The sequence below is a fragment of the Stegodyphus dumicola genome, chromosome 3 (assembly GCF_044657685.1).
Source record: "Stegodyphus dumicola isolate Sdum_Otavi_A_Nest chromosome 3, ASM4465768v1".
NCBI classification, from domain to species: Eukaryota; Metazoa; Arthropoda; class Arachnida; order Araneae; family Eresidae; genus Stegodyphus; species Stegodyphus dumicola.
The window spans coordinates 84,713,487-85,001,844 of NC_140770.1; the positions used below are offsets into that span (position 1 = coordinate 84,713,487).

At 31.1% G+C, this 288,358-nt stretch overlaps 2 protein-coding genes across 4 annotated transcripts; both read left to right on the top strand.

The window, feature by feature from the left end:
- The first annotated feature begins 20,433 nt into the window (after positions 1 to 20,433).
- garz (Sec7 domain-containing protein garz) lies at positions 20,434 to 158,859 on the top strand. 2 transcript variants are annotated; one of them, XM_035357268.2, is made up of 34 exons: positions 20,434 to 20,703; positions 23,693 to 23,810; positions 26,653 to 26,851; positions 30,838 to 31,065; positions 32,609 to 32,715; positions 39,973 to 40,413; positions 48,317 to 48,406; positions 53,345 to 53,495; positions 56,201 to 56,421; positions 60,102 to 60,200; positions 65,048 to 65,242; positions 68,469 to 68,622; positions 73,818 to 74,038; positions 76,883 to 77,085; positions 77,779 to 77,902; positions 79,865 to 79,990; positions 85,047 to 85,129; positions 87,944 to 88,007; positions 88,415 to 88,687; positions 91,125 to 91,301; positions 96,265 to 96,519; positions 100,439 to 100,554; positions 101,805 to 101,964; positions 112,038 to 112,275; positions 112,952 to 113,136; positions 116,938 to 117,157; positions 122,341 to 122,534; positions 131,932 to 132,064; positions 141,139 to 141,269; positions 144,222 to 144,323; positions 144,534 to 144,647; positions 145,963 to 146,209; positions 151,790 to 152,091; positions 158,613 to 158,859. In XM_035357268.2, exons 2-34 carry the CDS (start codon positions 23,709 to 23,711, stop codon positions 158,646 to 158,648), a joined length of 5,691 nt encoding a protein of 1,896 aa, XP_035213159.2. In that variant the 5' UTR covers positions 20,434 to 20,703; positions 23,693 to 23,708; the 3' UTR covers positions 158,649 to 158,859. The 2 variants fall into 2 exon arrangements, with proteins under 2 accessions (XP_035213159.2, XP_035213232.2); XM_035357341.2 differs by having other exon boundaries at positions 112,952 to 113,109.
- Positions 158,860 to 191,977: 33,118 nt separating this feature from the next.
- AGBE (1,4-alpha-glucan-branching enzyme) lies at positions 191,978 to 260,402 on the top strand. Of its 2 annotated transcripts, none has more exons than XR_004757916.2 (15): positions 191,978 to 192,185; positions 197,781 to 197,950; positions 200,681 to 200,796; positions 203,909 to 204,031; positions 205,202 to 205,346; positions 207,959 to 208,049; positions 210,999 to 211,208; positions 218,519 to 218,762; positions 227,223 to 227,321; positions 229,957 to 230,067; positions 237,064 to 237,235; positions 245,791 to 245,975; positions 248,041 to 248,197; positions 249,915 to 250,058; positions 260,042 to 260,072. XR_004757916.2 is itself a non-coding variant. In XM_035357425.2 (15 exons), exons 1-15 carry the CDS (start codon positions 192,073 to 192,075, stop codon positions 260,087 to 260,089), a joined length of 2,076 nt encoding a protein of 691 aa, XP_035213316.1. In that variant the 5' UTR covers positions 191,980 to 192,072; the 3' UTR covers positions 260,090 to 260,402. The 2 variants fall into 2 exon arrangements, 1 of the variants encoding a protein (XP_035213316.1); XM_035357425.2 differs by having other exon boundaries at positions 191,980 to 192,185; positions 248,041 to 248,171; positions 249,941 to 250,058; positions 260,042 to 260,402.
- Positions 260,403 to 288,358: the final 27,956 nt, after the last annotated feature.

Here is a 288,358-nt window from a genome sequence, read left to right on the forward strand (position 1 = left end):
TTAAACAGTTATTTTTTTTTAAACAATTAAAATTATTATTCCTACACAAAAGCAAGCAATTCAGTCAGCAGATATGAAGACAGATTTTTAGGTGCACAAAATTGAAAGTTTACTTTTGGTCCCACTCGGCAAATAAGACATTAAATGTGCAGAAACTTAACTATTCTACTGAGTTTCAAATGCAAACAAATGGCGGTTCATTAGGCTTAACTCGCCACTTTTAAATCGTTTATTATTCTACAACTATTGCATGCAGATTAACTAAAGGCATAAAACCACAATCGGAACATAAAAACCTCATAATTGAATCTCTGCGAAAGCAAAAAATGCACAATTTGCAAACATATAAGCATAAAAAACTAAACTCACCGAGCCAGGTAACATAGTTTATTTTTAACTTTAGTTGTTTAAGTTTATTTTACTCCAATCCTACAGCTATAGCGCAGGACGGGTACAAAAAATTTCGTTTTAGCCCCTTAATATGTTCCTTTGTGTGTGTATAGATAATTTTATCTATATATAAGTAGAAAGTAGTAAACTAAAAAGAGAGACCTTGTTGGTCAAAAAATTTGCGCATTGAGCTGCAAATTTAAAAATATTTGCAAAGAAGAGGAACGTTAAAATTCGCTAATGCTAATGCTATTTTTTCGCTATACTTTAAAGCATTAGATATTTAGAGCATTAGTATACAAAAAATAGCTCGCTATTTGCTAATGCTATTTTTTGTACAATTTTATTTATACTCGCTATTTTCTAATGCTATTTTTTGTACTATACAATTTCTTTGCCTTAAAAATGTTTTTGATTGTTTGCGAACAATATATGATAATGTTTTTTAGAGGGTTTTTTTTTTTTTTTTTTTTTTTTTTTTTTTCAAATTTCCAATTTTGTTTTTGTAGTTTATATAATTTAGTAGTAATTACAATAGGTTTTTTCTCTTAAAATTTAACTGTTTTAGTATTGTATGATTGTCTATACTTGGTGTTACTTGTTTACTTTGGAATTGCAGTATCAAATGAACTTTAAAGCATTAGCGAATTTTAACTTTCCTCTTCTTTGCAAATATATATATATATATATATATATATGTGTGTGTAATAAAAGCAAATTTCAAAGAAGTATTGATGTAGGAACACAGAGCATAGAAGCTTAGAAATGCTGATTGCGAAGATACTTGATACTCAAAACGTAGACTTCGTATAGATTAAGAACTTGGCAGTCGAGGCGGTTTTAATTCCATTTTTATTTCTAATTGACATTTGTGCCCACAATCACTAGGAACTCTAAGCGTGCCTATTTCCAGAACATTCACATTTTTAATACAGTTGCGACAGAAAGCGAGCACAAAGAAATGACCTTAGAGAGCAGCGTACCTAGCACCGTAGAGAGAGAAGCCCTAGAGCGTAGTTAATCCTATATGGAAGCGCACGACGAAGGAAGGTTTTGGTTTGAATTAGAAAAGTTTCAGTTCCCAATTACTAGTGTTACTTTGAATACTATGTCTCAAAATAATAAAATTAAATTGTATGAATTTTAAATAAAATTTTCACACAAAATTAAAATCGACTGAAACAGCATCAGTATTGTTTCACTGAAATCACGGTGGTTTAATACACTTAGACCGAAAGATAGTCAGTTGGTTAAACATAAGGCAGTATGTTAAAACGCAGGACTCAGAAATGGATTTAAAATTTTTCCGCAGTTCAGCATGAGCGAAGTAAATGACAATTGATGACCTGTGTTGATTTTCGATTCAGAACACATATGGCAGTTGAAAACACTTTTTGACAAACACAGACTATTGTATGAAATAGTGAATGATTTTGTAGTTGATTGAAATATACTCTTATTGAGCTCAAATCACTGATTAATTGCAAAGTACTTAAATCATAGATAATCACACAGCATATATTTTTTTCTTTTCGCAGACATTGGCAGAAAACGAGCGAACGATTATGAACCCAGGAATTAAAAATAAGCATGACCAAATTTGGATCAAAATTTCGTTTCATTATTAGATATGCAGAAAAATGATGTACACTGCTCAAAAAAAAAAAAAAAAAAAAAAAAAAAAAAAAGGGACAGTTCTATATCTCTCGTTCTACTGGGCCAATTGACTTCAAATTACGTTCTTCATGTCTCGAAAGCGCGACTTAGGATATATATTAGATTTATATATAGCACTATTCTAACATAGGTATTTTGACACAAAATCGGACATTTTCTGAAATAACATACCATTTGTTTTTACATATTTCGATTATACAACTCAAATTACGCCTAAATATGAAATTTTGTAAAATTTCGAGCGAAATTTACGGAGAAATTCACAAATTTACGTTGGCACTTTTTTTTCAGTTTACGCCAAGAATAGTTAGTTCACTTGGCGAACTTCTTAATATATGGCAACCTAGTTTCCTTTCCCGTAAGAGGGAAAAAAGTCACCATCGTTCCTTTTTTCCAAATAATATTCTTTATATTATATTTTTAATTATAACTTATTATTTTAAGTAATTTTTTCTTTTTCAAATTTCATTTTAATTGTTCAAGTTGCATGTTTTTTTTTTTTTTTTTAATAACTGTTTTAAAAATTTCTATTTACCTATTCGAACTGCGTAAATAAAGGTGCAGGGTTTATTTTTTTTCAAATAGTTTTCTTTATATATATTTTTTGTCGTACTTATTATTTTAGGTAATTTTTAAATTCTTATACTTTTATTTTGATTGTTTGTGTTGCATTGTCTCTTCAGATAATTGTTTTAAAATTTTCTATTTATTCCTTCGAACTGAGCATTTTAAATATATTTATTAATATAAATTTTCCAGAATTTGATTTTATTTATTTGAATTGAGTTTCTTTCGGCAGAATACTTTGTAACTCACACTACGATGCGTTTGAAAACTGCATATATTAAAAGAGAAAATACAGTAAAGCACAGTTAACACGTCTTTCAATGTTCCGTTCAGAAAAGATATATATAAATAAGAGAGATGTATAACCTACATTTTAACTTAGGATGACTTGCATACACTGCTTTAAACAGTTTTAGCATTGTTCCCATTGCTTTACACAATTTTATCCTACATTTGGTTTCTTAAAATGTTATTCATATTTTAGTCAAATATTTTATTTTTGAAATCCCAAGAATCAAATATAAGATTAAAAGGTTTTAAATTTAAAAAAATACAAATACTAAATTTTACGCAAAAATTTATTTTTTCTTCTCTTTTTCTTCAGGCATTCTACTTTATTCTTGCTCTTTTTCTTTAGGCATTCTGCAAGTCTATTAAAAAGTATCCAACTCTTCGAAATATCTTGATATTTCTGACAATCATTTTAAATGAAGTTATCGCCTTCCATTTCATAAAGGCCCACAAACGGCCGAGCGATAAAGTCGCTGAACACTGGTAGTTCACTCCGGGGTTCGAATCCCGGTAAACGGGTTGGTTGCATGGGCGTTTTCGTGGATTTTCTCATGTGTACCGTGTATGCCAGCTGGTTTCCCTTAGAAAGTTCTTCACGAAGTATTTGGTCAGAGCCTTTATCAGTCTTTAAAGGCTAAACATTTTGAAGGTATGAGATGAAAGGAAAGACTGGTTTCATCAAGAGGATTTGGTTTATTTAATTATCACAAAGCACACTAGGGCTATCTGCCTAAGGGGAGGGATACCTTCGTGGACGTCTTTCTAAGGTTTCGCATACAGGTTACACATGGGGAAAACCACGAAAACGCCCATGCAGCCAGTCCGTTCGCGGGATTCGAACCTAGGACCGAACTACCAGTGTTCAGCGACTTTACCGCTCGGCCGCTGTTTCATCAGGAGGGGGAAAAAACATCTTTACGTGACATCCACATACATCACTGGATAAACTCCTGAATCTTCAAATAATTCGACTGAGAAAATCATGGGATTCTCCATTTATGATACGATATGATGTTCTATAACGTAATTTAAATTTATACAACCATATAGTCTACAACCAGTCGCTCTTCACTTTAATCTGCAATGATATCGTTTTTGTCTTTTCTGTTAACACAAGCTCAATTGATGGCATTTGCTGGTGTACAGGTCCAAGTGTTTTCTATTCGAACACCTAAATTCTTTGAAGTATCCTGAAAGTATATTCAAAAGCGTCCAACTTTTTGAAACATCTTGGTATGTCTGACAGCCAAAATTTCCTGCAAATTTTTGCTTACTTTTCTCCCTAATTTTCTTCTTTCCTTGTACAGTTATTTTTAGTGCTCACACAAGAAAATTAAGTTTTTTCGATTGCTAGACTTCCATAAATTTTGCATTCTTGTCAATTTTTTAAAATATCAATTACATGAATTGCGTTTCAGCTGAAGACAGCTTTTATTTATATTTTGTAGTCGTTTTTACTATAAATAAAGTTTAAAGCGAAGTCCAAAGGATAAATATTTTAATTAAACGATTTTTGCTAAATGACAAAGAAATAAAACAGTCCAGCAGGGTTTATTCTGTACCACCGAGTAACCCGATTCTTATATCGGCTGAAACAATCTAAATCATATTAAACATCATGTTTTTTTATATAATCTATAAGCGAGAGAAAAATTAGCTTCTTAAAACATTCTTTCTAAGAGGATTAATATAAAAGATTATATTTATATATATATATATATATTTAAAGCTGGGACTTGAACCAAACTGTCAAACTTTTAAAGTTTAATTTACATGGTGGTTATAATTAAAGTTCCAATTTGAAATGGTCATAAAAAGAAAACTACCGGACCAAATGTTATCAAACTTGGGAATCGTGTAAAGGAGGTTATGGGAATTTATTTTCCAAGGAAAAAAAAAAGAGTTCAAACACTCACCACCAGGGAAAAAATGGCGTTGTATACAATATTGTTCAATGAAATAAGACATGAAAACATCTGTTTAAAATGTGTTTAATAGTTTCCGAAATGTATTACAAAGCATGTTCAAAGTAGCGTCCAGCATTTTCTGAAAGCAAGTTAAATCCTGTTACTGCATTCTCAACAGCAGCTCTTAGCATATCAGGAAGAATGTTACGGACATGTCAGTGTATCACATTTTTCATTTCTGCCAAATTGTTTAGATTATCACCATAAACAGTGCTTTTGAGATAACCCCATAGACAAAAGTCACAGAGGTTGAGGTCTGGTGGGAAGAGGGGAAGTGTTGGCTTATAAGACGTTCATTCGTGAAATATTGCCTAAGTAATTGTGCGACACACATGAGGTGGGGCGAAGCCCTGCATAAAAATCGTAGTATCTCAAATGCCACGTTACTGCAGTTCATGTATCACGAAAGATTTTAACATTGACTCTAAGTGAGCTGCAATCACAGTGGTTCAGCTGTCGACTGCTCTTCAGAAAAAAATGGTTCAGTTATAAAACTAGCTGTCAATCAACACCGGTGTGGAATGACTGCTATGCAATCGAATGCAGTAGGAGAATGCAATGGAACTAGATAGATAACATGAGGGATTTCTTTGGCCCAAATCGATTAAAAGCGTTTTGAATCTGTATCTTCATGTTTTAGAGACAAATTCAGGCTTAAAAAATTACAAATTAGCGATCTGTAATAAAAAGATTTCTAGATTGTACGCACTTGTGCGAGTGATTTGCGATCTCACATTTTCTAATTGCTAATTCGTGGTTTTCACGGACGAATTTCTCACTTACACGGATGGCGCACTCGACTTTTATCGAATTTAATGCCTTTAAATGGTAATTTGCCTACTTCAAAGTTTCTTAAGGGTATACAACATATTAAACCCGTGTAACAAAAGGTTAAGTTAGATTCCGACCCATATTTCGTTTAACAATATTGCATACAGCGCCATTTCCCCCCTGGTGGTGAGGTTTCGAACATCCTTTTTTTCGCGGAACATAAATTCCCATGACCTCCTTTACACGATTACCAAGTTTGATAACATTTGATCCAGTAGTTTTCCTTTTATGACCGTTTCAATGTGGAACTTTAATTATAACCACTCTGTATAAATTTTAATTTAAAGCTATGCGTTATATGTATACCATGCGTAAATTTTTCGTTTTTATGGAAAAATAAAGAATTGAAGCAAATATACTTAGGATAATGGACCAAAACTGAAAAAATTTTCCCTCCCTCCGAAAATCAAATATTGAAACTTCGACCTTGAATTTATTGGGTTATCGAAATATTTAATTTGACTTATCTTCTAAGTCCTAGTTCCGACAACAATTCCGTCAAAAATTCCGACTTACTCAAGCTGAAGTAAAAGATTTAGTATATATTCATTGTATATTAAAAAAGTAATCAGAGTGTAATAAAAAATAGATTATGGAATTTACGCTGATGCCACTTTTTGTCTGACTGCACAAAATGTAATGGAAGAGAAGGCTTGTAGAGATCTGTTTTTGACATGCCTCTAAAAGTAGATGTCATACTTCTTTTGTCTTTTCAATGTCAAAAAACTTTCCTTTGAGAGGCAACTTTAGTTTTTGGGAAAGAAAAAAAATCACAAGAAGACAAATTTGAAGAACATGCAGGACGATTGTGTACACATACTTATTTTCGGAACACAAGCGGTTCTCCGACTGGTTATTGAATAATGAAAAGATGCATTGTCATGCAATACAAAACATTTGGAATACGTTTTCTGACTGAAAACGTAAGATTAAAAGTCATCTGCTTAATTCACAGCCATTTACAAGTCAACTACTCGGGCAACTGCAGAATCGTTTTGATCTTGAGCTTGTAAGACAAACCTAATATCACTGGATTTAAACACTTCTTTAATCTTCCGAGAACGTTCCTTCTTTACTTCATATTCCAAGAAGATTAAGTGAATACAATTATTGCAAAAGAAATTGAATATTCATTTGCACTACGGCTTGGTAGTTTACTAACGAGTTAACAAAACTTAAATTCTGCTTTTTGTGCCTAAGAATACAACAATATTTTAAATATTTGCAAATAAAATATTAAATTGGAGATTTAATTGGAGCTTCATCAGTTGCCTAGATTGTTAAATACTAATTGTTTGTTGCGAAGTCTAACCCAGGCGGCATGGTTGGTTTTCGTAGTTTTCTAGGTTCTCTTTACAAAGGTTCTGTATGAAAGCATCTTAATCAAATAGCTCCCATGTTCTTTCTACGTCTAAATAACCAACTAACCTAGTTTAAGCGCAATTTCCAAGTGAAGTTACTAGCAAAATCCGAATACTCATTAAAAATCATGTAGCTTGCCAATCGACAGTAACATGAAAGATACGGCGCCAATAATTGAATTGCTGTTACGGTACGCTGTTTCTAAACTTAGATGGTCATTCCTTAGTTAAATAGCCCACCAGCGGACGAGCGGTAAAGACGATGAACACTGGTAGTTCGGTCCGAGGTTCGAATCTCGCGAACGGGCTGGCCGCATAGGCTTTTTCGTGGTTTTCCCCGTGTGTAACGTGTATACGAGCCAGTTTCCCTTAGAAAGTCCTCCACGAAGGCATCCCTCCCTTTAGACAGATAGCCCTCGTTCGCTTTGCCATAATTAAATAATCCAATCCAACCCTTAATTAAATATAATTGATTTGTAACTTTTACTAGAATTGACGTAAGAATTGAAGTGCAACTAAATAATATCGGGTGCAATCTTGATTGATATAAAATTAAAAATATTTGCATTTAGACAGAAAGTTTTTCGAAATATTTGCAATTACTTTATAAGAAGGATTTATTAATAACCGTAATAATTACTGATGAGTAGGATTCAGTTCTTGACAATTACATTCTAAAATAGAATTTTAAGGATATGATGAAAATACGCTACGCACAAAAATACATTTTAGGATAAAAAATGAGTTGATTTTTTATGTTTTAAAACTTCTTAAATTCATTTAATAAACATCGTATCCTCGTTGTTAATTGAATCAAGAATGTTGGGTGTCGTTTATATAATTATTCTTACTTGTCCACAGAACCTGCTGACTTATTCAGCCATTAAGTAGCTGCAGATCATTTCTACATAACCATTGAACTTCCATTAATTCAGTCTCTGGAGGGTTGTAAGTTTATATAATAATTTGACTTTTATAAAAAATGATTATTCTAAATCTTATGTTTCTATAAAAATATACTGTGCTTTAAAAATATGGATGATAGTATCAGCCGCTCTTTCAGCCGCTTCAACAGCAACAGTTTGTTTAGAAATAAATTATGCAGTTAATGTGATAAAATTCAAATAAACATCAAACGAAAATTCTCAGTTTTACACATTTCGATTTAAACGAAGTAAAGTAGCAGACGATAAAACGCCGAAGGTAAAAATTTACTCTTACAAAAATTTGCTCTTATTTTTTTAAAAAAGGGAAAATAGAGAGAAATTTAAAAAAATAGTTAAAAGTTTGAATAATATCCTCTATAATTAAAAAAATAGCTTTTCATATAGTATTAATTAATATTTATTAAGCATGATTGAGGGAAAAAATTTCATATAATTAATTCTCCATAAAATTTGACTTGAAATTTAAGGTTAAAAATAGCTGTGGCAATTCACTGTAACAAAAATCCATAGACCACAAATGGCGTTATTATCGCTCAAAAAAAAAGATGCCAAATTTCAAAACGCGAAAATATGTAAATTCGTGTATATCTTAGAAAATTTTGAATAAAAAAGTCTAATTTTTTGCAGATGTGCTTAAAAATACACCTACTTTAAGGTAATGGTAAAAATTTTATGGGTTATAATTCAAAATTTTTTCAAAAAATTAATAAAAATTATTTAAAAATAGAAATTAAAAAAATAAAACACAAAAAATCTGTAAATTTTATTTGGAATGAACCTAAATTTCGAAATATGAAAGGAAAAATAATAGAAGTTTTTAAAAAAAGAGATATTAATAAACATTTACCAAATTCCATTAACATTGAGGAGCTAAAATTTTGAGAGCTAATATTTTAAAAACTATTCGTACGATTTTTACAAAACTTGGTATTCTGGCATAATTTGAGTCGTAGAATCGAAATATGTAAAAAAATTGGTATGTTATTTCAGAAAAAGTCCGATTTTGTGTCAAAATACCTATGTTAGAATAGTACTATATATAAATCTAATATATATCCTCAGTCGCGCTTTCGAGACATGAAAAACGCAGTTTGAATTTTGTAAATCGGACCAGTAGAACGGAAGATATAGATAGCACTGTCCCCCCCCCTTTTTTTTTTTTTTTTTTTTTTTTGAGCAGTGTACATCGCACAGATCCAATCCTCGTCGACTTTAAATATAATAAAAGCAAATTTCAGAGAAGTATTGATGTAGGAACACAGACGTAGAAGCGTAAAATGCTGATTGCTAAGATATTTGATACTTAAAACGGCTCTAGTGTAGAAGTGGGTGCCCCTTCGAATGGCGAAAAATTTTGTTCAAATTTGGTGATGAAACCCCATTTCTGGTTACCATGATACTTTTAACTTGGTAACTTGGCTTCGTGATTTTTTTTTAAGTGAAAATATATAGATGTGTGCATGGACAAAGTTAAAGCAGTTCGCAATGCCGAGTTTTTGCAATTCTCTGATGTCTTTTTTAAGTAAATAGATCGATGTAACATGGACACCGAGTTTGTGTAATTCTTGAATTCTTATTTTGGTTTTATGCAGCGGCCATTTTAAAATTGTGCCTTCCTGGCGCCAATGTTGGCGTCAAAAAGAATCGCCAAAAAACAGCGGGCACCCAATCGTAACTTTTACCCTTAAAACGTAGAATTCCTACAGACTAAGAACTTGGCAGTCGAGAAGGTTTTAATTCCATTTTGATTTCCAACTGATATTTGTGGCCATGTGCCTATTTCCAGAACATTCACATTTTTGATACTGTTGTGATAGGAAACGAGCGCAGAGCAATTATATTCTAACACGGTAGAGAGAGAAGGTCAAGTGCGTAGTTATCCAATATGGAAGCACACGAAGAAGGAAGTTTTGGGTTTGAGTTAGAAAAGTTTCAGTTCCCAATTACTAAGTCAACAGCGTTGCGCAAGCTTTGTGGCATAGATTAATGTAGAAATGACGAAACCCAGAAATATTGTTATTATTTTCAGAAAGAATACGTGAGTTAAAGGGCTATTATGAGTTTATTATTTGAAAGATAGAAATTTTATATTTTACACACACACACACACACATATGTATATATATATATAAACGATTGATGCGGCCGATTGCAACAGAAAATGGGAGTGCACAACTACTTATTATAGTAGTCCCATATACAAAATTTCAACATTATACGGTGATTCATTCTTGAATTATGCGAGATACATACATACGTCAAGAAAAAGTCTCTTCTGAATTCATTTTAAATCCATTTTACAATCCTTTTTGACAAATATAGTTTTTTATTTCGTCAATACGTACAAATGTCACGCAAAATCATCTATCAAATGGTTTCGAGGGCGTTTGAAATGGATATTTTCGTTGAAATATAAAACCCTAAATTTTTCGTGATTATAATACTTCCTTTACTTCATACAAGGAAGTAAAAAAAAAAACAAAATTTTCGAACTTTCTGAAGCAACAAATATAACACAGCACTTGCAGAAGAACTTTTTGCATTGTGCGAAACTCTAATAAAACGAATTTTGAATCCATTTTAATTTCCCAGCTCTTTTAAATTCCAAAGGTTTTAATGTAGAAACTTCTGATTTTTGTTCAGTCCAGCGTTTCGCAACCTTTTTTCTTTTGCTTATATCATAATTAATTACTCTGTAATTACAGAATAACACTAATCCTGCTCTTCAGAACCTATAACTCCCTCATATCCCTCCAGCACCTCCGCGATATATGTTTTTTATTACTATTCTATTATTTTAATACCATTCCATTAAGAGACTGCAATATGTAAGATCAGAAAAATATCATCAAACAAAGATTATTATTAGATTATTATGAGAATTATGCCTAATTTTAAACCAAAATGCAACGTTATTAGTGAACTGTAGTTAGTTTGAAGATGTATAAAGGAAGAGAGAAAAAGAGTGAATTGTCGAATATATTGATTACTGATGAGATCAAATTTAATATTAAAATCCGTAAGCATTTTTGAAAGAGCGTTATATCACAGTAAAGTATTAAACCTGGTATAATATGAATCAATATATAACTTTGTTAATATTAAACTTGAGGCAGAAATTAAGACTTGATATGCAAGAGAAGATTAATAGCTTTTAATGCAAAATTAATAATACAGTACCATACTGTACGAATAAAAATCAATTAAAATATTAAACAACAACCGTAGAAAGGTAAATTGGAATTTTTTGTACAAACCTCATTATTTACGTGAGCCTAAAGCTTAATTCGTTCAGCTTAACTTTATGAAATCAAGATATAATATACAGAGGTAAAATCTTAAGACAGGAACAGCATCCAGTTTATTATGTATGTAATGTTTTTTATTATACATGTAAAATGAAAATGCTCTTTCTGCACGTTCGATGTTTTTAAATGACAAGAAATATTTTAAAGCCTTGTCACTTATTTCTTCATTTTCTTCTCTCATTGAAATGCAAGAAGTTAAGTGATCTTTTTAAAGGATAGCCTTGAAGGTGGAATCAATTAGAAACTTTAAAAATGTGCTGTTTCTTACAGAATATTTTTTATTTGCTTTAAAGATTTTTCTTTTTAATTAAAAATTTGTTAAAAGGATCTGAAATTTGGTTATTCTTTTTGCTTCAGTTGTGAAAGTAATGTTTCAAGAACCTGAGAACCTCTTAAATTGAATTATTATGCTCAAAAAGTAGTGTAGTGTATATGTAGTGAAAAAAAAACTTTCCCAGTCATTTTAAAAGTTCAATGGTGGTGCCATCTATCATTGGTCAAATGAACTAATAGCCTGGCGTTGGAAGTTAGGCGTAAGAAAAACTTTAACTCCTTTTCCGACATTTAATTTTCTTTACCTGAATGAGTTTTTTGCGGTACAGCTTGAGTATAGGACCCCATTGGCAATTTTTGGCTTGGCTTGGCGCATTTTTTGGATGGTTGTTTTTCTGGTAACCCAGCAAATTATAGAATACTCCACTTCGGCAACCCTGTCGCATTCCCGCGTTAAAGTGTCATTTTCTTCGAAGGAGCAAAATACTGATGTATTCAACAAATTTCTTGAAATTGTAAGGGACATAAATTGGGCAGGGTATAGGATTTCTTTGTAAATTTACCATGATTTTGTAAACTTTACTGAATTTCCAGCATTCTTTTATTTTTAATTTAAACATGTATTCTGAACTCCTGTTTTCAGTTTTATACCTTAAAACTTCACTTTCAATATTGCTGCTTAAAATATGCCTCCATGTACTTGTGTATTTTCAAATTTTTCTTTGCTTTTAATTCAAACATGCATTCTTAACTCCTATTTTCATATTTTTAATTTAAACATGTATTCTGAGCTCCTATTTTCAATTTTACAGCTTGTAATTTGTATTTTCAGTATGACTGCTAAAAATATGCCGTTATTTATTTATTTTCAGTTTCACTGTTTAAATATACATTCTAAATTTTTCTTGTTAAAATGTGCATTCTAACATCTGTTTTCAATTTTAACTGCTTTTACAAGGCTAAACTTGTATTTTCAATACTATTACTTAAAATGTGCCCCTACTTATTTATGTACCTTCAAATTTGCTGTTTAAACATATATTCTAAAATTTTTTCTGGTTAAAACGTGCTTTCAAACTTGTGTTTTCAATTTTAACGGCTTTTCCATGGCATGTCGCCAAGCCAAAAAATCGCCAATGGGGACCTATACTCAAGCTGTTCCTTTTTTGCACTGTTATCTGTTATTGTTATAGGTTTTTCATATTTTGATTATTTTATCCTGTAAATGTTAAATTCCATTCACATCAGCCCACCAGCGGCCGAGCGGTAAAGTCGCTAAACACTGGTAGTTCGGTCCGAGGTTCGAATCCCGCGAACGGGCCAACTGCATGGGTGTTTTCGTGGTTTTCCCCATCTGTAACGTGTATACGAGCCAGTTTACCTTAGAAAGTCATCCACGAAGGCATCCCTCCCCCTAGGCAGATAGCCCTCGTGTGCTTTGACATAATTAAATACACACCATTAATGTCAGGATATTATTTAAGTATTTCCTTGGCGTTCCCCCATCCAGTTTTAATGTATGGCTTTATTATACTACTTATTTTTTTTTTTAATTTTTCGGACTTTCTAAACTTTGTAATTTACAACGTATGCTGAAATTTTAACTGATTTCTTATGTATTCCCATCACATACATAACTGTTAGACACTACATTATTTAATTAAAATCATAATTTGACATTTTTATCTTTTCTAGCTTCTAATGTGCACTTAATTTTGACTCATTTCTTATAGTTTCCGAAAATAAATATTTATATATCTGGCTTTTATTTGTTACATTAATTAGTTTTAGACGTAATTTTTAGTTTCATTCATACTTTTATCATTTCTAATTTTCTATATATGTTTAATTTTGATATGTTAATTAATTTTTCTGCTGATAATGAGCCAAATTATTCTCATTATCTTAATCTTTAATGCTACTTATTTTATACAAAGTTTTTAAATTCTTTTAGATATTTAACTTATTTAATATTCAAGATATTCCAGAATTTTCATCTTTTTCTAAGGTTACACATATTGTTCCATAAAATCCTGTATTTTAAAGCTTTTCAGTTTGTCACAAGACATTTTTTTTTTTTTTTTCCCGTACGCCATAAGTCGTATCTCTTCTTGCCTCTAGTTTCTCGTGTGCATAATTGCTGAGGGGTTCTGAATGTTATAGGATCTGCGAGGTAAGACTAATACGCAGTTTTCGTTGTCTGCTACATTCAAGTCTGCTACATTACTCCTTCCCACTTATTGCATTTAGAATGTATTTTATTATGACAGATTGCGCGTAGTTTTTCTTAGTTATATTTATTTTCCCTGGAAATATTTTTTTCAAGTTTATTATTTTTCCCAATGTTCAAAACTTTTAGTCTCTCATAATTTTCCTATTTTTTTTTTTTTTTTTTTTTTTTTTTAAGTCTTTCTTTTTCAAACTTAGTGTTGTCTTTTATTCAAATTATCATCTTTTTCGCATTTATTATTCCTAAAATGTATTTATTTCATCTAATACAGCACGTTTGATTATTTTAAATCAAGTTATATTTATTTTTTGATTGAAATGCAGTCGTTTCGCATCATATTATAATATTTTTTTCCCATTCAGTACTTTTTTTAATCATTGTAAAAATTTTTTTTTCCCAATTAAGATTTTTTTAATATAAATTTTTGTTATTAGCGAATTCATTTGTCTGTTTTGTTTGTAAAAACTGATAATTTGAATTCGAATCATTTGTGCCTATATAATTTCTATTTAAGTAGAATTTCTAGTGTACATTTCTGTCATTCAGGTACAATTTCAGTAATTGAAGCTTTCCATTAATGAAGCTTAAAGCTGATTTCTTTTGTTTTATAGTGCAGGGATTATTTTAATTTTCTGATAGTTATTTTTTATTTTCAAACTCTTTACTTTAAATTCTTGTTTTCCGCCTGCAATTGTCTACCAAAATGAGCTTTCAGTATCGTATTATATGTAAATGAAGTAAAACGAGTATTTAATGGGAAGTTCAATTACTTCTGTAGAAGAGCTCAGAAGTTCTCAGTAGAGCGTGTTTTTCATTCAATTTTAAGCCTATCTTACTACGTTCTAACGTAGTCTTACGTGCCTTTTAGTATTCACCCGTGAGATTTAATTACAGACCAACTCAGTTAGTTATTTCTGTACAGCTTCGGCTACGTTTGAGTTAGTTAGAATGAGTTTAGTTTCCTATTTTCTATCTTAAGTTAAAGCTCCAAGAGGAGGCTTTCCTGTAAGCCCGAGGCGGGCCGACTGTATGATTTCTGAGAGTGAATAAAGTATTTTACCCCTTCTTTGGACTTTATAACTGTAAGAAGACCAGCGAATAGTCGCTAGACTCTTCACTTAAGCGCTAGTAGCCAAAAACACGTAAATTAACTAGAACTTTATAATGTTTCGAATATTTTACTTTTCTTAATAATTTTTTTTTTTTTTCCATTAAGTTGCGGTATAAAAACAAAAATGATTATTTTCATGCGTTATGAGAACAGGAATCAAATAATTAAAGCACTTTTTATTAACTTTAATCGAGTTTAAAACGCATGTATTTTTACCAGAAATGGCTACACATTTCTTTTCTGCATTTGGTTTTATTCTGAAAAGGATACTTTTCTAAAAATTAAAAAAGAATGTTTATTGTAAATTGTTGCAGATAAAATTACATAGCAGTAAAAATGACTTCCGAATGAGAAAGCATTCCGAATTGAACTATATACAGAGCTATTATGTTTTATTTATTGTTTAAACCAAATTTCATATTACTCTTTACTTATCTAACTTTGGATAATTTTGCATATACCACCATAGTTTTAGAATACCAGCATAGAATAGTTTTGCATTACCAGCTGAATTTGACAGACTCTGTAGATGAACTAGTTATAAAATCTATAAAATTACTGAATTTTTTTATCTGCATGTGTGATATTTATTGGAAGAAGACGCTTTATATTCGTAGTTTGATGTTGCGAGCTGTGTTGCTGGCCTATCTCAAATAATGTCTTATAATGTTCTGTGTGAAAGGTAATGTCATATATTAATAACTAATATTAATAACGTATTATTAACTATAATATATATGTGTGTGTGGGTGTGTAAGATAAAGATATGTAAATCAAAATTATAATTTAAACTAACGGTAACCCTTTAATTTTCCCTCTCTGTTCTAAAAATCGTAAAAATTTCTCTGGATTGCGTCATTTCTAGATCATTCCATCTTGCATGGCCTGCGCAACGCTGATGACGTAATTTTTAGAAACTGAAACTTTTCTAACAGAAACCGAAACTTTTTTCTCAACAGATTGCCATATTGGATAAATACACACTTTAGCTTCTCTCTATGCTGCGTGGACGTAATTTCGTTGCGCTCGCTTCCTATCGCAAGTGTATCAAAAATGTAGATGTTCTTCAATAGGCACGACTAGAGTGCCAAGTGATTGTGGCCACAAATGTCAGTTGGAAATAAAAATCTAATTAAAACAGCCCCGACTGCCAAATTTCTTAGTCTTTACGAATTCTACGTTCTAAGTATTAAGCATTTCTACGCTTCTATGTCTCAGGATTCATACATCAATGTTTCTTTGAAATTTGCTTTTATTACTGTTGAAAGAAAAGTTTTGGTTATGTTAGAAAAGTTTCAGTTTTACGACATCAGCATTGCGCATGCCATGCAAGATGTGTTAGGTTTCTTTTGTATTTAAATTAAACACTCAAAAAAATATTTTTTAAAGACAAACATTTATTAAAAGATAAATTGTACTCGTAATTTAATAACCTATATGTAACGTATTCTTAAAGGTGCATAGCATAACAGACGTTCTTACTTCATCGTACCAATATACATTTTCAGTCGTACATCTTCTGAATAATATATAAATAGAGCGAAAAGAGCAGAATATTAGCATTTCTCGGGAGATATTCTGTCTAATAACAATAAATAATTTACAACCGTGCTTACAGATGGAATGATACAGAAATGACGCGATCCAGATAAGTTATTGCGATTTTTAGAACAAAGAGGGAGAATTAAAGGGTTACTATTAGTTTAAATTATAATTTTGATTTATATATTTTCTGTGTTACACACACCCACATATATATATATGTATTAATTCAGAGGTCAAACAACAAAATTCAGCGTTATATTTTCAAATTTTCACAGGACTAGCTTCGATGGTTTTACCAAACCACCATCGTCAGCTGCAAAAGGGCAAATGAACGAGATAGGATACAATGATCAGATAAGATAAGAAAGCCTGGACAGAAAATAAGCTAGTGGCGTCATCTGAACTAAAACAGAATTTCTTTAAAGGCAAAGATGGATTGGAATGAGGATCGTTAACTACAACAGAAAGAATTTTTGAATGTGAAATGCCTCTAGAAAATCCAATTCTACAATGGAATAATTCTGGCATTCTGAATAATTCTGGCAATAATCTTTTTTCTGAATAATTCTGGCAGCAGAAAAATTGAATGTGTGATTTTCTGACCAACAATGTTGGGCAACAGAAGACTTCTGTGTTTCCTTTTTTCTAATATTTGCCTCATGTTCCTTGACGCGAAATTTTAAGGCTCTCTTAGTTTGGCCAATGTAAATTAAACCACACTGGCAAGGAGTCCTAAATTCTGTTCTAGTTAACGATCATAATTCCAATCCACCTTTGCCTTCAGCCTTTAAAGAAATTATGTTTTAGTTCTGGTTTCGTCAACAGATGGCGCCACTAGCTTAATTTCTGTCCAGGCCTTCTTATCTTATCTGATCATTATATCCTATCTCCTTCATTTGCGCTTTTGCAGCTGACGATAAAATTCACAAGACTAGTTTCGATGGTTTTCGAACCATCGAAACTAGTCAGAGTCATAGCTAGGGTTTTCAGCGCCCAAGGACAACTGAAGATTTCGCACCCCCTACTGGTTGCCAAGGGTGGAAAACATTTAATTTTAAAATGTCGTAACATCAGTTTGGCGCCCCTTGGATTCTGCGCCCGGGGACAGATGCCCGCCTTTAGCTACGCTCCTGAAACTAGTCCTGTGAAAATTTGAAAATATAACTCTGATTTTTGTTGTTTGACTTCTGAATTAGTATTTGTTCGGCGTGTTATTGGGTCTTAACACTATATATGTATATCAACTGCAGTTCTTCGAAGTCTGCATTACGATACGACTGTGTTGTAACCAAGTGGATAGAATATAATAATTGTTTAAACGGCGATAAAGTTTACTACTGTTAGCTTCTTCAAGAAAAGATTTCTGAGCGAAAGTGTCTCATATTTACGTTATGCAAGAGAAAAATCCTTATTAGATTCAAGAATTATCACTGAAAAACTTCCAAGTGTTTGTGACGATGAAGGTAATCCCATGTTAGGCCACATCAGTTCTTGTTGAAATGGTGCTGATTAAGTTCCATTAAAAATTTACGCTGAAACAAACTGACAGAACATTTCCATGCGTGTCTTAAACTCTAAAGGCCCGTTCACACGAGGACGCTCCCGACGAAGTTGACGTAACTTTTTTGACGCCGGCGTAAATTCGCAGGACGCAGAAGACGTAAAACTGAGTACGCTCCTGTTCAGCTTTTTCGCCCGCGACGCGCGCGTATAGCCAATAGCCGACCGAGTTCTTATCACGTGTCATAATCAGAAAACCTTCTTGCTTATCCGTTTCAATATGGCGTCAGAGCCACACAGAGATGAGTTTTTGCTTAGAAATATAAGTGTATACAGCAATAAAATAATCAGCATTGTTCACGCCATCTTCAGATTTCTCAAACCGTACATATTAGTATACATTTAAAATTCTCATTAAAGGCGAAAACTGTATACTTATAAAGCAATGATCCGACTAGTATATCCATATGCTTCACCTATTTATAACACCGTAAGTAATAGGAACCTAAATAAATTACAGTTTATACGAAATCAAAGTTTCTGCTTTACAAAATTCTCCTTAATTATTATAAATATTGCTATATCATGTGTAATAAAAAGCTCTATAAATATCCCAATATTAAATACACCAAAAACTAACTTCAGCAATATAATAACTTCTAAAATAAAGCAGTTGACTGTGAAAGAGTATTCAATAAAATACAATTACGAAATTTTGGAGGAAAGTTACAACTTGTGTCATACAGCAATCATTTATTGAAGTTTAATTAAATTACCTTTGCAGCGACTTCTACTTGTTACATTATTTTTCACAAACACTGCTATCACAGTGTGGTCAGCTCGCTGCTTTGGTGACGGAGGAATGGAAAGGTTGCAAGTTCGAACCTCACCCGTAGACAGTATAATTCAGTTAGCTTTTCTAATTTTGAAACGTGTTTCTTATGTTTAATCATGAATCATTATATTCTTATTTTACCTATTATTATTGTTTTCATTTCTTCTTATTGTTTTTTAGTTTAAAATGTGCAGTGCAAATAGAAATCCTTATGTAAAAATATATCTGCATCTCTTTATCATATATCATCTATAAATTCTCTCTTTATTTTTACTTTATTGCATATTTTATCATGCACATAATTTCTCATAAACTGTCCAAAGTTTGAACCTCATTCTAAATTCCAAAATAAATAAAAAGAAAAACAACTTTTGTTTTTCTTTTTAAAGGGAAAGCGAGTTAAAAAACTATGAAGTTGGTTTTATTATATGGTAGATGGTGTATATAAAGAGAATTAAGTAATTTAATTCTCTTTATATACTGTATTGCAAACCAATTGTATAAATCCTAATTTTCATACGATATAGAATCTGCAAGTCTGTCAAACTGGTCGATACTCATCCTGAAGGAATCAAAAAACAAGTAATATACCCCCCCCCCAAAAAAAAATTAAGTCAATTCCTACTTAGGTCCACAAAGAAAAGTTTAAAAATACAAAAATAAATAAATAAATAAATAAAAATACAAACATAATTTTTTAAATTAAAAATTTAAAAAATTTTAATATGTGAAAAAGCTGTATCAAGTGTCATTCACTGCAAGTTTAAAAAATTGTATTTGAACTTGAGTGGATGAATAAAAAGCATTTTATGTACTGAAAATTTGAACAAGATATAGGGAGAGTGTGAGCTAATAGTAGGAATTTAATAATTCCAGATATTCCTTTCGCAAACAAGGCAGTTAAAAAAAAAATCTCTTTGAACAGGTCGCTTTAAATAAATCTTTCGGACTCATTCTTGCCATTTTTTGCGGTTTTGCCTTTGCTTAATAATTGCACATAATAGTAAAGTTTCAGCTATAAAAAAATTATCTGATTCGGACAAATTGCCGCAAACATACAGAAGAACAGCGAAGTAATAAGATACAGCTCTGTTGACGCGTCACGTGATTTTTGCGCAAAATAATTCTATTGGTTAAACGCACTCTTTGCAAGCGTACTCGTTTGGACGCTTTTACGCTGGTAACGTAAAAGCGCGTTCGTCAGCTACGTTTCGAGCGTACTCGTGTGGACGGGCCTTAACAGTTTCCATGCTCAGCGTTTAAATCAGGAACATATTTTAAAACAGAATTTTTTTATCAAAAGCAAAATACATAAATAAGTTTGAAGAATGACAACTTCTTCCTGTAGAGCCTATTTCCATAAAGTCGGATTTTTTTCTCTTTTGGTATATTTTATTTCTCATAATACGTGATACTTTGAGTGTAGAATTTTTACGTTGTTTTGGAAGTCTCTATTTTTTTCTTTTATTTAATGATACTCCAATTTGTAAACTGATTTTTGAGGTAAATGCTTGTAGAAATTCTCTATGGCATAGAAATTCCTTATGAAGTGAAATGCTAGATATATTTACATTTGACATTAGTACTATTTTGGGCAATTGTATGGCAGCAGTTTCAAATACATGTCGTGTCGATTTTAATGTTGTTATTGAAGTTAATGAAATTGTACATGGTGTATATCTTGTTTTTATCATGAGCTTTAAATATTGTGTGTGTATATATATATTTTGCTGTAGTGCTTAAAAGCATACATTATTTTTCATAAATGGGTAAAATTTTGTTCGATATGATTGTTTCGGCGATCTATGTAAATATACAGTATGTTATATTAAAGTGAACAGTGAAAACACCTGTGTGTGTCCCAAAATACGTAAGTACCCAATACACGTAAGTGATTGATTTAATTATTCGAGTGTGATTCTTTCTCATATAGTCTCATCATTTAATGCTGTTTTTTCTTGTCATTGAAAATATGAAAATAAACACGATAAAAGTAATTCTTCTGTAAATCATACTTGCACTTGTATTTAGATTATCAGGAAAATATGCTTTTATTTAGCTCAGGGTTACTGGTTACCGTCAGATCCCATTGACCAGCGATTGTGTATAACGAAAGTGGGAATGCATGCGGCATTTAATTTGAACTTGAGAACTGATTGGATGATTTTTAAGGATCTAACTGCTTGCTTACAAATAGAATTGCAAAGTTGTACTCAGATCCGCAAAATAATGAAAACTTATTTAAATGAGAAATGTTTACAGGTTACTGACTTCAAGTAAAATTTCTAGTGTTTTCTCTGTTCATGATTGTTTTATTATCTTTTTACCAATTTGAAAGAAGGCATATCTGTGATCAACTTTTTTTCCGAGCATAAAGCATACAAAAAAGCAAAATAAAAATAAACTTTCAGACAGTCATCTTGAATGTGCTATTAGGGATCAGAAGCATAGCTGTCAAACTTGCTGTAATTAGATACACTGGTATTCAAAAGTCAAACTTGATGTTTATAAAAGTATTCTAGCCATATTTTTTTCAATTAATGTTCTGTAGATTAAAATGTAACTGCCCTTTTTTATTTTAAAGAAAATTATCTTTTAGTTTTTGTCGTGTATGTTTGATGCCATTTAAATCTGTAAACCTAGGTGATGTTTTCAGTATTTGAGGGAATTATACACAATCACTTATTCAGTGCATTATGCTAAAGATCATATTCTTCATTGAATTCCAAAAGATTTCAGAAGTTAAGATTTTTGGCTGGCAGTTTCAAATTTTATTTTAAAAATGTCAACATAGTTATACTGATCATTACATCCTCATTAAGTCGGAGTTTACAGTTTTAACTGTTCTAATAGTTCTAAATGATCAATTAAGTTTTACTGTTAATTTAGATGCATATTATCTTTAGTTATTCTGATACATATGACAATAATATATTACATTTTACACTTTTGATCTGACACCCAACCATAAAGACTCAGATTAGAGAAAATAGATTATGAGATTTTATTTTAAAAATTGAAGTAAAATATGTGGGATCATTTTAAAATGAGTCCAAATATATTTTTCATTGGCAGGAACATCTAGTATGTAGCAGATATCTACTTAGTCATATAGAGCTAGGACAGATTGGTTATATTCAGGTCCCTGTAATGCATGTATTATATGTTTTCAGTAGAAGTGGGATATAAACTATATGCCGAATTTTATGATTTTGTTGTTTGATAACAATTTAGCAAAAAGGATTGCTGTATACAAAACAAAAGAGAAAAAAAAAATTACGGAAGGTTTTCCTAAAAAAGGCAAGCGCACAATGCCATGTTTAAAATTTTCTGAGTGGTTTTTTTTTTTTTTTTTTTTAGCAAAAACAGATTGCTGTGTACATCTGGAGAAAATCAAAGTGTATTTTTAATGCATCATATTATCATTATTTAATAATAAACATTTTTTAATTTTATATTGTTTACAGTTTATATACAGTTTATATATTTAGTTACAGTTGTTATATATATATATATGTGTTGATCATTCTCTTCATCTGATCAAATATTGATAGTTTCAAGATCTTTCTAAAAAAAAAAAGGTCACGAGAATTCCTGGATTACACTTGAGAAGTAACTCTTATCCTGTTTTCTGTTACCAAAGCCAGTAAGTGAAAGAATACTTGCTTTCATCTGGTGATGCTTTGAATGATTCTGGATTTTGTGCATTTTGCAGCTTTACTAAATATGCCAATAGATCTCTCTGTTTTGAATCATCTAATTGATGTGTCTTATTGCATTTTGAAAATTTCTGAGCGAAAAATACTATCCTTGAATTTCATATTTAACCCTCTTTGGCTAATCTTTGAAATATGGTAACAGGTAGTTTGGCGACATTTTGGTGAGGCGATAAAAGTTACTAGCTAGGACTTTAGCAGTGTACATGGATAAAGTCAAGAGTGTGCGCAATGGCATTTTTGTGCAATTCTGGGATGTTTTTTTAAGTGAAAATAGGTCGACATGTACATGGATGATACTGTGTATGTGCAGTTCTTAAAAACGCGGCAAGCAGTGGGCGATTCTGCACTCTCTCCCAATTTCGCACCTATCTTTGTCATGATTAAGCACTTTTGTTCCATAAAAGTTCTAGCATAAGCGTAATTCAACTAGCAGATTGTTGGGGGGGGGAAAACCCTCTTTTTTTTTTTTTTTTTTTTTTTTTGTGAAAACAAAATGGTGTCCAAAAAAAAAAAAAAAAAAAACTAGCAGGTTGCTGTAGCAGGGTTGGTTGCCAAAAAATCGCCAAGTTACCATAATCCAAAGATTAACCAACTCTTTTTTTTTTTTTTTTTTTTTTTCCCCTCTCGACAGTGTTCTTATTTTTTGTGTAACATCTAAAAGGTGGCTACTGAAAATGAAGGAACTTTTTTTCTTTGGTCAGATGCATATGTTTTCTACTGCTTTTTATGTATTTTCAGATTAAATTCGTATACATCTTTTAAAGTCATTTGACTTTTTGAAACATGGCGACATCAAAACTAAATGCTCTAAATATAAGAAAATGCTATTGATGAATTCAAGGGCATGATTTTTTAAATGTTAATCATTGCTTTGATCCAAAATAGCAATATAAACTTAATATTGTAATTATTGTTGATGATTTTATGTGCAGTCTCAGTAGTAAATTGAGACTTTTGTGTTAGCTTTTTTTTCAGTCATAAAGGAATGTCTGTACAAATATATTCTGAGTTGAAGTATAACCTTCTGCAGCAAATTTTCGAGATACATTCTATAATGTGATAATGTTCTGTCTGAGAGTGATTTATGGCATATATTGGATTTCAAACTTGTTTAATGTTTTAATACATTTAAAATTTCAGATTCAAAATTTTCAAGATGCCGTGTCCAGACAATAGCATATATATTGTGGTTGGAGAGATGAATATGGTCATGACTTCGATGAAGAAGGCAAATCGATGGTCTGCTCATATACATCAGGTATTTTTCATATTGATTTATTCATATTGACTTATTTCATATTGACTTTCATATTTCATATCTTATTAATGTGAACAAATGAATTTTACATTCCAAGTACACTGGTAGAAGACTTTAAAATAACAACAATAGAAACTCATATAATTTGAATAATTTTGCTGCTACGAACATGGAAATTGCACAAAATGTTTATTTTGCCATGTTTGTCATTGCTAAACTGCAGATTGGCCTGCATAATTTTATTTTTTTTTTTTTAAATTTAACAAGGCTTATGATTGCTCTTGATTGAAAAGCTGTACTGTGATTTTCTACATTTATTTATTAGATTTTTCAGGTGTTCCTGCTGTGATAAAGTGTGTTCATAATGAATAATGGTTTGAAGCTCCTAAAGAGTGTTAAGCTGGGGCTGCAGTGTCAGCATCTTAGTTTGTCCTACTTATGTTCTATCAGATTTAAATCCAGATAATATTCAGGTTACTCCATATGCTGAATTCCTTTGCCCTTGAAATAATTATTCATTAATGTAGCATGGTTGAAACAAGCATTATCATCCAGGAGGAGGAAATATTACTGATTGTTCCATTAAACAACTGGACATAAGGATCAAGAACCAAATACTTCAGCATTCATAGTTACATTAGTAAAAATATGTAAGTTAGTGCAGGCATTTTTAAATGATGCCCATCCATACTATGATTGCACTATTGTACCAATACCTTTCATGATCTTTTCAGGCTTATTGCACGTGTTTTACTTCCTGTGGATTGTAAGACATCTGAAATAACTCTTGTTTGAAAATGTTGTTATATCTTCACATAAACAAAAGTCTTTGCAAAATGGGTTTTTTTCACCAGTTAAAAAACAGCAATGTGTCATTGCAATTCAAAAAAGCAATATGGAATAAAGGATATTGAGTATTCTTCTTATAGTTCAGATTTAGCTCCGAGTGATTATTAATTGCTCTGTGAAGTCTGACCTTAATGGGGGAAAAAACGTTGATGGCATGAAAATTTCAGTTATGATATATTTTGAGGACAAATCTTCAAATTACTTTCGCAGAAGCATGGAGCTGCTCATTAAAAAGAGTGAAAGGTGTATCAAGGTACAAAAAAATATTGAGAAAACTATTATAATTGTCTTCTTTTTCAATGTATATGAATCACAAACTTTTAGATTTACATAGGTGCTCTATAAATATTCTATATATAATTTTAGGGTGCCCCCCCCCTTGGCGAAATTTGGCAGTTGGCCAGCAAGGCAGAATTTCAAGATGGAACTAAACAAAACCAAAATAACAAGTCAAAGAATTGCACAAACTCGCTATCCATGTATACATTGATAAATTTTCACGTCCCCCCCTAAAAAAAATCAGAATTTCACAAACTCGGCATTATGCACTCATTTGACTTTGTCGATATATGTCAATCTATTTTCACTTCAAAAAAATCAGGAGAATGATGATGCCATATAATGTTAAAACAAAGTTACTCGTCACCAAAATTGAACAAAATTTGTAGCCTATCGAAGCTCAATAAACTGCATTTTAAATGATGCAATGAAATAACATAAAAAAAAAGGAAATCCAGGTTATCCCATATATGCACTAAAATATAAAAAGGAAATATTGACTTTATTATATTTAGCATTAGATAGAAATTTCTCTGTCTTCAGTCTGTGGCGCACAAAATTTCTTAACAGCATCCAAAAACTTTCTAAAATTATTTGAACATGCATCATTTTAGAATCAATGGGCATCATTTTAGAATATGCATACTGCCGTCTCCACAAAAACAAGAGTAAAAAATATCCTCTGTAGTGCAGGACTATCAATGGCATTTCTTGCATGAACCTTTCTTGCGACAAACACATTCAAAGCCATCTGAATGTTCTTTATGCTTGACCATATGCATTTCCTTCGTACAAATACAGCTACTAAGTAAACCTTCATTTACACACCAGTCAATTCATGCTTTTTACCCCTTTCATTTCAAATCATACAGAATCTTCAGATTAATCTTATTACATATAGCCATTGGTTAAAGTATATTTACGGGTACCCCTTGGCGATTTTTGTCGGTACATGGATACCGAGTTTGTGCAATTCTTTGGCTTTGTGTACAAAGTTCGCCGCTACACAAGGACAAAATAACAAGTCAAAGAACTACACAAACTTGGTTGGTATCCATGTGCACATTGACCTATTTTCACTTTTAAAAAAAATCACAGAATTTCACAAACTAGGCATTGCCCACTCCCTTGACTTTATCCATGTATATGTTGACCTATTTTCACTTAAAAAACATCAGATAATGACACAAACTTGGCATTGTGCACTCCCTTTGTCCATATACACATCAATATATTTTCACTTAAAAAGACAAAGGTGCACCCAATTATAGTATATTTATGGAAAATTCAACTACTCAGGTTACCATAAATGAAACAACAACTTGGCGATAAATGAAACAATGACTTCGCGATAATACAAGGACCTTTAGTCTACTCTAACCCAGCCATTTTATGGTGTACAGCACAAAATAAGCAACGTACTTTCTAACTGACATCCAATGCAGAAATAAGCCCTTACAAACATTTTCCCCATCAGTCAAATTCACCACATTCACGCAACCAATCACATCATAATAGGGTTTCCATGGCATTCAACTACTTTGGTTACCATAAATGAAACAACAATTTGGCACTAAGTGAAGTAACAACTTGGCAATAATCCAAGGGGCATGCTAAATCTTAAACTAACCTAATTTCATATAAATGTTTACAAAGAAACAGGTGTAAAAGATTTAATCAGTATGTTATTTATAAATATTTCATACACTTGCAGGAAGAAGAGCAAGACAGCTTATTGAAAAGCTTTTCTGATCTGAAAGAAATGTTAAATCAAGTGAATAGTTTAAATGATATAGAACCTATTACATATTTGAAACCATTTTTGGATGTGATAAGAGCAGAAACAACTACTGGACCGGTAACCGGACTTGGTTTATCTGCAGTTAGCAAATTTCTGTCATATGGTCTCATAGGTAAGTTTGTTTTAAATATTACATCTAAATCTAATAGCATTTTGTATTTTCCCAGGATTAAATTCTTACAAAATGCCATCAAATTAAGTTCACTTAATTTGATGGCATTTTGTAAGAATCCTTTCAGGAATAAGGGGTGGATGTCCTAAATGATATCTGCGGTAATCATTGTTTTTATTTTTAATAGATTTTTTGATTGTTTATGGGTATATAAAACCAATTTAAAATGAAACATAGGTACTTGCATATTATAGTGACTACCTTTGTAAAAGTCATCAAATTTTCAGAATTGACTAAATTCTTATAGCCATATGCATAATTATTCTTCAGGCAACTATATTCATAACCAGTTCTCCAGTCTACACTGTCACCATTTTCATATGTGTTATTTTGTTGCATTTCATGTTTCAGTGGTATTTATTGAAAAATTGTGATATTTATATATAAAATGTTGTTGTTTATAGACAAACTGTAATATTTATATATACAATGGTATTTACAAACAGAGATATTTTTTGCTCTAAACTCAATTTTAAAATATGTGCTTATGTAGTCTACCAGTAGTATAAAATTGATGGTAAAGTTTTTGCAGGAATACAGAGTTTTCCTGCAAAATCATTAAAGTAAATAATGGAAACATCTGTTTGGCAGGCAGCCAGAGCTTAATGTGAGAGTTGTGCAGTTCTATGATGTTCTTTTAAGTATGAACAGATTGCTGTATGCATGGGGAGAAGACTAGGGCAAGAAGATTATGGAAGGAATTTATGAAAAATTTGAGTGTATATTTTTTTGTATCATATAATCCTTATTTGATAATTTAAATTTGTATTTTAAATTACTAAAGTGTATTTTTATATGCTTATAATTTTTGCCAATTTATCATATATTTCCATAAATAGAAAATCTTATGAAAAAAGTCACAAAAACTGCCAACTTGTACCTTGTTAAAAAAACCTTTACTTTCTCATTTATAAAAAATCACCAGCTCATTTCATGGTGGTTGGGTTAATATGTAAGTAAAAAAAATATATATAATTCGCTAATTCATTTCTTAATATGTTATGTTCAAATTGAGGTTTAAATGAAAAACATTTAAATCTGCACAAGTTTTATATACATTATAGGAATCAAATATTATATCAATCATTATAGCAATAAAGTATATATTAAACACTTATATACTTTGTACTGAGTATTATTACTTGTCTTATGTACATGTATATATCAGACAAGTACTATTATCAGACATATATATATATATATATATGAAATGTATTTTCTCATATATTATTTGTGTTGTGCAGCCAGGGCAACAGGAATGAGACAAATTTTGGAATATAAAGTGATACATTTCTTTTAGCATCCATCTTACAAGCATTCCTCCTGTACCTCGAGGAGAAGCCCTATTTATAGAAGGATGTGTGCACCATGGTGCTCATCCATTCAGCGATATTAATTGAAATCACGAGGCAACACTATCTTCTCATCAGGAGTGTTCTTAAGGACTTTAAGCGATATGACAGGTTTATGAGTTTGATGCTTTGGCGGGAGCCAACAGTTAATATAATTTATAATAAAGAAAGGATTTCGCCAAAATTTAGGAGCAGGGATGCAATTTAAGTAGAGAATTGCCAACACATTATTAAGCAATATGATTAGAATTTAATTTAATCAATTGATTAAAAAATATCATTATATATATATATATATATGTATTTAAACAAATTTAAATTCTTAACAAATACGTGTAAAAGTAAAAAAGCAAATTTAAATTTTAAAAAAAGGAAAAAAGCCAAAATTTAAAATAATTTTTTAAAAAAATGTGCAAACATGTAAAAGATTTAATTCTTGAACTAATCTACAATATCATTTAAATTCAGAAGCATAAGCAAATCAAGTGCATAATCTATCCATGAAAATAAATCTACTAATTTAATAAATTAAAATTAAATTAAATAATTTAAAAAATGCATCTTCACCTTGATAAGTCTGTCTCCTGCCTACTCTACGGTCATTCACATATGCATTTTTAATGTGAATTTAAATCTTCTGAATTTAAATGATATTATAGATTAGTTCGAGAATTAAATCTTTTACATGTTTGCACATTTTTTTAAAAATTATTTTAAATTTTGGCTTTTTTCCTTTTTTTAAAATTTAATTTGCTTTTTTAAATTTGCTTTTTTACTTTTATACGTATTTGTTAAGAATTTAAATTTGTTTAAATTTAAATTTCATTCCTTGCAGCAATGGCGCAAAGAATATTTAATTAAATATATATTTAAATTTAATTTTTTAAAATTAAATTCAATTTATTCTTATATATATATATATGACTTCATTCAAAATGCATTAATGCCTATATATTTTAACATAGTTAGTGAATGTATTCAAGTATAATTGTGTGATATTTATTTATACCATTATTCAAAATACATGTATGTTTCAACCTTCTTAATGAATGTCTTCAAGCATTCACCTAAGTCTAAATTTTAAATTTCCACATTACTTTTTTAAAAGTGAAATTATACAATTACCAGCTATTTCAAAATTCTTAAAATAATATGACAATTTTTCTTTTTTATTTGTGACAAAATATGACATGTTTTAATGGATTAGCAATGAGCCTTTTTTCAGAATATACTTAAAAAAAGAGGTGCCTAAGATTTATTTAAAAGTTAAGCATTTCTTGCAATTTATGCAGAATTTTCTATTTTAAATAGTTTTATTTATTTAATTTTCACAGCAGTAGATGTATTATAGATTTTCATACATTTTAACAACAGGAAGCAAAACTCATTGGTCACAAAGTAAACATTCAAGTCAAATGAATAGACAAATGAAAAAAATTTGAATTCTTTAATCATCATTAATTTTTTTTATTTAATGTATACACACATTTAAATTATATTAACACAAGTATATATAAGCTTGTTAGTTTGTTAATTGAATCATTATATCTCTTGTTTCATTAAGATCTAATAATATAGGTACAGTGTAATAAAATCAGTATTCCTGCTTAGTAACTTTTGTTTTTTCATTAAGGTGAAATGGGAAATTTGCAATAGAACTAAATTTCAGTTCATAATTTACCTGGACTGTAAGCAAAAATAAACATTTTATATATTTTGAAGCATAACTTATACTTGCATAAATGCAAGTGATAAATAATTGTTTCTGCTGTGCATGGTTTTTTATCTTAAGAGACAAAGTTATGAATTTCTGTTGACAAATGAACTTGGCATCAAAGAACTGTGAGGGCCTTAAGTCTTGTACATTGGGGGGGGGCAAAAAAGAAAAAAAATGGGACAGTTCTATATCTTTCATTCTACTGGGCCGATTGACAAAATTCAAGTTGCGTTTTTCATGTCTCGAAAGTGCGACTTGAAATATATATTAGATTTATATGTAGCATTGTTCTAACATAGGTATTTTGACACAAAATCGGACTTTTTCTGGAATGACATGCCAATTCTTTTTCCATATTTCGATTCTACGACTCAAATTATGCTAAACTGCTAAATTTTATAAAAATCGCACAAGTAGTTTTTAAAAAATTAGCTCCTCAATGTTATTTAAATTTGATATATATATATATTAATATCTCTTTTATTTTAATTTAACTTACCTCATTCATTCTTCCAGAATTAGAAATTTAGGCTTAATTCAAATATAATTTCCACATTTCATCAATTGGCCCAGTAGTACAGGCGATATAGAACTGTCCCTTTTTTTGTGTGCAGTGTACCTTATCATATATATGACTGAAAGTTTATTGTAACATATGTGATTGATTGTTTAGTTTATATGTGTAACTGATCAAAAGAGTTTATTAATGTATTATATTTATGATGCCATATAATCTGAATTTGTGCAGAATAATTCCTTACCTCCTGCATAGTAAAAAGTTTGATAAATTTGTGTACATTTTATTTTTCATCTCATCATTTAACTGTAAATTTCAGCTAAAGTTATTGCAATTTCAGATGCAAAGCATGCAACTGCTCCTCTGGCAGCTGAAAATATTGCTGATGCAGTCACACATGCACGGTTTATGGGTACAGATTCTGCATCTGATGAAGTAGTCTTGATGAAAATTCTTCATGTTTTAAGGTTGCTGTTACTCACTCCATTAGGTGTTCTTCTGACTAACGAATCGGTGTGTGAAATTATGCAGTCGTGTTTTCGTTTCTGCTTTGAGACTCGACTGAGCGGTAAGTCATTTTCATTTTTAGTTTTAAATTCTGGAATGTATAGTGAAACAGAATCAATCTTCAAAGCATAGTATAATTGTAATTTGTTATAAAAATTTATTAATACTTTATAAACATTGATGAGTGAAAATATTACATACAGTTTGATTGATGTCAGCTAATTTTATATGATTACTGTATATTTTAATTATAAAACCAGTGCTGTGATTGCTGTGCTATTTGCTGTAAACTGCTCTATAAAAGCTGAATTCCAGTTTGTACCCAACTGACTGAGAGGCTGAATCAATTCAGATGCTTTTAAAAGCAAAATATTGTTAATTTTGTTCCAAGCATATGTAAGAATTAAGTTTGTTGTATTCTAGATATTGGACAAAAATACAGCCTTAACAAGATTTTAGCACTTTTTGCACCATACCATGGAAAAAGTTTGTTTCTGCCGTTTTCCTTCAAACTGTAAACCAAAATGAAGAATCACTACAAACTCTCTTTTGAAAATGTAGATTGGTATAACAGTTAAATATAATTAAAACAAACATACTCAAAAGAAAATATCTATAGTTAATAAAGTAATAAAGTCTGATATTTAATTTTATTTGTTAATTAGAATAATTTTTTTCTCTCATAATGCATGTTTTTATGCATATAAAGGATGGATCTCAAATTCTTTTTATTTTCTTTTTAAATAAGTATGTTTTATACTTTTATATAGCATAGTGTACCTTTTCTGAGATAGTCATTCATAGTTCTAAATGATTTTGGTGTGCTACAGAGATAATCTTAGAGAAATATGTTCAAGATTGATGTTAATTAATGTTCTCAGAAACATTAGCTACTTTTAAAGGTGCTTGCCACTAAAAGGTTCACTACAGTATTTTTTTAAATTAGCCATTTGTTTGACAAAATTTGATATTTTAAAATTCAGAATTAAAACTTTTATAATGGTTAATAGTGCTGATAATAATTAGTGATGCTCTTTGTTGATACAAAATTCTAATTTCAAATGCTTATAATTTGTTTTTGAATTTATTTATTTAACATACATACCAAGAGTATTTAAATTTCCGTTATATGCTGATCTGAATTGTATGAATTTTAAGATGGATCCTTAAATCACTACAGTTTTTAAAAAATGCTGTCTCTTATTGCTGGAGGTTTTGAAAAATACTATTACTCTTTTCAAAATATGCTGCTACAATTTGCTACATTTAAAAATTTTGACTACTTTACTAGTTAAACTAAAAGTAGGCTTTGCTGTCATATAACCTTCATTTACGCTAGACAAATTTTAGCATTTCTCAGTTTTGAACACCAGTGTGTTAGCTGTTCATACTGTCCCCACCGAGAGATTTTTTTTTTCTTTTTTTCTAAAGAGGAGGGACTTATGTTAGTCCCCTTCAAAACTGATGTAATTTTTTTAAAAAAATTGCTCCAATATAACTAATTCTCACTGTTTCCTCTTTCCCCATTTCACAGTTAAAAACATACTGCATTAAAAATTTCTATAAATGCTTGTAAGTTTTTGTAATTGCAACTTGCTTTTCAGAGTTATTAAGAAGGTCTGCTGAACATGCTCTGATGGATATGGTTCAACTTTTATTTTCTTGTTTACCACAGTTTAATGAAGATTCTCGATGTGCTTACATGAAAAAGGTGATGATGACCATTTTTTAATGATCTATATGAAACATTTGTAAATACTTGTTTTATTTTATTGTAAGAATGTTGGGTACTTTTCCATTTTGCCTGCACAATTGATAAAGTTGCCAGAAATGGTACAATCGATGCCAAACAGAATATCCTCGCTGGTAACCTTTTTCACCTCATTTTGAAAACAAGTCACAGCCATTTCTTATCAGATTGATTGTTTCTTTCAATACTGGCGTACAATTACATAGAATTTTTACCAGATAGTTCAATTTTATGCCCTAAGGCCATTTGCAATAATTAAGTCAATTAGGATGCAATCAAACCGCTTGACCTGAAGGCGAAAATATAGAAAAGGCAAAGTCAAAGATTAAATTCATAAATTCCAATGAGAATGCACTAGCGGAGTGAAGCACTGAGGTTTTACATAATTTTTGAGTAAGCTATTCGTATGAATTGAAATAATGATTGCATTTAAATGTGTGTTCCAAATTAAGATTTAACTTGAAATTAATGTAATTACTGAGAGAATTAGATTTTTGTAGCGTAGTTTACTTGAGATGAGATCACTTGGGGTCACTTGATGTGAAATGGTCACTTGATGAAGGATGTTGTATCATGAAAGCATAGTAAATTCTTAAATTAATGTCTTTTTACAAATTAATTACAATTCTTTATTTATTGTATTTTTACAAAATTTTAAACAATATTAAAATGCTTATGCCTTCAAAAAAATTTCTTAGAACTATCATTTTTTATATATATACTCTGTGTTGTCACCAATAAAGTCTGTTTGGCGAGATTTGCACCGGCGAAATGGAAAAATACCGAATGTTGTAAAAAACGCTTTCATTTATATTTTCTCATATTTCTAGGGAGATAATATTTAAATTTCTGTAAGTATATAAATTTGTTTTATCGTGTTATAAATGTACTGTGATGTTTAGGTTTTTGTTTATTTGTTGCTTTTAGGGTAATTGTTTTAGAGTTTATTTTGCTAGTAATTTTGTGGCCAGAGGTATTGTATACAAGTGTTAATTTTTTTAATAGAAATGTAGAGTTTTCTATTCTGAGTCCAACAGCATTTAAATAAAAAAATAGCTGAACTAAAATTCAGGGTATGGGATAAAAATGCTCATGATGGGCCTGAATAACAGTTTGCGTTTGCCAAGTTAACAACTTTTTATGATTTCTTGCCAACTTTTCAATTTTCTGCGGGATCAAAAAAACAAATTTTTTAAACATTATCATCAATTTATGCAACGCCATATAAATATTGCTCTGATAATTAGGATGCGTTAGTTTTTAATCAGCTCGGATTGTCGCAGTTCAAAGAAAGTTAGTTGAATTATACTTTAGAATTTAATTTGTGAATGATATCAGGAATTATCATATTTATGTGCTAAGAAAGATTCACTTAATATCTGTGTTTTCCGTGAGTTATTTATAGCTATTTATTTAGCAGTGTGTCATTATTATTTGTCAATTTCTAATAATTATCAATTTCTTCCTGCTTATCTGGAGAGATTATTTTAAGATGCATTTACATACCTATAGCTTACAATAACTAATATGAAAATAGTGGGAACTTTAAATGTTGATAACCAGGAATAACATGAAGAATACAATTGAATCAAATGGCAGGAAGATAGAAAGGAAGCATCAGTGAATTCTGCTGAATCTTTCTTCATGTAAGGATGTCATCAAAGCAGAAGACTTCATGTTGAGGTTGGTAACAGAGCTAATGAAAAGACTGGAGGCAATAGAAACAGTTAAGACTCAAAGAAGTGATAATAATGGATTAAAGTGTCAGAGCTGTAGAAGTGAGAGACATTTATGAAGCAATGCACTGTATATAAAGGGCTAAGTAAAACTCAAACAAAAGAGCAGAAATTAGTGAAAATGGAAAACAGCTCTCAGCATTCTACAGATATCATCACTTCATGGTAGAAATTATGGACTGTAACATGCAAAACTAGAATGCGAGATAAGACAAAGAAACTTCTGAAGGCAGAATTTCTCTGCCAAGTTATTAACATTTAGCAATTTTTTAACCAACTTTCCAATTTTTTTAAAGATTTGGGAAAATGTATTTCGAAGATCTATCACTGTTTTCCCCCATAGCTCCAGCTATATAAATATGGCTTTGAAAGCTAATATGAATAAGTTTCAAATAGGTTTGTAGAATTAGCTGAATTGTGTCTTAAGAGTTTACTGTGTAAATGATTTCAGGGATTTAACAATATTTCTTATATGCCTAGGAGAATTTGCTTAGTATCTACATTCTCCTTGAGCTGTTTTCAGCTGTTTATTTTGCTATGTGTCATTATCGTGTATTACAAATTATCAATTTCTTTCTGCACATCTGTAGTGAGCAGTGATAGTCTGGAGTAATTATTTAATGAAACGTCCATGAACCCGCATGTTGTAACAAACTCGCATAATATCTGTGGTCTCTTGTTTCAACTTTTAGAAGTAATGTTGAAAACTCTATACATTACCTTATGTTATCCAGTAAGAGGAAAAATAATATTATTTGCATTTTTAACATATTTATTTTAAAACTTATAAAACAAGATGCAAGCTTAAAAAATAAAATAATAATATTTTTCTTAAATATCATATTGTTATATGACATGTTTGTATCATAAAGTATATCATATATTTTTCAAATAAGATAGCTATAGTGAAATGTTTATATAAAAATTTGCTTAGAAGTTATTCTTTATTTCAATACTTGTTTTACTAAAAGAGGAAATGTTATTTTCCTCTGTAGGATTTCTGTTAGTTTAAATAACCAGTTATTCTAATTTTTGGCATCTTTTCTGAATTCCTCATTTCTCCTCGCATTTCCTCGCCAGGATGCAAATTAAGTTAAAGTGAAGAAGAGTATTTAAATGGCCTAAAACAGAAAGTTAGACAGAGCGTGATTTCACTAGTATAGTGTACATTGCTATTTTGTCTTTCCTGGTGTTCATCTTAATTGCTGCTATGTCTTCTGGCTGTTTATTACAGTCTGTCACCGGTGTAGATTGGTGATTTGGCCTGTTAGACCAGCACTACTCTTTGCCATTTAAAAGTTGTTAAATTTTTCTTAAATTCTCATTGCAAGTATTCTGTATTATTGTGAGCACGAAGTGCGTGCATTTTTGTTAAAGAGTTTAATCAAATAAAAGGACAATTTAAACCTTTCCCCTGTGTGCTATTTCTTCATGCCTTTGCAAAAGTCGCCTGGCCTATTAATAAGATTGTATCTTTGCATGATTCTAAAAAGTTAGATCCTACACCTGTTTTGATTGAATTTCAGTGCAAGGAAGTTTATTAGTAATTCAACTGAGTATTTCTCATGTCTAAACATGAAGATTAAAAAGTAAAAATTGTCTGATAAAGTATTTTCTGAGTTCCTATGAATTTCACTTGCAAATTATGTTAGGTTCATTTTAAAGAGAGATTAAGGTGTTCAGTAGGATACCAGTTAGTACAAGGGAAAAAAAAAAAATCATACAAAACTCTTACTTTTGATTTTATTCATTAGAAGACGTATATATCTACATGCATGCAAACAACAATACATTTATAAAGTGAATAAAAGGCAAATATTAAGAAATATTTGTAACTACTGCATCAACAACCTAACAGATTATATAATGTAAGCACAAGGAAGTCTGAGAGTCTAAGGAGTAAATCCAGTTATGTTACAGGGATGAAGGGTGCGCAATCCATTATCACTCTCCTAAACAAGTTGTTCTGCATATTTACTCTGATATAAGATGTAAGCAACTTTATGTATATCTTAGAGTTTATATTTTCATACAGGTACAAAGCTTACGTTCTGGACTTTTATCTGTATTATATGAATAATTGAATATATTAATAATTTATTAGTCCAAAGGGGTAATTTGCCCTGATGTACTTTCATTTCGTACAATTTCGTTTTGGCATTTTGCATTGAAAACTATAGAAGGCTGTATCACTTTTCAAATCATTGCCACTATATATTATTGCCCTGTCTTACATTTAAAGAAATTAAATAATGAAGAATCTGCATAAACATATGTATGTTTCTTGCATTGTGATAAAACAACGGTACCTAGAGCCATCAAAATTTGAATAATTAATCTTCCATACAATATGGGCATGTGGAAGCCCTAATTTGAATTTGAAATTTGTTTTATTATCGATTTCAGATTTTGGAACACTGCAACAAATTTTTGATTAACAAACTAAACAATTTCAAAGCGAGAAATAGCAACACTGTACAAAAAAAAAAAAAAAAAAAAAAAAAAAAAACTCCAGTGTGCGAGACTCTGTATCGGAAATTCTAAAGATATGCTCATTTTAAAATTAATTTGCAATATTGCTGTTGAGCTAAATTTTATAGTTTGAGTACATAGAACACAGTATTTAATAAATAAAGGTAACACACAAAACATTAAAAAAAAAAGTCCCCTTGAACGTAATTTAAAATCTGAAGCCTTTCAGATTTTTTTTCCAATAATTTTTAAAACTTCCATGTTTTATGTAAGTGTATCTAATTTTAAGTTGCGAATACATTAATATATATTTTTTTAAACTTCAGCTTGCAGCTAATGACGTAAAACATTTGTTATTTTCTTCAGGGTTTTTTCTTCCCTCTTCTAACAATTATTAATTTTAAAGCATTCTGAATAATATAATATATAAAAATGCATGCACATTCTTATACGAAAGCTCATATTTTTTCAGTGATGACTTAAAACTGTTTATATTATTGTGTAGAAATAAAAATTTCAAAAATGCCTTTCAAAGTGATAAAATCATATAGCTGCATTGTATTAATTATTAAATAGCTCATTTATTAAACAGTTCTATTAAATTTGATAGTTTTTTTTTAGTTTTTTTCAAATTCCGGGGTAAATTTTTTAAACACTTTGAAACATTTTGATATCCTTTTTAATAACTGATCTTCTAAGATTCCATAGAAAAGTAGTATATCTCAAATAAAAATTATATAACAGAAGAAAAAGCCTTGTTTATATATTAAGTTTTAGTGAAGTAATTCAGTTACTATATCTGAGAATTTTTAATACCCAAGTTGTATAGTATATTGGTTCATCTGTTAAATTTTATTGTACAGTACAAAGTCTGAAATCCGGACATCCATTATCTGGAATGATCTAAAATCCGGACCTCAAAGCCACAAACTTTTTTTAATATTCTTTATGTAAGTGCATTTGATTTTTCCTTCCATAACAAAACTTGTCGAGATTTTCACTTAAAAATTCTGATTCTTAATTTCACTTAGGCACTAAATAAAATACATTATTATGGAAAAACGGTCGTATAAATTTGTGAGATTAATAATTTGGCTCCGTAGCTGAATATCTGCTTGGCATACATCTCAAACCAAAACATTCACCTATTTTTTATCCCTGATACCGACCTGGCGGGTCATTATTTATTATTTATTATATTAGTAATTAAATAACGAGTACGGAAACTTTTTATGCTAACATTATGCTTCACGATGATTGTAGATTTTTAAATGCTGTAAAATATGCTGATGGGGCAAAATTCAACAAAAATTTCTTTTTATATGCTAAAAATAGATTTTGTTAATGAAACTCACAGGCCAAAAGATTACATTTAGTGCTATTTTAATTAAGAATAACTGATTTGTTATTCACCATAAACCCAGAAGCGGCGGCAAAATTTAGAGAAGACAAAATTTTTGGAATTTGGGGAATCATCGAGCAGCAAATTTAAGGGATGAGAAGTTTTCTATGATTTAGGGGAAGCATTCGGATGCAAAGTTTAGGTACGGTGAAAATTTAGAACTTAATAAGGCACTTTGTAGCAGAATTTAGGACCTTTAGAGAATGCACCAGGTGGTATTTACCGCTGAAAGCGAATATACCAAGTATATGCGAAAGTTTATTTATTCAGGATTCAGTTTAGTTTTAAGCATGTGCAAGAAATAAACATAGGTATAGTAAATAACTAATACAATTCAGGCTTAACTCAGTATGCAACAGGAGCAAGACAAAATTTAGCGAAACTACTTAGCTTTCATCGCCAATCTTGTGATACACAGCCAATTATGTATCATGGACACTAAGGTTAAGAGGCTAAAATTAGTGGACTGCGCTGCTCTTTAATCTTTTAGTTTGATCCAGCTTATTATTTTTTGCTGACTGTTATTATTACGGCAATTTTATAAAAACTAAGCTTGAACTTTCGATTATGTTGAAAAGAGTTTCCAATTCTGGAGCTGTCAAAGGATCTGCAAAGCGAAACCATGTTTCAGTGACCATAAACAAAAAGTGAAATAAGGCATATCCATCTCAAAATTATGCAAAGAGTATGGCATTGGAAAGTCAACTGTATGCTCAATGTATATGACACAAGAAAAAAGAAAAAGTAACTTTTTGAATTTTTTGTGGAAGCAACTTAAACAACTTACATTGAAAGAAGTGTAAATAAATAAAGAAAGAAAGAAAATAAATATTAAGCTTTTTTTTTTTTTTTTTGTAAATTTTCATACCCTTTAGATCATAATTGTTCTTTATTTCATAAATTATGATTTCATATTTTTAATTGTATAATTTCTGCATGCCATCTTACCAGATTTAAATTGATGATCTAATATCTGGAAAAATCCGGAATCGCCGAAGTCCCGACGAGTCCGGATTTTGGACTTTAACTGTACTCATATTTCTGTGAAAAATATTAAATAATGTATGAATATGTAGATTTTTTCTTAAATTTTTAAAGCATTTTTTTGGTTTTAGAATTTTTTTTTTTTTTTTTTTTTTGCATACGCATGAATTAATATTTTTTAAATATTTCATCTTTCTTAGTTATACTCTTAATTTTGTATCCTCTCCGAGGATTAAAATGTCTCATTACTATTTCTGCAGAATAAATTTCAAGTGAGACTTTAAAAATGCTGCTTTTGTTTTAAAAATATTTAAAATTCAGTTTGTAAACTATTATTTTATTATTTGGTTTTATTAAAACTAGTTATTTTGTAAAGTCTAGGTATAATTTACCGAATTTTTAAGTTGGAATAACTCAGTTATTATCAATTTTGTTGCAAAAATTTCCTTATATCATGCATGGCAATACAGAATGTATACCACGTATGTCTTGAATTAGCTATATACTTAAACATTTTTAATATATTCTGTCACAATAAAATATGTTAAGAATCTTTAATCACACATTTTATTTTCTAATGTTCGTCTTCAAAATCTATAATAAAAAAAAAATTTTTTTTAATAGCTGAAAATGAGATCTGGTGGTCTTGATACTGGACGAAGTCGAAGGAAACGTTCTCCTCGGCTTAAGCATCGGAGTATTCATTCTTCTGAACCTACAGAATCTAATGCACCAAATAAATCTACGAATTCTCTGCCTTCAAGTTTATCTAATTCTTCCGAAGTTACACTTGAAAACACTTCACGTGCACCTGATGCTAGTCCTAATTCCCCTGAATCTGTGGAAAGCTGCCAAGAAGCTGTGCTTTATGGAAATCCTGCAGCTGCCTCACAGAATAACATAAATGATTCGGGTGAAATAAACACTGACTGTGATTCTATTAATTATGAAAAAACTGAAATTTCTGAATCAGGAATTGATAATCAGAATCCTGAGTTAATTCTGAAAATAGAAAATGTTAAAGGACAAAATTATCAAGAAAGTATGGAGTCTGGGCCAGCTCAAGTAAGGAAATATGATTTTTAATTTAAATACATAATGTGAAAAGATACAGTGCTGATATAAATGCATAACTTCTGATAAAACATAAATAACTATAATGCTCTAATATAAATGCATAACTGTACAGATATGCTTTAGAATTAATATCTTACTGTGATCTATATATGAAAGTAAAATAATATTGTTGCGTTCTACGAGTTCGTAGATTTGAAGTAATTGATGATAACACTTGATGAAGAATCAAAACACAATTTATTTGCCAGTTTTACACAGGATAATTCCAAAGACACATTTACAGTTGTCCAAAAACTATGATAAACACGCTGAATCGATCAGCAACACAGCCTTTGGGCTATGGTAAAGACAGCTTTACTGCAAAGCATAAAATTACAGCTCCCGATTTGGTCGATCACTCTCAATCTAATTTCTGAACTCAAGGGACACTACTGAATTATAGATACTCCTCTCTCCGCATGCAGGGGGGTATATATAGCTTTGTTCTACCTTCTAAAATATTTCCAAGGAAAACCCCCAAGACTGTGTTCTAGAATGTTCTCTCTCCGTCTAGGGCATATTGCTTGTTTTGTTGCCAAGTCTGAAAACCCTGCTTTTCCCTGTCATTTTCTGGCAACGCTAATCCCATTTTGCAGGTAAAGTATCTCACCGTAGCTGGGCATTTTGTAACATTGCTCCATTCTGAGGACTTCGTGCCCCAGGCAGTACAGTCCTTGGCCAGAAGCCAGATTTGATACAAACAAAAGATAATAAAACAAACAAATAAGGTAAATAAGGATAAAATAAACAAATATTTACAAATTATATACATAAATTAACCATTTAACAATTTTAAATTAAATAATTCAGACTAAATTAAATTATAAATTCAGACTAATTTAAATTAAATTTCAGACTTTTCATTGTTTAATTACTTTATCACTACAATTCTCAGATGTCTATCTGTTTTGCAAATCACAGTCTGAAGATTCAGTCCTTTCGGATTTTTCATCTACAGAAAGATCTGAAACAGTTTGCTCGGTACTTACATACTATGATGACTACCTAGATATCTCACCACAACTGGCGGCCCTTGTAGGTTATGCAGATTAACCCTAACATAGGTTATAGAGGGATTCGAACCCGGGCCCTTAGGCACGGCAGTCAGCAATGCTAACCACTATACCGATTGAGCAGCTATAATTAAAACTAAAATGTACTATTGGTGCAAAACAAATAAAAAACTTAAGCACATTAAGAATAGTTGGTATTTTAAAAATGCAGAGCAACCGTAAAGAAAGGTTCACAATATTTACACAAGATTTGTTATGCTTGTATACAGCTCACTGCCATGTGAAATTGTATATTTTTAAAATATGCCCAAATTTTAAGAGAAAACAGATAATATAAAATTTTAGCGTTAATTTCTTCAGTCTATTCGGTATTAATTCTTCCGTAAAATGGAGGAACAAGTGACGTAGGACAAGCTGCCATTATTTAGATACCTATTTAGCTGAATTTCTTTGGCAAAAAAAACAGGAAATATCTTTCGATGCTATTTTGAAAGCTATTTCCCACCACTTTTCTCACCATTAACTTCAACGTTTTCTTTTAACCAGTTTTAAGTAAGTTAATTTTAATTTTTTAATTCATATTTATTATATAGATTATATATATATATATATATATATATATATATATATATATATATACGTTTATTTATAATATTCGGGATTTTTGGTTTTTAAGTTTTTGTTTCTTTAAGGCTTTTATTTTAAAAAAAATTTAGAAACATAAACCAAAAAATGCTAATGAAGATTTTTATTGGCAAATGTTTCCATGGTAGTCGTCATGGTACGTAAGTATTGTTTGCTCACCACTCTGTAGTTTATTCCCATCATGTGTACAGCTCACCTCAGTATTTTTAGCATTTGGTATATGCTTATTTTCCTCTATTTCTTAAAAAACAATTCTGAGGTTTGCATTAGAGTTATGAATAGAATCTGATGCTTTACAAACAGAAGTATCCTGGTTTAGAATCAAATTTGTGTCTGTACAACTTGCATTATGAGACACAAACTTAGTTTGTGAAGCGTATGTATTTTCTTGCGATACTGGAACATTCTGCTTAAGCTGTACATCAGTTTCTCCCATCCGTACATTACACAAATTTTTAGATGATTCAGTACTTGCTAACTGCAACTTCGTAACTTCACTATAAGTTTCTACCAACTTAACAGTCACATTTTCACTTTTTTTCGGGGGGGGGTCTTTACTTCAGGCAGTTGAGAATCGGGAAGTATTTCCATGAATAATTTCTTCACGTTTTTCATATGCTTAACTAGCCACTTTTTTTATTTCTTCATCTATCTGACAATCAGTATTATCACTTTCTTTCATTTTCACTTCAGGCACTTGAGAATCAAAAGCTTCTTTTCTTCATCTTCTCTTTCTTTCTTTTTTTTTTAGTCTTGTTACATGTTCCATGTGTCATTTCTTGATCTTTCTTAAATAATTCATTAACTACTTCCTCCATTTCTTCATCCTTTGATTCTTGAGATGCCACTACTGTCATTTTCACATCATCTATTTTGGTTCTAGTTTTCCACAATGTCATTTCTAATTTTCTTTTGCTCCTCTACCATCTGTTGGAGTTGTTTTTGCAACTTTATTGTCTGTCTTTTATTTCTTCTAATTTTGTCGCCAAATGGGCTATTTCTTGTTTAATCTGGTAAACCCTGAACCCGCTTTGCGAGGAAGCTATCTCGCCACTTTTCATGATAATATTGTCATATCTGCATTCTGTTAAATCATGGCAAATACAGTGCCTGTGATAAGTAATAGGATATTTGTAATATGAAAACTAATTATTTAAAAAGCTATTTAGGTTAGAAATTTGCAAGAAACTTTTTTAGGATTGTATTACTTTTTTATGCTACTGTATGAAAAGAAATATATATATTTTCATCAATAGCATAATGCATTATACCAAATAAAATCCAATTATCCAGAATGTTGACTTATCCAATAGTCGAGACTGTGAAATCCCATACATATATTTTGAATATTTATTTCTTTGCTGAAAACATATACAATACTTCTTAGAACTGAACTAATAAATTTTTTATTAAAAATACTAAATTTTCCTTGTTTATTTGATGTAAACTTTTACTGTGCCTTAGAAGAAACAACATGTTATCACGCTCCTCTGCCCCAAACAAGCTGTTTTGTGGGCAAAATTCTTTTGTGAGTAGCTTAAATATTATATATATTATATTATATATCTATCTTTAATAAACAACAGTTTAGGAAATCCAGCAGCAGTCATGTGCCCTTAAACTAAAGCACCATATCTGTTATATTCAATTGTTCTTAGTTGAGTTCTTCATTGTGTGGCTACAGATTTTTTGTCCTTCATGTGATTAAGAACATTTAATTTATTCACCAAAAAGTATATTATTCAGTAACATATAATCCTTTGTTTCGATATAATTTATAAATGAGTAATTTCATATTCTTTTTATCTGCTTAGCTTAATGTAGGTTCCATTCTTTTATTTACTTGTTATTTTGTTGATATGAGAAAGTTCAAGAAGGCAGAATGAAACTTCCACTCTTAAGAATTCTTGATTCTCTTTTATTCTTAAGAATTCTATTCTTAAATCAAACATATTATGAAAAAATTATGCCATGACAGGTATTCCTTTGTTTAACCCCTTAACTGCCGCGGGCGTATATATACGCCTTGCTCAGCCGATGTGTTAACTGCCCCAGGCGTATATATACGTCCTTCCAAACTGCTATCATTTGCTTTGCGCTGCTACACCTAAAATTATTCGCAAAGTTAACACATCGGCTGCGCATCTGGGGCAGTTAACGCATCGGCTGAGCAAGGCGTATATATACGCCCGCGGCAGTTAAGGGGTTAAACCTATTTCTATAGAAAATTTTGTAGTTGATAATCTTTTTTAATTTCTTTTAAAATGAGCCTCTGTTTTCGTAATGACCATTTTGAAAGGCATCCAGGTCTGAATTTGATTTCATGCGATGCCGTTTGATACCCATTAGCAACATCAAAGATATTCCAACCTTACTATTAACAGTTTCTGATATATTTCGATTAGGCTTACTACTTTTAGTATGTAAAATTATCTATTTTTAAGAATTGAAGTTTAAGTATTTAACACTGAACAGTTTAACAATAAAGATTAATTTATCTATTTTTCTACCTTTAGCTATAGTTGCAAAAATATGGTTAGTTCCTAATGTTTTAATTATCATCTGCTAAAAACAAAATAAGAATCGAGGAATTCGGATTGTAAATTCATTTTCATGTATTGCATGGAGCAGTGCCAAAACAAAAAAGAAAAAAAAAAAAAAAAAAAAAGAATTATCCATTATTGTTCAACAGAACAGTTACTCTCAAGTGTCTAGACTCTTTTGTGAAGTCATTTTTAATGGTTACTCTTTTGTTTTTCTGAAATGCAAAATAAATCAATTTAACAAACCAAGACAATAATATTAATGTTATTTAAAGCCAAGTTATGATTATTTGATTAAAAATGTAAAAATGTTCTCTAATTTTATATGCAGTTGAATCATTCTTCAGTTTTGAAGTAAGAGATTTTTCTGGATAATTGCATATATATATATATAGAGTGGTATCTTTTTGTTGTAAAACATTTTTGTAATACTATACATATAATGTAACATAAAATAATTACAAAAAAAATGGCGGAACAAACTTTTAATAAAGAGCAAATGAAGTGGAAATAAAAATACAAATGGAAAAAGTTGTGTTATCACTCTTTGACTTTTACAAGAGGAATATATATATTACTATTATTGTTATATATATATATATATATATATTACTATTGTTATTATTGTTAAGAATTTAAATTTGTTTATATATATATATATATTTAAATTTAAACAAATTTAAATTCTAAAAAAAAAAAAAAAAAGCCAGAATAATTTAAAATTAAAAAAAAAATGTCCAAACATGTAAAAGATTTAATTCTCGAACTAATCTACAATATCATTTAAATTCAGAAGCATAAGCAAATCAAGTGCAAAATCTATCCATGAAAATTAAATCTACTAATTTAATAAATTAAAATTAAATTAAACAATTTTTTTTAAAAATGCATATGTGAATGACCGTAAAGTAGGCAGGAGACAGACTTATCAAGGAGAAGTTGCCTCCAAACCTAACTCTCCAATCATTCAATTCGTGTTTCGTCATTCATGCAGGCAAGGGTAAAAGTCAAAACCAAAAGTAATTCTAATAAACTGGTACCCTTAGAAATTAACATTTAAGTATTAACATTTAAGAATTAAAGTTCAAAAAGGAAAATACTAATGAAGTCTTTTGAGTAACAAGCAAGTAAAGTCAAAAATTAAACTTTTTCTTAAAAAATTTAATTTTTTAAAAATTAATTTTTTATAAAATAATAAAAAAATCTAGAAACCAATGTATTTTAGAAATCCTTGTCTACAGAACTTCCCCTACACGAATATGCATATCAATAAAAAGAAACTATAAAAGAACTATACATAATCCATATAAACCAATAAGAAACAAAAAGAACTAATTCACAATTTTTAAAAAACGAATATATATTTAAAAATATAATTTCATATTTAGAAAATACTTAGATACTACATAAAATTTTTTTTAAAAAAATACTTAAAGCAAGTAAATAGTAAGTTTTAATTCTAACTTACCTACTATATGAGTGTTGGGGTCTGCAAAAGTGTTGTGAAAGAGAAGTAAGTGTGTTCTTCAAATTATATAGATGGCGCTTATGTAGGTAAAGTTGAGTGTCAAGCTGCTATCTTTGTTATAGTAAAAAAATTTTTTTGTAAACATTAATATTAAAAATTAAATTTAATTAAATTAAAAATCCTAAAGGTAGTAATATCAATTATTTAAGAAGTTAAGTAACTGAGCCAATCAAGAGATGTAAGTTTACTTGAAGGAAATTAAAGTGAAGTGGTATGTGAAAAAAATGTAAACTGTTTGTAATTTGAAATATGTGTTCTGTTGAAAAATTAAGTGAAAGATATTTTGTGTGAAAATTGCAAAAAATTAAAGTAATTAATAAAAACTGAAATGTTTTAATATTAAAGTTTTAAAGTAAAATTTCCCAAAATTTTTTTTGAAATGAAGTCCTTAAAAAACCTCTAAAAATTCCAGAAATTTCTCAAAAATTCCTTTAGGAAGTTAAATAAAATTTAAATTTGATGAAAGAAAATATTAAAAGTTTAATGAACTTGATTTCAATTGGTATATCAAAACTTAACTAAATACTGGCTAAAGTATGGAAAATTAGAAGAAGAAGATTAAAATCTTCACTCAATTCGGGCTATAATTGAGACTTTTGAAAAGAGTTGGCCCTTTATTAGTAAAAAGAAATAATCCAGTATTGATTAAATATACATATTTACAAAATATTTACAATAAAAATTTACAATAATTTCTCTACTCTTTTATATCCTTCATTACCCTCCAGCTAAGGTTTAAGGTAATGTTATCATATCCAAAAGAGCCAAAAAATTATAAAGTAAGGCCTGCCTTTTTAATATATAAATTAATAAATTTTGGTGGTACTTGGTTATCAACTTGTATATTAATTAGTTTTATGATTTCTTCCTTTAAATCGTCATTTTCAGTATATATATTTTTTATTCTGATAATTTGGCTATGAAACGTGTTTTCTATTACTTTTCTAGAAATATTAGAGTTTCAATTAATTAGTTCAATAGTAGGAAAATGGAAATTCCTTCTTTTATCAAATAATTTAATTTTCTGTGTTTAATAATTTGCAGGTCTAGGAATTCAATAGTATCTTGATTCGTATTCATTTTATTAAGTGTTAAACTATTTGGGTAAATTTTGAATTGCTTAAAAGTAGAATTATTATTGAAAGTTATATATATATACTGAATATATTAATAATTGTTTTATAATTGTTTGTTTTGTAATGCCATTTGTAGAAAATGCAGCATGTGAAGCCCATTCGTGGGGATTTTCAATCTATTGGACACAGTTAAATGAATAATATTGAAAATTATATAAATAACTTAATTAAAGCACATATGCGGGATTTTATGTTTCAGAAAAAAAATTAAACTACATTTTTAGCATTGTAATATGCATTATCACTGGAAACCTAGAGATTTAGTGTAATCCAATGTATTGTTGCATGTCTGCCTGCTTATAAGATTGTTGTCAGAATTTAAAAATTCATTTTGTATAAAGTGAAGCTTCATAACTTCATGCTTCATAACATGAAACTTCATAACAGAGATGAGGATTGCTCAGTGAAACTTATGAATGTGTGTAATCCTTCATTAGGTTCCACATAATTTTCTAATTTTCTTAATCTGCGTATTATTTTCATCTCCCCTTCTCATCATCTTTCATCGTGCATTGACAGAGATGAGGATTGTTCAGTGAAACTTATGAATGTCTGTAATCCTTCATTAGCTTCCTTCTACATTTCTTCCTCTGTGTGTTATTTTCATCCTCCCTTCTCATCATCTTTCCTTTCCAAGTACATATCTGTTTGTTTCCTCATCATATTGAGAGAGTTGATGGAAACAGAATTCTCTGCATTCACCAAAGTCTACATCTACTCTTCACTAACATTAACTTTCTTCCAACATGTAAATCTGCTATCAGTATCTAGACTTGTCATTATCTTTGTCGAGAAAGCAGGTTTTATATATCTGCAGAAAGGGTATACAGAAGTATTGTTTCCTCAGTTCTTTTAGTCTGATACTAGTTTTAGGGAAGTTTAAATCTGAATTTTACTGTAGAAAAATATTAGAAAAGAATAGTGTTTGAATTAGTATTCATGAAATAATTAAAATTCTGTTCTTAATTATATATTTATATTTTGTAGTCTTATCCTGTTAATGTTGGTTGTGAGGCAAGTGATAACGTTAATGGAATACTGCCAAATTCTTCTCTTGAAGCAGAAACCAATAATCAGGTACCAGATTTATCTATAAAATTTTTATGTGGTAAAATGTGTTAAATTTTTTGGTATGAGAGTAATTTTGAAGATAAAAATTGATACAGATCTTGCTTTATTTTTCAATGTGATTTTTATTTTACTCTTCTTCATGTTCTGCTGCTGCTGTTTCCCCTCCCATAGGTAATCTGTATTCTTTGCAGCAAATAAGATGTTTGTATGAACTGAAAAATTTCCGTTTATTACCTTAAGTGCTTATATAATTGTGTTGAATATTTTATTAATATGTCATTAAACATTCTTATATTTTAACTTTTAAAGCTTACATAATTACTTTTGGGCAGCCATTACTTTTTAATTGTATATTACTAAAAAATATCCAATGTTTAAGAACATAGCTTACAAAAATGATTGATTTCTATTGGTATTAGAAATAAAACTAAAGCTTCCCCCCCCCCCCGAAAAAAAAGGAGGAACAATGTTAGCAAAGTATAGCAAGGAAAAATATCTGAAAGTGCAGTTTGCAATTTAATTTTTCAAAGTGTAGATAACTATATAAAAAGGTATTTTTCCATTTTGCCGGCGCAAATCTCGCAAAGCAGACTTTATTGACGACAACACACAGTATACACAAAAATTTTAACAAATGTTGGTTCTAAGAAGTTTTTATTTTGAAGGCATAAACATTTTAATATCGTTTAAAATTTTGTAAAAAGACATTAATTTAAGAATTTACTGTGCTTTCATGGTTCAACATGCTGATTCACCGGTTCGTATCACGTGGCCCAGAGTAGTCTCATCTTGCGTAAACTATGCTGCAAAAATCTAATTCTCTCAGTAATTGTCTACATTAATTTCAAGTTAAATCTTAAGGAATGCAAGTTTAAATACAAGAATTATTTCAATTTGTATGAATAGCTTACTGAGAAATTATGTAAAATCACAGTGCTTTACTGTTAAACCTTGACTTTGCCTCTTCTATGTACATTTTTGGGTGGCATATAAGCACTCTGTCCCGTGCTACGCACATAGGGAAAAAATCTCTCCTCGCGATTGGATATGGCTTCCGATGACATCATTTCCTCTATGCTTAGGAACGTCTTGACTTTGCTTGGGCTCCAGGGAACAGCTTTATACCGTTTGTTTACATTTTGATGGCAGTACCGAAAAGATTATTACGTGCGTTGTACTTTTGTTACTATGAGACTACAATTCTTACAGCATTACAGTATGATGAATTTAATATAAAATATGTAGTGATTTTCTTCCTAAAGAAAAAGTATTATTTCTTCTCTATTATTATAACTCCGTAAATGTGTATTAATATTAAGTGCAGCAATTTTAATGAATGTATTCTTAATTAACCCTATGGGCAGCCAGGGTTTTTTCTAAGAAAGCACAAATTTCCCAAAACTACTATGAGAACAAAATATTTTTTTGATTTTAATGCAAAAACTTTCCTGGTATTTCATACCTGGATTTGTTTTCTTTTGGTATATTGCCTTAATTTCGTTGACATATTTTAATATGCACGTATATATACGTTCTTACAGATATCACAATAAATATTCCAGGCCGTAAAAATACTGCCTTGCCGCTTAAGAGGGTTGAAAAACCTTCATATTAAAGGGGCTATGATTATTAGTTCATTATTTCATGTTCATTATATGTCCATTCTCTGCAGATGCAATCTCCGAAGGCATGAGACAAGTCAGTTTTCAGAAATACCAAACGCAATGTTGGAAGCTAACATGTTAACATAGTAAATTCACAATATTTATAATCAGTCTGAAAGAGTAAAATTTATTTTTGAAGTTAGACTAATATAGGTTTGGAGTAGAGAAAGAGAGATACATATTTTAAATTGTATAATATTACTTTATGAATGTTACCCATTTTTTAATGTGCAACATCTTTTGTACCTTTGCATAAAAATAGTGTTTGTCAGAGAAGGAAATACACGTGGGTTAAGTTCAGCGACAATACTGAATGCACTTTTTTCTTAAGGCAACAGAATATTAGAAATGACATGAAGGTAACATTTACAAAGGAAATATTTTCTTCAATGTGAAATGAACAGGAAGCAGCAAAATTGCAATAATAATAATATACCTACTAGCACACATTGCCTTTACCGTTGGATCGAAATCGTCGTGTTTTGGTTTTTGCACTAAATTCATGAACTCAACCATTTATATATTCTAAGCGCTTAAGACTGCTTCTGGTATCAACAGCATCTTTGAAAGATTTTATAATTTTTTTATTCAATGAAAAAGGAAGCCACCTGTAGAACGCTGCAGCTAAATTTTTTCGTTTCAAAGAAAACAAACGATAATTTTCACCCATACTCGTCATTCAAAGAAAACAAAACAGTAAGAATCCCACCTAAATGTCATTTATGGCAGGAGAAAATGATGTCATCGAAAAGTATGTCCAACCACAAGTATGGATTTTTCCCTATGCGCATGGAGCAGTACAGAATGCTTATATGTTTTTGGTTTAGCGGTGTGATTGTATTCTAATTGACTTAATTACCGCAAATAGCCTTAGGGCATAAAATTGAACTATCTGGTAAAAATTCTATGTAATCGTATGCCAGTATTGAAAGAAACAATCAATCTGATAAGAAATGGCCGCAAATTGTTTTGAAAATAAGGCGTAAAACGTTACCAGCGAGGATATTCCGTTTGGCATCAGTTGTACCATTTTTGATGACTTTATCGCCTGCGCTGGCAAAATGAAAAAGTACCAATAAAAATAAAATAAAGAGATGACATTAATACCTAGTATTGCTTAAATATTAAAATAAATATGGCACTTGTTTAGTAGCTGCAGAATGATAGTGGTTTATGTACTCATGACATATACTAGCCAAAATCACCACTTTAATAAACCGTCTGGGTCAAAAGATAAGGAGTTTATTAGATCTTTCAAACAAATCTTTCCGCATGTAAAACCTTCAAAAGAATACATTTTTTTAGGATCAAAATTTGAGATTTAATGCTTTGAGGGGTGGTGGGCGGGTCTTTTTCATCAGGTTTTATCTCCTAGATGAAAGCTGGAAAATTCCATTTAAAATACATACAATTAAGCCTTTTGCTTCTCTAAACGTATAACAGATGGCAGCACTAGTATTCATTCATGAAAATAATGTAAAATAAATATTCTTTGCAAGTCTAATTTTTAGGGATTTCTTTTCCTTAATTTCTGATGTAATTTAAATCGTCTGAGCAACAACTTTTGGTGTTAGAATGAATATTTTTATGTGAAAGTTTCCTTTTCTAATAAAAATTATTATTTGAATTCATTTATATTAATTAAGAATGGTTGAAATTAAAAGATGGGGCAAATACGTCCCACCACGCATGTAGGAATTGCTGCTACTAGATGGCAGCACCATTCAAATATTTTTTAATTCAAGTATCATGTTCAGTTTATATGTTGATAATGCAAATTTATATTTTTTAATAAATTGCAATAATGTTAAACCTTAAAAAATATTTAGTATTTTTTCCAAAAGAAATGAAAGTATAACTCTGTAACATGAAATGTCATTGAATACTGAATGGATATGTGAGGGTGATTCACCATAGAAAAATATCCTAAACTGTGGAAAAAGAGGTGAAATGTAAATAAAAATGATGGCCTTCTAAATATCTTCCTTTCCAAATTTGTAGTAAATAAATTACTGGAGCGAAAATCTTCTGTTTCAAATCTATTATGAAATCATTAAAAAAGTTCTAAAAACTCGTACAGACAGCGATTTTTCTTTAAAATTATGTAATTTTGAAAAATATTTTTTTATTTTGCGAATATGATCGATATTTTCTAGATAATTATTCAAAAACTTTTTTATATTTTGCATTTTCATTTGGTTGCTAAAACTAGCACTTTAGATAAGCATGTTAGGAAAATTTACGCCCAGGTAAAGATGCTATTTTACTGCTCTAGATGCTCTACAAGCAGTATCCCACCACGTCATGAATTACCTTAAAGGGTTACCTGTTTCTTTTTTTTACATGAAATAACATTGTATTAGGGTCTAATTATCTATGTGTAAAGTTATTTCCTTTTTTTTTTTTTTTTTTTTTTTATTCATTGAACCTTAAAGGGACTTTGAGGACATGCAAAGTAGCACTCTGCTTGAAAATGAAAAATTATTTTCACGAGTACTATAGAGACTGATTTGTAGGGATGTGTTCTGTGGGCGGAGCTCACTGACACTAACCACTAGAAGTGGTCATTTTTTTCACGTGTCTTGAACAAAATATGTGTAATTGTCGCAAATAATTACATTGTAACACCTGATATAGTAAATAAAACAAGAGTTTTGCTGAAAAAGTTAATTGCCTTTTCCTGCCCCTCAAAGAGTTAATGCAAGAGGAAAAATTTTTATTCAATGATATCGCTGTGATAAAGCAGTAGCAGGCTACAATATATACATTTCTAATGATAATGTCATGTCTCACTTTAGAAACATTTTAAAATCTAGGTAACAACAAATCACATGACAAATTATTAGTGAAATGAGACCAAATGAGTCTCAAACAGAGTGGCACTAAGAGACAAAAAGATTCCTTAGAAAGACAATTACCTGATATTTTTATGGAAAGGATTTCATCTTAACCATGTCTGTTTCCTTTATCTTCGTCATCACTTTCCACTCATGACATTTCATTCTTCTTCTATAGTAAAATTAAATTATTCTCTCATTTAAAATTAAATTTTCATCTATTTTATTTGTTTAGCATTATGTTTATCATTTTTCTGTAAGATTTAATGATTTCCTTTGGTTTGTGCTATGAACTTGTAAACCTTCAGAACAAAATAAATTCATGAACTGAGGTTTCACTTGTATATACCAAAAGTGTTTTGAGTATCATTGCTATTTAGTGAATGGTTATCAAGGTATTTAAAATGTTGATGGTTAAATTTATGTTTTGTTACACTATTTAGAACAAGCTTAATGAATCTGTGGAAGTCAGCAGTGAGTCTGGAAGCTTAAATACAGATGCTCTAGAAGAAAGCTCATTGGCTGATCACAGTGAATTGGATTACGTTAATCCCAGAGGTGTTCGATTTACTCCTCATCAGCAACCTAAAGAAGGTATGTATGTGTAGAATTGTTGTTAGAATAGCTAATAATATTAGTTTATTAAAATTATTATGAGTTTCTGCAATAATTATTATTCTGATATTCTTGTAAAATTTAAGTATTTTATTTCCTTTTAAAATATTTAGTATATTATAAAAGGAAATAACATACTTAAATTTTACAAGAATAGTTAGTAATATTTATTTCCTTTTATAATATTAGTTACTTCCTTTTATAATATTTAGTATTTATAATATTTAATATGCAATTATTGAATTTTGTGTAATTAGAAGTAAAGTACATATAAATGCATTTTTGTACTACTATTAGTGCTATTGATAAAAATATTCAAGCTGGTGTCCATTTTAAAAACTCTGTTTGTTTTTAAATTAAAAGACTTACAGCTGGTGAAAGAAAATGGCAAAGAAGTCTAACTGTTACAGCAGAACTCATTAAATCATTTAAAAATTAAATGGCATTGATCAGTAACTTTTACATACTCACATGAGGTGCATAATATTTGTATCATAAAGGTATTACAAAGCTCTGAATAAATAGATATAATATGAAAATATTAAAGGCAAACAATACAGCTTCCAGGTATTGCTGCAGATAAGAGATAAAGCTATATATTTCTTTCATTTAGAAAAACTGCAGATGCAATTGCAGAAAAGAACAAATGTGTATCAAGTTTGAAGCACATTGTTAGTATTATGTTAAATTTTTTATTTGGTGTCAAATGTGTTACCTAGTATTATAGCTTTTTTTTAGTGATAATTTTTTATACTTAGACTTTTGTAAAATGTTTGCTTTATTTTTCTTCAAAATGGTTTATTTTCATAGTGTATATTTTACTTGTTAATACACTGTCATTTTTTATCATCTTTTCATTTTATTCATAATTTTAAAAAGACTGTTTTTTTTTTTTTTTTAAACTATGCAGAAAATTATTTCATCCATTTAGATTTTATTCTGAAATTGATTTTGGATTTATATAAAAATTAATAACTGATTTGTGAAGGAAAAAAGGAAATTGGCTTAAATTTGTGTTATGTATGGGGAAAAGCATGAAAATCCCATGCAGCCTGCCCATTCATTGTACATTTCTAAACAACTTTACTGGAAAGAAATATACTGTAATTTTCATGTAATTGATGTGTAAAATTTATTTAAGTGCCAAGAACATTCATGAATGAACTTTAAAAGGTAAGTAAATAAAGAAATGAAACACAGCAAGTTACCTTTGAATAGTTTTACTCATCATCACATATGGAACTTGGACAGTTTTCTTTGGAATGAAATAACTTATCATTTGAAATCTTAGACACTGAATTAGTGTCTTTAAGCATTTCATCATCTCAGAACTGTCAAGAGAATTTCTAATATTTATTTATTTATTTATTTATTTGTGATTTTATGGCAGTAAAATAGGCTAAAACAGATAATGTTTTAACACCAAACTGCATATAGATATATGGTGTTTTGAAGCAGCACTTTTTAGGAGGAGGCCTTCATAAATATCATATTACTATTGAGTCAATCCATAAATTCATGTGCATTTTTTGGTAAATTTTTAAATAATATAAAAAAAACACAATTTAACATTTTAATCAATTATATATTTTCTTCCATTATCTACAATGTCTCGCCATCTTACAGGCAGCTTTTTTATGCCATTGCTGTATAAAGACTGGTTTATATGCAAGAAAACTTGAAAGTTCATTGTGTACACCCTGTTTAGAATTGAATTTTTTTTCCCGGTAAAAAAATTTTGTAAGGCACAAAATAAGTGAAAATCACTTGGGGGCAATATCTGGGACGTAAGCAGGATGTGGCAAAAACTCCCAATTAAATTCACTAATTTTTTGCAGCATTGTTTGAGCCATATGTGGTCTAGCGTTATCATGATGAAACAACACTTTCTTAATATTCACCAGTCGTGGGCATTTTTTGATCAATTCTGAGTTTAGACAGCAAAAATGTTCACTATAAACTTCTGACTTAATCATTTGATTTGGTTCTAACAGTTCAAAACGTCCTGAACGGGGTTCATCATCAGTGCTGCTTTTTCCAACTTTAAATTTTTTAAATCATTTCTGGGCAGTCCTTACACTAATAATGTGTTCACCATGTACACTATTAATTTTTATCGCTGCAAACCTGGTAGATTCACCACACGAAAATAAAAAATGTAGTGCAACTTATTTGTACTGATTATCTATATTCATCTTCTATGGGTATTAAAATACGTTGATATTTATGAAAGTTGGTGATGAACTGAATAATATGCTAGTCAAACGATGACAAGTTTCAACAGGTTCAAAATTGTATTGTTTTAGTAAATGCATCATAGTGAATTCCACGCATACTCTTAATGTGCACAAACTTATGGACTGACCCGATATAATACTGACAAATACAGGAATTTGATGTTTGTAAAACTCATAATTTATAAACTCAAAATTATTGAATACTTACTACATTTTATGCATATAAAAATGTTTTCTTCCTGTGATGACCAGATCATCAATTCTTTAATGCAGTGTACTTTTTCATGATTAAGGGATAATATTGGTTTAGAATACAATGAATGTGCAAGCTGTTCATAATTGTTAAAAATTTGGTAGTTTTGAATTGAATTTTATTAATATTGCTATCTTTTGTATGTTCCTTTGTTCGTATGTAATTTTAAATTATTTTATGTTTTCTTCATATAGGTTCAGGTCCTCTTGTGCCATATGGTTTGCCATGTGTAAGAGAACTATTTAGGTATTTAGTAAGTTTAGTCAATCCTCATGATCGACATAATTCAGAAACTATGATTCAGGTTGGCCTCAATCTACTGACTGTAGCTTTGGAAGCAGGAGCAGATAATTTGGGCAGATTTGCTTCTTTCTTGAGTCTTATTCGAGATGAAACTTGTAGGAACTTATTTGCTGTAAGTTATACAATTCTATTTTATATTTGTAATTTTGTTAAATAATTAGTCTATTATTATTCACTACTAATTCATTATAATAATAAATTTGCTGTACTTCCAACTGCGGGATCTACTAATAATCTCAAAGGAGGTGTATTATTTTCAGTTAGCATAAAGCTCTACCCTGGCAAAATTAATGAATGGGGAGGGGGAATATTAGAAGCAGTGCTTAGCAAATGTTGTTATTTAGCAAAACCTAAAAATATAATGTAACAGAATAATAAACCTTTAATTTATATTCTGTTAGCCCTTATGCATAGCAAATCCTCAGATTGTTATTGGATTCTCAGATTATGATATTAGATTCTCTGATTGGCTAAGCATAAAATTTTTAATTCGTCTTTCCAAGCTGGGTGATTTAAAAGCAATAATTACAGTTCATTGTTTATGATTTAAATTTCTGTTTTGCTTTTTTAATACCATATTTAATTGTTTGAATTAAAACAATTCAATTCCAGTAAAACTAAACTAGTACTTTATAACGTTATTGAAACATTTAATGAAGCTAAGCTGATATTTTATACCTTGCACTTCAATTTTGTCAACTTTTGTAATTGTTTAGGGATAGTTGTTGATACTCTTTGAAGATGCAGAATTTTGAATTCGAGCTCTTATATATTTTCATGTATTTGTCAGATACTGATGTTAAAACTACTAACTTTAGTTTTAAATTTATGTTTCTACTCTTATAATTTTAAAAATCTACTACCACTTACTTCAGTTGTTGCTCCAATTTGCTGTTTGTTCAAAAATAAACTGCTGCATTCTTTAAATTCAAACCATTGTGCTTCTTACAATCATGTCATTATTATGATTGTATTAGATAAGTAGTGTGTTGTACAGTATGTTAAATTTAAAACTAGACTGCCTATTTAAGACTGCATAATTTCATACATATTTTATTTTCAATGATTCTCCAGTTCTTATGTTATTCTGTTATATATGAGAAACTGCTTAACCTATTTGTTAAAAGAAGGAAAACAAATCTTTGGAAGTAGGAATGGATTTAGGCAATCATTTTGAGGAGAGCAGATGTTGAATGTGGTCATATTTGCATTGCATCTTTGACTGCTGTTTTAATACTGTGAATTAGTCAAACAGCTCAAAACTTTTCGATATCTTAAAAACAGTGAAATGAGCAATAAGTAACATAAAAGAATACAAAAAAACAAAAAATTCTGAAAAGCAAAGTATAATTAATGATATTTTATCCTATATTTTCAAGAGAAAAAAAATTACAATGAAATAAGCTATATCCCTTAATACAAATAATAATTATCCTAATAAAAAAATTAAGCGACTTCCCTTTGCAAAATCTTAAGAACTCAAATGCTTTAAAGGAGGTTAAGAATTTTGTTTCCTAAAAAAATCACTCAAAACTTTTCATTATCTTAAAAACGGTGAAATGAGCAATAAATAACATAAAAGAATACAAAAAACAAAAAATTCTGAAAAGCAAAGTATAATTAATGATATTTGATCTTATACTTTCAAGTGAAAAAAATGACAATGAAATAAGCTACTATATCCCTTAATACAAATATTAATTATCCTAATAAAAAATTAACTAACTTTCCGTTGTAGGAAAAAATCATGCAAAACTTTTTAATATCTTACAAACAGTGAAATAAACAAAAAAATAACATGAAAGCCAACTCAAAAAACATAAAATTCCGCTCAGAATTTTACTCTTCAGAACAACTTTATTAAAAAAAATCAATTAAAAGGTATTATATATATATATAAATGAAAATGAAATATACCAATCTCTAAAAAACAGTGACATAAGAAATACGATGAAAAATTGTTGCCAAACCCATATTTCTAAAAGAATGAAACTATTGAAAATGATGCGATTTCATCAAAAATCTATCAGCAACAATAAGAAAGTAAAATTGTTGCCAAAATCACATTTTTAAAGATGTGAGATGGGTACTCAGAAGCTTCATTTAAAATTTTTTTTTTAAAAAAATACAAAATATTATCATTTTTCCAAAATTCTTTTTGTAAAAGCAGTCACAAGGATGAAAGTTTAACGTGTCCAAAAATTAAAGAAAAATAAACTGTACGTTTTTAAAAATAAACTTTTTTAGAAAAAAATCCCGTTGAAAAGGTGTTAAGCTCCCTTTGTTAAATAAATTCGCGTTTAATCGATTTATTGAAACACGAAATTTATTTTAAGTTCGTAAAATAGCTAAGCGCCTACGTTTCATGACAATGTGAAAATGGAGTGTGTAGAGTAAATGCTTTCTTATAGCCTATTATGTCTGAAAATGATGCAATTTCGTCACAAAACATAAAATAAAAAAATTTTTAATTCGAATTTCGAAAAAAATCGCTTTGTGGAGGTTTAGAGCAGAATCATGTGGAATTTCAACACGATTGTGTATGATATATGGAAAAATAAAGAAAAGCTGTCGAAATTTTAAAAAATAAACTTTTTTAGAAAAAATCCTGTTGGAAAGGTGTTACCTTTGTTAAATAAATTCATGTTTAATCGTTTTATTGAAACACAAAATTTATTTTAAGTTCGTAAAATAGCTAAGTGCCTACGTTTCATGACAATGTGAAAATGGAGTGTGTAGAGTAAATGCTTTCTTATAGCCTATTATGTCTCAAAATGACGCGATTTCGTCACAAAACATAAAATAAAAAAATTCAAATTTGAATTTCGAAAAAATCGCTTTGTGGTGCATTGGCTTTTGTCTTGATGCACCTATGTATCAAATTTTGTAGCCGTGGGTCTATTAGCTTACGCGCAGCGCGAACAAAAGACACACACACAAACAGGCTCTTTCTTTTATTATATGTAGAGATTTTGTGGATATTAAGAAGAATTAAGAATATTTTAAGTTTCAGCCCTTTTTAATACAATGGTAGATAAGAAACGCACTCATGATTGTACTACTTGCAAGGCTGAAAAACGTAAACACGTTGCATTGACGGTAATGCAAAAAGGACAAATTCTGCAAAAGATGGAGGCAGGTGCTACTCCTTGGTTTAGAGCAGAATCGTATGGAATTACGACAGGATTGTGTACGCTATACGGAAAAATAAAGAAAAGCTGTCGAAATTTTACAGCAACAATGATTCTAATACCGGAATTCGAAACCGAAAATCTTTGCATGAATCGAAATTGGCAAACCTCGATGCTGTGTACATATAATGCAATGAATAATATAATCAATTTATATATGTAATAATAATTTAATGCATATAATAATTTAATTAAATGTATCTAATATGCCTTATTTATTTTGCACTTTTAGTCTGAATATTATGATTTATCCTTTCTGTCCTGAAATCCCTAAAATCCGCACAACCTCTGGTCCCAAGCTTTGCGGATTTCTGGACTTCTACTGTATGAACTACATAATTTCTTCAATGTTATATAATTTATTCTTGCACAAAAATATATTTAAAAATATGCATTTGTTAAAATAAGTATTTATGTGATGCATTCTATGTTTTTAATAATTTTAGTTTATTTTTAAATATGCTTTTATATTTTGTGCTTTATGAAAATTTTCACTTCTAAATCTAAAGAGTTATTTCATTCAAAAATAAATATAAATTGTCTACTAATAAAATACAGATTAACATTAATTATATTTTATTTGCATTTGTTTTTTTACCAGCTGATGCAAATAGAGCGCTTAACGGTATTTGCCGCAGCTCTAAGAGTTTCTTTCTTATTGTTTGAAGCTCTACGAACTCATCTAAAATTTCAATTAGAGGTAAGTTTCTTTAAAGCTAAAAAATGCTAGAAATCTAGTTAAAATTTATTTGTACTTGTGTTCACTTGAATGTTACCTGAATAAGTACTAATACTTGCCTGTTATCCATTACTTGGTATTTCATTTTTTCCAAGTTATGGCTATAAGTTGCCAGTAAATATCTCCTTCCTGTTGATGTAATTTTTTTAACTTTTAACATGTTTTGCATTTTTTGTTTTCTTCTCATATAGCTGTCAGCTCCCCGTTTTACTGTGAAACTCCCAGTTTTTTATCATATATATCCTGGTTGATCACAGAATCTCTCAATTTTTAATTTTTAGTGTTTGTTTAGGAAAATGTTTCTCAGCAATAAATGAAATATATTGAATTAAGGAAATTTTAATCCTGCAAATACTATTCTCCCATCCCTAGTGAGTTTTAGCATAATTTTTCCTTTGAAATTTTATTTGATCTAAATTGTCAAAATATATTTTAGACATATGTAGAACATTTTATAAAAATTCATCCAATGTTTAATCATTTGATATTTATAATTAATTTTGATTTACATTTATATATGATATACTACTACGTTTATCCATACGATAGATTGCATGTTAAATTATTAAGTTTAGCATATTTAAAAAGAAGCTTTGTTCACAGTTTTCTAGGATTTATCAAATAATGAAACAGAAATTGTCAGTTTTTTTTAATTGCAGATTATTCCCAAAATATTGATAATTTTCTTATTTCCCCGCAATCAAATTAAGCATCACTACTGATGTTATCAATGTGCATTATTGAAACATGCAGAGGGTAAAAATTAGAATTTGAAATTTATTTGATAGAAGTTGGATATTTTTTCGGCTGTTGGTACAAGTCTTAATCATTGTTTAAATTTTGCCTAGATTAATTCGACCTAGCACTTAAAACTGCCATAGACTGGAAAGTTTCCCTCGAGAAGTTTGTTATCAGAGTAAAAGCTGAACCAAAGTCCATCAGTCAAAATCTTTAGTACCCGGACTTGTGCCAAAGTTACCTTGCTGGTGCCAATTATAAATTTTTCTTTGGCAAATAACATTACACAAGTACCTAAGTATTTAATTTTTGTGTGAGTTTAATTAATATGACAGTAGTGTAGTAATATCAACAAGAGATGGATTCCAAGACTTATTGTGGATAATAGCAAATATTGTTTGAAACAGAATGCTTGGCCAATGTTCATAAATTATGTAAAGTTTAATTGATAAATTATTTGCTGTAAGACATTAAAAATATATTTTATGGTATTTGCATATTAATGCAACCATCTTGGTGCAATTTTGCGATATTTTACAAGTGAAAAGTTACTTCTCAGGTGCAAGTTGATGTTTTTTGCTCCCTTTTTTTAGAAAGATTTCTGAACTATCAATGTTTATCATAAATCAGTAAGCATTATCAATGTATGAAAAGAAAACTTGCTTTAGCAATTTAAAATACAAACTGAATTATTAGAGGATTATATGATACAATAAAAAAATAAAACACTTATACTCATCCTCATATTTTTCTATAATGTTTTTGCACCATTCTTCTCCCAAAGTACACTACGATCTGTTTTCGCTTAAAAAAAAAAAATTGGGGAATTGTGGAGACTCGCTTTCATGCAATCCTCAGCAATGGGGGCTATCTAGAAAATTTTATTTCCTTGTTGTTCCCTTTAGAAAAATTTCCTCAAAATTCTGTATTTCTACAGAAATTTTACCACAGTTTCTTCCATTGCTGGCAAATTCCACAAGCTCATATTTTAGAACTAAGTTCAAGGCCAAAAATATCATGATTTGTTTATAAAAACCATTGGAACTTGGAGTACAACAGAAAAGAACACATACGAAAATGGCAGCATTGCTTGACTGAAAGGATTGTTATGAGCATGGTTGCTAGAAGAATGTTGTGCATGGATACCTGAGTTTGGCATATTCTGAAAATTCAACGACTTCTAAGATGGTTGCATTAATATATAAGTACCTATATTATGTTATTATATATTCTCTTAGGAATATAAAAGCAAACGTTTTTGACATTAACATTGATTCGCGAGAAAAAGAAAAAATGTACTTTATGTACTGTACAAGTATAATGTATTATTTCCAAGATTGGTAAAAATAAAAAACATTCTTTTTTCACCCCAGCAATGAAAAGAATAATGTGTTAAAATGGTACTAATGAAAATAGAGAGAATGCTAGAACAGGTTAGAATGAAATTTTAATCAAGAATGAAAAGCATGAAACAAAGAAAAGTCAATTATTTCCTGACTCCATCTCCTACCAATATAATTATAACCATCAAACATAAAATTAAAAAAAAATAATAAATAAATAAAAATAAAAAAAAAAAACACTTAAAGCAGTGTTATTTGTAAACTGAGAATGAACCTAATATTCCACTTTGACAAGTTTCTTCCTTTTCATAGTTTGGCTACATCATTCTGAAAAAAGAGTGGAGAGACTTATAGTAGTGTTTTCTGTGGAAAGATTACAGTATTGGAAATACTAGAACAGCTGTATTTCATTTATATTAAAGAATGTTATCACTTGGCATGTAATATTTAGAAACATAACCCCTTCCTTCTCCAGCACATCTAACCACAACTGCAGAAACAGTGACTTGTATGGCTATATTATTAATTTTTTACAGATATGCATATCCATTTCATAATTTATTTTAACTTTTGCAAGCCTTTGTTTTTGTTTCTAGTTAAATTATCTTTTATATATTGCAATTACGATCATAATTTTACCGCAGAGAAAGTGCTGGTTAAATGAGAGAAATTTCACAACTTGGAGTTTAGTCTGACAAATCTATGAAAATTTTGCTGCTGAATATTTGTATTAGCATTAAAATAAAAAATCTGATGTATACACCACATGACTTCCTTGTACGGAATATTAAATTATATGCATTTTTTCTTGCATTTCATTTAAACTTATTGGATTGAATTAAATCTACTTCGCCGACAGCGCATAAACCACAATAGAATAAATGCATTCTTTAAAATTCACGTAGTATTTGTTTACCATAGCAACACTCTGGCACTAGATTCACTTAAGAGTATTATATTTCGTTCATATTATAACTCATAATGCACAAAATTTATATCATTTAAAGAATAGAATTATCTAATTGTTGCCACATGTTCTATTCAAATACTATAATAAAGCTAGAATGATGTATAAAAGAAATTAAGCAAACAAAACAAAAAAGAAACAGTTTTTCACAGACGATTGAGCATTTCTCATTCAATTAATTCAGTTCTCACTTCGCGAAAAGGCAAAAATACATAAAAACTCAAAATATCTATATTAAAAATTACGAAGTAAATCTTAAACACTTATTTCCTCGAAAAAATTCCAGAAAGGATTAAGCATGATTTAATTTTCAATAATAAATGAAGGCGTTATCTTTGTTGTTGTGAAGCTAAGTTTCTCTAGATTGGCAACAAATCCACTAGTCTGCTGTTTCAAATGTAAGCAATCAATGGCCGCCATCAAAAAAAGGCTTAGCGGCACTTAAACAACTTTAAAATTGTTGATAATTCTAAAAATATTGCACAATAGATTTACCAAAGGCATAAAAACCGGAAGATAAAAACAACATAATTCAATCATTTTTAAAGCAAAAAATGTACAATTTTACAAACATATAAGAGTAAAGAAACTGAGATCACTGAGCTGCGTAACAGAGTGGATATATATATAAATATATTTATATACATTTGGTGCGGCCGATTGCAACCAAAATACGAGGTGCACATCTACACGTTATAGCAGTCCTATATACAAAATTTCAACGTTCTGAGGCTACTCGTTTTTGAGTTATGCGAGATACGTATGTACATACGCCACGAAAAATTCTCTTCAGAATTAATTTTAAAACAGTTTTATAATTTTTTTGAAGGAAACGAGTCTTTTATTGTGTCCTTACGTACAGATACTACGAAAAAACATCGTTAAATTACATTCAATAGTGGTCAAAATGGATATTTTCATTGAAATATACTACCTGAAACTTTTTGCGATTACAATACTTCCTTTTTACTTCGTACAAGGAAGTAAAAAAGGAAGCTGCCAGATATAAAACTGTAATACAAATAACTAGTATAATTGAATAAGCATTATATTATTCATTTTTATTTAAAATTAAAACTTGCATTTCTAAATTGGTCAAAGTCTGGTTAATGCTCTGCATTGTTTATGAGATCAAGTTTGTTTTTAATTGGATGGGTTGGTCATATATTACATAATATGTATTGAGATTTTCTTCATTTAGTGACATGTTTTCAGATTTCTGTAAAGAATCATATGTCATTAAAACTTTCTTGTATTCTTTAAATATGAAAATAATGTAATAGTGGTAATAAAAAGTAATGAGGGAAAATCTGAAATTCACAAATTTACTCAGCATTTGAGAAATCTTAGAAAATCATCTAAAATTCATAGAAATTTATACTGTGATAAATTATTGCTGTAATTATAATATTGAACAAAATAGTAATTTTAAGAATATCAATAATACATGAAAAATTATTGATTTAGGCATCTGAGTAGCACAGCCTTTTGGATCTTGTTATGGAGAACAGTACTTAAATAGCATTCTTTTGCTAAATTGTAAATTGATTTATTTACTCTGTTTAAAAAACTTTAATTTGTTAATATTTAGATCATAGAAGAAAATAAGAAAAGAAATATTTTAAAAAGTAAGATAATATATACCATATGACAAATCTCATGACTGAATAAAGGCTGTCATTTCTTTCAGGGTTACAGGTATTAGAAAAGCTAACAGTATAAATAAAATCAGAAAGTGAAAAGTTTTAAATTTTTTGCAGATGTTTTTGAAAACTTTGATGGAAATGATTGTATCCGAAACTGTTAGAATATCGTATGAGCAAAGAGAAATTTCATTGGACTGCATTGCTCAGCTCTGGAGAATACCAGGCCTTGTAACTGAACTTTATATCAATTATGATTGTGACCTTTATTGTTCAAATCTTTTTGAAGAGCTCACTAAAATGCTATCGAAAGTAAGTAATTTGATTAAGCATTATTAACTTTTAACAGTAATATTTAAACTTCCTCATACCATTATAAACTTACACTTTTTTATAAACAAAAATTATGCTTATTAAGGATTTTGTAATAACTACCAGTGCTATGGATGTCAAATTGGTCTGATACTATATGCAATTATTCTGCTTAGTTTTAAGCTGGACATTTGACTCTCCAGGTTTTGGATATGAAAGTTTGAATGTTTATGTGGAACATTCAGTACAATAACAAAGAAGTAGCTTCATCAAAATCACTAATTTTCAGTTGTCATTGCATTGGCAGTAATGTTGAATTATTTGGTGTTTTAGCTTTGCAAGACATATTTAAAGAAAACATACATGCTCCTAAGGAATTAAATGAACATATTTTCTGTAGCAACTACTCTAGATTCAAGATATATTTTTTGATAAAGTTTAAAGTTAATTGAAATTGATAAGAATATTTCACTCTCATTAATGGGAAAAAAGTTTTTTGTCAAAATTCTTACAATGAAAATGTAAATAATCATTTATAAGGTTTATTTTAGTCTAATGTATTGTTTGTATGTTAACTGTATCTGTCCCTTCTATTTTGTCTGTTAATTTTTTTAAAAATGCAAGCTGTAATTTAGAGAGCATGCTATGGCAACCACCCTGTAATTCAGCTTGAAAGAGCTTCATGTAGATTGATGAGTGAGTTTTTTATCTGCTAAGTGTTAAGGTTAGACTACTATTTGCTGGAGCCAAGCTGCTCAGTGGAAGTTAGCTTGTGCGTTTTACTGCTTTAATTACTTGAGTTCCTGGAACTTCCCAGTTAGTAGCAGATAGTAATTGTGGACTTATAAGTCATACTATATGCAGTTTTAATAAGTTTTAACTTCCATTTATGTTTTTGAGTTATAGTAAGTACCTGTTTAGTTGTGAAGATGAAAATTCATCAGTATGTTATTAAAAGTTCATTTGTCTACAAAGATTTAGTTGATGCAAGTAGATAGCTAGTAAATTTTAACTAAAAACATGTAGCAAGTAGATAGCTAGTAAATTTTAACTAACACATGGGCAAAATTAAAATATCAAAATATAATAAAAAAATTCCAATTGTGTTAAAACAGTGATTCATAAATCTTTTTGCGATTGTTTTGCAAAAATAGATTGTATTTAAAATACTCAGGAGGGGCAACTAAGGTGAGAAATTAATTTTTATTCAAGATTTATTCATTATGCCTTTTTGATCCGTTTTTAGAAAGAAAAATATCTCTAGTTGCATAGTGGAAGATGGATGTAGCTAATTAATTATCCCAGTTTATTTAAAATGGTTAAGAAATTCTTTTTTTACTTATGACTATGTTACCTATAAATAAAACCTAATTAGAGAATAAGCCTTATATGATTTTTGAGCATGCTTATAATATAAGTCCTTATAATTATGAGTCAAAATAAGCCCCAGTTAAATGACCAGCCGAACTTACTGCTGAATCATCAATCTGGGTGAAGATTGGTACACGTGCACACTTGGTAATGACCGGACATAGTTGTGACTGTTTAGAAATTCAGTATGTTCTGTATTGTAACGGACAAATTTAATATACTCATGTGAACTAAATAAACATTTTCTGACTGTTGTGTCTGCATGTGCTCCACCCTTACTGACAGTTTATTTAATACTCATAACACTTCATTTAATAATAGATTTAAAGGCATTTTTCTTAGCTAGATGACATCATTTTTAAATGAATTGCTGACAGAAGAGCAAAGATTTTGGTTGTCTGCATGTCTGATAATCGAACATTTGCCTTTACAGTGGCATCACAGTAAGCTATATTCCCAGAAAAATTCAAGGTATCACAACCGATTGATGACTCCTTTCAGTAGTATAAACCATTTTTGAAAGATTGACAGTGGTATTCAAGCAGGGATGCCGAAATTATTATACTTGCATTCAAAGTTTTTTTGTTGATGCATAGACTTTACTCTAAATACCAGTAATCGAAGACATTATGTTTTACTGATCCTTTAATTTTGGTAAGATAATAGTAATAATAGACTAGAGAAAATAAATAACAAGCTGAATCAAACCAGAATGTTAAGGAACGCAATGTACAACACTAGCTAAGCTTAAGTGCAATTCTCTCTTCTTTCTTTCCTGTTGTGCGAACAAAAGAAACCCATGTGTAATCTTCTGCTTTAGGCAAACATGAGTCATTGGGCTTCAGTTATTGTGTGAAGGCTAGATAGGATAGAAAGATGCTTCCCGCCCCACATCTACTCAAGGCTCAAAAATGAAAGTGTGTTTCAATTATAATGGTAGGAATAGAGTCTTCCTTCCTCTATAGGTTTACCATTCGGCAGGTGTTTAACTCTCTGAACGGTGCAGGTTTTTGTATTTGCCAAGAAGACTAGGAGTATTTAAACAACATTTATTAGCTAAATTTGTATAATTACTTATTTTAGTCTCTATTCTCATAAACTTACTTTCATTAAGGTGACATTTATTAAAGGAAGTAAGAAAGCAAAACATCTTAAATTATAAGATGTACCAAATGACAGATAATATATACCAAATGACAAAAAATCTTATGACCAATTAAAGCCGGTCGTGCTGCACAAAGGATGAAAGGCTAAACATCATGCTGTATAATTCTATACTTCTGTGGATAATGATGTTTCTTGGCAGAAGAAATTTCAACTGGGAGAAAATTCAATTTGTGACACACTGCTTTTGCTTAAGTATCGTACTCTTTGTTCCTATTCCTTCTGTGGAAGGTTCAGATTATGGATCATTCTAGTTATTCAGCATCAAGATTTTGGCTTTGAACTGTATTTTGTTAACCTCCAAGTGGTAAAGTGTTTATTCCCAAACTTCGAAAGTTTCCCAAAAGGCCACCTAAATCTTTTTTCTTGCTTTTAGTGTATAAGTAATCAGTATTTTCTGGATTACAATTCCAAATGGACTGTCCCAGTTTGTACCCTGAATCTTTTAACATTGAATGTATATGCTACTTAATTGTCAAACACATTTCAAGATGCATGTCTGTGTGCTTAAAAGTTGAATGTATTTATATAATTTAGCCATTTAAAGGGTTAATAACACTAGTATAAACATGATTTTCACAAACATAATTTTAACCAATTGCATCATTTTTAATTTTAATATTGTATATCTGTTAAAATAGCATGTGATTATTGTTTTATATCTGTTCAAACAGATATTGTTATTTTTTAGAATGCATACCCACTTTCTGGATTGTATTCTGTTCATCTTTTATCTTTGGAAGCACTTTTAGCTGTCATTGAGAACATAGAAAACCATTGCCAGTGTCGGATGTTAAATCAAAGTCAGTTTCTTCAAGACAGTATAGTGTCATCAGCAATTTCAGGTAGTATCTATTTTTATTTCAACTATGATAGGTTTTTTTCCTTTGCTATATATTCAAATATATACAAAAAAAAAATTAATTACAGGCAAGAATTAGGATTTATATGATGCATACCAACTTTATTTGATGTAATTTATTCTGAATTAAAACAGTTTTAAACTGATCCATATTACTAAACTTATTTACAAATTATTAAAATGTTATTTACATATTCAATGTTTTTAAAAATTTTAAAGTTTTCTAATGACATATGCAGTATTTGAAATTTAAAAATATGGAACTGATTATAAATAAACTCAAAAGTCAAATTAAGGCATATTTAAAAGATCTGGTTAATGTACATAAACAGAACAGAGTTACTGACCCTTATATATAGTCCAGTTAATTTTGGCAGAAGTGTCTGTTGTTCTGAATCAGTGGACCAACTTTTTAGCCCATAAGTGCTGTGTCTTGGAGCTGTAGACCGCATAATACACTATGTTTAGCTAATACAGGATGCATCAGAAAAATGCATATACACTTTGAACTGTCGTAGAAAAGTTATTTTTCTACCTGCAGGGTTAAATTTTAAAGAAAAAGTTTTGTTTCCTAGCAGGTAGCAGTAGAGTCTCTGATCTAGCTGCACAACCTAATTAGTGTCAAGGGAGTAACATTGACATGGCTTATGTATGTTTGAGCTTAATGAAACTATCAATAGACATAACTGTATGTATTGGGTTGAAGATAATTAATGCTGAAAAGGCTGTGAATTACTGCTGAAAAGGCTTTGGATTTTCTTAGTGTAAATGTGTGGTGTAGTTTTATTTCCCAGGGGACTTCCATTTTGAAAATGGGTGTTTCCATTTTGAAGGTACTATAACTGGAGTAAAATGCATAACATTGCTTTCTGATCCCATGTTTCATAATTGTTGAAAATAGCTGTAAAGGGCATCTTTTTTTCCTTTTGCTAATCTTTTTTTGACAATATATTTTGCCATTTTTTGCTTTATTACAATACTTCAGGGCCTCTATAAAATATGCGCTATGTCTTGTTTTTTTTAATTACAACTGTCATTAATTATGATGTAAAAGGACTCTGTGCCTTAGCAGTTGTCAGGCAGTATATAATTCTAATCTAGTATATTTGTATGCTGATTTATTTGTTATTAATCCAAGATATTTTTCATCATTATTAACATATATATTTCTGATGGTCTAATGAAATTTTTTCAGATGCGAAAAGTTACTATATGGGTAATAAATTTGCTAGAAGTAAGAAAGGAATACAATGTAAAAATCTAGTACAGTCAAAAGTCGTTAATCCGGACTCGGCGATTCCGGATTATCGATTTTTCCGGATTATAAATCATCAGTTTAAATCTGGTAAGATGGCATGCAGAAATTATAAAATTAAAAATATGAAACCGTAATTTATGAAATAAAGAACAATTATGATCTAAAGGGTATCAAAATTTACAATAAAAAAAAAAAAAAAAAAAAAAAGCTTAATATTTATTTGTTTACTTTATTAAACATTTCTTTCAATGTAAGTTGTTTAAGTTGCTTCGTTTTTTATGTGATAACACATTCTCTTTAATTCTATAAACAGACATAATGTCTTGTTCAGTTACAAAGTTCCGCTGTTCAAGTCCTATAATTGCTGTGTCTACCGCCTAATTTGTCAATCAATATTTTTTCGTTTTCAATAACCTCTGTCACTTTCTTCACTATCAGAAGCGAATTATAATGACGAGGACTTGGATTTAAATCATATCAAAGAAGACGGAGTACATCGAGATGAAATACTACATTTAGTAAGGAATTATAAGCCAAATAAAATAAAAACATCTGCCCTGAAGATAAGGATAGTGCTGACAGATCAACTTCCAATTCATTGCGCGCCCCCGGCATTAAAGATAAACAAAGTTTAGATAAACAAAGGATATGCCTTTATCCATTTTTTGCAGCAATTCCACTTTTTGTTTAATGAACTTCGAAACATACTTTTGCTTTGTAGATCCTTTACATATTAATAAATATATATTAGAAGTTCTATTTGACATAATCGAAAGTTCAAGCTTACTTTTATAAAATTGCTCTAACAGTCTGCAAAAAATAATAAGCCGGATCCAATTCGAAGATTAAGGAACAACGCAATCTGCGACATTAACTGAAATAGATAATTAGATAATTTTAGCTTAACTTATACCGTTCGTTATACATTAAACACGCACTCGTAAACGTATTTTGCACACATGCACAAGCATATTCGCAGCCGTAAAGGTGTTGCGTCAAAACGACGTATGCGCAGAAAGTTTGTAGCTTTGAGGTCTGGATTATAAATCATTCCGGATTATGGGTGTCCGAATTAACTACTTTTGACTGTATAAGATAGATGTGCTGTTTCTTTGTATTGGATGATTGTACAATTTCATGTTTGATTTGCAGATGGTAGAATTTTAATATAATAAGGCAACAGTAGAGTTTCTTTTATGGCTACATTTTATACTAGTGGTTAACAGGAATATGATGGGTCATTTAAGAGGGAAACCTAATTCAGAGATGTCAGTTTGTGAATGAAAGGATATTGTCAAAATAGAAAATAAAGTTACATTTGTGCCATGATATGATATGCAAGTTTTGGAAAGGAATGAGTCATGGGACTATAATGAAAAGCATATGAAACATATTTGAAATATGCTTCTGCTCTTAATTAAAAAAAATTAGTTTGGAAGATTCTGAAATGGAAATTTTAATTTAAATGGTAACTCCACTTTGAGTAGGGTTCTGGTAAAAATAATGACCACATGCTTACTTTAGTGGAAAATAATACAAGGTTTACAATTGAAAAGATTACTGAGTGATTACTTACTTAACCAAGTATTTTTTATTTTACCACAAATGTTTTGGGCATGTTATTTGAAATTCCTTCCAAATTATGATTTTGCTTATTTTCAATATCTTAGAAAATGCTGAGTTTGTTTATATGTAGAGAGGTAAAAAATATTTTTTAAGTTTATTTTGAAATTAAAATAATTGTGTTTTAAAATCAAATAAAGTATAATATGTTTTGTTCAAAAGTTAAACCATTACCTAAAAGTCAATGCAATGTACTTTTAGATCAATGTGTACAGGGTTGCCTAGCTACCTGGAAAAGTCAGAGAATTCGAAAATTGACCAAAAACATCAGGGAATTTAAATATTTTAGTTTAAATCTGGAAAAGTTGGGGAGTTTTCACAGCTCCAGTTAGATTGTCTTTGAGAAAAGCAAAGCAAGCTTCTAGCAACTTTGGTTTCCAGTAATCTGGAGAATTGAGAGACTCGCATGTGCATATACACTGCATTTTGAATGAAAGAAAATACCTTCCCGTTCTCGTATAAAACAAAATTGGTTTAATCCTGTATATGGTACACACGGGGTTTGGGGACATTATTATATAATGATGAGCAGTAAATGAGTCATTTTGATGTTGGTGAAAATTTTCAAAATCATGTCAAGGCTGTACCTTATACTAGGATTTTACCACAAAATCTTTTAAACATTTTTTTTTCTTCTTTTTATTAAATATCTTATTTGTCATTTTGCAGTAAAAAAAAAAAAAAAAAAAAAAAAGTAGTACCCAGTCATCTAAGCTATTTAATATAATTATATTCACCAAAATACCATTGATTATTGTAATTCAATTTTTAGTCTTTAAGTTATTAACTTTATTTTAATGTTATTTGTATCATTTAATGTGGTTTCTTCCTTCAAAATTTATTTGTTATTAGTTAATAATTCTTTCAGATTTCAGGCAATTTTCTTTGGCATGCTTCTGAAACTAATTCTAACTGTATGACCATCACGAAATTTTTTCCACATATTTTTTGCTTATATATGCTGCTAAATTTATTTTAAAATATCATTAAATCATAATATTAGTTAAAGATGGATATTAGATTAAAATAGCATTCTTTCTTTCGTTTAGCTGGCAAAATGTCTAAAAAAGAGACAATTTTTAATCCAGGTTGGGCAGATTCTAATCTCAAGCTTCAGTGGAAAAAACAACTCCTATTATAGTTACAATAGTAATGCTTTGGGGTATATATACAGTAAGACCCTGCTTAACACGGGGGATATGTTCCATCAAAGTAGAGCGTAATGCGAAACAGCGCTAAACGAGGCTATCTTTACATGTAAATATTGGGGTTAGGGGAAGATGGCTAGGAAATTGGTTAGGTATTAAATTTAAAAAGTATGTTTTTTTAATAAAAATAAAACCAAACATTTATTTTTTAAAGCCCAAATTAATACCACATTATTATTTCTTGCAAAAATAAAAACAAAATATAAATAACGAAACGAATATTCTTAAAAAAAAAACAAATAAAATTCTCAGTCATATTTAGTTAGCCTTCCGCATTTTCAGTGTTCTGCCTTTTTGTGACAAAAGCATCTAATGTTGTTTGCCTTTTTCTTTTGCATTGTTCTCTTAAAAGTTCTTCGTAAACGGATAGAGCATCTCTAACACCACGCCTTACTTTTGAGCTCCTGTCAAAATTCGGATCATTTTCAGTGAATTGATCCATTATTTCAGTTATGGTAAACAAACTCCTTTTTACAAACGCCATCAAAAGTTCTTTTTGCTCTTCTTCTGAATCACTGCTGTCAACATTTTTGTTTTCTTCTTGTTCAGTTAATTCCTTGAGCTCATCATTAGAAAGACTAGCCGCTGCTTCTTGAATTATTTCTTCGACATCTTCCACATTTACCCCTTCAAAATATGTCTGTACAATACCGCACCAAACAAGAAATACAAGTACACTCTTTCGGATATGTATTTGAAACCTATCACTGCATAATATTTCGGGGAATCCCCGTATGCTGCGAGCGATTTCGTGGAATCCCCGGGTTGAAATAAAAGAGCGCTAAACCGAAACAGCGTTAAGCGGGGTCTTACTGTATATGTATATGTATATACAAAGTCATATGTAATTGGCAAATTTTTGTGTTTTCAAATGGTGAAGCACAGCTAATGTGCACTACGCGGATAGACTGGAATTTTCTTAAAATATTGCTGGAACAGTCAGGGAATTTCATTATTTATTTATTATTCTCCTATTTGAGTGGCAACCTTGTATATAATTTTGATATGATAGTAAATTATCTTGATGGTAAATGTTTCAAAGTTTTTGTTTTGATCAAACTTATGATAACTGTTAACTGTTGTTTACAGAAAATGGTAATGTGGATTTATCCAAGCGTGGTGTACTTCAGCAAGGAGCTTCTGGTTATTTATTAGGACAAGAATTGATATCTAACCATGGTGAAGAAAAACCCTATCCCATTGTAAATGATTATGAAAAGCAAAAACCATTTATACTACCAAATAGGATGAAAATATCAGTAGAAATTCCTAGCCATGAAATGTTAATGGCAGTAAAACATAAAAAGAAGGTATGTTTTTGATCAACTTATAAATATTCTTTCTAGCATAAAATGTAATTGAATTCACTAAAAATTTCTAAATGTTGGGTTTATGCAATGCTAAGAATATCAGTGATACACTAGCTATTGAAACTAAATACTCAGAAATTTTCACATAATTTGTCATTGCATGATTCAGAAGATTTTTATGACTGATATGTAAACTGTCTTTACATTCAGATTTAATATTATTAAAATAATAATGTAATTAGAATTTTATGATGATGTCTTATTAGTTAAATGACAGATTTTATTGATAATGTGCATTCATATTAACTTAAACTTGTGTTAATTTAGAAGTAACACAACAAAAATCAGCATTATATTTTCAAATTTTCACGGGACTAGTTTCGATGGTTTTACCGAACCATCATCCTCAGCAGCAAAAGTACAAATGAACGAGATAAGATAGACTGATTAGATAAGATAAGAAAGCCTGGACAGGAGATAAGCCACTGGCGTCATCTGTTGATGAAACCAGAACTAAAACATAATGTCTTTAAAGGCTGAAGGCAAAGATGGATTCGAATTAACTTGTGTGTTCATATAAATTTAGTATTAATTCAAAACTCTAAAATTGTGTGTGTTTTTAATATGTTAACAGGTTATGAGTTTTTATGTGCTAACTATTTTATGTGCAAACAATTTAGGGCAAATTTTGTTAATTTTGAGGGAAAAGAAATTTACAATTTTTTAAAATTGGACTGAAAGTTTGAAGAGGACTCTAGAACATATGTTTATTGTCAGAAATGTCATATTCAAAATTTAGATTAAAATTTTATGATTTTTCCAAAAATTATATTTCTCTCATTTGCTAATGCTCTAATGCTTTTTTTTTTTTTAAATTTTTCTCTCTTGCTCAACCTTTTTTGGCAGAAATATATGTAAATCAAAATTATAGCTTAAATTGGTAATAATCTTGTAATTCTATATTTTAACTTGTGCATCTCCACTTTCTGTGCTAAAAGTAGCGATGGCCAACCAGCAGCCAAGCACTAAAATCACTGAACACTGATGATTATGACCTGGAAAGAGCTGGCTGCATGGGTGTTTTTTTTTTTTTTTTTTTTTTTGTGTGTGTGTGTGTGTGTGTGTGTGTTTCTACATGTGTAGCGTGTATGTGAGCCAGTTTCCCTTAGAGGGTCCTCCACGAAGTCATCCCTCCTCTTAGGCAAATAGCCTTAATGTGTTTTGCCATAACCAACTAAACCTCAAACCTTAAAAGTAGCAATTGTTTATAATAACATCTGGAATACATATTTTCAAAATTTTACCTTTCATCATCTTATGTAATGCGTTGTGAATATTTTATCACCAGTTAACTTAAAGTTTTGAGTTATTTGAGTGTGTATCTGAATGCTTTGCTGAGTGCATATTTACTTTGTCCCTTTTTGCTTTGCCTCTGCTGTTGGTAAGATGCATTATTTGCCTCGCTGCTTCTTCTATTGTCTAAAGATGTAAATTCCAAAGGATGTTATATGTGTGCATGTGGGATGCATATCACCCCCACAATGATATGTATTAGGTTTAGTTGGTTATGGCAAAACACATTAAGGCTATTTGCCTAAGAGGAGGGATGACTTCGTGGAGGACCCTCTAAGGGAAACTGGCTCACATACACGCTACACATGTAATCGACACGCTACATATGTAATCGATTTGTTTATCTAAAAAATGTACAACAATAAATAATGCCTTGTCTTTGGCCACATCTGTCTATAAATATCATTGTTGTATGTACAGCCACATCTCTCAACTAGTCTGTCCTTTGTTGTGCATCATTCAGACTGTGCAGTTGTCCTCATACAGCTATCACCCAATCATTAAGATATTTACAGAATTTGTTATATATATATATATATATTACAAAAGTAATTAATGAATGTTTTAACTGATGACAGATTACAAAAAAATTCAAAATTAAAAAAAAAAGAGGAAATTTTGTCATATATAGTGTTTTTAAATGAATTTTAAAGAATTAAGTTTCAATAAACTAATTTAAATGAAAATAAAGCAATATGAATTATTTATATTCAGTTTAAAAATAAAATAAATTTATTTAATTTCAAATAAGTTGCTAAAATTATGCTCAAACCTCATGAGCAGTTTTTATTTGATCTCTTCACATTCTAATTTTTTGCAATTTATTTATTATTAATGATATTGCACTGCAAACAGTCTTGTTTACTTATAATCCAATGCACTCACTACTAAATATATTTATAATTTTCATTCCAGGAGAATGGGAATTTCCATCCATTAAAATTGTGCATTTTTGCTGAATAGTCAAAACTTTCCTTTTTAATGCTTTTCTGGCAGCAATTTTTTTTCTGACAGTTCCCAAATGGAAGGAAATTCTTAGTGAAAAAGCATCTTCTATTATCTCAGAAATGCAGTCCCAGATTTCTTAGAAGTAGATTTACTCTTTTAAAATAAATAAGAAATGTGCACTAGTAGTCATTTTTTCCTTTTCTAAGTGATCCTGTTTTTCACATTCTAAATTCTGAAAGCATATTGGAAGAAAATAGATTAATACTTAGTGGCCTTTCTTGCCACTTTAAAGGGCTGATTTCGTAGGGACCTTTTTAGAAGGAAGACTTCTTAAATGAATTTTCCTGTCTGTATTTATTACTAATATAAAGAACAAAGTAAGCAGTGGTGATTAATATGCAAAAACTGTTATATAATCTTCAATTAATTTATTTCAATTACTAGTTTTCTTTCATATGTTGAGTTTTCAATTTTTTTAAATATTTAACTACATTTACTGTCATAGTCACTAAGCTATAATTTAAAATACTTGATTCTTTTTAGATACTCATAACTGGCACAGAACAATTTAATTCCCAACCTAGCAAAGGCATCTCTTTTCTGCAAGAACATGGACTCTTAAAAGATACTTTAGATCCTCAAGAAGTTGCAATATTTCTCCGTGACAATCCTCAGTTAGATAAGAAAATGATTGGTGAATATATCAGCAATAGAAAAAATCTGAAAGTATTAGAAGCTTTTGTAAGGTTTGTGTCCTTTAAATCAAAATTTGTTTTCTTATAGTCAGTTCATTTTTATAGCTCGTATTATATAGTAATATATGCTAGTACATTATGTGAATAATGTTTTGCATAATAAAATTGTTGAAATATATTAATCTTATTTCTCACATGATGTCAGCTTGCATTTACATGTCACTTGATATTAGCATTTATGTTTAGCCAACATTGCAATTCTTAAATACTTTACTAAATCAAAATATATTTGTCTTCCTTTTTTCCTGGAGGCAGTAAGCACACCAGCTTTCCTCTAGGCAACTAGCAATTTATTATGATAATGCTTAACCAATTTCCAACATTGTATGTTGTAAAATAGAATATTAATACCAATTAAAAAAAGTAAATAAACAAGAGGGAAGGATTATTTATTAAAGTTTTAAATGAAATAAAATAGTCATAAATAATTTGATTACTTTTGAGTAGCATCCATACAACAACTGTTTGATATTGCATCTTTCTTCATCAGTCCCAGGTAAGTTGTTACATTGTGAGTTGCCTGTATAATTTTGTAAAATATGTATATGGTTCAAATGGATATATGGATCATTGAAATATATGGCTCATTGAAAAGTTTAGATGCTTTATAAAATGTGCCATTTGAGAAAAACTAAACTGTACTTTTGTATTTTAGTATTTAATATATATATATTTTCTTGCCAGGTCTTTTGCATTTGAAGGTACAAGGATTGATGAAGCTTTAAGACAGTATTTGGAAACTTTTCGTCTGCCAGGCGAAGCTCCCTTGATATCTTTAATAATGGAACATTTTGCTGAACACTGGCATGTATGTTGCTGTAAAACTATTTAATATTTACACTGCTTTAATTTTAAATATGGAAATGTAAATGCAGAGTAGCAAATAGCGCTGGCACACATTTTATATGTGCACATTATATGTTGAAAGTGAGTGAAGGAATAAAGTTTTGCTACAGATTTTTTAGTATTGAAAATATGATGTATGTTAAATTATTGCTTTTTCCCTGATAGTACAAAACATATCTTTTTAATATTTTCCTCAGTTTTTCTTTGATATTTATAAGCAATTATATAGGCTGCGTGTTGAATGACCTTTTGTAACTCAGATTTATAGCATGTTTGTATAGATTTTTAATGTAGAATTAAATAATGGTCTGATGGGAAAGAAAAAAATTAAGACTCTATTTGGTGGTGTGTGCGTATGTTTTATATCTTCAAAATTACACATATTGCAATCAATCTAAATACATCATTAGATAGATGAAAGAGCACATTAGCAAACAGGAAAAAAATAAGTTGGACAAAGGGTATATGCATAGTAATACATCAGAAAATGTGAAATGTTGGTGAGGTCCGTGTGCATGCACGACCAGACCACGTGTGAGTAGCAAGGTTGTCTGGTAGATGGTTACTGTGTTCGGGTGGTGTTTGCTGTATTTTACTTTATTTTGCCAAGCTAATGGTGTTGCAATTTATACAAATTTGATGAGTGTAGTAGATTGTGTACCAACAGAGTTTATTGTTAAGCAGCATGAGAGAATATGCGATTCAGAAGCAGGTGATATTTGTACGGTTGATGTAATTGTTAACGGACAGTCAAGATTTATTTTAATATCTGTATATATTCATCCAACTGTTAAAATTAGGAGATTTGATGATATTTTCATGTACTGCATTAATGAAATATTCTGAAACTTTTTTATTGATTGATGTTCCTATTATGATGGGAGATTTCAATGTAGATGTCAAACAAAATAAAAAGGCATTTGATTTTGTGAAGCATGATTTTAATATCAGCATGATGCCAAGTAATTCTCCAAGTACACTTGACAGTTCATTTATTGATTTAACATTTGCTAGGAATATAACTGCAGGCATCTTAAATTATGGGTCTTATTTTTCATATCATCTACCAATTTTACATAGGGCCATATTCAAAATAAAATATATTTGTGAGTAAATTTTTTTGTTTGTTTCATCTGTTTTATAACATCCTCACACTTTCATTAGTAATCCTATACATTAAACACTAGCTGCTCTTTAAAGTAAAAGAGAGAGAGCCTACCGTCATATATTTTTCTTTTAAATTGGTCTCCACAGAAAACAAAATATAATTGGTCAAAAATTATCAGATTGTCAGAAATTGTCAGATTCTGACAAATAATTATAAAACTTTCAAATTTCATGAATGTTTTGTCATTTACAGATAATATTATAAGGCATTATAAAAATTCATATCTGTTGCTGTGATGCATAAGATCAGCAAATTTAGCTGACATTCATGTTTAATTTTTAGTGTAAACACCAGAAATTTTTTCAGAATTTTGAAACTTAATGACACTGGTTATTCAAATTAAAATTTGGTGAAACTTAATACTGTCAGCTGGCTGGGGGAATGTGATACTCATCAGATAGATTTGAATATCACTTGTTCTGCTCCAGTCATTAGTAAGTAATGAGAAATGTAGGGACAAAAGATAGTTCTTCCATGTGGTATAATGGTCATCACATCCAGTAAAAAACTGTAATATCTGAGTTAAGTTCACTAGAAAATGTTTAATTTTTCAAGGTTCTTGCTAATTTTATTACCATATAGTTTTCTGTATTTAATTTCTGGCTTCACTTATCAAAGGATTAAGGAAAATTTGACTATTTAAAAACAAAAGTGTGTATTAGTTTTAAATATGTAAATTACTTTTGTGTCATTCATTCTTTTGTCATTGGAGTCAATATTGTCATGATTTATAATTATTATTTAATCTTTTTATAGAACAGTAACAATCAGCCTTTTGCCAATAATGATGCAGCTTTCACTCTTGCATATGCCATCATCATGCTGAATGTTGATCAGCATAATCATAATGTAAAGAAGCAAAATATTCCTATGACAATTGATGTAAGTAAAGCTTAATCTGAAACTTATAGAGATCAAACAATTAAAACATTAGCTAGATTGTTAGTTGTAATAGTGTTTGTATATAAAATTGCATTCAGTTTCAAAAAGATGTTTTCCTTTTTGGAACTAATTTTGATAACTGGCTGATGAAACTATTTTCAATCCATTAATTAATTATTATGTTTTACACTTTATTCATATATATCATATGTATATATATGTATTGTGAAACCTTTCATGTTGACCACCTTCTTATGGTAATCTATTCTGAAACAGACTAGCATTTCCAAGAATATTAAAAAAATCCAATATTAAACAGTATCTCTCTAAGGTAATAACTTCCAGAGAAGATGAAAATCGTCTATAACAGGGCATAATCCTTATAGAGAGGGTTTGTAGTATGTACTGCATATAATTAAGGCATAAAATTAAAATACAGTACAAAGTTCGAAATCTGGACTCGTCGGGACTTCAACGATTCCGGATTTGGGATTTTTCTGGATATTAGATCATCAGATCATCAGTTTAAATCTGGTAAGATGGCATGGAGAAATTATACAATTAAAAATATGAAATCGTAATTTATGAAATAAAGAACAATTATGATCTAAAAGGTATCAAAATTTACAAAAAAAAAAAAAAAAAAAAAAAAAAAAAAAGCTCAACATTTATTTGTTTACTTCATTAAACATTTCTTTCAATGTAAGTTGTTTAAGTTGCTTCCACAAAAAATGCAAATGTTACTTTTTCTTTTTTATGTCATAAATAGTTGACTTTCCAATGCCATACTCCTCTCATAATTTTGAGACGGATATGCCTTTATCAATTTCACTTTTTGTTTATGGACGTCAAAACATAGTTTCGCTTTGTAGATCCTTTGGCGGCTCCAGAATTGGAAACTCTTTTCAACATAATCGAAAGTTCAAGCTTAGTTTTTATAAAATTGCCGTAATAATAACAGTCAGCAAAAGATTATAAGCTGGATCAAACTAAAAGATTAAAGAGCAGCGCAGTCCGCTAATTTTAGCCTAGCTTAATAGCGTCCGTGATACATAATTGGCTATGTATTACAAGATTGGTGATGAAAGCTAAGTTGTTTCGCCAAATTTTGTCTTGCTCCTATTGCATATTGAATTAAGCCTGAATTGTATTAGTTATTTACTATACCTATGTTTATTTCTTGCACATGCTTAAAACTAATCTGAGTCCTGAATAAATAAACTTTCACATATACTTAACACTTTACCTAGGGCTGGCACTAAATACCGCATGGTGCATTCTCTAAGGGTCCTAAATTCTGCTACAAAGTGCTTTCCTGAGTTCTAAATTTTCACTGCACCTAAACTTTGCATCCCAGTGCTTTCCCTAAATCATAAAAAAAATTCTCATCCCTTAATTTTGCATCTTAGTGCTTCTCCAATTTCCAAAAATTTCGTCTTCCTTAAATTCTGCCGTCCGGTGCTGACATATTCTGCCGCCGCTTCAGGGTTTATGGTGAATAACATATCAGTTATTCTTAATTAAAATAGCACTAAATGTAATCTTTTAGCCTGTGAGTTTCATTAACAAAATCTATTTTTAGCATATAAAAAGAAATTTTTGTTGAATTTTTCCACATCAACATTTCTCAGAGTATTTAAAAATCTATAATCATCGTCAAGCGTAATGTTAGCATAAAATGTTGCCAGACTCTTGTTATTCAATTACTAATATAAAAAAAAAGTTTAGACATCACTGCATGAGTTATTACTGAAGCTGTCATGTATTGATAAACATTCATAGGAAAGGAAAATGTAAATCCTAAAATGTATTGAAACTGTATAGCTCTTCTAGACATTTCAGAATATTCTATAGTGACAGAAAGATTAAGTCATCTGAATTACAGTTGTGTTCTTAAGTTGTTCTTTTAACATGAGAACAAAGTAGGTTATTTAACTCAAGAATCGAACAGGGTTCGTATCGGTCCTTACAAGTGTTTATTAGTCCTTTTATTTGAAAATAAAATATAAAAGCCCTTATAGGTGCTTACTTTTTCTCTAAAGCACTTATTTTTTTGTTTTTAGTGCTTATTTTTTTGCTTTTAGTGCTTTTTTTTTAACAAATGCACATTTTCCCCTACCAAAGCCGAAACTAAATTAACAACTTTTCTTCCTTATATGGAACGTCAGGTGGTGAATCATATCCCAGAAATAGCTCTTCGCCCCTTTCTCTGCATTAACATAACCTTTGGTACGAACATGCGAGTACAGACATGTGCACACCACTCTATTGGTCAAAGAATTGCGAAAACGGTAGAAAATTCCGGTACATTCCGTATTCTTTTACTCCCACCCAATATTACACACGTTTGAATTTCTATCAAGATTTTAATAATTTACATTCTTGTTCCACATGGTCAGTTCATATTCACATTTATTATGATCGGTATGCTTACATTATCAGCATATGTATGAATATTTATAGTAATATATTTGCAGTAACTGCTGAAGTATAGGTAAACTTCAAAAATGGGTAAGTGTGTTTTAACACAGATTAGTTTTCTAAGGAATAGTATTCGGAATGGCATGAACAAAGTGAAAGTAATCAAATAGTCAAAAAAAAAATTTTTTTTTCCCGATGCATTATACAGTACAAAAGTTGGGGGTTCTTCCCTTTCTTCCCAAAATCTCAAATATTTAAACCATTACAGTCCACAGCAAAGAAAGGAACGGACTCTCTTTTTTTTTTTTTTTTTTTTTTTTTATTGTCACTTTTTAACCTGGATTGAATAGTAATAAAAGTTCTGTGGTCTACCATTCCAAGTGAAGAACGATTCTATTCTGGAAATTTAATGCAATCTGTTCAAAATTAGAATGAAAAACACCCCAGATTGGTAAATCTCTTTATTAATCAATATGAGTACGGCAGGGATATTGTCCGGAGTGTGACATGTCCTGCTGAATGATAAATATGCCACATGGGCGCATAATGGTGAAAACCGGATGAAGCAAAGGGGTGTTTTCCTTAATTCAGTTATTTATTCTCTGAATACCGGCAGCTGTTGATTCCGATTGCGTAATACAGTCAAAAGTCGTTAATTCGGACACCCATAATTCGGAATGATCTATAATCCGGACTTCAAAACTAAAAACTTTCTGCGCATGCGCCACGTTGACACATGCGCATAGGCGTTTACGCGTGCGCGTAAGCCACTTTACGACTGCGCATATGAGTTTGCGCAAGTGCAGAATACATTTTCGCGTGCGCGTTTTATTATAATGGACGTATAAGCTAAAATTATCTAATTATCTATTTCAGTTAATGTTGATGATTGCGTTGTTCTTAATTTTCGAATTGGATCCGGCTTATTATTTTTTGCAGACTGTAAGAGCAATTTTATAAAAGTAAGCTTAAACTTTCGATTATATCAAATAGAATTTCCGATATATATTTGTTAATATGTAAAGGATCTAAAGCGAAAGTATGTTTTGAAATCCGAAATCTGTTTATCAATTTCACGCTGCTCGGCGGGGGGATCGCCGCGCGGCGGGCGCGTAATGAATTGGAAGTTGATCTGTCAACACTATCTTTATCTTCAGCGCAGATGTTTTTATTTTATTTGGCTTATAATTCCTTACCAAATGTAGTATTTCATCTCGATATGCTCCGTCTTTGATATGATTTAAAACAAGTTCCTCGTCATTATAATTCGCTTTCGATAGCGAAGAAAGTAACAGAGGTTATTGAAAACGAAAGAATTTCGATTGACAAATTAGTCGGTGTTCTCGACACAGCAATTATAGGACTTGAACAGCATAACTTTGTAACGGAACAAGAAATTATGTCTGTTTAATAGAATTAAAGAGAAAGTATTATCACATGAAACGAAGCAAAACTTAAACAACTTACATTGAAAGAAATGTTTAATAAAGTAAACAAATAAATATTAAGCTTTTTCTTTTTGCAAATTTTGATACCCTTTAGATCATAATTGTTCTTTATTTCATAAATTACGGTTTCATATTTTTAATTTTAGAATTTCTGCATGCCATCTTACGAGATTTAAACTGATGATCTATAATCCGGAAAAATCGATAATCCGGAATCGCCGAAGTCCCGACGAGTCCGGATTAACGACTTTTGACTGTATCAGATGCAGAAGAATTAAGGGGCACGTATTGTGCAATAACGTTTGCCATATTTCGCAGAGATAAGAGTTTTACTGTGCTTGCTAAGCAGATTATTTTTCAGTTCTATTGGGTTATTTTTTATATGATACACATATTGAAATGTCAAAAGCATTATTTAGCTGAAAAATCTAAAGAACGGCTACAATCTACCCCCTTCCTCTTTTATCAGTTATGCTTGATTATCCGGAATTTTGAGATATTCGGCAATCCAGCAAGTTCTGAATATGCCGATTAGTTAAGCTTTTACTGTTAAAGAATGACTGCATGAAGCAATTTCCCATCTTTTGATTCCAGAAAACGTTAAATTTTTTTACTTAAATTACTTTGCTTGAAATATCTGTTAAAGGAAAATTGTTATACAATGAAAATTTAGAAAATGTTCAGAATTTTGATTTAAGTTAAATTATTTAAATATTAATATGAGTGGAAAAATAAATTGTATTTATTTTTAGATACCTATCGAATATAATAAATATGGCTTATTATTATTTATTTTCTCTATTTTGAATTGAAATTTCATCATTAAATCTTGTAATATAATTTAGTTCTGCATAGTTTTTTCCCTCTCATTGTAAACTAGTTCTGTAAATTGAACTGTTTAAAATTATTTAAAATTTCTCTTAATAAATACTGAATTTCTCATATTTTAAATTACACGTCTAATTTTATGCAGTTGTGTATAATGTAATTAGACAGGTGCTTAATTTTTTTCTTAAAATGTGCTTGAAAAGTGCTTATAGGTGCTTATTTCTTTAACTAAAATGTGGCTACGAACCCTGTCGAAGGAGTATATTATGTGTCACTTCTGTATGTACGTATGTACAATGTATAAATAGGTAAATATGTATATAAGTCATTTTTATTTTCATTTTTTCTTTCCCTAAAAGGACTTCAAGAAAAATTTGAAAGGTGTTAATGGAGGAAATGATTTTGATGAAAATTTGTTAGAAGAAATTTATGCATCTATCAAGTGAGTAATTGCTGTCTTATGTCTTAGATATGTAGTTAAATATTTTCATCATTAAATAAACATTCAGCTGATGGGAGATGAGTCGTAAATATTCTCAAATTTTTCATGAGGGAGGAAGGTTGTTAATTAAGGCAAAATTTAAAATCTGTATTTAATAAAAAATAAATTTAAGAGTGTAGTTTTTAAAACATGCCTAAATTTGTTACAGAGAACAAAATGCATAATTAAAATTATTGAACCTTGAGGATTGCTTTCTTGACATAATTTGGCAAAAAATCTTTTAGCAACTTTTTTTTTTTTTTTTTTTTTTTTTTCAAATTAAAACAAATTTAGAGAGGAAACTATTTTAAGAATTATCACAGATAATTACTAAGTATAAAATTCTAAAGTCTCTCAAAAAAATATTTTTCTGTTTTAAGAATTCTTAAAATAAATGAGTGCAAATAGTACATTTTAAAAATAAATAATCTTCAACCCCCACTAAAAAAAAAAAAAAAAAAAAAAAAAAACATCAGGAAATAGCATTGGAAAGGAAAATAAACAGCAAAATATAAAAATGAATTTTCAGCAGCTTTTATTATGAAACAATTAAATAGTTTTTTCAAATGGTTGAAAAACATTTACAAAAACTTTAATAGAGGTAATTACAGACAATGTGGCTTAGTGCTGTGTAATATTTACAGGCTGTTAAATAAAGATATTCAGTGCAGCAGCTATAAGAATCTTGGTATACTCATCAAACTGTAAATCATAATTTTGTTGTCAGGACTTCAGAAGGCATATACATACTCAAACCATTAAAAAGCCAGGCATGCCTCTTTTATGGATATATGTACTAAAGAAAAGGAAATATTTTTAAAATATATTTTCAAAAAAAAGTTTTCAGATTTTATATTACGCCCAAAGGGATGTTTTTCTAACGTTTTGTGTTACCTTTACTTATTAAGTATCTTGTTCTTCGCACTTAAACCATAAAATTCAATTCAACAGAAATATCGTAAAATAATTTAAAAAGAGCATATCTTTAGAATTTTTGATACACAGTCTCATGCACTGGAGATAATTTTTTTTTTTTTTTTTTTTCTTCATTTCCCCGTACAGTGTCGCCATTGCTTGCTTTGAAATCGGTGAGTTTTTTTCTCAATCAGTAACTCATAAATGCTTTACGAAATAGGAAATAGATAATGAAACAAATTCCAGAGTTGGGCTTCCGGATGCCCATATTTGGGTTGAGATATACGTTATTCAAAATTTGATGGCTTTAGGTGCCATTGTTTTATCACAATGCAAGAAACATGCACATATTTATGAGATTCTTCATTATTTAACTTCTTTAAATATAATACAGGGCAATAATATTGGTGGCAACAATTTGAAAAATGATTCAGAGTTTTAAAGTTTTCGATGCAAAATGCCAAAACAAAATCAATACCCATTCTGGGTTTATGCCCTTTAGGCTAAATAAGGCTTGCCAAAATGTGACTAGAGAGGTTTTGTTGCCAAACGTTAGTGAGAGTATGTGACCTGGGCTAACAAATATGTATCTTATCTTGAAAACTTTTTTGTCATAAGAATTCTTAAAAGCTCTATTACTAAACAATTTTAGGGAAAAGGAAAACCTTAAGTTTTTTTTTTTAACCTAAAAAAAGTAGCATTCAATTTCTCTTTAGATCCAGCCTACTTTTTTCTTTCATTTTTTTCTTTTAAATTCACTATGATACCTGATGTATTGATAGTCAAAGTTTTCTACTGATGGTAGTATACTTAAGCGTTTCGTAAAAAAACTCCACATTTTCTACTTTTGAAAAAAATTAATATTTTTAAATAAATTTAATCCTTCCATTGTTTCGGATTAATGTACTTAATACTTTTTTAGGTTAGAATTCAAAAGCTTTAAAATACATGATTGAATTTTATAATGAGTGATGAGTATTATTTCTTAGTTTGAGAAATACAAGTATCAGAGCCTTAATAAAAGTTCTGTGTGTAAACTAACCATCTGTCGGCACAGTTAACTATACTCTGGAGCTGATTCTTCCGACAAGCAAGAAATTTTCCACAGATACAGAACTTTATTCTTGCTACAATTGATGAGGGATAGATTTCTGCAAATTAGCTGCATATTTACATTAATAGTTCCACTGTGGATGCTATTAAAAATACTGGAGAAGAGGTGAATAAAAGCATTCAAATCTTTGCTGAGGTGTTAGTAAATTTTGTCGTAACTTTGATGTTGAAGTGGCTGCTTTTCTTTAGCTTTTGAGAAAATTGGCAAGAGAATGGAGTCAGATGGTATCATTATTGACTCTCAGGATACCATTAAAGCATTTTCTTCTGTGCTTTTGTGGTAAAAAGGAGCTTTATGACTTCCTGAGAATTTTTCTTTTCAGAATTTCTCTCAGTGTGTTCATTATATGACCTAGCTGACATACCTGGCAACTACCTATACATTTGCGATGATCTTAATGATGAAGAGATGTTTATTTTTTGCAGAAGATGTTTATTTTTTGCATACTTTGAGACTTTTATTAGGCTGCCCAATGGAGACTGATGCCTGAAAAGCAAGTTTCAATGCACAATGAAAAAAAATGGAAAAATTATATTTTGTACTTAATAATCATAAAAAAATTAAACATATTGAAACAGGAGACATTCACATACCTATATATTATTATTATTTATATTTAAATTATATTTCAATGCATAATAATTTGTTTAGGTGTACTTTTATTATTCTCATTTGTATAATGTTCTAAATGATATTGTTTATATTGAATTTTTTATTCTAAATAGTTTCATATCTTATCCTTTCAGAAATGAAGAAATTGTTATGCCTGCTGAGCAAACTGGTATTGTTAGAGAAAATTATTTATGGAAGGTGATTATGATGTGAAATATTCAGAGTTTTATATTAGCGCTATAAATCACTGCCAAATAATTCTTTCTTGTTTAATGGAAGTGAAACAACGATTTTTTTCCAACCTTTTCTTCATAATTTCAAATTTATGTTTTAAATTTTGTACATTATCCTGAATTAACACCCAATAATCGCATGAGGGAAAGCAATAATAGTAAATATGAGGAAAGATAATTTCATACTGTGTTTCATACTGAAAAAACTGTGGATGATAGGAAAAAAGTCTGATTTCAAGGTAAACAGTGTTAAAAAATATATAAAAATCAGCATAAATTGAACATTTAACAAAAATCACTGTTAATTAATGAATTTATTTTCTCATTGTTTCTGGTTTTGTATAAGGCTCTAAAGTATATTTATGTTTATAGGTATTATTGCGTCGTGGCAGCAGCAAAGAGGGAAAATTTATTCATACACCAAATGGATTATTTGACCATGATCTGTTTTCTTTGGTATGGGGTCCTACCGTTGCAGCATTGTCTTTTATATTTGACAAGAGCTCTGAGCCTGTAATAATTGAAAAGACTATCAATGGCTTTAGAAAGTGTGCTATGATTGCAGCTCATTATGGAATGAGTGATGTGTTTGACAACCTGATAATATCTCTCTGCAAGTTCAGTACTTTGACAAATACAACAGAGGTAAAGAAAAATGTTTGCCTTCACCATTTGATTTAATTCTCCCCCCCCCAAAAAAGTGGTTAATACTTATAAAAGTAAACTCTTTTTTCTTTGTTTGTATTATAACTTTGTGTGCAGTTTTATTTAAGCTGGTATCTTTGTTTGTTTGGGTCAGATCATTTACAACCTACTTTATCTACTTTTGTTGTGCTGTGCTCGTTTAAATTTTGCACATGTGTGTATTTGCAATAGCAATGTAATATTTCAATACAAATTTTTATCAAAATTTATAGTTTTTTAGGTGCTTTGCGCATATGTTCTCAACTAACACTCAAACTAATCATCACAAAATTTTGGTCTTCTGGAGCATCAGACAGAATGAAAAGTTAATCTTTCAGCGAAGTTTATTAACAGTGACTAAGAGATTTTTAAATCAAACTTGCAAAAGAAAAATTCAAATAAATTGAAACTAATTTTACATTGTTGAATAAATTCAGTAAACCTGGAAATAAAGGTGATGTCATATACTTCATTGTGATGACTAGAGAGAATCATTTTCATACATTTTTAGGCAGTGATTTTCTTTGCTATTTTCATCTTTTTATGGACTAAAAAGTATGAAATAAAATATATATTAAAACAGTTAAAATTACATGATTTTAGTTAAAGTAAACTGGAAAAAAATAGCTTTCATTATATTTTTGGTCATTTCTGATTAAAAATGAAAGTATGCAGCATTTGAAAAGGAACTGCATTAACATAACAGACACAATAGAAAAGATAACACAAAAATAGCATATGTGAGAAAGATCAAATTCAAATCATTAAAATTTTGTTAAACTTCTTGGTTTAAAATTTGTTATTTTAGCAATACCATTGTTTTAGTCTATCTGACCAATAATGTTGTGATAGAGAAAGTTTTTGCTACCTTCTCATGATCTGTCTTCTGCTTCAAAAGTAAACAAGTCATTGGCATTTTTTGTGAATTGGCAAAAAAGGCTTCCTACATTTACTACTCATATATACTATTCTGGTTGTAAATAATAATGATTTTATAAGAAACAAAAAATTTTATGAGAAGAAATCTATATGTGGCTAATAGTGAATTATTGAAGTTTGGTTTGAAAGTGATGTTACATCCCCCATGTAGCCCAACCTTGCACCTTTGGATTATCATTTATTTCAAAATTTAGAAAACTTTAAAAGGTAAAAATTTCAGTAATAATGGTGATCTAAAATCACACTTGGTTGAGTCCCCCCTCCCCGGGATAAAGACCGTAAGTTAGCATGGAGTCATGAAATACCAGAAAGATGGCAGAAGATCATTGAACAGAATCGAAGATTATTGGTTGATTAAGTTCATTTTTGGTATAAAAAAGTTTATTTTATACAAAAAATGAACTTTAATCTTAAAAAATGAACTCTGTTTTGACATAAAAAAATTAAGCCTTTTTTTTACACTAAAAAATTGAAATTACTTTTTTGTTAAACCAATAAAGGCAAAATGAAGACAGGCCAGGTGTTGGCAACTGTTATCTACTAGGAGGGCTTATTTTAAAAATGTGAGATTTCAGCAGGCATGATGTGGCAGCTATAATAATAATAAAAATAATTATATCAAAATAGACTTAATCTATGTGAATTGTAAAATGTTGCTAGCCAAGCAACTAAATTGCAATTGTTGTTGTTGACCCCCAACAATCAGATAAAATAAAAATATTTTCTTAGTAGCAACCAGTGGAGAAGCAATGTTGTCACTATTTTTTTGTTATCTTTTAATTTGAAGAGAGGAAATTGTACTCTGCATACAACTTAAAATATAAATTCATGAATTAGGAACATATAAGTACTTATTTTCACAACATTTTAAGTACGAAAAAAGTTACTAGGGAATTGTCTGCAAGCCTAATTGAAAAATTCATTTATGAACTGTATCTGATATTTCTGTAAATTATTTGACCGATGTCATAACCCTAATCTTAATACTACTTAGAAGGCATTCCTTATGTCACCATTTATAGGGAATTCTGTGATCTTGTCTTTGTGTTCTTTAGAAAATTTATTAAATGACGGATTTGTTTTAGAAAGCCTGGTAGATATTTTCTGCCGTCTTCTGTCTGAAGAAGAGAGACCTGTGTCTGATCATTCTTGAAATCAACAGTATTATTAAAAATTTGCAAATAAATATTACAATTATATCAAACTAGAGTTTATGCAGATTGTTAAAGTTTGCGGATTGTTAAAATAATTGCACTGGATTCAAATTGCTTCATTTTCTGTGTTATTGATTGAGAATCTGTTTAAGGTTATTAAAAACCTGCATTTTCTTCAAATGTGCATGTTAATAGAAAAATGTATTGCTATGTATTTCTTTTATTTTTAATGTGGGTATAAGGAATTTAAACTGATTTATTGTACATATACTAAAATTATATACTTTCATTACTGTTTTTTTCAGACGCCAAAAACTCTTTCTTTATCATTTGGGAACAATTCTAAGGCTCAGGTGGCAACAAAAGCTATGTTCCGCTTAGCACATCATCATGGAGATATTTTAAGAGAAGGGTGGAAGAATATATTAGATTGTGTTTTGCAGTTGTATAAATCATCCTTATTACCAAAGGAATTATTAGAGGTTTGTATCATTCTATAATTTTTTAGATTTAATTTTTAAAACTGGTAGGAATTTGAATTTTAATTTGGCCAGTAAATATATAATGGCTGAATGCTGAAAAAACAATAATTAATGAATGTTTTCTCTTGTGCTCAAGTAATAATCTGTATAACTCACCATAAGTGAAGAGTGTATCAACTGCATCTGCCTGTTCTACAAATGATTAAGTAATTTTATTCTGTGCTGTATTCTTAGTATACAAATTCTGTGGCATGTGTATTTTCATTGCTAAAGTAGGAATAAAACAGATGCTTATAAAAGAATTAAATATAACATTTAAATTTCTTTTCCATTGACTGAGTAATTCATTTGTGGTCTTGATCTACTTAATGAATTTATTTCATTTTATATTTTCAGTAATGAGAATATCTAATATTTAAAGTAGTTTTCTTCTTAAAACTTAGAATGTAGACTATAAATCACTGTAATCTGTCTCGTTTTGAAAAATATTCTTTTGGTGTCTGTTTTATGGCTGATAATCAAATGGGACCAATATGTGATTGCGATGTTTCGTTTTGCTTTAATAGATTCAGCTACTACTACTTTATTCAAATCACAAATCATAAGCATACAGTAGTTAAAGTATCCATATAAAAGCATCTAATAATGTAATCCAGTAACATAGTTCAGTTAAAACTAAACATTGAGACAGTTATAGGTCAGGTACATTCTATCAACCGAATTCCGTGGTGGTGACAGTGCTAATTCTGTTGCTAGTGTGGGACAATGAATAAATGTAAATTAATTATGAGAGATGGTAAAAGTTTACAATTGGGTGCCACTTATTTTTTTGGTGTTTCTTTTTTGACGCCAAGGTCAGCTCCAGGAAGCAACAATTTCAAGATGGCTGCTACACAAAACCAAAATAAGAAGTCAAAGAACTGCAGAAACTCTGTATCCATGTACACATTGATCTATTTTCACTTGAAAAAACATCAGAGAATTGCACAAACTAGGCTTTGTGCACTGTCTTAACTTTGTCAATGTACACATCAATCTATTTTCATTAAAAAAAATAATAATAATAATAAAAAAATCAGGAAGCTGAAACAAAGTTAAAACTATCATGGTAACCAGAAATGAGGTTTCATCGCCAGAATTTAAAAAAAAAAAATTGTCACTAATTGAAGGGGCACCCATTTCTACACTAGAGCCATGACACTAGGCAATTTAGCATGAAAGTAAACAGTGCCTTTGTGTGTTCATTGTAAACAGTGTCAAATTATTCTTTTACATATAGCATCTTTGGCAGTTTCGATTCTTTATATTTTTGATATAGCAGATAAGTTAATATTTTTCACCAACATCCCCTTATTTGAAAAGATAGTTATGTAGGTGAATTTACTTTCAGAATGATAGTATCAGAAAACAAATGTGACAGAATAAAGAAGAATGGGCAGAAAACTTCAGAGGATTTCATGTGTAACTGTATTTATTTTAAAATCCTGGAAGTATAAATGGAGGGGCAAATTTACTTTTTGATACCTTATTTGATCTGATTACTTCTCTAAGCAATTCATACCATCACTTAATGGAAACATATAATAAAACTCCTCTAAAACTTTACTGTGGACATATGTTCCCCTGTGTAAAAAAAGTTTATTGGTTTAATTATATTTCTGGTACAAATGAAAATGCCAAAATGGAAAGATTACTGATCAGCTGGTCATCAACTGGTCAATTTCAAAATGTATATCTTTATGTTTTAAACCAATAATTATCACTCAATGAAAGAATGATTCTGTGGAAAGGATATCTTAAATTTAATATGTGCAATCTGGAAAATATAATCAAATATTGAATTTTATTGAGGATATTTTGTGGAAGGTAGATTGGTTGTTGATTTAGGATAACAATCTAAATTGTATACACAAATAGAAAAGTGCATTGTATAAAAAAATCAAAGTTAATAACTTAATATACTTTGAAATATGCAATTCAGTAATATGTCTTTATAGGAACTGTATAAAATGTGTACACAGTTGTGAAAGTGTATTATGTAAGTTAAAAGAATGTTGTTGAAATTAATTCTTTAGCCTTTGAAATACCAAATATAATAATAATAGGTTTGCATGTCTTTCTAAATGGCCCATGCTGTTTGTTTAATTCTTCCTTTCAGAAATGATACAACACATAAACTTCCCGTATCAGATTTCAAGATGTAAAAATAATTAAAAAAAAGGGGGGAGACAAAAATAGAAAATAAATACTAGTTAAGAAATGGAAATTACAACAAATTCTATTATCCATCCTGTGGCCTTTTTATTGGCACAAGATGGATATTATAATCTGGCACATATCAAGCTGTAATAGCTCTATGCAGCTGCATACTTATTATTGTGAAGAAATGAACTTTAATCTATAATACAATAAAAAAAAAAAAAGGAAAACCTTGGAATGCCAAAATTATTAAAAAAGAAATCAAAAAGCTTTTTAATTGGGAAAATGATGTTTTTTCAGAAAGGATTTCTGACTCCTCTTATATGGATGGATGATAAGCTAGTGCATGTGATTTCAGTATTTGTGGTGTCTCTTGATAGTCAGTCGTACCTAACAATATACACTACTTGGCAGTTGTTAAGGAACAACTTATTTATACAAATTTTTGTTCACAACAGTTGTGCAATAACAGAAAAAATAAGTGGAAAGAGCATTATAGGATATTACCTCTTATCTGTATAAAATAATACAGTATATCTGGAAGTATAGTATATACTTCTATAAGGAAGTATAGTATAAAAGGCCATGGACTCACATTGTTATTTGTAACTGCAAGCAATAATATTTGAAGAAAAGTCATGCTGGTTTTCTGAATGACTGCAGAAGGTTGTTAAGATGTCACTGCAGTCTGTACAGTGGTATTATAGCAGCTGGATATTGTAAGGCAGGACAAAGTATCATTCATGTTGCTACAGCAATAGGCATGTCAAAGATTATTACCTCATGGTTAAAGTAGGCTCCCAAAGGTGGAAGTGGTCTGTAAAAGCATGCTGGAAGATGTAAGAAAACAATGTGAGTCACCTCAAGAGGATAAGCATGCCACCTTAACAGCGAAAAGGCACAGAAATTCTACTCCTGTCCAAATAGATGCAAATCACATTCTTAATAGCCCACCAGCGGCCGAGCGGTAAAGTTGCTGAACACTGGTAGTTCGAATTCCGCGAACGGGCTGGCTGCATGGGCATTTTCGTGGTTTTCCCCATGTATAACGTGTATTCGAGCCAGTTTCCCTTAGAAAGTCCTCCGCGAAGACATCCCTCCCCTTAGGCAGATAGCCCTAGTGTGCTTTGCCATAATTAAATAAACCAAACCAAACCAAATTACATTCTTAATGTTACTGACACTCATTATCTCAAGAACCATTTCTCGTTGATTTAATAATGTTTCTTTACCTGTAAATGAGCATTCATTTGCACTTTGGCAGCTGAGGAAGCTGTTTCGGTAGTTAAACCATCAAAACTAGTCCCAGAAAATTTGCACGCTGATTTTTTTTTTTTTTTTTTTTGTTTAACTTCTAAAATTAATCTTTGTTCGGTGTGTTATTTTAACCTAAATTTAAAAGTTGCTTAAGTGGTACTAAACCTAATGAAGCTGTTATTTGTTTACATGAAAGGCAATAAATTAAGTTTGTGCAGCAAATGCAGTGTCTTTTTGCTGAGTGGGACCGAAAGTAAACTCATAAATTAATACACCAAAAAAATCTGTGTTCCTACCAGCTGGCCGAATTGCTTGTTTTTGCTTAGAAACTGTAATTTTAATTGTAAAAATTGTTTTTTTTTAACTGTTTATAACTGTATTTACTGTTTTATATTTTTTCTGTATTTTACAATTTTTAATGATGATGTTTTCAGTTTTTATGTATTTTTGCCTTGTTGCAGAGTGAGAATTGAATTAATTGATGAGAAATATATCTCTAATGAAATTTGAGGAACTAATATGTTTAAATGAAATGCAGCAAAAAATGTGTATAATTTAATAGGCCATACTAGGAAGTCATGTGATGTTCACATCAGGTTTTTTATTCTGCCTATTGTGTTTTCCATGTGATAACTAGTGTATGTATATATATTATATATTTGCAGAATAGTGATACTTTAGAACCTATAATAATCTTTATGCTAGGTCTCATTTCTTTAAATAATATTTGGCATGGCAAAAAAAAAAAAAAAGAAAAAAAAGAAATCTGTTCCATAGCACTTGTTAAGTATTGTAAAAAACCTATTTTCACAGTGAATTAAACAATTACACGAAAATATGGGTTGAAATTATCAGTATCTTATGTACAACAATATTGTTCATGGAACCATAAAATGGTTCATAATAGTAACCATTCTTGATAAATATTGTCATATTCAATACATTTAAAACTAACTACTACAGTAGTAGTAGTCAAGAAAAACAAATAGACTAGTGATATTTTCTACTAGAATTACATGCTAGAAAATTGTTAGCATGTAATTGAGCTGTGATCACTATAGAACCTGGCACTTCATCTAGTATGTTTAGAATTCCAAATAAGGATTTTCTCTGCAGACTCTTAGGAAGAATAAAAAAAATCATGTTTTAGGAAAACAGTAATTACCAGAGAGAAAACAAATTCTGTTAGAATATGTAAGTATATATTCTTCCAAGAGCAAAAGAAACTAAAGTGAATGTTTGTAACACATATTCTGCATTGTTGCACATAACTACATTACACATATCTTTCTTTAAAAAAATATTAAATGTATGTGATAAGTTTGATTTTTGTGCATGATTACTGAATAAAATGAATTGAGGTTTATTTATCTGTTTTCATTTCATATTTAAGTGCAGAAAAGTAACTAGCCACATGCAGGTTTGGCTTATAACAGCTGATCAACAAGGTATTACAATAGAATCTGTGTAGAAAAATATTTTTAAAAGCAAATCTATATCTTTTTAGGCTGAAGATTTTGTTAATCCAAAAGGTGTCATATCTTTGGTCCGTGAAGATGTTCCTGTCATGCCTCGAGCAGAATCTGGTCTTTTCAGCTCTTTTTATATGTATATCACATCTGATTCTCCGCAAAAACAGCCTACACAAGAAGATGAAGCAGCAAAGCAGGCTGCATTAAAATGTATTGCTGAATGTCACTGTGAGCAGCTGTTCACTGAAAGCAAATTTCTTAGAGTGGACTCGCTACAAGAATTAGTAAAGGTAATTCATTTAACTTTTACATTATAATAAAGAACTTTTAGATTAATTAACACCACTGTAACATATATAGTTTGATTGCTGATCATTTTAGGAGCAAAAAATGTTCCTAAAGAAGCAAATATTTTATACAAATATTCAAAACAGTTTATTGAATGGCATGTTTCTTTTTTAAAGGAAACCTGTGTAAGTGCACAGATCTGAGTGTAGCATTGATTTATGATGAAATAATGTGATATAATTATCTTTGCTTTTATTTTGTTTTGCCATTTTGAATAGTTAAAAGGTTTTACACACAACAATTTTAACTTCTGAGAAACTGATTCTTAAGCTTTAGGCCCTTCATAATTGCTTAGCTTACCCTGCATTGGTGTGACATCATATTTCAATACCATAAGCACAGCTGTTTATTATCGTATGAAGAAATAACCGCACTGGCACCACTTAAGTTTGTATATTAGTACTCTGACTGGTATGACTGCTTTTATCTGGTCAAGAGATTTTTTTTTTTTTTTTTTTTTTTTTTTTTTTTTGTCATTTGATGTGTGTATTAGCTCATTATTTAAAATATTTTGTTTCCTTTCCTTTTTCTGTTTTAATGATATAAACATTATCTTAATGAATAAACTTTAAAAAACAGGGACTAAAATTAGTAAACAAATTTTGAAACTTTTCCAAGTTTTGATGATAAACTCATTGATGCCTTAGACAGTAATCTAAAATTTTCAGATTGCTATTTTGAGGTACGGTGAGGTAAGGGAATAAGGGAAGGCTGTGGTTTTCATTTGCCAGAGAATCTCACCCAGTTTTTTTTTTTTTTTTTTTCTTGCAAACTAAAGAGAAAAATGTTAACCAACTTAAAGTTTCCAGTATAATAATTTATTTCTGCCTCCTACAATCTCTTTCTTTTTAATTATCCTGTCATTTGTAGGAGCTCAGAGATGATGATCTCCTACATCACTTGAACTCCTTGTTTAGAAATTGTAAGTTCAAAGTTTGAGAATTTGGAGTAATTTGAGATAGAGCTCAATGCAGGGTATTTCAGAAAGATTGGATAAGTAAATAACTCTTGGATGAATGACTCAAGATTCCATCTAAGAAATGAGTTGAATAAGACAGACTTTCAAACTGCAGCAATTTTTGTCAAGTAGCACATTATAAAAAATTATTTTTATATACATCACACATAAAAAATACATCATGGCAGTGTCAAAATTACCAAAGATATTGTTAGTTTGAATTTGGGGGATTGTATTCAAACACAGTTAAACCTCCTCTAAGGAGATGTGTATGGGACAAAAGGCTGTTTTCCATTATCAGAGAGAGTCAGAAAAATGAGAATGTACTGGTCTCCTACTTTGAGAATCTCAGAATTCAGGAACTGTTTGTGACTGTTGTCTGCCAAAGTGCAGTTGTTGACAAGGTCCCAGCAGAAGTGCAGCAGAGGTTTTTGTCCATTATCAGTGAGTGTCTTTAAATAATAATATGTACTAGTCTCCCATTTTGAGAGGTTCAAGATACAGGAACTGTTTGTTGATGAGGTTGCTAAAGTGAGATTTCTTTTCATTTTCTTGTATTCAAATCCAAATACCAAAAAGTTCTCAAATTCTTATGTAAGTATAATTTTAAGAAGAAAAATACCTTTACATAACCTTAAGAGCAAAATCTGAAATTTGAAAATGAATTTTTTTTTAAATACACCTAAACATATTTAAAAAAATCTAAATTAAATATATTAAAGTGCAAAATTGTTGAATTTGACTAATAATTCGGACTTTTAACATCTGTTTTTGAGATTATTTTAAAATCAAAGCAAATATAGAGGTTGAAGGATTATTACAGACAATAGCATAAATAAATACTAAACAAGCAATGACATATTGTCTGTAGAAAATAAAGAGTAAAATACTCAGGAGCAACACAGTATGATATTGGTTATCCTGGCCCATGGAAATACACTGCTGACCACCCAAATTGCAACACCAAGAAAGACAAGAGATATCACAACAAAATTTATTTAGTAGATAACATGTTGACCAAGGATCAAATGATTAAATTTATAGACTTCTGTGAAGTATAATTCCTTCTGGAATCAGTAGCCAGAGTAGCCGCCATTGTTGGAGATCACCGCTGCCACACGTCTCGGCATTGATTCAAAGAGACTTCGGATGTGTTCTTGGGATACAGCAGACCAAGCAGCTTCCACACGTTGCCAAAGTTGATCTGATGTGGCAGCTTGGGATGTAATCTGGGTCAATCGTTCAGCAACCATGGACCACATGTTTTCTATCGGCAAAAGATCCGGAGATCGAGCCGGCCGGCCAGGGAAGCGATTTAATCTGGCAATTGACGAAGAACCCTTGGACAGTGCCTGCCACGTTTGGTCGTGCATTATCCTGTTGAAATATGGCTGTGGGAAAACCCTGAAGGTAAGGAAGGACAGCTGGCTCCAACACCTTGGCACCAGTAATGCATACTAGAGGAGTGCGAGAGTGATATCCAATACCGTTCCATACCATAGTACCCGGTGCAGGACCAGTGTGGGGGTGCATAACGCAGCTATTCAGTATCCTCTCTCCACGGTGTCTCCAGATTCGAATCTGACCATCGTGGTGTTACAGACAGAAGCATGACTCATCAGTAAAGACAATTTCATCTCATTCTGCTGTCCACATCCTTCTTTCATCACACCATTGGGGGCAGAGACATCTGTGGTTCTGCGTCAAGGGTAGACAAAGCAATGGACGTTTTGTGGACAGACCACTCTGCTGTAAACGGCGTCAAATGCTACGCGCAGACACTGGATGATGCATTACAGACTGAATGTGCTGTGCTATGGTTCGTGATGTGACTGAGTGATCCGTCACTGCTATGCGCACAATGTTTCTGTTGTCACGTGAAGTGGTGCATTGCGGTGGATGCGATCAAGCAGGTCAGTCCGTTGTACCCTCGTAAATCCAACGGTCACATATCCGCTTTACAGTTGTTTGGTTTCATCCAACACGACAACCGATTTCCCTGAAAGATAATCCGCACTCTCAGTAGGTCACTATTCTTTGTCTTTCGAACTCGGATACTTGATCAAACAATGATTGCTGTTTACAACAAAGCATAATTGATCTTTTTTTTTTTTTTTTTTTAAACTACAAGAAAAACACGATTGCCGAACTTGAAATCATCGAAAACTCCAAGCCTTAAATAGTGCTTTGAAGTGGCATCGCAGGCGCACATGATGTGCATCTGCGCTGAAATTCTAATCATTTACATATCTCACCTCCATTAATGCATGTTGTAAATTTCATATTATTTGTATGCTTCCTTCAGGGAGTTGCATTTACGGTGGTCAACAGTGTATGATGATAATTATATTTTTTAATGAACACTTCTGTTGGTTATCAATAAGTTAATCATGCTGTTAATTTCTTATAACTGTTTTGAATTAAAGCATTTAATACATAATTTTTTATGTTAAAATTCAAATGTTTTGAATGATGGAAAAAATGTAAAGATTAGAGTATATTAATCTTGAATTTTTCATGATATATGGTTTCAAAGATTTGAATGCTTCATCTGTAATTATAAGCATCTGGACTCTAATGATATTTCACAATAATATTTATAATGTTTATGTTGTTAGTACAAGGTAAAAGGTTGTTAGTACAAAGTAAAAGGTTTTTTTTTTTTTTTTTTTTCCTCCATATATGAGGTTTGTCCTAAAGGAACTGAACATCGAAATTAAAGTTCTAATACATCAACTGGGGCATGCATGTTTTATTGATAAAATATGGAAGATGTTTAAATATGATTTGGAAACTAAATTTCACTTTATTTACTTATTTATTTTTAATTTGTTTTGTCACTATTATCTGCTTGAATTTCATACTTCAAAAATGAGAATGTATATATATTGTTTACCATCTAGACTTTAATATTTGTTTGCCATGCTCCTGAATCTCCCTCATCAATTGGTGGAAGTTATGATGAAGATTCTACAGTTTTCTTAATGGAACTTCTAATTAAAATTGTGCTACTGAACAGGTAATATATCTCTCTCTGCATTTTTTTTTTTTTAATGCGTGCTGTGGTCAGGATCAAAATATTAAAAATAGTTGTGATATTGAAATAATTCTTTTACTTTCTTAAGTAGTATGTTCAAAGCCATAAAGGAATTGTGACAAACTAATAAGAAAATGTTTTGAGTTCCATTCATAAAATCGTGAATGAATAGGGCAGGATTAAAATAAGCTTTTTAAATATGAAAATTTTTTAAGTACATTATACTGCAGCTGTAGCATTTCTTCGTATGTCTTTTCTTAATAGCTTAAAAATTACCATGGAAAAACAGATCCATATTTAATAAGGCTTGTTCATACACCTTTTTGTGGCTTTCTTGTATTAGATACAAAAGCTAAGTGTAAAATGAAAAAAATATATATATATATATATATATTCAAACAATCACAAATGAAATAAAAATTTTTGCAGACAAATTAATATTAAATTCCATAAAATACTTCCTGAGAAATTTTTTAGAGCTGTATAATATATTATATTTCTTTCTAATATTGCATTAAGACCTATCAGCAAACAGAAATATTTTTCCCTCATGCAAACTAAATCCCAAATTAAATATTAGTAAATTTAATATCTAGCAAATCTGAAAAGGGCATATCAGTAAAACATAATTTTGGAAAAGAAAGGAATGTATAAAAATATTATTGAAATGCAATAAATTGTTTGGAATTACATAAAGAAAAGAAAAATAAGTTGTATTTATGCTATGAAATTTCACAGAAAACTATGGGATATTGAGCTCTCAGGAGTGAGTTTTAAGTAAAATAATATAAATATGCATGCCTTTTAGATATATACAAGGGAAATCCAGAAAGATTGCAATTACTTTAAAAGTTATGGGGGGAATAGCTATTGATAAACCCTAATGTTTCAAGGTATTAACATTTGTAAAAATGCTGTGTATAGTAAAACCAGTGTATATGAATACTTTTTTGAAAACCTAATTTTATCATTCAAATATTTATATACATTAAAAGTTATTCTGAATACTTCTGTCTGCCAATGTTGGTTGCAAAGTGCTGTTAATTTTATCTGATACATACTGAACAGCAAAACCACCACCCATCAACAAATTTTGTTGTATGTGATCTGTATATGTCAGATTTTATAAAAATTTGGAATTAGTGACACACAAAGTTTATCTCATGTATACAAACCATTTATACATATAAATATTATATCTTTATAATCCTTTATGTAATATTCTTTCTTAGAGACAGAGTAATGAGTATTTGGAGAATTATCCGAGATCATCTGTTAAATCTTATCATGGCATCAGCCGCTAGTGATCATAAATATCTTCTTGAGAGAGCTGTTGTTGGTATATTGCGGATTGCTATCCGTTTGATACGCAAAGAAGAAATGATACCTCAGGTCTGTATATTTAGTTCACTATGATATGAGTACTTTTTTTTATGTGTATATTGTGGTTATAATTTTTTAAAAAATTTTACTCAAAAGTTTTAAAAGTGAATTATGGGATTGTTAATTGTATTTATCTGTTGAAGTATGAAAAAGAAGTAGTCACACTTTTGTTGTTTCATGTTGGAAATCATCAGCAAATGTAAATACCTATGTATTAATACCTCTCTTGGTGATTTAAAATTAGGCAAAAATCAGTGTAGATGTATGTGCATTTCTTTGTTTACACTATGGGTTTACATTCTTTTACTGTTGATCAAAAACTTGGGTGTTGTGTTACAACTTAATATTTATATATGCTGTAAATCTAAATGCACATTAGATTTTTTTTATCTTTCTAATGAGTTTATTTTATGTTGTAATATGGTAAAGTGCAAATATGAACTCTCATTATTTTCTCTTCCTTAATTATTTTTTTAATAATTTTCATATAAAGTTTTTTCTAATTTTAGCTTTTTACATTTATATTTTGATGTGTTTACTCTCAGCACTGAATAACTACCATTGAGAATAATCAGTTATGAATATTCTGTTAGATATTATGCAATTAGATTTAAGGCATTATCTTCAAATGAAAATTTTTAAAAGTAAGAATGCTTTTTTATTTTTACATGGGCTGGATTAATCTTTATACTATGCACTTGTAATATGTCTACTGCCAGAACAAGATTGGCATGGCCTCTTTAACAAAGAGGAAAGTTAAAGATACTTACTATTAGGCTTTTTTAAATCTCATGCATGTGTTTTTAATCGTTTCTCAAATACGACAGTTGCCATGCTTGTAGTTTTGCTTGCTGCAGTCATGACATTTTTTTTTTCCTTTGAAACAACAAGATTTGGGATTGTTTTTTATAAGTAAATAGAATTCCAATTACTGGAGATCACTTTTTGAACTTTTCAAGCTAAATTAAACTAATTATTAATTTGTTTCTCTGTCACTCTCTCTTTCCCTCCCCCTTTTGCCAGATTAGATGCTATAAAAAGCTATCTGTATTTATGTTATACATATTATCAATGTTTATGTTATACTACGTTAAAAGTGCTATAAACTATATTATGTTAGAACTGTGCTAAAAGTATTATATTATAAATCTATATTTATGTTATACTATGCTGCAAAGCTGCCTATATTTATGTTATACTATGCTATATATAGCTTCCAATTCCCAGTTTTTATCATGCATCCTGGCCCACCAGCAGCTGAACACTGGTAGTAGTTTGGTCTGAGGTTTGCATCTTGTGAGCTGGCTGTATGCTTGTTTTCGTGGTTTTTCTCCCATGTGTAACATGTTTATGAGCCAGTTTTCCTTAGAAAGTCATCTATGAATGTATCCCTTCCCTTAAACAGATAGCCCTCAAGGCTTTGCAGTAATCACATAAAGCGAATCATTATCACATTTTTCCAGTCTCCAGGTAGATGACCAAATCTGCCAGTTCTTCAATTTTAGCTATTACCAATGAAGATGTTTTTTAGCATTGAATTAGACAAACATTTTTTTAGCATTCTTTCAAAGATTTTCTTTTAACAATTTTATCTATTGCATCCATAAAACTTAATCTGAGCATATTTCATGCACCCAACCTAGTAATTTTTCGTGGTAAATTTTTTTATCTGAACTGCCGTATTATACTGCAGACATTTGTAGAATTTTTCTTGGAAATTCAACCAATGTTTAATCTATTGATATTTTTTTTTTTTTTTTTACATTAGTATATGGTAAGCTTACTAAGTTTATCAACAATGGTTTACGTATATTAATTGTTCATTTTATTTTCATCATGTTTAAAATTACATTGATAAATTATGACTTTCCTTCCCTACTCAGGATTTTCACTGTATAAAAGCGTTAAAAACTTACAAACTAAAATTAGCTTTAAAACGTAAAATTTAGAATGTCTAGTTAAGTATCAATGTACTTTATTTAGTATATTAAAAAAAATACAGTATGAGTAGTTGAATAACCTAAATCATGCATCATAAAGTGAATTTAAAGTCAATTTGGAATTCTTTTGAAATGGTACCAGTGTGCTGCACAAACCTCCCAAAAACTTCTGGTTTGGAGCATGAGAACCTCCAGATTCTTCCTATTTCACTATCGCCAGCTATGTATTAATGTTTTCCTCTTTTTACTTCATTGTAATAGGAAAAAAAATTCAGGTATATTTCAGAAAAATGTCTGCTTTGACCACTCTTGAATCCATCTGAATGATGTTTTTTGCATGACATCTGTATGTAAGGACAGAATAAAAGACTCTTTTTCTCCTAAAATTGCATTGTAATATGGAATTAAAACATATTCAGAAGATATTTGTTTCATGAAGTCTGTAAGTATATATATATATTCTCACATAACACAAAAATGAAGAACCATAGAATGTCAAATTTTTGTATATGGAGCTGCTATAATATGTTGTCATACACCTTACTTTTTCATTGCAATCAGCTGCACCAAACATATATAAATATACATATATATATATATATAAAGTAAGATAAATTGACTAATTGGACCTTTGTCCTTTGGTGAAGGGCCAGAATTTTTGGGTGAATTATTATAATTAAAATACATTGAAATGGTTCATCTGCTAATTCTGGATACAGAAAAGCAGGGATTTTTGTAGAAGAGAGATTTCCTTTTCCCTGACATTGAATTAATCTTCTGTTATGATCTTTTTTCTTTTAATTTCTTTAAGAAATTTTTTTAATTGGGATATTGATTATTTAAAGGCATATTTATATTTTTTTAATTGTTTTCTAAATATATATATACACTGGTTGATTCAGAATTCGTCATCAGTATTTGGTGGGGAGGTAGGGAATAGGAATAGAAGGAGATTTCACATAGGAAAGTATGGGCGCAGATGAACGCATGGTGGTGTAGAGGCTCTGTGTGTACAAAACTTCCATATATAAGCATGGCTGTTTGACGTGTGCAGCCAATCGCCATTCGACTAGGTGACTTTGCAGAAGTATAATGAACCGGTATACGTGGAATGAACTTGCAGATATGCATATAAATGCCAGGCATATTCCAGAAGGTCCGGTTGTCCATGCAACGCCGTTGTGAGTCATGCATTCTAGCACATGGTCAGCAGTTCGAGCACCTCTCGTAAGTCTGTAAAACCGATGCAAAGAAATGTTACATGTAAGATAATAATTTTTTTTTTTTTTTTTCCATACTACTTCCTTTTTATGTGTTCTTTCCATCATTGAACTGGGGTCATTTTGCCCTACTACATGGCATATGCGCCCATGCATTCGTATGAGAAATCTCCTTTTCCTATTCCCTACCTCCCCACCAAATATTTATAATGAATTCTGAATCACCCTGTATATTGCCACTCTTTTACTTGGCTCGGTGAACTCAATTTTTTTATTCTTGCATGTTGGTAAATTGTGAATTTTTTGCTTTAAAAATGATTGAATTATGTTGTTCTTATGTTCTGCTTAAGGTTTTTATGCCTTTAGTTAAACTGCATGCTATAGTTTTAGAATTATTGACAGTTTAAAAGTTTTATTGACACTAAGTCTAACAAAGCCACCATTTGTTTACATTCAAAACTTAAGAGAATAGAGAATTCACTCAGTTTTGGGTACCAACTTTTCAGTATAACCAAAAGTTAACTTTCAATTTTGTGCACCAGAAATTTTGTTTTCATGCTCGCTGGCCAGATTGCTTGTTTTTACATAGAAACTCTTTTAATTGTAAAATTCTTTATTTTAACTGTATTTGGTGTTTTAGGTTTTTCTGTATTTTACAATTTTTAATGAAAATTGATTTTTTGTGTATTTTTGCCTTTTCACAAAGTGATAACTGAATTGATTGAATTAGAAATGTATCACTAATAAAATTCGAGGAAATGAATTTAAAATGAAATGCAGAAATTTTTTTTTATAATTTAAGAGGCCATTCAAGTCATGTGGTGTCCAAATCATTTATTTTTCACATAAACTTACAAAATTATATTCTAGCTAGCTTAAAACTGATTGTTGAGAATAACAGAAAAAAAAAATCTAGAACCGACTCTTAGCAGGTGTTGTTATTATGCAAAGTATAAAACTTTTATCTTCCATGTGCCTTTCTTCATAGGCAGTTTCTGAGTGTTGCCATTCCATAAACATATTTAATTTTCTTTCATATTTATTTTCACAAAGAATTTTTAAAAATAAGTGCACTTTTTAATAATTAAAAACTTGTATTTTATTTTTTAAAATAATATACCTAATTGATATAAATTAAAATAGGTTTTAACATTTTAATATGTTACAGTTTATGTTTATTTTTTTAATTTCTAATATTAAATTCTGTTTGAAGGTGTAGACCAAGGATGTCAAACTCGCGGCCCGCAACAAATATTTTTGCGGCCCGGCCAATATATCGGCAAATAATAATATATAATAATAAAATAACATATCAGCGAAGAAAAAAAATGAAATGTTTACTGCTAAGTAATTAACGATAATTTATTCAGTGTTGTTAGATTACTCACAGCGAGCTGACACACACACTACTTAAATTACAAATGCGTGTGAGTAGCTTGCGTTCAGCTACCTTCGGCTTTTGGGGGACACGTGCACTCAGAACTTGTACGCATCCCCCGAAAGCCGAATGTGGCCGAACTCATGGTCTCAGTTTTCCAATCATAGTTTTGTACGATATATTGGCATGCATGTGCATGCACTTTGCTTATTAATTATTACTTAATTGCTTATTAATTATTACTTTGCTTATTAATTATTACTTAATTCATATTGTTATGGATTTCATAGTTATTTATTTATTTAGTTTTTTTTTTTTTTTTTTATTTAGAATTGTAATTAGATTTGCTTCATGTTGCCTTAGCAATGCAGACGATTTTTGAAAAGACAGCTGCGTTGGAAGGTTAAAAATAGAACAGCGCGTGCATTTAATACCTAATAAATAAATATCTCGTAATTGCTGTTGCCATCCACAAAAATCCAGATATTTATAGATGTTTCCAGTATATTTGAGAAATTAATTATAAAGCTTATAAAAGCCGAGAACAAACAACTCATCTCAGTAGTAGCTGTAGTTCTAGCAAACTGTTTGTTTACTTAATGCTGTGATTGACTTGTAGCGATTTCACTGTGACATAGAATTAGTTTCTCTGTTTTGAATTGATTTTTGCTAAACGTTTGATATTTTGTGATATTGTTAGAATATTTTTGAAGAAATATTTCAGCATTTTGATTTATCTCTTGTGGAAAGAATAAATTTTTGTTAACTTTTTAACGTTAACTGTGTTTATTCCAGCCCTTTGTATTCAGTATGTCTATATCAGAACCAAGTGGTAGTAAAATTAAACGAAAAATCGCTGACGAACGTAGAATATTCCAAGTAAAATGGGAATTAGGTGAAATAAAAGATAAAATAATCTGCTTGATATGTAATAATACTATTAGTGTACCAAAGGTATATAATATTAAACGTCATTACGAACAACACAAATCGAAATATAACAATTACGAAGGATTAATGAGAGAAGAAAAGTTGAAAGAGCTCAAGTTAGGAGGGAAAAAGCAACAGTCCGTGTTTAGTAAAGTATTGCAAGAAAGTGAAGCGGCGGTACATGCAAGCTACGTCTTGTCCGAGTTGATAGCTAAACATTCGAAGCCTTTTACTGACGGTGATTTCATCAAGGAATGCCTATGAAAGCTGGAGAAATTGTTTGTCCTGGAAATGTGAAGGCTTTTCAATCAATTTCATTGTCTCGAAATACAGTTGCGGAAAAAGTTACTGATTTAGCCATGAATTTAAGTGATCAGATCAAAGCAAAATCATCTAGTTTCAAAAGTTTCTCTATTGCCTGTGACGAGAGCACGGACATTAGTGGCAAAGCTCAATTGGCAGTGTTTCTTCGTTCTTGTGACAAGAATTTTAACATTCTTGAGGAATTACTGGAACTAATACCGATGCCTGGTACTACTACAGGAGAAGATATATTTACTTGTGTTTTTGGACCTCTGCAGAAATACAATCTACCTTTGGCAAAATTAAATTCTGTAGCTACAGATGGCGCTCTATCAATGACCGGGAAAAACAAGGGCTTCGTAGCATTACTAAGAAAAAATTTAGTGAAATCCACGGTTCAAACATTCATCATATGCATTGTATTATACATCAAGAAGTTCTATGCATGAAAGTAATAAATATGGAGAATGTTTTGTCATATATAAAAAAAGTTATAAATTTTATAAGATCTCGAGGTTTAAATCAGTGTCAATTCACTGCTTTCTTAAGTGAGTTAGATAGTGAATATTTGGGTTTGTCCTACTATACCGAGGTACGTTGGTTATCTTGCTCCAAGATTCTCAAACAATTCTGGGATTTGAAAGAAAAAATATGTCAGTTTTTAAAAACGAAAAATCAAGATGTAAGTTTGTTTTATGATCCAATATGGATACAAGATTTATCTTTCTTGTTTGATATAACCAAACACTTAACCGATTTAAATTTATCGTTACAAGGAAAAGATCATATCATTACGAACATGTTTGACATAATTAAAGCATTCAAATGTCAACTAGTTCTTTGGGAAAAACAACTTAAAAATGAAGATTTGACGCACTTCCCAACGTGCAGCATGAACAAATCAAGTTTAGATGATACTTGTTAGTATCAAAAATACGCAGAAAAAATTGCAAATTTAACAACTGAATTTGAAATGAGGTTAAATGATTTTAGTTCCCTCGAAGACAAATTTTTTTTGTTTTCTTCGATTTTCTCAATAAGTATTAACTCAGTACCCGGCCATATGCAAATGGAGGTGATCGAGATTCAATGCAACTCAAATTTGAAAGCAAAATTCATTGAAGTGGGCGTGCCTGAATTTTACAAATATTTACCAGCCAGGTTTGAAAATACTCGAAAATTCGCATATGAAATTATTTCCATGTTTGGTAGCACTTATCGGTGCGAGCAGTTATTTTCAGTCATGAAAGGTTTCCTATTAGAAACCGTATTAATGATGCTCACCTTGGGTCAGCGTTGAAAGTTATCACTGCAAACAAAATTTCTCCCGAAATAGGAAAGGTAGTAGCAGAGAAGAGATGTCAAGTATCAGGACGTAAACATTAATTTTTTCTTGTTCTTTTCTATATAAATATATATATATGTTTATTATTGTATTATTCGAAATAAATCTACGTTTCTATGAATATGGATTCTTTTTTTTTTTTTTTTTTTTTTTTTTTTTTGCGGCTTGCCTAAAGTTAAACCTTGTTTGTTTGGCCCAAGTGTACCTATGAGTTTGACATCCCTGGTGTAGACTGTAGTCTGAAGTTTTCAGGTATTTTTTCTCAGTTTATTTTGCAAACCATTAGTCAGTCATAAAAATGTTGTTTATCTAAATATAGATTAAGTAAGTGTAGAATGTTGTATTAGTGGCAAAATTATGAAAAAAAAAATTTGTTTTAAGCAGCATTATCTTTATGTTGTAAATTACATATTTTGTGTATTTAGTTTTTTATTCTTGAGAATGAGGTGGCTTTTTCTCAATTCCCTTGAGTATAAAATATAGTGTTTTGTTTAGATTTATTTAACTTCATTCCTTTGTTTGATTGGATAAAACTTAATATTCACTGATTTTCATGATATATATCGTGCATATATGTTTATGACGATGATTCCACAGCAATCTTTTCAAAATTTTATAATTTTACTATTATTATTATTTGACTCTGAATTTTTCTCACATATTCTTGCTGAACAACCAGACTAATCATCACAGAATTTTGATCTTTGTACTAAAGGATAATAAAAAAATAGTCTTCTAATTGAAGTTTATTTGGTATTTTTTATGCTAGTTTAATGCTTAGTGAATTTAGGTGATTTTTCAAAAATCATTCTACGGTACAAAGTCTTTAATTCGGATTCGTTGGGACTTCGGCGATTCCGGATTATAGATCATCAATTTAAATCTGGTAAGATGGCATGCAGAAATTATACAATTAAAAATATGAAACCGTAATTTATGAAATAAAGAGCAATTATGATTTAAAGGGTACCAAAATTTACAAAAAAAAAAAAGCTTAATATTTATTTGTTTATGTTATTAAACATTTCTTTCAATGCACACATGCGTAAAGCATACATTACGCATAGTCAAAATTAGAAAATTGCAACCAGAAAACTATTTGATGTGTATTCGTGATATTTATAATGACGAGGAATTTGATTTAAATCTTATCAAAGATGGAGTACATCGAGATGAAATACTACATTTAATAAGGAATTATAAGCCAAATAAAATATAAACATCCACCCTGAAGATGAGGATAGTGCTGAGAGATCAACTTCCAGTTCATTGCACGCTGTGATGTCCCACCCGCAGAGCAGCGTCAAATTGATAAACAGATTTCGGAATGGTTAGAGAAACAAATCACCTCTCTGTCACTTTCTTCATGCCTTTATCCATTTTTTGCAGCAATTCCACTTTTTGTTTGATGGACATCGAAACATGCTTTCGCTTTGTAGATCCTTTGGCAGCTCCAGAATTAGAAACTCTTTTTGACATAATCGAAAGTTCAAGCTTACTTTTTATAAAATTGCTCTAACAGTCTGCAAAAAATAATAAGCCAGATCCAATTAGAAGATTAAGGAACAACACAATCTGCAACATTTACTAAACTAGATAATTAGGTAATTTTAGCCTAGCTTATACCGTCCGTTATACATTAAACGTACATGCATAAATGTATTATGCGCATGCACAGAACGTTTATAGCTTTGAGGTCCGGATTAAAGACTTTATATTGTATTTTTTAACCACTGTGCAGTTGCTTATGCTGTATTTTTAAACCAAAAGATTATTAATTCCTTTCTTGCTAAGCCCCCATGATTTTAAGTGATGATGAGATCAAATTCCTAACTCAAATAGAAATTTAAATGAATTAGATACAAATTTATTATATTTTTTAATTGGATGCAATATTATGCTATTAATTAAATTAGAAGACCATGAAGAAAGAGGACATCACTTATTTATTGCTATGTTGATTAAAAGGAATGATTTTTCTTTCTATATTTTTTCCCATTTTGCTGCCTAAAAAGTTAAAAAATACTTTTTTTTAGTTATCATGATGTTGTGTTATGCAACTAAATGTAAAATTGTTAAATGCATATAAGACTAGTATTAAGTAGTAGATATTCAAAGAATAATTGTAACGATTATATAGAAATACTAAATATAATGATGATTTCATTGATTAGTTTAAATTTTCTTTAATGACTTTGATTTAAAACCTACCCTTATGTGCAGGTCCACAATTTTATTTTTAGTCACACATGACTAAGATAATTACAATAGCTCATTTTAAAAAAAAATATTTAATTTTAAAATTTAAAAAATTAGTTTTAACCCTCCGAGCATTATGGGTTTAGCCCTGAAATTTCAAAGTTCCTCAAAATGTCATGAATAAGTGGTATTTTCTTGATTTTAATTAAAAGACTACTCTCTCACTTTGTACTTTGATTCCTTTTCTTTCAATATACATCCAAACCAAAATCGGATACATTAAAAGCTAGCAGAAATTTTTATGTGTAATGAATAAAAAAGCCAGCCTTCTATACGAAATTTTCTGGCCGTAATGCTAAGAGGGTTAGAGCTGTGCAAAGTGTTAATTTAAAAAGTTTCTATGTGTGTTTTAACTGTATTGTTATTATTGAGATTAAACACTACAAACAAAAAAGAGGAAAACACTTGCATTAAATTAAATATGTGGGCCTATAGTAATAAGTTATAATACAATATAATAATATCACAATTAATGTGTTGGTTTCCAGGAAAAAGACAATGCAGTTACCGTGGATTTTTCAAATATCTGGGCTGTGGCCTCAGTTAACCCAGATAATTAATATTCTATGCTTTTAACATTGTTTGAGTCATTAAACATTAATCTTCTGTTTCAAATTCTACATTTCTTTACAGTTAGTTAATTTTAGAATTCATAATTGTTTCTTTATCTGCTGCAAACAGATCACTAATTAAAATTTTTTTTGCAGGTCCTTCAGTCTCTAAGAGTTTTACTGTACCTGAAACCAACAGCAATGTTGCAGGTGTCTAAGCAAATTGCGTATGCTTTGCATGAATTGCTCAGGACTAATGCTGCTAATATTCACAGCCAAAGTGACTGGGCATTGATATTTTCTCTACTGGAGCGAGTGGGTGCTGGGGCAAAACCACCTCGAGAATTCAATAGCGTTAGCCCCACTGAAGTGCCTAGTAAAGTGGTGCCATCCGGTAAGTAAATTCCTGTACGCATGCTTGGCAGTTGTTACAGATTTTTCATTATTTTTACAATGCTATTCTAGATTTAAGATTTTAAGCACAAAATCTATTTTCTGTTTTTTTTTTTTTTTTTTTTTTTTTTTTAAGAGCGCCAGAAATTATGCAAGTTTTGCATTTTTTCTCAAATTTGTATTTTGAATGCATACATTTGGTTGACATTTTGAAATCCTGTCTAAATTAATACACTGCATAATAATAAAAACCTGTTCTCTTTTTGGGGACTGTGGATTCTTGTATTGTCTACTTAGAAATTAGACATTAGTCATTTTAAGACTAGTTTCAAAACAATCAGTAGTTTTTAAACTTTTTAATTATTTTTTGACAAATATAATAATGTTACAATAAATAAAAGCCCCCCCCCAAAAAAAAACTCTTACCATTTTCTCTTGGGGGACAAGGTTTTTTTTTTTTTTTTTTTCTTTTTTTTTTTTTTTTTTTTTTTCTTTTCTAAGGATGTTTCATAGAAATTTAGATTTTCCTGTGTAAAAATCACCTTATGCTTTTTATAGATTCTATTCCTAAAAAAAGTCGGATTTGTACTTTCATGATTAACAGGTATTCTTTATGTGTAACCTTTACATGGATTATCCATTAACAAAACTGTTTTATCTCTCTCTGATTGTTGTAGGTGCCCAGTCTGATAGTGAGTTGAGCATTGGACGACATTCTGTGGATTCTGGTTTGGGGCTTGAACGAGGTTATACATCTGACACCGGAGTGTATGAAAATCAGCCTGAGAGTCCTCGTTCTCACAATCACCAGTTAAATTTGCTGCTGAATGATAATGTGGGTACTCAAGGTGGCTGGACTCTGGTGAGTGGGATTGTAATTTTACCAATCCCACTGACTTACCTTCTTTTTTTATGTTCAGCATTTTTTTTAAAGTTTCTCTCTCTCTCTCTCTTTTTTATGCACATATAGAGGATACATTGAACATAATTTCCGTGTTTCCTTATTTTTTAAGTATTCTTAATTACTGATTGTCCATACCAATTAATGTATGACTATACTATGATTACTATAAAATATATGTAATTAAAAATGCAACTAAATTACAAGTTCTGTTAAAAATAAACTGTTCAGAAGTTTTAAATGTATTATTTATGAATTGTTAAAATAAGATTTAATTAAAATTAAGGATGCACTGGATGTTAAATATCCTGATTAACAAATAATCAGCTACCAAAAAGCTAGATATGAAATTTAATTTAGTCAAATTCTATGCGAAATAATGTTGATATTAAGGAAGAGTACTTTTACAACACGCATTAGATGTTATTGAATGTTTGTAATTAACAATAGAAGTAAATAGACAATGCTAAAATTTGTAGAGTCATTAGGTTTTTTTTTATGCTGGAGGCTCTCGCCAGGACTCAAGCCTGGACCTCTCGAATATACACCGAGTGTGCCATCATTATACTGTGAAGGCTCGCAGAATGGAGAAAGAAAATACTGGAATGTTCTAGAAAAAGAGATTTAAAAGAAATTATTTTAGTCTTAATTGTGTGTAAATGTTATTTACATTAGTTTGTTAAAGAAAATCACATTGGTTTTAATAATATAACAAATTGTATCTAATAGACCTCAATAGCAGCTTTTAGATTGTGATAAATAATGTAACTCTATTGTTTAGATGTTTTTATTTCAGAAACTTGTATTTTAATAGTATAAAATTTGTTTAAAATATTCCTCAAACTCGTGGGCAATGGTTTTAAAATGCGTTCAGAAGCTTATCTGTATTTTTAAATGCTAATGAATATAGAAATGTGAACTATTATGGAATTACCATAACTATTACTGATTTCTACCCTTTGTTTGGTTCCTTATGTTTCTACCCTGTGTGAATCGCAGATTTGATAAAAAATTGTTGCAGAAAATGGCAAATTTGAATCACATGAAGTGCTATGTGCCAGTAGGCAAAAGTCTATGTTTATAAATTGTGATGTCAACTTCAACAACTGTGCTGGTTTCGCAACTGTGATGTCAGCACAATGATGTCAAATCAAACTGTTCCATTGACATCATATGCACATTTCATGTAACTTATGACAGGCTTTAGTACATTGTTTGTTGAAATTGAAAGCATGTGAATATGATGCATGTGTGCATTTATATTAAAAACTATTGGGATAGATATACACTCACGTGTAAAATTAAGAGAATTTGAATATTATTTTGAATTTATGAAAAATTAATGGACAGATTTTTTATTAAATTTGGTATAGATGACATTTATGACAGGAAAAGAGATGCATCTTTCAAAAGTCATTTTATGTATGCATTATCATGAGTAGAGCTCATACTGCAAGGTTGACCAAAAACCACATTGTGATAGTAAACAGAAAATGTGTGTAGTAGGTGGTATGACAGCCAGACCGCTTGTGCAGCATGATGCCATACTGGACAGGAAGTAATTCAGGAGTCTCAAACTATTACACTTCCACCACCGTAATGATCCTTTTCTCTGATGAGGTATCCTGTGCCAGGCTGTCTCCAGATACACGTTTGCCAACACTCAGTGTCCAGGCCGAATCGCAATTCATCTGTAAAAAGTGTGGTGCTGCACTAAAGTCTGGTTTAAAGCGCATGTTGTTCACACGATGTTACATGCACTTTCTTGTGTGCTGCAATGAACAAGAAGCCCTATTTCATGAAGCTTTCGAGCAAGTGTAGATCCTTGAACTTGGGTTCCAGTGGTAGCATATAGCTCAAGTGAGAACTGTGAAGCAGTAGCAGTCTTGTGTAACCATGCTGAAAGTGACATATAAGATCTCCATTCATCATTGATTAACCTTGTCCAGGTCTTCTTAATATGAATCCAGTGTCTTTAAACTGTTTCTATAAACTGCAGATGACACTGGGCATTACATTGAGCTCTTTAGCCACCTACACAATAATTGACCTGCCTCCAATCTACTGACAATTTTCCATTTCATTTCAATATCCATATGTTCGTGGCTACTCATTTTATCTGATATCTTATAAAATTACCCAACTCTTGCAAGAAATGCAATAAATGTTGTGAAGGAGTACTAGCACACAAATTGCTGAAAACACCTTGTAGGATTATATCCGCTCCACAATCACAGTTCTGCGGACATAACATGCATGTGTATTTTTATGTATTCAACTCTGACTATTTGCTTAATTCTTTAGCGGAATAATGAGTACCTTCGGGTTAATACTTTTTGTAAAAATAGACATAATTTGCAAATTCTTTTAATTTTGCTACCGACATGGTAAAGTGTACTTACCATGTCACTTTCAATGAGGTAGAAAGTTTTTCAGAAACTGACATATGGAAGAAAGAGCTATGTTTTCTTGTTTCAGAATTTTCAGAAATTGTGTTGTATTCTGTGTGCAATTGTGATTTTTCATATGCATATGGCAGTCATAATGATTGTGAGTGACACATGGAATCTAACAAGCACCAGGATTGAATGAAAATAAAATCTGCTGTAGAGGGTCCCCCTTGTAAAAAGGTATGGCAGTTCTGTTATAAGTGCAAAGTTTTTATTCTCGTCATTTCTTAGTAGAACATAAAATTCCACTTGTATGTGCTGACCATACAAATTCTTTGTTTCAATCAATGATTCCGAATGCTGTAATGCCGAAATGAATTACATGCAGAAGGACTGAAACATGGACTTTGCTTAAGTGCATGTCAGTATCTATGAGAAAAGACATTGTGAAAGTATTACTAACTGCAGCACTTGCAGAAGCTATTAAAGCTAGTTCAGTTTGCAATGCGAGTTCTGTAAAACTTTTGTTTTATTTTGTGACAGTAAGCAAGGCCAAATATGTTCTTAATTTTTGGAATATATCAGCAATTCAGGAGAAGGCATTCTTAATGTCTTGATTTGGAAATCTAGGGAAAACTGTGTTGCTTTTGTATATGATAATGCAATTGTCATGGTAGGCAGCGTAAATGGAATTGTAGCTTAATTAGGAAATATCATTTTCTTCACATAGTTGCTCAGAAGACCTCATGTCAGTTTATGGACTTAAATGAAATGTTGAACAGCTTTTGATTCAGCCGTATTATTTTTTTAAATTCTTTTATTACTTTCATTTACAAATGTTTTACAATTATTTAAAAGTCATAAGAATTCAGTAAAGGCCATGAAATTGAAAAAAAAATTAATAATTTTTTTTTTACATATATCAACTTGATGGATGTTTGGCTGGATAATCCTAATATCTCGATGTTGCTGAATATTCAGCATATGTTGGATGAACATCATAGCTTTCCACACTGAAACTTTTAAAGAGAAAAAAATTCTGCAAGCTCAATGTTTTTATCTCTTCATTGATAGAACCTTCCTACTTTAAAGTATCAAACATACCAATAGCCAAGTGGATACGGTAGCTGAATATTAATACATCTAATTTAGCAGCCAAGCTGATTGCATGGACTTTTTCCTGTTTTCCCCATGTGTAATATAAATATGATCATAAATATGATAATATCTCTAAACCTCTCAAGAAGTACAGGAAAAGATTTCTTTTTTCATGAAATTTAAAAAATTGCAGAATCTTGAAAACTTTATAAAAATAATTAAAAGAGTTTGTTTTGTTTTCTCTTAAAAAGTAAAACAATTTTCTCATTTTTAGGTGAATCAAAATGGTGAAATTGAAAATGTCCAGCCTTTACCTGTGAACCAATACAACATTGTACTCCACAGAGAATTGCTACAGCATGATCCTATTGCCTTTTTGAAATGCTGTGAATCACTTGCCTTTCTAGTAAGGGATGCTGCTCACATAACAACTGAAAACTTTGAGAGCTGTGTGCATTGTATTCGAACTTTTGTCGAAGCTAGTACACATGGAGGTATTTTTTTTAAATCTTTTTTTATTGAGTTTTATTATACACTGTTCAGTTGTTATATGAAATTAATCTTTTGTATATATAATTTATTGGAAGAAATGTGGTATCCCATGTGGCCTATTTATTAATCATTGTTTTATTGATCTTTACATGCATTACTAATAAATTAACTTTTTACATATAGACCATGTCTTTACACTTAAAGAAAACAGGAGGAAAATAGTTAATGAATCACAAATGTGGCATGTGAGTAGAAAAATAAAGGAATGCTTTATTATTCATCCATAAGTTAGCCTCTGGCAAACTATATAGAATATTTGTCAATTTTTTTAGGTAGTAGCGAAGTAATTACACCGATACTGTGCACTTAAACCCTAAAATAAATTAAAATTGCATAGAAGAAAACACCACTTGCGGTTACACAGTACAAAGAATCCAAAATCTGGATTCCACTATTCAGAATATTCTAATCTCTGTACCACTAGTAATTTTTTTTTTTTTTTTTTTTTTTTTTTTTTTTTGCAAAAAGGGAGAAAGAATAAGGTTCTGAAATGCCTCACTTTAGCATATACTTAATGCTTCACACATCTATAGTAGATGTTTTTTCATAATAATGCATGTGGAAGGATTCTTAATTTCACTCTGGCACTAAAGGAAACACAATCACTTATTAGCATAAATCTGTATAATCAATAATTTAGCTTTGTGACTGCCTTTTTACATAACAATCATCTGAAACCTAAACACTCTACCAAAATTCATCACTGATTTTATGTCTACTGAATAACTTATATCTGTGCCGCCAATCTTTCAAATAATTTTTTTATTATTTGTTGCTTTCATCATCACATGACTATCAACTCATGGCAGTTTGTGAAATGAGTCATGCAGTGATGATTTTTCAATTACTTCAAATCAATCTTTTTTTTTTTTTTTTTTTTTTTTTCTGAAACAATTTTAAAAAATTTAGTAACTGAATAACCAAACAGCATGATAAACCTTTTATATTGACATTACACTTGGTGAGAATAACAGATTTAGCCAACTGCAAAGTGTTGAGTGTGCTGATGAGAAATTTAATAGAAATTTCTTTTTATAGGCAAAATAAATGTTGTAAATGATATTCGTAAGCAAAAAGATTTAATTTAATGCTTTTTGAATTAAGAGTAGCAGATTTGTTGTTTGGGTAAGCCTTATCAATAGGAATTAGTTTCAGGACTTGGATAAGCCATAAGTATAATAAATGTCTAAATTAATTTAATTCAGGCGTAACTGCCTGAGCATGCGATAAAAGGGAAAAAAATTATAAAAAATTAAAAATTAGAAATAAAGAATTAGCAGAACAACACGTCTCTAATTACCAGGCCCATGATACTTGCCAGTAGTGTACAGCGGACATTAGCTATATGATTATAGCTGTGAATTTTAAGGTTCAGATATTGAAAAAAAAAAAGAAAGAAAAATTTTTCAGTTAATTGAATTTGCAAAAAATTGTCGATGGTCATAAATGAAGATGATATAACAGAAGTTTTCCATTGCGATGCCAATGCTTCAACATTCAATCAACTAACTGATGACGAAATATGTAGAATTTTTTTTAATCCAGAAAATATTGCTACCGATAATGAAGAAAGTGACAGTGAAGTTGCTGAGAATGAAAAAATTTCAGTTGACAATTTAATGAGAATTCTCAACACAGCAATTATGGAAGTTGAAGGATGGAACTTTGTATCTGAATAAGAAATTATTTCTATCTATAAAGTTAAAGAAAAAAATTAGCACAAAAAAGTATTAGCATGAAAACTGGATAAACTTAAACAACTTAACTGCAGGAAATCTTTAATAGAGCAAACAAACAAATGTAAATTTTTATTTACTTAAGGGTAAAAAATGCTTTTTATGTCATTAACAAATTTCCAAATTTTTAATTTTATAATTTCTACATATTGTCTTACAAAATTTAATCTGGTGATCTGAAATTCCAAAATCTGTTTTCTGAAAAATAATTTAATTGAGCAAAATGTGTAAAATTATAAAAGTTGCATTTCTATAATACAGTCAAAAGTCGTTAATTCGGACACCCATAATTCGGAATGATCTATAATCCGGACCTCAAAGCTAAAAACTTTCTGCGCATGCGCCGCGTTGACAATTGCTCACAGGCGTTTACGCGTGCGCGTAAGACCTCTTACGACTGCGCATTTGCGTGTGCGCAAGCGCAGAATACGTTTTCGCGTGCGCGTTTTATGTATAACGGACGGTGTAAGCTAAAATTATCTAATTATCTATTTCAGTTAATGTTGATGATTGCGTTGTTCCTTAATTTTCGAATTGGATCCGGCTTATTATTTTTTGCAGACTGTAAGAGCAATACTATAAAAGTAAACTTGAACTTTCGTTTATGTCAAATAGAATTTTTGATTCTGGAGCTCCCAAAGGATCGTACAAAACGAAAGTATGTTTCGATGTCCATCAAACAAAAAGTGGAATTGCTGCAAAAAATGGATAAAGACATGAAGAATGTGACAGAGAGGTTAGTGAAAACGAAAAAATTTCGATTGACAAGTTAGTCGGTATTCTCGGCACAGCAATTAACGGGACTTGAACAGCGGAACTTTGTAAGTGAACAAAAAATTATATCTGTTTATAGAATTAAAGAGAAAGTATTATCACATAAAACGAAGCAACTTAAACAACTTACATTGAAAGAAATGTTTAATAAAGTAAACAAATAAATATTAAGCTTTTTTCTGTAAATTTTGATACCCTTTACATCATAATTGTTCTTTATTTCATAAATTACGGTTTCATATTTTTACAGGACTTCAACAATTCCGGATTATCGATTTTTCCGGATTATAGATCATCAGTTTAAATCTCGTAAGATGGCATGCAGAAATTCTAAAATTAAAAATATGAAACCGTAATTTATGAAATAAAGAACAATTATGATCTAAAGGCTATCAAAATTTAGAAAAAAAGAAGCTTAATATTTATTTATTTACTTTATTAAACATTTCTTTCAATGTAAGTTGTTTAAGTTGCTTCGTTTTATGAGATAATACTTCCTCTTTAATTCTATAAACAGACATAATATCTTGTTCAGTTACAAAGTTCCACTGTTCAAGTCCCGTAATTGCTGTGCCGAGAATACCGACTAACTTGTCAATCGAAATTTTTTCGTTTTCACTAACCTCTCTGTCACCTTCTTCATGTCTTTATCCATTTTTTGCAGCAATTCCACTTTTTGTTTGAATGACATCGGAACATACTTTCGTTTTGTAGATCCTTTGGGAGCTCCAGTATAGGAAATTCTATTTGACATAATCGAAAGTTCAAGTTTACTTTTATAAAATTGCTCTTACAGTCTGCAAAAAATAATAAGCCGGAAATAATTCGAAGATTAAGGAACAACGCAATCATCAACATTAACTGAAATAGATAATTTTAATATATACCATCCGTTATACATAAAACACACACGTGAAAACGTATGCGCTTGCGCGCACACATATGCGCAGTCGTAAAGGTCTTACGCGCTCGCGTAAACGCCTATGCGCATGTGTCAAGGCGCGCATGCGCTGAAAGTTTTTAGCTTTGAGGTCCGGATTATGGGTGTCCGAATTAACTACTTTTGACTGTAATTGTACTGTATTTACTAAATCTTGTGTTTTTGCCTTAAGAAGTTAAGTCACAGCTAATAGCATCCTGTTTCTACATTTACCTTTGTGTTGCATTTTTTATTTATATTTCATGGGTCGAATTTTTTGTTTTGGAGGAGGGGGGTGCCTGAATCTCGGTTAATACACTCAGCTTGTTCTGCAGTAAAATTTATATACAAAACTTTTTATTTTGGATCTTTAAAAAAATAAACTGTGTCAAAAATAATTTTCTTCTTATAGTAACACTGTAAAAAATAAGGATTATTGCTGACTATCCTCATCCCCCAAATGAAAAGCATTCATGAAGCAATGTGCTATGTTGCCGAAATTTATCTATGTGGCAACCCAGGTATTCATGCTCACACAGCTGGTTCAGCAGATGAGCATGGATTTTTTTTTTTTTTTTTTTCCTTTTCGAATTTGATGGCCATTTTTCTGATTAGTGTTTGTTTTTGCACTGAGTACTTTTCTCCCCTTTTCCATAAGGAACTGTAATGGGACTGTGGAGTTTGCCAGCTGATGAAAAACTTTCATTTCTTTAGAAATAAGGCACTTTGCCTAATAGTAGAGAATTCTAAAATTTGCATTCTGAGAAGTTACACTTCTTGATGATTGAAATTTATGTGCAATGCCAAATTGATGCTGTTCTCTGATGTTTTTAAAGCACAAACGGGCTGCTGTTTACATAAGTGGAACAATAGCGCAATAAAAGTTACATACGGATTTCTTGAAAAAGGCATTTTTTCCATTTAAAAAAATTTTATTGATTCATTGTTGTTTTATGGATTTCTTAATACAGCTCCATTTTCAAAATTGTTTGCCTTTTACATGTTAGCTTGACAAAAAAATTAGTCACCAAATCAGTGCCAACTTTCCAGGGGAGGTGTGCATAATCAGAAAGTATTAAAATAACGTTGTCTGAGAGAAGAATTAATCTCTATTAAATATAAGCCCGTATATTTTCTGTTTTTGTACAATTCAAAGTAGGACTTGTTTTTCCTCTTCCTGTTCTGAAATAAAAAAATTGTACTTACAAATTATCATTTAGTACAGCAGTTCTCAACCTTTTGACTAACATGTACCATCTAAACAAAAATTGAAAACCTTTAGTACCACCACTACAAATTACTGCTACCACCACCACTCTTGAACAAAGCTTAGATCGCATAAACTTACGAGTGTTAGAAAAGAAACTAAATCAGGATGTTGGGGTTTTAATTTTTGGAATTTAATGGTTAAAAATACTGTGCTTCTTTGCATACCGCCTATTTTTCTCTTGCGTACAACCAGTGGTATGCATACCACCGGTTGAGAACCCCTGATTTAGTATATATGTTAAAAATATTTAAAATTAAAATGAAATCATTTTAATTCTAGGCTGCTATATCTTGAAATTTATGTACACAAATGTATTCAAATACTAACACTAGTTTTCAACAAACAAAATAAATATTACAAATATTTGCCCAAATTTGAAATGTTCTGTTTTGTTTTCTAAAATTTTTTAATTTTACATTTTTATAGGTTATTCTCATGACAGGAAATCTAAGCTAAAAGTTCATAAAGAGAAAAAGATGGTTAAAAGTATTCCTAAGCGGAAAGAAGAAAGGATAAGGGTGTCTCATTATCAGTCTAATAGGCAAGGAGAAGGTTATGAGGCAGATGATGAAGAAAAAGCTGATGAATTTGCATCAGCTTATCAACAAGTATCACTACAGGTAGAATACTTTTATTAGATAAAATATAGAAAAGGCGAAATACTTTAATTAGATAAAATATAGAAAAGGCAAAATTCTTTTATTGCATATCTATTAAGATGGCCCATCATTTTTAATATGGCAAAATGGGAAGTATATGCTTCAGTGCTAGGCATCCTTTAAAAATTTTGACTTGCGATTTACACTGATAAAGTTTTAACTTCCTTCTTTGGTGGAAAGATGGTATTCACTGACCACAGAAGTTTATATAATTTCTTAAAAAGAACAATTTGACTGTATATATGGTTGCAAATACAAATGTAATAAAAAAGCTGAAATTTAATATCTTTATATCATGCAAATAAGTTTCAGCTGATTGCATAATGATATAAAATTAAGATACAAATTGAAATGAAGTAAATTTTATTAATTATGAAGTAAATTTTTAAAAGCATTTTTTTTTTTTTTCGGGGAGAGGTGGCTAACTTTTTTATTAATTTGTATTGGATCTTTTTTTTTTAAAAAAGTCGTTAGATTAATTTGTAATGAAGTTATCAAGACGTTCTTTGACATTCTCTATAGAAGTGACTCCAGCCATTCAGAAAATTTTGATGTCACCTGAAGACATGAAAATCTGAGTTCTGGTAGAAGAAAACACCTCAGTGATTGGTCAGATCTGGGCTCTTTGCTTCATTTTCTGCTTTGAAAGCTGCCATATGGAAACATTATTTTTCCAAATTTATTGTTTAATTTAGAGGCAATAATTCATAGTATACAATTCCTTTGCAGTTCTACAGCACAATAAGCATTTTCTTTTGGGGAGGATACAACCCTTCTTTCAAAGTTACTGAGGAGGTTCCCCTGATTCTGGTCCTTGTAACATTATTGTATAGTACCCACTTCTCATCTCCAGTAATAAGCCATTTCAGCAAAAACCACATTTCGCTCTGTTAAGAATTGGTATGTTTTTGTATCATAGCAGCTTATGCAATAAATCTTCTTCAAATAATCATGTAGTGTACTTTTTGAAATATTTACTCTGTCTGATAGTTTCTGAACTGTATGATGTGGATTTTTAGTGGTGCTTCTTTTAATATATCCGTGTCATTAGGTACTCAGCACAAATTTTAAAAGTAATCTGACTAATATTTTTCTTTTTTAAAATAAAGAAATAATATGATTAAAATGAACTTTTTGGTTCTCATTTCTTAGCACTGCTATGAAATAAAAATTGTGCCATAGCACATGCTAGAATTATGCAATGCGAAAAGAAGAGACCTCATATAAATATCTGCTTCAGTCAAGCTCATTCCTTATCAGCAGTAACAAAATAATTGAAAGAAAGTGTATTTCAATTTAAAAAACTCTGGACGTTTTGGATGACCCAATAATAAAAATTGTTTTTCTTCATTATTTTTATTATTAGCAGTTCATCAAAGTCCTTAAACAGTTTAATGATTTTAATCATTACTTATATAATACAATTTGACATATCTTTTACCATTATTAGATTCTTTACTTTTCCGTTTAATGAATTTTTATTTTTCTTCTATTGATATGATTCAGGTGTTTAAAATGGTGTATTGATTGTCATTGTGGGAAAGAGTTTCTTTGTTATTAAAGAAGTAATGTAGCCTTATTAGAATCTGTCTTGTGTATAAGACAAACTGCGTTATCAGAACATGTCTTAAGACTCTGAGTGGCACAGGTTTTTGTTTAAATAGAGACCATTAAGACCTCTATTTAAACATCCTTTATCAAGTAAATTTTTATATATACTTATTTTAGTCTCTCTTTTCATAAACTTCATTCATTAAGATGCTGTTTATATTATTAAAAAAGTAATAAAGAAAATATGTTAAACTATAAGCTAATATAACAGTGACCTATAAGGGCCCGTTCAGACGAGGGCGTAAAGGGCATAAGCAGTTAAAGCCGAGCTCCATTGCCAAGGCAACCAGTCACTGCTACGTCACAGAATCTGGTTTAGGGCTCGTGGCATAGGGTTCCAAGTTTTCAACATTATGCTGAGTTTGGGATAAGCGTCGACCAATCAGAGCACAGCTAAAACAAAGCTGCTTTCTTTAGACGATTTCGCCGTCACATCGAAGGCGACATTTTTTTTAATATGGAACACATCGTATCCGAACAAAATAATGAGTTGTAATCGTATCCGAACGAAATAAAGAGTTGATCTTGCCAGAAATCTATGATGATGGCATGCATTTTTTAATGAGTTTTAAATGCATTCAATGAGTTTTTCAATTTATATTGAAAAATATGGATGAACCTCGTAAAGCGAAAGTTAAGCTCAGAATTATGCACGCTGTGTATGATCCTGTAGATAATTGATCCCATCTAATATTTTTCATTTTATTATGAAAATTCTTTAAAAAATGCATGCTTGCAAAAATTTTATTTTTCCTATGTGAATTATTATTATTACTTTCCTTCTGTCTATATTTTTTTAAAATTATTACTATAATTTTTTTCCTGTTTAATTATTTTTGTATTTAAGAATAAATTTATTAAAAAAGCTGGAAATATTGTATTGCTATTTGCTTCAAATGCTGATTTTCTTTCCAAACAAACTTCATGAATTAATTTTACTAAAACATCAAATCAATACTAAGAATCTGCTGTTTTTTTTTAACAGTAAAAATATTACTTTAAAAAAAAAGAAAAAATTATTTTCACTTATTTAAGAATAGTCACAATAGTCAATTCAATGGTGTAAGCTTTGTATAAGTAATAAAAGATTAATCTTTTGAGAAAATGCTCTTATGAATTCCAATTACTTTCTTTCTGTCTATAATTTTTTTTTAAAATTATTACTATAATTTTTTCCTGTTTAATTATTTTTGTATTTAAGAATAAATTTATTAAAAAAGCTGGAAATATTGTATTGCTATCTGCTTCAAATGCTGATTTTCTTTCCAAACAAACTTCATGAATTAATTTTACTAAAACATCAAATCAATATTAAGAATCTGCTGTTTTTTTTAACAGTAAAAATATTACTTAAAAAAAAAAAAAAGAAAAGAAAAGAAAAGAAAAAAATTATTTTCACTTATTTAAGAATGGTCACAATAGTCAATTCAATGGTGTAAGCTTTGTATAAGTAATAAAAGATTAATCTTTTGAGAAAATGCTCTTATGAATTCCAAAAAGAAAAAATGTAGTGAAATATCCTTAAAACAACAGTCAACTGTCTAGTCTCCTGTTGAAGTTATGTTCTGTTTTTTAATTACGTTCTCCATGAAAGGAATTTACTTTTAATGAAATTAATAGCACACGTAATTCATAACATGGACTATAATTTAATGAATAGTATTTGTTATTATTATCCACTCTTTATTTCTATCATTTGAATGGAGTTTTGATCATTAAATTCATGCTATTTTTCTGGTAGAAATTCCTGGATAAGGTATGAATGTTTATAATTTTGATGTATTTGAAGACTTGGGTACCTAAAATTTGTCAATGTGAAATTACTTTTGAGATTTGGTCGTAAATAGAAATGACAGCATATGTTGAAATTAAATTCAGGGGTGCGGCTTATACATGCAAATTATTAAAAATAGATGTATACAAACAGCTGGCAAGACAGCAAAATGTATTTAATGATTGAGCATAAAATACATTTTTGGGTGAACGTTTCCTAGTATTGTACTAGTTGTGGTTGCTGGTCATTGTGACCAGTTGTGGGATACTAGTACTAGTGATAATTGATACTGGTAGTGCAGCAAACTACTATAGTGATCGACATGGACAGTGAATAAGGAGTGCTAAGCACACATGTTTCACTGTCACAGAAACACGTTCCTTTTGATTGAAAATTAAAAAAATAATAATTATGTATGGTAAGTACTGTTTTTAGCTTAACTGCTTTCACACCTGCAAAATGGAAGAATATTATATACAGGCTATCTGTTAGTTATCCTCAAGATTTTTTTTTTAATTAGGCATATTTAGAATATCGTATTTCTCCTAAGAGAAATTATATATAAAAATTGAAGAAGGTTTTATATATATAAATATGCATGTGCATGTTTATAGTATAGAGAGTACTACAGTACAATACAGAAATATTCCATACTGCTTTGCAAATATATGTGCCAACCAAGTATTGGTTTTTCAAAAAAATATCTCTAGACCATTCCGTTATTTTTCTTTTTTTACCTTCTTCCGTTGCCTCTTGGATTATAAGAAGGGCAGATAAAAAAGCATTCTGTTGAACCAGTAAAACTTTGTGGTGAGCTGAAAAAGCCATGACACAAAATAACGAAAACGAGCAGAGCGAGCGTGAGAAATCATTTGAGCTAGAAAACAGTGCGCGAAAGGTGTAGGCACATCTACGCATGCGCAATTGTAGCTTCTGTCATTGGCCACAGCTTAGACCCCCGTCTCGCAGGTGTGAACAGATGTCCCGTATTTTATGCCCTTATGACTATGCCTCTATGCACTTTACGCCCATGTCTGAACGTAGCTTAATATACCTAGTGACAAAAATTTTCATGACTTGATAAAGCCAATTATGGCACTCAGTGGGTTAATATCATATGTATTAATTTGTAATTAATTTTAAAACCGTCTTTTTTATTTCTTTTTTCTTTTTTATTTCTTTTGTTTTTTGTTTATTTTAAAACAAATATTCTGTCAGAGACAGGGCCAGATTACCAATTAGGCACAGTAGGCACGTGCCTAGGGCCTACGAAGGCCAAAGGTCTTAGGGCTTTGAAAAAAAATATATTGAAATAAAAATACCCCCAAAACTTATAAATATTTTTATATTATTATATAGTGAAGGTCAAAATAATATATGTAAATACAAATACACAAAAAATACGAATACAAAACGTTTGGTTTACTAAGTAGATCCTAAAATAACTCCTTTTTTCAGGATTTTGACACAGCGAATTCGTGTATTATATCTTCAAAATTAATGCCGCGAGCGACATCACTTTCAATACACAGAAGGCCCAGTGACGAAGTTCTCTCTTGACCCATAGTTGAACGCATAAAATTTTTTATAAGCTTCAACTTGGAGAATGATCTTTCTCCTTCTGCATTCGAACCCAATATCGAAAGGTATATGCTCAATGCAATATTAACATTTGGGAAACTTGACACAAGTTTATCCTTTATTTGTAATTTGATGAGATCCGTTATAGAGGTGGTTTTGGGGTACAAATTTGAAAAAATCAAATACTCATCAACAAAGTTTTCTTCTAAGTCAGATGGATACATTTTTACCAGAGCTTGAGCCTTAACCTTGATAATGTCCTCGGTCAGTGTATTATCCGTAAGAAAACTAAATGTGTCATAAAGGCTGGTATACGCAGTGCGTCTCTTTGTCATTTCAGCGCAAAGCACATCCAGAACAATAAAAAAAAAATTAATCTTAAAGGAATCTTTGGCACTGCGAGAGGGAGTCTCATCTGGCCCTTCATCGAACTGTCGTTTTCTCTTACGAACTCTAGTTTCGGATTCTTTAAATTCTGAATCTGGTGCAAGGGCTTTTGCCTTAAGATAATAGCTATTATACATGTCCTCAGTTCTGCAGTGAGATAAATATTGAATTAAACTGTCGTAAAGTCGCACCATCATGTTAAACTCGATGCCAGGTTCTTGAAGAGATTTATTTACAATATCGACGTGTTTTAGTAGATCTTCCCAAATAACTGTGAGTAATACCATCTCCAAAGTATTCATTTGATGGATTAAGGTTTGTGCCTCAATCACTGTTGTAGGTTTCATACCTTCACTAGTTGAAATATTTGTAAGAATACCACGTATATCATCATAATGGGCACATAATGTTTTTACAGCCTCATAACGTGCTGACCATCTGGTCTCTGAAAGTCTTTTTACAGAAATTTTACTTCCCAAAGACCTTAGTTTAGACCATCTTTGAGGGACGCTGCAAAGAAATTGTAGAGCGATTGCAAAATTTCAAAAAATTTTACAGCTTCTAAGCAGCTTTCTGCCGCCGCTGTGCCAACTAGATTAAGACTATGAGCTCCACATGGTACCCAAGTGGCTGCGCTGTTGATTTCCCTAAATCTACTTTGTACTCCCGAATACACTCCGCTCATATTAGCCGCATTGTCATAAGACTGACATCTGCAAAATTTTGGGTCTATTCCCTGATTTTCTAAAACTGAAATTAAGAGTGTCAAAAAGATACTTGGCATCATGTTTTTCTATTTTAACAAACATCAAAAATCTTTCATATATATCTCCAGTTTTTGAGACATATCTAATAACTATGGAGAGTTGATCCGTATGGCTAACGTCAGGTGTAGAATCCACAGTGATTCCATAATACTTGGCTTCTTTGATTTCTGTAACTATTTTTTCCAATACTTTTGACCCCAGTAAAATTATTAGTTCTTCATACGTTGTGGAGGATAAATATGATACTTTTCCGCGGCCTGGATTACCGTATCTTCTTACATGTTCTTCTAGAAACGGATCAAATTTGGCTAAGAGATCGATACACCCAAGAAAATTGCCATTACTAGGATCACCATGTATTTCATTATCGCCTCTAAACGCTAGTCCCCTTTCGGCCAAAAACTTAATTACTTCCACTACTCTTCTTAAAACCGTTGTCCAATATGTGCTTTCTTTTTCCTTGACACTATCAAACGTCTCATCAATTTTTCTAGTTTGTTGGTAGTTCACTAAAGCAGAAATAGATGCAAAATGTTCTTTTGACACTTCATGACTTGAAATTCTCGAATGTGCGTTTTTCCAGTCATTAAAGCCTGTAAGGAATTGGTTACACAGGTTTGGATTTCCAGGTAGGTCCGATTTGAACAAAATACATTTATAACAAAAAAACTTGCCAGTAGATTCGGAAAATATCAACCAGTCCCTTTTTATAATATCATTGTTGTTCAGTTTTCTGAAAAAATAATCTTGTGATGGACATCTCATTATTTCGCCAAATTTAGTGGCGTATAACTTAAAATTTATATCCAATTTCTGCACAGGGTGATTACGAGAGAAGTAATCGATAAGATCTGCGCTTATGGTTGTCCACCGTGCTGGATCAGAACTGAAAATACTTGAGGCTGATGTTGTTGGTAGTGATTCAGGCACCATCTGCTTGGAAGCGTCGTTAAAATTTCGTAAACCCCCGTCAGCCTTGTCTTCTGTGACATTCTCAGTTTTATTGGTTGAACATTCTTGCAAGTCCCAACAAGCCTCAGCTTCTTTAGGTCTAACCTCGATCGAGGAAATATCTACCGCATCTGCATTATCTTCTGTCTCCTTAGAAATGTTAACATATTTCAATAAAGAACCTTTAATTTTACTAAGCGACTCACTCACTTTCTCTTTCTTTTTGCGTTTTTCATGTCCACTTTGGTGTTTTCTTTTATATCCATCAGACATTTTTCGCTAAAAAAAAAATATTTAAAAAAAGCTTTTATAAATTGCGCTTAAAAGTTTAAAATAATTTTTTAACTTTCTGATATACCATAATAAAAGCGATGGGCACGCACAAACTAAAATTTAAACTTGTTTTCTCCTTCTTCTCGTCACCTTTAAATATACATTTTAGTTTGCGCCCGTCACTTTTATTATGCTATCAGAAAGCTAAAAAGTTATTTTAAATTTGTTAAGTAATGCATTTTAAACTTGTAAAAACGAAACCCGGATTTACGAATATGGATTAAAATTAAGCTATTCCAAAGGTGATTTGGACTGTACTATTTCTACGACTACTACTGGAGATTTTTTACAATAGTATGGCCAAACCACCCCATAGTAGGCCTACTCAAAGTTCCTTGCATTGTGCTGCATTCTACGGTGGACTATTATACTAATAAGAAGTGATAAAATGAAAATTGTATTATTTATAATGGAATGAAGCAATATTCCAGAATCAAAAACTAGGTTGAAATAAGTAGAGTATAAAAACAACTTTCCTTTACTTACCTTACTTATAATAAATTTAACTTCCAGTTTTTAAACTAAAGATTGACTTGGGGTTGAGCGTGATTAAATACAAGCACAGGCATACACGCTCTATCGTAGTGTTTACATATTAACTTATTACACAACTGAGCTACTAAAACAAAAGACCTTAGCAGCAGGGAAAACCTCTCGATCGCGCGCAAGCGTTTGGTAGTGGGCATGGAAACGTAGCCAACTGTGTCAAACGCATGTGCCCGTCCGAGAGGTTTTCCCGGCGGCTAATGTCTTGTCATGTTCATGTACTAAAACCCTGGAATTCTGCATGGAATTTGGTAGATATAAAAGTTGCATTGTTGCAGATAAACTCAATTCTGGAATTATGGCTATTGAAAATGGCTCTATGAAAAATAAAAACATTAAAATCCCAAAATAAAATAATGTTATTTTACCGCATCATCACATTTTCGGATTTATATCTACAACAAAATTATTACTTAATATTAGCGGTCAATTTCAGTTAAAAAATGTTTATTATTTCGGGGCCTACGACACCCTTAATCCGGCCCTGGTCAGAGATGGCATTGTAACATTTTATTTAAGCCTTTGCTGATCTCTTTGTCAACAACTTCATACATTCTTTTTAGCATAACTTAAATTTATTTGCTGAGGCTTCTGTGGGTGAGAGTGGTTGAATCCAGGAAAAGTGTAAATGAGAGCATTAAATGTCACAAAGTATTTGATCTGAGTTTTTTGTATATCAGCTATTTTGAAAACATGTTTTGAGTCTAAAATAGGTGTCTGTTTACTGTTTATCAAATCATTTTTGAGAATTGCCTGAGAATGCCATTGTCAATAGAATAATACCTATTTATTTGTTTTCTGGCTATTATTTCTAGTTATTTGCTTGTGATAAATATTCTAGGGCACTTTACTAAAAGTCTTTAGTCTCATCTTTTTTTTTTTTTTTTTTTTTTTTTTTTGCCTGGAAATGAATGAGATACTTTTGCCATCAGAAGCAAACTATTTAGTAAAAATGCTTCTATACTGAAAAAGAAGAACTTGCATAGATCGCCATAGAAATTTATGGAAATTTTTATTATTCATAATCTATGCTGTTTTGAGAGAAGTTTCCCCTACCCATAATTTTAAATCTAATTTGATTTTGACCACATTTTGCAGCAATTTGTAGATTGTTAGTTATACATTTATACATTTCTTTTTTTTAATTTGCTCTAAAAGTAGCATGCTTTTTAATATTATATATTTTTCATTCTGTAACATTTTCTGTTCAAAAATAAAATGTAGAAACAAATGGAAATTTTAAAACTGAATATGTTTTAGTTTGAATTTTATTCAACTATAATGAGTTTAATTTAAATTATTTGTAGTTATTCATGTATTTTTATTCAATTTTTTTTAAGTAAAATGAAGCTTTCAAATTGTAAGTTATTTTTATGTTTTATTATTTACTTATTACTTTTGCTTATAGCTTTTAGATCTAATGCATACTCTTCATACTCGAGCGGCCTCAATATGCAATCCACCTGAAGGATCGGACGATAACAATGGTTCAAAATCAAAGCCTAATCTCTGGAGTGACTGTTGGTGTCCCCTTCTACAAGGTATTCCATTACATTTGCTATTTTTGCTCAGATAATTCAAACATTTTATTAAATACTCTTTAAGATATAATTTGTGTGTAAAGCATATTTCTTTTTAATGCCATTCAACTTCTTGTTGATTGAAAACTTAAACCTAATAGGACTGATGAAAGTTTCTATTTTTAACTTGACTGACTGAAGATATATCTTAATATCAGAATAAAATAGATGACTGAGGCAAGACCATCTTATACTCAATGCCTGCCAGTGTGGAAATATTCTTTTGTGTTTTCGGTGGCCTCCATGAAATTTCTACTGATTGCAAGATGGCACTACTATTCCGCTATGCTTTGCGACGTTAGCAATGAGCAGAATGGTGCTCAAGACAAATAATTGTCTTGTTATATGCAAAATTTAAAAACAATTAATCTGTAGTAGTCAGAAATTATATATTTATTTTTAATAAAAGATATTTTTATTTAGAAAGAAAGCATGAAATTTCAAATTATTCCATTTTTCTTTTTTCATATATAACCATCAGCTACTTGATTTTGATTTTAATTCCTGCTTGCATCTAAATATATGCTATTTTAATTCTATTTATTAGAGTTACCTATTCTTATTTAAGGGTAATTTAGAGCACATGTTTTACTTTTAAATTATTTGTATAGTACGAAGTTAGCAGGTAGCTTCAGAACATAAACTATTTCAGTGCAAAATTTTCATCGTATTAATATCAGTTGTCCTGTGCAACGAAATAATTTAGAGCCACTATTAAATTGTAATTAAGAAATTAATAAATGATGATCTAAAATTTGTGAATACATAAGAGAAAAAGTATTTCTAAAAGAGATTTGGTTTTAGGTACTTAAGATTTTTTCATTAATATAAATTAATTTCATTAATATAAAATACTTTTTTAGGAAATATTAAAAAATAAAATTTTAAATGATGCAGATTTAGGGCTATGAAGAGTGAACGCAACATTACAGATATTCAAAATAATACCAAGTGTTTCAATATCACCAACAGCATATAATAATGACATACAAGACATTAATCACAATGAATCTTATATAAAATGTTAAGCCTGTTAGCGATGAATACCAAGTATTTCAATATCACCTACAGCATATAATAACAGCATGTATGACATTAATCAAAATGAATCATATACTCCCTCTGTCCCAACTTAGTTGCTACATTTGAGGACTGATTATTGATACTGAAGATTTTATGATTTTGTTTGCAGATTTTCCAGAAATTTCAGGGTGCTATGTTATCAATCAACAACAACTTCACTTACCAAGCATTCCCTCCTTAAATCAGACTAAATTAGTTTCAAAAATCCAGCTTTTGCGCACCCTTAAGCCACGCCCCATTTTGTAAAGACATCAGTAATCGCTTAAAATCTTCAGGCTAATTAAATGTAAATTCAGTTATCTGTTTTGTCTATACGAGCCAGTTTTCCTTAGAAATTCTTCCACGAAGGCATCCCTCACCTTAGGCAGACAGAATGAGGCTTTAACTTAATCACGATCTTTCTGAAATACGGGTGGTATAGTCCTTGCAAAATGGAGCATGGCTTAAGAGCGTGCGAACCCTCTAAATTTCCGTTGATAAAATTGTCCCAAAATAAGTGCTACATTTGTAGAAAGTAAAAACTGAGAATGAAAACGTAGTATACAGCATTTTATTCCTTGTAGTACACCTTATAATTTTATTGATATCCATCTACTAAACTGCATCGAAAGTTATTTATGACTCCACCTTCTTGAAATGTAGCACCTAATTTGGGACAAAACTTTCGACCTAAGTGTAGCAACTAGTTTGGGACGGAGGGAATATAAAATTTTGAGGCTGCTAGTGTTGAATACTATGAAAATATGCTGTCAATATAAAATATGCTGTCAATGATATTGAAATACTTGAAGTATTTCAATATCATTGACAGCATATTTTAAAAAATAAAGCCATATATATATATGGATTCGACATGACTCTGTATTACTTCAAGTGCAACCGCAAAACACTCAACCATATAGACACAAATTCATGCATAGCATATTGATACATCACACTAATTAAAATTTGATATGCGCTTTAAATTTTTGAGGCTAGTACAGACAGCATTCAAATGCTTCTGGATCAAAGATAACAAATACGAGGGCTAAAAAGTAATAAATTTCGTAAAAAAAAGCTAACACAATTAGCATTTCTTATAATATATATATATGTGTGTGTGTGTGTGTGTGTGTGTGTGATAGGTTAAAGTATCATTTATGCAGAAAACAGAGATTGTCTCTAGTAAAGTATGATAAAGTAAAGTACAATATGATAAAAAAAATGTATGATATTTTTATTTTGGAAAGACGAAAAAATGACATGAAGCTGGACATGCGTACACACACATATTAAGAAGTTTGTTTATATACAAAAGCTGAGCAAAAGAAACATAGCAAAAGAATTTTAAAGCTTTAAAATTTTACATGATGATGGCTTTTGTTTAAGAAATTTTGTATTATGTATTTGTATTAAATCTGGATTACATGAAACTGATGGAAATGCTATCCGTCCAACAGTTATATATTGTGAATAATTATTTAAATACAATCGTAAACATTTTTTTTAAAAGGAAGAAAACTTTGCAGTATAGTATGCAACAATATACCATCCTATTAGTTACAGCGGCCAATTTTTAACAAAATACACTGACAAATAATTGTCTCTCAAAAATACTCCAAAGTCAATAAGGATTCATTAAAACTTCAAGTTGTTTAATAAAACACATTTATTACACATAAGCACATCAAAACTTAATATGTGCATCTTTAAATATCACAAAAAGATTACTTTTCTTCTTATATCTCAAATACACAGCATAAATTACTCTTAAAATAAAAAAGAATAGAACAGACTTAGCAATATTCTACTATTGCCAGAACCTAATTAATAAAAAATCTTGCAGTTACAAACACTTCAAAAATGAAATTCAGCGTGCATTATTCAAAGATAAAAATAAAATATAAACAAAATAATAACTTATGTTTGTAACTGTTTGAAAGATACAATTTTTCACATACACTTTTTGTTAATAACGAGCCACATTACAAATAGAGAACGTATAGCAAAAGTGTAGCAGAATGTGCCACCTAGTGATGAATTTTGAACTAAAAGGATTTCTTTAAAATATAAAAAAAATTCCTAAAAAAAAAAAAAAATTATCTAATGAAAATATGCAGTTGAAATCTGCATATTAATTATTCACAGTGTAATGCTTCAAATAGACAGATCAGAAGGGTAATTATTTAAACATGAACAATTCAGGAATATGGAATATGTATTTCCTTGTTCTTGATGTTTTGAGTGTAATAACAAAAATTAAATAAAAATAAATTTAAACGCAAAATTCTTTTACAAAAAGATTTACATTTCATCTCAAACAGTCAAGAATATATCGCAGTGTGAATTCAATCCTCAAAATAACTTTAAAAAATTACAAAAATATATAAAAATAGTACAAAGTGTACATTACTGTAAAAAATAGAAACTTTTAGATTCAAATCACATCTTTTGTACAAAATAAATAAAAATACAGCAGCTGTGCTATGTTAAAAAACTAATTTCGAATTTTATAATTTTCAACAGTAACAGTGCTTGCCATTTAGGCTAAACATATGTTATGTAAACTTTTATTACTGGAAAAAAAGTGCAGCTGATTTTCTTTTTATTCTGAACTGTTATCAAAATAAATATTTGTTAGCCAAGGTTGTTAATAATAATACTTTGGCAAAAAAAAATTGGCATAAAAATAGAAGACTGGTAACTTATTCTGAAACAGAGCATGTTGAGACTGCGGTGAAAATCGAGTTTCAAGAAGCCATCCAAAATGTCTACAACATAGAAATATGAGACTTACTAAAGCTGAATTGCTTAAAGACTTTAACCTTTCCATGACTTTTTCCAGAATGCTAATTGTAATACATAATGTCAATGATGCCAATGTAAACCATTGAAATTTATCCTAGAAACATAGAAACTAAAAATGATGTGGTAAAAATCCTAAAAACTTCAAAAAGTTAAAAGTAAAATGTCAAAACTTACCTAAATTTCTTAAATAGAGCAAAGATTTTGTTAAACACAAAACATGATGCAATGAGAAGTTGGAAAAACTAGTTTTCCATTAATGGTAGAAACCATTCCCTATCAATGAAAATAGAGGTTAATAGTGGCGTTCTTGACATTGTACTTCTAAAAAATAAACTAAGCCAAGGTTGTTAATAATAATGCTTTGGCAAAAAAAAATTGGCATAAAAATAGAAGACTGGTAACTTATTCTGAAACAGAGCATGTTGAGACTGCGGTGAAAATCGAGTTTCAAGAAGCTATCCAAAATGTCTAAAACATAGAAATATGAGACTTACTAAAGCTGAATTGCTTAAAGACTTTAACCTTTCCATGACTTTTTCCAGAATGCTAATTGTAATACATAATGTCAATGATGCCAATGTAAACCATTGAAATTTATCCTAGAAACATAGAAACTAAAAATACCGAAGATTAAACAAACTTCAAAGTATCAGTGCCAAATATTAAACGAAGAAATTTACTATGCCATTATTCCACCATAATTTAATGCTTTTAGGTTTATTTAATAAAGAAAGTCTTTAACTTTGCACATTTTTCATTGAATAATTTACATATTTGGTTTGAAATATTTACTTCACATTACTAATTTGACAATTTCAGTTCCTCACAAAAAAACCTCAAACTCATAAAACTGAAAAAAGGCCATTTTTTTCCAGACAAAACTATTTGATATACCATTAATTAAAAATTTTCGCATCATATATACAAATGTTGGTAAAGATAGCGTGTGTATTACATTGTTGAATCCAAATTTTTAAAAAGCCAGCTTTTGTTAGAAATATTGATTTCAAATTGGCATTTGTAGAAATGCTTAAATTTAAAATTTTATACCTGATTTCATTTTTACGTGAATCCTTAAACTAATGATCTTTCATAAGCTGATAAAGGGTAGGTTACTTTTAGCTTTATTTATTAAGGCAAAGTGAACGGAGGGCTATCTGCATACTGAGAGGATGACTTCATTAAGGACTTTTTAAGGGAAACTGGCTTGAATCTATGTTACACACGGAGAAAGCCACAAAAATCAATCTTGCAGACTATCCATTTGCTGATATTCAATTCTAAGTTGAACTGTCAGCTTTCAGCAACGCATGCCACTTGGCAACTTTGTGGGCTCAGCCGAAAAAGGTCTTATGTCATGTAATTTTGACATTGGTTTTAAGGCTAGTTTGTATATTACAGTTAATTTCTCCCCAGAAAGAGTGACAAGAATCAGCATACTAATTTAACCTTTCTAAGTAAAGGGTTTGTATAAAAATTTTAATTTTATGTATTTTTACTGAATGGCCTCACATAACTGAAATTACCACAGACTGAGGATATATCTTATTGAACCTTCTGAGCCATCTATATATTGCATTCAAAACTATTTGTTATTATACCTTTAAATACAAAAGTATGTACTTTAAAACAATTTTATATAATTAAGATAGTATAATATGTTTTTGATGAAAAAGAATCAAAAGATAGAGTGGGTGAATCATTTTGGAATTATAATTAAGAAAATATCACATAATTATGGCCTTCTGGGGAACTTAAGGGTTTGAGAGCCAAATGCGTGACCACTTAGAGAGTTAATAAATTTCTTAAACTGGAACTTTGCCTTCATAATCTATTCATATTTTGAATATTTAAATGTTTCAAATGAAGATTAAATTAGTCTACACATACATACCATGTTTTCTGCATTTTGTTCTGCAACAAAATTTCTTCGTTTGTTTATCTAAACATTACTTTAATCTGCTAGCTTAAAGTTAAAAAAATTAAATGGCTTTAAAATATTTTTATAATTGTGTGATTAGAATGAGTTTTGTTATTTTTTGAAAAATTTTACAAAACCTACTAATAAACTGCAGAGAGTAAACAAAAGTTAACAATGAATTAAATCTAATAAGCTATATTTCTGTTCAATTTTTGTTTCTTGAATAAGTAACATGTTTTCTTTTTGAAGGATAGTTTGTTTTTGCTGTATGTATAACATTAAGAAACAACATCAGTGATTAAAAATCATATTTAGTTAGGTATTTTGATGTAACTGTATTTCTTCAAAAATAATTTATTTGCTGTACTGGGTCTTCACTTCTGGAATCCAACTTTTATTTTCTCACATGAATGTATTTTTTTCTAAATTTTATTTTACATTGTTTGGTACTTTCTTTTTAAAACAGCCACCACAATAATTCACCAGAAATGGCAAACGTGTTTGACCGCTAATGTATCATATAATCATGTTTAATGTGTACATTGCCAAATTTGTTCAATTCTGTGGTGTTTGTTAATCAAAAACAGATAACTGTGTCCATGAGGAGAATAATAGTAATCTATCATCTAATCCTTATTTAGTAATTCAAATTTGTATTTTAATTTATAGTTTTAATTGTTTTCTGTTGATATGCTGATAATATTTGCCAATAAATATTTATATGGCAACAATATATAGGATGAGAAAAAATGATATTTCATTCTCCCCATGCATGCAGCTATCCATTTTCACTTAAAAAATAAATAAATAAAAAATCAAAGAATCGCACAGATTCAGCATCACACATAAGCTTGGCATTATACTTGTTAAATATTATACACATTATATTATATGACTGCAGTTTTCATTTTTACAGGTGCTGTAGTGTTTTCTAGTTTTTGTCAAATTAATATTAAATGCTATTATAACTCATGCGATGGCCACTTAACTCAAGGTTAAACTTAGAACAGGATGTAGATATATACAGAGAGAAATAAATTTGTATGCGATTTTTTTAAGCTTTTGATGATCTAATTATATTTATTTTTAAATAGTTATATACATACATATATATACAGGATGTCTATAATTAAAGGACCCTATTTCAAACCTTCCTACAAGCAAAATCAGTGATCGGAAAATTGCAAACTTTTGTGGCAAACTTAATGAAGGGATAAGAATTCCTTTCAGCAGAAAAAGAGTTAGTTACAAATAGCAATCGCCGAAGGGCATTTTACTTTGAAAAACTTGTAGTTAAAATGTAAATTTTTATTGACACCATGCAGCAGCTGTTATAAAACGTAGAAACACTCTTGGAGACTGTTTTCAATGTGGTTGTTGTTCACAATGACGATAAATTCATGAGATTGTACTTTGTTGGTAAAATTATTTTACCAAAACAGTAGCTGCTCTATGAAAATTTTGGATTTTGAAGAGGATTGCAAGAGGTCCTTTGAATGTTAAAAACCTTCGGAAAATGCAAACAATTCGAAGAAAGACTATTGTTTTCTGTCTTCATCCTGGAAGAGGTAAAAAAACTTGTCTACAGAATCAGTATAGGAGGTTGCACTTCAGGTCTTAGAGGACACAGCTTCAAACTTTCAGGCTAGCATCAGTGTCTGGCGTATTTCAGAGATACTGGATAAACCACGTTCAGCTGTCCATAAGTTCTTCAGAATATCCTCCAATATTATTCTTGCAAACTTTTACTAGTGCATCCAGTTGCTTCCACATGATTTTGACACTTTATTCCAGTTTTCACTTCAGTATTTTTGCTTGCTTTGAAGTCAATACAGAATGGCATTGGAATATTCTTCTCTGGACAGACAAAGTGCATTTTCATTTAAGCGATACATTGAATACTCACGACTGCCAAATTTGGGAATCAGAAAAACTATGACCGGTCTTAGAGTTTCCATTGCATTCATCAAAAGTGACGGTATGATGTGGATTTTCTGCGTCATTTATTCTCGGCTCATACTTCTTTGAGGGGCTAAGTTCCACAAGTCCAGTGACATGCTGCATCACTGGGAAGCAATATGCATCACTGTTACAAAATTTGTAAAACTATTGTAAAGATTGTGGCTTTATTTTTAATTTATTAATTTAATGCCCTCTGGTGACACTGTTTATAACTGCTTTTTTTTTTTCGCTGAAAGAAATTCTTTTCCCTTCATGAAGTCTGCCACAAAATTTCACAATTTTCATATCACTGGTTTTGCTTGTAGGCAGCTTTAAAATAGGTTTCTTTAATTATAGACACCCTGTATATATCATGTTTATTGTTTATTCTTTCCAATTTATATAGATGAAAAAAATTATTTGCAATAAATGATACAGAATTGTATTTTAGCCTTTTCCCCTTTAGTCAATAAGCATCTTTGAAGAAACAATATGCATTTGTTTCGTCTTTGGTTGGCGCCAGAATGGCAAGCAGAGACTCTCCTTGCATTCTGGTGCAGTTGTTATTTAGTCGTAATATCGACGCAAGCAAACGCTAAAATAATTTCATATTTGTATACCTTAACACGTTGAGCGCGGCGCCGAATTTGCTGTCCTTTCCGTTCAGCCGACAGCGAGCTAAGCCGTATTTTTGTTTAGAATGTTTCAATACATTTCATTTAAACTAAATTTGATCGCATTTTCATTGAGACATTTTCTTATGTAATTCAAATTGTTAAATTTCTATTTTTTTTTTTTTTTTTTTTTTTTTTAATAACCAGTAGAACTATGGGAATATTTCTTTTCATATTTTATCTAGAACTCTAAGATAGAATCCTCTAAGCGAAGTAATTTTATCTTCTTCCCTCTTCATTAAAATAACTAATTAAAAGTGTAATTTGTCATGTATTTTAATTGTTTAAAATATAATTGTTCATATTGCTATTATATCAGATTTCTGAAATTTAATGCTCCTGTTTTTTTCCTCCTGTATATGTAAACCATATAGTGTTAAACCCCTTTCTAAGAGCTATAATCTATATAAATATTAAGCTTAGTAGAATGTATTAATAAGTTATGTATAATAAAATATTTGTACTCCATGTTCTCTCTTTTTTTTAAACAGCCGTATTATTACTTATAGGATAATGTGTAAACTCAGGCTCTTATTCTTATTTTTTATTTCATAAAATTGTTTTTCTTTATTAAAAGTTAAACTTAATGCATTCTGAAATTCTGAACTACATTCTTCTTTGTCTTTCAGGTATTGCTCGTCTCTGTTGTGATCCTAGAAGGGCTTTAAGAACATCCGCATTAACTCTGTTACCACGGGCGCTGCTGGTCCATGATCTTCAGACACTTACACCTTTAGAGTGGGAGTCTTGTTTTAACAAAGTATGCATATATATTATGATACAAAATTATTAGTCTGAAAATTTCAGAATAGTGTTTTTATATTTAATTTGTATTTTGATGTTATAAAAATCTTATTTGCATATTTTGCTAAACTTAGTTTAAAAATACTTAATGTTATGGATTATATTTAAAACAGGATGGATTTTTCGTATAAACAGAAAAGCATGCTATCCAGCTGGAATTTAAGTTTGCAGTTTTTTTTTTTTTTTTTTTTTTTTTTTTTTTTTTTTTTTACATTATTGTAATACTAGAATATTTGAGCTATTTTCAGAAATTAACTGAACATTTTCTCTAATCGTTAAGTAGTAGTTTAAGAAAACCTCCAAAAATCACACATGCAAAGAAATTAGATCTTTCCTCTCTAAATGGATGTATATAAAAATTAATCTCTGTTTCATGATAATTTAGTCAAAGCTGTAATAGTCTGGATTTAATATGACTCCAAATAGGATTTGGAACAAGAATAATAGTTGTCTGAAGAGTCAAATTTTGCACAACCGATATTTAAGTGAAGTTCCACTTATTGTTTAACGGGCATTCTCCATAAAATCTAATCTTGGCATTGATTTGCTTTCTTTATTTTATTACATAATATGCAGTTACTGAAATTTACTATTTGTTCATTTCTTCCATAAGTAATATAATCTACATTCCAAAATTTTCATTACTTCCACACATTTTTAATGACGCAAAACAAATAGTCATAATTATAATCCATACAAGTGACTGTCTAAACTTACATCCAACAGGAATGTGAGTAAGCACTAGAAAGATGTGAAGACCATTTGTGAAATGAAGGATGTATTGGATCCCTTGTGTGCTAAAATAATCATAACACAGTTGTGTTCATTTCAAAACTGAATATACAAAATCTTTGAAAAGAAGTTATTAAATATTGCAGGATGTTATGAACAAAATTACTCAAAAGAATTAATGAAACATGTGTGTAGGAGTCCTTGGGATCCAATAACAAGGTGACATTAATGAATTTTCTATAAAATGGGGCTGCTGTAAGTAAAAGGGACTTCCAGAAGCTTTTACTTGATTCTTGCTGCGATCAGGTGTGAACTTATCATGCATTATATTATAATTGTATGCAGTGAACAGTTTCATCCTTTTTTATGAACTGTATTGAAAAAAAAAAAAATTTCATGAATTATCTCCTCTTTGAAAAATTTGTCTTCGAGTCTGATGAGAAACTGCAGCAATTCATCTTTGAATCAGAATTTTAAATCCTCAAAACCATTTAAAAAATAATAACATTAAAAAGTGTAAAATGTATTAAGAATTAAATGGTTCTGTAATAACTGTATAACATGGCATTAAAAATATGTTTCATTAATTCCAGTAGATGTGCAAGTGTTGTTGATTATCAATTTTTTATATTTGAAATTAAATGCTTTTTGATTTATATAAGCATTAAAAATACTTATTACATAATACACATGCATTATTAAAAAAGAAAGTAAAAATATAAAATATTAATAATGGCATTTATTGTTTTTAAATTTTTCAGTTTGTTAATTAACAAGAGATTCATTAAATTCAAAAGATAAATATAAGATCTTATGCTTTGCTGAGTGACAGCATTCTAAGAATTGGATATATGAAATCTTGTGTTAAATAAAAAATTTTGTTTCACATAATAGCCATATTTGCTAAGCACTGGTTTTAGATTCTTTCCATTCTACTCTTCTGTCAATTTTCAAGGCATAATAGTATCTGGCTTTTCTTCTTTCTTTCTTTTTTATTTATTTATTTATTAGTATAAGATTTTAATGTAAGTGAAAACAATACACATTTTTCAGAGGGGTTGTGAACCTCAGTATTATGCTGGAAATAGATGATTATTCCATGCAGGGATACTTAATGTGCAGTATTAGAAATAAACATTTTTAATTACATTGATGCTTAAATTATTAATGAGCAATATATAGTTTAAATTTAAGATTTTCTGCAACTTAAAGAAAATAGCTTTTTAGAACTTTTACTTTATTTTGCCATGTAGTTGGTAAATGAAAGATCAACATTGGATGCTTAGGTAATTTGTTTTTCATCGTTACATTAGATACTTGTGTAATATATTTTTCATCATCAAAACAATAACTGTACTTCTTAATAATTATTTATTTTATTTTTTTAAAATTGTTATATTTGATTTAATATATTTAAACATTAGCTTTTATAAATATTTATGCAATAATATGTTTAAATTAATAAAATCTACTTTGAAAATCATATGTTTCATATTTTGGCTACATAATAATAGTTTTACAGAAAATTTTCGAATGGCATTTACTTTACATCCTATTTTTTATGTAAAGCTTTTGCAGTATAGTAAAATTATTTGGAAAACTTTTTTATTATTATTTCCAAGCCAAGTAAAATGAAAAACATAATTGATTTATTTAAATATTTTTAATTTTTCACTAGTTTTGGTGATATGAAAGGCAATAAAGCACTCTAGCTACTTTTCATAAAAATCTTTGGAATTAATCAGATATCTGTCTAATATATGTTATCTGATCTCTGTGTTTTGCATTTGTGTTTTGTTTAAACCTTAGGGTTTACCTGTTGTGTTTGTCATAAGCTTGTTTATTTATTGGATGAAGGACATAGATTAACTAAAACTCCCACTTAGTTCAGTGACAACAAAACATTAACACATTTCAAGCTAACCATTTCTTTTTAAAATGTATTCTGAGGATGAACCTAGGGTGCTCGCAAGATCTAATAATGTTCAAAATTGTTGTTTTTTTAATTATTTTTTTTTTCATTTATTTCTGTACAAGTTATAAAAATAAGCATTGACATGACTTCATAAAAGTAATAATTTTCATTGCCAAAGAGATTTTATGATTAGTTACACTTTCTTCCTTTGCCTTCTGTTTACTATTATCTGATTATTTCTATATGAATTTGCATTCTTAGGTATTATTTCCACTTCTTGCAAAACTTCTGGAAAATATAAGTCCCACTGATCCCCTCGGGATGGAAGAAACTCGAATGAGGGGTGCAACTCTTTTATGTAAAGTTAGTATTTTCTTCACTCTAAATTGTAAGTATTTCATCCCACGTTATAAGTTTAAATGGAAAGGAATATATTTATTCTGGAAAAGAAAAATAAAAAAAATTTAATTGTGACTATAATAGAAAGTTAAAATAAATGTATATTCTTTTCAAAATTTAAAATTTGTGTCCTTATTCTTCAACAATGTATTAATTGAAATAATTATTATTTAGGTTTTCTTACAACATCTGAGTCCCTTGTTAACTTTGCCCACTTTTATGGCCCTATGGCTGACTATTCTTGAATTTATGGACAAGTACATGCATGCAGATGGAAGTGACTTACTGGTATGTTCATCAACTATTTTTCCCCTTCTATATTATAAATCTTTTGGACTTCATGCCAACGATAGACATAATGAATAAAACTGCATCAATAGTCAACTAAGAATACACAGATTTTATTTTGTATATATTTTATTAAATTAAATTTCAATTATGATGAGAATTCAAAAAAATTAGTAACATTTAATTGTTGCAGGACAAGCAAATTTTACCTAGTGGGATGCTAAAATATATTATGGCTCAGATGCAACACAATGTTTTTCAACTTAGTTAATATTTGCCTGAATGTTCAGCTAAATGTTTGGTTCCCTGACAATAAAAATCTGCTCTTGGATTATGGAGTTATCATAGAACCACCATTCGCTTGTTCATCATTGAATTGTTGAATTTAGTTCCTCTTAGATACCAACTCTTGTACAGTGTCTGAGATTAACACTTTAAGTCATTTTGTTAACTTTCAACATAAAATATTCTGAGATTTGTAGTCTTCTTTTGCAAAATAATACATGTGAATAAAAAAATGTGACAAATTGTATATTGCAATAGTCTATCAGTTTCTCTTCTTTTTATTTATTTATTTATGTAATAAGCAACCAATAAAACTGTAAATATTTTTCATCATTAGGATGCATTGCAGCCCTATGTTTTTTCCATATCTTGAGGGCACCCCAGATGTTATCAATAAGATAATGACCAACCATGTGCTTTATTGGTTCACCCTGAATGCATTGCAAAACATTAAAATGTTTCCTTGCTCTTTGGCCAGCCCTATTTCCCAGTCTCTCATTTGAGCATTTGGGAAACATGATTGAATTCTTGATATATATCTGTGTGTATTATTATTTTTTCAATTATTCTTTCATGATGTGACCCTTTTTCTTTGTCAGGCAGTGTAGATATTGGCCAAATCCTTCTCCTTCCCAACTTACAATGACTTTCTCTTATTAGCAATTCAATCAAAAAAATAATAATAAATAAATAAATAAAATTCTACCTTAAAAACATCTACTTTTTTGAAAATTTATTAGTAGAGAACAGCCTAGCTCAGAAAAAGCAATAGGAACATATTTCATAATATAAAAAATAAAAGTATATTATGTAATATAAGCAATATATAATGGCATATTTGATTGTTTGAGATTATCCCATATCATGTAAAGTATCTCCATCTTATTGAGGTGCTTTAAGTTACCTCACAAATCAATTTATCTCTAGTTATACATATTTTAACTATATTTTATAAAAAAATAATAGATATTTTTATTTTATTTCATACACAAAAAAGAACCATTTAGTTGCACTTTCCCCTCTTTTTAAGGCTGAAGCTATTCCTGAATCTCTGAAAAATATGCTTTTAGTCATGGATACTGCAGGTGTTTTTGAATGTCCAGAAGATGGAAACAATTCAGAGAAGTGTCAAATGTGGCATATTACATGGGATCGAATAAATGCTTTTCTTCCTGATCTAAAAGATGAACTTTTCAAACAGTCTGTTCCCAAGACAGCTGAACCAGTTGAGCAAGTGCCTGAAAGTCATGTAGATAGTCAAGAAGATGTTCCAAAATGTAAGTCATCGGAATTTGTTTCCTAGTTTCAAAGTCTTAAAAGAAAATTAACTGTGTCTAAAAAATATATTCATTAATAGGGAAACATGAATTTATTTTATAAAGTTCAGAAATCAGATTTAATACAAATGTATGATAGTTTTTCCATAATTTGTGTGTTTATGCACTTATTGATTTTTGCATTTTATGGAAAACTGGATTTTTTCCCGGATTATTTATTGCAAACATTAAAATGATTATAGTATTGCTGTTAAATGCTGTCTGTATTTAGTTCAGTGCATTTTCTCCAAGCGTGTAGATATTGCAGAAAGGTGAATACTTTCTGTAATGTATAATGCAGCCACTCATGTACTGCCATCTGATCAGCATCTTAATTTTGCTTAGAAATGTACTTATCTCTCATCTTTAATGAATCATTTTCTCTAAAAATTCTTCACCATCAGCCTCATATCCGTGCAAAAACTTTCACCAAATACAATATCTTTTTTTTTTTCTTTTCAATGTCAAAGCAATATGTAACTCTCTTGCATACATTTTGTAAAATTTCAACTCAACATGAATGGTATAATGGACTGATCCAAAATTAATTGTCTAATAGTTATTCCAACTTCTTGTATTGATTGTTTGAGATTTTCCCATATCATGTTCTCCATTGCTGCAGTGCTTTCATCAAAGATTGCATGATCTTGGTGTCTCTAAAACACCTTAAGAGCATAATTAGGTTTTACTTAGTTCATTTTCACACATGTCTCTTTATCCCTATCAAACTTTTATGCCTCTTTTGTCACTATCAGAATCATCCATTTTTTACTCACAAAAATTAAATACATAAACTGCATTAAATAAAACTTTAAGGTTGTTATTACACAGTTATTTGCTCTGAATAAAAGTTTACATCAAGTTTGATTCATCATAATTAAGAGGAAGAAAATCCTGTTGTTGTTAGGCAAAGCGTTGAACACTGACAGAGTGACTTTGCCTAGCTAATTCCAGGTTGGTGAGACCACTTTTAGGCTAGAATCTTAGAGTCTTGTACCCTTCTTTCCCCGTAATCAACTTCTTGAAGCTCTATAGATTTTTATTTGCCCTTTGGCACAAAAGTATACATGCACAAAAATCTATATCTCCTCTGGGATTCATTCAAACATGGCCCATTGATATGGCAGCTGGAACCACTAACCATCATACCATACAGGATGGCAGAATTTAAAAGCTGTTCAATTGTGTTTTACAGCAAATCATACAGAAGGGGGAGAGAGAGAAGAGTTTTGAGCTTGTTAAGCCATCTGTGTATCAAAAGGCAGTCTGAAATACCTGAAACATGAAATCAGAAATACAACTGAAAATGAGGTGTTGATATCACAGATTAGCAAATCATGCTACAAAAATATATAAATAAATAAATAAATTCCTATGACTTATGGACAGAACTGAGAAGTGGTTAACTTTCCGATCATTACAGATTTGGCACTGAAATTTCAAAGTTCCCCAAAATGTCATGAATAAGTGTTACTTTTTTTTTTAATAATAATTCCAAAATGAGCTAAAAGTTAACCAAAATGACCAAAAATTTGTACCTCGACTCCTTTTCTTCTAATTTACATCCAAACCAAAATTAAATTGATCAGGAGTTGGCACATTTTGCAAAGATTGCAATAAGCATCATTCTGTACAAAGTTTTATGTCTGTAACGCTTGAAGGATTAAATTCAGAAAACATAAAAGGGCACTTGATTGTAATGTAATTTTTCAATATTAAATTGCTTTATCTTTTAATATTACATTTTCTCTTTTGAAATAAATTTTGTGATTTTGTCAAGAATATGATGAATTATATTTTCTTCATAATTATAAAAAATTATTGTCCTCCCCCCAAAAAAAAGAATTAGATTGCGGCAAGTATTTTTTTCACTGTAAAAAGTATTTGCGTCAAAATCCTTAGGATTTGGAATGGTTGATCTGTTTTAGCTACTCATGCATATTATTTCACCCATCATTTAAATGCAGGCTATGACTTAGGAAATTCCAGAATTGTACATATTGTCATACAAATCTGTAAAATTTACATTTTAGTATAACCACCACAGTAGAAACTGCCAAATTAGCAACCATGCACATAATGATATCTTAGTGTAATGAAGAAATGTCTCCCTTGAGTTCCATCAGCTTTTATAAATGTTGCGATATTTTTGTAAAGTCAATTTTAGAATATATGCTTGTGGGATCAGTTTATATAGGAAAAAACTGCAGTAAAATTTCTGCAGAAGTACAGAATTTTGCCACAAAATCACTGAATAGAGAACAATTCCTTTTTATTTGTGATGCAAATGCCACAGATTTGTACCAGGAACCCTCCCCCCCCCCAAAGAAAAACTCTTTACAGTGCAACTTTGTTAAATTTAGAAAAAGTCTTTAAAAATAATCCCTATTAATGACTTTAGCTCTTTTAATTACAATAAAAAATTAATTGGTATTATTACCAATTGTAACAATGAATCATTTATTGATGATGCACCATGCTTCTGCCATGAATCAAGCTTTGAGAAACACATTGATCAGCATCTCAAATACATGGTCGCCGGAGATATCAATATTATTAAAAACCAACAGCTGAAGAATTTTATGAAATTAGACACTGAGTTAAGAATTGACTACCCTCTAGTAAGAATACTTGTCTTAAAAATTGGATTAAATTAAAGGATTGGTATTAATTTCATCAAAATTCTCGAAAAAAGTTTTTTTTTTTTTTTTAGATCCAGAAATAAACTAATGTTTAAATACATAACAATTGTATTATCAGCAATAATCAGAAAGTTATTAAAACTGTTAACAAACAACAAATTTACAATGTTAACTGCTTTGATTTTGAGAACTTGTACACCACCTTCCAACATACTGAAATTTACTATAGTTTAATTGAGCTCTATCACCAGTTTACCAGCATTAAAATCTTAATTGGTTGATTTTGATAAATAGGATTCTTATCTTAAATATACTATGCAAATTTTCACAATTTTATTAAATATCAATTTTTTTTTTTTTTTTTTTTTTTTTCTTTACAAATTAACAGTATTTCTGTCGGTACCAACTATTCAACAGTCATGTGTGACCTATCCCTGTGTTCAGGAATATCATTTCATTAACAATTACCACGAACCAGAACTTTTTTTAATTTATGTACAGGTATATACACTGCTGGCCATTAAAATTGCAGTGCCATGAAGGAAAGCAAATACAAAAGTATATTTATCACTCATAAACCAGTATGTCATGAAGACAAAAATTAAACTTGTAAGCATTTTGTAGGTTTACAGGGGTATGAAATTAGTAGAAACAGCTGCCATTCATGGCAGCTAAAACGGCCCTTACCCCATTAGGTATGGAGTCAAACTGTGTTTCGATGACAGAAATGGGCAACTCATTCCATGCTGCTTCAAGTCTATGCCACACTTCATTGACCGTGAAGCTGAAGCGGGGTGGTGGGCCAGTCTCTCAGCAACCCATGACCATATGTTTTCAGTGGGTGACAGATCTTGAGACCATGCTGGCCAGGGTAGCAATCAACTACCCTGTGTATCGAGGAAGGTCAGAACATGGTGTGCAACATGTGATCTTGCATTATCTTGTTGTTTGGGGGCCTCGAAGATAGGGTACAACCATTGGACATAAGATGTCAGAAATGTACCCATCTGCATTCAAATTACCATTGATCCAAACTAGAGATGTATGTATTGTGTACCCAATAGCTGCCCAAATCATCACACTAGGTACAAGGCCCATATAACGATAATCGAATGCTAGCAGGCAACATGCAGTCTCTTCAGACACTTCAGAAACATATACAGCCATTAGAATACTCCACGTAGAACTGGGCCTTGTTTGAAAAAGTGATTTTGTGCCATTTCTGTACCCAGCTGTGTCGTTTAGCACCCCGGAGTTACCATCTCTCTCTCTCTCTCCATGCTCAACGGAAGTCAAAGTAATGGTCACCCTGCTGGTGGTTCATGCTACTGCAAACAACAACACGCCTTACGAGCTGATGCTGGGCGCGCTGCAAGCATGCCCATTTTCTGACTAGTGGTTTGTGATGTGGTTGTACGGTTTTGCAAGGTTTGACCTTACAATATGTCTGTCCTCTCTGGCATTAGTCATGGGAGGGTGTTAAGATCCTGCGAGCCGTTCAGTGTGACCTGCAGGAATCCATTGATTCCATATTTGCATGACTGGTTGGATGTTGACCAATGTGACCAGTGATATCATGAAATGGTAATCTACACTTTCTGTAGGCAATGATCCTGCACCTATCGAATTTTGAAACTTGCTACTAAGCATTTCCTGTTTTTATTTGAGGCATAACACGATATTCTGAGCAAACTCCAACCTTACAAAGCACTTCCGAATGAAAAATCCACTACACAGTTTTTCTCTTATGCAATGTTTCAGATGTCGTTTCTCTCTCCTGTTTAAATGTGCTGAAATACTATTCATTTGCATATCCCAGCTTCATTTACATATCCCATCCAATGATAAGCTATGCCTAAACCATTATGGCATTAGTCTAGGTATTGTTAATGGAATTGCATTAGTCATTCTTTTCAAAATTCTTACATTAGTTTTAATTTAGATTAGAGTGTCTAATAATTATCTATCTCTTTTATTAACAAAATGGGCCTACTCCGTTTCCTCAAGAAAGCTGTCTTGAGTGAGTTGTATTCTTCTTTTGTTTTTTTGCCTCAAATTTCCATTTATTATTATTTTTCCAATGTTGGTTTTTTCTGTTTACATTTTTTGGGCTCGGTCTTCTTAAATAGAAAATAATTTTTATTAGAATTTTAAGCTCTTTTCCTTGTTTATGATTTTGATATTATAAGTTTGCAAGACAATTTTTTTAACCTGTATGGTTTGAAATTTTCATATATTTTGAACTTTTTCACATGTCAGATTGCTTGTATATGGTTTTTTTTTTTTTTTTTTTACTCTGTCTTTTCAAAATAAAAAATAAAAAAAAAAAAAACTAAGCTTGTTTATGTTTTTCATGTTACAGTTTTGCAATTTTTTCACTGCTTTCTATAGTCCGTAGGAGCTGGACTGATAAAGACACATACTATTTTGATTAATTTTCTGAGATTATTTTAAGTAGTAAACTTTAATTTGTGTCTTTTTTTATTCTAAAATGGGCTGGTGTATTTACTGCTGTCGTTGTAGCCAAAGATGTAAATTTCTTTTTTCCTTTTCATTTTTGGTTTTGGCATTTTTTGCACATGTCATGCAGTTTGTGCTTCTGGTTTTTTGCATATGGATAATTCCAAACATTTATGAACAAACTCAATATGGGATGGATTTTTTTAAAATTTATTTTGTATTATATGTATCATATAATTTTACAAATATAAATTATCATTCTTTTCTTCTGCAAAAAATCACTAGATTGCACTAAGATGATTATGGTAATACATAAGTACCAGTATTGTTCATTATATGAGAATATTACAATCGTTGAGGAAAATCACATTTATCTCAATGTGGCTGAATTTCATAAGTGATGTTTTGATGTTACAAATCCTTTATACTTTTATTTCAGATCAAACAGATGTGAATTGTGATAAAATTCAGGAAACTGCTCTCATTAGTCCTACATCTAGTCCAGTATATTTTCCTCCTGCATCATCCCATGATGATGCCAACCTGATGACACCACCAGTATCTGTGATTCTTCATCCACCAACAGCCCCTATAGTGTATTCTAATACACCTATAAATAACTGTTCCGCAGTGACTGTTTCAAATGTTTCTCAGCCTTTGCCATCACCTGTTGCTTTACCATTGTTACTTGATCCAGTGGTAATGACACAGACAAATATGCCTATATTTACATCTCATCAGGTGAGATATTTTCATTTTATTTTTCCCATATTTATTATAATTTAAAACTCTTTACCAGTAGTGCCGTAAATATATATATGCTTTGTGATTTTTTTATATTTTAAAAATTAGCATCATTCATATTTATTTCATGTGTAAAAAGTCTAAAATTATTCACTAGACATGTCTTGTCTTCAACTAACATCACAGATACATCATGACTTAATGCAGTCTTTTATAACAGTATTATCTCATTATCCTATGATAGAATTAATCATTGTAGTTGAAATTTGAATTTTCAACAAAAGCTTATATTTTCTATTGTTGTTGTTGTGTCTATGATAAAGCCTATTCAAATAGTGCCATGAGCAAAGATGACAGCACTAGCAATCTGCAAAATGTTGTCATCACAGAAGTTCAGTCTCTAAAATAAGACACCAATGTTTAGCAATTCAGCAGGGATGGTCAAGCAATCAAAAATGTGTGCAGTTGTCAGTTCTCTATCCATGCAGTTATCACAGTTCCTGTAGGTTTTTCCTACCTCTTTGTTAATTTTCAATCCTCCGTGATGGCCAGTTCTAAGTCTGACAATGATTTTATTTGTAAGTCGATCTCCATTGATGTTATGGAGTTGGTGCTTTATTAGAATTGAAAGTTCCTTCTATCTGTGTTTGGCCATGGCATTTGTGTCTGAAAGAGTGACATTTACATTATAATTATTGCTAAGATTTCCAGCCTCTTTTGCCAGTTTATTTGCATTCTCTTTACCTGTTATGCTGAATGTTTTGAGTTATCAATATGAATTTTCTGTTAGCTCTTAATGAAAAATTAGTACACTCAAGTCATGCATTGCTCTTGAAATTGGTTAAAAAGTGTGTTAAATATGGTGAATTCTGAAGTAAAGAAAGATTTAAATTGTTCTTTAAGTTATATATTTAAAATTTAATCTAAAAAAATAAACTTTTTTTAATACATACATTTTTATTTTGAAATGTATATCAATGTTTCTAATTCATTCAAAGTTAGACATGCTAATTTTCTTGCTGTTTCAGTTTTCATCAGTGATAGCTCTTTCAAAAGCATTAATTATATGTGCTTTTCTTTTAATTTCCATGTTGCTGCATTTCTGAGGCAAACATTTTTAATTAGCCCGGAAGGGCTATTAATTTCACTTTGGTATTTTGCATTGGTTCACTATAAATGTCGGTTCACTTTTTAAATTGTTGCCACTAAATATTAGAACCCTGTGTTATGTTTAAAGAATTTAAATAATGGAGAATCTGCATTAATGTATGTATGTTTCTTGCATAGTAATAAAACAATGGCACCTAAAGCCATCAGATTTTGAATAATGTACATCTAGACCCGATTATGGGCATCTGGAAGCCCAAATTTGAAATTTGATTCGTTATTGATTTCATATTTTGTAACACTTAAACGAATTTTTTATTAACAGACTCAACAATTTCAAAGTGAGCTGTGGCAACACTGTACGGGAAAAAAAATTTTTTTATCTCTAGCGCACAAGACTGTCTATCGAAAATTCTAAAGATATGCTAATTTTAAAATTATTTTGCAATATTACTGTTGAATTGAATTCTATGATTCAAGTGCAAAGAAAATGATATTTAATAAATAAAGGCAATGCACAAAACATTTAAAAAAGTCCCTTTGGACGTAATTTAAAATCTGAAACCTTTTAAAGCACAAATGAAATTTAGTGGAACACTTTGCCTTTCAGTGCCAGTCTCATGATAGATAGACAATAATGTATAGCTGATGCTATTAAGCTAATCTAAAATTATACTCTACCAATTCCAAGAAATTTCAGTCAATATAGCAGTTTATGCTGTTCCTTAACTTTCTGATTTGATCCAGCTTATTATTTTTTGCAGGCTGTTTTTATTACAGCAATTTTATGAAAATTAAAGCTAACTTTTGAGTATGTCAAAAAGAGTTTCTAATTATGGAACTGCAACATGATCTACTAAACGAAAGCATGTTTCGATGTCCATTAAACAAAAGGTGAAATTGCTGCAAAAAATGGGGGGAAGGTATATCAGTCTCAAAGTTATGCGAGGAGTATGGCATTAGTAAGTCTACTGTATATGACATAAGAAAACAGAAAAAGGAATGTTTTGAATTTTTTGTGGATTCCAACACCCCACTCGTAATGAATAACGGAAGCATTATTCATTATGCTAAAAGTGAAAATTATGACAAAGCAATGACTGAATGGGTCAGACAGTGTTGCAGCAAGGGCATGAAATTGACGAGTCCAGTGCTTATTGCTGAAGCCAAAATATTTCACTTAAGAAATGAACTTAAAACCTGAGTGCACATATTCAATAGGTTGGTTAACCAAATTTAAAGATCACCATGGTAAGTAAAAATTTTATGTGAAAAAGCTTCAACTGATACTGAAGCTGATGGACTGTTTTTGGATGAATTCATTGAACTGATTAATAGTGAAAATTTATCTCCAGTATAAATTTACAACACTGATGAAACTGGTCTTTATGGCAACATGTACCACAAAATATCTTGGCAACCTCTATAGAAAAGTTTCCATCTGGTGTCAAAGATTCCAAAACAAGACTGACAATTTTAGCATCCGCAAATGCTGCAGGAACACACAAGTGTAAACTTTTCGTAATCAGAAAAAATACACGACCTCGAGCATTTAAAGGAGTAATGATTTTCTTCATTATATATCGCGCAAATAAAAAGAGCATGGATCACATAAGCATTGCTGAATGATTGGTTTGAAAATCATTTTATAATCGAGGCCTGGTGACATTTGAATTCGGTTGGTTTACCTGATGACTCAAAAATAGTCCTGATTGTTGACAACTGTTTGGTGCATACTTCACTTAAAGTTTTAGTGAAAGATAATGTATCCGTATTATTCTTCCCTCCAAATTGTACGTCTATCATTCAGCCTATGGATATGGGAATAGTGCACGCGCTGAAATGCAAATATAAAGTAGCATTTTTAAAATCTTATGTTAAATTTCTTGAACAATGGCAAGACTATTCAAGACTTTTTGAAATTTTTTAGCATAAAATCTGCTGTGTGGAGCATCGCAAGATCGTGGGAGGATGTGTCTCCAGATACGTTAAAAAATGCTTGGCATAATTTATGGCCAGCTACCATATTTCATGGTGAGGACGATGAAGATAATAGCCACGAATTTGAAGGTTTTCAGACATCGCAAGCTAATGAAGAAGATGAAATTTTCCAGTTATTGGATTTTGTAAAGAAATGTGGAGAAGCGGAAGTAAACGAAGATGTTATAACAGACTTTTTCATTGTGATGGTAGAACCCCAATCATCAATCAGTTAATGGAAAGCGAAATTTGTAGAACCAGAAAATCCACTACCGATAGTGAAGAACTTCTGATAGACTTCTAGATCCAGAAAATACCACTACCCATGTTAAAAAGTGACAAAGAGGTTATTGAAAACAAAAAAAAAATTCTATTGACAAGTTAGTCGGAATCCTCAACACAGTGGAACTTTGTAGCTGATCAAGAAATTATGTCTGTCTATTGAATTAAAGAGAAAATATTAGCATAAAAAAAGGAACTTCAACAGCTTACATTGAAAGAAATGTTTAATAAAGTAAACAAATAAATATTAAGCTTTTTTTTTTTTTTTGTGTGTGTATGTAAATTTTGATACTCTTTAGATCATAAATGCTTCATTATTTCATAAATCATAATTTCATATTTTTAATTTTATAATTTCTACATGCCATCTTACTAGTTTTAATCTGATGATATATTATCTGGAAAAATCTCAAATCCGGAATCGCCGAAGTCCCAATGAGTCCAAATCTTAAACTTTGTACTGTATTATCATATAAAATATTAGGAAATAATTTTTGTGTAACCTTATCAGGGATAGTGACTGACAGTTGTTAGAACTTCTCACATAGTGGTAAATATTGACTAAAAAAATTGTTATTACCATGATTCTTTTATTGCCTGATTTAACTCGCTTCAATGATTTACGTACTTTAGTTAACTTTAAAAGCAAAACCAAAGAGTGATAAAACATCTTCTTAATTCAAATAATATGTATATTATATATTATTACAACCTACTGTAAATGATATTGATGCTTTTCAAATTATATAAATTGCAAATTCACTACAGTCAAAAGTCTTTAATCCGGACTCGTTGGGATTTCGATGATTCAGGATTATAGATCATCAGTTTAAATTTGGTAAGATGGCATGCAGAAATTATAAAATTAAAAATATGAAACCATAATTTATGAAATAAAGAGCAATTATGATCTAAAGGGTATCAAAATTTACAAAAACAAGTACATCGAGATGAAATACTACATTTAGTAAGGAATTATAAGCCGAATAAAATAAAAACATCTGCCCTGAAGATAAGGATAGTGCAGGCAGGTCAACTTCCAGTTCATCACGTGCCGCGACTTCCCCCCCCCCATTTTTGCAGCAATTCCACTTTTTGTTTGATGGACATCGAAACATGCTTTTGCTTTGTAGATCCTTTGGCAGCTCCAGAATCAGAAATTCTTTTTGACATAATCGAAAGTTCAAGCTTACTTTTATAAAATTGCTCTAACAGTCTGCAAAAGATAATAAGCCGGATCCAATTAGAAGATTAAGGAACAACGTTATCTGCAACATTAACTGAAATTAATTAGATAACGCATGCGCAGAAAGTTTGTAGCTTTGAGGTCCGAATTAAAGACATTTGACTGTATTTTGAGTTTATTTCTTCTTTTTAGATAAATTAATTACAGATTTCTATTACTTGCTTTCCTTTTATTTTTTTAACTGTGAAAGTAAAACCTCCACAGTGTCTGTCTAAAAAACTGAGGCAGAATTGCACAGTTAATGTGGTGGGGGCTATACTTGTATGAGCAGTGGTGCAATTCTAGTGTCCTGCCCACTTTTACCAATACATGTTCTGTTGTTTAACTTTTCTACTTTGAATAGTTCATTTTAAATACTGTTTTTCTTTGCTTCTAAAGTTGCATGCATTGAAAGATGGAATTTTGTATTAGAGTACCACTAACAGAGGAAAAAGGGCATTGATTCTCAGAAATAAAATAACCTAACAAACTATATATTGCAGATATTTTTTAATAATCAACTTTGTTTTATTAATAATATTAAACATCCATATTTAAACTAGAAGTTTAAAAATCTTTTAAAAAAGTGTGCGTGTGTGTTTTCTGATTCGTAAGTTGAGTAGAAACTACTCTTACAAGCATATCATTATTTGCTGTTTTAATCAGAATATTTGGTATTATCAGATATTCAAAGAAATGAGGATTCATATGAAACTGAATTTTAACTCTGAATGACTTCTGTTAATATAATATTTGTCTCATATGGATTTATCAGTAGTGAGAACAAATTCATTTTCTCATCTAAGGTATGCTGATGTCTGGTGTTAAAGATATAATTTATAGCATATCAGTTTCAAAGGCAATCTGGGAAATTTTTTTCAGTTTTCTTTATGTCATATCTAGGGATTCTGAAAGAAGAAATCTTATTTGGGTATGACTGTATAAAGGTGCTGACATGTTTATTCAAGCTGATGGCTGTATACAATGGTACCTTCACAAAGATGTCTCAGCATATAGCTGCGCATACCCTTATGAAGAACAGTTTTTTTTTTTTTTTTTTTTTTTTTTATCATTATTGTTTATTTATTGAAAGAAAGTAGTGCACTTCAGAATGATGCCAGTATTTTTATGCTGAAGCATTGCCAAAAAAATGTGATTTTCATTTATTAATTAGAACAGCAAAACAAAAACATACTTGCATAACCATACTTACTTAAACATCTTTACCTTGATGTGGTTAAACCATATTTATGTAAGGGTGGGGAACATTTGTGAAGGTTTCTTGCTTAGTAAGCAGTAGCATTACTTGCATAGAGGTACTGGCATTGTTTAAAAAAGTGCCCTTTGTATTGAATCAATGCTATCGATTTTTGTGAAAAGGTTATAATTTCTGATCAACTGCAGAATGAAAAAATAATGAACGCAGTAACAAGAGTAGAAACAAGAAACCTTCAGTGATAACTAAGAAGTAAATTGCATTATGCCACTAGTGGCAGGAAGTTTGGAACATACTCGCATCTCTGTACTGATATTATCATTTAAAAGGTAATGTTTGTCAATGAAATTTTTGAACATATGCAGAAACTGAAAACCAGTGTTGAACAAATATAATTCTTTATTCTAACAAAAAATATCATAAGTAGAAAAATTTTCTTCTTCTTAATACAGTGTAAATGAAAATAAATGAGTTTCTTCTGTATGTGTGGGTAAGTGTATATATTTCACATTCTAAATTTTTCCTGAATATTTATTCACAATATTTCATTTCAGTTTAATGAAAGATATTAATGCTACATTACTGTGCATGTTAAAAATCATGAATTTTAATGTCCAAATTGTATATCCTCTTCATAGTATGAACATTTGTTACCCAATGTGTATTTAAAATTATGTTTTTATTCTATATAACAATTTTGTTTTACAGGCTCCTCAAAGAGATGGTTCACATTCCTTAAGATAACAGCTGGTGGATAATAGAAATTGTAAATGCAAATAGGAGACTGATTTTAAAATATTCATTCTTTGGTATTTGAACTGTTATTGTAAATACAAATATTACTAATCCAGTCAACCAAAGTGATGAAAGGAGCATAATATATATATATATATATATTGACATTAATATAAATTCTTGAATAAAATATAAATGTTTGTATTATACTTTTAATGTACATTGGTTTTTGTCTCTTATTATATTTGCATTTCTTTTTTGTATACATAAAAGAGCATTGAACTTTTATTTTTATGTGGCCATTATTTTTTAAATTTTAGATTTAAATTTAAAATTAACATCTTACACGTTTTTCAAATGTTAAATTATAAATTTAAAAGTATATTTATATATTTTAACAAATGTTGTCATAGTATACAAGAGTACAAATCCACAATAGACTTTGTATGTTTGAATTTATTTGTATTTGAATAAAGTTGCAATATATATCATCAGTTTGTTATGATTTTCATGGTAATATCCCCATTTTTAATATAGAAATACTTAAATCATAATCTATGCAAAACTAATCTCTAATTTGCTTTCATGTAACTTAAATTCTATAGAGTGCTATTAAAAATTGTCATTCCAAAATTGGGGAACTTCTTTTGAAAATATTTCTAAAAGTGTATTGATTAATAATAAAACATCAGAATTTTTGTTTGAGGATGTGATATAAAGAAGTCTTTATATCTACTTTGAAAATGTGCATAAATTAATATAAATAAATTAATATGAATTACATTTCAGAATGATTGAAATTCTGCGCAGCACTGATTAAGTTATATACTTGGTTACAAATTCTCGTTGATTGACTATTAGTCAAATATATTTATTGCTGTTGTGAAAATTATGGTTTCAGTTCAAAATAGAAATAGATTTTAATCGTAAACATCTTTAAGAATTTTTCCCCCTCAATTCTTCCCTCTCAAATAAATAATTTATACACGTCGTTGAAGTGATATAAAATATTTGTCTTCATTATTTTCTGTCATTTCTATCTATCTACCTGTCTGTCTATTAATTCACGTTTCTTTATTACTTCATCTATCCATAAAACTTTATCTCTCTTTGCAGGTTTTTTTCATCACAATGCAAAAAGTTTAGTTGCATTCTCTCCACATGCAGTGTAAATATAAGCAAATTTACTTCTGAAAATTTTATTTGATATATAGGATATGTATGACTTGCAAGGTGTTCATAAGACTCAAATGCTTTACTATGATCCCTACTATATTTACTATCCTCCATTAAAATTGAGCTGAACACTGAAAAATGGGATCAGCCCTTTCCATGAGTAGAGTATAAATAAAACAGCCCTCTTCCCCCCGTTTTATCAAAATTCAAATACTGTTTGTCTAAAAGAAATAACTATCTTTCTCTTACCCCCCCCCCAATTCTGAGATACCATAATTTTGATTAATTGTAAAATTTGCAGCTTTTTATAATTTTTTTAACTGCTTTAGACAAAGCAGTTTTTTGTTCAGATAAAAAGCGCTTAGATTTTAAATATGTATGCATATATTTTTTTCTTTTATATGTATACAAGAATAAGTTATGCCTGTTGTTTAAGCAGATATTTCACAAAAAATATTTCATATTTGTTTTCCATGTGATATCATGCTTCCTGAAAAGAAGGTCATTAAAATTACACACATGGGAAATGAAGATAATTCAATTTTTAAGGTAATGATTATTTTATGTGCCTTTTACAACCCACTGTGTACTTGTCTGAAAGCATCTATTCGTTTGGTTTTCTAAAAAGAAATTATAGTTTCAGAGAAATAAAACTTAGTGTTGAAAATCAAAATGAACTCTACTTCTAATCGAATTGGCTTGCATTATTGACATTTAAAACATACAGTCAGAAATCTAGTTAGTAGTGAAGAAGAAATAGGTGGTTAAAGTTAGAAATCTAGTTAGTAGAGAAGAAATAGGTGGTAAAAGTTAATCCAGTTAGTAGTGACGAAGAAATCAGTGGTTAAAGGAAATGTTGCAGGTATAATTCCTGGCTATTCTTGCCTCAAGCGTTCCCCCAATAAGTTACAAAAAATATTTCATGTAAATGATCAAAAGTATGCAAAACTGAGCACTCGAAAAAGGATCAAGAGAGACTTCTGTAATCTGTTTGGCTGAGCTAATAAAAATTTCTTCATGCATTTTTTCATATCTCAAAACCTAACTTAAAATATGTATTAGATTTATATATGCTGTTATTCTAACATATGAATCTGGCACAAAATCAGACATTTTCAGATATCACATGCCATCTTTTTCCGTGTTTGAATTAATGCCAAATTCTAAGTTTTGCAAAAATTGCATCAGTGCTGCTTTAAAAGTAACTGTCTAAAATGTAAGCTCCGTAATAAAAGAGTTTTTAAAACCCCTAAAAATTTATATATCCTCTTAAACACATTTTTTATCATATTTATAAGCATATTAGAGTTTTCTATTCGGAAATTTTGAAGAAACATGTATTTAAGCTTTAAAAATGGTTGGCAAGAATGCATTTTAATTGTATTTCAGATTTATTGTAACATATCTTTTTACTTTCATTCAGATCTGTTATTAAAGAAACTCAGTATTTTTACCAGTTTAATGGCTTGATATTTTAATTTAAAATTAATGAAATCTAACAATTTATACAAAATTAGAACTATGTTAAAAATTTAAAGAATATGATTAAAGGAATGATGGTAGGTGATTAAGTTTGAAAGTTGCTCCTTCCCTACCCATCAGGAAACACAACATTTACATCTGATATTCAGATTTTTCAGTATTTTCTGTTCAAATGAGCAATATTTTTATTTTGCTCTGTTTGAGTGAATTTTAAATGGTTATGTTTTAGATTATGTCTTAGAATGTTAAAAGTAATAGAAAAGCAGTTTTCCAGTTTGCGTAAAATTCGTGATTTGTAACATGATGAGATACACTTTCCCAAACTGCATGTTTTAATAGCTTCAGCTTTTTTCAGTTTATAAACTTCAAAGAAGTAATTTGTTTATTATGCGTCTTTTATTAGTTTTGTCAAATCTTGAGTTATTATTTCACTAAGTAATTTTGAGGGTTCAAAAAAAATTACTTCTTGGTTCACTGGAAAATTTAACTTTTACTAAATTTTTGCCCAGACAGTATGGTTGATTTAAAATTAAAATCACATTTTTTGCAAGTTATTTATCTATTGTGGGAAATTATTCAAGAACTGTCTACCTGTGGGAAAATATGCCTTTATGAAGAATTTTCTGAAGGAAATTGTCTCATACTGCTTCTTGCATACTCTACTTGGTTACTGGTGGGCCTAAATTTTGCAAATTTTTTTTAATATGTAATTACTTATTCAGAGAAATTATTAATTTTGTTTTAAAATATATAAAATATAGTTAATATTTTATCTGAAAATAATGAAGATTTAAGCCTCAGTTACCTTGAAATAGGGAAAATCATAAATTTGAATTGGTGAAAAATTTTTGTTTATCTTTGCTTAGATCTAAATTCTTAAAACTATAGTGATGCAGAAATTAAGAGATGTATTATTGTTACCAGTCTCTGTCAGAAAATTTTTACAATCAAAAATTACTTAAAAAAGAAAATACATTAATTTTGTGCAAGGCTGTAATAAGACCTATACGTATATTTGACTTTTGAAACCTGGATTTTAGCTAAGATGCGAGGAAACCATCTAACGGTGTTTGAAAGGAAAATCCTAAACACTTTTAATGCTGTAAACATTGGTGGCTTGTGATGTCATAGATATAACAACAAATTGTATAAAGAAAATGATATTGCCAAATATATTAAAATTAACTGCATGAAATTTGTTGCACATTTGCCAAATAAATTTTCTTAAGCATGTAAAATTTGTCTTCCTAAATCTATAGAAAAGTAAATCAGAGGAAGGCTTATGCGTTGATGGTTAGACCGTGTCAGTGATGATTTATGAATATTATTAAAATTTCCAACTGACAAACTCTGGCCAAAAGGAAAGCAGAGTAAAAAAGGTTTCTATGAGAGGTCATGGCACATCCTGGGCTCTTGTGCAAATAGAAGAATATAATAAAGTTAATGAGACACTTATATAAAATAATCAAATTCCTCTTTCTGATTCCCCCAAATGTCCCTCTGTGTTACTTAAAAATAATGAAATATATCATAATGTTCAAATTCCCTAGGTCCATTATGTACCCCTTGGTAGCAGTTATCCACAGTATCCACTAAAATCCTTCCCTGACATTTACTTTTGTAATCATTGTCGTAGGCATATACTTTCTATTTACAAAAGTGTTTTAAATGATGCAGATAGTCTTGCTTTGATATTTTGAAACTTGAAATCAATTTTACCAGAAATATGAAATCTAAATTTTTACATGGTCTTCCAGCCCCTGCACTAATATTAGAAAAATTTTATATTTGTTATAACAAAAAAAAAAATTGAATCCTACATGACAAAACTTTACCAAGACATTTAATTTCACAATTTCGGAAATCTGATATCATTTTCAACTTAATTTTGGAGGTTGGTTAATAAATAAATGAAAATAATTTAGAGTTCATTTTTAACTCTAAGCTGCCAATCAGCAGTATTTTTTCTATGATTGTCTATGTATAACATTCTTTAATTTATAATTTTGTTGTAGTTGGTATACTGAAAGAATTTTCTCACAATTTATAAATTTTCAAATGCTAAAAATGTTATTAGTATCCTCATGAAGCTTACTTAAGAATCAATACAATGCAAAAAGTTATTTAAGCTAGAAATATTTTAAATGCTGACTGTGTGCCAAAACTAAAATTTGCCAGTGTTTTCTAGGGCACATTCGCTAAGGTTCTATGAATAAATCTCCTTTTTGGGGGGAAAAAAATTGGATTGATTAATACTGTTCACAACAATCCACCTTGAAATGCTCACCATTTAATCTCTTAACATCAAAAATATTTTTCAAGCTGATATTTTATTTTTGGTTATATTTTGCTCTTCAATTTATATATACCTCCTGAATATGATTTCCAGCATTTAATTAAAATACTTTAGTCATTTTTGTCATACAGAAGTCAAATGCTGAGTGTTTTATTTTTTATAATGAGAATAAATTTTGCCTGCATGAGGGCTAAAAGAACATATAGAAAAATTTTCTGATTTTTTAATTTCCTTTTTTTCTCTTAATTAAAAGTTACAAGACATAATATTTCTGTCAATTGAAACATTTTTCTAACTAGAAGTATATGTTGGCCAGTGACTGAAAATAAAGTGTGTGTAAAGAGTTTCCTGAGTAATTGCATTGAAGTACTTTCCTTAGCTAAGGCATCAGCCATTTCATTACCATTGAAGGCAGCGTGGAAAGGGATCCATTTCAGATGTACACTGCTCAAAAAAAAAAAAAAAAAAAAATGGGACAGTGCTATATCTCCCGTTCTACTGGGCCGATTGACAAAATTCAAATTGCGTTTTTCATGTCTCGAAAGCGCGACTTAGGATATATATTAGATTTATATATAGCACTATTCAAACATAGGTATTTTGACACAAAATCGGACTTTTTCTGAAATAGCATACCATTTTTTTTCCATATTTCGATTCTACGTCTAAAATTATGCCAGAATACCAAGTTTTGTAAAAATCGTACGAGTAGTTTTTAAAATATTAGCTCTCAAAATTTTAGCTCCTCAATGTTAATTGAATTTGGCAAATATTCGTTAATATCTCTTTTTTTATTAAACTTTTTTGATTTTTTCTCTCACATTTCGAAATTTAGGTTTATTCCAAATAAAATTTACCCATTTTTCGTGTTTTATTTTTTAAATTTCTATTTTTAAATAATTTTTATAAATTTTTCGAAAAACATTTTGAATTATAACCTATAAAATTTTTACCATCATCTTAAAGTAGGTGTATTTTTAAGCATATCTGCAAAAAATTAGACTTTTTTATTCAAAATTATCTGAGATATACACGAATTTACATATTTTCGCGTTTTGAAATTTGGCATCTTTTTTTTGAGCGATAATAACGCCAAATGTGGTCTATGGATTTTTGTTACAGTGAATTGCCACAGCTATTTTTAACCTTAAATTTCAAGTAAAATTTTATGGAGAATTAATTATATGACATTTTTTTCCCTCAATGATGCGTAATAAATATTTATTAATACTAAATGAAAAGCTATTTTTTTTAAATTATCGATGATATTATTCAAATTTTTAACTATTTTTTTTTATTTCTCTCTATCTTTTTTAACAAAATAAATAAATAAATAAAAAATAATAGTAAATTTTTACCTTCGGCGTTTTATCGTCTGCTATATTACTTCGTTTAAATCGAATTGCCTAAAACTGAGAATTTTCGTTTGATGTTTATTTGAATTTTATGACATTAACTGCATAATTTATTTCTAAACAAACTGTTGCTTTTGAAGTGGCTCAAAGAGCGGCTGATACTATCATCCACATTTTTAAAGCACAATATATTTTTATAGAAACATAAGATTTAGAATAATCATTTTTATAAAAGTCAAATTATGATATAAACATACAACCCTCTAGAGACTGAATTAATGGAAGTTCAATGGTTATGTAGAAATGATCTGCAGCTACTTAATGGCTGGATAAGTCAGAAGATTCTGTGGACAAGTAAGAATAATTATATAAACGACACCCAACATTCTGGATTCAATTAGCAACGAGGATACGATGTTTATTAAATGAATTCAAGAAATTTTAAAACATAAAAAATTAACTCATTTTTTATCCTAAAATGTATTTTTGTGCGTAGCGTATTTTCATTATATCCTTAAAATTCTAATTTAAAATGTAATTGTCAAGAACTGAATCCTAATCATCAGTAATATAATAAGTAATTATCACGGTTATTAATAAATCCTTCTTATAAAGTAATTGCAAATATTTCAAAAAACTTTCTGTCTGAATGCAAATATTTTTCTGTGCAAATACTTTTAATTTTATATTAATCAAGATTGCACACGATATTATTTATTTGCACTTCAATTCTTAACGTCAGTTCTAGTAGAATTTACAAATCAATTATATTTAATTAAGGATCTGCCTAAAGGGAGGGATGCCTTCGTGGAGGACTTTCTAAGGGAAACTGGCTCATATACACGTTACACATGGGGAAAACCACGAAAACGCCCATGTAGACAGCCCGTTCGCGGGATTCAAACGTCGAACCGAACTACCAGTGTTCAGCGATTTACCGCTCGGCCGCTGTTTCATCAGGAGGAAAAAAAAACGTCTTTAGGTGACATCCACATACATCACTTGATTCATTCAGCTTCAGTAATTCGAAATTTTTGACGGAATTGTTGTCGGAACTAGGACTTAGAAGATAAGTCAAATTAAATATTTCGATAACCCAATAAATTCAAGGTCGAAGTTTCAATATTTGGTTTTCGGAGGGAGGGGATATTTTTTCAGTTTTGGTCCATTATCCTAAGTATATTTGCTTCGATTCTTTATTTTTCCATAAAAGCGAAAAATTTACGCATGGTATACATATAACGCATAGCTTCAAATTAAAATTTAATAATATACAGAGTGGTTATAATTAAAGTTCCAGATTGAAACGGTCATAAAAGGAAAACTACTGTATCAAATGTTATCAAACTTGGTAATCGTGTAAAGGTCATGGGAATTTATTTTCCACGAAAAAAAGGAAGTTCGAAACCTCACCACCAGGGGGGAAATGGCGCTGTATGCAATATTGTTAAACGAAATATAGGTCGGAATCTAACTTAACCTTTTGTTACACGGGTTTAATATGTTGCATACCCTTAAGAAACTTTGAAGTAGGCAAATTACCATTTAAAAGCGTTAAATTCGATAAAAGTCGAGGGCGCCATCCGTGTAAGTGAGAAATTCGTCCGTGAAAACCACGAATTAGCGATTAGAAAATGTGAGATCGCAAATCACTAGCACAAGTGCGTACAATCTGGAAATCGTTTTCTTACAGATCGCTAATTTGTAATTTTTGAAGCCTGAATTCGGCCCTAAAACATGAAGATACTAATTCAAAACGCTTTTAATCGATTTGGGCCAAAGAAATCCCTCATGTTATCTATCTGGTTCCATTGCATTCTCCTACTGCATTCGATTGCATAGCAGTCATTCCACACCGTTTAGTGTTGAATGACAGCTAGTTTTATAACTGAACCATTTTTCTCAGAAGAGGTGTCGACAGCTGGACCACTGTGATTGCAGCTCACTTAGAGTCAATGTTAAAATGTTTCGTGACACATGAACTGCAGTAACATGGAATTTTAGATACTACGATTTTTATGCACGGCTGGGCCCCCACCTCACGTGTGTCGCACAGTTACTTAGGCAACATTTCACGAATGAACGTCTTATAGGCCGACAATTCCCCTCTTCCCACCAGACCTCAATCTCTGTGACTATGGGGTTATCTCAAAAGCACTGTTTATGGTGATAATCTAAACAATTTGGCAGAAATGAAAAATGTCCGTAATATTACTCCTGATATGCTAAGAACTGCTGTTGAGAATGCAGTAACAGGATTTAACTTGCTCTCGAAAAATGCTGGACGCTACATTGAACATGCTTTGTAACACGTTTCGGAAACTATTAAACACATTTTAAACAGATGTTTTCGTGTCTTATTTCATTTACCAATATTGTATACAGCGCCATTTTTCCACTGGCGGTGAGTTTTTTAACTATTCCCCCCCCCCGCGGAAAATAAATTCCCATAACCTCCTTTACACGATTACCAAGTTTGATAACATTTGGTCTGGTAGTTTTCCTTTTATGACCATTTCAATTTGGAACTTTAATTATAACCATCATGTAAATTAATCTTTAAAAGTCTGACAGTTTGGTTCAAGTCCCAGCTTTAAAAATATATATATTTAAATATAATATTTTATATCAATTCTCTTAGAAAGAATGTTTTAAGAAGCTAATTTTTCTCTCGCGTTATAGATTGTATAAAAAAACATGGTCTTTAATATGATTTAGATTGCTTCAGCCGATATAAGAATCGGATCACTCGGTGGTACAGAATAAACCCTGCTGGACTGTTTTATTTTTGTCATTTAGCAAAAATCTTTTAATTAAAATATCTATCCTTTGGACTTCGCTTTAAACTTTATTTATAGTTAAAATGACTAGAAAATGAAAAGCTGTCTTCAGCTGAAACGCAATTCATGTAATTGATATTTTTAAAAATTGACAAGAATGCAAATCTAGCAATCGAAAAATCTTAATTTTCTTGTGTGAGCACTTAAAATAACTGTAGACAGAAAGAAGAAAATTAAGGAGAAAACTAAGAAAAAATTTGCAGGAAAATTTAGCTGTCAGACATACCAAGATGTTTCAAAAAGTTGGACGCTTTTGAATATACCTTCAGGATACTTCAAAGAATTTAGGTGTTCAAAGAGAAAACACTTGGACGTGTACACCACCACCACCAAATACCATCAATTGAGTTTGTGTTAACAGAAAAGACAAAAACGATATCATTACAGATTAAAGTGAAGAGCGACTGGTTGTAGACTATATGGTTGTATAAATTTAACTTACGTTATAGAACATCATATCGTATCATAAATGGAGAATCCCATGATTTTCTCAGTCGAATTATTTGAAGATTCAGGAGTTTATCCAGTGATGTATGTGGATTTCACCTAAATACGTTTTTTTTCCTCCTGATGAAACAGGGGCCGAACGGTAAAGTCGCTGAACACTGGTAGTTCGGTCCGAGGTTCGAATTCCGCGAACGGGCTGTCTGCATGGGCGTTTTCGTGGTTTTTCCCATGTGTAACGTATATGCGAGCCAGTTTCCCTTAGAAAGTCCTCCACGAAGGCATCCCTCCCCTTAGGCAGATAGCCCTAGTGTGCTTTGTCATAATTAAATAAACCAAAACCTCTTGATGAAACCAGACTTTCCTTTCATCTCATACCTTCAAAATGTTTAGCCTCTAAAGACTCATAAAGGCTCTGACCAAATACTTCGTGAACTTTCTAAAAGAAACCAGCTGGCATACACGGTACACATAAGAAAAATCCACGAAAATGCCCATGCAACCAGCCCGTTTACCGGGATTCGAACTCCAGAGTGAACTACCAGTGTTCAACGATTCTCTACCGCTCTGCTGTTTGTGGGCCTTTATGAAATGGAAGGCGATAACTTTATTTAAAATGATTGTCAGAAATACCAAGATATTTCGAAAAGTTGGATGCTTTTTAATACACTTGCGGAATGCCTAAAGAAAAAGAGTAAAAATAAAGTAGAATGCCTGAAGAAAAAGAGAAGAAAAAATAAATTTTTACGTAAAATTTAGTATTTATATTTTTTTAAATTTAAAACCTTTTAATCTTATGATATTTGATTCTTGCGATTTCAAAAATAAAATATTTCACTAAAATATCAATAACATTTTAAGAAACCAAATGTAGGATAAAATTGGGTAAAGCAATGGGCACAATGATAAAACTCTTTAAAGCAGTTTATGCAAGTCATCCTAAGTTAAAATGTCGGTTATACATATCTCTTATTTATATAGATCTTTTCTGAACGGAACATTGAAAGGCGTGTTAACTGTGCTTTACTGTATTTTCTCTTTTAATATATGCAGTTTTCAAACGCATCATAGTCTGGGTTACGAAGTATTCTTCCAAAAGAAACGCAATTCAAATAAATAAAATCAAATTCTGGAAAATTTATATTGATAAATATATTTAAAATGCTCAGTTCGAAGGAATAAATAGAAAATTTTAAAACAATTATCTGAAGAGACAATGCAATACAAACAATTAAAATAAAAATATAAAAATTTTAAAATTTCCTAAAATAATAACTATGATAAAAAATATATATAAAGAAAACTATTTGAAAAAAAAAATAAACACTGCACCTTTATTTACGCAGTTCGAATAGGTAAATAGAAATTTTTAAAACAGTTATTCGGAAAAAAAAAAAAAAAAAAAACATGCAACTTAAACAATTAAAATGAAATTCGAAAAAGAAAAAAATACTTAAAATAATAACAGTTATAATAAAAAAATATAATATAAAGAATATTATTTGGAAAAAAGGAATGATGGTGACTTTTTTTCCTCTCACGGGAAAGGAAACTAGGTTGCCATATATTAAGAAGTTCGCCAAGTGAACTATTCTTGGCGCAAACTGAACAAAAAGTGCCAACATAAATTTGTGAATTTCTCCGTAAATTTCGCTCCAAATTTTACAAAATTTCTTATTTAGGCGTAATTTGTGAGCTGTAGAATCGAAATATGTAAAAAAATTGGTATGTTATTTCAGAAAAAGTCCGATTTTGTGTCAAAATACCTATATTAGAATAGTGCTATATATAAATCTAATATATATCCTAAGTCGCGCTTTCGAGACATGAAGAACGCAATTTGAATTTTGTCAATCGGCCCAGTAGAACGGGAGATATAGAACTGTCCCCCCCCCTTTTTTTTTTTTTTTTTTTTTTTTTTTTGAGCAGTGTACATATATTGTGGCATTCAGTGGGTTCATGGATTTGGAGAGACTGATGACAACACTCGATGAAGAATCAAAATAGAATTTATTCATCAGTATTACACAGAAGAGTTCCAAAGACACGTTTACAGATAAACTACGATAAATATGCTGAAATAATTAGCAACACAGCTAGTGAAGACAACTTTACGGCAAAGCACTAAAGTACAGCTTTCGACTCAGTCAATTGCTCTCGAGCTAATGTGTGAACTTAAGACACTGCTACTGAACTCAACATACTACTCGATACTCCTATTCTGCATACAGGCATGACATAGTTTTTGACCTTCCTTCGAGAACATTCTCGGGAAAACCAGTAAGAATTCGTTCTAGAATGTTCTCGCTCTGTCTGTGACATGTCGCCAAATGGGCGAATTCGCGCCAAATCTGGCAACCCAGCCTTTCCTTGCTACTCTCTGACAACCCTAAACCCGCTTTGCAGGGAAGCTATCTTACCGTAGCTGGGCATTTCGTAATAATGCATACCCACTCCCTTGCCCGGCTTAAATGTCCTCACGCGGCCTTTTATTTTCATAATCATTGGTCGTAGTTGTATATTTCCAATTACAGAAGTGTTTTAAAGGACGAAAATATTTATGCTTTGGAAATGTCAAATTAAAAAAAGAAAAATTACACAAATAACGAATTTTGACTTTTAATGCAGTCTCCTGGTTCCTATACTTATTTTTTCTTGTCATGAAAAAATAAAAGTACAGGAAGTGTCACTCTCTGCAGCAAAAATTTACTGAGATTTTCAAAATTTTCAATTTTTTTATGTCATTTTTAACTTGCCTTGAAGGTTCGCTTAATTTAGAAGAAATCGGTTTAAGTTAAGTGTAGCAAAAGTGTGTATAATTTAATAGGCCGTACAAGGAAGTCATGTGGTGTCCACATCAGATTTTCTTCTTGAGTCATCAATCGATTTTTTTCATGGTTTTATAAGATGTTCCATATTTCCTTATTTAGATCGGATACAGCGAACGACAGTTTTTCTCTCCTGAAGTTTGTTTTAGCGGGATTCAACTGTATAATCATTTGGAATTCGCAACAGATATGTCTTTAGTTAGAGCTTAAAACTCTTTCTTTCAGAATATGTGCATGATTTTATCAGTGTATCTGTAAATAAATTTAGCTCATTTCTAACAGCAATTAAATTTAACTCATTTCTTTTTCATGATTAATTATGAAACTGTATACAATAATTTTTTTTATTTTTTAGTGTAAATTTTGTTATAAAAGATTTTGTTTCTCCAAATATCGCATAAGCGTTCTTATCCATCTCATTTTGAATTATCCCTCCGCACACCAAACTGGGAAATTTTTCTAAGAGAGTAGTATCTGGGCTCCAATAACACCAGACTTTGCATCCATATTTTACGATAGTCTGGTCAAATACATATTTATTGTGTAAATCTGTAGTAATTGATGAACTATCATCAATATATATTTCTTTAAAATTATAATATCGGAAGTCAACTGATGATATTTTCAGTTACTCTCTCTACTCATGGTCACAGTGTGATGTTTTTAATTTGGATTTCATCAGCTGGATCTGTCAAAATTTTAAATATCTTTCAATAAGACTAATTATTATCTTCCATTATTAGCTGAGTAGATAAGACTTATAGAAAGGCTGAGTAGATAAGACTTATAGAAAGGCTGAGTAGATAAGATTTCTCTCTTCTGTCTCTCTCTCCATATAATATATAACCCCAGCTTCTTAATATATATATAAACCGCAGCCTCTTAAAACTAGGTTGAACTAGCCTCTTAAAACTATAGATAAACTACATGAACTGATCTTTTTTATTTTCCGTTCCGCAGCGCCCTGTGCCAACTTAACGGAACACTTCGGGAAACACATTCCATTACAAAATCTGCTTATTTCGGTAGACTCTGTCTGTACATTTTTGCCAGATATTTTCTGAGCACCCTGTACGTATACCGTTTGTTTAATTGAGAATGAAAGACAAGGTAAGGGCCCTCTGCTTAAAGAAAGAGGTGCATTCTTGGAGGATAGGGAACCTTTGCCTATCGAAGGGGGTGCATTCTTGGAGGACAAGGGATCTCTGCCTAAGGAAAGGAGTGCATTCTAAGGATCCATCAGAGGACCTAGGTCGAACAACCAGTATTAAGTAGTCTTTTACACTCAATGCTGGTGAGCTGTTATATGGAATTAAATTACAAAAATTCGAAGACTTTTCAAGTGATTTGATTTAATTCCATATTTACTCAGGAAGAGTAAGGAGTTATTAGTTTCCTGAAATGTATGTGATTTTGTAGAAGCATGCCTTTAGTATTTCAAAGCGAATCTTTAATGTATTCAATATATTGACTATAACTATTCTGAAATGCTGAGACCAATACATTTTTTAATTTAGAATGCATCTTAAGAGCAACTATTATATTATTTACACTGCTGAAAAATCATCAAATAAGCGGTAAGTTAAAATTTTCTGATATAAAAACTGTAGGAACTGGTTTAAATTACTGTCAAGTAATGATTTATAATACGATTTTTTAATTAATGTTGTGTTTCTAATATTGTTTGTTTAGTAATATAAGAAGTACTGATGTGCATATATGCCAGCAAATTATTCAGTTTACTCTTTAACTGCTCTGACAATTTTTTCGGCATAATTACTGTGAGCGGTCTCATAGACCGCTTTAAAGAAACACGTGAAAATACATACTTCTATGCCATTTTAAAGAATGTTATAGATACTTTATGCATATTTATGGAATTCTAATTCATTTAAATCAATATATTTTAATTATAAATCATTTAATTTTACGCAATTAAATTCATATAAAAAAGGACTATTTTCTTTGTTTTAAGGAACAAAGCTTTTAAAGAACACAGATTTTAATTTAGAAATCAAATAACAAAAATCAGCGTCCTATTTTCAAATTTTCACTGGACTAGTTTCGATGGTTTTACCGAACCATCATCCTCAGCTGCAAAAGCGCAATTTTTGTTGTTTGATTTCTAAATTAATATTTGTTCGGCGTGTTATTGTATCTTAACAAAGATTTCATTAAACATGCATGAAAATATGTGACTTAATTAAGTGTTACTGTCAATTAAACAATAATTCTACAAAAATTAATTTAATTAGTAATAAATAATAGATTAGTATATCTTTGTTTACAAGGATGAATCATAAGATGATACACAGTCAAAACACATTTTTTGAGAGCACTGAAGACACACTTGTTCCTTGCATTCCGAGCATATGTATGCTCTTTTTCCCTTCTTACAAGGTGGGCACAGATTACATGTTTTTCATCTTCTAATTTTTATTATTAATTTGATAAATCCATTCTCTTAATCGCCTTCTGTCCAAGGATTCCTTGGCAAAAAAGCGGAAGTTATTCCAACTTTCAGATGCGGCTTAATAAGTTCATTAAGTTCATTAGCTAATAAAAGGATAAAATTTTCTTCTTTTCAGTTTTGTAGCATCAGGATAGGACTGGAACAATATGTATGAACATAAGTTCTAAGTATCTTCGGGCTCTGCTCTAGAGCCTATTTTTGCAGGATGTTTCAGACCAGGTAGCTGAACTATTATGTTATGTTTTGGTGTTCGTACCGCCCGACTTGATTTGTTTTGCTCCATTTGAAGTGCTTTTTTCCATAAAATTTATCATTTTGTTCACAGTCGTTAGAAAAATTATGATATGCAAATGCAGAAAGCTCAGATTCACTTTTGCTTTCACTGTGAATGCTACATGATTCTTTAGATTTAGAGTATTCTACATCAAAAATATTGTTGACAAGATATTCAATTTCTTTTTCAGTGAGATATACGGGACTTCTTGTAACATTTGAAGCCATATTTATCACTTTTACGAAAAACAACGTCCGATAAATAACCTATATTGTCCACTAAAACTGGTACGTATCTGCTGTGAGCGGTTTCCCAGACCCCTTAAAAAGTAAAAAACGGGATAACTGAAACCCAGAGTCGTAGCTAGGGTTTTCAGCGCCCAGGGACAACTGAAGATTTCGCGCCCCCTACTGCTTGCCAAGGATGGAAAACATTTAATTCTAAAATGTCGTAACATCAGTTTGGCGCTCCTTGGATTCTGCACCCGGGGACAGATGCCCCCCTCTAGCTACGCCTCTGCTGAAACCATAATAAAGCTAGAAGTGTGAAACTGAATCTGTAACCTTGTGGGATGGGTTGGGGAAGGTAGGAGGAATAACAATTACCATTCTTCGTTTTCAGTGACGTAGCAAACATAACTGGCGCCCGGGGCAAAATACCTTTTTGGCGCCCCCCCCCTCTCCCGAAAAAAACACAGTGATATGATGAAAATCTTGTTTGGAGACCATTTGGCGCCCCTCTGCGAGCGGCGCCCGGGGCATCATACACCCCTTTGCCCCCCCCCCCCGCTACGCCACTGTTCGTTTTTAGAAGTAGAAACGACAGTTACAAAATCCTCAGCGGTCTCTCAAACCTTTCACAGCAGTTAAAGGTTACAAAAGTTTATATGTTTTTCAGTCATAAACTACAGTGTATTTTTCCTTCCATTTAATTAAAACTGAATATGAATGCTGTATGGAACAGGAAAAAATTATGACAAAATTCTATGTGATCCTTGTGAATTGGAATATTTAATAAAGATAAAGAAAATATAAAAACCGTAACTTTGAAAACAAAAATTATAATTGTTGTAATGACATGCAATTTCTGAGCATAAATTTTTCTAAAAAAAATATTTACTTTCAATATACTTTGCAAACAGTACATCACTATTTTAATAATTAAATAGTTCATTTTAACTTCACCCCTAAAAAAAGAGGGCCCAAAGCACTGTTGAGCTGTCCAAAAACGTGCTCACATATATTTCAAGAAAAGTGCAGCCATCTTCGTAATGAAAATTGTTGCATAGAATTGAATATTATTTTTTAACAGAAGTTTTGAAACTGCATTATCATCTAGCAGTAACTGAAAACGAAAAAAGTGTCTTCAAATGACAAGGAAGGAAATAGTCTATAGATATCTTTTTGAATTCTCACTCTGGCGTGCTTCCTGGATATTAATATCAGCCCAAAACTTCAATGAATGTGTTATTAATATACTGCATTTATCTCGAGAGATTAAATGTGGAGCAGATGTGAAAATAAACCTTGCATTTTTCTTAGACTTGCCTTTTAAGGGATCATTCTTCTGTTTTGAAAAAAAGAAAGAAATTTAAAAATCTGAAAGATTTCAGGTTTTAAATTGCGTCCAAAGGGGCGTTCTTTTAACACTTTGTGTGTTACTTTTATTTATTAAATATCATATTCTATGTACTCAGACCGTAAAATTCATTACTTTTATTTATTAAATATCATGTTCTATGTACTCAAACCGTAAAATTCATTTTAACAGCAATATCGCAAAATAATTTCAAAATGAGCATATCTTTTGAATTTCCGATGCAGAGTCTCTCGCGAAGATAATTTTTTTCTCTGTACATTGTTGCCATTGCTGGTTTTGAAATCGTTTAGTTTTTTAATCAAATATTCGTTGAAGTGTTACAAATTGTGAAATAAAATATGATAATAAACCAAATTTCAAATTCAAATTAGGGCTTCCTCATGCCCATATTCTATGGAAAATTACGTTATTCAAATTTTGATGGCTCTAGGTACCGTTAGTTTATCGCAATGGAAGAAGCATACATACATTCATGCAATATTCTTCATTATTTAATTTCTTTAAATATAATACAGGGCGAAAATATTTGCTAGCAACAATTTTAAAATGATTCGCCGTTTATAGTTTTTTAACGCGAAATGCCAAAACGAAATTAATAGTTCTTCAGGGAAAATTGCCCCTTTGGACTAAAAACACATTTTTAAATCAAAAATTTATTTTCGGTGAAAGAGGTTTGTATAAATTTTTTAAAATTTTGTAAAGAATTATATTCTACAGATGTTCTTTCAATTTAAGATTACAGCTAAATACAAATTTTTAAAAACGCATATAAAAATTAATAAGGTGTGTGTTCACCCGTGACCGAAATACAAGCTTTACAACGATTTTACATGCTGTATGTTACATTCTCCAGGAATTTCTGCGGTAACAAGTGTGTATTGTGATTAAATTAACTTCATGCACAGTGGATTAAGAGCATAGCATGTATTAAGAGAATGAAGACCCGCCAGGATAGCCGTTTAGTACTGGTAGTTCGGTCCGGAGTTTGAATCCCCACAAACAGTCTGGCTGCATAGGCGTTTTCGTGTTTTTCCCCATGTGTAACGCATACACAAGTCAGCTTCCCTTAGAAAATCCTCCACGAAGGTATCCCTCCCTTTAAGCATATAGCTCTCGAGTGCGTTGCTATAAATAAATAAACGTAGGAGAATGGAAAAGTAAGGACACTCATGCTTACTTTGACAGCCTCCCAAAAACATATACGTAACGATACATAACATTCTGATAACGAACGAAAAGCTAATAAAGAAAAATCACCTTAAATCATTGCATCTCGGAATATTCGGAGTTATAAACATGCAGATACATACAAACACACACGCATATATATATATTGTTCTTAAGTTATTATCGGGTATTTTTCTGAATTATCTGCAGATGATGTATTTACGAAATCGTTTGGTTTGTGCTTGTATTTTTTATTATTTAGTTACCAGTTCGATGGCTTTCTGTTTAAATAGTTTACGAATGTGGCTGAAAAGGTTTTTTTTTTTTTTTTTTTTTTTTTTTTTTTCCTATATTTTATATGCTCTCTTAAACTGATGAAAAATTTCGCAATTTTTAATTGTGTTGAATTTGGGGTGGAGCTAAAGCCCAGGAACCCAGATGCGTATCGGGAATGATTCCACAAAACTCAATATTTGAATTCATTGGTAAATATTTATTACATCTTCCTTCAAAGTAATGTCTTCGACTGCAATCCACCAACTCCAGTGCTTCCTCCAATTCTCGAAATACAGTTTGGTGAAATCTGTTTTGGACTAACAGTATTTTAAAAAAATAAAGACAAAAGTAAACAGGCTCAAAATGATGACTGCGAAGCAGCTGCCGCAAAAATAAGACACACAGTGCTGTCAGGTAAATACGGAGATTGACAAGTCGTAATTTTGGAATTTTTGACCAAAATTTACGAACAGCGTATTGAGTAGGCACATAATAGTAGTGAAAATTCGATTAGCTATCTTGATATAATACAGTTGTTTTCTAGGAATTGGTTTGCCCAAGTAATGCAAAACATTTCAACAATATTTTCTGTAAGCAGGTTAGCTAATTGGCCAAAAACTCGTGAATAACAAAGAAAATAGTCGGCGTTATTTGACTTGGTCTTGCTGTTTTCCCCCATTCACTTGCTTATTGAGCTCTTTTTTATATCAAAAGCTTAGATTCATGTTTCATTGAAGGAGCTTAGAAAAATTAAATAAAACTGCGTCGAGGCTCAGTACAGACCATCTCCGGTACTGCTCCGTTTTTGACATAAATCGTAATTCTAGTCGAAGCGCACTGGAGCCCTAAATATATAGATTTGGACCAAAAGTACCGAAATCCATAGATTTAGGGCAAAGTATGTATGTGAACTACAATTTCAGCAGCCAAATTTAGTTTTAATATTAAATAAGCGGTAAAAATCGGTTCTACTTTCTGAATGCATGCCTATTTTTCCCTGGGAAACAAACTCTTGGAATTAAACAAACTGACGGTGGTTGCGACTTTTAAGAAAAGAAAGCTCACATCCGCATGTCAAAGGCTTATTTTCCAGGCAGTGAAAAGAATGTATGAGAGCGGGTACATTTTTTTTTTTTTCCCCCTGAAAATACTAAATGTGATCATACTGCCCATGTACGTCCTATGCTAATGACTTTCCATTGCACAGCACCTATAGACTTTTTGGAGAGATGTAATGAAATACGGGAGACGAAAATTGTCACTTGTCGAAAGCTTTAGATTTGTTCTCACGTTGCTATAGGATCGAATTCGGGAGAAGTTTTTTCCTTTATCACAATCTGCTTGAAAGCTAGATTTATATCGACAGGACATCGCTATCATAAAGCGTTGGGCTCTTCTCTCTTTGTTTCCGAAGCTAACACTAGTAGAGGATATGTGCATATCCTAGTAGTGGTAAGTTTAACAGGCTGTCACTTTCCTAATCACTTGTTTACCGATTTAAGATAATAAAACTATCCCTTCTTATTTTAGATGATTCATTTTCATAAGGTTGGATGTATTGGCCATTGTCTTGGAAAACCTAATGCTACATTTCTAAAAACGTGAAATGTGCTTAATATAAGAAATATGCATAGAATTATATAAAATGTGATTAATTTTTTAACGGTTTAATGTATTCTTTAATTAGGTCCTTGAGTATTGTAGTCTATGTTCTGTATGTAATATAGATTATCCAGCTTTTCTTATAATTTGCACTGTGTAACTGTAGTATTATGTGAAATTTATGGATGCTGGGCTTCGAACATGGAACTTACAATAGTTTTGTGCAGTAAAAAATGGTAAGTAATATGGGAATAATGTCAGTAATTCGTTGTAATAGTTTGCGTATGAAAAATATAAACTTCTATTTTCGGAAAAAATACGAGAAATGTATCAAATCATGTAATAAATCTGGTTGGTCTTCAAGTTCGACTGAAGTGATATAACTTCGGATATAACTTTACATAAGAATATCTAAAATTTCCAATGGGATTTCATATTTTGGAAAATAGTTTTCTATTTTTGATACAGTTTCATTGCACTAAGTCTTCTAGCTCTTATGAAATATCATTGTTATTCACAAATTTTCATGAAAGATGAAAAATATTTGATTTTTTCCTTGAAAGGTTTAGCGTCATTCAGTAAGCACCTGCAATTAAACACGTATGGCACTCTCTAATTAATGTGTAGGCTATGTTCTTAGAATCTACGAAATAGTGAAATGTTTGGTATGAAACGATAAAAATCTTGCATGAAGTTGGGTATATGTTCACTCTCATTATTGAAGATCTCTTCCTAAATTCTAAAATAGTGATGTTTTTACTCTTATTATTTTCAAAATTTGGTACTTCATGAATTAAATAACTGTATAGATGTACTAAACTTTATCGAAAATTCAAATATTTTATTAATTGTTTGGTTTTATTTAAATGGTTTAGAAGTAAATGAGCGGTATATGTTAGGTAGTTTCTTTCAGAAATATATCCGTGTTTGAAAACTCTGTAGATAATTTGCCTTACTGAAATTGTACTAAATTTTTTAAAATATATGGGTGATATCATGCTATTATCATCTAGAGTGTATTTTCTCTTTGCTAATAGTGTATAGAGTTACAATAGGAATTGAATCTTCTTTCTACAACAGAATATATTAGTATCTCTAAAAGAGGAATTAGAATAAAAATTTCCTGTTTTTGTAAAAAATAATGAAGTATCTGGTTGTCATTATGGTGGAAAGTGTTATTCAAAAGTTTCAGAGTGGTAAAATAGGATTCTGAAATGGCGTTTTCTGAAAATAATCAGTGTATTTCTCCATATTATAAATTAAAATAGTCAAAACTAGAAGTCTTTTTACACAATGTGAGTATGAAAGTCATTGAAAAATCTGTTGCAGTCGTATAAAATTTAACTCGAAGGTGAAAATTGTTGCTTCCAGGATTAAACAATATCAAAATTTGGTTTGAAACTAAATCACTGATTGCTACATACAGATGTGATCGCGATTTTTTCAAGGTCTTTTAGTAGAAGATATCCTGTTTTTTAAGTAAAATTATTTTCCTTTTCCTATGAAAGTAAGTCTAAAGCTAAATCTTTGGAAAAGTGAGATATCTAGATTTTCATCTGTTAGGAGAAATGCGCATGCTACATAAAAATAAAATAGGGGTATCACTGAATTTTCTTGTTACTACAAAAGGGTAGATTTAGAAAATAAAAGAGCATTTCTAAAAAGTTGGTTCATTACCTTACTCTTACTTCTTAAAAGTTGATAAGTTATAAGAAAATTATTTTTAACCGTATACTGCTTATAAGATATGATTTGTTACTCAGGTTTTATATTAATACATTAGACAATTTTACATTTCGTTTAAGTATTGGTAAGGTTTTACTGTTCCTAACGAGTGGAATTTTCTTAGTGTGTACGTGAATATTTAATTGCATTTTCCTTAACAACGCGTGGGAGTAATTTAATAATGCATCGCATAAATATTCTTTTCTTTTAAAAATCCTAGTTGAAAGTTAATTAAAATTATTTAGATTAATATTAAATGTATGTAAAGGGCTAATTGTACTACAGAAAGGTTCATGATTTTTCTGTGTATACTGACGAGGGTATATAAAGTGAACTTCAGGTTTTTCCCACTGATAGTAAATCTGGAACCAATAAAAATGTATTAAGACTCATTTTTAGGTAAATATATTGCTTTTTATCGCACAGTTTCTAAACATTTGTTGGGAATTCTGGGTAAATAACTTAAATTCAGTAAAGATTATATCCTGTTTTGGGTAAAACCTTAAATATTCTACAGTGAAAAATGTTTATTTCATATTTAGTTCTTAATGTTAAGAAAATAGTTTTAAGATAGTTATTGTGTACTGTGGGAATACTGCAGGAAAAGATGAATGATTTAGATGGTCTTTGGAGTGTTTTACTCAGAAAAAGGTAATATTTAGCAAATTACAGTTCTCGAAAATGCATAGAAAGTTCCTGTAATGCAAACATATATGTACAATTATAAGAAAACGTAATACTTATTTGGATGTAATTTTTTTATTGAAAATGAGTTATTCCTTATTAAATGTGTATTAGTAAGGAATATTTAACTGCTATGATGAGTATTGTACGAAGAAATTTCTGTATTTGTGATGAAGAAGGTTAAAATACTCGAAATTGTACTGGAGATTTGGGTAAAATGTCTCTTACTCTTTGGTTCCTTCTGTAAATATAGGTATATTGGTAATTATATATGTTGTGTAAAGTACTTCAAAAGATTTCGTTCATAAGAAAATAAATTGGTAAATAAATTAATGCAAACTGACATTTGCGAAAAGAACATTTTAGTCTAAGAAATTGAAAAATAGTCTGTATATGAAATTGTCTAGTGAATTAAGTTGGAACTGGGCTAAGTTAAAAAAATGTATTAACACTATGCGTTAGAAATAAATGCATATCAATAAAACAAACTTTCAAGAGATGAAATTGTAACCAATGGGTAAAATCGATGGTCATTCATCTCTTATTCAATACTGGAAATGTTTATTTTAGAAATTTCTTTTATACATGTAACGTCAAATTTCATCCATTTCACATGAAAGCTGTTCATGAAGGCAGAAATATCCGTACTTAGTGTAGGAAAAGGTAATAAAGTGAAAATTTACATAGTCGAGACATTTAAAGTGATGTAGAATGCATTCAATTAGTACAAATTACTGAATTAAAAGGTACTGAGCGTTCAAAATAATAAGAAAGAATTTTGTATGAGTACATGAAAGAATGAATATGGGTCTAAAATTATGGATGAAAGTTGAGATTTCATTCTAAAAATTCGGAATCTATCAAACTTGCTTAATGAGAATCAAGATTCAAAACAAACATCAAGATTCAAAACAAACATCAAGATTCAAACTGGTAACACTGAAGAGCTTATAAACATATATTCAGATATAAAGGGTATTAAGAATTAAAAGGAAATGCTAGAATATGCAGGAAATGTTAAAGTTTGAAAATGCGAATGAAGTTAATAATGAAGTAAAGTAGTAGGATAAGTCATGGTAAGAGTACTACAGAATGATAAATTGTAGAATTGGCAAATTAAAATAGTACTATAAAATATGGACTAAGTAAGGACTATTCAACGAATTGGATATGAATAACAGTTAAAGGTTGTAAAATAAAATGCTTAATTGAAATCAATCTCTATTTTTAAGAAATTTAAGCGTGTTAATTTAGCTCAAATAGTAAAATCACAAGCGCAATTACAATCAAAAATTATAAAACAGAGTTAAACTTTAGAGTATGTTGGAAACTAGAAAGAAACCCAGTGCCAGAAAAGTATGAAAATTACATCTAAAATTAACTAAAGTTCATGCGTATGGTAGGAAAACCCTTTTCAAGTCTTAGTTACTGTCTCACGAACTGAAGCGATCATTCGCTTAAGATTCTTCAAATTCAACTGTATCTTAAAAGTACAAAGTACAGAATCCTGCAATTTAAATTTGAAGAAATAAAAGGTTTTTTTTTTTAAATTTTATATTTTAATGCATTTTAATACATAGAGTTTCTCTCTATTAATGTTAATATTTCCACTGTATATACATCTTTCAAACTAATGCCCTGATGTCCGTATTTCGAAGGAGATTATAATGATTGCACATGTAAACATATTTTATGCTTTTACTACCCTTTAATTTTTATTTGCATTAATACTTTAAGAATATTTCGAAATTAAACATTTAATTAAAAACGTTGAAAAAATTTCAAGTAAATTTGAAAATCTGTAATTCTCATGAATTATAAATGTATCGTTTTAGCTTAAATTTCATACTATTAATTTACATGCTATTAAACACATGCCATTAATTTTTGCTACTTCATGTATTAAACTACGTATATCTTACGAAATCTTCCACAAATTTGCTATTATGGAGCACAAAGTAGAGTTTTGATTATTGGTTTCTCAAATAAAGAAAATAAATTTAAGTCATATTATTAATTATGCGCTACTTTTATCTTATTCTTTTATTTTTATTGTTTAAAACCGTCTTTTGTTTTTTGACAATTTACAGTTTTAAACATTTAAACATTTATTATCTCCTTTAAATAGTTCTTATAATGGGCGACACAAATGTGAGAAGTAGTAGTTGGTAATGTGAAACACCATAAATGTGAATAGTAGAAGTTTATAGTTACTGGCTTCTGTGTTTTAATAATTTAAGATTAAGATAATTTTCTTAGCAGGAAGTATTAAAAATTAAAGTAAAATTTCAAGTTCACTATTAGAAATTATTAAGAAACCTCTGTGTTTTATTTTAATAAGTCTGAAAAATATAAACTTCTTCATATTCTCTATTGCAATATTTGATGTAATTTGACGCAGATGGTTTAGAAATTGATCCGCTACAGTTATAGTCAATGTTATATCGAAATTTGTCATATTTATTAAAAAAACATCTATCAGTTTCGCTTTTCTGACTGAGTCAATAAAATGTGTTAGATAATGGCGAGCACAATATGATGATTTTCTGCAAAGGCGATAAGCGATGAATTGAAATTTGATGTAATACATAATGTTTTATAATACATTTTGTAATATTAATAATGTTTATAATATTTATAATATTCATACATTGTTTTATAATGTAATTGATTCATATAATCATAAAAGATTTATTGCTTTATGAGATTAATTTCCTAGTACAGAAATGTGAAAATAATTAATAAAAATAATTTCATATAAAAGTATATATCCATATGAATTCATACAAGTTCATTCTTTGAAACAGAGCGAAACCAACGGCAGTCTTTTATCAGTTATTTTTTATATTATTGACAAAACATTCATTGGATAAAGAATTAGGATGATTTATTTCAAATAGAAAGAATGTATGCAAAGAAAACCTTGGTTTGTACTCGAATATCATCAATGTCAGTCAACGCTGTTCCACCAAAATATCACTACCGAAAAAATTGAGACTTATTATTTCATAAATGCTACATTATTGCGAATAGTTAAATATTGTTTAGCTCAGAAAACAAGAGTAATCTCTTTTTTTTTTTTTTTTTTTTTTTTTTTTTTCGGAAAAATCCTCCAATATCATAAAATGAACAATTATAATGGAGTCTCTGCTGTCATGTGAAATAAACAAGTAACTGCCTTATTACTTTAAAAAATCTAATATTTCTCGTGAAAATGCGACTCTTCCAGATTCTCTGAATAGTGATCCGAGCTTCAGAGAGAAAAATTCTTATTACCAAATAAAAGTTTAAATATTTAGTTTCCTTTGTAATGGGAGCCCACCAGCGGCCGAGCGGTAAAGTCGCTGAACACTGGTAGTTCGGTCCGAGGTTCGAATCCCGTGAACGGGCTGGCTGCATGGGTGTTTTCGTGGTTTTCCCCATGTGTAACGTGTATACGAGCCAGTTTCCCTTAGAAAGTCCTCCACGAAAGGCATCCCTCCCCTTAGGCAGAGAGCCCTAGTGTGCTTTGCCATAATTAAATACACCACACCACACACCACACCTTTGTAATGGAAATTGGAATACCTCAGTTAACAGAAGAGTATTCTGAGTTACAACAGCAGGTAACTTTATTTCTAATTAATTAGTAACAGACCTTTTTGGTTTACATGTAACTTCATGCATAACTCAAATGCATTTAAAATTATTCAAAACAGCAGCCATACACACATACATTGCCCATGATGAAAATACTAAAAAAGTCACGTAGACAGGCATTTCAATCATCGAAATATGGAAATAATTGGCACGCCATTTCAGAAAAAGTCAGATTTTGTGTCAAAATACCTATATTAGAACAATGCTATATATAAATCTAATACATATCCTAAGCTGCCCTTTCGAGACATGAAAAACGCAATTTGAATTTCGTCAATCGGCCTAGTAGAACGGGAGATAAAGGAACTGTCCCAATTCCTCCCCCCCCCCCAGTGTATAAGAATTAATGTCCTCACAGTTTTGTGATGCCAAGTTCATTTGTGAAAAGAAATTCATAACTTTGTGTCTAGTTAAAATATAAAAGAACCATGCACAGCAGAAGCAATTATTCATCACTTACTACTATGCAAGTAAAAGTTATATTTCAAAATATATAAAATATTTATTTTTGTTTACAGTCCAGCCAAATTATGAACTGAAATTTATTTCTATTGCAAATTTATGTTTTAGTATGGATTACTGAAGCGAAACACAAATAAACCTAAGTGAAAATAATACTTTATAATCAGTTCCTGTTGGATCTTTTAAACAATGTAAATAAAAAAAGAATCTCAAATTAGTGGCCCTTTTAATAATCTGTAACTTGAAGAGAGATAATTGAAGGAATTTCTAGAGTTCAAAAAATTGCGTATATTTAAAAATTTGATCAAAAGAAGGTAAAGAAGAGAAAGAAAAATATTTTCAAAATTTGATTAGAAAATAATATTTATGGTGATAAAATAATTGAAACTTACATTTTGTACTTAATCGAAAAATAATATTTAAAAGATTGCTATGTTTATTGGTATTATAGATGATTTAATGCAATCAAAAGATGATTTAATGCAACAAAAAGTAGTTAAACAGAACGTATATCAAATATATTCCTTCTATAATATGTGAAGTGGCGAGTTATTAAATAAAATTTTCTAACTGCAAAATTTTCAAGTCAACGAGGGAAGAAAAAAGAGTTCATGAACTTCTAAGAATTATGAAAGTATTTTCTATGACTCTAAGGGTGATGAAATAGAAGAAAAAAGGCTATTCTTCTTGCGCCCCCTCCTCAAAGAATTTTTGGCCTTATAAGATTTATCCCTTGTTTTACTCTTATTTCTCAGTATTAAGAGTTAAAAGTCGCAAAGCTCATGTAAAACCATTGAGCTTTACGTGAAATCCTTATTAATCAGCCTAATTTGTGCCAAAACTGAAATATTATCTCTGTTTAAATTTACATGTAAATACATGTAAATTTAAAAACTTGCGTTATATGCATATAATTTTTAAGCATTACAATTTTCAAAATTGTTATATTGCTATATTTTTTGACATAATTCAGTGAAATAGCGCTGCGTGCCCGAGCACGCTTATCTGTCACGTGATTGTGCTTTTGTATCCAGGGGGCTATAAATCACTTAGATCACTTTGGTATCATCATTAAATAGAATAATTTTTAAAAAGGAGCTTATTTGAGAAAGCATCTCTTGGCTACTTAAATCCCTTGTTGTGTTTAGGAAACTTTGAGCGTTTTATGTAAGTTAGGAAACTGAGCATATTCCAGAAACGATGTGCAGCAAACCCTGATGATCTTTCAAAATAACTTTTCAACCAAGCTTAATATTCACAGAGGAAATCAGGATACGCATCGCCTGCTTGAATTTCAAGTCCTCCAAATCCTTTTATGGTATTTGAAATATTTTAAATCTTGATTATTATATTATTAAAGTATCTAAATATTTTATAGTACTACATGGGACCGAAATGAAGCCAGACCTCATAATAAAGGAGAAGAAGAAGCGTCTGAGGTTTTTAACTCTTACGCATCGAAGTCGCCCGTAACGCCTGTTCATTCAGGCAACGACAAACCGCCCCAACGCCTCGTTTATTTTCCACCTAGTGCTTTCCCCTCCACGTTAGTGTATGGCTCATTGGTTTCGCGAGTTGTTAAGAGACATGTCAATTATTCTTTTGAAGCAACTAAAGGAGACATACGGAAAGCTATTGACGTTCGCAGGTGCAATCCGGCCCTAAGGTGAAAGTGCACACAATGGATGAAACCGCTGAAAAACCCCCAAGAGAGAACAGTCATTTCACTTAAGTAGGTTATTGTTAATGCTGTAGCTATCTACTAGGCAGGGGGAAAGGAAAACTATTCCAAGACAAATTCGTAAACATGGGCGTTTTTCGATGTTTGATGAAAACAGATCTGGTCGTCTTTCGATGCGAAAGAGTTAATTATACACTCGTCAAAAATGAAGGAATGCGAGTAATAGTGTGAAAAGAACAGGATCGGTGGATATCAGAGATGTTATGTAAATTATTCTGGCTATAAAATCCAGTAGCTGGCTTTCTCTGCTATCAGTGACAGATTATTGTAATGGAACTATTGAAAGAAGGGTAGAAAATGCCTCGGAGACATCACAGAGCTGAATATCAGCAGTTATTGTCTGAGGAACAAGAATGTGTCCCAGAACTGCATGACCTCGGTTTGTCGATGCGCGCAACTGCCAGTCCTTTCGGACGGGGCGTAAGTACAATTCAGAGATGTATAGCACGATGGACGCAGGACCATTTAAGAGCACGGTAAAAAAGCAGTGGTCATCCGGATGTACGTCAGTATATATCAGTCAAGTATATGTGGGCTGCCATCGGACGAGTGAGGCACAGGGCAACACAGGCGAATACTGTACAGGAAGTGAGAGCTGAAGTGGACTCGGCAAGAAATATCGCAGGAGACGATTAATAAACTCATAGACAATGTGTCGCGCCGTTTATGGGTCTTTATAGATGCCCGTGGTGGCCGCATTAGATATTGAATAAACAGTTTAAAAATTTTCATATCTTTGTTTGTTTCTTTAATCATCTGCAAATGTGTCTTCTCTCTGCCGATCCTGCTATTTTTACATCGTTAGCCACATTTCTTCATGCTGTAGCAATTTCACTTTTGACGAGTATATATTTCATTCTTATATTACTATCATTCAGTTGATAAAAAATTTAGTTGCACTAATTTATTATCATTATAATTTAACTAAGATTTATAGTAAAATCAATAAGAATTTTTGCCTATTTCCTTTTTTCTTTAGTTTCTTTCAGAAAAAAAATAAGCTTCTGATTTAAAATATGTAAGTTTAAGATATTGTTTGGAGAACAGCCTTATTTTATACAATACATAATAAAGAGCGGCATTTTATACATCTTTATAACATTCATTTATATAATACATTCTAAAATACTGAATGGTAAGTTATTTTCACAAAACACGTTATATGAAATATTTTTTTTTTAATATAATTTGCATCAGACATCTACTACGCTGAAAAACTGGGGGAAGGAGCTCCGTAACAGATTTTTATCCTACGTCTATAGTTTTATAAATATTGCCCTGTTTGGCAGAATCCAGCTGATATAAAAAATTTTGAAGTAGTAAACTTAATTGCTAAACGATAAGCATCAGTTTCTGGGACCTTGATGAAAGTTTTGTTCATTAGCAGTATTGGGTTCCCAAACTTGCAGTGCCTATGGACTCCTTCTTACGGTAAAAACCGACCATGACAAGTGAAATAACTTTTTGTACTGCCTAATTTAGAAAATTCCAAATCTAACTTGGATGTTTTGAATGGTAAAAGGAGATATAATTAATAAAACATTTTCATATTTAAAGTAGTATTTATTGAAATTGTAACTTTTGTTTTAAAATACCCCAACACATTGTTTTCCTGTTTTCTCCGAATCAGATGGGATGATATGAAATTATTCATGTTCGGCTTATGTTTTTGAGTAACATTCGTAAATCTCAATGAGCAGTAATTTTCAGCGTTTTTTTTTTTTTTTTTTTTTTTCCCCTTTTTCTTTTCATGATGAGGTTTATAACTGTATAAATCCACATTCTATTAGATAGGAGAAGAGCAATCGACATCTTCGTACAATGACCCATAATGCAGGATATAAAATTGGTATTTGTTTTTGTAACGAAAAATTGAGGTATCCTAGTTCAAATGTTAGTTTCAGCTTATCATTTATGGATAATTCAATAAATTGCTCCTTCCTTTGTGCGGATTCATCTGAGCTTGTGCGTCTACATGCAAAAGGGTCCATAACCAATCGGAATAACCAAGCGAAGAATGTCTTCAAATCTTAGGCTGAAGTCAGAATGAAGAACCATTAAGTGATGACAATAAGCAAGCAAATCTTCATCTCCTTTTTGAAATTTGGAAACTGACAAAATTCTCCTGTTCCCAAGATTTGTTTGTATGGAAAATGTTTTGCAATAAACCCAGATATTATACTTTTTAAACTGGTGAACTTGTAGCTTTAAACTAATTTCGCTAAATTTGACAAAAATGTTGGTCATATAAACTATGCTATTTTTTGAATTAATTAAATTGAGCCACAAATCATTTTCTTTATTTCCTAAGAATTCCAATACTGAATCAAACAGCGCATAAAATGGATCCAAACATGCATTATTAGAAAACTAACGAACCAAATAGTAAGTAGTATATCATGACAATCTTCATTTTACAAGCAAAACTCAACAAGTAATCTCTTCCGGATATGAATTCTAGGGGTATTTATAGGATTTCTTGCCAGTGTGGTTTAATTTACATTGGCCAAACTAAGAGAGCCTTAAAATTTCGCTTCAAGGAACATGAGGCATATGTTAGAAGTCTTCTGTTGCCCAGCATTGTTGGTCCGAAAATCACATTTACAATTTTTCTGCTGCCAAAATTATTCAAAAAACATCTTCCATTGGAAAACTGGATTTTCTAGAGGTATTTCACATTCAAAAACATCTTTCTGTTCTAGTTAACGATCCTAATTCCAATCCATCTTTGCCTTCGGCCTTTAAAGAAATTATGTTTTAGTTCTCGTTTCACTAACAGATAGCGCCACTAGCTTATTTCCAGGCTTTCTTATCTTATCTGATCATTATATCCTACCTCGTTCATTTGCGTTTCTGCAGCTGAGGATGGTGGTTCGGTAAAACCATCGAAACTAGTCCTGTGAAAATTTGAAAATATAACGCTGATTTTTGTTGTTTGACTTCTGAATAAGTAATCTCTCATTTAAGGCATCCCTTTTGCTTTTATTAATTGCTGTAATGACATTATTTAGTAAGCCATGCAAGTATTCATTAAGATTTTTGGCGATTAAATGTTGTCGATCACGATATGTCCAGATAATACATTCAGTATAGCTTATTTAAAGCGTGGTAGAAAGTCTTAGGTGTCGTCCTTCCATTGCTGGAGCACCATTATTTGCAACAGAGAGACTATTACTTAAGGGATAGTTTTTACAAAATCAAAATCTTTTTAATGCATTAAGTATTGTTTCACCTTTCGCATCAGTTTCCAAATATTTGACAAATAACAGTTCTTGGGAGCTATTATTACAAATGTCACATACACTAAATCTCGCACAATCTTTTACAAATCTCACATAAGCACTAATAACTAAAGTAAAGCTTCATTTTCTGACAAAACTGATTCGTCAAGCTGAACAGAGGTTTCAGATGATTTTATGAACTCATACAAAGAATTTTATATACACTGAGCCCTTTTGTCCATCCGTCTCTATAGTACGAGTACATTATTACCCAGTGGAATAATTGCTCCAGATTTACTTATTATAATACCGAAAGCTGGTTTATGCAGCGTGCGTCTACATACAAAGCTGGTGCGCATCACCTCATTTGCAGCTGGTAGAATAAATTTTTCACCAACAGTGTGCGGCTTTCTGACTTTGCAATGTGTAAAGAAATGTTACAAAAAGCACGTAGTCTCTCGTCATCGTGCTCAGATGTCACAAAGACGATGTTTTCAGATATTTTTATTTGACTGTTTTAAAAAAGAAATTAAGTTTTTATCTCTTTTGTCACTGTGGACTATTGTCAAATATTCCTTAAGCTTCATTCATTAGTTTAGCAAAGTTTTACTGAATAGAAAGGCACGTAGCTGAAGTATTATATAACAGAATAAAGCCATATTTTAAATATTCAAACTCTATACCATCTGCGCTTTTTCTTTTGCTCATTCACTCTAAAAAAAGCATACAACTTATTTTATTTTACTCAGAGCATAAAAATTGCTTCAGATTTACTTACTGATATTTATTTTTAATTACGGTGAAAATGGGCCACAATTATTGTTTTATATTAAGCCATTCGCAGATCCCCCGACATTGTCCACGCAACTCTAAATGAATATAAATTTTCCGAAGATCCCCTCAGAGATCATAAGGACTTCTCTGGGGGTCCATAGGAACCACTTTGACAAACAGTGGTCTAGAGCGTGATTCATCTTCGAGGCATTATCTGCTTTCTCTAAATTCTTGCTTTTAATGACATGTTGACCTTGAAAATCTGAAATATTTCAAAAGTTTTTATAGCAAAAAATTTCATTTCAGATTAAAATTTAAAGAACGTTCTTTATTTAATTTCATTTCACATTTTGAGCAAAATTCTTCATTCATCATTTTTAATGAATTAATTTGCAGTTGATAAAAAGTTGTATTATTATCAAGTCTTAGCTTTTGAAAATTCTTGCGCGAGCATGTATTAAATGAATTTAAAGAGATATGGTCCATAACGAGACAGGGTTATGAAATGATCTTATTAGGATCTTAAAAAAAAAAAAAAAAAAAAAAAAAACTTTGCATTAGGGTTTAAAATGAATTGGAACTAAACTTTAATCCGCTTTCTAAACCATCAATCGGAACTTCATCTGGATTTTACCAAAACCCTTGCGCGCTTTCAGTTATTGTTTGTACCGGAATCAGTTATTGTTTGTATACACAATTTAAATGGACCGAAATCAGTTATTGTTCATATACTCAGTTTAAACGAACCGGAATCAGGTATTGTTTGTATACTTTGTTTTACGTAAGAATGGATCAAAACAAAATATCTTCTTCATCCGGTAATGGACTGCTACCGAAGTTAATTCGCATGCCGAAAGGATGGAAAGTTCTGTTTACTTCTTTCACATCAGGTAAAACTCCATTTTACTTACAAATTATGTCGCTTTTGAAATTAGTGCAAGCTTTTTTAAAAACCATTTTCATAAATTGTCTTAGCATCGTGCTAATTATATTGAGCTGTAATTAATATAATTTAGAACTCACTAGTTAATTATGAGAAATGTGAATTATTGTGTTTTAAAGTTAATTTCTCCTGCATTGCAAGGAATGATTGTTTTTTTAACTTAAAAACATTAGTAATTAATTAGAATATTATATTCGCAAGCCTTTAACAATAATCACAACCCCTTACGTACTGTTAAAAGTTTTCTTTGTTTTTAACCCTTCAACGTATCTCAGAATTTTCAGAGTTATCTACTCACATTTGATATCAAAAACAACTTCTTCGTGACCTTCAAAAACAAAGACACGTGATACTACCTTTCGTCGACCATTGCGCGGTGATTTTAACAATTACTGAGCAAAAGTCGGTTCTGTACACAGGCTGTGTATACAAATGTCGTTTATAATGTCTTTCACAGATGCGGAGAGTGTTGAAGTTCCAGAAATTGAAAATGTATTGAATTTAGACCCCTATCTGAAACCTCATGAAAAAGAAATTCGACGCCGGTAAGTTGCTATTTTCTGTATCATCCAGAGTTATATAAAGAAAGGTTAATATGTAATATATATCGAAAAATATATTTTAGAAAGCATTTTTGAGGACACTATGTTATGTATAAAATGATCATTTATGTAAATATATGTAGTGAAATTTTTCGTGGGTAAAATGTAAATATTTGTAATCTTATATCGAAAAATATATTTTAGAAAGCATTTTTGAGGACACTGTTATGTATACAATGATCATTTATGTAAATATATATAGTGAAATGTTTCGTGGATGAAATGTAAATATTTGTAATCTTAATTTCCTAGTTTTTAAAACATTGCTTAGTTCGTGTTCTTTAGGCGGGTTACTTTTTTTGCTGAAACGCCTATCATTAAAGTTAATTTTATTTATATTTCTTTCGTCATAGTTGTAGAATTTATTTTTAAAGTTGTATTTCTTTTTAGTCTTTAGAAGGTAAACGTAGTGGGATAGAATGCTCTCGGAATTAAAAAAAAAAAAAAAAAGAAGGGAGATACAGCATTTTAAAGATTTTTTATATAACCTAGAAATCAGCTTTATTCATAATCTTTGAACAGATTTGGATGCTACCATATTAAATAAAAGAATTCATTTGATGCCATAGTTAAAAGTTTAGCAAAATTTCTTAACTTCTAAATGTTGAAATATGTTTATGAATAAAAAGAAACACACCTTTAAGGGCTTAAAACATAAAATTTTTTTAATATTTAAAAATAAAAGAGTACTAATTATTCTCAAGGTGTGTTGAATGTTGAAAATATTGTCTGAATTACAAACTGTAAGAACCGATTTGAGGAAGCCAGCTAAATTGTTCTCTCGAGCACAGTTAATTTAAATTGCATTTTGTTTTAAATTACTAATATGATCGATTTATTATGGACGCCAGTTGTACAGATTGCTTAGATGATTGAAAATATTGAAATTAGCCCTGGATTTACTAGTTTACCTCTATATGCCTCTATATTATCTTTGATGAATACATGAAATTTGGTGCATGGTTTTAAACTTGTTATTTATAGGCACAGATACACTGAACTGAAGTTTGTTACATGGTATAGATGAGAAATTTGTTGTTGTCAGAAAACATATTATTTTTGATGCATTGTATCTCTTGTTATGCATAGGTTTGAAATACAGTTAAAAGCTTAGTGTTAATTCATGACTTAAAAAAAAATCTGATATCGTGAAATAAGAAAGTTTTGCTAGTGATTATGTAATAATGTCGGCTGTATTAAAATTATTTCTGAAGTTCAAGAATTTTAAAATATAAGTGAAAAAAGAGAATGATCTAGGCTGAAGGAAGTTTTTAAATCAAGACATTCTTTGTAACTCTCAAGAGAATAGTAGAAAAATACAAATTGAAAACTGGAGATGAAACAAAAATACTGGTGATGATGAGACATTGGAACATGTAAACAAACTGGTTTGATTTAACTGCACCATAGTATACAGTATTTTTCATAATACTTGAATATGGACATGACCTATAACTGAATTTTTTAATGGTATGCCTGGATTGATTACAGTTTTATGATTCATGTTTGCCTATTATGTAGTATATGTATGTATTGGTAATGAGGAATTCAGTATATAAGAAGTGGTTGAAACTTTAGATTCTTTCAAAATTAGATTTCTGTTTTGTTGAGCTATATAATTTAAACTTTTATTTCTAAGTTGTCTTTAGTATCATATACTTAGACATTTAAGATGCTAATAACTAATATCTCTCATGTTTCATGAGTACATGAAATTTCTATAATGCAGTGATAATTTTTTGTTGAAGAGCAGAAATGATTACAGCAGCCAACTTATTAATCATTTATAAATGAATTATAGTAACCTCCCAAGTTATGTAAGCAATGTGTTACACAAACTTTTACTTAAGTAGAACTTTATATAAGTTGATTATCGAACTTGCTGGCTCTACTCTTATATGCTCCCTAACATCAGCAAATGTGGTGATATGTGCTGTGTGCTGGTTTTTGGTGCTATTGTGTGTTGTATGGCAACCCTGTTGATGTTGAAAAATCTTTTGCTGGAGTAGTTTAATTGCTCATTGGTTAGTGTTGTGCGTGTTTTTGAAATGGCCTATGTTGCAATGAGAGACATGGTGGGAAGATTTCAGTCGCATATTTTAGACTATGTGCAAAGGAAATTTAGTATTAAAAGGAACGATGTTGGAGTTGTTAATGAGTCTGCTCTGTATAATGCTCTGTGTCTGAGAAGACAGAGGGGAAAGATAAAGTGGTGGGAGTTGATGAATCGAAGTTTGGCAAATGGAAACATCGTGGCCATCCTGTTGAGGGGCAGTGGGTATTTGGAGGTGTGGAAAGAGGGTCTGGGAGATTATTTTTAGCGGCTGTGCATGATAGAAGTAGGGAAACGCTGATGCAGTGTATTAAAGAGTGGATTGAGCCTGGTACAACTATTTGGATGGATATTATTATTTCGGATGGATGGAAATCTTACAAGGATTTAGGAATAGAAGGTTTTGAACATTTATTTGTGAACCATAGTATGAATTTTCTGAATAGTGTGTCTGGCTGTCATATAAATAGGATAGTCATTATATGGCGGCATGAAATTGGAAATTTCTGCTGTTCCAAAAAGCACTCATTCATGGTAAGTGCATTTTATTTCATTCTTGTTCTTATTTTGTAGAATGTTATGTTCATTGTTTTTTAGCATGAATTTCTGTCATCATTATTGTTTTTTTTTTATTGTTTGAAATTAATTTTAGTTTATTTTATTGATTAGTGCGTAGTGCCTAGATTATGCAATTTGTAGATGTTTTTTAAAGTTGAAACAGATCGCTGTGTACGTGGTATTCTTTGAAATTTATTGTTGTTATGTTAATTTATTAAAGCGAGGTGTGCGTAGTTAGTAGCCTAGATTCTGCAATTCGTAGATGTTTTTTTAAGTTAAAATATATCGCTGTGTACATATATTTTTGTCAGATATTTTTGGTTAGTAACTTTATATTTTTGCTATCTAAATTTTTTGTTTTTGTGTCGGATTTTTAGCTTAAATTGTGTGTTCAAAACGTGGTTTTTGCATTTGCGAACACTGCGTTCTTGGAGACATTTTAGACTTAAAGTTCAAAATGTAGACAGAAAATTTAGATAGTAATATGGTAGCATGGAGTTTTTCACCAAAAATGTTTGGCGACCTGAGAACGCATATAAGAGTAGTTCCAAATTGCTTTAGTTCAACTAAGGTGGCCAGACATCTCGATTTAGGCGTTACAGTCCGGATTTCAGACTTCATATCCCGAGGTCCTTCGCTTGTCCCAGCAGGATGCCTGTTCCACTTTTCTGCAAAAGAGACTCTTAATGTCAATTAACCCGAATTGGCCGCTACTGCACATTGGTGATGCCTCACTGATCCTTGCTTCCGATAGAGCTATGAGCACTCAGAAATGCAGGCGGCGACCAAGTTAGTGGCTAAGACACAGAAACAGCGTGCGTGAAATATCTGTCGCCAAGCTGGCGTTGAAGTTCGAAGGTCACGTTTATCAAGATTCCATAAAACGAATATTGTTTCAAATTTCTTTAAACTTTAAAGGAAAAGAAAATATTTTTTCGCGTCGATGGGCTGAAATGTTTCATCATTTCAAGGATAAAAACGTGCCACATGCGCAAATCCAGAAAATTGTGGAGTTTTTGTTGTGTCTTCCAGGGACAAATGCCACCAGTAAAAGAGTTTTCTCATCAATGAATATCCATATGGACAACTGAAAAGACACAGTTAAAACTGGAGATACTACAAGCAATGTCAATGGTGAAATGCAATTTTGAGTTTGGCAGTTCTTATGATGAAGTGTATGAAAGACTTCTACAAGAGCTAAAACTTCTTAGAAGCATTCATTCGTCAATGAAATGCATCTACGGAGCACCTACACAGGATGATTCTTGTAGGTCAGCGGCTGATCAGGAAGGCCCATCATCCGCGTCGAATTAATAGGACACATTCAAGCAGTAAGGTTGGTAGGAAGTTAAACTTTTATTTTCCGACTGCTTTTTTTTAAAAATTTTTTGTTCGCTCTTACTGAAAGCATGTCTCAGTCGTCTCAGTTCAGATCCCAAAGTCTGTAATTGTTGATTTAATAATTAATTCAGTCTGAGATATGGATAAATTCTATTTTTTCTTTCAATTATTCTGTCTGTTTAACACACACGCTAATTCGCAAATGATGGGTAATTCTTTACAGGTAATGCTACTTCACTAAAAATTTTGCACTCCGTATTTTCATTTCAGAAGGGGCTTCTGCCCTCTGGAAAATCTGGTCACCTTAGTTTAACTTAATTAGAAAATGCAATATTTATTATTATATTAATAACACCGTATTATTTTATAAATTAACTACAGAACTATTATTTTAATGCAAAAAGTACAGGTGGGAGTAAAAAGGTGACTATAAGAAAATAAAACTTAACTTTTTTATAGTTGATAACTTAAGTTTTAAACAGAATAAAAAAGTTAAGTTTAAAACAAAGTTTTTTATTCTGAAATAATCCCCAAATACTTCACATGTTAATTTATTGGTATTTCTTCGATTTAATTTATTTATTTTGAAAACCCCGTCTTGCATTTATTTTAGTTGATTTAATTTTTTTGATTAGCAATGATCATTTATAAGTTTTATGATGTCTTGTAATTTGTTTAACTAAATATTTAGGTGGTTTCTTATTAAAATAGCTACTATGATTATTCCAAAACTGAGAAATTTATTTGCCAAATTAAATCCATGCACCTGATGAATATGGCGAGGTGCTGCTGTGGTGGCTGTTTTAATTGGAGGCTAATCACATTTACATTTGTCACTTTCATCATCGTTATCAGTGACATATTTTGGTATCATGTTCCCAACTGAAGTAGGGATATTATTAATGGAAATATTAAAAAGTACAGGATCCAGGCTTATTCCTGGGACATATCTGCTCTGATTAATTTATTCTCTTGATTAATTTATTTAGAATTTCTTATTTTAATTTGAAAACTTTTTTATTTTGAAATATTTTATAATTGCTGGAGGACAGCCAATTTTTGCTATTTTATAGATAAGATTTTTGCACCATACATTTTCAAAAGTATTTTTTTAACTAAACAGTAACTAGAAACAAATTTTTCTTCATTGAAAGCATCTTCAGTGATCTCTACATATTGCTCATGAACAAAATATAGTAGATAATATAGATACATTGAAAGTTATGATTTATGTACCCCTGAGGGACTATTGTTTTCATTTTGCGTCGAATTGCTCTGAATGTCCATTTCACTTTTCAAACTGTTGCCACCAAATATTATTGCCCTGTATTATATTTGAAGAATCTGCATAAAAATGTATGTTTCTCGCATTGTGATAAAATGATGCGAGAAAACCTAGATGGTACCTAGAGTCATCAAATTTTGAGTAACGTAATCCTACTGCTAAAATGTTAAAAAAAAAAACGCCCCTGTGGACATAATTTAAAATCTGAAACCTTTCATATTTTCTTCTTTTTCTTAATATATTTTTATTTTTAATAAGCCCTGATTTTTAGTTATTTATTTATTTACTCATTTGTTTACAGCTATGGATGCTTCAAAAATCTTTATGATAAAATCAATGAATATGAAGGTGGCTTGATCGAGTTCTGTCGCAGCTACAAACACTTTGGAATCCATGTAACAGAGAACAATGGCATTCGATGCCGAGAGTGGGCACCTGCAGCCGAAGCTGTTTACCTCAGGGGAGAATTCAGTATGTAACTTACCTTATTTTGTAATTGTATTTATGACTAAATGTTTTCCATATATAATAGGCTATTCAAAGTAATAATGAAATTGGATGTATTTCCAAGTATATAAAGCTTAAAATTGCCAAAGTATTATTGATAATCATGTATTATGCAATCTACTGTTTTTGTGAATTCTTTATTTTTCAGATGCCAACATTAAAATTGGATATTGTTTCAATCATTTCTTTTTATTGTCATTTTGTCTCTTTTTCAAATTTAATAGTAGCATTTTAGTAGTGCCATCAAAAAAATAAATAACTGATTAAAAGTGGTAGATTGCATTCTCCATGATTTCCATGTTATTGATAAATAAAGTAAATTAATGACATAATATGTTTTTAACTATTTAAAAATGCATTGACATTGAGGGTTTTTGCAGACAGTCTGCTTTATCAGCCTAGGTCCAAATGAATGGTAATTTCATATTTATCTTCTTTTAAAACTGTTGCATTCTTTACGGTCTCACAAGATTGCTATACTTTCTTGGATGGACATCCAGATGTTCAGGAGATTAAAGGATAGTTCTTTTAACCTTAAAAACAAATGAACCATCTGCTTTAAGCTTGCCATTCATGAACGAGACAAATTTTTTCTTACAAATTACTTACTTTTACTGTGTCTATGTCTATATACCTATATCTATCTATAATAAACCTTTGCCGAATGCATACATGCAGAATGCGATTTCTTAATTGTGTCCATTATTTTTTCCATCATGATAATTTCAGTTTAATGTGATATGTTGTACGTGTTGCAGTTTAACGTGATATGAAGTTTCATTCATTACAGAAGTCAAATGTTACTGAGAAAAGCAAAACCTGAACTTATAAGTTCTTTTAATTCTAAATAACATCCAGGACATGGTACTGACAGCCTTACAACATTGCATCCAAATACAGAAGTTTTATTCTTCCATCAAATACCACTTCATTAATCCAACCAGTTGATCAAGGAATTATAAAAGCATTCAAAGTCTGTTATGTCCAGCATGTTTACATCTTTACAAATAAAGCATTAGACGTTGGAGAGTATAAAACACTAATGTAATTTTGGAAGCAATTCAACTTAAGATGTTACATAGGAATGACTAAATTCACATAAAAACAAGTGAATTCATCAACAAAGAATAATTGCTAGCATCAGCGCCGGCCAGAAGTTATCATCAATTTCAAAAGATTTCCATCATTTGAAAATGAAGCGAAGGAAATTGTACAAATTACAAAAGCAGTAGATGACAAACGATTTTCAGATATGGTAGAAAGAGAAATGAAAGCATTAGTCAAGAATGACAAATGCAGAATTGGATGACTTATAACATTAACAGATGATGAAAGCAGGGATAGTGGAGGTATATACAAGAAGTTATACAAATTGTTAAAAAAGGCACAGCAACCGTCTGCTTTTGTAATAGAGATTGACTGAAATGGAGATGAAAGAGAACAGCTTATAAGAGGTATTTGAAAACTTTACACTCCTTACTGTGAAGCATTTTATAAGTTGCATAAGACATTGTCCCAACTAAAATCGCCAGATATTTAAAAAAATATATAATTATATCATGTACCTGCTTTTTAAGCAGTAGTAGAAAACATTTCAATTAACATTTGTTTCACTTTTCTTTTTTAATTACCATAATATTTACGTTTTTATATAAATTATACATAATCTGGACCAGCGGTCGTCAACCCTTAGAACTTCATGAACCACTACATATATAATTTTAATGTTTGGTGGGCCACTAATATGAATTAAAAAAAATAAATACATTTATACAATAATAATTATCAACCTACACATATTTCGTTCACATTAAGAAATTACATGAGAAGTACAAAAATCTTACCTTCTTGTACAGAAAGCTTCATATTTTCATATCACTGAGAAGGAACTTCACGAAAAGCAAAAACAAATCTGCAAACACAAAGGAATATCAATAAACTGATAGTGTTATGCCACCAATTTTTAATTATTGTAAACATAATAATCATCGCTTACTCAGCAATGACGCCATCAATCAACAGTCAGACAAAAAAAAAAAAAAAAAAAAAAAAAAAGAAGAGAAAAAATCCCGAAAACTTCCAGTGATGGAATAATAAACAAGAATGCAGTTAGTTCTTATAAAAATCCATTAAGTTGCCTATTGACATGGAGAAAAACTGTGTTACTAACAACTACAATAGCATATGTTTTTAATTCAAAAGGAAAGAGAATTCGAGTTTGCGCTAATATTGATAACATCAGCGTATCCATGGATGCCAACTCACTTTCAAGTGTCGCTAGATACACCTGCAAAAGTAGCTAAAATGTCGCTAAATTCAGAAGGAATTTCGGTAAAAGTTGTAGCTAAAATTAAAAAAAAAAGTATAATCCATATTCCATAATAGATTTGTTAGTCGTCATTTTTTAAACCAAATCTTCATAAAAATATAAATAATGTCCCAATTTTTCTGCGGACCAGCAAAAAGCACAGACCGCCAGTTGGCGATCTCTGATCTGGACTTTACCTAACACATTTTTGATTCTGCCATATTACACAATAACGACAATGCTCAATAATGTCATATGCACAATGACCTCCGCATTCCGCAAGAGTTTAGTGTATATTTAAATTTATATATCTATTTGCCTATCTCTATGTATATAGTTAAAATTGCAGTTTTAAATTCAAAACTTGGTTAATACAAAAAAATTAGATGACTGGAAGAGAGTGACCCATCCTTTCCGGAAGCTTGACTTTGGAAAATGGGAGCTGGAAATCCCTCCAAATCCTGATGGATCATGCCCTATACCTCATAATAGTACTATAAAGGTAAGTAAAATATCAATTTTATATAAATTAAAGTTTTAGGAGCATTTAGGTAGGGTGTGAATTATAGTACATAAAGAATGCTACAGAAAGAAAATTAAAATCTATCATTGGGATACTTGTTTCTGTGAAGCTTTCTGTTATCTTTGTTGTAAAGGATAGGGTATATTGTATTTCATCATTTCTGAAGCATTAATTTTTCTACTTAAATATCACTAAAAGTGGAATCAGTCTGAGAATAAATGACATCTTAAAACTGCATATTTTTCTATAATATAAATGATTCTGAAGTAAGTAATTTTCTCAAATCATTAATTTGATAGGTATATCATTATAACAAAATTTAAATCTGTTATTAAAAAATATTTGCTAGATGTAATTTATATTTTACTTATTTTATTTTTTAAGGCTCTAAATCTGCTTTTTTTTTTTTTTTTTCTGTTGATGGTGATAATGAAATTAAAAGATGTATCTAATCTTATAGTTGATGACATATTAAAAACAGTATAATGTTCTGAAAGATTTAAAAAAAAATAAAGTATATGCAACTTTAAAAAAAAGACATCTTATTTACAGCTGTATAAAATATTCATTAAATTTTTGTGGAGGAAAAAGTAATTGGTTGATAATAATGAGAAATAGCTGTTTAAATATATGCATTTATTCTTTTAGATAATCTTTTTTATTCAATACCATATTATTAGTAATGATAATATGGTATTGAATAAACCTCTCACTGCATACTTTTTTATCAAAATAGTTTAAAAAATTGTGTATTTTTATTACATATTTCAAATCTACATATATTTAGAGTTAAAAAAATATTTTAAGAGTTAAAATATATGTAATTTTAGAGTTAAAATATCCAAAAATTTTTTGTAAAAGAGTTTTTTTTTTAAATATAGAATTAAATCATAGAAAAAGGTTGTCAGAATACTGAAATTGAAGAATAATGATACAAAAGGAAAATTTTGAAAATTAATATTGGTTAAATTATGATTTATTTTATAAAAATGGTAAAACATATATAAAAAATATAATGGTAAAACATATATACTAATGAAAATATTTACGTAATGTAATATTTTGCATATCAGTTTTGCACCACTGTCGAACATTTTCAGTAGAAACTGAATTTTCAGATTCATCACTGCAGAGGAATCCGAGAAATTCTCATCAGTTTTGCTATAACTATCTTCAATATACTTGAAATTAGAGTCAGAACTACTATCAAAGTCGGAAATATCGTCAGGAATATAGGTTATATCACTCGCGAAATGCTTCCTGCCAGACATCTTTGAGCTCTGAAAATGCTACATTACGTATTTTTGTATATTTGGCAGAAATGTAGACAACTAACACCACTTGTTAGCCCACATCTAAATAAACAATTAAACATCACAGAAAAGCCAAAAGGAAACCTTGAACGGGGAAATAGTGGGCTGCACAGTTAAATAGACGGCAAAAATTCTTCCTCGTGGAAATCACGGGTTGCACAAATTTTGCTACTTCTACGTTGTCTGTGTAAATCATGGGATGCGCAGCAAGAGGGTTAATAAGATGTAATCATACAAATTTTATTTAATCATAGTAAAATCAAATTAAGAAGATTTCAAAAATAAAGAATACAATTTATTAAAAGGGGGAAAAGTAAAATTATGAAGATTGCAAAAATAAAGAAACATAAATTATTAAAATGAACTTGGAAAGCCCATGATTTGTGGCAAGTTGTCTTGAAGGTATTATACTGTTATTTAATATTCATGTTGAGCTATCTTTGTGAAAATCCATTATGTATTTTTTAACTAAAGTGACAAAATTAAATAGATATAATTACATACTAAAATTCAGAAAACATAAATTTATAAAATGAAAAATAAAGCTATATATAATGATAAATCAGGTAAAATACTGAGTCTTCATTTAATTTTCTTTGATGATGAGAATCCTTTCATATATTTACTACATGAAGAGACAGAGATATCTGTATCATTTTCACATGATCTTATATATATAAGTAAGTATAGTAGAGATATGTCAGTTTTCTGTTTCATATTAGATGGTGAAATGCTACTTATCAGTAGACTGGATGCTGGTAGAGTGTGTTAACATTATTTTTTTTCCTTATGGTTTTTATATACCTCATAAGCAAATCTGAAAAGTGTTTGTTGTCTTGCTGAAACCAAATGAAAGTAAATGCATTAAAATTAATAAATTTCAGTTATGTGAGCAGTGTTCAAAAACCTCTTTTGGGCTTTAACGCTTGTTTCCTAACCATTATTTTGTAACAAATTTGTGTGCTAACAAGCTCCTTTGGTGTGCTTTCGAAATTTCGTCTTTTTAAACATGTATTTTCTGCCATTTGAGATGACTTTTTTAAACAATTTATTTTTTCTGAAGCCACTGATGTGTTTTTAATTTTGATATGTGCTGTCCCATATCATCAACACTTGTGAGAACTTTGTTAAAAATCCTGTTACATATTTTCAGAAAACATTAAATTATTTTAAGAAAAACAGGCAAGTATCAATTTTGTATCATTGTATTAGTACAAACTTCACTTTAATGTTAATGTAATTTCATAATGATAACTCGATAAAATCATTCATAATGATAACTCAAAACATTGTGTTATTAATCATGAATATTCAGTCAATTTGTATCATCTTCTGAAAAGATTGGAATCATTGTCGTAAATTTCAAAATCTTTGTTTAGAAAGTTGATCAAATTTACAGTTGTCTGCCCCATGCATTAAGAGACTTACAGCTGGAAGCATGACTGGAAAAACTGAGTTTGCCTTGTAGGGGAGAAGGAATGCTATTAAGGTTTTTCTTTATTCATAAATGCTATGATTTATACACCTGCATACAGTGAACTACACTATTTTTTAAATTAATTTTTTTCTCCCTGTACATTGAATTCTGCTATAAGTGGATGTTCAGAAGTTGTATTAGTTTCAGAGGTGCCTATGCATCAGTTACAAAGACAGATATAAAAGTAATGCCACCTAATTATTCAGTTAGAAAGGTGATATATGTTGCAGTAATATGTCTAGCATCATGTATACTATTTTTCTTAGGTATTTTCAAAATTAATCATGCTGTTATTTCATAGCTAGTTGTACTGACTGCTGCTGGTAAAATGGAAGATCGTCTTTCCCCATGGGCAACATATGTTGTACAGCCTCAAAACTCAGTAGTCTATGATCAGAGGTTTTGGAATCCTCCTGATAATGAGGTAGGTGAGTATGTCTTGATTAAAAAATATCTGTAGTAGTTTTCTTTCTAAAACTGTTCAAGGTAAATTGGATATGTTTGCACTGAAAAAATATTAAAACATGCATATAGTAAAATCACATTCTGCAAATTTCAGATTACAATCAAAACTCTCAGAATAGTGTTTAATATCACATAAGTAAAGATACTTTATTTTGAGAGTTTAAAAGATTAACTCCTTTAGACTAAAACTTACTCAAAAAATAGTTTACATTAATTTAAAAAGTTCTAGCATCTGTTTTTCATATATAGGATTGTTATATATTGAAAAATATCAAAATGCTGAAGAGTGTATTACTGTTTAGATTAAAATATATCTCTGTATAAAGAGAATTGCACTCTGTTAATTGTAGTAAAATTGATATAACTTTACTACATTTTATAGAATTTTATTGCAACTTATTCTAAAATTAAGAAATGTGGTTAAAATGGATTTTTAAAAGGTTCAGGGATAAGATATAAGAGTATCAATAATAATGTGGAAGTACTTTTTTGATTGACACTAACTACCTACAGTCAAAAGTCTTTAATCCGGACTCGTCAAGAATTCTGGATTATCGGTTTTTCCGGATTATAGATCATCAGTTTAAATCTGGTAAGATGGCATGCAGAAATTATAAAATTAAAAATATGAAACCATAATTTATGAAATAAAGAGCAATTATGATCTAAAGGGTATCAAAATTTACAAAAAAAAAAAGGCTTAATATTTATTTGTTTACTTTATTAAACATCTCTTTCAACACTCGCATACAAAGCATACATTACACATAGTAGAAATTAGACAATTGCAACCAGAAAACTATTTGATGTTTATTCGTGATATTTATAATGACGAGGAATTTGATTTTAAATCATATGAAAGACGGAGTACGTCGAGATTAAATACTACATTTAGTAAGGAATTATAAGCCAAATAAAATAAAAACATCTGCCCTGAAGATAAGGATAGTGCTGACAGATCAACTTCCAATTCATTGCGTGTATAATTGTTTTCTCATTTCAAATATTAAGTTGGCATGTATATGTTTCTAAAGAAATTGTTTGGCAGGTGTTGCCCTATGATGGATAAAATGTTTATTTTCTATATTAGATTCATGATTTGATAATATGATTTTTTTTTTAATTGCAGAAATATATATTCAAGCATCCTAAGCCTAAAAAACCAGAGAATTTTAAAATATATGAATCACATGTAGGTGTGTCTTCGGAAGAATATGGTGTTGCCAGTTACAGTCATTTTAGTAAAAATATTATACCAAGAATAAAGAAACAAGGTAAAGCTTTCAGGAAATAATTGTATAAGATTTCAAAATCTAAAAGATCTTAAAAATTTTTGATGGAATTTAAAACATTTTTGAATATCTATGAAATGTTACAATTGAATCCTGATGTAATAACTGTTATGGTCAAATGTAGTTCATGTAACTGAAGTAAGCAAAACTTCCGTTTTTCAGATTGTTAGGGATTGTAAATGCAAAGATATTTGCATTGACCAAAGAAGACAGAATTTTAAGAGTGAATATCAGTGGGTAGTTGATGACTTTGACAGAAATGAGAAGAAAAGAGGTCTTTTTCTTTTGAATTGCAATTATAAGCAAAGTTCTGAAAATTGTCAGTGACAATCCTGATTATCAATTTTTAAATGACCTTTTATTAATTTTAAAGGAATTAAATTTCAAATACATAAAAAGAAGGAATAATACACTTAATGGAGATGAAAAAATAGTTCTCTGCAGGATATATGTACAGTAAATTAAATCAATAAGGTAGAAAGGACATAAAACATATTATCTGGATTAAACTTAGCTGAATGTGGGGCATACACTTAGCAAAAGCGGGGCACCTGTCGGGTCAAAATAAATATTTCTTTTTCTGGTCCTATGGTCAGAATAAGACTCATTGTCATTCTTATTGAAAACAAATTCTTTTTCTTTTCCCCCTTTTTTTAATGAAGAGGTTTTCTCATTTTTAAACACACACACACAAAAAGGTTATAATCTTTAAAAAACAAAACAAAAAAATCTTTAATATATTTTATTTTGAAAAATGATTCAAAGTTACTCTGACACAGTTCAAGCAGAATGATGCTGTCATCATGGACAGTTCACTGTGCCATTTGTAGGAAAAAGAAATTTCCAAAAGATATCCTAGAGGAAACAGGGAATTAGAGACTGGTGTAAGTAAATTAACACGTTGACTGTCGCGTTCATTTGACGTGGTTTGCCCATGACGCCAACTTGAAATTTTTATTATGCGATGTATATTATGTTGAAATATTATCTACAGAAGATAATGTGAGTTATATAATTGCACTTAATGCATTTTTCGTGGGGTTACCTGTGACCCCCAGGCGCTGTAGACCATTATTATGATTTATAATTAAAATTTTTATGATTTATTATTCTTCAAACCATTATAGTAACAATGGTCCTAGTTAGAAATTTATCAGTATAGATATTTACTCTAATCATGTATCTTACTATTGGTTGCATCGCCAGTCACCGGTGGCACCCACGGTGCTGTAGCCAAATTGAGTACCGGTCACTGGTGACCCCCACGCCAGTCAACATGCTAAAGAACATTTACCATACCCAAAATATGATAAAAGCCAGACTACTAGAGATGTGGAAGGTAACAAGCAGAGAGATATGACGAACATAGTGTGAATGAAATTGCCAAAAGTCATAAAAGGATGATCCTAAGACTGCTTTGCTGTCGGTGAAAATTCAATCTGAGTGAGTTGATTTGAGCACAGGTGAAAGTTTTAGTTGCTAAAGAGAATAAAACCTTCAAATTGTTAGATATGGAAGAATTTCATAGAAAAATTTGAATAATATTGGAGCTAAAGAATGGAAGAAATGCATTGAAGCTGTTTAAAAGACAGAAAAGAAAAATTGGGACTGCTACCACAATCGATTCTGTTATCATAAGACTTTGTTTCAAAAGTGGTGATTTGTCAAATCTTGATTGTAATATTTCAGTTGTAAAATAAAGTGCTTACTGTGTGCTGAAATTTTCATCTGAAATATTTAATATTTTATGCTGTATATTTTTTACCAATATTTAATATTTTAAATTACATCATCTTTATTATTTGTATTCTGAGATGCAAAATCTTTGAGTTGTAAATGCATTAAAAATTTAAATTTTTCTGTAACCAGTGCTGTTAACATAGTTGCTCTCAAACTTATCTTTATTTCTTCAACTAAAGATTAACCAGAACAATATCTACTGATGCTTTCTTTAGTAAAACTATTTAAATATCTGATATACAAGGTGGTTATAAAGTTCCCTATCTGTAATGTTTAAAAAAGGACTTTGTGTACTGTAAGCAGAAGTTTTACGAAATGGTGCAAGAACACAACTCATGGTCTTATTTTAATCACATTAGCATTTATACAATGCTTGAAATAACCTGGTAAACTGCCAGAAGTAAATATTTTAATAATATATTACAAATATTAATGTTTACATGGAAAAAAAAATCATCCAAGAACAGCTTTGACTTTCATAATTGTATCTCTCATCCACAGAGTGTTTCTTGTAAGGATATTTAATGAACTATCTTTTTACAAATAATTTACATAATTTGAAGTATACAGAAAAAGCAATCACATTAACTACTGAGAAAATCAAACCATTAATCCAAGGCACAAAATGGAAGTCATTTTCACTATCTTTTGTAAGTCATCTTAGTCAAAAGTCAGTGAATGATATTTCTTGTTCAGATTGTATATGAAAATAATCATAATAAAAATAATAAGTTCAAAATTCTGGAAGGTCACACTCTTTGTATATTGAGACTTTAAGTATTTTTTATATATGTAACTAATTATATTTTTCTGTTGCTTTGGAAAATAAAATTTTAATTTCTTATCATATATAGGTTATAATGCAATTCAATTAATGGCAATAATGGAACATGCCTATTATGGTAGTTTTGGTTATCAAGTGACTAGTTTTTTTGCTGCATCTAGGTAAGATCTTTTTAATTAGATTTCAAATTTTTTGCCATCTTTTTTCATTAAACTTCATAAAGGTAACCCCTGAAGAACATGGTACTCGAAGAACTTGATTTTTGAAGAACACAGATAACTTTCCCTGAATTAAATGGTTTCAAACTACACAATTTTCGAGTAATTCTAACTGCAGAAATGTTGACTGCTTTTCCATGAGGTTGTTTCCTCCGTTGAATAGGGGAGAAGGATTTTCCTTCTGGCAGTAAAAAGTTCTGGATGCATTCCAAGTCCATTGTAAGAGTCTTCTCGTCCAGAAACTATTGAATGACCTTTCAGGGGTGAAATTTGATAAGAAATACCTATGTGACATTGTTTTAACTCATTTGAGTATGTATTAAGTGCAGGAGATCTTGAGTTTTGAATTTTTAATATTTTCAATTAAGTTTTTTTTATAAGTGTATGATAAATCAATTCCTAGTTTTTTTGAAACCCTTAAGTTACAATATGTCTGCAAAAAATCAAAAGATAGCTTGAAAGAGGTGTACAATTTCACATAAAACTAAAGTAAAAATTTTGGACTGACTAAAGAAAGGAGAAAAATTCTCAGTTGTTGTAAAGACAGAGAACTTGAAAGAATCTACTTTTGGTACAATAAAAAAGAATGAAGAAATAATAAAAGAAGTATGTGTCAATAGTACCTTTAGGTGTTAAATGAAGTTTTTTTTTTTCAACAAATGTAAATATTATGAATACTGAGAAAGCATTTTCAGTATGGATTGATGATCGTGTAAATAAAAGAGTGCCTTTGAGCAGGAACATTATCAAATAAAAAGTGTGTAAGTTATATAAGCAGTTACAAGAAGGCCAGCAAACTACCACAGAACAACAATTGCAAGTAAAGGCAGGATGGAAAGGTTTAAAGCAAGGTATTCTCTATACAGTGTCAGGTTCCAAGGAGAAAATGCTTCTGCAGACATAGAGGCTGCTGGTAAATTTACAACAGAATTACAAAAAAATGTTAAAATGGATGTTATGCACCGGACCAATTTTTAATGCCAATGAGACTGGTTTAAATTGGAAAAAACTGCTATCTCATACATATATTTCAAAACACAGAACTCTATGCCTGGATTCAAAATGGCTAAGGAAAGCATCACTCTTCCCTCATGCAGTAATGTATTAGGAGATTGTTGTATGATACGATTATTTATAAAAAAATCAATGAATTGACCTTCATTGAAAAACTTAGATAAAGAATAGCTACCGCCTTATTGGCGAGCCAATAATAGAGCTTGGATGACCTCATCAATGTTTACAGATTGATTTCACAACTGTTTTGCGCCTGATGTAGAAAGATATTTAAAAAAAAGAAAAAATTTAGTTTCCAAGTATTACTACTACTAGACAACACTACTAGATATCCGAAGGAATTAGAACATCCAAATGTAAAGATATTTCTGCCACGAAATACTACATCACTAATCCAGCCACTGGATCAAGGTATAATATCAACATTTGAGGCATATTGCATGTGAATGTCTTTTCAGTCTATTTTGTATAATTTAGAAGCTGCAGAAAATAAGACGTTTATCCAAGTTTGGAAAGAATTTTCAATCTTGGATTACATTAATCTATATCTTCAATCTTATAAGTGATCTTAAATCTTTGACATTGAATGCAAGTTGGTAAGCTGTTTTACCGAATATGATTTTTGAAAACTCCAGTATTATATTTAAACACACCGAATACAATCAGATAATTAATGTTGCACATTTGCTATATGGTACAGGGTTTGGTGATATGTCTGCCGACGTTGATGAACTATTTTTAGAAAAAAACATTGTATGAAGAAGATCTTGTAAGGATTCTAGAAGAATCCAGTTCAAATTCAGTGACTAAAGAAAATAAAGAAAATTATGAAAATATATCTAACCAACAATTTTTTGTTGATGATGTACAATATGCATTACATTTGGCAAACAAATTGAAGATGTTCTTAACAAAAAGGGATCCTTGCAAGGTATGGAAAAGAACATTTGCAGCACAACTCAAGAACTGTATTAAACCATATGAAAATTATTTAGAGAAACAGCAACACAAGAATGAACAATCATGCAATACTGTTAGGTATTCAGATGAAGACAGACCAAGAGACATGGATATTCATCCACCTACTAGAAAATTTACTAGAATCACAAATGTCCCTAAATGACAGTGATAAGGACTAGATGGCGTGGTAATGTAATCTGAAAATCAAAAAAGTGATGCATTGCAAAAATTTTATTTTCTGTTTCTTTTTTCAAAACTAACTAAAAATTAATTTGAATTATGTAATACAAGATTTCTTAGAAGTGTTTACCAATGTGAATACAAAAAATATAATTTTTTAGTTTTTTAGTTAACAAATATATAAATAAATAAATAAAACATAACTTTTTTTACCAATTAAATCATGTTCTTCGGGGTTATATATACTTGATAATTTAAATTAAAAAATGGGACCTTGCTATCAGATCTTTGTATTCAGATTTTATTTAAATAAATTTTATGCAAAACTATTATTAAAATGTGATTATAGCATAAAACTGGAACAGTTTTTTCAGTTATGCTAAACATTTATGATAAGCTTGTTAGTATAAAAGGGAAAATCATTAAAAATTCAAGTTACAGTACATAAAAACAATACTTAAAATATTTGAAGTAACAATGTCAAATGATATAGGAGGGAAAAGAACTTGGTGTGATGTTATTCCACGGTAAATTAATGTTGTTCAGAGATTTATTTTTATTTAATGAAGGAAAAAAAAGTTTTGTGAGATGTAGCTATATATTTTTCATTATTTCGTTTGTATGTGGAATTTGCAACAAATATTTTTAATAAGTGAAGACAACAATTTTTCATTAGCTGCAAAAAGAAATTTATGTAGTAAAACCAAATATATTTTTGTATTTTTTTTATAATTGCAGTCGTTTTGGAAATCCTGAAAGATTGAAGGAATTAGTGGATAATGCACATGCACATGGTCTTTATGTCTTGTTGGATGTCGTTCACAGCCATGCTTCTAAAAATGTTCTTGATGGATTGAATCAGTTTGATGGAAGTAATTCTTGTTTTTTCCATGATGGTGGACGTGGGGAGCATTCTTTGTGGGGTAGTAGGCTGTTTGACTATTCTCAGTAAGTATGCCATGTGAGCTATTAGTGTGAAATTGATCTGAATATTAATGTGAAATTATTATGGAACTTTTTTAAGCATATTAAAAGAATAATTCTTTATTACTATGTACTATTCTGTATTCTATGCAAGTCTTCTAATATAGAATTCCAGCATATTGATTAATTCCTTCAAGAACCTTTGCATAGTTGGTGAAGTCAGTGTTGCTTACACAAAAAAGTTTTACTGTATTTGCATTTAATTAAAATATTTAAACATGAAATCACTATGCAGGAAAAAATTCTTATTTATAAAAGAGATTCAGAAAATAAATTATGTTTGATTATTGTAGGACAGAAAAGTTTAAAAAGTGGTTTCTAAGAATAAGTTATGTTGCATTTGTTTAATTAAGACTTGAAAACTGCAAAAATTATCCACATTTCAATAAGATCTAAACATTATCCAAATTTCAATAAGATCTGAGATGAAACCTAGCAACTGAGAGGGTAGCAGAAAAAATATAGCCAAAATATTGTAAATAAACAGGATACTGAAACTGATGGTTATGAAATGTACACGCTGGAGTCATATTGATGTGATGCCATCAGGTAACATTCAGCGTAACCATTACTTGCAGTACACACAACAGCTAATTGCTGAGTGTATGGTGGGTAATCAATATAGCAAACAACTGGATTGAGGTGCCCCCCATAGATTCTTGATTAGATTTATATCTAGGACATTTTGGGGATCAGAGAAGTACAGTAAAGTCTACTTTTTTACTTTTCCAATCATTGATGTACATTCCTAGATGTGTTACACATTGCATTCTCATGCTGAGGGGGGGGAAGAGAGCTTCCATTCCCAGAGGAAAAGATTTGCATGTGTGGGTTATGGGGTGTGCAAGGATAAATACTTTACTGTGATCCGTCCCCAATAATGAATGAACCAACAGAATGTTAACAAAAATATTTCCCAGATTATGACATTATTATTCGTATTCATCTATAAATGGTTGATGGGTATTTGTTCTCTATTGTTTCTTGTTCCATATGTTGCAGCAGGATTCATTGAACTCTCATTTTAGAGTCTATTGGAGTACTGAATGGTTTATTTGGGTTGTAAATTGCATGTTGATTGGTTTGAACACACTGCTGCAGCTGCTACTCATCTCTTTCAGATATGGTTCATAGCACTGTGCACTTTCTACATAGATTATTTTGTTTAGTGCCATTTTGTCATTCACAGTGCATTTTAACCATAGCAGTTATGAACAGTTCATTTACAGTGGAGTTTCTTAAATTCTGCTACCTTCAGCCTGAAAGGCAGTAGTCATTCTTTTTTGTGAGTTTAATACATTTCTGTGCTTGTTCATGAAAGTAACTGAAACATTTCCTGAATTATACTCTCCGGATATGCTGCAGATATATGTCTTATATCACTGGGTATTTAGCACTGATGCTAAATACAGGAGGTATGCATATTGACAGGATTTGTATGGCCCTTAGAAGTATGTAAAAGTCCTTGGGTTTTTTTTGGGGGTCCAAATCAGCAAAAGGTCCTTGACCTTGCTCATCTGACATTTCTGTCTGTGTTTTATTACTGCCATTTTAAGTGTGAATTAATATTTTAGAGGAATATTTTTCGTTGACAATAATTTATTTGATGGGTTATCATTTGAATTCTTTCCTACTAGTTAATAGGGTATGAGGCCTTTCCTCGATTAAAACATTAACATTTTTATATTTTTTTAGAATAAAAAATTCATGAAATATTACATCAGAAACATTCTTTTCATTGAGGCGGCAAAATATTTACAATATAGGAAGGAACCTGGTGGCAGAATTTCAGAGTCGCATGTTTTTCACCGGATTGCAAAAAGTCTAGCTCAGGTCTTGGCTGTACTAAATTTGGGGATTTATAGACATTTTGGAAATTTCAAGATCAGTTTGTATACAAAATGTTTGATCCAAATATTTAAAATTTCTCTTTCTTTTTCTTTCTTTCTTTCTTTTCTTTTCTTTTCTTTTTTTTTTACAAACATAATAAAATTGATAAATATCCTTTTAAAAATGATAATATATTAAAATTGTAATTAAGAAATAGCATTAAAATAAAACATTTTTATTTTTCCATATTTTAAAATGACATTACTTTCCATTTTGGCAACTTAGAAATATTTTGATTATGAAAAATAAATGAGATAATAAATGCTGTAAAACTAAGCTTCCGAAGTACTTCTTAGAAAAAGAAGAAATACACTTTAGTTATTTTAAAATTAATTTCATTCTTTCATATTTTATCCTTCGAGATTTTTCCCCCCCCCGTGTAGTTGCTTCAGAATATTTAAACATGCATCTGATTTTTGTTTAATTAAAATTCTTATGGTTTTTTGCTCTACTGTTGGCAACCTTCCACCTCAGAAGGTTTAAAAGGATTTAAAAGCAGGATTTATAGACTTACAATCCCGGAAAAATCCGACCAAATAAACGATGTTTTCATGATATTAGCTAGCAATAAATGTATGTTATAGGAAGTTTGTTATGAATTTCTTATTCATAGAAAATTTTTGGGAAAACAAAGTTACTTGAATTTTCTGTAGAAGTCTTTCCTTTAATATGCTTATGCTCCCTTTATTTCTCAAATGTTTTTACTAGACACAAGCATAGAAAATTGCAAAAATAGCTCTAATCTTGTTGCTTGGACAGGAATTTTGCAGAAAAGAATTTTTCTATTAACCCTCTAAGCGGCAAGAATATTTTTTGTGATATCTGTAAGAACGTATATATACATGCATATTAAAATATGCCAAAGAAATTAAGGGAATATATTAAAAGTATACAAATCCAGGTATGAAATACCAGGAGAGTTTTTACATTAAAATAAAATTTAAAAAAATATTCTCATAGTAGTTTTGGAAAATTTGTGCTTTCTCAGCGAAAGCCCAGGCCGCTCAAAGGGTTAATAAAAATAACTGAAACCTGACACTTAAAAAGATTCATCGTTTATATCTCTCTGCACCATACACAAGGCATTTTGCTACTCGTTGCAGTCTGTATGGGGATAGGCAGATAGCCCTTGTGTGCTTTGCCATAATTAAATAATCCAATCCAATCCAGTCTGTATGGGTCCTAAATTCTGCTACCCAATATCTCTTCTAAATTCTAAAAACTTTGCTAGCCTTAAATTTTGTTGATCATAGCTTCACTGACTTCTGCCACACTTGCTTTGGTGCTGACCCTGACTTTATATATTTTCATATTTATTCTGAATACTCATATTACTAAAGAAATAAAATAAGCATCTTGTGTAAATTCTAAATACATGAAGTTTTTTAGAATAACAGAAATCTTCAATTAAATCTGAAATTCTCAAATGTAGATGAAACTTATTGAGAAAGAAATTGCTTACATAAATAGTAATTGTTAAATGAAAAGAAAATTGTTCTTCAAAAAGAGAAAGAAAACTATTCTTCAAAAGTGTATTTTTAAAACATTAACAAATTACAGTATGAAGCAGAGACTAGTGGGAAATTGATTTGCTTGTAAGATTCCAACCTGGGTACCTTTCAGTTACAGCTAAAATTGAGGAACCTTAAGAACTGATATGCGAATAATCACTTGAGTTCGTGAGACAGAGAACAAAACGCGAGAAGGGTTAAATTACCCTTTATTATTCCAAATAAAGTTTAACAGATGATTCCTTTCTTGGAGTTACGATAAAGCCTCCACTTGGGCTTGAACTCTACTAAGAACTAAAACTTAACTAATTTTAACTAAAAAGATATAGCCGAAGCTATCAAGATTCTAATAGAGTTGGCCTCTTAATGCTAAATAATGGTGCAGCTATCAAAGGTTTAAGTACGGCCGAGCGTAATTATAGCTTTAGAGAGAGTATAGCCAAAAAGGCGAACGCACGCTAATAAGAATCTCTGGCACTCTCACCAAGTCAGTAGAACTTCACAGTTAAATACTTCTCCTCATTTGCATTCAGATGCGATTCTGAAAATACATTCTGGCGGAAAGTTGTCAGCTGAAGTTAAGGAAGATAGGAAAGTAACTTAAAGTTAACTGTTAACATAAACCTGAAAAATTAACATAAACCTTACATGCTTATTGGAAAAAAAAAAAAAAAAAAAAGATGTTAATGAGAAGAAAATGATGCAAATTATCTAAAATAAAAATATCTTGAAATTTTTCAAATCAAAAAGATGCAAAATATTTTGTTGTATGTTGTTGCTACAAAACATACATTGCTTTGTAGCTTTTTATGTGTAATTATCTCAATATTGTTTTAGAATCAAGATCATAAATTACATGTCTAATTATCTGTATTTTAAGCTGTAAATATTTTTAGATTATGATTTGAAATGGCCTTTTTAGCAGATATTTTTCAGAAATAAAAAAAAATAAGAGTAATTAATAGTGACCACATTAATTTATAATGACTCAGGTATCTAAGTACATATGTAAGTATTTGTACTAAATTGCTCATCCTTAGAAGTTATCTCTGTGTTAAGGTGAGTTATTGTCTTCCTGCATCCTTACTGTGGGCATAAGATACAAAACAAAAATGTAAAAAATTAGCGTAGAACTTTATTCCTTACAGCTAATGCTATTTAAAATAATATAAACAGGCTACCACCTGTGGTGCTTCAGTGGATTATTGAAACTTTAAATACTGTATATTAACTGAAATCTAACTGCAGCAACTCTACACGAAGCTATGACACTAACTGGGTCAGATAGACAAAGCGCAACTAACACGTACCAATCTTGCCAGTAGCAGGCATTCTTGTCTTTTCTGATCAACTTCTCTTGTAGCAAGAAGCAGCAGTCAGCAACAGCTAAGCTTTTGTTACAAGTCATGCAGATTAATATTTTACATGTCAGTTTAACTTATACCACTTGACAAAATTTGAATAAACCTCTGGACTTGGCGAGTACATGATGAAAAGAGGCATGAAAGAAAGAATCATTGTAAAACTAATTGTTAGTAAAACTTAAATGTCACAAATAGTTTTTTAAGGAATTTTGTAATTTGATGCTAAATTACATGATAAAGTTTCTAAGTTGATTTTATTCTCCAGTTTGTTTTATAGTTATGTTAAGTGTTATTTTTTAATAATAATATATCCTACTTACAGATTTATGTTGTTCTTAGAATGCTATTACAAAAGTGATATTCGGGTACAGATAATTGCCTTAGTTTATTCAATTCCCTTTGCTGACAGACCATTGATATTTTTCATTAATGGTCCTGAAAATTCTTTAAAAATACTTAATTTCAGTGTGCAGAAATATGTACAAACTCCTGATTAATGTGATTCATTACATTGTACACAAAGTCTTGGCTCTGTTTATCTCAGGAATCCGGTCTATCACATAGTACATGTCAAAGAAGCTGCTATGAAGCAGGCCTGTATTCCTAAAAATTCACAGTTATTCATGAAGCGATACAGACTGACCATAAAATATCCACACATTTGTTTCAGCAATTTATTGCTGAAAGTTCTGGAATATTCCAGCACACATGGTATAGTCATTAAGCTTGGTTTCACTTGTCAGGGTGCATGAACTAATAAAACACATGTTTATGAAGTAGTGACAATCAGCATGCAGTTGTTGAGGAATGCCTTTGTTCACAGAAGATGGGTGTATTCTGTGCAGATACTGCTTCATGAATTTGTGAAATAGCTGATGAGGAGCTGGCATTTGGCTTGTACCAGGAAGATGGAGCAACATGCCACGTCTACATCTAGCAGCGAGTATGACTGTAATGGATTATTTTTTCCAGATTTGACCCCCTTGCCTTTTTTTAATGAGATTGCCTTAAAGGTAATGTCTACAAGCACAAAACACGCACCATCGACGAGTTAGTAAGAACATCTGCCATGAAATTCAGGCAATGATGCTCAATACTCTGGCAGTAACATATGCGAACATGTATTGCTGTGTTCAGCTGTGTATACAGGTGGGAGGAGATCATTTCCAGCACCTCTTGTGATGTTCTTTCATTTCTCAAACATAAGAGTATGTCAGGTAAGAATTTGGTTTAATTTCCTTTTGTTAAAAGATTTTTATCACACTTTTTCCGGGGTCCACCTTTGAGTGTGACGCTCTGTTTAAATGGAATACCTTTATTACTGTTAAAAATAAATAAATAAATAAATAAATACGAAGTAAAAAACAGTTTAAAACTTAATCCAGTTGCGTTGTTTAAAATTCCTCCCATATTCGATTCGGAATAAACATATGCAAATAATAATAATAATAATAATAATAATAATAATAATAAAGCACAGTGGCAAACTGGCAGGAAAAGGGGGCAGAATATGTCAGAATCAAAAATGAAACAAGAAATTTATGTTTTTCATTGCATCTTCTTCAGGGGGTTGGTGCAATGAAAGAATTAAATCAGTCGGCTTGTTTTTGAACCAGGAAAGACACAATCTCAGAGAAACAATGTAAAATAATCTGTATCTTTATCAGTCCAGTCCCTTCAGGCTGAAGTAAGCGGTGTAAATTCCAAAATTATAGCATCAAAAACATAAAAAATTTAAAAACATTATTTTGAGTAGAACGAGTCCGGAAAACAAAACATCCAAGTATAAGGAATTTAGTACATAAAAAAATAAATGTGTGTGTAAATTTTGAATCCATACATGTCAGGTTAAGAACTTTAAAGAAAAAAGTATCAATTATCAAAATTATAACAAGCAAAAAAGTTTAAAAAATATAATAATTTCAGTTTAAGTGGACTGTGTCCAGAAAACATGTAAAATGTAGTAAAATGTATATAGTTCAACATAAGAAAATATGAACTAATATTATAAAAATTTAAAAAAATCTGATTTAGTTTTTAAACTCTTATGTCAAAGCAAAAAAAAAAAAAAAAAAAAAAAAAAAAGTTTTGAAATAAAAAAAAAATATGTATTCATTCTGTTTTGTAGCAAAATACCATTTAAGTCTATATGTGCTAAGTCATGATTTAGATAAACTACAAATTTTAAACTGATTAATAATAAAATTAATTAGAAAAACCTCTACTGTAGTATTAAATATGGTATAGTGAAAATGCTGAAACAAAAATGAATTATTTTGCAAGATAAAAAAGAAAAAATCTACAAAATACCTGGATTACAAATTTGAAAAGAAGTATTCTTTCGTATATATTTACTGTGGAGAAAAAAAATTTCCTACTCTGTATTAGCTCTTGCAAGAATATATGTTTCACCTTTGTCGTAAGACTTGAAAATAGTTTTGTACTTTAAAAAATTTCTTAAGAATATGGAATTTGATGTACCTTTAACAGTATTTTCTTATTTATATAGATGGGAAGTTTTGAGATTTCTGTTATCTAATCTGTGCTGGTACATGGATGAATATCAATTCGATGGATTTCGATTCGATGGTGTGACATCCATGCTGTACCACCACCATGGAATAGGTGCTGGTTTCAGTGGGGACTATAATGAATATTTTGGTTTGGCCACAGACACAGAATCTGTCACATATCTTATGATGGCAAATTACATGCTAAAGACTTTATATCCTGAATGTGTCACTATAGCTGAAGTAAGTTACTGTTTCTTTAACTGAGTTAGAAATGCATGGAACATACCATTTTTCTTCTTTCATTCTTAGCTTCAGTTAAAAAGTTCGACAAAACTGTTTTTATTCTTCTTTGATGCAGTCTTGTGGAATTATGAAAGAACATCCATGTATATATATTTCTGTTTTGTTTAGTCTTAAGATATATGTGTATTTACCAGAAATCACTTACAATGAACTTAGTCAGGTGGTAATCAAAAATATAAGTAATTATAAATAAAAAAATCTGATGTGTACACCGCATGACTTCCTTGTACGGAATATTAAATTATACGCATTTTTTTCTTGAATTTCATTTAAATTGATTGGATTGAATTAAATCTACTTCGTTGACAGCGCATAAACCACAATAGAATAAATGCACTCTTTAAAATTCACTATATTTGTTTACTATAACGACACTCTGAATGCACAAAAGTTATATCATTTGAAGAACTATCGTTGCCACATGTTCTATTCAAATACTATAATAAAGCTAAAACGATGTATGAAAGAAATTAAACAAACAAAACAGAAAAGAAACAGTTTTTCACAGGCGATTGAGTATTTCTCATTCAATTAATTCAGTTCTCACTTCGGGACAAGGCAAAAATACATAAAAACTCAAAATATCTGTATTAAAAATTATGAAGTAAATCTTAAACACTTATTTTCTCGAAAAAATTCCAGAAAGGATTAAGCATGATTTAATTCGCAATAATAAATGAAGGCGTTATTTTTGTGTTGCGAAGCTTAGTCTCTCTAGATTGGCAACAAATCTACCATTCTGCTGTTTCAAATGTAAACAAATATGTCCGCCATGTTATATAAAACTTAACCGCACTTAAACAGCTTTTAATTTGTTGATAATTGTACAAATATTGCTTCCAGAATTACAAAAGGCATAAAAACCTTAACCGAAAGATAAAAACAACATAATTCAATCATTTTTAAAGCAAAAAATGTACAATTTACAAACATATAAGAGTAAAGAAACTGAGATCACTGAGCCGAGTAACAGAGTGGATATATATATAAATATATTTATATACGTTTGGTGCGCCCGATTGCAACCAAAATACGAGGTGCACATCTACGAGGGCTATCCAGAAAGTAGATTACGTTTTGGAATAAAAAAATAAACAAAGTATAGGAAACAAATTTTATTATATACAGATGAAAGCCACACTCAAATACTACTTTTCTACATAGTCACCATACAAATTAAGGCATTTATCGTAGCGATGTACGAGCTTGGAAATTCCTTCGTCGAAAAATTCGGCCGCCTGCGCCTTCAACCACTTCGTTACCTCTTCTTGCCTTCCATCTTGCACAAAACTTGTGGTAACCAAGCTTTTCGCTGATGATTTCGTGCAACAAACTTCGCGAAATTTGTGGAAAACTCAAAGAAAGTTCCGTTATTGTGAAATTTCGATTTTCACGGACTTTAGCATCGACTTTTTCGAGAAGTTCGGCGGTCACTATGCTGGGTCTCCCACTTCGATCTTCGTCGTGAACATTGGTTCGGCCATTTTGAAATCTTATGACCCACTGACGCACTCCACCTTCAGTGATAATGTTGTCCCCATACACTTCACGAAGCTGCCGATAGATTTCTATCGGTTTACAGTTTTTTGCAGTCAGAAACCTTATTACTGAGCGCACCTCGCAGCTCGCGGGATTTTCAATTAACGCAGACATTTCAAACCGTCACAGTATCTGAATGGAGCACAGCACGAACCTCTCACTAGCACGGCTAGATGCAGACTGAGCTGCGCAACGCTCTGACCCCAAGATGGCCGCGCTAGCCCCGCCCCTAGCGGACACAGACGGAAACGTAATCTACTTCCTGGATGGCCCTCGTACATGTTATAACAGTCCTATATACAAAATTTCAACATTCTGAGGCTATTTGTTTTTGAGTTATGCAAGATATGTACGTACGTACGTTCGTACAGACGCCACAAAAAATTCTCTTCAGAATTAATTTTAAAGAAGTTTTATAATTTTTTTGGAGGAAAAGAGTCTTTTATTCTGTCCTTACGTACATATATCACGCAAAAACATCGTTAAATTGCATTCGATAGCGGTCAAAATGGATATTTTCGTTGAAATATGTTGCCTGAAACTTTTACGTTCGTACGTTCGTACAAACGCCACGAAAAATTCTCTTCAGAATTAATTTTAAAGAAGTTTTATAATTTTTTTGGAGGAAAAGAGTCTTTTATTCTGTCCTTACGTACATATATCACGCAAAAACATCGTTAAATTGCATTCGATAGCAGTCAAAATGGATATTTTCGTTGAAATATGTTGCCTGAAACTTTTCACGATTACAATACTTCCTTTTTACTTCGTACAAGGAATTAAAAAATAAAATTAATAAAAGAAATAGGGAGGAAAAAAGAAAAGGAAGGAGTGGGTAAAGAAAAAGCATGTTAGCAATCAAGCAATATGATTTTTAAACCCAGAGTTTGACCTGGGTTTAAAACTGAGGACTAGTTGGGTAATTTTTAAGTATTTTTCCCATGTGTAATATAAGTCAGTTTCCCATATAAATGCAAGTCAATTTCCCATAAAGAATTCTTTGCGAAGACCTCTTTTCCATTTGGTAGATAGCCATCAAATGCTTTGCCATAATCCAAGTAATTGGATTGAGACCAAATGAAACCAGATTATCATATAAGGAAACTTACTCTTAGATGAACCCCATTATAAGATGAACCACTATAAGATAAACCAGATATTTTTAGCATTCTTTGGAGGTGGTCATATAAAAAATGGCTGTTTTGGTGATGGCAATTATTAATTTATATAAATAAATAACTAATCTCGTTATTTCTTAATTTTTGACCTACCTTATATTCCAGCACATAATGCACACCTTTAATTTCAAATTACATTAAAAAATTTTTAGGTATATTTGTTGAATAATGAGCACCGTTTTCTTAATGAAGAAACTGAAAGATGCATCTGTGATGCTCTTCCTTATCTTTTAAGTCATTCTTCGAAATATTTTTCCTAGGTTTTTGAACAAAGGTATACTGAATTGACAAGCGATAAAGGGAGCAAAATGCCTGAGGAAATAAATAATTCTGCAAAGAGGGTGGTTTGTATTCGTTGTAGGAGTGCACAAGAATGTTATGCTAGGGTTTCGCAAAAAAAAGGATCATGATTTGGGGTAAGAATGCACTTCCAACCCAATTGAATTCCTGAAATTAGGAGTCAGATGTTTCCTCTTTCAGTAGTCATTTGAAACCTTGATTTTGAAGTAAACATCAAAGCCATTAGTAAATCACATTTGCTTTAATTAACATACAGTTGATATAATGTTCCTTTTAGTGATAAATATGGCTCCCACCAAACAAAACACGCAGTGCTGATTTCAAATGCAAAGTCATTCAATTTGCGAAAGAAAGTGGAAATTGTGCTGCAGCAACTGGTGCTGGTCAAAGCTTCATACGAGAGTAGGAAAAAACACGAAATCAGAATTATTAATATGCAAAAGACTAGTGTATTTCGGAATGTGCTTCAGAATAATGTGAATTAAATGTACATAAGAATGTGCCAAAAAATATACAGTGTAGTCGATTTATGGCACGGAATAATTTAGTTCTTATGAGGAAAATCTAAAGTTTTGCTAAAGCTTCCAAAAGATTTCGACAACAAATTGATAATTTTCTAGAAATATGTTATTGACCTATGAAGGAAAAAAAAATTACTGTCACATATTGGAAACATAAATGAAAATGCTGTAATGTTTGATATGATAGGAAATAACACAATTGGTGTGAAAAGAACAAAAGCAGTTCATATAAAAACATCAGGTTAAGAAAAATCTCATCTTACCATAAGCTTTCCTGCTTAATGGACAATATAAAATTAAAACCCATGGTTACTCTTAAAATCAAGATGATGTGGAACCGTAATATACTTAACAGTATTATCATTTATGTTCACAAAGAAGGGGTGGATGGGCAAAAATGGTGGGAAACTGGGTCTAAGAAATGTTTGGCAAAACCATCCTGTTTTTTTTTTTTTTTTAAAATCCAGAAAGTCTTTTAGTTTAAAACATGTTCAAATTTCATTTTATGCTTAATATAAAGAAAATTTTGAGAAAGTGTAATATAGACTAGACAGTATTCGAGGTGGATTAACAGAATTAGTTTGGTCTTTAGATGTGTGTGTGTGTGTGTGTGAGTAAACCATTCAAAGAAATTTAAAACAACAATAGAATTCGTGGATGGTGGAACATGAAAAAACATATACAAAAGAAGGCCAAATTCACATGGCAGTCTAAAAATAGTATGTGATGGATAATAAAAGTCTAGAATGACATTAAATCTGACATAATTCAAGTCATTTAAAAAATGTAGTATATCTGAGAGTCTAGGTGAAATATAAGATGATTATTTATTTATGGACCAGAGTAACAGAGATGGTGAAATGAAACAGAATTCCATGATGTAACTGAAGATATAATAGAAGACAAATATGATGAACTTTTCATGTTATCTGATAATGAAAATTTTTAAGTTTATAATGTATGTCATTTCTTTTAAATAAATACCATTTAGGTACATGTTAGACATTTAATTTTTGTATGCTTATTTTTTCTTTATTTTTAAATCTGTCATTTTCATATCCGGTGTATAATGAATACCCCTAAATTTTGATCTTATTTATTGCATTATAAGTGCACGTTATATGCTGGAATATATGGTAATTGTTTTTACTTATTGAACAGAATATATCCATCTAAGATTTTTAATTTGAATACCATTATACTTTCAGCTTGGACATATTGACATTTATGAAACATATTGGTCATAATGAATTGTTTATCATTAATAGTATTTTTTTCTTCTAAACTGAATCATTGGTATATTGCATCACTCTTATGCTCTGTTTAATTTGCATTTGAATTTCTAAACTGTAACAATTTATTGTACATTAAATAGTAACAATGACTCATGTTGTCAAAGTTATACATGTTTTTGAAATCATAATCTTTTTATTAGTTGCAACCAATGTGTAATTTCAGTGTGCACTGGTTGGAGATGGAATAATTTTTTAAATTAGTTCAAGAACGTAATGAATCATTAAAATGTGCAGAGGTAAGGATAAATTTCCAGAAACATATAGAAAACTATTTTTCATAGAAAAAGAAGAAAAATTTCTGATTATCTTCATCCCTTTCCTACAGAATTGCCAACTACAGGCAGCTGTTTTTTTTCCAAGATGCAAAAGATGACAACTATTTTAAAAAATGGTGCCCTGCTAAGAATTCCATTAAATAGCAACCAATTCACAAAATTAAAAACATAAGAAATACTTATAATAATAAATTTACACACTTATTTATTTAAAATAATTTTACATTAATTCTAAATAAATAAGGGTGTAAATAAGTATGTTTGCTTATTATTTAAATTACACATTTATTTATTTATTTTTTTGCACTTTTACACAGGTACTCCCCAGGTACACAGCAATTCATTAAGTAGCTTTAAAAACAAGAGAATTGCTTAAACTTGGCATTATGCATAACTTGGTCCTGCACCTCATGTGCTCAGTGATCTGTTTTAAACCCATAGAGAATTGCATTTAAGATGTTTTGAGTTAGATGTTGTAACTCGAATAAAAAGGGGATTTTTCATACCCAAATTTTGATCCATGAAATTCGATTATTTATACATTTTCATGGAAGGCAAAATTTTGCATTCTCTGCTGATGAACAAAATACCTTATTTCTGAAGAAATGCAATGCATTCTGTGAATATATATTTGTTTCATCATCCATGAAACTTCACAGTCCTATCACAATTCTTTGGGGGGGGGGAGAAAGGGGGAAAAAGAAAAGTAGTTGAATGCAACAAAAATTAACACTAATAAAAAATGTGATAGTTGAATTTGAAGAGATAAATAGCTTTTATCTGCTGCATGTGTGCATATCTGTGTTGCTGCTTAAGTATATTTTGGTAATATCATGGATAGCTTATTTCAGTGACATACTGCATTGCTCTGTGATTATATTTTGGAGGGAGGTATATGGATAACCAGAAAGAAAAAAAAGTAGTTTTTCTGACGGAAATATATTTAGTTTATATAGTATTTTCAATTTTTTACACTTTTAATGAAATTAAAATGATTGTTTTTAATGATTACAAATAAATGCGATGGGGTTAAGTAGTCTTAGTAGAGAAAAATATAATAAACAGTACCAGTGTTTGTTTATGTTCTTAAAAATTTTAGTTGCTTTTAATGGTGTTTTTTTTTGGGGGGGGGAGTGGTCACTACAATTCCAGCTCGTTATATTATAAACCAGGTTTCACTTATTACTTAAAATTGTATTTTTAATGTTTATGAATGATCTCTAAAATGCATGTCTCTAGTAGTAACAAAAGGTGAATTATTATTTAAACTTAACATAGGTTCATATGCCACCAGTACTCAGATCCAGCTATCCTGATTTTATTAATGATGAAAATGACTCCATTTTATATACTCTCCTGCAGAAGAGAGCAAAAGGCAGTTCTCAACACACTGGTCTTTTCATATAAAAGCCATATTTATGGAGTCTTTGGTAAGCAATAAGTCTGGTTATGTGAATATCATAGGCTACTACAAGAGGCACTTCTTCATATGAGTTGTGACAAATTATGATCTTCATATGCCACAGTTGCCATTAAATGACTGACTGGCAGGATAACTAATTCTTCCCAAACTGAAAAAGCAACTGTGGATTCTTGTAGTCATACTTTGTGTAATATTTGGCTATCAAGACTCTATTGACTTCTCATATTACTGGCTTTCATCTAAGTGATATCTTTCTGACATGATTAATGTTCGACTACTTTCTAAATTACAGCTGTTCATTTAACCAAGATAAAGATGTTGAACATATTTCTTTTATGATTTGTTGACATTCATCTTATTTCTGAACACAAATATCTGCATAGCAGTAGGTTTTCATGTTCAATAGTGTATGATTACTATAAATAATTTCACTCAGTGGTATTTTGATCAGCCTTTCTAAGTTAACATCAATTTTAAAATTATCCTTTAATTTTTATTATGATTATGTAAAAATATATAAAGAACCCTACCAACGGTCAAGTGGTTAAAGCTGCAAAGCATTGGTAATTTGTTCCAAATCTACTGAAATCTAGAATAGATAGGAGTATTTAAGATGTTTTGAGTTAGATGCTGTAACTTGAATAAAAAGGGGATTTTTCATTTGAGATTAAAAGATATTAAAAAAAAGTTGTCTGCTCTTTAAGTATCATATAATCTGTATACTCTGTAAAGAATTATGAAAAGACATATGTATGTTTCAAGAGAAACTTGATGTTCAAAAATGAGAAAAATTTCATTAAACTTGTCTTTGAAGTCAGAGTTCTATTAAGATTCAGTTTTTCTTATTTTTAATTTTCCAGCCATTCATGCCACACACACACACACATAACTAAGCATTTGGAAATATATGTTCTGGTATATTTAAGGATTGTCATTCTTTCTTTAATATGGGGCAAATAAAAAATATGGTTATATATTTGAAATAAATGTGATGTTGTGATATATTGTCGAGGGAAATGGTAAGTGATATGTTAAATTTCAAGTTAATTCTTTTTTCATTTTAAATAAGTCGTGCCCAAGCTTATATCATTAGGCCATGATGGTGCTGAACATGCAGTTTCAACTGATTATTGCCCAAAATGATGTGGGCAGTGACCTGGCTAATAACTGATCATTACTCAGAATGACATAAGGCCATGAAATGTGATATTAATGCTATATTTTTGTCATTCATTATTGGAAAATGGAGAAAATGAGAAACAAAACCTTTTAATGAGAAACATCCAGGAAAAAAAAAAAAAAAAAAAAAAAAAAAAATTATTCCAAAAAGACTTGCAATAGCACTAATGCAGCAACATGAGTAAGGATTGCAAGCATTGGAAATGGTGAGTCTTGCTGGTATTATGTTATTCAGCACATTGAAGACTTGATTTTTTTAATGCACAATATCATTTTCATTAGTATAATACTTTTAATCACAAGATATGATCAATCATGTTGCCATATTGACTCTTTGTTTCAGATACATAATCTTGAAAAATGGGTTCATATTTTAAAGGCAATATAATAGAAATATGCACAAAGTGGTAGGACCATTTTGGAATTTATGACTAAGAAAATAAACTCTTCTCGTTCGCATTCTGTATGGTTTCAGGGGTAAATTTATGGGTGACTGGAGGGTTATAAAAGCTGTAAATGTTGTATAAGCATAACTCTTTATGAATATATATTCACAGATTTTTGCTCTCAAAGAACTGTCTTTTGTTTTAATGATTTCAGTATTTCATTATTTAAGTAAATAACAGAGTGTTGAGAGAAATGTTTATTTTAATTATCTGAGTGTTTTTTAAATTTGTCTTTTAACAGGATGTATCAGGAATGCCTGCTCTATGCCGACCTGTCACGGAAGGTGGCCAAGGGTTTGATTATCGGTTAGGAATGGCAATTCCGGACAAATGGATTGAGGTAGTCAGTTTTGGAAACTGCATTAACTTTTTTTATGTTAAAACGGAACTTGGAAAAAAAAAAAAAAAAAAAAAAAGAGTTAAAAACAATGCTAAAAACCAAAAGTTAATCATTTGAAAATAATATAATCATGCTATATTTACATCAAAATGAAGGATGAAATACAGGTGAAAGTAATCAATCAATTCTTCATTTGGTATCGTGTTTGTATCATACTTTTTTTTTACATTTAAGACAAAAGGAGAAAATATTTCCCCAAAAGTCAGGGTCTCTGAAGGGTTAAATTGATTCCAGATTCAAGGAGGTAACTTCTGTCTGTGAATTATAATAATGAAATAATATTAACTGTAAACTATTAGCACGGAAATGTCTGAATTTGCTTTATTTTCTATTTATTGTTACTCTTAAATAAAAGCACAAAAATATACTTTTACCTACTATTAAGGACTTGTAAAATCTGAAGAAAACATGCATTGTGTATAATCATCGCTCAGAACGGGAACAGCTGTACACTAACTGCAATGGTGACATGAAATATTTTGAAGAAAAATAATCTGCTTTCTGATGATTCTGAAACTGAAAGTAGGCTTTCAAAGTGCACTAATGTTGCAATCATCTTAACAAAAGGTAATTAAGATTTGCAGATTATTGGATATACCCGTCACTTTTTAAACTTAATAGTTGGAAAAAAAATGCACTTTCTTTATAAATAAATATAGATGAATTTGTGTTTGATGTTTATTTCTGTTTCGGGAAGAGGAAAGAAAAATTTAAAAAGTTTCAGCAGCTGCATTATACTGATATAAGAAAAAAAAATTTAAAATGTGTATCTATCACACATCTATCATATCTTGGTTATCTTTAGAGAAATGTTTGTTTTGAATCTTGAACCAATAGATCCTACTTCTTTCCTTGACATCTTTTAAAAAAGAAGTGAATATTTCCAGAGTCAAGATAAAAGGTTCCATTTTAAGATATAAAATACTTAAATTAAATGAAGACATGGCTGCTATATACTTGGATAAAAATAAGTGTGAGAAGTAACTTGTTAAAAAATGAAAATTTTAATTGGCAATTATCAGAATAATGTAGCAAGAAATAAATGTAAAGTTGATATAGAGATATAAATGAAAAAGAAAAAAAATTGCTTAATGAGGGAAACATTTGTCAGTTACTGTAAATTTATCTTGTGAAAGAAAGATTTTTTATGTTTTGTTTTCAGACGATAATGAAGCTTTTTGTTTTTGCATGCACTCCATGTTACCATCATTCATTGTTCTTGATGCCATTCTGCAGCAAAGAAATCCATTAATTCATACTTTGTGTTTTGTAATTATGATTTGTTTTGAGACATTTTATCAAAGTTTGTAAAAACACGTTTTGTTTTCTCTTTTGGTTCTATATATTGAGAATTGTAGTAAAATAAAAGATCGAAAGGGGAAAAAAATAGATGAGGATTTATTTGTCAATTGAGGCTGCAGCTAACAAAGTAGTAAAGGAGTCTGTAACTGAAAATAAAAAGAAATTTTATTTACATACTAGAAGTTATTTCTGCTGAATGAGTGCTTACATACTGTGTAAATTTCCAATTCACAGTGAAATAATTTTACACGCTAAAGTTGGAATTGTTTTTATTCTCTTGCAACTGCATCTTTTTCTGATATATATATATATATATATATATATATATACTTAAAAACGTAATACTGTGAGATATTTTTAATAGCATTTCAGTTGTACTTTGCTTAGTTTTCAAAGATGAAGATATTGGTGTTGCAACAGCAAAGCTGCAATCACAGTTTTGCAATTTATAATTAAAAAATCTTGTTAAAATTATAGAATTAACAATATCTGATAGTTGGTCTAATCAGAAAATTGAAAAGTGCTAATAGAGAATTTTAAAGGGTAGCAAACTCTTTAAATAATGTTGTCCCTCTTGACAATTCTCAACTACAGTATACAACAGTGGAGAATGTGAGAAAATTTTCAGTATTGGCATTAAAATGTAACTAAGTTTACATTCTATGTGCATGATGATACATTTAAAAAAAGTAATATTAGAAAAAAAAATATATACATGGCAACTGCTGTGAGGAAATATGTGACACCTCTTTACCGAAGAAAGCAAAGCCTGTTATTCTTGTTAACAATATAATGAAAGCAAATGAAGCTATTATTATTCTGTAAAATGTTTCAATGATAAATTTCTAATAATATATGAGTGCTTTTGTACTAACTGCATTTAAAACTAATAAGCTGCACTTCCAGACTTAAGTTAGACAGTAGTTTTAGTATCTTAAAAAAATTCTTTTTTGTTTATTTTTACTGTTTCAAAATAATTTGTCAATAAAAAGTATTCTTATTTTTGAGTTTAGCAAGTCTGCTCATATTATGAGTTAGTCTGTACTTAACACGGAAGATTGGAAATTAACATATGAGTGTATTCATAGTCATTAGTTTGCAAGGCTTACTCATAACTGACTGTTAAATCTAATGAGAAATAATTTTTAAACTTAATTAATTTTACTACATACATTCCTTCTTACACTATATATCTCACTTCTTTCTTTGAGAAATAAAAATTTTTATATAATGCTTTGATTTAACTCAATCTAAGTGAGCTTTTTTTTTATAGCTACTGAAAGAAAAGCAAGATGAAGACTGGAATATCGGAGACATAGTACATACATTAACAAACCGTAGGTGGATGGAAAGAACTGTAGCATATGCGGAATCACATGATCAGGTATTATATACAGGAAAATTTTAAAAATATGTTGCAGTACAATAATTACTGTACATAATGTATGTACACAGTGTTCTATGACGTTTAAACTTGAATTCATTATAAAAATGTTTGAAGGTAAGGTATTATCACTAATATTCCTGGAAGAGACCTAAGAGGTAAAATTAGGCCAGGGAAAAAAAAAAAAAAAAAAAAAAAAAAAGTTTGCTGTAGATTTTGTTGAAAACTATCAATTTTGTGAGATCAAGCAACAAATTGTTTCTTCTTCAAGGAGCTAAACTATTCTTGTTTGAAGAGAGCTGAAATTTTAACAAATTATTAAAACTTCAAGTATAAATTCTTGCAAGAATCTTTAATTTGAAAATTTCAAAAAATCATGTGGAGATCACACAATGTTTAATGCAAAGTGGCCAGACATCTATGCTAGTTATATATAGGCGAAAATTTAAAAATTTAATACGGTCTTAGCAAGAAATTTTTGGATAAAATAAGTGACATCCTGGTTTTCAGCAAGATATAACATAATGATTTAAACCTTCCTGTCATGGCCCACGAGCAGGCAAGCAGTAAAGTTGCTCAAAACTAGTTATTCAGTCTGAGGTTTGAATCCTGTGAATGGGCTGGCTGCATGGCCATTTTCGTGGTTTTCCCCAATCTATAACGTGCATACGAGCCAGTTTTCCTTAGAAAATCCTCCATAAAGGTATCCTTCTTCTTAGGCAGATAGCCCTTAAGGCTTTGCTATAATTAAGCAGACCAAGACCTTCCTGTCATGTTAAAAAAATTATGTTTTGTCTGTATAAATTTATTTAATTCAACTTTATTTATGGGACTTTAGATGTTGAGAGGTCCCAGAGTATTTTGTACTTATCTAATTGCAAGTAATTGTTGTGTTTATTAATATAGATTATATTATCCTTAAGCCTCTGATTTTTCCCCCCGTTTTTTCATGTTCTTCATCTTATTCTTTTTGATATCTGTGATGGAATTTTTATAACTTTGAATTGCATTGAAATTCGCATATTTTACTTACTGTATAACATCTCATATTCTTTGGTGGTATAAACAAACTAGATCTTAGTAGAATGGTAGGGAGTTATCCCAAAATCTTAAGTATGACAAAGTCCAGAGAAGGGTGTAAAGAACCTTTCAATAACTCCATTAATGTTCACAGAACTTTAGTAAACATGTTAGTTAACACTTTTGGCTTAACTCAAAAAGGATAATGAGCAACTTAAAATGGATTTAAGTTTAGCCTAATGGCTTCACAGGTTACTTAATGCATAGGCTATCTCTGACTCAAAAGTCTACATAAACAAGCCTAATGGCAAGAAGTGCTCAACGCCACAGAAATCTAATCTCTAGTAAATCAAATATAGCAACATAGCCTTCATGGCAGGCAGAACACACTCAAAATTCATCTTCCAAAACTTTCCCATAAATACTAACTTCTACCTGATTTGAATAAACACATGCTAACTTATTTACATTTTGGCAAGAAAGCATGTGTTGAAAGCAAGAGCAATAGAAAAAGTTGCTTCAAAATAAAATTAAATGTTAAGTAAATTAAATAAATGGCCACAACTTCAATTAGGTTTTACTATATCATGAAACCCCGCTTAATGTGGGGGTTACATTCCATCAAAGTATAGCATTATATGCAATAGCATTAAATGAGGTGGTTAGGGGAAAACGGGTATAAAATAAAAAAGTTGTTCAAGTAGTTTAAATTCATTAAATATGTTTTTATAACAATACAAAGTAAAACTTATTTCTTACAAATATTGAAACATAACAAATTAATATATAGAAATAATTAAAATTTTAAGTCACCATTATCATTCAGATTTTTCTGTATTTTCAATTTTCTGATTTTTTCAGTTATTGTTTTATTGTTGCTTCATTCAGTTATTCTTTTATTGTTGTTAATGTCCTTGGGAATTCAGCCACCGCTTTTTTATCTCCATTTGCTGCTCATCTTGTAATCTATATGTTATGAAGATCTTTATTTTGTAATCGATATGATTTCGATGTTTAAATCTATTAAACCATCCTCAACTTGCAGTGAAAATTTCAATTGTGTTACCTATTTTAATCTGTGCTTAAAAATTCTTCTCAATTTTCCCATTATCAAAGCTTGGCTTAATGGCATTATTGCATTCAATTTTGTTGAGAATCCATTTTCGTCTCTTCTGTCATATTATTATTTCTAGAACGGGTTATTCTAGTTGTAGTTGCTGATAACACTATTTTCTCTTTATTTATGAGAATTGTCCTTATTGTAGAAGTTGACAAGTTCAATGCAAAACCAATTTGACACTGACGTTCACCACTATCTAATCTTCTAAGCACTTGCATTTTAGTTTTTAGCAAAATACTTTTCTGTCACTTTATTTTCGTGTTTCTTATTATCACCTATATTAAAAACTAAAAATAATAATTATCACTATATCAGTCATAACATTACATAAATTTATGCTTACAATAACAACAACAAATGTTTGAAATAATAAAAATAAGTTTGTGTAACATTGCAGAAAAGAAGTAATGCAGATAAATTACTTTTGATTTGCGGGAAGCTCAATGCTGCATGCAGTTTTCAGGGAATCCCACTATTCCAATAAAAATGCTTTAAATGAAACAGCGTTAAGTGGGGTCATATTGTATGTATGTGCTCACATTTACAGGTATGGATGTATGTATGTGTATATATACACAAATCAGTTCCATTAGGAGAAGAGTACCCAATAAATTTCTATCAGAAATATTTATTTAGCTCAAAATCTCAGTTTGCTTTATGTAAAATAATTTTCCCAAATTAGATTTGACTGAATATGTTAGAAGCATGATGTATTTATTTTTTATATAGTTAAACAGAGCTATGAATTAGTGGAAAGAGATTTAAAAGTCTGCTGTGTATTGTAAAGTCCAAAATCTGGGCATCTAATATCTGTGCTCTGGACCAGCGGTTGTCAACCCTTAGAACTTCAGGAACCACTACATATACAATTTTATATTTGGTGGACTACTAATATGAGTTATTAAAAAAAACCCCGTAAAGCAGACCTTAAAAACAACATATTAATACGCAAAAACAATATTCAATTTTCCAATACATGTAATTCTAATTTTCATTTGTTAATATAATTTTAGAATTTTGGTGTACAGCAGCATGCCTTTATGGAAATTCAGGCTGCACCCCTGATTATGAGTAACAATTAAAACACTATTAACATCTCACTGATGCACATATTTCGCTCACATTGAAAATTTATATGAAAAGTACAAAAGTCTTACCTCTTATACAGAAAGCTTCATATTTCCATATCACTGAAAAGGAACATCACAAAAAGCAAGAGCAAATGGGCAAACACGAAGCAATATCAATAAACTGAAAGTGTTATGCTGCCAATTTTTAATTACTGTAAACTTAATAATCATCCCTTATTCCACTAAATTCAGAAGGAATTTCGCTAAAAGTAGTAGCTAAAATTAAAAAAAAAAGTTATAATCCATATTCCATAATAGATTTTGTTACTCATCATTTTTTAAACTGAATCATTATAAAAATATAAATATCCCAATTTTTCTGTGGACCATCACAAAGTTTTTACGGACCACCGCTGCTCTGGACCACTAGCCAAATGAATAAATAAATAGAATTAAATAATAAAAAAACTTCCCAGCACCCTATATCTAGGAATGGAGAATGCAACATTCAACAAAAGGAAGCAGGTGTGTCATAAATGTGATTTTTCTCAGGTCTGATTGGAATTCCTGCATACCATTTTCAAACATCTCCTGGCTATGGAGTCTTATCGTGGGCCAATGGCATTTCATTAATTGAAATTGTATTGATATTGTTCAGGATCGCACATTCGGCTCTTGAGTGATTGTGCGTGGGTATGAAATCCCAGTACACAGTGTTTCAAAAAGAATATACATATTACAAAGTGTTATTTTGTCCAAACTATCGATCATTGCGCTTCGATTCGTCTATTGGCGAAACAAATACATGGTTTATATTAATAGCTGCTAGATGTCAGTTGTCTTCTGTTTTGAGTGGTAACCGTCACATGTTTAAAATGGCTACTCCGCAGTAGAAATCATTTTGTGTTCTTGAGTTTGCAAATTGTAATTCCGTGATTACGGCGCAAAGATGTTTCGAGTTGAGGTACCAAAGTAATCCTCCGAATGGGTGGAATATTCGCAGATGGTATCGACAGTTTGTAAATACAGGATGTGTATGTAAAGGAAAGAGTCCTAGTCGCTCTTGTGTTCCCGATGAAAATGTTGCACGAATTCAAAATGCTTTCCAACATAGTCCTTCAAAATCAACTCGTCGTGCCAGTCGGGAGTTACAACTGCCTACAACAACAATTTGTCGTGTTTTGAGACGTTGGTTGGTTACAAACTGTCGATACCATCTGCGAATATTCCACCCATTCGGAGGATTACTCTGCGTCCTGATGACAAACGCAAACATGGGGCATTTTGTAATGAGATTATTGATGCTATTGACAATGATAACACTTTCGCACAACGCATCGTGTTCAGTGATGAGGCGATTTTTCATGTTAGTGGTCATGTAGATAAACTTCGAATTTGAGGCCTACAGAACCCACATGCAGGCATTGAACATGTACGAAATTTGCCCAAAATCAATGTGTTTTGTGTAATATACCGATCATCTGTTTACGGCCCATTCTTCTTTGATGGAAACATGGTTAGCAGTCAGCAGTATCTCGCTATGTTACAAAACTGGTTGTTTCCAAGGCTGCATGAAGACAACTTCACTTTTCAACAAGTTGGGGCACCTCCTCACTGGTGTCACCAAGTGCCTGATTATCTGAATGAAACTCTAACAAACCATTGGATTGGTTGTCAAGGGGCTGGCGACTTAGCATGTCTCAGCTGGCCTCCATGGTCACCAGATTTGACACCCTGTGATTTCTTCCTATGGGGTTTCATTAAAGATAACATTTATGTATCACCACTCCCACAGAACCTGAAAGAGGTGAAGAACCGGATCTGTACTGCCATAACGTCAGTGACGACAGACGTGCTTGCCTAAATATGGAAGGAATTTGAGTATGATGGGATATTGTTCGTGTCGCTGATGGAGGACATATTGAAGATCTGTAACATCTGTAATCTGAACTTGAGAGGCTCGTACATATGTGTGTAAAGTTTCATATTCATATGTGATACACTTTAATTAATATATGCATTCGAAATATGTGTATTCTTTTTGAAACATACTGTATTGTACTCTACATGTCGTCTTACTAGATTGAAGCTTATGATCTAAAATCTAGAAATTTTTTAAGTCCGGGTTTCGGACTTTGCACTGTGCACCTCTATTTTAATTTTTTAGAAGTTTTTATAATCATATACATGTCCTGAATTAATTTTTAATATCTGATATTAAATTGTGAATTTGTTGGATTTGTCAATTTTTGATAAACTGTCGGTGAACAACAGGAAATGAATGGAACATAATCTAAATTATCTGCTTTTGATGTAAGATCCTTAGATATCTGCTGTTGAGTAAGAGTGAATTTTATAAAAAGTGGAATATAGAACAGGTCGTTTCAACCCCTTAGCTTTCTTAATTGAGCGACATTTAAACATTGGTAATGACATATTTTTCTCATGCCCAAGGATAACTCATGCTACTAAAGCAAGTGCTTGGGTACTTATTAACCCTTTCGCTGCGCATCCCGCGATTTCCACGCGCAATGTAAATGTAGCAAAATTTGTGCAACGATTTTTTTGCCGTCTATTTAACTGTGCAACCTGCTCTTTCCCCGTTTAAGGTTTCCTTTCAGCTTTTCTGTGATGTTTAATTGTTTATTTAGATGTGGGCTAAGAGATGGTGTTAGTTGTCCACATTTCTGCCAAAAACACAAGAATACTTATTCAGAAGTCAAACAACAAAAATCAGTGTTATATTTACAAAATTTTCACAGGACTAGTAAATATAACGCTGATTTTTGTTGTTTGACTTCTGAATTAGTATTTATTCGGCGTGTTATTGTGTCTTAATTACAAGAATACTTAATGTAGCATTTTGCTCTCGCTTTTCAGACTTCAAAGATGTCTGGCCGGAAGCATTTCGCGAGTGATATAACCTATATTCCTGATGATATTTCTGATACTGATAGTAGTTCTTACTCTGATTTCAAGTATATTGAAGAAAGTGATAGCAAAACTGATGAAAATTTCTCGGATTCCTCTGCAGATTGTGATGAACCTGAAAATTCAGTTTCTATTGAAAACATTCGACAGTGGTGCAAAATATTACATTATGCAAATATTTTCATTAGTATATATGTTTTACCATTATATTTTATAAAATAAATCATAATTTAACCAATATTAATTTTCAAAATTTTCCTTTTATATCATTATTCTTCAATTTAAGTATTCTGACAAGCTTTTTCTATGATCTAATTCTATATTAAAAAAAAAAAAAAAAAAAAAAAAAACTCTTTTACAAAATATTTTTGTATACTTTAAACTCTAAAATATATGTAGCTTTGAAATATGTACTAAAAGAAATACGTAATTTTTGAACCTATTTTGATAAAAAAAACTTACGCAGTGAGAGGGTTAAGCATTTTCATGCAGTTAGCAAAATTGGTAAATCTTTTCTTCACAAGAATCAGGCTTACATGCTAGTTTTCAAGATATATTCAAATTTTCATTATCTTCAGTTTAAAAAAAAAATTGATTATTAGAATAATCATTTTTTTTTTTAAAACTGAAGATAATGAAATTATCATGTTTTCTCAAAAAGTAAATGACCATTAAGGGTTTAAAAGTATTTCATTCAATTTGTTTACTTTAACTGAAGTATATAGTAAAACCTTAATGCCCATTTTATAATATTTAATATTTCTTTATGGAATGGTTTAAGCTAAGCTTTAAAATTTATTTTATTAAGATCTGTGTGATGAAATATAGTGATTGCTTTTTCTTCTCACTTAACAGGCTCTGGTTGGTGACAAGACCATAGCTTTCTGGTTAATGGATAAAGATATGTATGATTTTATGTCAGTTCTAACGCCACTTGTGCCAACTGTAGACCGTGGCATTGCTCTGCATAAGATAATACGTTTGATCAGTCATTCCTTAGGTGGCGAAGCATGGCTGAATTTTATGGGTAAAAAACTTATTTCATTTCTACAAAGTATGACTGTTTTGTAGTATTTTAGTTTATTTGGGAATTGTCAAAAACCCTTGAATTTTGTTCAAGTCCCTTTGGGAACTTCATAATTTTTTGTTAAAAAGTTCTCTACAGCTTTGATTTAGCTTTCCATTTATGATAACTTTTAGTTATTTTAGAATTGCCAGCTGAAATGTACATTTATTTATGAGAAAATTTTACATATGTGTGCAGTTATAAGTTGATTTTTCCATCATTCTGTGAGTAGCTACATTTTAGAACATTAAATGTGGTAAACAGCACAGAAAATACTTTTCATGGGGACCAAACCATGAGAAGTTGGAGGATAAAATCAGAAAATTAAATTTTATGAATTACTTGTGTAAAGAACCTTCAGGCTTATACAGAGATATTTGAAGTATTTTTTTCCCCTTTTCTCTTTAAATTGAAAACTAAACTAATATGTTTGGTACATTCTGATCATTTTCACCCCCTGTTTGAATATTCAATAGAATTGTGATTTTTTTATATATTTTTAAGTATGCATGTGACAATATCCAACTCATGCATGCATATACCACACACATGTTTAAATACACATGGATTTACATACATAAACTGAACCATAATTTTTCTGAACAGTGAGTAGCAGCTGGGGAAATGTAAATACAGCCACATATTCCCCCCCTCCCATAAAATTTCTTATTTTTAAAATGTCTTTTTACTTCCCATTGAAAAGTGAAGGAAGGATTGTAATTGCAAAAAATTATGGTTATGAGATTCAATAGAAATATTCATTTTGATCTTTCCCGAATCCATTTTTGCGTTATGTCAGCTTATACAGAAGGTTAAAGGACTCGGAATGGTTTAAGCTAAGCTTTAAAAGACAAGCTCAGACAGAGTAAAAGTTATTCCAGAATGGATTGTAAAATGGATTCAAAGTAGATTTATTTGTGATGTCTGCACATACATTAATATGTATCTTGCATAGCTCTAAAACTATTAGATGTAGAACACTGAAGTTTTGGGTATAGGACTACTATAATATCTAGTTGTGTACCTCCATTTTTTATTATTTATACATATTGTTATGAAATGTACAGGTGCGGTAAGATATCTTTTCCACAAAGCAGTTTTAGGGTTGCCATAAAAGGGCAAGGGAAGGTCAGTGTTGCTACATTTGGCAAGGAATCGCCCATTTGGCAACAAAATTGGTTATAAACCATGGACGGATGGAGAAACGGATTATTACCGGTTTAGCCCAGCTCGAACACAAGCCGAAAGCTATATGAACCCTGCTGGTCCGCAGTCAGTTAGTGTGTGTGCCTCGTCTAGTGAGCTGATAGTCGGTCATTGAGCAAGTGTCTCAAAGTCTAGTGCCGAGTTGGTCGTCAAGTGCATCGAGAGAGTCTTTTAGTGTATTATCGAGTTTTGTCTTAGACTGTGCTGAGTCAAGAGCTATACTCTTGTGCATCGCGAGTTGTAGCATGGAGAGTCTCGAGAGTACGTGGAGTTCCGAGAACGACCGAGCAGACTCGGCAGCTGTACTCTGGTGCTTTGCAGTGAAGCTGTCTCCACTGTTATAGCCTGATAACCTGAAGGTTGTGCCGCTAATTGTTCCAATGAGTGTATAGTAAATCCTCGATGACTGTAAAACGTGACTTTGGAGCTGTCCTGATTAATATTGGCTAAATAAAGTGTGTTTTGATATTTCATTAAGTAGCGTCGTCATTATTCACTCCAAATCTACGAACGTGAAGGAAGAAAATAATGTAACAACTGGTATCAGAAAAGAAAAATGCAACAACTGGTGTCAGAAGTGGGATTTGCGAGCGAATGCCTGCAGAGGAAAGCCATGGCGGAGGAAATGGGGACTTTGATGGACTTCTTGAGAGATGAAAGTTGAAATGAAAGCCGGGCAGGAGGAGATAAATGCTGAGATCAAGAGCGAGATAAAAGCCATAGAAGAAAAGATGCAAAAGAAATTCGAACAGATGGAAGTGGAACAAGAAAGGATTAAAAGCGAGATTGGGGAGCTTAGAGAGAATACTGGAGCAAAAATAACAGCTGTGGAAGAACGATTTGAAGAAAAATTGGGAAAGTTCTGGGAAGAAGTAGATGTTTCAAAAGAAAACCGGACTGAGCCCAAGAACGAGGCTGAAGATTTCAAAGTTCCACAAGTGTACTCTCATACGGTAATCAAACTAAGCACATGCGATGGAAAATCATCGTGGAGTGTATATAAGACCCAGTTTTCAAATGTGGCGGAAAATAACAAGTGGGACTCCCACATGAAGGCTTTGCAGTTGGCTGCGTCATTCCGAGGAGATGCTGCTGACATCTTAGGGGTCCTCTCCGAAGACCAGATTTCAAACTTCAATGCCCTCTCGAATGCGCTGGAAATGAGATTACGATTGGGAAAAGTGTGCAAAGGACTGTAGCCGTCTGCAGTTGAAATACCGCCAGCAAAAAATTACAGAAAGCCTTCAAGAACTTGCATCTGACATCGAGAGGTTGGCCCATCAAGCATATCCGGACTGTCCACCTGATGTCCGAGAAAATTTGGCTTTGATGCATTTCGTCGATGCCGTTTAGGATGCGGAAATTCAGAAAGCTCTCAGATCAGATTGGCGGATCTGAAAGACCTAAAATCTGCCTTGGTCTACGCTATGAAGTTTGAGTCGGCTCAACAAGTAATTCGAAGAGATCGCCATCATATTAGACCTGCTCAAATAGAAGATCCAAATTTGGATATCTCGAAACTAAAACAAGAAATAGAGAGATTCGGGAGGTGTTAAGAAAACCTAATAAAAACAATACTGGGAAGAAAATCGTCAAGTGCTGGAACTGCGGATTGGAAGGACATCTCAGCAGGAACTGTCACATGAATCAAGACTGGGAGAAAGCTCCTGTGAAACAAAACCAGGGAAACTAAAATGCAGCAATCTCACAGGGCGGTGGTTGCCAGGCAAAGATGCAGCCCCTTTGAAAGTTCTTCAAATCTCTTCAATGAGCGGCAGAGATAACGGACTGTTTGAAGGATATGTAAATAGCATCTTTGTAAGCTGATCATAGATATGGGAGCAAATGTAACCATCGTGAGAACAAATGTAGCTCGAGAATTGAGCGAAACGTTGCGCTGTACTCCGCCTTGTGTGACTTTACGAACAGTGACAGGTGATAAGATTCCCATTGAAGGTAATATCAACATCAGCATTACCTTCGAAAATGAGACCCACCAGCACTTAGCTTTCATTGCTAACATCACAGAAGAATTAATACTCTGACTGGACTTTTTGCAGAAGTACGACTTTACGTTGGGCTTTAAACGTAACAAAATGCGCTTTGCAAAAGAAAATATAAATGTGTTTGAAAGGAAGAGTAGCATTCCCTCAGCTCACCAAGTAACAACAAAAACAGGTGTCACCATCCCTCCGATGACAGAATTATTAATAGTCGGCTCCATAGAAAAGAATAGCTTCAGATTTGGATTAATTGAATACCCTGGAAATAGCCCAAGAGAGGTATTAGTGGCCTCCTCATTAGTAGACCTTACGAAAGATTTCATCCCTGTGAGAGTGGCGAATGTTAGCCACAGACAGAGAACCCAGGATTGACGATACTCTAGACACCCTATCAGGACACAAATGGTTTTCAACTCTGGACCTCAAGAGTGGATACTGGCAAGTGGAAATTCATTTCGATGATAGAGAGAAAACTGCATTCACTACTGGTCAAAGACTCTGGCAGTTTAAAGTTATGCCTTTTGGACTCTGTAACACCCCTGCAACATTTGAACGCCTGATGGAGATAGTGCTTCATGGTCTATCTTACGAATCCTGTGTGGTCTACCTACACGACATCATTATAGTGGGCCGTAGGTTCGAGGAACATCCAGAAAATATCAGAAATGTGTTCCAGAAATTGAGAGATGCCAACGAACCTTAAACTGAGTCCTTCGAAATGCAAGTGATTCCGCAGTGAAGTTACCTGTCTCGGGCACGTCATCTCTGCCGAAGGTATCCACACAGAGAAGATTCGTGAATGGGTTCTCCAACATTGCAAGGCCTCTGCATAAATTAACCGAAAGTAAACAAAAATTCGTATGGGCTGAGAAGTCCTTTAATCAGTTGAAGGTGGCATTAACATCTACATCCGTGCTCGCATATCCCCAGACCGAAAAACAAATTATATTAGACACAGATGCAAGCAATGGAAGTGTGGGAGCTGTCCTTTCTCAAATGATTAATGGTCAAGAGCGAGTAATAGCCTATTGGAGTAAGTGCTTGTGCAAACCAGAAAGCAATTATTACGTCACCCGTAAAGAATTGCTTGCTATCGTAAAGGCCATAGAACATTTCCATCATTATCTGTATGGCAGAAAATTCTTATTGCAGAACGACCATGCTTCTCTAACCTGGCTACTGAATTTCAAGATTCCTGAAGGACAAATAGCCAGTTGAATTCAAAGACTCCAGGAATATGACTTTGAGATAAAACATCGTAAAGGCTCCTCCCACAGAAATGCAGATGCTTTATCCAGGAAGCCTTGTCCTGCACACTGCAGCCATTGTTCAAGAGCCGAGACTAAGTACAGGTTGGCAAATCCGAGTATCCACCAAGTAACATCTTCAACATCAACTGATGCAGATCCGTGGAGTGATGAAAATGTTAGAGAAGATCAATCAGCGGATCCTGACATGAGGCCAATATTAGAACTAAAGGAATCATCCAGTGCAAAACCCAAGTGGCAGGACATTTCCATTTTCAGTCCTGCAACTAAAACTCCACTTCCGAAATGGAGTCTTAACTCGACTATGGGAAAACAACGATGGAACTAATAAGAGATGGCAGCTGCTGCTTCCTCGAAACCGAATACCTGATGTTCTGAAGGAAATAAACAGCAGCTCCACAGGTGGGCATTTCCACTGTATGAAGACACTAAACAAGGTCCGAGAATGCTTCTTCTGAGAAACGATGTTGAGAAGTGATCTTGTAATGTTTGCGCAGCCAGGAATTGACTGAAGGGATGTAGCCGAGGAAGGCTGCAGCGATACAATATAGGAGCGCCTTTTTGAGCGAATTGCCCTCGGCATACTTGGACCTTTTCCTCGGACCATGGATGGCAACAAATACATCATCGTTGTCATGGATTACTTTACGAAGTGGCCCGAAGCTTACCCAGTTCCAGATTAAGAGGCTGTCACGACAGCTGAAGTTCTGTTACAGAATTGGGTGTCCAGATTTAGGACCCTCCTCCAGCTTCATTCCGATCAAGGCAGGAACTTCACTTCAGCTGTGTTCAAGGGACTCTGTAACTTGTTAGAAATCAAGAAAATGCAGACGACCCTGCTGCATCAGCAGTCTGATGGCATGGTGGAGAGGTTTAACTATACAATCTTGAACCACCTCTCGCTCATGGTTTCCAAAAATCAAGAAGACTGGGATCGCAAGTTGCCCCTGTTCCTGCTTGCTTACCGTATTGTCGTCCGCGAAAGCATCGGATGCTCTTCGGTCGCAATCTCCGTCTGCCAAGTGGCCTGCTCTTCGGCTGCCCTCCGGATGAACACTCCTCGTCTGAGGAGTACATGCAATACCTCCAGGCCCGGTTGGAAACAGTTCACGGGTTTGCTCGAGAGCAGATCAACATGGACAAGATGAAGAAGAGATACGACGGAAGAGCCACCGAACATAAATTCCAGGAAAACAACAAGGTTTGGCTGTGGAATCCAAGTCGTTGTAAGGGCGTTTCTCCCAAACTGCAGTCGCATTGGGAGGGTCCCTATACAGTCCTCAACAGGTTGAATGACATTGTGATACGGATCCGTAAATCTTCCAATTTCAAACCCAAGGTCGTTCATTATGACAGATTAGCCCCATACTATGGCCATAGTACTTAGTGCTTTTCATTCTTAGAGGCACTTATAATTCTTTTGCATGAGTTTTCTTACTTAGTTTCTGTTTAAAGTTTATATGCAGTGTAAATGTTTGTTTCTTTAGTTATGTTATTTCTTTGGTTTATTGCCTTTTGTTTGTATCGAATTATGCTTCTGACCAAGGATTGTACTGCCCAGGACGTGCAGTCCTTGGGAGGGGCAGTATTACCAAATGTACAGGCACAGTAAGATGGCTTTCCAGCAAAGCAGTTTTAGGGTTGCCATAAAATAGCAAGGGAAGATCGGGTTGCCACATTTGGCGGCACTGGCGATATACCATGGACGGATGGAAAACCTTCTGGAACGAATTCTTACCGCTTTAGCCCAGAATGTTCTCGAACACAAGCCGAAAGCTATATAAACTCTGCTGGTCCGCATTCAGTTAGTGTGTGTGCCTCGTCTAGCGAGCTGATAGTCAGTCATTGAGCGAGTGTCTTAAAGTCTAGCGCCGAGTTGGTCGTCGAGTGCATCGAGAGAGTCTTTTAGTGTATCACGAGTTAGTGCATCATTGAGTTTTGTCTTAGACTGTGCTGAGTCGAGAGCTATACTCTTGTGTATCGTCGAGTGCATTGTGAGTTGTAGCGTGGAGAGTCTCGAGAGTATGTGGAGTTCCGAGAACGATCGAGTAGAGTCAGCAGCTGTGCTCTGGTGCTTTGCAGTGAAGCTGTCTCCACCCTTATAGCCTGATAACCTGAAGGTTGTGCCGCTAATTGTTCCAGTGAGTGTATAGTAAATCCTCGATGACTGTAAAACGTGACTTTGGAGCTGTCCTGATTAATATTGGCTAAATAAAGTGTGTTTCGATATTTCATCAAGTAGCATCGTGGTTATTCACTCCAAATCTATGAATGCCTTGCGAACGTGAGGGAAGAAAATAACGTAACAACTGGTGTCAGAAAAGAAAATCGCAACAGTATATATATATATATATCTTTTTTTCTTACCTGGCTTAAAGGCCCTTATTTAAGCTTTATTTTCACAGCTGTTGTGCTTGTTGTCATATGCTTCCAATTACAGAAATGTTTTCAATGATGAAAATATTTATATTTTGGAAATGCCAAATTAAAAAAAAAAAAAAAAAAAAGATAAGTAATGAAATCTAACTTTTAATTATATCTCCTGCTTCCTTTACTTATAACTGGGAAAAATTTTATACTTTTTATGAAAAATAAAAATACAGAAAGTTTGAAAAAGTGACCAGGATATTTAATTTCAAAATTTACTGTTTTTGATGTCATTTTCAACTTGCTTTGAAGAATCGGTCAATCAGGTTAGAATAATTTATATAAATAAGTTTAAATGAAGTGCAGCGAAATTGTGTTTAATTTAATAGGCCATATAAGGAAGTCGTGTGATGTCATTAGATATTTTTAAATATCATTTATGCGTATAACATAATCTATGAACTGTAGAAATTGCCAAACAAAAGTTTCCCACTGCTTCATCAAATTGCTTATGAGTTAGGTTAAGGATGGGGATAGTAAGAAAGTACCAGCTTTTTTTTTTTTAAATAAATTTTTTTGTTCTCAGTGTGATTTATTTATTTTAGAAATTTATGATAGCACTCTGATATTTTTCAAAAGTTTAAGTTTAGTTATATTAAGAATATTTTCTTAGTAATTATTTTTTATTTTGTGAGTAATATTGATACACAAAATCATAGAGTGGAAGAGGGCTAATAAACAGCAGGAAAACTAGTAATACGGCATGGGAATGGAAAATGTTCAGGTACTTGATAAAAAAAAGTAATTCCTTACTTGATAATTTTTCTTAAGATTCTTTTAGATTGTTAGCATTGTGGCTTTGTTAACTTAAGATCAATAATTATAATTTTTTTTTTTTTTTTTTTAAATACTGAAACTGCTCAGATATTTTTTTGCTAACTTACGCAATGCGGATTAGATGTGCATTAAAAAAAAATTGCAAGCAGAGGGCATATTTTTAATGCAGTAATAATTTCAGGATCTTACAATTATGGATAATGTGCAAAAAATGTTAAATGTGGAACTATGAGAATGAAGATTCACTGTATATTTATCTTCTAGCAACTGCTATTGTTTGTTCATTTGAAAAATATTATTTATTATCACTTTCATGTGGGGTTCCTCTCTGAAATTTTGGGAATTCTAAGAGAGAACAGTAATTTTTGTTAGAAGTAAGCCTAGCAATCTGATCATGCTTTATAAAAAAAGAATGATTTTATTTTGTTTTTAGACTTACTATGCTAAATCATTTTGAATAATTTATTTCATTGGTTTTTATAAGTGCTACATTTTGATATAGCTTTTGACATTTTGCCTTGGATTTAGCATTACAGTCTTCTAAAATTTTGTTTTCTTGTATCTGTATTTCTATTAGGTACATGGGGAGGGGGGGGAGAAAGGCACTTAAAAGTTTTACATAAATATGCTACAAATAATGAAATGTTAGGAATTTGTATCATTCATATGCATTGGTTGAACTTGTCAGATTCTTATGGAAAATAATTACAAATGTCTTTCATTCATTCCTATAATAACAAATAGCTCCATTGCTTAGTTCAACAAACAGCAGATCCTTTTAAAAATTACTTTTCATAGCATAAAACATTGAAATTTTGTAAAATGTTTCTTCTAGGTAATGAATTTGGCCATCCAGAATGGCTTGACTTTCCCCGTGTTGGTAATAATGAAAGTTATCAGTATGCCAGAAGACAATGGCATCTGGTTGATGATGAGCTGTTGCGTTATAAGTTCCTCAACAATTTTGATAGAGCTATGAATGAAACTGAAGAGAAGTATCGATGGTTAAATTCAGGCCCTGTGAGTATATTTTATAGTCAGTATAACTGCATGCTCTGTGAAACGACCAAATAAAAATAAATGTTACAAATTGTATGTTTATCATGTATAACAATATTGTTCAGACCATTGGGATGGTAATAAAGTTTTAGAAATGCGCTATATGAAAGTGCTAATAAAAGAAATGGTTTTAATGTTTTAATCTTTTTCATCTTTTTTTAAAGAAAATTTATAACATAGAATTAAGTAACCTTAAGTATGATATGAATTTTGATTTTTTGTTTCGGTAAATATGTTAGAAATTCTAAAATCAACATGGATTGATAGATAAAATATTCATATATCTTTGCCTGATATCTTTTTGTGATAATAATTTACAATGTAATTAACATTTAGAAATATGTACTACATAGCATTCAGAGCATTTCATTTTATGATCCTTTATCTACTGTTATATTTGATAACATTTCTATGAACCCATTCTTGTAGGATGCAAATTTCCAGAAAAATTTATTGATATTTCCTTGCTATTAGAGAAGTGAATCAATGTTACATATTTATCCTTGCATCAAAGACTAATTCTGTCAGTAAGTGGCTGTAATTTGTGGTGCATTAGTTTCCAAGCACAATTCATCCTGAAAACTTTGTTGTAATCTAGAGCACTTGTATATCAAAGGGAATTTCCATGTAAAAAATAATGAAAACTTAGTTAATGTGATCCACAATATAAACATGTTTGCATAAAATGATTATTACAACATATAAAATAAATTAACCTGCATTTCATGTTTGAAAAAATCATGGATAACGAATCACTAAACTAAACTAAAATAAACTTAGTGGCACAAACAGACCTTAGAGAGCCATGGCCGGCCATGCCCTGATATCTGCTTTCTAGACCGTGGTCTCTGGGGTGCTTGTGCATCTTAGCTTGGACAAGTGGTCAGCTTTTCACAGGACCCCCTGGTGTTAAGCCCTTAAGCGAATGTAATACTCATTTTGTCGACCCACTCCAAGGATGAAAGGCTGAGTCAACCTTGCTCAGCCCAGGGACCGAATCTCGGACCTGTAGTGCTTCTGTGCGATGTGCTACTGTGTAATTGGGCTCAATGAATCACTACAGTTAGTTAAATAACCCATTCAATAATATCTGCCTTTGCATCCTATAGTATTTTATGAAAATAGGATACCGTATTATCATTAAACAAATTTATTGCATGTGGTGTTATTGCTGCATTTAGGTATGCTTTCGTAAAAAAATTTGCATTCTGTCCAACATTTTTTACAAATGAAATATTCATTCTTTTATTTCCCACTGTAAAATGTTTATTAATTGTGAATCTAAGTGTACCAATTCTGAGTCAATTGTCCTCAAAAACAGTAGTTTCTTGTAAATTTTGTATAATTCTTTTTCTTTTTAACCTAAAGGGGCATTAGACCCAAAAAAGCTAGTAGTCTCACATTTTGAATAATGTAGCCTTCCAACTGAACATGGGCACTTGGAAGTCCAAATTCTGAATTTTGAATTTGTTTTGTTATATAATTCAAATTTTGTAAGAGTTTAACGAATTGATCAACAAACTCAATGATTTCAAAGCTAGCAATGACAACACTGTTCCCCCCCCCAAAAAAAACATTTCTATGTACAGCATGCGAGACTGTGTATTGCAAATTATAAAGATATGCTGTTTTTAAATGATGCTTTGCTATTGAATTGAATTTTATGTGGTTTAAGTGCAGAGAACATGATGTTTAATAAATGAAGGTTGTAAATGTAAAAAAATGTTTAAAAAAAGGGGGAAAAAAAAGCTATTTTGGGCATACTATAAAATTGGAAAGCTTTCAAGTTTTCTTTCTTTCTCTCTCTTTTTTTTTTTTTCATTGTGCAGGTATCCTGTTTTTAAGTATAAGCATTTTTGTATATTTAAAAAGTATTGCTATAGGCTTGAAACCATTGAAAAATAGTTGATGTCTTGTGTAACACTATGTATTCTCAGTGGGCATTCATGACAAAGAGAAATGCTTTTCCATTTAAGAATATTTAATTGCTTAAAATTTATTTTTCTCATGTCTGATATTTTTATAGGCCTATGTTAGCTGGAAGCATGAAGATGACAAAGTCATTGTATTTGAAAGAGCTGGTTTGTTGTTTGCATTTAATTTCCATTCCACAAAGAGCTTTCCTGACTATAAAATTGGTGTTGAAATTCCTGGAAAGTATCCTTTCTGCAGTTTGATTTCTGGTATTGCTTCAGAAGTATTATTATATAGACTTCAGAAGTATTATTATTATATAGTTTGATTGTTATTGATTACATGAAAAAAACACAAAGGTGAAAACATTCCTCATGTTTACAATTTAAATACATTACCCATGCTCTTTAAATGTAATTTTTTTATTGGTTTTTCTTTTAAATCATCATGTAAATTGAATGTGTAACTTCAGTATCTAGTGTTTAATTCTTGGTCGATCAAAACCATGCATTTTATATGGAATATTAATCATTAGCTTTACAAAAAATGAATTAAAAATTTTATATGTTCATCAAGTTGTTTGAATATTTTTACTTAATAGATTAATGTTTTCTGAAGAACATAATTTATGAATAATTTTCAAATGTTGCATGGAGTTTCTTAGTAGTTTTCTCGTATGTAAATTTGTAATCATTTTTCAGTTTTTTTTTTTAATGTAGGGTTATTCTCTAAGTAGATAGCTTTCAGGTGCTGTGCATTAGTAAATTATCTGTCTGTCCCCTTGAAAAGATTTACAAGTAAATCATGCACAACAAGATTGATGTCTGATATTTGTTGTGATCCTTCTAATTTTAAGGAAATTATTTTGGCATACTATAAAAAATGAATTTGGGAAAATTATTTTACTCTTTATTTTGTTTCTAAAATAATGGATTGAAAAAATTTTTTGTTTAAAAGTTGATCACTTGATTAAATCTTATGCCATCTAGTAGTAAAGTTCAGTATTACATGACTTTGATATGTATTGAAATATAACCAAAACTTTCTCTCTTCATATAATTTTCTATAAATATAAAAATTATATGCAAATGTGAAATATTCATCATTATTTTCTGTGACATTTTTGTAGAATTATATTCATGATTCTGATAACTGTGATTGTGATCCTCCTGTTAGTAAATTATAAAGTTGTTTCTGTGACAGTTTTTAAAAATAAGCTATGTGATATTATAAATAGAATAAGTTGTAGGTAAATATATGTCTAAATTAATCTTTGTGTCTAACTCTGTAATATATCTGTAAGTATATGTCTAAATCTGTAATTAAACTTTCATATTCACATTTAGGCAAAATATATTTCTGCAAAATTTTTTTAATTCTCGTTAATCAGTAGCTTAAGTCATATAAAATATTCCTTTTAGCTTCTAACTGCTGTCAAATTTCTTTCAGTCTTCTGTACTAATTCATTATGGAATAATATAAAATGCTTATTTTATATTTTTTTTTTACCTAACTGATGATGTTTAAATACTTATGTTGCTTCACAAAACAGCTGACATTTTTTAATAGCAAAAAATTCACAGGTATTTTTTGTGTAAAATTTTTCAGACATCTAGCAAAGATTGAAATTCAAGATACTTTATGCGTATTTACTTTTAATGGATCCGTTTCAGCCTGTTATTTGGTATCTGAGTAACAAACATCTAGACAAGCTTTTATTTTTATTTGTGTCAAGGATTACTAGCAGTAGTAGTTCTGAACTGTGAACTGTGGATATTATAACAGCTGATGTTAATTTAATACTAATATCTTTCTTATATTTGGAAAATGTAATACATTTTAATTATGCTTTGAATGTCATTCATCTAATGAAATGTTTATTAAATACTCAAGAAAGGAGGAAGTATACAGTCTCTGAAAATTATGTATGCTGATATAAGTGGTAATTTCATATGTGTAATTGAAATGCTGTATTCATTTCTGTAGGTTGTTTTCAATTCTTAACTTTAAAGGTATAAAATAGTATTGGACAGTGACGCTGAAGAATTTGGAGGTCATAAGCGATTGGATCACAACACAGATTTTTTTACATTTCCTGAACATTATAGTGGAAGACAAAATTCTATGATGGTATGTCTATTTTTGTCTTCTAATGGCAAAACATGTACATCATGTGCAACATTTGAGCTTTATTGCCTGCTGTTACATAAATATTTTATACATTCCAAAGTGTCTAAACTGATTTTTTTTTTTTATAAAAAAAATCATAGAAGGTCATTTGCATGAACTTAAAATTTTATGAACTTACATTTTTCTTGCAGAAGAAATGACATGAAATTTTTATAAAAATTACTTTATTTTTTATTTTTATTGCAAACTCAACTCATTCAAATAATATTCTTTCTTGTCTATATTAATAACGTCTTTAATCTGGATGCCCATAATATGGAATGATCTATAATTCGGACCTCAAAGCTACAAACTATCTGCGCATGCGCATAATACCTTTACGCATGAGCATATGCATTTACTCATGTACATAATACGTTGTCGCATGCATGTTTAATTTATAACGGATGGTATAAGCTAGGCTAAAATTATCTAATTATCTATTTCAGTTAATGTTGCAGATTGGTTTGTTTCTTAATCTTCTAATTGGATCCAGCTTATTATTTTTTGCAGACTGTTAAAGCAATTTTATAAAAAGTAAGCTTGAACTTTCGATTATGTCAAAAAGAGATTCTGATTCTGGAGCTGCCAAAGGATCTACAAAGCGAAAGCATGTTTCGATGTCCATCAAACAAAAAGTGGAATTGCTGCAAAAAATGGATAAATGAACCGCATTTTTTCTACTTAGCACAATATTATTTGCGTAAACAGAACAGCTTGGCTTAATGATTTGTTTCTCTAACCATTCCGAAATCTGTTTATCAATTTTGCGCTGCTCTGCAGGGGGGGGGGGATGTCGAAGCGCACAATGAACTGGACCCTGAAGATGAAGACAGTAGCAGAAGGTTAGTATTAAAAAAGAATTTCTTTATTAAACTAAAAGGAGTGTTTAAATTTTCAGTTAACTTTAATGACCTTTCAGATTTAAAAGCAGCAAATATTAATACCTCTCTGGGGGGATAAATAGACGGCCATGCAGTTTCTGCATTACAGATCCATTTGACATATGAGAAAGATTGAATAATTAGGTGTGCAGTATGAAAATTAAACCAGTTTAATAGCAGAGAATTAAATAAAAAAATTCTGTTAATTTTGAAATGATGTCAATGAAGAATATACTGATACTATCAGGCGAAAAGAGAATGTTTTAAATTTATTAATGTATACCTAGTTTTTCATTGCAGTACAACTAAGTAAAAAGTGTAGAAACTTATGAAATGACATTTGTGGTTTCCAAATTCTGATTTCGCAAATAAAACAAAATTGTAAGGAAATTCTACAGTTAGAAAATGGATTAAACTTTTTTTGCTCAGAACTCGGTCCATTTTATTGAATGCATTTTAGGTTTTATTTTTGTGTGGTTGTATATATTTATTTTACATGATTTTTTTAATCAGTTTGAATAGATACAATAAAAGCAAAACTTCAAACAGGATTCCACATTTTGGGATTGGTATTGACAAGGTATGGGGGGGGGGTAAAATTAATTAGAAGGTATAATTCTTAACCGAAGCTTAATAAAGAATTTTTGACTTTAAGTCTGTGTTTAGCGCTGCTTGTTCATCAGTCTGTTTTAGCATTGCATTGTCACTTGTGGAAGTTATATTCAGACAGATTATTATGTCCTTTTTTTACTTCCTTGTACGAAGTAAAAAGGAAGTATTGTAATCGCGAAAAGCTTCAGGCAGCATATTTAAACGAAAATATCCACTTTGAACGCTTTTGAATGCAATTTAACGATGTTTTTGCGTGATATCTGTACGTAAGGACAGAATAAAAGATTCGTTTCCTCCAAAAAAACTAAAAAACTGCTTTAAAATGAATTCTGAAGTGAATTTTTCGTGGCGTCTGTACGAACATGTCTGTACGAACATATGTACGTACAAACCTATGTACGTATCTTGCATAACTCAAAAACGAGTAGCCTCAGAATGTTGAAATTTTGTATATAAGACTACTATAACATGTAGATGTGCACCTCGTGTTTTGGTTTCAATTGGCCGCGCCAAACGTATATAAATATATTTATAAATATATCCACTCTGTTACCCGGGTCAGTGATCTCAGTTTCTTTACTCTTATGTGTTTGTAAATTGTACATTTTCTGCTTTAAAAGTGATTGAATTATGTTGTTTTTATCTTCCGGTTAAGGGTTTTATGCCTTTAGTAAATATTTTTAGACTTATCAACAACTTCAAAATTGTTTAAGTGCCGCTAAGCCTAATTTGATGGCGGCCATTGCTCTTGTTTACATTTGAAACAGCTGAGTAGCGGATTTGTTGCCAATCTAGAGAAACTTAGCTTCGCAACAACAAAGATAATACCTTCATTTATTATTTAAATCATGCTTAATTCTTTCTGGAATTTTTTCGAGGAAAAATGCGTTTAAGATTTACTTTGTAATTTTTAATACAGATATTTTGAGTTTTTATGTATTTTTGCCTTGTCGCGAAGTGAAAACTGAATTAATTGAATGAGAAATACTCAATCTTCTGTGAAAAACTGTTTCTTTTTTTGTTTTGTTTGCTTATTTTCTTTTATACATAGTTCTAGCTTTATTATAGTATTTGAATAGAACATGTGGCAACAATTAGATAATTCTTTAAATGATATAAATTTTGTGCATTCTGAGTTATAATATGAACGAAATATAATACTGTTAAGTAAACCTAGCGCCAGAGTGTTGCTATGGTAAACAAAGTGAATTTTAAAGAATGCATTTATTCTATTGTGGTTTATGCGTTGTCAGCGAAGTACGTTTAATTCAATAAGTTTAAATGAAATGCAAGAAAAAATGCGTATAATTTAATATTCCGTACAAGGAAGTTATGTGGTGTACACATCAGATTTTTTTAGTATAAAGTTTAAGTATGCTGATGGATTTTTATCCCCAAAGAAAATGCTGCAGGTAGAGGAGTAAGAGGAGAAAAATTACAGAGATGTCAAATACTAAGTAATTGAGAACCAAGAATGAAGTGTGAGCATGGCTGACCTAGCGAGCACGCATTGGATCATCCAAGGAGTTCAGCAGGTTTTGAAGAAGAGTGTTTTCTTCCAATTATTTTGCTACTTCTGATATGGAATGACGTTGATTGAAGCAGATGTTTAAATGTGGTTTTTTTCTGCTCCTGTTGCATAATTCTGGCATATGCTACGGCATATTTTTGTTTCAGTGCGGTACTAATAATGAAGAACTTAAAAGTTATTTTTGTCTTATTATGCTCTTTTATTTCTAGAAAGAGAAAAAAGTGAAAATCTAGAGTGCAGTAAAAATTTGTGCTATATCAAAACAGTGCTATTTCTGATGTCACAATTCGAAGGTGGTTTGAAAAGTTAAAGCCTGGAAATTTCAGCCTCAAAGATTGTTCACTTTGGTCGACTGTCCTTTGCAAACAAGGAGTTGTTGAAAGAAGTTATCATGGAAAATCCTAGGTATACAGTTTAGGAACTATCTGGAAGAGTAAATATTTTAAAAAGTGCAACATATGATCATTTGAAGAAGACTGGGTGCAAGCTGCCACCATGTGCTGATTTTCCATATTTTAACAGAGCAGAATATGCTTACTTGAGTTTTGGTATGCAGTTCTTTGTTAAAAAATACCAAAGAAGTTCCTTTCTCTAAACAGCTTATTTCAGGAGATGAGAATGAATATTATAGAATAATGTGACAGGAGAAAGATCATGGAATAAGCCAAAAGAACCTCATTTAGTAACACTGAGATGGTAGCTGCATTTTAAAAAAGTAATGCTTTGTGTATGGAGGGACTGCAAAGGAATTGCATATTATGAATTGTTGCCACCAAATCAGACAATAAATTCAGGAAAAACACTGCTCCCAAATGACAGTTTTTAAAAAGAAATTAAAGCAAAGTGCCCAGAACTGACTATTCTTTAAATTATTGTCTTCTATTATGATGATAGTGGCCCAATATTTTGATTAGTGGCAGACAGAAATTGAGTTATTGCTGAGATTTTTTGTATTACCTCTCATATTCATTAGTTCTTGCTATCTGAGATTTTCATCTCTTCAGATCATTTAACCCTCCGAGCGTTACGGGTTTAGCCCTAAAATTTCAAAGTTCCTCAAAATGTCATGAATAAGTGGTATTTTTTTAAATTTTAATTAAAAAATGACTCTCTCATTTTGTACCTTGACTCCTTTTCTTCCAATATACATCCAAACCGAAATCAGATACATTAAAAACTAGCAGAAATTTTCATGTATAATGAATATAGAAAGCAGCCTTCTATGCGGAATTTTTCGGCCATAACACTGAGAGGGTTAAACATTCTCTCAAGGGCCTGCAGCTCATCTCTTTGGAGACTTTCTGAAAGCGTGCCGATAATTTCTTAATGAATAAACCTAATGTTATTTTTTTAAAAAAGGAATTTTCTTGTCACTTGAGAGATGGCAAGATGTCAAAGAATGATATGCCGTTTATGTGATTCAACGAGAGTTTCTTATATTTTTGTACTGCTTCATTTGTATTTATCATCAAAATTACACAGAACTTTTCGGATGACCCTTGAAACGTGGACAAGATGTCAAAGGGATGATTAAATTTGTAAGCAGTTTGGGGATTTACAGGGGTTCAAAATTAGTAGAAACAGCTGCCCCCTCTGGCCCTTACCCGGTTAAGGCATGGAGTCGAATGGGGCTTGGATGACAGAAATGGGCAACTCATTCCGTGCTGTGTCAGGTTTATGCCCCACTTCATCAACCACATTAGCTGGAGAGGGTTGGCAGGGCAGGCTCTCAGCTACCCATGACCAGATGTTTTCAATGGGTGACAGATCTGGAGACTGCAGATTAGGGCAACAATTGAATATCTTGTGTATCGAGGACCTGTATCTGTCTGTGTGAGAAAGGTTGGAGCATGACGTACAACATGTGGTCTTGCATTATCTTGTTGGAAGATGGCATTTGGCAGGCTTCAAATATAGGGCACAACTGCTGGATGTTGTGTCCTATATTTGAAGTCTATATCAGGATTTTGTGCCCTATATCAGAAATGTACCAATCTGCATTCAAATTATAGCCAATTCGAAGTAGAGATATGCATGTCATGTACCTAATGGCTGCTCAAACCATCACACCAGCTGCAGGGCCCCTAAGCCAAGATCAAATGTAAGGAGGCGAAGTGCGGTCTCCTTGGAGCCTCCAGGCAATTATACGGCCATTAGAATACTATATGCAGAACCAGGACTCATGAAAAGATGATATTGTGCGATACCTGTATCTAACTTTGTTATTCAGTGACCAGAGTCGCCGTCTCTCTCTGCTGCATTGTCAAGGGAAGCTGAAGTAATGGTCGCCTTGCTGATTATCCATGCTGCTGTGAACAGCGACATCCTGTACAAGCTGATACCGGGCATACTACAAACATGCCCATTTCCTGACTAATGGTCGATGATATGGTTGTATGGTTATGCAGGGCTGACCTCACAATATGTCTGTCTTCTTGGGTGTTAATCATGGGAGGGTGTTGAGACCCTGCATGCCATTCTATATGACCCTCAGCAATCCATTATTTCCCTATTCGCATGACAGTGGTTGGATGTCGATCAGTGTGACAGGCGATATCACATAATGATAATCCACACACTCGATAGGCAACGATCCTGCCTCTATCGAATTCAGACACTTGCTGGTAAGCATTCTTCTTCTTATTCAAGGCATAACACAATATTCTGAGCCAACTTTGATCTCACGAAGCACTTTCTGAATGAGAAATCCACTACACATTTTTTCTTTTATGAAGTGCTTCAGATGTCATTTCTCCATATTGCGTCATCTAAATACACTGAAATTCTAATTATTTGCATATCCCAACCTCTTCTTTTGATGTGATTTTGACGTTGATCAGATCATCCTTTCTGGATCTTGCAATTTTAATGGCCAGCAGCGTATTTTTGATGAAGTTAAAGGATAGTTTCTGATATGGATATTAACTAGAAGCAAATGCAAGGTGACACTGATAACAAAAACATAATTTGTAGGAAGGGAAAACTAAGAGGACATAATAATTTTTGCCAACTTTATGAAGAAGATGCCAGGGTCATCAATGGATAAAAAAGAAACACTTAAGACAAGCTATGGGTGGTTTGAAAAGTGTAAGAGAAGAATAGGCATCTACAGCATTGCGAGACACTTAAAAGTAGCAAGATCAGGCATAAAGGCAGCCGAAAACTTCATTGGCATATTCAAGAAGCTTGTGAATTTTGAGTGTTATCTGCTGCAGCAGTGTATAATTGTTAAGATGCGGGTCTCTGTTTTAAAAATAAGCTAAAGTGAACTTACTATACAACAAGGATAAGGCATGCCAGGCCACAAGCCAATGCCTTACATTATTGTTTTGTGCAAATGCAAGTATGAATTTGGCAATTAAACTACTGCTCATTAGCCATTTCAACAATCTATGAGCTTTTAAGAAATGTAAAGTCCAGAAAAGCAGGTTAAATATCACGTGGAGGTCCAATAACAAGGCTTAAGTGATGCATGTTCTTTTTACAGATTGGATTAATTAAGTTGCCCATGTTTGGTCCACCTGTTAAAAAAATTCTGCTTGAGATGACTTTGTCACTCCATTCCTTGTTTGTTATGGATGCATTTCTGCACATCCTCAGGCCTAGAAGAATTTAAACCTTGAAGAATTAAAATTTTTCAAGATCCATTTCCTACCTTCCAACACTAATCTTTTACTGCCGCCCTTGCACCAGCAGATCATTTTGAAAAGCTCTACACTAATATTCTCTTTGAGCATTTTTTGTGGTAACTGGCGGAACCAATCACACTCTCTGAGAGTTTGGAAAAGACTATTTTCACATATAGTTGCCTACCATAGGTGTTCACTTCCACGCCTATCGAATTAATTTCCACCTTTTCGTTGCCTTGCGTTGGCAACACGCTTTTGAGTTTTGTCGTTCATAGAATACGTAGGCTTAAAGCGTAGCTGGCCTGTAACGTTGTAATTCCTATTTTAAAGCTTATCTGTACTGCTGAATTATTACTAAATGTTTACATATAATGTTTTATTATTAAATGTATTCAGTTTAGTTTAAATAGACCGAGAGTCATTGAATTTATTAAAGATATTTAAAATCGAAACTACATCACCCATTTCGGCGCCATTCTAATACGAGAAATGTAAACAATAGGTGCTCAAAAAAGATACTAAACACTAAACTAAAAAAATACATCTACATATAGGTGCTCAACAAATGCACCTACATATAATAATAAATGCACTTACATATAGGTGCTCAACAAAGCATGGGAGGGTGCACCGAGAGAACCATTATTTCTGCATCGAAAAAGCTTTGTCCAGATAAAGTTGTGGAAGAGATTTTATTTGGGGAGGAAGAGATAAAAGCCTCAGCAAAGTAAGAATGTTCCAGTGAAATAAGGGAAATGCTGAAAGCATTGGAAATTACTGCATCATACCTTGAGAAGGATCACCTTAATAATGCAATAGTAATAATAGTAGTTTTAATGCTTATTTTCACCAAATTTGGAAGCAATGACAAAAACAACTTTAGACAACTTTCTTGTAAAAAAGAATTTATTATGAATAATAAATTGTTGTTATAAAATTGTTTGAGGGTTTTTTTTTAATGGTATTCATTATTGTATTTTACATTGACTCTTATGAAAAAAATATTTCGCTTAATGAGTTTTTCATATTACAAATAAAATACAGGAGCAAATTATACTTGATAAGTGTGTCCAATTTTTTTTTTTTCAAATAAGAAATGTCTTCATTATATTTTATAGGAACATATAAAATCAGTGTTGCATATTTAGTTTTAGTGTTAGGGTAAATGAAAAATTTTTTTAGTTAAAACAAAAATGGGCTCTCAGTTTAAGAAAATAAAATATTCCACAATTTAATTTTGTTGAAGTATGTTTTATATTTTATATTATTAAAAGTATTTTGTTTTTCATATTAATAAAAATATTTTTTCTTTTAAAGTATAGATGAAGATTTGAAATTTTACAGTATACTTTTAAAAATGTATACCATCTATTTATGTATTACTTAACCCATTAACCGCCAAAACTACAAGGAATGTTTCTTTTCTCATGAAAATAATAACAAATATTAAATTAAGCATTTATAACATAAATTTACATTTAAAATAAAAAAAATGCTCTTACCTGGGGAAAAAGCGAGTGTTGCGTTCGCGCAACGTCAGGGGAATAAGACTACGGATGTTTAGTGAGTAGGATTGTACTCGTGTGATGTTTCTTTTGAGTGGAGCTCAGGATTACTTTTTAGCTGTATAACGTTTTATAAATCTACAAATAACTTTACTTGTAATTAATTTAATATTAAAATATATATTGTATTTCTTTTACAAATACAGATTATTTCATTTGAAAGATTCAAGCATGAAAAGATTGATTACAATCATGATGTTAAGCTACATTACATACTTTGCATCTACAAACAGTCTGGCTATGGTACTCTTTACAACAAAGTCTTTTGTTATCAACGGACTTTACGATAAAATGTCTACCATCTCCATACGATGGTTTTTGAATGCTGAATTTATTAGGTCTTCCTGTTGCTGATCTATTTCTGGCTAATTCTTCACTATCAAGAGGAGTTTGCAAAAGGAGTAATGCATTCTCGCGTCTGGAATCTAAAAGAGATTTTATATTTCCAGCAGTAAAAAGTGGTGATATTTAGTAAGTTTAGATACGGTCTCACCTCATATAATTTATTAGTATTGTCAATTTGACTATTGCCAAATGCAAATTCTGCTTCATATTCCTGTACTGCAAACGTGATATCAATTCTCGTACAACAGGAACAGAAATGTCCTTATCAAAAGACCAATACATTTTTTCTCGAGGTAAAGAATGATATCCTGTAAGCAATAATATTCCAGTAAATCTTCTCATATAGGCTTCAGATGCAATAAATTCTGGGCTTTTTTTTTTTTTTTTTTTTTTTTTTTGCTGAGCATATATATTTGTCTGTTCAACGAGAAGAGAGTAAATGTCTAAACCAAAAAGAAAATCGAAAATCTGTGCACTAGTTTTACCTTCTGTTTTGTCTTTTATAATTTCTTTTCTGTCTCTTTCTTCATGTTCTTCCTGAGACATAACTAACAGTTTCTTTTTTATCAACTTCAAGATCTCAGTCTTCTGCTTTTTAAACATTTTAGTATGACTATAACTGCTTTTAGAAGGCGGAAACTTACTTCTTACTTGAATTTCAACTTCTCCAGCAGTATCATTTGGTAAAATATCATTATCATTATTTAAAACATTGCCAGTCATTTCTTCTTCATCCCTAGACTCTGCAATTTCTGGGGGAACAACAACAATATCAGTTTCCTTCTGGTCATTATTAACATTATCATCATCTGTTTCTTCATCAAAAAATCTTTGAAGGGCTTCTTCTAATGCAAGATACCTCGTTCTAGGCATTCTTAAACAACCAGAACATGAATCAGAACATCGAAAGGAATGAGTGAAAAAGGAGATTGACTACCCGTTTCCTGCTAACTCCTGCTGACATTGTGTCAACGCAACACATGTTTTCCATTCCTTCCCAACACAAATATAAACATCTGACTGATATAATGTTCTGATAAACGGTGACCTTGACTAAAAATAGATCACTCATAAAGACGGCAATTCTTTCATTAAATATTTTCAGTAAAAATACCCGGTCGAAAATTTTGCTTAAAGTATGAGATTAATTATTATAAACAAAATGATTGCTGAAGGCAAATATTTTTTTACAGAAATAATCTTCATAATATTCCCTACACAAAATCATCATCTGGTAAAATATCTTAGGTAGTTACTTTTATATATGCATTTATTTTGACCGTTGCGTGAACACTAGCGGCTACTGGGTTAACCATAAATTAATATTCTAGTTTTTATAAGTTTTTATATTGCATTGTTTTTTTTTTTTCTTTTTCAGATTTATATTCCATCTAGGGTTGGAATTGTTTATGCTCGTGTGGACTAGTTATGGACCATTCTATATAGTAGTAGAACTTAACAAGTTGCCATATATTTGCAGTACCTGAATGTGGTATATCTAGTTGCATTATTGTGAAATTTGTTAGCTATACTAGAAGTTTACCAAAAATTTTTAAATTTACTGGGACATTGTCAAATTTTTGTAGTAATTGTTATTTTTTATCTGTTATTGTTTGAAAAATTTATAATTGCTGTTTTAAAAGACTTCTTGTATATAGTTGAAATTGACTTCAAAGTTTTAGAATTTGGAAACTGAATATTAAATGATTTTGTTTAATAAAGGCTTTAATCTCTTTGCACACTTTGTATGGCTCTATACACAAGTTTTTATTGCATAAAAAAATTTAAAAGCACAAATCATGGATGCTCGTGTGGACTAATTATGGACCATTCTATATAGTAGTAGAACTTAATAAGCTGCCATATATTTTCAGTACCTGAATGTTGTGTATCTTGTTGCACTATTGTGAAATTTGTTAGCTATACTAGAAGTTTACCAGACATTTTAAAATTTACCGTGACTTTGTCAAATTTTTGTAGTAATTGTTATTTTTTTACATGTTAAACAATTTATAATTGCTGTTTCAAAAGACGTCTTGTATAACTGAAATTGACCTCAAAGTTTTAGAATTTGGAAACTGAATATTAAATGATTTTGTTTAATAAAGGCTTTAATTTTAATCTCTTTGCACATTTTGTATGGCTCTATACATAGTTTTTATTGCATAAATAATGGAAATTTTGTGAATAAAATAACTGAGTATTCAAATTCTCGTTGAAATTTAAAGTGATGAGCCCAAGAATTAATGATGTACATTGCATTCAAATTACTTGCAGATGCTTTTGTCAGGTCATGAAAATGATTTCATGTCGTGCTTTTGTCAAGTTATAAAATGTAATTCATGGAGAAGTGAAGCCTGTTCTGAAGTATTAGGACAAGCTCAGGAATACTATAATTTAAAATTATTTAAATATTTATAATTTATCTATTGAATGAAAGTTCATTGAGAAGTTATTGTCATATTCAAATTTTGAATTAAATTTTGGTGGCTGTAATAATAATTCAACCAATCATAATATGGAAATAGAAGGAAAAAAAAAAATGTTTAGCTATACTTTAACTGCTAAACAGTTTTCCCCCAGATATGATATAGCTGATGGATAGTACATATTTTACAATGTGATTTGATCCAATGTGGTATGGGTGTGTATCTCATATCCAAATTTTTAGTTTTTGAATATCCCATTTTATTTATTTTATTTTAGTTTTTCTATTTATAAGTGGCGTCACCTGGATGTAAGGACAAGTCAATAAGTTTTTTTGTTTCTTTTGAATTCCTAGTAAAAAGCACCTTTTTTTTAATACATCGTGTTATATTTGCTAAATGATTTGCATAGTTAAGTCTTATTTCAGATTATTAAATTTTTATAATCTTATTATAAAAAGCATATAAAATAGTTTTTAAGTTATATTATTATAATTTACATGTTTTAATCAACTGAAATTAGAAATAGAAAAAGCGAATTGGACGATTCAGAAAGCAAAAGCACTGACCAGTGAGGGTTCAGACATCAGTGTCTATGAAAATGTACTATGCGAAATTTGAAGCTGTATGGATTTTTATGGATCTTCAAATAATGAAATTAGCTTGGAAGTTGTTTAAACATTCTATGAGTTTGATATAAAAAATCCTTCACTGCTTTCCATCGAGATTTCCATTTCTTGGCTCTCCAAACATTCACATGAGTATCGAAGAAACTAGAATTGCCCAAAATAACTTAAAAATTGTACAATTCTGTGGGTACATTTTGATGATGATCTTGTAAGTAATGATGATATTGTGTTAGAAAGCTTACATCTCCATTCACACTGAAAATTTTGACAATGTATGATAGCAAATGAAATTAACATAATGTTTTTTTTCCATCAGCTAGTTGAAAGGTATTGTAGAAAAAACTATCAATTCACCGTTTCTTAAAACTTATCCCTGTTGAAAAGAAAAACGAATCGACTCTGAAAAATCACCATTTCTCTCCTGGTGAAAAGAAAAAAAAATCAGTTCCTCGAAGGGCAATCAAGGTGCTCAAAGAGAAACAAGGCAAAAACTAAGATAGGGAAAAAAAAAAAAAAAAAAAAAGCCAGGTTTGAAAACTGAGATTTTGAATATACTACACTGAGCTAAAATGTTAAGTTGTTAAAAATTAATAGAAAGTAAAGCTGTGTAAAATAAGTTACTACTACCATCTGCATGTGTAAAAAAAGTCAACATTACAGGAATAATTTACCTAAAGTAAGATTATTGCTCATATCTATTTATGCAAAAAGCTAACGCTACAGGTATAACTGCAATTTTTAGCTCTCTCTCACTTTTATATATATAATTTTTGACTATTTTTCATATATAATTGATCTCAAAATGATTTCTTCTGTCAAATTCTGTAATACAAAATAGACAGTTTTTTTTTTGAATGGCTGAAATTTAGCTGAGCAGTGGTTAATAAGCACAGCTTTGGGGAAAAAAAAATAATAATCATATTTTTTTAATAAATAAATAAGCATGTAAATTGCTTTACTATAATTGAATGACTCAAAGCTTTATCTTATCGGCCCTTTTTTTTTAACAGAATACTATAACATGGAGATTTGGCCATGCTAGAAGTTGTTAAAATTATGTGTATCTGACTAGGATTATTAAAATTAAAATTAAAAAAAAAAAAAAAAAAAAAAAAAAAAAAAAAGCACTTTAGTTTTTCAGCCTAATCCATGAGAGAGAAATCCTCAAACTACTTCCCAGTTAAAGTGCATAAACCTTTGGAGACATTTGAAATTTTTTGGTTAAGAATTAGGTAATTGACAACTAAGTTTGGTTGTCTGTTTAACAAGGAAGTAATATTCTCTGCTATTTTGTGTTACAAATTTGAAGTTTCATACTCTAACTGATGTCACCAGCGACATAAACATTCATGATTCTTTGGATTAACTAGATTCTTAGTGCAATTAATGTCTTCTATAATAGATAAAAGTTTTTTGCCATACTTCTACAGGGATTGGACAAAATATTGAAAAACTGATAAAATGCATGATTGAACTGCAATGTTTATTCTCACAAAAGCTATTGGTGAATGAAAATATGGACAAGCTGATAAAATGCATGTTTGAACTGCAATGTTTATTCTTGCGAAAGCTAATGTTCTTGCTCACTAACGCCACCTGTACAACATCCTCAATATGTTGCAAGTGCCATTCATTATTGAGACAATGTTTTGTGCAGTTGTGAGAGCATCATGTCAAAGCAAAATTAATTCGTAAGGGGACAGATTATTGGGGCTTGTATGGTGATTGCTTCAGTAACCAAGACAGCTGAAGTGTTTGGTGTTTCAAGAGGCACAGTATCTACAATTTTTCACTCATGCAGGAAAACTGGAAAAACCGCATCTGCTAAATCAGAGCGTGGATGAAAATGGGTGTTGAGTGATCATGACAGACTATAGTTGAAGAGGATTGTGATGAAAAATAAGATTAACTACAGCTGCAAAAGTTACTGCTGAACTGAATGTCGCACTTGCAAACCCTGTGAGCATCAAAACAATACGAAGGGAGCTTCATAGTATAGTAATAGTATGTTTAGTATTGAGCTGTGATTCAAAAGCCACTCATCAGTGATCCAAATGCCTGTAAGAAGAGAAAGTGGTGTCAAAGTCATAAAATCTGGACTGTAGAGCAATGGAAAATTGTCAGTTGTTCAACGAGTTTTGCTTTACACTGTTTCTGACTTTTGGACAAGCTTCCATCTTGCAAACACTGTCCCAAGTATATGATAAAGACTGTTTGCTGCTAAGAATGAAACATGGTAGGGGTTCAGTCATGGTAGGGGCAGCCATATTGTGGTATTCCATGGGACCCATCATTACTGTGCAAAGTCACATTACTGCCTAGGATTATGTGACCATTTTATTTAGCTGATCATGTCTCATGGTACAAATTTTGTTCGCTAACAGTGATGCTTGTATTCCAAGCTGACATAGCTCCTGTTCATTCAGCTCACATTGCCCAGGACTGGTTTTCTGAGCATGAGGGAGAACTTTCATATCTATCATGGTCACCACATTACCTGATATTAATACTATTGAGCTTTTGTAGGCTATTTTGGAGAGAAATCTGCTTGACCACTATCCACTGTCATCATTGTTAACTGAACTTACCAGCATTTTCCAGGAAGATTGGTATAAGATTCCCTTGCAAAGCATAGAAGATCTCTATTTATCCATTTTAAGACAAAGCTGTTTTGAATACCAAGAGTCCTCTTACACTGTACTAGTCACAGCAATAAGTTTATATTTTGGTGTTTCCATATTTTTGTCCAACTTCTATAGAATAGGGTATCTCTTGAGTTAAAAGTAACTAAAATGGCAATGAAATGCCATTTGTGGCTAATTCTTATTTATTTCTAATGTTGCATGATTATGGAAATTGTTCTCCCACATTCCACTTTACTGCTGATTTCTGGTTTTTCCTGCTTCACTTTCTCAAAATCCTAATTTGCATGAGCGTTTGGAAATTTAACATCAGGGGTAAGTTAATCTGAGGTTTTCTTGTTGCACATTTGTGCCTGCCTGTAAAGCAAGCATGCATTCTCCTGACTAAATAAATGCAGAATTATAACTAAGCAATTTGAATAATTTTGAAAGATTCTGGGGCTGTTTCATAGATCACCCTTTTGCACATAAAATGGAAAATCCTCTACTGCTTTGCTTTTGAACCAAGAAGGGATGATAATATACATCTTTCATAAAAGTTAAAAGTTATCCACTTATTTATAACATTCAAATATGAAAAGAATGCCTTCATAGAGGATGTTTTAGGAAAATCTAGCTCACATTCACAAGGGAAAACATGAAATTTTCTATGCAGCCAACCCATTCACCAGAATTTGCAATAGCATTTGCAAGTTCAATACGAGTGGTTAATTGCATTTGAAAATTTTTTTTTAAGCATTTGGAAAATAAAGTTACGAGAAGTGTTCATCAATAGTATAGGATGTAAAGACTGATTACTTCAAAATGCCATTGCACCAAAATAACAAGAAATTTTTGAAGGGAAAAGCATTATGATTTCAAAAATTTGTCAAAAATATTCAATATTTTTCATTATTTTAAAAATTTGTGACAAAATATGTTTAAAAATAATGGAGAAAGCCTTTATCCTGCATTTACGGTGTACGTTAAAATTGTTTAAAAACAATTGCTTGTGCATTAGGAAGTAAGCTAAATGTAAATTTTAATTTGTATTCGTTTCATTAGTGATAGCTATTCCTTATGTGTGAAATTCTATTGATTTGTTGCTTTTTCATAAAACTTTTGCTGTCAAGTAGTTAAGACCACTGAATACTGGGAGTTCGATTCCAGTCAAACAGACGGGCTGCATTATTGGTTTTACAGGTTTTCCACTTGTGTAATGTGAATACAAGAAATTTTCTCTTGGAACGTGCTCTGGAAAGGCATCACTTCCCTTAGGCAGATTGCTGTTGTATGCTTTTCTATTAACCTAACCATGAAACTGTTTCAAAACTTAACTTATCCTGGCATAATTTGGTGAAAATTCATGGATGATGTTAAGGGATATCCGTATATAGTAAGACACCAGTTTTCTTTCTTTCTTTCTTTTTCTTTCTCTTTTTTTTTTTTTTTTTGTTAAGCTTCATGTACTGTTCTTGATTTGCAACAGACTTTTCGCATTAGATGATAAATCTCTTTTGAGTATTTATGCCTTGTTCAGCAGAAATTTTCCCTTCTTAATAATACTTTCTTTGTTTTAATACTGCTTAGAAGTTTTTTTACTGATGCTTAAGAAAACTTAGCAGTTATCTTTACATTCCACAACTGATTTTTCATCTGTTTTCACACCATTTTAAATAGGAAACATATATTTATGAAGAATCTGCATAAATATATGTATTTTTTTCACATTGTGATAAAGCAATGATATCTAGAACCATCAAATTTTGAATAATGTAATCCTCCACTGAATATGGGAAACTGAAAGCCCTAATTTGGAACTTGTTTTGTTATCTATCATATTTTGCCAGACATTAAATAATTTTTGATTAACAAACTCGATGATTTCAAAGCAAGGAATGGCAACACTGTATGAAAAAAAATGTTTTTATCACCAGTGTGCAAGACTGTGTATTGGAAATTCGAAACATATGCTCATTTTAAAATTATTTTGTGATATTACTGTTGAATTGAATTTTATGGTTTAAGTGCAAAGAACATGATATTTAATAAATAAAGGTAACACACAAAATGTTTTAAAAAAGTCCCTTCAGGCATAATATAAAATCTGAAAACTCACTTTTTTTTGAAAATATATTAAAAAAATATTCTGTTTTATTATTGATTTCATATTTTGTAAAACTTTAATGAATTTTTGATTAACAAACTGAAGGATTTCAAAGTGAGCAATGGCACTGTTGTACAGAAAAAAAACATTTTTATCTCCAGCGCGTGAGACAATATATCAGAAATTCTTAAGATATGCTCAATTTAAAATTATTTTGCGATATTTCTCTTGAACTGAATTTTATGGTTTAAGTGCGAAGAACATAATATTGTATAAATAAAGGTAACATTCCAAATGTTAAAAAAAATGCCCCTTTGGACGTAATTTAAAATTTGAAACCTTTCAGATTTCCTTTTGTTTTTAACCCCCCCTTTTTTTATACTACAGTCAAAAGTCGTTAATCCGGACTCGTCGGGACTTCGGCGATTCCAGATTATAGATCATCAGTTTAAATCTGGTAAGATGGCATGCAGAAATTCTAAAATTAAAAATATGAACTGTAATTTATGAAATAAAGAACAATTATGATCTAAAGGGTATCAAAATTTACCAAAAAAAAAAAGCTTAATATTTATTTGTTTACTTTATTAAACATTTCTTTCAACGTAAGTTGTTTAAGTTGCTTCGTTTTATGTGATAATACTTTCTCCTTAATTCTATAAACAGACATAATTTCTTGTTCAGTTACAAAGTTCCGCTGTTCAAGTCCCGTAATTGCTGTGCTGAGAATACCAACTAACTTGTCAATCGAAATTTTTTCGTTTTCACTAACCTCTCTGTCACCTTCTTCATGTCTTTATCCATTTTTTGCAGCAATTCCACTTTTTGTTTGATGGACATCGAAACATACTTTCGTTTTGTAGATCCTTTGGGAGCTCCAGCATCGGAAATTCTATTTGACATAATCGAAGTTCAAGTTTACTTTTATAAAATTGCTCTTACAGTCTGCAAAAAATAATAAGCCGGTTCCAACTCAAAGATTAAGGAACAATGCAATCATCAACATTAATTGAAATAGATAATTAGATAATTTTAGCTTATACCATCCGTTATACATAAAACGCGCATGCGAAAACATATTCTGCGCTTGTGCACACGCATATGCGCAGTCGTAAAGGTCTTATGCGCACGCGTAAACGCCTATGCCTACGTGTCAACGTGGCACATGCGCAAAAAGTTTTTAACTTTGAGGTCCGGATTATAGATCATTCCTGATTATGGGTGTTCGAATTAACGACTTTTGACTGTACTGGATTTTATTTGTTATTTGTAATTTTTCAAGCATATTAACCTTTGTAATTTACAACGTATGCTGAAATTTTAACTGATTTCTTACATATTCCCATAACATACACAACTTTTAGTCTCTACATTATTTAATTTCAATCATAATTTAATACTTGACATTTTCATACTAATTTTTTAGTTTTGAATGTGTGCTTAATTTCAACTAAATTTTTATAGTTTCCGACAATAACATGATATTTAATAAATGAAGGTAAAACAGAAAACCTTAAAAAAAAAGAACATCCCTTGGCGTAATGTAAAATCTGAAAGCTTTCAGATTTTTTTTTTCAGACCAAAGGGGCAATTTGCTCAGAAGGACTATTAATTTCTTTTTGGCATTTTGCATTCATTCACTATAAATATCGGTTTACTTTTCAAATTGTTGCCATCAAATATTATTGTCCTGTGTTATATTTAAAGAAATTAAATAATGAAGAATCTGCATAAATGTATGTATGTTTCTCGCATTGTGATAAAACAATGGTACTGTGATACTTCTTTTGCAATTCGAAGCAAACCCCATTGATGAAACACAGCAATAACTTTTATTTAACACTCAAAAAGGCGTCATACAAACAAGAAGAGAAAATATATATTAACATTTTAAAAATAAAATAAATATATTCTTTGTGAGAGACTAGCATTTCAAACATTGCGGTTAACATATACATTAATCTTTATTTATTTTAAATTACAAGATTTTAATAACAATATTTAGAGCTGTTACAGTACCTAGAGCCATCAAATTTGAATAATGTAATCTTTTCCTTGAATATGGGCATCTGGATTCCCTATTTTGGAATTTGAAATTTGTTTTATTATCAGTTTCATATTTTGTAACATTTAAATGAATTTTTGATTAACAAACTCGTTAAAAACCAAAACATTGAAAAAAGCACCTTTGGGCATAATGTAAAATCTCAAAGCTTTCAGATTCTTTTTTCATATATTTATTTTATTATTGTAGCTACACCACGGTGACCAATGAACTCCCATATTTCCGATTTATGTCCTACTGGTAAAAAAAGGCTGCCAACCCCTGGACTAGGATGTTGTGTGTTTTCGAAGGATGTCTTTATAAGGTTTGTTGGTAGGTAGTTAACTGAGTACTGCAAAAGAAACGAGTTATCTACCCAAGAGAAAAGATGCATTGTTGTAGAATATTGTAAGAAAATTAACTCATGTATCTATTGTTCATGAAGAAAGCCACAAAAATTCCATGTATCCCACTCCATTTACAACAGCTAAACTCAGAAAGACGTGTATGATTCCACTAATTCAACTTTTTTTTTTTTTTTTTTTTAAATGAGGTTTTCATTTCACTAGAGAATGTATTGTAAAATAAATAAGTCTATATAGGAAAGAAACATGCCATATAAAACACAGAATTAAGGCAAAGGAACTCTAGATTTTTAACGACCATACTATATGCGCTTTGAGTTTTATACAAAACCTGAATCTGTTTCAGTTTTTTTTTTAAACTGACAAAGTAAATAAATAATTATTTAAAATAGGCTAATATCGTGATTTGCTTAACTCTCAGATATAAATTGTTCAATAACTTTCAAAAAAATTATGAGTGGTTTCATAATCTGCAATTTCTTCCTGGGATCTGTAGTCAATTATGTTTGGAATTTATTTTATTTCTCCATTAACAATCTGAAAAAAGAATTCTTTGGTAAAAAAATATAACATTTCCTGATTTTGTTACTCGTAATGTAAAAATAGATTCAGAGCTTTGCTTTTGCGATCATTTTCTGAACTTCTTTTCAGTAATGACATTTGAAAAATTTTATAATACTCTGATCTAAAGGCTCAATATTAGCTGCAGGAGGATACACTAATGTTTTTCAGGAAAAGAAAAGTGTGGGCTACACAGATAATTAGTAAAATTATTTTTAGCCCACCGGGCAATTTTGCCCAGAAGGGCTATTAATTTCATTTTGGCATTTTGCATTGGTTCACTATAAACGGTGTTTCACTTTTCAAATTGTCACCACCAAATATTAGAGCCCTGTATTATTTAAAGAAATTAAATAATGAAGAATCTGCATAAATGTATGTAAATATGTTTCTCGCATTGTGATAAAACAATGGTACCTAGAGCCATCAAAATTTGAGTAAAGTAATCCTTCACCAGAATATGGGTATCTGGAAGCCCAAGTTTGGAATTTGTTTTATTATTTATTTCATATTTTGTAAAACTTTAACGAAATTTCGATTAACAAACTCAACGATTTCAAAGCGAGCAATGGCAGCACTGTACGGGGGGGGGGAAGTTTCCAGCGCGCGGGACAGTGTATCGGAAATTCTAAAGACATGTTCTTTTTAAATTATTTTGTGAAATTGCTGTTGAATTGAATTTTATTGTTTAAGTACGAAGAATATGATATTTAATAAGTAAAGGTAACACACAAAACGTTAAAAAAAAGGGCCCTTTAGACATAATATAAAATCTGAAAACTTTCAAATTTTTTCATTTCATAATTCTTTGTCCTACTTCAAAAGAAATCAATAAAAATACTAATTCTCATCGATGAGTTCTTATTCCTGTGGCAAATTAGTGGTAAATCTTTATTTCTTTTAAGAACGAGGTTTTCTCTTTTGTCAATAACCACTACTTTCTTAATTGTTGAGTTCATATTGAATGTTAATAACACATTAACTCATTCCTTCAGTTTCTTAAAAACTAGCTGCTGTTTCACTTTCAGATATTAATGTGTGCTTTTATAATGTTTTATAACACAATCCAGTTTCGTCTGTATTATGAATTTCGTGTAGCATGTATTCATATATCAGTCGAAGTAAAACGTCTGTTAGCCAGTTAGTTATCAGCCGCATGATGCAGCCTGTAGTTTCTGAGCAATGATGTTGGATTTTCTGTTTCTCCAACTTGGGAGCCATCTGTCAGTTGATGCAAAATTGTCTTCTAGCATTCAGCAAATTATTGAAAAAAGCTGTAGAAATAGGAACACTTTTTAGTTTTAGCTTGCAACCATTCTAGAAAAGCAGTTTTAACGTCCCGAGATTTTCTCGCTTTTTTTTTTTTCGTTACCTTGAGATATTTTCATTTTTTACTATTCTTCATTAATTATAAATTATTGTTTAAGTAAACTGCACAATGTTGCTTGGGAAACTCAGATTTAAAATGCAGTTTTTCTCTTGCTGCATTTGCGAAGAACATAACAATCTTGTAACATCCTTTTCTTTCAGGTTTCAGCCTTATTCGTAGGCACATACCATGTTCCAAGTTAAAGCGTAGAACAAAATAAAATAATAAATAAATAAATAAAAATATAAAAAATATAAAAAAATCTGAAAGCCTTCAGATTTTATATTACGCCTAAACTATCCTATATTATCCTCCACCCGAACATGCGTAACAGGAAGCCTGAATTTTGAATTTGTTCTATAATCTATATCATATTTTGTAAAACGGTTTTTATATTTGTTGTTGTTCTATTATCTATTTCATATTTTGTAAATTTAACGAATTTTTGATCAACAAACTCAACGATTTCGAAGCGAGCACTGTACGCATAGGGGGGGGAGTGGTGAATCTTTCCAGCGCTCGAAATTGTCTATCCAAAATTCTAAAGATACGCTGTTTTTAAATATTTTGTGATATTGTTGTTGAATTAAATTTTATTTGGTTTAAGTGAGAAAGGTAACACACAAAAAGTTTAAAAAAAGCCCCTTTGGGTGTAATTTAAAATCTAAAAGCTTTCACATTTTCCCCTAACATTTTAAGATAAGAAAATTCTACCCATTTGAAATCCATTGCTGAATTATGAAAATAGTGTCTCACTGCTACAAGGATAGGAGGATAGGAAAATTCCAGTCAAACCCATTTTATCCAAGCACTGCATCTCGCAATTCTCTGAACTATAAAGCCATGGTCTAAAATAAGTTAAATGTGTGAACTATGAAAATCTTTCATAGGTAAAATTAGGTTAATTTGGCACTGAAGAATCAGTCTTTAGCCAATATGAGTTTAATAAGCGGCCAAGAAGAGTTTAATAAACGGCGGTTCGGTTCCTGGAAATGCGAACGCAATAAGTCAGTAAGTTTAATAAGCAGTAGGTACTCTCTATATATAGCTGCATTTTAATCTGTAATTTTTCATCTACATATATATTCACATTTGCTCATTTACATTTATACTACTCACATCTACACTTATACTCACATTTGCTCATCTTGCATTCTTTTTCACTATTTTGTAAAATTAGATGGAGAAGAGGTGCGCAGCTTTTAATCTTCTACTGGCATTAAAAGATGTTAAATTGATTATTTTTCTTTTTCTTAAAATATGCAAGGCTCAAGCTATGTAATCAGAAACGTGGTTGATAATTAGTTGATTATATATATATCATGCGTCTTCTTCCCCTCCAGTGATATAGCGCATGATACACAATTTCTATTATCAAGGGATTTTTTTTTTACATTTATTTTCCTCTTATTTTTCAGTTCATGAGATTTCTTTATTTGCTTTATATTATGATGGTTATTTTATTGTCATCTTTTATGTTTCCATTAACTTTTGATGTCGAAATAATTTTATTTATATTCTTTTACTTTACTTTGATGTGCATTAAAGTTTGATATTTATCTATCTCTATATATCAAGTTTATAGATCTTTGTTTTACTGGAAAATAAAGTTAAAATTATATATACTGTATGAGATAAAACTGAACCTTTAATATGCAATATTACTTAAAAGCATTGAAGTTGCAAGTGTTAATTTAATTAACAAGTTACTTTTCTGTATTAAATGTATCCTGCATTTTTGTTTCTTCCGTCAGTCTCACAAGAAAAGCAAATTAGGTGGGTTTTTGATAGCGAACGAAACCATAAATTAGAATAAGTAAATTTTACATCTTGACCAACAATGATAGTTACTTTGTTGTTTCTCCCATCAGTAGTTTCACGTTCTCTTTGGTGAATGTTTTCTGGATTTTGCTAGTATCTATGTTTAGAGATCGTTCGTAATTTAGCTCCGAGCTGATAGCGTTTAATTTACAATTTTTGTGTTGTAAATTTTTAAACTTCTTGTATTCTGAAATTCTTCGAGGAGTGGTGATTAAGCTGTTACATTTTTAGTTGTAAGTCTTAAAAGTAAATAAACATTTAGTTTGATTTTGCTCTTGCTATATTCAGTATTACTCTATTCTAAATTTGTTAAAGTGCGAAAATTATAAGTCGTCTAAATCTGTCTGAAATGTGCTATTCCAAAATGAATGGTTGTCATATGTAACTCAGCTAATACACTATTTAAATAATGGCAAAAGGGAAGGTAAAATAATTTGTCCAATAATATTCATATAAAATTTATGAACCAATAATAATAAAAAGAAACTGATTCTTTCTGTTGAGAAAATAAAGTGAACTTTAAAATCTGTCGCAGTAACATTGTCATTCTTTTCCTAAGACTTGTCCGCCCACCAGCAGTTGAGCGGTAAAGTCGCTGAATAGTGCTAGTTCGGTCCAGGGCTCAAATCCAGGCGAACGGGCCAGCTGCATGGGCGCTTTTGTGGTTTTCCCCATGTGTGACGTGTATACGAATCAGTTCCCCTTAAAAGGATTCCACGAAAGGATCCCTTCCCTTGGGCAGACAACTCTCGATTCCTTTTCCATAATCAAACAAAATTTAAAGCTTGTTTTCGTCTAATTGATATGTAGCTTATAATCTTTTTTTTTTTTTTTTTTTTTTTTTTTGTTTCAAACTGTAATAGTATAAGTACGTGAAAAGTATGCCTCAAATTGTTGAACTGAAGGTCCGGCCGTTTCATAGCTTGCATTGCTGTACTTTGTTTATTATTCTATGAATTATACTTAAGCAACGGCCCAGCCCGGTATAGTGGTTTGGGGAGCCAACTGCGGTACTGAAAGGCCCGGGTTTGAATCCCCTAGAACTCTAATTATCCGCTGCTTCATAGGAGGTAACTGTGGCACACCTCAGAGCTAAAGAAAGAGAAAAGCTGGCTAATCCCTTTGAGAGGGGAAGGATGAACACTCTTCGGGAGCATACCGGATGTTGTGTTCACTGGATGTACGTCACTGGGTTCGTCACATAGATTTTATAAGAGATATTAAACCTTATAAGATTATTTCTACAAGGTCCATGGTTTGTCACCTTGCATACTGACGTAGAGCTCCGTAGTGGGAAAGCTTGGTTCTTTTATTTCTTAAATTCAGAGAAAGATGTTCATTTTACTTGAAAATTGTAACTGTATTTTTAAACTGAAAAATCTCTGTAACGGAAAAATCTTGAAAAATGATGTCCTATGTCGTCGCTACCTGCAGTAATTTTATCATAATACGAAAAGAACAAAGTGATATTTCTTCGATTTTTGCATAGAAGCATTCAGTTAACGAAATAATGGCTTCACATATGACAAACAGCGAATATTGTCAACTGAAAGAATGCTAGAACATGCAACAATCACTTCATTGAATCACATTATGATGATATGAAAAATAGGTCGCTAGGATTACCGACAAAAAATGTACTATCTCAACTGTTAATATACCTGACTTGGTTAGTCATCAGAATACACCAAAGCAGCAAAGACAACAGAAAAGAAAAAAAATTATAAAGCGCGTTTGATAGAATTCAGAATTTCAGTTCCAAAAAGGCATATGTGCAACTTCGAAATGATAACAGCGGCAACTATGAGAAACTGAGTGAAAATGTACTGTATAAATGTTGTAGTTGGTTCCAACTTTCAAAACAATAAGGGTAATTTATTGATAAAATTGTCAGCTCTGAGGAAAATTTTTTTAACAGACTGAGTGAAAGCAGCATTTAAAAACTATTTCCCGAATAAAAAAAAAGGAGGGGGGGGATAGAAAGCTAATAATTAGAAAATCGGAGTGCATGAAATTCTGCGTAAAGTATTAAAGTATATACTTTTAAAATTTAAGATTATATATGTATATATATAAAAGTATACAAATACCAGTTTAAAATATTTCATTATTTTATGAGTAGTTGACGCTGCATAATAAAATGTTGACCATCCTTAATAATACTACTTCTATAATACTCGTTGGTACGGGAGTGCACAATAATAGCTCCGTGTGTTCAATGCTGGTATTGCCAGTGGTTTTCATCTCTGCCTACAACCCACCAAGGAATACCATTAGCGGTAATGATCTCATCAGCTTTAGCATCATTGCGTTTCCTGTAGTCATCGCCGGCGACCTTAATGCCAATTATACTTCATGGAACTCAAGAATCAGTAATACTTAATGGTACAATATAATATACTCTACAATTTTGCATTTACTAACAACTTCAGAATATATGGCCCTACAGAACCTACTCGATACCATCATACGGGTTCCACTAAATTCAAAAATTGTTAAATTCGCTGATGAACAGCCATTTTGACCAGATCAGTGAAGACACAACTTGCTGTTGATAAGCTCGAAGTTGCTCGTGAATCATGTTGTGCATTACCTTAATTCGTGGAGACTCAGCATTAATCCCTCTAAAAGCAACATTTTACTTTTTCTCAGACATAGAAAATTCACCCCGGTTGAAGTGAACATAAAAATTAATAATCAAGAAGTTCCTGTGGTTAACCGCACTAAATATTTAGCTGTCTATTTTGACTCACAAATGCTCTTTAAAGAACCTTCGGAATATGCACTCAGAAAAGCGACAGCCGCTAAAATTGCTCTTCATCCCCTGATTGGCAGAAAATCTAAGCTAAATGTTAGAATTAAAAAGAAATTATATATTACTCTTTATTCGTCCCATACTATTGTTCGTAATCCCAGTTTGGGCTACCGTTTATAAAACCTATAGAAGAAGATTACAAATTTTTCAAAACAAAATTCTGTGCGATATCATCAAATGCACCGTGGTTCGCTAGGAACCTACAGATTCATAAAGAATTAAAGATCCGGCCCATTCCTGATGATAATACTTCCTGATGATAATACTACACAATTTCTATCAAAATATTGCAAACTCAAGTTATGACCATATAAGGGATTTAATTAACTACGATCCTACCCTGGAATGTGCAGTAAAAAGTGCTCAGAAGCATCTTCCATAACGCGAGGTGGTGAATTGTACATAATGTATATATTTTATAAGACTTTATAATATCCCACAGAATTAAAGCTCATTTAATTTCTTCGTATTTTTATACTACCGCAGATGGACATTGCGACATCCTAATGAATAATGGCACTGCTCTTTAGTAGCTTTTTATGTATTTCATCTTCATTTATGTTCTTACTTACTTATGATTGACTTTGCGATATCCAAATGGATAATAGCATAGCTCATAGGTATCTTTGCTTTTTTGTACATATTGTGTATATTGAGAAAATCACTTCGCGTTTTGTGAATAACAGCTACAGTGTTCAAGATTAAAACTGCTGTGCCGTTGGTTTTTCAAGTGTTCTTCTGCTATTTTACTGTGTATTCATTATTTTGCTGTATATTCATTTATTACTTCTATGCTTTACAAGTACTATGTGTGTTTTCAAGTGTGATTTCTTCGTTTTCACATTATTTTTTCACTGGAGTGTGAACTTTTCAAGAACCATTGGCCGAGGTCAGTTTACGGGAGGGTGACTCCTCACGTGACTACCTCCGACCTACGACGTTTCAAGCCACACCCACTGTGTTGAACTCATTGCAATTCAGTCTCACGAGTGCCATTTGATTTAAATCATGAATCCAAAGTATTAGTGATTAATTTTTGATTGCTCATTACTAGTTTATCATTTAACTAATCATATTTTCATATGCTCTTGCCAGCTCTAACAGTTTTCCCAGATGCACCTCTAAATTCAAAATTACATAATGTACTCATGTACTAGACTAGCTCCGCCTATTAAGGCACGGCGGTTACCGCCTTATTTCTCATTTACCAAGCCTTAATGCAATACCGTGACAGGCAGTTAAAGCAGTGGGCTGCTAACGGCTGCCAAAATCAGATAACTGACCTGACCTATAATACTCATTGAAAAAAATATATGTACATGTAATGAAAGCAAGAAAAAGACGGAGCAATGTTGATGCGTAGATCCATATTAAAAAAAAAAAAAAAAAAAAGAAATTGGCAATCGAGGTGGTTTAATTCTTTTTCATTTGTAATTGACATTTGTGGCCACAGTTCAGTTGGCATTCCAATCGCGCCTATTCAAGACCATTTACATTTTTTATATTAACGTGACAAGAAGCAAGTACAACGAAACAGCGACCAAGCAGCACAGAAGTTCAAGCTGAAAGTGGCGCATTTATTCATTAGGGGAGGTTGTTTAAGAGATACTATGTTTCGGTTCTCAAAGTTTAGGTTCCCATCAGCTACGTCATCAGCGTTGCGCAAGCCATGCGATATAGACTGATCTAAAACAGATGAAAAAGGACTTTCTAGCATGTATTCTGAAAATGTAATTGCTTATTTATTTGCCCAAATATTTATTTTTTAACGTAAAAAAATCTTCATAAATGAAAAAATTTATCATTGTTTATTATCAGTGAGTTACTCTTTATATATATTAAAAAATACTGTTAGAAAAATGAACTATATTTAATGTATAGTCAGTCGATCTTCAAAATCAGTTTGAGCTTATGTTTTATGCTTACTATAGTTCAGTATGCAGTAATTGTATCACTAGTTTAGATATAAATACGTATAATTTCATGAGCTAAAAATCTCGACTCATATTTTCTACTATACAATTCTTCAAGTTTTTTTTTATTTTTAAGGAAATATTTACAAAATTGAAGGCTGAATAAGACATTTTTAAAGTAAATTATTAGCGAGAGAACCCAGTTACGTCACCAATTTCTTCTTTCGGTTTCAGGTGCGAGAAGCCGAAGAACTAGCCCTTTTAGACCTGTGCCCACCTATTGCTTCCCCAATAAAGTAGCTACCACTTCTGGTCCTAGTAGTGGCCAAGCCTAAGTCTGCTAAGTGCCCGCCAATGGGGAAAAAAGGAAAAAAAAATACTTAGGCAAAAATATTTGAAAACTCACAATTTCCTGTTATTAAATAAAATTCAGCAACTAATATATTCTGCTGCAGCATTTGGGCAAAATATCATTATTTAAAATGAAAGCAGCACATAAAATAATAAGAAAGCTATGAATAATTTGATCATTACAATTGTCATGCACATACTCCGTAAGGGGATGCTACCGACCAAGCTTAGCGGAAGAACAGTTAAGCCAACGACTTATAGCTGAAAGGAGAGAGGAGAAAATCTGGCAACGAGAAGAAGCGTGCTTCATGCGAGAAGAACGGCATGCTCGTGTGAAAAAAACAGTTTATCTGAAAGGAGAGGGAAAAATATCTGGCAACAGGAAGAAGAAACGTGCTTGATGCGAGAAGGACGGCATGCTCGTGAGAAAAAATTGAAAATTAGTTTGGCTGTATTCCGAGAGTAGAGTTAGCTTTTTTTTTGTTAAGAGTTGAGAGATGCAATGTATTACTTGTGCGTTTGACGTAAATGTGAATAAAAGCAATACTTTGTGAAAAGTTAAACTGTATTTACAAAATTAAAATATAACTCATGTTATTGTTAAACCTGCATAAGTGTCCCAGTTTATTTCCTGCAAATAGAGTTGACTAATAACATTCATAAGTGGATAGAAACGAACCGACAAAGAAGAATTGATCAAAAGATCGATATATGACAGTGGTGGCAGCTAGTCGGATGTATATTTGTCGACTCGGAAAAAGCTCAAGTGAATTCCTTACGAATGCTGGGAAGCTTATTAAGTGGAATAGTTATCTTCTACCAAGTTCTCTGGTTAAGTGATTTATTTATGTTTTTGTGTTTATGAAAAATTTGCTGTTAATGTAAAGGTACACTTGAACAAGTATTTTATAAGACAAAAATTATCAGTGTTATTATCATATGAGACTTGAATTACCTTGCAAGTGCATTTATCTTTTATTATATGAGTGAATGATCATTAATTTAAGTAATGCTTGTGTTTTATTTATGAGATATGATTGCATTAATTTTCAAATGCTTATATATAAACATACATGTTTTTTTTATTTATTGAGTATTTGGATATTGTGCATATTTAATGCAGATACTATGTGTTTATGATTCAACAGCAGTTAAGGATTTAACTTAATGTATAATTTTATGTAAGGAAATTTAGTTTTAATTTTCTGTTATTTTAATTAAGTTGAACATAAAGTCGCATAATGTCATTTTTGGCCAAATCTAGAAAGGCTGATCTAGTCGCGCTTGCACAAGAGTTTGGTGTTGAAGTGTTGCCTACATTTAGGATTTTGGACTTGAGGGAAAAGATTCTTGCTAGTGAATGCTATGAGGAGCAAGTAGCAAAGGATCTTTTGAGTGTTATCATTACAGATAGGGAGGCAAAGGAGGAAAGGCAAGAAAGGGAATATAAATTAATGTTAGAGGCAGAGGAGAGGATTGCCATTGAGAAGTATAAGGTAGATTGCCAGGCTCGTTACTCGAATAGGAGTACTACACCCGAACGGGGGGAGAATGGGAAGGAAAGATCAGTAGAAGAGTTAACGAGGACAATCAGATTATTGACAGTAAAGGTTCCATGTAAAGCAGATGGCTGGGACTATTTCTTCTCCAGTTTAGAAAGAGCTTATGTCAATGAAAGTGTCCCTGATGAGTATAAGGCCAAAATTCTGATTTACCTTTTATGAGATAAAGCGGCAAATTTATTAACATTGATAAGCGAGGATAAGTATGGGAATTATGAGGGAATAAAGGAAACTGTGTTGAAAGAATTTAAACCTTCACCTCTGGTATGCCTGGGGAATTTCAGAAAGGCAAGACGAAGTTCAGAAGAGACCTTTGGCCAGTTTTCTACTAGAGTTACTGCCATGTGGGAAAATTATGTGAAATCAAGGGGGGTGACAGACTTTGAAGGTCTTAATCAGTTGGTGGTAGCGGACAAAATCTACCAGACCCTTGATACGGAAACTGCAGTACACATAGGTATAAGGCAGGGAGACTCGTGGTTCAAGCCAAGAGAGCTTGGAAAGGAGTGTGACATATTCTTTGCGGCTAAAGGGAAGTCCTACAACGTACGTAGGGAAGCTTGTGAAACTAAGATTTTAAATCAGGCAGTAGGTGAGAAACCTAAGGTCGAAGAAAGACAAGGCAGTCGGCATACGTCAGAAACCATAGGGAAAAACCACAGGGAGCGTTAGAGGTTTAACATGCTTTGTATGTGGTTCAGCTTCACATTTTAAAAGGTACTGTCCTCAGATTAAAGGTTCTAGGCAGTTTAACAGAAATGAGGAAAAGGATAAAGCCAGGGTAAACTGGGTAAAGAAAGATCAGGATAATGATATCCTAGAGCACAAAGTTGTGGTATCTCGTGTGGATCCTTTGAGGAAGTCAGGGGATGTAAACGACTATAAGTTGTGTGAGTTGAAAAGGGTTCCTCTTAGTGTGAATGGAACAATAGAGAAGGCCCTAGTTGATTCAGGAACAGAAATTACGGTGATTAAGAAAGAGTTAACCAAAAGTATCCAACTGAAGGAAGGATCGAATATATATTTGAAAGGTATATTTGGTCCAGCTGGTAAATGCCCTTTGGTAAGCATTCCACTGAGTATTACTGTAGGAGAAAGTGCCAATGTTACACATCAAGAGATTTTGTGTGCAGTTGCAGAATCGCTGGCAGAGGATGTGTTGCTTCCTCCGGAAGTATTCACCATGTTAGGAGGTCGGTTATATGACACAGGTGAAGGGGTGGAAATTTTACCTGAAGAAGCCACAAACATCCCAAAGGTTAGGAGAAAGGAAAAGTCTGTGAAGGTAAACACAGGGAAACTAGAAGGAAACGCTAGTATGGGAAGGAATCTCAATGAGGAAAGGAAGGTGGAATCAAGTGAAAGCCAAAAACCTCAGCCAGACAGACTATGTACAGCGGATGTATTTAAAAGAGAGCAGGAGACTTGTGAATCTCTGGTAGGAGCATGGGAGAATGCTCAGAAAGGAAAGGGGAATTATTATACAGTGGATAACTTTCGCTTTCATAAGGACAAAATTCTTGGGGAAAGTGTGGGGCAATTAGTTGTACCTAAGAGTCGAAGGGAGGAAGTCTTGCAGTTAGCACATTGCTCGATGTTTAGTGGCCACATGGGGGTAAAGTAAACTGTGGAGAGAATTAGATACTCTTTTTAGAAGGTCTGAGGTTAGACGTTCAGAAATTTTGCGAGGCATGTAAAGAGTGCCAGTTGACTAGACCAATTAAAACTGTTGATAGGACACCAATCACCCCAGTAACGAGGCCAGATCAGCCCTTCCAAATTGCAAACATTGATGTGATAGGTCCGATTGATCCTCCCAGTTCTAAGGGTCATAAGTATATATTATGCTTAGTTGATCAGCATACCAGATGGGCAGAAGCAATACCTCTAACTAGCCTCTCCGCCAAGTCGACTTGTGAGGAGTTATTACATATTTTTTCAAGAACGGGTATTCCAAATGTAATTGCATGTGACAATGGAACAAATTTTAAAGCAGATTTGACTCAAGAATTTGAGAGACGAATAGGAGCCAGTCCTAAGTTTTCGACCCCTGGATATCCTCAAGTTAATGGATTAGTTGAACGGTTTAATGGTACTTTAAAAAGAGTGTTGCATTATGTCATCAGAGAAGAAGGTAGAGGGTGGCATTTGCAAATTCCTTATATATTGTGGGCCTATAGAGAAGTACCCAACTCAACAACTGGGGTGGCTCCATTTCAACTCATGTACGGCAGGACACCTCAGGGACCCCTTCGATATTAAAATCATCATGGACAGGGAAACATGAAAATTTACAATTAGATGCAACTCCTGTTTATACATATTTACAAAATCTAAAGGCTAGGTTTGAGAAGGCAGCGGAGCAGGCAAAGCTCACAGCTAAAATTCAACAAGAGAGGACAGCACACTATCATAATTTAAAGTCTACCATAAAAACATTTAAGGTGGGAGATAAGGTGATAGTCTTGATTCCCGATTCTAATAACAAGCTTTATGCTAGGTGGCAGGGTCCTGCAAATATATTGGAAAAGAGAAGTTCTCACTCATTTGTAGTACAAATGCCCGATGGGACCAAAAGACATGTCCATCAGAATAAGATTAGACCTTATGTAGTTAGATCCCAAGCAGTAAATGTTATCTTGGAGGGGGAAGAAGAGTTTGGGGAAATTGAATCTATACCTGTCAACAAGGGAGAAAGGAGTTTTTCTGAATCTCTGGAAGGATTAGAAATGTCTAATTTAGATTCAGTCCAAAGGAGTAAACTTTTAGGGCTACTGAGGGAATATCAAACATTATTTACACGTCCAGTGCAACCAGCACGAGTAGGTACACACAAGATCGAACTTGTTCCTACTGCTATTAGGAAGAAATCCCACTCATGGCATACCGCAAAGCAGTAGATGAGCAAATACGTGAGTTGCTAGAATTAGGATTAATTGAACCTTCTGAGTCAGAAATTGCTCATCCTATAGTTTGTGTGGCGAAAAAAGATGCTACAGTTAGAATGTGTATAGATTTTAGATCACTGAATGCTGTAACGAAAACTCCAACATTTCCCATGAAAGACATGCAGGAATTGATTTTTGTGGCGGGTGCAGCAAACTGGCTGACAAGCATCGACCATCGAAAAGGGTATTGGCAAATCCGAATGGATGAAAAGAGCAAACCTTTGACTGCATTTGCAACATGTAATGGAGTGTACCAGTGGAGAACAATGCCTTTCGGCTTATCAGGAGCCTCAGGGACATTTCAGAAGGAAATGGATTGTGCTTTGCAGAGTCATAGTGATTATGCTGAGGCATATATAGATGATGTGGTGATTTTCTCGAAAACGTTTAAGGAACACTTGAAACACATTTCTCTGGTTCTGGAAACTTTAGAAAAATTAGGACTTTCTGTACGTTTGGACAAATGTACTTTCGCAGCTAAAAAAATCAAATATTTGGGGCATATAATTGGAGGAGGCAAGCATGGTCCTGATGAAGAAAGAGTCAAAGCAATTAGAAAACTCGTCAGGCCAGTCACAAAAAAAGATGTGAGATCGGTTTTAGGATTAATGGGATTTTATCGATCTTATATTCCTAGTTACGCAGAAATATCGGCACCATTGACAGAGTTGACGAAGAAGAGGCAAGCCAATATTGTTCTATGGGGGGAGTTGGAACAGAATGTTTTTAACAAATTAAAGGATACTTTGTGCCAAGTGACATCTCTGGCCACACCAAATATAGGAAAGCCATTTCAGATCCATTGTGATGCATCCAATTTGGCGGTAGGTTGCTGTTTAATCCAGATAGACGAGAGTGGTAACTATTGTCCTATTGCATTTGCAAGTCAAAAGCTTTCTCAAACTCAGCGAAATTGGACAAGCATTGAGAAGGAAGCTTGGGCAGTCTTATTTGGTCTAAATAAATTTGATAAATGGATCTATGGGGCTCAGGTAGAAATTATAACGGATCACAACCCTCTCAGATATTTGAATGAAACTACTCCTCGAAGTCCCAAATTGACGAGGTGGGCTCTGGCATTGCAGAAATGGAACTTGCGCATTAGTCATAGGCCAGGGATCCAGCACCAAAGTGCAGATGCACTCTCACGTCTGGATCAAATATGATATGATTAATATAATTTGATTGTTTTTTTCTTTTTCTTTGTTTTTGTATGATTGTAATAATTTATTGTTTGTTCTGTTTTGTTTTATTTAATATTGTACGAGGTTGGTATTGTGTAAAAGTAATCTACAGAAAATTTGCTTGTATATTGATTAATGAAATACGTCCCAAAGAAAGGACAAATTTCATTCTTGGCAGGGGCGTGTCATGCACATACTCCGTAAGGGGATGCTACCGACCAAGCTTAGCGGAAGAACAGTTAAGCCAACGACTTATAGCTGAAAGGAGAGAGGAGAAAATCTGGCAACGAGAAGAAGCGTGTTTCATGCGAGAAGAACGGCATGCTCGTGTGAAAAAAACAGTTTATCTGAAAGGAAAGGGAAAAATATCTGGCAACAGGAAGAAGAAACGTGCTTGATGCGAGAAGGACGGCATGCTCGTGAGAAAAAATTTGAAAATTAGTTTGGCTGCATTCCGAGAGTAGAGTTAGCTTTTTTTTTTTTTTTTTTTTTTGTTAAGAGCTGAGAGATGCAATGTATTACTTGTGCGTTTAATGTAAATGTGAATAAAAGCAATACTTTGTGAAAAGTTAAACTGTATTTACAAAATTAAAATATAGCTCATGTTATTGTTAAACCTGCATAAGTGTCCTAGTTTATTTCCTGCAAATAGAGTTGACTAATAACATTCATAAGTGGATAGAAACGAACCGACAAAGATGAATTTATCAAAAGATCGATATATGACAACAATTACTTTCAACTTATTAAGATTTCCTTTTCTGACGTCAATTGCGTTTCCACCAATAGTCTTATTTAACTTTAATTGCGTCTTTTGGGGATTAGCTGCGCTCATGCTCTTTTTTTGTCATTTAAGTGAGAATCGATTTTTCTTCGAGTATTAGGAATTTTCAAGACAAAGGTAAACGTTCGAAAGTATAATTGGATATCGGCAGTAATTAAAAAAAAAAAAAATTAAAAAAGTAAAAATTAAAAAAAAAAAAAAAAATAACAACAACTAATTTTTAACTAAATTATTGCCATACATGGCACTAAATATGGTAGACAATGTTTCTGTTCACCATGTGCAGTCGAAAATTATTCCAAAAGAATGCTAAAGATGTGCCAATATCCATGAGAGCTAATTAAGAAACATATTTCACGAGTTAAAGGCATGCTTTTATCTCTCAAGTGTAATATTATATGTATGAGGATTTAGTTTCGAAGGATCATTTTAGAACATATAAAATCGCAATTCATTAATTGCACAAAGTTGATTACTCACATATCATCATATATCACAATCAGCGAAGTTCAGCCGAAATAATACGGAGTCAATGAAAAAATAGAAAAACAGTAATTAATAAAAATTTTTCAGAATATTTAATCTTCGTATCCGATGACTTGTGTATTCTACTACACCTTCAAATTTGTTAAATATATAATTATTTAATTAGAAGTATCACTTTGGTTGGGCTAAAGACGATAACTGTTAAAAGAATTTAATTATGTATTGATTTTTAATCTTTGTTTTAAAATGGAGAATTCGTGAGTGAGTATATGATTTCGTCGTACTGCGGAACTAGGATGCCGCCTAGAACCACGAAATTTTGCCCACGCATAATCCTGCATATCGAATTTAGAATTAGAAGCTCTACACTGGTGTGCAAAAATTAAGAACGAAGTCGAAAAATTAGCATATCAGCTGAACGAAGAGGCAGAGCGGACAGAAAGACCAATCAGGAGATTAAGTAAGGTGATGTACGGTAGCACATGCGCAGATATGCAGGTAGACGTAATGAATGGGGGAGTGTCTGAGTAGTATAAAGCATGTTGTCGGTGTAAGATCAGTATTTCTGGCAAAGAGCTTGCACGCCGTATAGCAGTTAAAATCACACCGAGTTGCTGCCTCAGCGAGAAATGGCGAATAATCAATCTGTTAGACGACATCTGGATGCTTTTACCCGAGGTCGAATCATTGGGAAGTTGGAGGAAGGCCGCAGTGTGGCAAGTGTGGCTGCAGAGTTCGGAATTGCTCACAGCATCATTTCACGACTTTGGAGACAATTTCAAACTACAGGAACAGCTATCCGGGGGTTTAGTAGTGGTCATTCACGAGGAATCACACCCGCAGATGACCGGTATATTGCCTTACAGGCCAGAAGAAACAGGCGGCAGACAGCGGGAGAAATCGCTAGACACACGACACAGGCGACTGGACGACCGATATCGCGTTTTACCGTGGCCAGAAGACTGCACGGTGGTGGTGTGTTTGCACGACGCCCTGTACGGTGTGTACCTCTAACGCCTGCCCATCGGAGAAGGCGTTCTCTGTGGTGCCAGGAACACCGGAATTGGAGAGACAATGAATGGGGACGAGTACTCTTTACAGATGAGAGCAGATTCAGTCTGAGTAGCAATTCTCATCTCATACTCATCTGGAGAGAGCGGGGAAGCCGCAATCATCCCTCGAACATCATTGAAAGGGACAGGTATGGAGGTGGCGGTGTTCTCGTTTGGGGAGGCATCATGCTTGGTAGTCGTACAGACCTTCACATCTTCGACGCAGGTTCAGTCAACGGGATCCGTTATTGTAACGAGATTCTTCTTCCATATGTGCGTCTTTTTAGAGGCGCTATGTGTCCGCAGTTCTTTTTCATGGACGACAATGCACCATGTCATCGCACAGTAGCTGCCGAACAGCTCTTAGAGAGTGAGGATATTGAACGTATGGATTGCCCGGCACGATCTCCGGATCTCAATCCCATCGAGCATGTATGGGATTTTCTAGGCAGACGCTTGGCAGCTCGTACCTTACCACCAGTAACGATTCCGGAGCTTCGATTGGCGCTGCAAGACGAATGGGCAGCAATGCCTCAACAACTCATTGGCACCCTCATTCTCAGCATGGGCAGACGCTGTGAAACCTGCCTAGCAGTCAGGGAAGATCATATCCCCTATTAAAGACCGGATGTTTCTTGCTGGACACCCATCACAGGGATGTTTCGGCCTTCAGTCGCATTGCGCTCCATGCTACTTTTTCAATAAAGCTTCTTTTTATTCCTCTGATTTCTTTTTTAGTAAGTGTTGCTTACATTACTCATGTCCTTACGTATTGGGGATCTTACGGTATTAAATGTGTTGATTTGGAAAGCTTTTGTACAAAGTTATAATGAAAAAACCGTCTCGTCCTTAATTTTTGCACACCAGTGTAATTTAGAATTTATGAATTTAACGAATTTTTTTACATTGTCTCACTCCAAACGGCAATGTTTCATTGTACAATTTCAAATTTTATAATAGTATTATTGTAAACTGCAGACATACCTCTTTAAAAAAAATATGCTTCGCCTCCGTGTTTATAAAATTGGATTTTTGTTATGATTATCTTAATAAAATTGCATGAAATCTTTTAATAAATTCTTCGCTCTGGCTCAAATATGATCTTGCTTACCTCACTGTTGGAATGAATTTTTGGACCTAATGCAATTTGAAATGAATAACTGAAGAGTTTGAAAATATCGCTGCGGTTGGGAGCATTTAAAGATTTGGCAGCACATTGGTCTGTTTACACGCAAATATGTATGCTTTAGCTTCAAATATTCCCATATTTTCTGAATGCAAGTAATTATTAATTCAGCAACAACGTTAATTTTTACTTCCTTGTATCAAGTAAAGGAAATATGTAATCGCTAAAAATTTCAATTGTCATATAGTGAAAATATCTACATCAATGAAAATATCTATTTTTATCGGTTTCGAATCCATTTAGACGATGTTTCTGCGTACGGACGAACTATTATAATAAAATTATAAATAAAGGACTATTTTTTCCAAAACGGATTGTAAAATGGATTCAGAAGGGATTTTTTCATGACGTCTGTACGTACGTATGTATCTCGCATAACTCAAAAACGTAGAACTTTGAATGTAGCCTTAGAAAGTTGAAATTTTATAAATGGGATTAGTATAACATCTAGTTGAACATCTATCTTTTTTGCACTCAGCCGCCCCAAGTATATATATATATATATATATCCAACTTCTTACTCGACTTGGAGCCCTATTTTTATTCTTATATGTTGGTAAATTGTGTATTTTTTTCCCTTAGAAGTGATTGAATTAGTACGTAGCGTATTCGGAAACTAAGTACCGTTTCATTCTAGCGCCGTCGCAGCGCTGTGGTAGGCTTCCCTCGCATGCGCACTAGTCTTTCACTGACTTTCAATTGTCGCCATTTTGGTTGCTCTATGTTGTGTTTTCAGTTTGCTGTGCACATTCAAAATGTTTAAGACAATTAGTTCTCCCTCTGACAGTGAGATTCGTGCCGTGATTAAATTTTTGAACGCGAGGAATGTTAAACCGGCCGAAATTTATCGTCAAGCGACAGAAGTTTACGGTGAATACGCGATAAGTGATGGAATGGTGAGAAAGTGGGTAAGAATGTTTAATGCAAGTCGAACAAATGTCCACGCCGAGGCTCGGAGTGGCCGGCCTTCTGTTGTCACCGATGATTTGGTAAGGAAAGTTGATGAAGCAATTCATGAGAACTGACGCTTCACAATGACAACTCTTTCAGAGGCATTTCCACAAATTTAACGTACTGTTTTGTTCGAAATTGTGTCTGATCACTTGAATTATCGCAAACTGTGTTCCCGATAGGTTCCAAAAATACTCACTGATGTTCACAAAACAAAGCGACTTGGTAGTGCCTTGACATTTCTCACGCGGTAGTGATGAGGGAGAAAACTTTTTAAACCAAATTGTGACAGGTGATGAAACTTGGGTGTGTCATTTCACACCAGAATCTAAACAACAATCGATGGAGTGGAGACACACTCATTCTCCGAAAAAACAAAAGTTCAAAGTGACAATGTCATCACAAAAAATCATGTGCACTGTCTTCTGGGATAGGAAAGGCGTTTTGCTTACTGAATTTCTTCCCAGAGATGAAACCATTAATGCGGCACGATATTGTGAGACTATAACAAAACTAAGGC

Excerpts from the sequence above, each read along its gene's own strand:
- garz (XM_035357268.2), top strand. The coding sequence starts at position 23,709 with ATGCCGTGTCCAGACAATAGCATATATATTGTGGTTGGAGAGATGAAT. Across the intron at positions 32,716-39,972 it reads GATGTGCTTACATGAAAAAG|CTGAAAATGAGATCTGGTGG; the intron begins GTGATGATGACC and ends TTTTTTTAATAG. Across the intron at positions 146,210-151,789 it reads TCAAGAAGATGTTCCAAAAT|ATCAAACAGATGTGAATTGT; the intron begins GTAAGTCATCGG and ends CTTTTATTTCAG.
- AGBE (XM_035357425.2), top strand. The coding sequence starts at position 192,073 with ATGTCGTTTATAATGTCTTTCACAGATGCGGAGAGTGTTGAAGTTCCA. Across the intron at positions 205,347-207,958 it reads ACCAAGAATAAAGAAACAAG|GTTATAATGCAATTCAATTA; the intron begins GTAAAGCTTTCA and ends TATCATATATAG. Across the intron at positions 245,976-248,040 it reads GATGGTTAAATTCAGGCCCT|GCCTATGTTAGCTGGAAGCA; the intron begins GTGAGTATATTT and ends ATATTTTTATAG.